The 288,358-nt window shown below is 35.8% G+C and overlaps 3 protein-coding genes and 1 pseudogene across 9 annotated transcripts; 2 read left to right on the forward strand and 2 right to left on the reverse strand.

Annotated features, from left to right (window-relative positions):
* Window positions 1-15,972: 15,972 nt before the first annotated feature.
* On the forward strand, window positions 15,973-179,190 carry LOC121323075 (schwannomin-interacting protein 1-like). Of its 6 annotated transcripts, XM_041263808.1 has the most exons (11): window positions 15,973-15,996; window positions 47,402-47,466; window positions 48,537-48,617; window positions 49,027-49,177; window positions 136,061-136,654; window positions 169,168-169,286; window positions 172,111-172,228; window positions 173,228-173,425; window positions 176,704-176,827; window positions 178,582-178,675; window positions 178,993-179,190. In XM_041263808.1, the coding sequence occupies exons 1-11, from the start codon at window positions 15,988-15,990 to the stop codon at window positions 179,042-179,044; spliced, it is 1,605 nt and encodes a 534-aa protein (XP_041119742.1). In that variant the 5' UTR covers window positions 15,973-15,987; the 3' UTR covers window positions 179,045-179,190. The 6 variants fall into 6 exon arrangements, with proteins under 6 accessions (XP_041119742.1, XP_041119743.1, XP_041119744.1 ...); XM_041263809.1 differs by lacking the exons at window positions 15,973-15,996; window positions 47,402-47,466; window positions 48,537-48,617; window positions 49,027-49,177 and adding an exon at window positions 128,801-129,361; XM_041263810.1 differs by lacking the exons at window positions 15,973-15,996; window positions 47,402-47,466; window positions 48,537-48,617; window positions 49,027-49,177 and adding an exon at window positions 130,386-130,552.
* Window positions 179,191-193,652: 14,462 nt separating this feature from the next.
* Window positions 193,653-211,489, reverse strand: LOC121322652 (NACHT, LRR and PYD domains-containing protein 1b allele 2-like). Its single transcript, XM_041262841.1, has 16 exons — window positions 211,319-211,489; window positions 203,136-203,164; window positions 200,660-200,713; window positions 200,215-200,241; window positions 199,866-199,901; window positions 199,710-199,754; window positions 199,313-199,356; window positions 198,961-199,013; window positions 198,645-198,862; window positions 197,959-198,209; window positions 196,891-197,025; window positions 196,482-196,617; window positions 196,240-196,293; window positions 195,983-196,057; window positions 195,310-195,594; window positions 193,653-194,915 (listed from the first exon to the last, which is right to left on the reverse strand). Exons 1-16 carry the CDS (start codon window positions 211,366-211,368, stop codon window positions 194,863-194,865), a joined length of 1,545 nt encoding a protein of 514 aa, XP_041118775.1. The 5' UTR covers window positions 211,369-211,489; the 3' UTR covers window positions 193,653-194,862.
* A 19,054-nt stretch (window positions 211,490-230,543) lies between these two features.
* ift80 (intraflagellar transport 80 homolog (Chlamydomonas)) lies at window positions 230,544-282,658 on the reverse strand. 2 transcript variants are annotated; one of them, XM_041264023.1, is made up of 21 exons: window positions 282,564-282,658; window positions 281,288-281,365; window positions 279,084-279,305; window positions 272,998-273,108; window positions 272,675-272,743; window positions 269,502-269,611; window positions 267,032-267,121; window positions 266,386-266,523; window positions 247,002-247,181; window positions 244,621-244,739; window positions 244,077-244,151; window positions 243,233-243,396; window positions 242,873-242,937; window positions 238,673-238,808; window positions 237,698-237,845; window positions 236,913-237,084; window positions 236,419-236,436; window positions 232,878-232,967; window positions 232,415-232,587; window positions 231,886-232,009; window positions 230,544-231,364 (listed from the first exon to the last, which is right to left on the reverse strand). In XM_041264023.1, the coding sequence occupies exons 2-21, from the start codon at window positions 281,322-281,324 to the stop codon at window positions 231,242-231,244; spliced, it is 2,364 nt and encodes a 787-aa protein (XP_041119957.1). In that variant the 5' UTR covers window positions 281,325-281,365; window positions 282,564-282,658; the 3' UTR covers window positions 230,544-231,241. The 2 variants fall into 2 exon arrangements, with proteins under 2 accessions (XP_041119957.1, XP_041119958.1); XM_041264024.1 differs by lacking the exon at window positions 236,419-236,436 and having other exon boundaries at window positions 282,564-282,657.
* A 1,655-nt stretch (window positions 282,659-284,313) lies between these two features.
* Window positions 284,314-288,358, forward strand: part of LOC121323453 — a 21,510-nt pseudogene continuing 17,465 nt past the window's right edge.

Here is a 288,358-nt window from a genome sequence, read left to right on the forward strand (position 1 = left end):
ATGCTTTCAGCTTTTAATTGCTGTGTGACAATACATCAAGCTAGTTTATCACATTTTAATTACCATACAGTTACCATACAGTAAAAATCCCAGCTTCCTTTTTTAATATTCTTTGTGTCACATCTTCAGTGAATTCTCAATACCATGATAGCTCCAAGGTAACTGAATGGATTTACATGCAGTTTTATTGAGGGATTACCCTTCATTTAAACATATGCTGATTACATTATGGTGGCCATTTTATGCTCTTTTTTTGGCCCTGGTGTCTGACTCCTCCACAGATACAACTTACCCAAAATAGTCAAAAAATCAGCATCCATTAAAATCAAATAAAATACTAAATAAACAAATGTAAAGCTGCCTGACAGAAACATTTGTTGAGTTTAGATGATAATATGTTAGATGTTAAATATACAGTGCTAAGAAAACAACTGAACTTTATGGACGCATTTAGCTTTATTACCAACAAAGTAATGTGGTCTCTGTAGACAATTATTCAGGAGGAAAGGATGTTAAGTATGATCACTTTCTTCGACTGCCTGTGATGGTATTCACCATTAGGATCAAGTCATATGAATTGCTTTTACCAAGGGATTTTATTTATTTATTTTTTTTTTTCATGAGACCACGTTGTTCTCTCTTTTTTTTTTTTTTTTACATCTTATCTGTGGTTAATCTTGCAGAAATTGCATTTTAATGAGTTTCTTATGAGATAAGGAAAGTGCACATCTTTATTGTTAATAGACGCATTTGTCCTTTTCTTGTTGAAAATTCCATAGCTGGCTCCCTTACTTTTCTCATCCGAGATAGCTATTACATTGCAGTGAGTGCGCGATGCCCTTTGTTTCACCTCGGGGGAGAATTCATTTTCAAGTTGTCTGTTCCTGCTAAAGTGCAAGATAGTTGAACAAGATCATGTATCAACCATTAACTCTCAGCCAGAATAAACGCATCTTATCAGTTTCATCTTCCTCTTCTAATATATGGAAACACACAGACACCACACCACGCACACATAACAAGAATGCAAACTTTAATGTCTTTCTGCACCATATTTGCAGAGCAGAGCGCAAAGAACAACTGCGATCATGCTTTGTTGTAATAACAATTATTGATTTCTACATCACAGAAAAAGGGACCTGGCAGACCATCACACCAGTTCTAATGAACAGAATGTTATGGCATTTTACAATTGACCGCTTAGTATTGTGGTCTTTTAGTCCACGACTGTAATCTGTTCACATAAACTCTATACCTACAGTGCAGTGGTCAATGTGTGAGGATAATAAGAACCCTTCAAGATTCAATACTTTGCACTTTCTATTTAATGCTGCAATAATGTAGTGTGCCCGTCATTGTCAAAATTTAAATAGGCTTAAAACTGAACCGCAAGCCAGAAAATGTGTTAATGCTTTTTCAGTGGAACCAAGAAGTGGTAAGCCTTGATACAGTCACCATCTACCTTTGCTTAACATGGTTCCTTGACATGTATTACAATTTTTTTTTTACCATGGTATTGCTAATTGAACATCTGAATCTTAAATCACTGTCGCTCCGTTATATTTTTGACATGACATCATACATTTTTTTTTAATTTCTTTTAATTATCTGGTGTTATTGGGCCTTGAAGTACAAGGTCTTGGCTTTTCCTCACACTTGTCCATTGCACCTGATATGCAATGGGGTTAATTTAGTTCTAGAACAGAACAACAATAATGTATCTAAATCATTTGCATCACCAACATCTGTAGCCTTTTTGCTGTTAAAAAAAGTTCTTGAAATTCAGTATACAGATTTTCTTGGCAAGTAGGTAGCTATGAAATCGTATTGCCTGCAGAAACATATTATTTAAAATAAATTCACAGCAAAGTACAACACCAGGCAGAAATCCCCAAATACTGTAATTTAACTGTAATTATTTTACATGCATCAACACTCTGCAGGAGTATTTGGTTTTAATCCAGTCATCGCCAACATGATGCCTAATATTTAATTTAAGAAGCTGAATACTGCAATTAAACAACAGTGATTCATCATAACGCAATAATCACACTGCTTAAAAAACAAACAGATGAAAAACAGCATATTGCACCAATGAGACATCATTAAATGAAGAGCTCTTGAAACAGTAAATGATGTGGTGTGCAAAAGTGTCGTCACATTTAATTGCCTAGTTTTGTTTGGACAGTGTATATAATGATCTTTGCATGCTAATGAGACAGTTTCTTTTTTCTCGCATGGGTAAACCATGGCAGCAACATTAGATGGAGGAAATCTGAAACGGCATCAGTGAAACACCTCAACATGTGGGTGCGCATTCATTAATGGGAAACTGGAAATCAATAGTCATCTGGACAGGCAACCATCTAAAAGTGTTTTCTCTTGCTTGCAACATATGCTGTACTCAACCTTCTGTATTGAGCTAAAGGGCGGGTGGTATTTAGGACACAACATATAAGGTTGTGGTTGTGGAGAACACCTGTCTGAGCTGACCACACTTACATCAAGTCAAAGGCTGAAGACGGTATAGAGAACGTGAAAATGAGGTTTTTGAATGTGTCCGTGGTTCTTGCTTGACCCTGATGATATGCTTCTTCAGATTCTCTCTGTTCATTTCCACTCAGTGTCTGGGTTTAAGTATAGACACGCCAGCCAATGCAATGGATCAGGGAGTTCTCTGTGAATCGTGATCATTCTCATACCGCAAACACCGGAGATGTCTGCTGTCTAACCCAGGCGTGCGAATGTCATGAGATCTGGCTGGTGGAGGGAAAGAGTGGTTGCTTCTAGCTGAAAGGATCATCCAGTGTAATTGGCAGATGGCTCAAATAAGTCAAAGCACGCTTGACACCAGTAGAATATTTTTAAAAGGGAGACGGAGGAGGTGTGTGCATGTGTGTATGCAATTGTAGGATCTGTGGCATGTAGCCACTGTGCTCCGTCTTTTACAAAGACAACCTTTAATTTAATAATAATAATAATAATAATAATAATAATAATAATAATAATAATAATAATAATAATAATAAAAATAATAATAATTTAATATTAGTTAATACATGCCTTACCTTAAAACAGTTCTGTTGGCAGGTTGTATATTTTAACCCCGTTGGAATATTCATGTTGTGAAACAAGCTGCACTTTTTACTTACCTGTTGTGTAGGATCCATAGGTCTGAAAAACAAAGCACATTTCAAGTAAATGTTCTGTACATGTAGTTTTACTGGGAGGGTGCACACTTCCAAGACAATGCATTGCAGGAATTGTTGCTAATATAACTTTTTAAAGAGAAACCAAAATGATATTATTATGCTTGTATGCATGGTTTGGCCTACCTGGAGTGGGGTGTGGTGGTGAGGTCCTCCTTTTTTTTTGTTACAGGAAGTGGGGAAAGAGCCATCTTGTGGAGGGAATCTTTAAATAACTTCCCTGGGTACTGACTTCCTGTAGTCAGGGCAGTACCATTGAGAATGTAAAGAGGGGGTAACTGATTTTAATTAAGTATCCCTCTACTTGTTTAAAGCTATAGTATTTAATGCACATGCTTGTTAATGTTTTATTTAGGTATTTATTTATTTATATTTGATTTTCTGAATACGTTTGTATGTATTTATAATTATAAAATGTTTGTATTACTTTTCCATACTAGGGGGAGGGGTTTGCCTGACTGCACAGATATATATATATATATATATATATATATATATATATATATATATATATATATATATATATATATATATATATATATATACATACACACACACACACACACAACACACACACACACACACACACACACACACACACACACACACACACACACACACACACACACACACACACACACACACACACACACACAGAGGCAGTTTGGTTGAGTCAGGGGCTGCCTTCCTTTTGTTTAGACCTGGGGATAGTTTGAAGCTGAGTATAGCACCTGCTTTAGGTGAATTCTATTTGAATGTAAATAGTTTTTGTTTGTTTGTTTGCTTGCGCCTTGTTCTTTTCTAAAAAAAGAAAGATTGTTTTTTTGGACAATTAGTTTTTTTTATTCTTAAATAAATATAATTTGGTTTTGCACCAAACTTCAACTGTTCCTGAGTGTTCCCCTGCTCAATAACACCGGCCGCAGGCTGTACTCTCCAACATACCCATATATATTTCCTTTTTTTCAACTAACCAAATAAAATTCCTCTCACGGACAGCATGCTCCAAATTACTTACTCTGAAGATCCTTCTCTGTTAAGTCAACAACAGCAAGAGATTCACCATGTGCCCTCCTGAACCAAATCTAAGACACTGACATGTCAGTAATCCACAGCACCTGATTTCTGAGAAGAACAATAAAAGATTCCATTTAAAGGTTGTGTAGTTAGATTGTTGCTTGAATGTTACGTTGTCTATCACTGAATCTGTTTGATTAACCTGAGTGTTTTTTTTTGTGTGCAGGAAGAAGGAAAGAGGCACAGAAAATCGCTTAACAGGAGCGAAGACAAAGGAATCTTGATAGAGAGGTAATAATATCTCATTAAGTGTACATTCAAATAAAATGTAGTGTCAGTGAAACCATTTTAATTGGGAAAACATTTTACCCTCTTAGTTTTTTTTTTTTTTTTTTCTTAGGGTAGCCATACCACGTTGCACAAACCTTTCATCACATTTGTGCCCAATAAGCTAAGAGAATGTGGAGTAAAATTCATGTTTATATGGATCCGAGGTGTAAAGACAGCTACAGTTTTTTTTTATTTTTTTGTTTTTATCACATCTTAACTGCAGACACAATCTTTCAAAGAAAGTTGATGACAACTGCATCACAGAACTGCATTTCTGGGAAACTAAAGTTATCATGTGAGTATTATTGATGATAATTAATATTTAAAATAAGTGTCAGGACAGTGAAAATCCCTTACATGGCTATTTTAGTAGTGGGAAATTGACATTTGTGTTTATTGGGTGTCATTCTGTAATTGCTAAAACAATTGCTGTCTATAAGGGAGACAAAAAATAAAATATTGTTAGAAATACCATAGGTATTTCTCTGTTAAGTATAGATAGCGTGTAGACTGAATTTGAATAAACAAAGAAATATGCAGGGACTTGCTGCAGAGATGACTGAAGAGAATATAAGAAACTGGTGGCAGGGAATATTACGATCAAATAGAGTCAGTGTGCATCAGAGCTGTCTGGATGTCACAGTAACTGAATAACTGGTCAGGACATGTGCAGTTCTTTAACTTGAATGAAGAACACACACAAAAAAATACACGCAATGCAAGCATATAAAATCAGTCCTTATAAATAGCATGCATAGCTATAATTTGATAACCAAAGTCATTTAAATATAATTAATAAATAAATAAATATTATATATGTATTTAATTTGTTTTTAGGGTCATTTTGGTCATATGCAGAACATGAAAGATGCCCTTCTGTTTAAAAACCTATATTCATGTAGTATATATGGCAGTATACATACTATGTAAAACATTATTAATTTTTTATTTTTTTTCAGTATTCAAAGGGCATGGATAGCTGTGTTGTACCGTAAGAAGACCTGCCAGTTCAAGTGCAGCAAACCTCACACCTCTGTGACAATAAATGGATATGGCAGGAACATGCCCTCTGTAAGTGTGTTTGAGGGATTGTGTCTTTTTGATAAACCCATACAGCAGTTTTAGGTCAAATAACAACATATAAACAGATGGAGAATATTTAAAAGGCATATCACACAGGGTAAAGGGTCCTTTAGGACATGCATACATGCTAAAGGTTATATTTTATAATATTTTCCATGGGTAGCTCTGTTAACCCTGTCTTTCTGGGTTCTCTCCTGCAGCACTTAATGGTGCAGTAGTTACATGGTCTTTACAGTTATAGTATGTGAACTAAGCAGTCTCTTCTCATACCAGTCAGTAAACCCATGAATGGATTAATACATTTTTTCAATGCAAATGAAATAGACAACCTGACTGGACTATTCTCACATATCCAGTCCCTTCGCTGGCTGATGCAGTTTAGCTAATACATGAATGGTTTGACGTGTTAGTCGTTGATAATTTGATGGCTGCTACTGCTTGTGATCAGATAACTGTCAGTTTTTCTGGAAGTATCTTATGTCATCTTGTTAATATAGCAAAGAAAGGGGAGATGGGGAACAGAAATCGACACCTTCCTCTTGAACTTAATGATTTTTGCAACCGGTAGAGAGAAGCAGTTTTAAACTATTATAAATGCCCTTCTTAATTATTACTCAATGCGAAGACAGTTTGCCTAGCAGCTCAACAGAGCCAGTGGGATGGAAGTCAAGGAAGTGTCTTTCCATGCGGAAGCAGTCACGGTCTGTTCAAGAAGTTACTATGAGCTTGCAGGAATTTGTTTGATGGAAACCTAGTATATATACTGCTGTTTCCCAGGAGGAAACTGATCCTATGGTGGATACAGGGATAACATCACAAAGGACTGTAAGGATTTTCTGTAATGTCCATTTTCATTACAGAAATTGAGTTTTCAAGTTTGAAGTCCATTTCAAGTTTTCTAAATATTTTCCACTGTTTTAGAAAGGGTTTTAGGAATAGGGCTCACAGTATCTAACCCTTTTCAGCTTTCATTAAAGGACCTCCAATTTGCAAGTCTGAGCAAAGGGCTGCAGTGTGGTTTTATATTTGATATAAGGTGACAGGTAGTATGTCAAGGCTTAACATTTCCCTTTGTAATTAACTAACTGGGCATTTTTCTCTTGTAAAGAGAGTCTTTATTGGCAGAAGCATGTGTTACCAATTTCAGTAGCATTTGTTAAATCATTGCAGTTAAATTATCTCTACCTCTGTGATCTAATTTTAAACTGGCTCAGTGGTTTCTAAAAGATCATTAAGAGAAGGTTGCATTGTTGAATTCTGTCATCTGTCTTGTAGAACATGATGAATGAATGGGTGTGCCTTGGGTCAAAATCCTCTTGAATGTTATTACACCTTTCACAGGTGGGAAATGCATACTATTCAATTCAGCAAATAAGGGAATCAGATTTAAAAATACAACATATAGCTGCAAGCATGGTTTCTCGGTTTCTTGCAACAGTGATAAAACATATAGGGCAAAAGTCTTAGGTCATTATGCCAAAAGTAGGTATTTTTTTGTTGTTTGTATATAGTCTAGCACATGTTCATGCTTATTTGAATTTTGAAAAAATATTAAATGAGATATACCATGCAACAGGTGCCGCTCGCATTTCATAAACATGGTTCTAAAAAAACAATTGATTATCCCTCCATAGTCTCTTGGTTTCATTAAAAAATTTGGACAATTTTAAAATAGTGTAGAATATTTAAATAAGTTTTGTTATATACAGTACTATCTAGAAAAGCCATATTTATAAAATATTAATAGAATGTTTGGCCATTTTCTTAAAATCTACACACACCAATCTACTGAGTATTCACCTTTTAATTTGCATGCTGGATTGAAACATTGCTGGGAGTCTTGGGTGAATTGAAAAGGATAAAAATAATAACTTTCATTGAAAATCTTGTGTTTGGGCATTAATTGTTTGATTTGCGTATACATACTTGTTTAACATGCTGAGATCTAATTAAAATGTATATTGTAATCTGAAGAGTACAAAGCAGTTTTATTATCAGACAGGAATCCTCTGTCCCAAGAATGATGAAGACAATTCAGCAATAACTGCTTATTTTAATCAACGTCATATAAAATCACTGATCTTCAAAAACTTCTGTGGACATCTGAGATCTATCTATACTCATTAGATCTTCATGCATTTTAATGAAGCTAAAAACCCTTTTTCTAAATGGATCTTTGTCCTCTGTGTCTCCATCATTTTATTTATTATTATGTTTTTTTTTTTTTTTTTTTTCTCACAGCCCTGTGTAATTGAATTTACTGTAATGCATTTTAGGGTAATATATCAACACTGAGGGTAATTCCATCATTCTACCGATAGGCGCAGGCAGGCGTGGCATTTCTGGCATTTTCATCTCCCGAACAAATCAATTTGAGGTTTACAACATTGTAAACCAACAATCAGTCTTCTGATTCGACCTGTTTTCACCACAGTGCTCATTAAAAAGTGACACCAAGTTAGATTTCATATACTTACGACTTGCCCATTCTCCCTGGGGACCCCTCAAGGGCAGAGTGATGATGAGATTGGCCAGGGAAGAAGTATTGTATATTCTGGGGCTGGTTTTTCAAAAGTTTTAATCCAGACAAAATTGATCCAGATTTTGTAATCCTGCTTTTTGTGATGCATATTATTTTTATCTGGATAATATTTATCTTGTTTTTTCAGAAAAAAAGACAGTGTTGGATTACATTTACATCCAGATCAGAAATAACCACGATTACAAAATCGTTTTTTTTTTTTCAAGGTGTGCTTGTTATCCTTTTTGTAGCGAGGTGACCAGAACTGAACACAGTATTCTAGATAAGGTCTTACTAATGCATTGTAAAGTTTTAACATTACTTCCCTTGATTTAAATTCAGCACTTTTCACAATGTATCCAAGCATCTTGGACTTTTTTTTTTATAGCTTCTCCACATTGTCTAGATGTCTTCAATTTCAGTATCTCCCATATGGTATTTTTAATGCACATTGTTATTACCTGCATGCAGTACCTTACAATTTTATCTATTAAATGTCATTTGCCATGTGTCTGCCCAGTTCTGAATGCTGTCTAGATCATTTTGGGTGACCTTTGCTGCTGCAACAGTGTTTGCCACACCTCCTGTTTGTGTGTCTTCTACAAATTTAACAAGTTTGCTTACCATACCAGAATCTAAATCATTAATGTAGATTAGGAATAGCAGAGAACCTAATACTGATCCCTATGGTACTCCACTGGTTACTTTGCTCCATTTTGAGGTTTCTCCTCTAATCAGTACTTTCTGTTTTCTACATATTAACCACTCCCTAATCTATGTGCATGCATTTCCTTGAATCCCTGCTGTGTTCAGTTTGAGAATAAATCTTTTATGCGGGACTTTAACACAAGCTTTCTGGAAATCATGTCATATGTTTTGCAATTATCCATTGTCGATGTTGCATCCTCAAAAAAATCAAGCAGGTTAGTTAGACACGGTCTCCCTTTCCTAAAACCATGATGACTGTCTCCCAGAATACTGTTACCATATAGGTAATTTTCCATTTTGGATCTTATTATAGTCTCCATATAATAGAAGTCTGGCTTATTGGTCTGATATATGCTCCTTGGAAAGGAGCAACTCTTGTACAGCAGCATTGGTACTATGCTTTAGTGCGAGAGGTCCCAGGTTCCTGCCAGCCCTCCGCCTGTGTATAGATTGCCTTGCCCTGTGTGATGCACCTACCTGTGTTAACATACTTTACATAGTATGCATACCATAGTTATAAATACACACAAGTTTCATATGAGTAAATGCTAGTTATTTAGAAATAGCACCTATTTACACATAAAATAGGAGCAGCAATAACACCTACCGTAATACGATTCAGAGAAACATTTATACAAACAGTGATGCTGAGACTACAGTCAAACAGCGAATCCGTAATATTTACAATTTGCTGACCATCACCATCATAATGTTGTAACGAAATAGGTTAACGCAGGCAGGCGCATCACACAGGGTGAGGCAATCCACACACAGGCGGAGGGCGGGCGTGAATCCAGAACCTTGCGCAATAAAGCATAGTGCTGATACCACTGTACAAAAGAGCAGGCTCCTTTGCAAGGAGCATATATTCCCCCATGCATGCTACAATATGTATATTGGATGTACAAAAAAAAAATAAAAAATCTAAATGTCAGTATGAGTTATGAGTTGGGACAATCCAGAGGTCACATAGGGTATTGGTAATACTATATAATTTAGTAGCACAGGCTGTTTTTTTTTACAACTTCATAAAATAAATACACACCCTTTGAAAGAAATTAGATTTTTATCCCTTGAAAACACTCCTACTTCAATTATTTCTTTGCTGCTCACTAGTGTATAGAAGCTCTCGTGATACTTGCATCTATAATGTAGGTTGGGCATAAGAACATACCAACTGATTTGTTTTATCTGTCAATACCGTTAAATTGAAATGTATAAACAACTATTAATTCCTTTTTATTTCACTTTAAATATCATAATTGTAATTACATATATTAATGGAGCGTTGAAAAGCGTATGCCATTTTCTTCGAAGAAATTCAAGCTCATTTTTATGCATAGTCATTGACCTTGTCCTGTTATGTATTGCAATGCGCTTGTTTTCAAATCGTACAGTTACTTATACTGTATATTAGGTAATAACACTGGCTTCAGAAATGCTTTTAAAAATGCTTTTATAAAACAATTTTAATGAACTTCATTTTTTTTTGTCAATAATAATAAAAAATAAAAAAGTAAAGTGGTTGAAATTTTAATTTAAACATACACATATGGGAGCTTATTTGTAGATATTGATTTAATGATTCTACTTTAGACGATCAAAGTGCTGCTGATTTCCTGTATGTAAATGTGCCTCTGCCTTTTCCTATCACCATATTGGCTGAGCTCTTTTAAATTCATGGAGACTATTATTACTTCAGTGGGATAAAGGAAGATCCAAAAATCAATTGAGATTCTCAGTGCTTGATGCTAAGGTATGCTCAAAGCAGAAACACATCACTGTCTCTGCTAATGCGACACATTCCAAAGTGGGGCTTCCAGAAAACAACACTTTGAAGAAACCGTCATGCAGCGAAGGGCAAGTCATGCAGTCCTGGTAATGCAAATGATGCAATTCTGAGAACAAGCAAGCAAAATATGTAGAGCTAGGTACAGTATATATTTACTGTGCATCTTCTATATAATCATTATCTATCTATCTATCTACCTATTACACAGTAGACGCACGTTATTAGCAACATAACAGTGCCCTTTGCTATGTTGCTCTTAAGTGGCAGTTGCTGTTATGGGGAGTGACGTCTGAACAAAGGCAGCCTGCTTTTTCTGATACTAAAAACAGTTGCAGTACAGACTGTATTCTTTACAAGTATATTTATAGCTAAGACACTTTCTGTAAAGTTTCTAAAAAAAAAAAAAAAAAAAAAAAAATCAAACTCGTCCTCCACCGGTACATTCATTTTCGATACATTTTAAAATGCAGGTTACATGTTTACAGATAAAATATTATTGTTATTATGAAGGAAACAATGCCCAACTGCACAGATAGATACTGTATAATAGCACACAATCAGCAAGCTTTGTACAGTGCGTACATTCACTTCACTTGCTCTTTTTTATGGCTACTATTTTGTACGATCCTTATACAGCTGAATTTCCTTCTAGTTGCGATCACGGCAAAGCAAGCAGGGTTTTTTTTGTTTAATTTTTTTGTACACATTGTGGGACATAAACTATGGAATGATCAATTAGAGAATGAATCTGCCTTGTAAAACAAATTGATACGCGCACGGAACAGACTTCTTGGTGCCTTTGTGGGCGATTAATGGGTGTTTTACGGGATCTGAATTTATATATATATATATATATATATATATATATATATATATATATATATATAGCGTTATATATATATATATATAGTATATATATATATATATATGGCATATTTTATATTCTATTTAGAAAGTTATTCAAGAGAGTTTCCTTCAGAAGGTGCCTTTGTAGCTCCAGATTATACTTCTTAACAATTTTGTATTTAAAAGATTGCGAATTCATATATCTTCAGGGCATCTTGGCAGATCTCATTCTCAATCGACTGGAGGATTCATATTCCAAAGACCAACATGGTGGGCTTTAGAGATGGGGGAATTTCCAGCAAGTCTTTCTTCTCTAATTAGCTCCCAAGAGGGGAAAGATAATTGTATTCTGGGCATGCCAGGGAACCAAGGAACTCTGCTTTTCAGCTGTGTGTCTCTGTCAGGGTTTAATATATGAGTTTCAATTAAACATCATTAGCTGGACAATTTAATGTGCTATTTATTAACAGAATGTCTTTAGAAATGTCCAGTTCCTTCTTTATGCAGACATGCATTCACTGACTCTAAACCTCTAGCTCTCAAATTCAGAAATTGCAAAATTGGATTGTTTGTTGGCTAAAAGCCTTCACTGATGATGGTTTAAAGCATCAATGTTTTTTTAATCACGTGCCTGCTTCATTAGAGTATTTTCATAAAGACATTCAGCATTAATGAGCCAGGCTAGACCCTGTAATGAAAATCCATTCCAGTGTAATTCAGTGAAAGTGTGCTTTTTTTTTTTTTTGTTTAATTTTCAAGATGAAACTGCCACTCTTAATCAAACGTGTGTTGCTAATTGGTTTCATGTTTTAGGTTTTGCTTGCATACTGTTTTACATAAGAATTTTTCTACAATAATCAATAATGTCATTGATTCTTCAAGTGGAAATAATTGAAATGGTCTGAACTAACTTCAGTCCAGCTCCCAGGCCTGCCTATGCATTATCAAATGAAGAAACATTTTGATAAGCCCTCGGTTTATGGTATAGTATGTATATTTCCCCTCTATAGTGTTGACGCTCAATTCTCCAAACTCCTCTGGTCACACCGATTTTGTTAATGCAATGTTTTGAATAATCAGTTTCGCATTGAATATGATGACACTTCGGGATGGTATTACATTTGTTTCCGTCAGTTCTATACAAAGCTAGAAGAAAACAGCATCAGTTTTGTACTTCCTTTTATGGAGGGGTAAAATGTATTGGTTATACATAGAACTTAAATGAGACAACACAATTTCTACTAGCGATTGTGACAGCAAAGACCATGGGTTCATAAAAAAAGAAACATACAACACACCATATATATATATATATATATATATATATATATATATATATATTTGGGGGGGTTGTGTTGAATATCCCTTGGTGTTTGTTCTCCGGTAACGCTCTAGGAGAGCATGAGGCGCTTTGAAGATCTGTCAGGATGATGAGTAGAGCGACTGGTTAAACTCCCAGTGAAATTGGAGAAACAGTATTCAGCTGGGGATGACTATTGCTCTTGCAGTTTTATAGCACATTTGATCTTCCCTTTGGGCTTTTCACGGAAGTACAAAATGGATGAAACAGGAATAGATTCTTCTTTGTGCAGTTGGATGTGTATTATGTGAAAAATAGTCTGTAATTATAAACAAACACCACAGCTTTAAATGCTACTACTGATTAAATAAGCAATCAAGGTTCCAAGGTTATGGAAATCAAACATCAAGTAGAGCAAGTTAGTCTCTATAGTTTATTTCTGTAGGTAGAAATAGGAACACATCTATTTTAATGATTAAAATAATTATGCTATTTAGGTAATCCACTGTTTCTGTGAATTGAATACACTCCTGTGTTTATTACCAGCAGTCATTAATTTGTTCCAATATATTTTACTGTAATAGAAGTGTTAATGAAAGATATACATAAACATTTTCATCAGTGCATGGTATCTGTCAGCTGCAGCAAAGCTTGAAAAACTGGAGCCTTGGGCTATAATTACTGTAACAGGTTACAACATCTGTTACTCCAGTAAATTAAGTTTACTGTATGATTCCAAAACTGTGGCAGTGTTCTATTAGGCAGAATTCTACTGGGGGACTCCATCTGTTTTTGAAATTCCCGTTCCCCAGACTTGTTCTTAATCAAAGAACTACTCACTCTCTCTCGCATACAGGTTCAGATATTCATGGCAGGGTATGTGGAGAGCCTCCCAGCATTTCTGCCTAATATATTTTACATTGCATATTATTTTATTTCCAATTCATTTTCAGTTTGGTTTCCTGATATAATTGTTTTCATGCACACTTTTTCATACTGTTTTAGATTTATTCAATTACCATCCCAAATACACATGAATGGGCACTGATGCATGTTAATTTCATATATTTCTTAGTTACACACACATACGCTCTTTCCATATTTATACATAGTGAATTATAAGCTGTTTCAAGATGGTACTAGCTCATTTTAGACTGAGGCTCCCAAATAATCATTCAGTTATGGGAAAAAGGACTGCAATTCTAATGATATAATTAACAGTTTTCCATACATGAAAATGTGAGATATGAATTAGTATAATGTACATTCTACATTCTTATACCACTGTACTGTGTAAAATAATTGAGCATATTTACCTCCAATGCACTATACATAAGAACATCATAAAGTTTACAAACGAGAGGAGGCCATTCAGCCCATCTTGCTCTTTTGGTTGTTAGTAGCTTACTGATCCCAGAATCTCATCAAGCAGCTTCTTGAAGGATCACAGGGTGTCAGCTTCAATAACATTACTGGGAAGTTGGTTCCAGACCCTCACAACTCACTGTAAAAAAAGTGCCTCCTATTTTCTGTTCTGAATGCCCCTTTGTCTAATCTACATTTGTGACCCCTGGTCCTTGTTTCTTTTTTCAGGTCGAAAAAGTCCCTTGAGTCGACATTGTCAATACCTTTTAGAATTTTGAATGCTTGAATACAATATAATGGATCATGGATTAGTATGTATGTATGTATTCTGGAGATCGGTAGAACCAGTTCTAAACAGTAATGTTGGAAGCTTGTAATGCAGATCTCTCTATCATATTATTTAAAATCTCTTTTACAGTGTGTGCCAAAAAAATGGGAAGGTCACTGAAAATTTAAAGCCATCCCGTCAGACCTTAATGTCCACAAAAATCTGATCTTTTTACTTTTGGATTTTAGATTGCTGTAGGACTGTCTTCAAACTCTCTTTAATCCTCTCCTTTACTATTGGTGTAAATCTGTGACAGTCCATTAAAAGGTGATACATAATGCTTAATCAAACTGATTCACGAGACTAGCTGTGTGATTTAATTTGATTGTTAATGTTTGAGTTATTGTTCTGTATTCTATGTTGCCATGGACACAATACACTGTATTGTAAAAACCTATGTGCTTGTTATCTTCATGTACATACATAGCTACATGTAAAAAATATATTCCTATAATGTACAAGTTCCTATGCCATGACACTCCCTGGTCGCCAGTGTCACTCTCGTAACCACAACCTTAAAAATAAAGACATAGACATTTAATAAAGACATTTAACCAAACAATAACGAGAACTTGGAAACAATGTGGTTTTTAAAAGAGCAAGAAAATGAAAATACAAATACAAAGACAAAAAAAAAAAAAAAAAACAACGTGCTGATATAAACCTCACAAGGTTTTACTTCTGTTCAGATGAAGAAACAAGAGAACTTCACCAGGTACCCGAATAAAGACTTTGAATTTCATCTTGTCAGTAAAAAAGAAAAATGACTTTGAAAAATGTCTTTATTTTAAATGCATGATTTCTTCTCCATTGTGCTGTGCTGTAGGGAGTGAGAGTGATAGTGGTGGCAGTTTGTTTTTAAATGTATGCTTTAATAAACAGAATTTATAAAATAGCATATGGAAAATAATATAATCGCACAATAATAGCCTTGAGTTGTGATAATATATTCAGAACCATGCATCATTTTTTTATATTGATGCAGGCCAGCGAGTCCTTTTAAGGAGATGTACACATATTTTGTTGTATGGTAAATTAAGCTATTAAGAAACTAATTCAAATGAAATACAGAGCTAACAAGCCAGCAAGTTAATCTGAATTGTTAATACATGAAGAACAGGCTAGAGCATCAAGAGATTTCAAAATGAGGCAGTGTGAGAGGGAGAATAGCCTGCATGTTATGGAGCAGCCACTAAAGCATGATGTAATCCCTTTTGCAAATCCAGGTTTCCCTTCATTCCCACTCCAGGTTGTCTCTAAATTACAGCGAGTTCCATGCTGAGCTGGACCAGAGCCAGAAGTTTCTCATCTCACTGTCTGTGAGCTGCTGTATTATTTTTTTTCATTCTGATGCTTGCAGTGTGCTGAACTCAAAAGGTTTTCCAGCCCTCAGATTATCCAGAGATTTCACACTAGAAAACTAAGGTGGCACTGAGGAATATTAACAGCAAGATCTCTTGGCTTTGCAGGTGATCAAGAAGCCGCACTATGCATCTGGTAATGTATCGTACAGTGTTGTGTTTTTCATCATTAGTGGAGGGAATGCAGCGTTCTATAATTTTTTTCAGGGATGTTTTTGCATTACATTTGGCAGCATTGTCAGTTTATGCCAATTAAGTGTAAAGATGCCAAAGGTGTGCTGTTTTGTTTTAGCTGACAGCTAGAGATAGACCTGCTGCCTTGGGGAGCTTATTCTTTGTAGTGCTGGATTCTTATTGTTTCCTTTTCCATAGGAGCATGTATTCTAATGGATGACAAAAAAAAAAAAAAAAATCTGGTAACAAACAAACCAAAAAAAAAAATACAACATTGTTAAACAAAGAGGGGAATAGTGGATTACAGAAGCATTCCGGAAAAAAAAAAAAAAACTTTTAGTATGCAATACACTCTTGTTTGTTAGGGGATTGTATTCCAAATGCTTTTTATTGCTGCTGTTGGTCCAAGTTGCACCTTTTTTTATAGTGATTTAATGTTGTGCACTGTGACACTGCAATCACTAACAGCGAGGTGCTTGCGGTTCACAGAAACCCTGAAGAATTGATTCATTGTAATGGTTGCAGGGCTCTCAAATGGCTTTCTACAACCTTCTCTTGATTAAAAAAAAAAAAATCAGTTTTCACCCTGGAAAAACACTTTTTAAGTGGCTGTAAAATAAGCATTAGGCTGTGTCCTGTTATAGATCTGTGCAACACAGGCACTACGACATTTCAGTAACTGTTTTCAAAAGCTTTGTAATGTATCACACTGTATTATACTGTAGATTGCTCAATACTGTGCTCAAGCAGGCTGTGCAAACGTATTTAATGTCCTCGGAATTCAAGTTCACATGGCAGTTCACATGTGGCTGAGAGACCCTGGCATGCAGAATAATGAGACTGATGTGTTAGAGCAGCTGGGATAGTTTTTCTATAGGGGTTTCCCTGACACTATCTTCTCACTTGTCTGACACGTAACATCTACTCAATTCATATAAACAATGGTCAGTACACCAGTGGGGAAGGGTTAATGGTACCTCTCTGTAACAGGTTCCCAGTCAAGGTGTTTAATGGTCCCCTTTTTCTCTGTAAAGACACTAATTGCTTCTTGCTTTGCGGGTTATTAGTAGGTTGAGGGTTCTGTGAGGTGATGCGTTTGAAGGGAGTCAATTCAATTTTAATTTTTGTACTCTGCTACCAAAGGGTTTCCCTTTTATGTCAGAGGATTAATGGCAGTTACTAACATTAATTCTAATGGTGTTTCACACAAAAACTGTTGTTGCTACCTGCAAAGTAAAATAGAGGTATTCTGTCTATGTGGTGTTGACTGTTGTGTTGAATTATCTTGCAAAATGAACAAATACTTTGTCTAACATAATAACGAAAACAAAATACCAATAAATATCTGTTTTGCTGACAATGAATTAATATAACCTTGTATTTGACCATAAGAAACACACAGCCAGTTATGAAAATGTCTGATAAACATAAAACAGGAGACTAAATAATATAAATATTTAAAAAAAGAAAAATTATTAAAAAGAAAATCTGCCGATTTGACGTTTGTATGGACCCCTACAGCTGGCAAATGGCTGTACATATCTATTGTAGAATAATGGCTGCTACATAACTGTTACAGCCTCAGTGTGGTAGCTGGTAATAAACCATAACTTACAGTGAAGAAACTTGTATGTGTATGTTTCTCAGTATGCCTATTGTATATCAATTACTGTGTTTAATAGATAACAATGGGCATGCTTCATGTACTTGTGAATGGAAATTGATATCTCATCTTCCATCTGCTATATGAAACATTCAGTAGTCTCAGCCAGTGTAGTTGTTATTAATGATTTTCCTTTTTTAATATAACAAAATATAAAAAGGAGCTAAGGGCTTTTAAGACCCAATTTATTTTTGCAGCTTTCGTAATAAACGAGAGCTTACTACAAATACAAACCCAGATCAAGAAAGAAAGAAAGAAAGATTATTATTATTATTATTATTATTATTATTATTATTATTATTATTATTATTATTATTGCTGTTTGTTTATTTATTTATTTATTGTTGGGGCTGCTAAAATCAAGCGGTTTTCACAGATTTCCAGCAGAAGCTGTGCAGGTTAAGGACAAAAAGTGAATTATTTCCTCAATCGTGCCTCAGATGTATTATTTAAGAATGATCAGGAATACATTTCTTTAAGGAAGATCCCTTGGGATTATTCACCTCCCTTAAGGACAGTTGGGAGAAGGCATTCTTTAAAATCTTCCAAAGACCTTCTACAACTTTCTGTTCATTAAAGTTGATATATTCAGTAATATATATTGTTGACCTCAGTAAGCCTTATATAAGATTGCTGTACTGTTGGAAAAGTTGCATGGATTTACTCCCATTTAATTCTACTTGATTGTCCAAGCTTACAATCCCCAGATGTTTTTTTTTTTTTTTTTTTTTTTTTTTTTTTAATAGTTAAACCTCAATTGTGTACTCCCTTGTTATGGCTCTTTTGCATTTTCCATGTGCATGTATTCCAAGTTTATGTACGATCTCAATAACAGGGGGGCTAGAATGGGTTTTCAGTAAGTGATATAAATCAATGTTCAAGCAGTCAGCTCAGTCTCAGTTTGTGGAGCTGTGGTCCAAACTGCTTCAGATGACATCTCTTATACAAAAAGTGACAACCTATACCTGACTTATTACACTGATTTAACAACAGACTATGCTGTTCATTTTTACTTTAGTCGTTTATGATTGTGATGACAAAGCCATCTGTTAGACAATATCATTCTAGTCTAATTCTCTGTGTAGTAATGAGTATGGCGATTGAAAGGAATACACACCTACATGTAGAGCTACTGTGTGGCATGTAATGGTTTTTAATGCAGAAGCAGTGATTCCGAACCCATCTGCTTAGTCTACAATAGGTTACAGTTGTAGTGGAACCACTTCCTGTGTGCTTTATATCTCAAATAGTTAGTGCCTTGCTTCTGTTTTCTGCATAGTGTGTGATCAACTGTTTCCCTTCCTGAGCTTGCTCAAGCACTTCACTTTTTTACCGTGGCAGTCGAAGTATACAGACAGCAGCTGAAGCACCACATATATTCTCTGAAACCATTCCTCTATTACAGCCCTTAGTGACACTAAATCAAACATTGCAGCTGAGGGTGCACCAAGTAATGTTTATATGTAGTGTTGCTGGACTTCATCACCTCCTGCAGGTTTATTAATCAGGGTGTACAAGCTGTGTGGTGTGTGCCCTTACTGTAGATAGAGCAAGGTTGGTGCAGTAATTCTCTGGATAGTCTAGGCTGTTCATATGAAGGATTGGGGTCTGTTGTGTGCTTCATATTCTCATACTGGATCTGTACAAGCTGGCTAAATCTGCTGGAGTTATTTGATGACAAGATGAAGCTGGATGGTAAACCTCATAGCAATGTCATATATATATATATATATATATATATATATATATATATATATATATATATATTATATATATTTAAAGGTATGTTCTCTACATCGGGTAACGTCATACACTTCAATTAAGCAAAGCGGTGGTTCTGGCAAGGCACTTGTTTTTAACCTTAGGTCAAATCACGTAATGCATATTTTAATGAGCTTCTAATACCAGAGCAAATTTTCTCTCCAACAGCTAGTATCTTATTTGTCTTTGGATAAACAATAGGTCCAGTGATTGACACGGAAGGGATTTATGTTTTATCTATTACATCCCTGCTGTGCTCCAGAGGCCTCCTCCTCCTCCCAAGCCTCCTCCAGGTTTTTGACTTCACCTAATTGGGGAGGGCAGGAGTACTGGGAAAGACGAGGACAAAGGAATGTAATGTAAAAATATGTACAAAGCAGTAATGTTGTCTAGTCTAAACTTTAATAAAAACTCTCATGGGTTTCCTCACTGAACACGTAACTGTCCCTGTACTTGATGGAGTTAAATCCAAATGCAGACTTCCGGTTATAAGCAGGAATGATTCAGAAAGTTGATGTACCTGTATCTAATCTGTGTACGGCACATCTTCCTGTTAGCAGTAATGTGTGTCAAGCATCTATTACAGCTATTAAAGCAGATCATACGGTCATGAGACGCGTACTATAAGTGGCATGTTGCTGCAAAAAATGTTTAGTTTGATAATTTCTTTTTTTTTGCATGTTTGGCATATTTGCATTCTACAAGCAATGTTCACTTCTCCTTTTATCATGAACTGGCTTTTATCTTGTTCCAAACCCTTTCCCAGCAGTCTGGCATCATTCTTCACTGCTTCAGTTACCAGGTTTTCCAGCTGTTCTGGGGAAAGCTTTGTTCTCCTCTTTGGGGAATCATTGTTTTGTCCAAAGACAGCTGCCATTGAGTTATCTTGCCTTATTAATTTCTGTGCACTTCTAAAAACAAAACAGAATGACTATAGGTGGGTATGAGTTGGTGGCAACACACAGTGTTGGTGTTTAATTAAAAAAAAAAAAGTGTGTGTGTGTGTGTGTATATATATATATATATATATATATATATATATATATATATATATATATATATTATATATTTTTTTTTTTTTAGTGATGTTTTTTTGCATGTTTAATTTTTCCCTTGGTACATTTATGAAAGGGTTTGGCAAACATAGCTAGGAATATCAATTGGCAAAGTACCCTTGGCTTCCTACAGCTATCAGAAAGCTATGTTTTAATTTCTAATTAGACAAAAGTGTTGTGCCAGAAATCTGAATAACAGCATTTATTCAGGAACCCATTTTTTTCTGGAAATTGCTGATGCAAACCAGTGGAGGTTTTATGAGGTGTTGATTAGAGGATCCTATTAAAGCTGTAAATATCAGGAGATTTAATCCTCTCTAAGACACTAAATCCATATGGTTGTGTAAGCTTCACATATTCATTAAAATTACATTGATCTGTGTAATAATTACTAGGATGTATTCTTGAGATGGTCTTTTACTGTATGTTGGCTTCTTTGCTACATGAATTCCATTTCATTGTACACTGTCCAGCATTTCTGATTTTTTTCTTTTGGTAATATACAGCTCTTATTTTTTTCTGATAATACCTTAGAGAAGGTGAGTTTTAAATTAAAACATGTGAATAAAGAAAGATTCACTGATGGGATTCATGTATATATCTTTCTTTTTGTTAACAGTGTTTAACATACCTTAGATACACGATGAAAGCCTACGCTTAAGAGTTGTGGTGAAGGAGTCTTTTGTAAAAAGTTGTCAGGATGTTAGCAATTATTTAAACAGTTGTAGTAGCACATGAGGAACCCCGCTGCTTACACTTTCAGTCCCAAATAAACTGAAGAATAAACTCCTTTTCTGAGTATACATGAGAACAGCAAAACATGTATTTTTTACATCTATTTTTACACTATCTGAGACTGGGACCTAGGAGTGCTGTGAAGTTCCAACGTGATTTCCAACGGCCTATGTTAACATACAGTATGATGCTAAGCTAAGGTGGGACCTCCAGCTCCTGCTAGGACTGAAAGGGTTAACTATCATACACTAAATTCCTCGGGTGGTCCTGATGTAGTTCTGGTAAAAATAGAGCAGCAGGAGCATGTATTTTCTTGACTTCAAACCAAAGCGAATTTCTAGTTATTTAATATCATATTTGAAATAACTAGGTTTTACATATTTATGGCAGCCTTCTGAATGTAATACTATGTAATTGAATGGATAACATAAAATGTAATTATGTCCAATACCAGCTTCCTGCTCCTTCGAGAAATATGAAATACAAGATTCTGTTATTGCTTCAGGGCTTGTGTGAAATGCCTGGAGCCAGAACTGATAGCGGCTCAGTAGCCTGTATTTACTATGTGAAGGCTGTAAGCAGGTGAGTAAGTACACTAAGTTGTAACCTATATGTGTACGGGGTGGATACAAATGGGACCAGTAGGAGGTAAAGTGGAAATGAACTGTACTTAAAAAGGAACATCTGTACATTTGTGTGACAGAACTGTACAAGCAACCAATAGACTGATTTGCATTAATACATTTGATTAAAACAAAGTGATTTAAAGTATTGTTCCAAACACTGGTATATAAACAATTTATAATTACATTTTTTGAAATTTTAGACCAGTTTTTGTGAACTCCATGGAGTTTGAGAAGCTGCCTGCCAAAAAAACAAAACAAACAAAACAAAAACATTATGCATTCTAAAATAGATACAGTACAAATACCTGGTATTTGCTGCTGGTGGTGAATATCCTAAACAAACTATGTATTAAAGGGTTGGAAAAAAAAAAAAAAAAAAAAAAAAGAGAAAAACCTGGGATATATAAAACACTTTTGTAAGAAGGGGTTTGTCTCTGATTCATTTGTTATGCAATTGAAATCATTGACATGGATTTTACAGCAAGGCAGTCGCAGTCAGTATGACTGTCCTATTTTGATAGAGGTTTGGTGGGCGCTTCCCTAACCTAGACAGAGATCACAGAGGAATGGTTGAGCTGCAGTACCTATGCCTATTGCTCTTAGTCATAAATGAACTATTATATGCTCTGCATCGTAGGAAAAAAAAAATTAGTCAGACAAAAACTGATTACTACAAATATGTGTAAGAATAAACCATTGTATTAGTTCGAGTTAACTGGTTTCCATAAGAGACACAAGTGCTATCAGATGATTGCTTTCACTTCACAAATAAAGTAATATTTCACTCTGGTAATAACAGAAACAGTCTTTTAATTCCACTCTCTCATTAGTAGTATTTGTTCATTGAATCACTGCGGTGATAACAATCGTGTAATACACTGCAATTGTGTAAAGCAATTTACATATATATTAAAATTATACATGTTGGGGGAAATAAATTACTGCTCAACTGGATTTCAGTTTAGCTTAGCGCCATAAGCATTCTGTGTAGAATTTGCAATCTCAAAATAATGCCTAATGCGCTTGTTATTTATTAATTCCTATTACTTTGTGCTGGGGCAGCTAATTATAATGGAATTCCAAAACCTTCCCTTGCTGTGCTTTGAGAGGCAGCATGATCTACACTGCCCTTTTCTGCAGTAAAGAACCGATCCTGTTACCCTTTAATTGACAACCTTTTGCTTATGTAGACCTCTGTAGACTTGAGCATTTTCATGACCTCACTGTGCTCCCTGGGGTTCAATACAGCCGGGATTGTTGTATGGCGCATGTTATTTTACCAGGGCATGTTTCTAGAGTGGCGGTCTGTCCTCTAATAGAGGTTGGTTACATTCTTATAGCACATATGTTATGTGCAGATCGTGATTTAGGAGGTGGTTGTGGAGCTCATACTGGATTGAGCCAGGCAGATGGTGTTTTAATTTATAATATTTAATCTATAATAATTTAATTTAACATTTAATTTATAATATTTAATCAAGGTGCTTTCAATTTTACATTTTGTTTCAATCACTATCACTCTGAGACATTCTAAGTCACAGCCATAATATTGCATGCACTGTATATCATTGCAGGACTGCTGCATTGTTAATATTCTCAAATTTGTTAAGTGGCCATTACCAGATTGTAGTATACACTACATAACCATGTTTACTTTGTTATAACTGGATAGGTATCAATGATTCATGCTGTGAAGGTCACAGTTTCTTTAAACTAATGCTAACTATTAATAAGGTGTTGTACAGTATGCTTGCTTTGGAATAGTTCTGCTTTAGAAAATGCACTGCTAAGTTCCTTTGCAAACCATTCCCAATCTAAAGAGACATCATATTACAAGTTGCTAGAATACTCCTGGTGACACATGTGTCTGGCATATTTCTTACAATAGCTCGGTAATACCCTTCATGCATACAGTAATGATTTGGAAAACAGCTACCTTTTTAATGAAAGTCATTATACTGTATACATATGCTGACAGCTCCGAGCTTAAACAACCCTACCATGTATGGGTCCTGATTTACTGAGTTGCTCGTAGTTTCAGGTTCATTTGTCAGGTACCCTTGTGAGTTTGAAGATGGTCACGCTCCTCAGCACTTGATATCTGAGACAGTCCTCTGTGGGTTCAAGCTCAGGGATAAACCTGCCTAGGTGCAGACAGTAACTACTGTCAATGCCTGTCAAAGGGTAAACATGAGAGCATTTACTACTTTGGGGCTTTCCAAGGATAATAGACTTATCCAGTAAATTTAAATGGTATAATCCTAGGATACTTGCTCAAGTATGCTGTAGCAAATTAAAACTTACACAAAATAGATATGCATAGTTCTGCCTTATCGATTCAGTGCTCCAACAGTTTTTACATTATCATTCTCAATACAAAGTATGTGTCGGCTCTCCTGCCAACGTCACCCTCCTGCCAGGAAGCAAATTAGGCCACCAGAACTCTTTCACCAATGCAGCAAATACATTAGGTAGAGCTAAATTATGAAGCTGGCTCTGAAATTATATAAAAACCCAGATGACCACTATTTTGACTGTTCTCTCCCATGGTTAATGTAATGAATGTACAACAGTTTCTACATGTGCGCTTGACCCGATTCTGTATTGACTTCAAGATTGCACTGTACATATGGAAAGGACACAGGGAAGGCATCTGCTAGATTATTGATTTTGCTGGTATAAAGCAGTTAATCCAGTCTGGTTTTAATAATATCAGGTGGGCACAGATTACACCACAGTCTCAAGTGAGGTAAACTGTGCCTTTTCTTGAATACAAAAATGTGGTTACTTCTACAAGCATGTTGTTAAAGGCACTGATGGCTATTAACAAAGGGTTAATTGCATTGTAATGACACTACCAGTTTATATTGTGTTCTATATTTATTATAACACTGTAGCAATATAATCTGTTATCAATAATCACATATTGTTTCTAACACATATGTATATAGATATATGTTGTATTATTTATTTAAAACATATCCTTTAATAAAAGCTAGACTGAGTAACGCTTGGTATTAATTCATTCAAACACTAGTAAGTTACCAAGAACAAAAAATCATTTTGAAAAATCATCAAATTGAAAGTACTTATATTTACTGTTCCCTTTAAAGGACATTAAAAGGGCATTGCAATCTAGTAATTACAATCATCTACCTTTTTAATGTTATTTTAAAAGGTTAGGGCAGCCTGCCAATTTAGTAAAACAGGAAAACCCTGCAACACTTCTTTTACATGTTAACGAGACTCTTAATGAATCACGTCCAATTCTATGCTGTATTCCAAGTACGTATCTGGGATATATAGTGAACCACATCTGCTTTCAATAAAGATTCCCCAGTACCCACTGTAGAACTAAGGGGCTCCAATTATGCAAATAGCACAATGTACCATTGTAATGGAAAAACTCAATGTAAAAACTTTTTCAACTATAGCACATTGTGAGTGTTTTATTATATCATGTGAATTCCGATGGATACGTAACTGACCTGTCTCCAGTGTTATATGTTAAAGCAAATGTAGATATAATATGTCATCATCATATAGCCTCTGTAGTCAATAGGTAGAACTGACAAGTGAAACTTATTTATTAGTTATTTTCTGCTTTAGTTCCATGTAAACCCTCAGGATGGAGTTCTGCATCTAAAAACTGTGACAACTGCCCTCCTAGGAAACCTAAAACTGCACACTGGGTTTGCTCTACAGATTACATATTCTGTGGTGCAATGCAGAGCTTTCTTTCTTTAATGCTACTTCTGCATTGAAAAATTGGTATCTTTTAAATCCTTATTTTCAAATAACTTGCCAGTCTAAAGGCAACATTCATTATGTTTTGTTACTTTTTACAATGAGCTTGATGTTCAGTTATTTATGAATGCAAATTGAATCATTAAGTGATATTGAAACAAAACAACAAAAAAAGTTGTGTTGTGTCATTATGCTCAATTTATCCCAAGCTGTATTTGGTAGTCAAGTTGTGCATCAGCTCTATCTACTCCAAGCTTAAGAAGCGTAAGGAAGCCTTTAGTGCTGACCTTCTACTCATGAACTTAGGTCTTTATGTCTCAATAAGCCATGATGTGAAATCACACAGTACACCCCGCCTTTCTGGAAAAATCGATTTGAAGAGGAAAATAACTCAACTCTTCTTTTATTGAGTTCTGGTGGTCCTATCCTGCAGTCTATCTCGCAAGAGTATTCCCAGGTGTGCCAAATTGTATTGAAGTGTGTGGTGGGTTGTGGTAAGGACTGCTGTCCACTACTGTACATTATGTTGAGACAACTTTACTGCTTTAGCTAGAGAAGAATTCAAACATCCTGATTTGGTGGTTTTAAGATTAAACCACTTTTTGTTTTCCCACTCTGAGGATGCCAATCCCCACCAACAGGGAGATACTGGAGGCTGGCTCCCTTATGTCTGTATGTCAAGCTTCAAGGTTTTTACAGTGTTAACACTTGTATGAGAAATTCTTTCCCACCAAGTAATTGAGACTATCAGAAATTATTGGGATATGCGGAATACAGCTGGAGATGCCAACCTGTCTGTTCGTACATATGCTTCACTTGTACAGGCACTGGTGTGGCCCTGTGATTTACCTTTCGATGACAGTGACAGCTCTTTGCATTTACAGCCATGAAGGAGGATGTATGGTACTAAAATCTTTTTTTTTATGAGCGAGGAGATTTATGAGTTGTTCTTACTGCTACCACAAGGGAATAAGTGCACCAAGTTTCCACAGTAATTATGATAAGAAGTCACTGCCTAAGGACTAATATTACAGCTCATATTCTCTGGGAATGCTAAAAATGAAAGATGCTGTGAATCAGATTCAACTGAGATGTCTGGAAAAAATGTATCGAATGTGACTAGCTTCTTGACCCAGTGAATTTTAGAGCTCTTTATTGTAAGAAATGTCTTTGTGGTTCTTTTTACCAAGTGTGTGCTTTTGCATTGCAATTTCCTTTATGGTGTTTCTAGTCCTGTCAACAACTTTATTTTTCATGCGCCATTACTGGTCATGCATACGGTATATTGACTTGCATCATGAGTAGTACCTATTTTGTGCTAACCTGACCTTCCATTAATTGGTCTACTAGCACCAATTATATTTCTTTCCAGCCGAGCGAGGATTTTTTTTATACTATGTTCTGCAATATAACTATATATATAACCAAATATATATATATATATATATATATATATATATATATATATATATATATATATATAGAGAGAGAGAGAGAGAGAGAGAGAGAGAGAGAGAGAGAGAGAGAGAGAGAGAGAGAGAGAGAGAGAGAGAGAGAGAGATAAAATGCAAATTAGTCAATAAGAATAACACTTTCCTTTCTAACCAAGTACTGCAAGAGTTTTATTACATTGTTGGTGTCAATATATTGCCTTTAATTTATTTTTAAGGTTATTCTGGCAGTTCATTTGCTGGATCAATATGCTGAAGGTGTGATGGAGTTATATAGAAGAACAAGCTGTACATAGAATCAAACAGACTACAGTGCATGTGTGTTTGTACAGTTGAAACTCATCTTTTTTTCCCAATGGCGGGTTTTGAATGGTGGATAGTCATCAAAAAATTTACACTCAGTAGTACATGGTAACTTATTAGTTAAGAATCATATCAGATAAAAGAGAACTATAACATTGAAATCCTTTCAATTATCTCAAAATGCTTGTCTTAAATTTTATAAGAGTTACTAGATATACTATTTTTGAGTGTTTTATAGTTATGGAGGGGAAAATCCTGTGCTCATTCCCTTGGGTTTCTTTGGGAATGATTTTTGAACCTGTACTGCTGCTGTTGCCAGGGTTCTCCTCCTGGTAAAGTAAAGGTTAAAAAAAAAAAAGGAAACTTAACCAGAATCTTTGCCGGTTGCTAGGTGACAGGTAATCAGATACTGTATGGGTTTGATAGAAACAAACCTGAATGCCTTTCTAGTTGAGTGTGCAGGGCTTGAAACCAAATTAAATAGTGCCTTAAACACTTGGTATAAATAGGATCGCTGATTCCAGGGTATTAGTAATATTTGATCTAACTATTCCCTCATTGCTAGCGTACCACCACTCACATTAATCACATTTATCAATGATCATTATCTATTGAGCAAGTATCTCTTCACTTACCAGCTAATTGGTATGTATATAGCAGTAGCACAGATGCAAAACGTTATTGTAACGCTGTTCCAACTTTAATATGCATGCAGTCCAGCTGTAACCATCATAATGTGATTTAAAGCAGCAGTGTTATTGCACATAAATCAATGCAATTACCAACATTTTAAGACAGAAATAACACTTGAAACTCATTTTCACTAGTTTATCTCCGTCACTCTCTCTTTAGACATGACTAGTCACCACTCCTGCTTTTTCATGCTTGAATTTTTAGTCTAATTACACTTTCAGTTGATGTACTGTACTATACTGTACTGTTCTCTCTCTCTCTCTCTCTCTCTCTCTCTCTCTCTCTCTCTCTCTCTCTCTGGATGTAAATTGACTGCACACCTGGTGGGTGATTGCATTTTCATGCCTTTCACTAAATTTGACCTTCTTCTGAATCCAATGTCTGTAGCATTTATTTGGCTGCATAGTTGAGGGGAGTTTTTTTTTTTTTTTTTTTTTTTTTAATATTACCATGGTTACTGTCTTAAGATAATAGTTTAAAGCAAAGGGAAATTTAACTTTTGTTAATAATGACATGGACCTTGTCCTCTTATATTACCTGGGATGCATACAGTTTAATCATTGATAATATAAATGTCATAGGTAAGGACATTTTGTACTGTTTTTCCAATGTGTTGGTGACTTTGTGTTTCCACTGCAGTAACTGCTCATTTGTTCCATTTATGTTGTCTTTCTTATTACCTGACCCACATTAATATTTTACAAGCAGTACAAAAAATGAATCTCAGATTAAAATATTTCTCTCAAGGCTCTTTTTTTATGATACTAAATTTAAACCCTGTCTTGCTGGCTGCTCATTTGTAAAAGAAAAAAAAAAAGCTTAAAGAAATCTGCTGCCAATGTGAATAAGAATATAATAGAAAGAGCAGAAAACTCAAGAGTACCTTTCAAGACTACTGGATTGTGTTGCTGATGCTATTTTCTGAATTATACATTATCAAAATGGATAACCTTGCTTAAGAGAGAACGGAAACACTAGTTATTCCTAACAGTTCACTTGTCTTTGTATTTTACCGGATGAGATAGAGTTTCTATTCAGAGCCACATTTATGACTAGTGTTCTGTTCAATATTAATGTTCCCAGAAGTTTGCATAACTCTTGAACTGCATAACTGCTGGTACTATGAGGGCTGCCAGGACTCCTAACATAGGTTAGTTTTTTTTTTTCCATTATTCTTTTTCAACACAAAGCTTATTCATCTCCATACATTTAGAAGACTTTCAAATATATTTGACATGACTCCTGTGTCAGCACTTTGAAATACAGCATACACACCATTTCTTTGTGCTGAAATATTTGCTTTGCATATTCATGACGTTACTTCAAAGGTTTTGTGTGGAGCAGCAATGATGGACTTATTCCCTCAAGGTCTTCTAAGTTCTTTTATACAAATCAGGTTTAAATGCTTAGGACATTCACAAAGCTTCTGTTCCACCAGTGTGGTAGACTTTCTCATTTTTTCTGCCAGGACTGTAAACCCAGAGGATACCACATTCTTGTTTTTAGGGCACTTAAATAGTTAAAAAAACACACACACTATATTTTAAGGACCACTTTTTTTTAGTTTATTAACTGTTTACAAACGTTGTTCAGTTTGAGCTCAAGGTTATACATTATCATCTTTATAAACTAATGTACCGGGCAGCGTTGTGTGATGCACTGCCCTTTACAGATTGTGTTTTCCTATTGGTGAGAGGAGGTTAGAAACAAATGCAGATTAGCCCAACTGTCAAAATGGTATGAAATACATGCATCCATTGCAATATCATGGTGTCAAAATGGTATGAACTTACACATAACATCCCTTGCAATACCATGGTGCTACTATATCAAGGCCATTATATACTATATGTTGTTCCAAATCACTGCTGATCCTTGCTTTTCAAAGGGGTTGCTTGGGTTTCACATATACTGGTGTTATAATGTTGCGAAAGGCAACCCCCAGATTGATAAAACACAGCCTGGGTACTTAGATGTGAAATTAAGTGATACATCCCAACATTTGGCACAAAACCAACATTTGATTTACTTGAGCTTTGATGACAGACTCTAATAGTATGTTGTCTGAGAATGTATCGTGTCAATAAAGTGACAGAATCTCGTTACTTTCAAAGACTCGTCTAGCTGAGATGCACACAGAAACAGCCTTGGAAAACTGATAGCAGTAGATGCTTTCATTTGTGTAAGTTATGGAAGTTGCGCTCCAAATCAGGTATAAATGACAAGTGCAACAAAATAAAACTCTGCATTGAGACACATTGCTGCATTAACATTAAAATGATATCAGTTTACTGCAGAAGCACCACTCTTGAATTGTATGCATACATCTGTATTGTTTACAAACTTCATACGATCATGGTATTGATCCTGCCAGCGATGCTAATCCACCATCCCCTACCTGTCAATTGAGCACATCAGAAACAAAGCTTGACTGAATAAACAGTGTAGGAAACCCAATCAGTTTAATCAATCTTTTTCTTGACCACATTCTGATTTAAGTGCTTCCCGATTTTGTAGTTGAGAGCCATGTTAAGAGGCTGTGCTATTTGTATGTTGCCTTATTATAATGAGTATACAAGTGTAATAGGAATACGCATTATGGTGCAAATGGGAGCCTTGATCATATATCCTAATAACCAGTTCCCTGGCACTGTAGAAAAGGCTGCCTTATAATGAGGGGGCACTGTACTACTTTTGGAGTTTTACCATGCTTGATTATATAAAAAATGTATTAACCAAAAAAAAAAAAAAAAAATGCATGGCTTACAATGTATATGAAAGTCTACAGTATAGTGTTCTCCTATAGACTGAGGTAGGACGACCCTGATTAACATTGTGAAGAATATAATTAAAAACTCTGTGCTAGTCATTCTCGAGTGCATCTGTGTCTGCATCTTCCTTTGGTACTTTTACTGTATTACGATTCACCATCATACAGTTGATAGTAATAGAAATATAGAACTTGATATAATCAATGAGAGAGAACATCAATTACTTCACTACCCTAAATCAATGCACCTTTAACGATGGACACATTGGGCACCTGAGAAATTGATTGCTTTTGTTTTGGATGAGATATAAATCCATCTGGAACACACAGGCTGCATCATACTGAATGACTGTTTCCTAATCTCAGCCACATAAATAATTAGCTTAGTGTCTGCTACAATTGCCTTTACCCATTAATTTCATGATCATCATTACCCAGCTTTAGTTCGACTCCAGGCATATCTCCAATAATCTCCTGATCAATTGACCTTGCGCAGAATGTTTGATTTATGCAACAGAAGCACAGAATCTCGCTGAGCAAAAACAAGACTGTATATTATGTGTCCCAAAAATCGCCCGCTCTGGAACTATCTGCATTTTAAAGAACTGATGTTTCTTACAGCCTGGAGTGTGGGCAATATTATCAGCAACCTGGAAGAGATACCCCACATATCTTCTTGCCAGTTTAGAATTTCCAAAGGAAGATGAAGTTATATCATTGATTTTTATCTCCTGCTGGTTACACAGTGGCTGAAGAGCAGTGCAAATGCAGTGGCCAGGTCATCATGTAGTCCTTTACTCCTGAGACTCCTTAGACTGCAGTTCTGGAGTCCTTCAATTTAACTAATACAGTCTACAGTATAGAGGGGTCTACAGGTGAACAAAATTGAATGTAAAATGTATTGATCCAGCTATGAAAGTAACTATAATATATACTTTAGTAGTGTTGACTAGTCAGTTTTAATAAATCACATGAGTTTCCTGAGTTAACTGGGAGTTCTAACTGTAAAGCACAGTGAGACTGTTTCTAATACTTGTGGACCAAAGTGGGTGAGAGTTCTGCTCTATAGTGTTTGAGGTTTAACAAAGATGTAACTGAAGCTGATAAAGTACATTTGAAAACACAGAGAGTGGTGAATGTATGGAATGGGCTACCAAGCCATGTTGTTGGTGCTACTGGGATCCTTTAAGAGTTAAAGTTCTAGGATCTGGATTTTTTTCTCATATAATGCCAGTAGAGAATGGATAAGTAAATCTGCAGATCTTTTTTGACAGTTGGAGTGGGGCATTATTTGTCAAACCTAATGAAAGACCTGATACAATGTTACTGTAAACGCCTGAAGGTGTTGTACAGTACTTGGTCCCTTTGCTGTTCTGGATGTTCATTAATGCTTTGCTAAAAGTAATAACTTTAATAGCTGTAATGATATATGTGACAGTGTAAAAATATGACAATCCCGCAGAGAGAAGGGCTGGTTGATTAAAAGAGAATCCCCAGGATAAATGCACACATTAAATCCTCATTCTCAAATGGGTCTCTGGAAATTGTTCTGTAAAGATTGATATTTCAATTGATTGTGTTTAATAAGATCGGAACTAGTTCCTCTTTTTTTAGTCCATCACAATTTGATTAAGGGTTTATTGATTTTTTTTAAATGTATTTTTTGTAAATGAAATGCCCCCCCTCCCCAAATACCGGTTCATGACTGACACCCAATCACAGTGGGTTTTATAGGAGTCTTTACTGTTTTTATTTGAGTCTAAGAGACAATTTCCCAATGGGAATCTAATTCATATTTATAAATATCACCAGGGACACACTTCATAGTATTTGCATCAAATCACCACTGCAAACAAACCAGAACACATTCTTAGGTGCTTACACTGTAGTCCTTCAACATTCCCAAAGTCAAGGTTGATGAACGGAAACCATTTAGATGAGCTGTAATGCATTCTGATGTTTATAGAATACCATAGAAAAACAGGCAACAGCTACAGATGTCCAGTTTTTTTTTATTTATTATTGTTCTTTTTTTGCTAATACCTACACTTGAAAAAAGTCTTCCCAGTAATAAAGCACAGCCTAGATCCTAAATGCAATTGTGGGGTAATACTTAATGTCATGAATATTTGTGGTGGCTTCCAAGTAAGACTGATATCCAGCTGCATTGAATTGAAATGTTTACTCATCCTATAATACATTTCTATACTGCAAAAACACAAATTCATTTTCTGGATTTATGATGCTGTGCCCGCATCCCTTCTTTTTAAGATAATTTGATTATATGGTGTTGTAGTATTGTAAGTTGTATATTTTTCACTTTACACACGTGTGTGTGTGTGTGTGTGTGTGTGTATGTGTGTGTGTGTGTATAATATCAGGGAGCTATATGTTCTTGTTTAATGCACATATTATGTACTTTGAAGGCAATTGAAAAATACAGAGGTGAAACAATGCACAAGAGTATACCAGCTTTAATGTAATGACTTCGTTGACCAGAAGTGCTGTGTGTTTTGACAGAGGGAAGGTCGTGCCTGACCCATTCCGTCTGCAACACCCAAGAGCTTGCGGTAGAGGAAGTGAGGGGGGATGTTATTAATAAAAGCAGTCGCTGGAGTAGTCTCGAATCATAATGGAGATTCATAGAGAATGTCAGAAGCAGTAAACATGCTTGTATTAATCGATTTGTAAACCTGCATAGACACTGTACATGACAGACCTGTTAAAGCTGACACAGCAAGGGCCAGTTGAGCTTTGGCACACAAATGTATTCTATTTAAACACCTGGCCAGTTTTATTTATTTAATGGATTTGTGGATTGTGTTTTAAAAGGCAGCTAGTTATAAAAACAAAAACTATTCTTGAATGAGTAGATCAGAATACTTTTCAGGTACGAAAGGTAAACAGCTGCAGATGCAATTAAAGTTGATAAATCCGTATTTGGGTTTCAACCATGCTTGTGCATTAACTATGTGTTTTTTTTTTGTTTGTTTTTTTACTAATATCAGATTAATGATATCTGATCTACAGTATGTTCCTTATGGTTGTGAAAAGCCTGTCTTGGTATATAGTTAATGTTCTCAAAGCAATCACACAGTAAGGGTGTAATAATAGACTACAATTTCATATAATGATACATATTAACTGGCAAGCAGGAAGGTATAATTAGAATCTAATCAAAAGCCAGTCAAATATATTTGCTCTTGTAGCTGTTACAGTTTATTTATTTTAGAATGAATATGATTTCAAAGTAAAAAAAAAAAAAAAAAACAGAACACAAAAAGCAGAATAATAAAACTCCAGTAGATGAAATAGATGAAAAAAACTGTTTTTGAAAAACTTAATGTCCATTTTAACAGTAATTCAGGTTGTATTGATTTTATCTTGCAATAGTAATTTAGTACTCTCCTTTGCAGTAGTAACAATATTGGAGTGGGTGTATAGCTTTACCTTAGCAATAAAACCTTATTGATGTTTATTGGGTTTGTAAATTAAGAAATAGTTATTAAGAAACTACAGTGCTTTTAATGATTATGTTAATAAACATTAACAAATGATTAGCAGTCAAGTAACTTCTATCTGTGAGTTTACTTAAATCTATAGAGTATTTTTTTCATTACACACCTGAATACAAATAAACTGTCATTGCCTTGAGGGAAAGTAAAACAAATTCTTAGCTGCATGCAATTATTTAGCTGTTTATTTTGTAATGAAAACCAGGTCCATGACGTTGCTGTTTATATTGATTGGAATTATGAATATGAATGTGCTCAACAGAAGTGTCTGATTACTAAATAACCTAATGCTGCAGTCATATAATATAACATAGCATAGATAATAGGACCTACAAATCAAGCCATATTGCAAATATTTTCCAGATTCTTCTGTATCTCTTTGTGAATTCTGATGCCATGGGCTCAATGTCCAGTACATTCTGGGCAATCACAGGTATTGATTTGAACTTGATATCTATTTTATAGCATTGCAAAACTTTTAAAATGCTACTATTGCTTGTGTTGTCCATGTCACTGATATTTACAGTACACTGTATGTTCAGATGGAAATATTGTATGATTAGTTTTGGGGATGTCTTGTCTTGCAGCCGGCCCACTTTAAGTTGTCTAGATTTCATCACACTTGGAAATAGAACATGCAGATGTGCTGACGTCATGAACAGGACATGCTGTATGCTGGAGGCCGTCTCCTGCAAGTTTGATGAAATCCACAGTGGAGCCAGCATCGCTATGGATCGGCAGCGTGTAAATGCTAGAAACCACTATTTAGTTGTTTGACGTTCATTTCAAAGCATAGTAAAGTATACTGAAAGCAATATTTGTATGGTGAAGCCTGCAAAAATGAACTCTGGTACTGTTCGTTATGTCATTCCATTGTGAACTTAAACAGCTCCTGTTACTGTAGAGTTTTACAGTATGTATCAAAGACAGTTATTATAAAAACACATCTACAGTGACAATGGAATGAATGCACAAGGGAGGCAGATGCTTGGGGATATGGACAAGACTGCTTCTGAGATAAAGAATAATCTGCATGTTTACATTTCACCAAGATTGAGCTAATTCCAAGAGCTAACAGCATAAGGCAGATCATAAATTGTTTCTTTCAGTATAGTTCAGCTTCATGATGCTTTATTTATACATTATAGTAATACATGATTCAGAACCCACTGCATCAATATAATATGCAGAATATGTATAGGTATACATATTTACAAACATTTAAAATTCTAAGTAACTTGTCTCCTGAAAAATAAACTGCAGAGTGTGTATCATTGGTTTGACAGAAGTAAACCCCAAATGTGATACCTGACATGTAAAGGATATTAAAACAGTTTTGTTGCCTTGACAGTTCAGTCTTGAACAAAGAAGACTACGTGGCGACCTAATTCAAGCATTCAAAATTCTAAAAGGTATTGACAGTGTCGACCCAAGGGACTTTTTCAGCCTGAAAAAAGAAACAAGGACCAGGGGTCACAAATGGAGATTAGACAAAAGGGCATTCAGAACAGAAAATAGGAGGCACTTTTTTACACAGAGAATTGTGAGGGTCTGGAATCAACTCCCCAGTAATGTTATTGAAGCTGACACCCTGGGATCCTTCAAGAAGCTGCTTAATGAGATTCTGGGATCAATAAGCTACTAACAACCAAACGAGCAAGATGGGCCGAATGGCCTCCTCTTGTTTGTAAACTTGTGGATATGTATTTTTGTTGAGATAATGTAGCAATAGCCAGGGCATGTCTACTAATACAAGCAGAAATCATTCTGTTTCATAGCCTGTCTTCATTCATTAAAATAGTTTTTACAGCTTTCTAGTTTATTAATTTGAATACCTTAGATTCAATATTGTGGTCAGTGTCATTCTTGCCTTAAATAATCGTTTGCTGTCGCTATATTTGCACAGAGTTCCAGTCTGACCATTAAGTTTAAAAGCTCATTTTTATAGTTAATCTTCCATTCATTAAATTGGATAGACCTTGAATTCATGACCCATGAAATCAAAAAGTGTCAGCAACAAAGCTGTTGTACTTACCCTTGTTTAAGGCTTTGAAATGGACTTATCTTGCACACTAGCACAATATGTACCCAGAACAATGTAAACAGAACATTTGAAAGCATGCACCGTAACTTTCCCTTGCCATAATCTTTTCTATTCTCTTTAATGAGCTTTTGTTTCTGTGAGATGAAGACCTGGAAGCATCGTTACATTGATATAGTTTTGCATTATTAAAATACACACCTGCAGGTCTTTTTCATTTCCATCACAAAATGTTTACAGCACTGTAAATTAAGTCATAGCTATTGTTTTGTTTTGTTTTGTTTTGTTTTTAATAAATTAGTCGCCAGTTATTTTTGTTATTTTCTCCCAATTTGACATGCCCAATTATTATTTAGGCTCAGCTCACCGCTACCACCCCTGCACTGACTCGGTAGCGGCGAAGATGAACACACGCTGTCCTCCGAAGTGCATGCCGTCAGCCGCCCGCTTCTTTACACACTGCGGATTCACCATGCAGCCGCCCAGGAGCTACAGCGCAGGAGGACAACAAAGCTCCCGGGCAGCTAACAGGCAACCCCACAGGCGCCCGGCCAGACTACGGGGGTCGCTGGTGCGCGGTGAGCCAAGGACACCCTGGCCAACCTTGACCCCCCCCCCTCCCCCTCCAGGGAACTCCCATCCATGGTCGGCTGTGGATTAGCCCAGACTCGAACTGGCGATGTCCAGGCTATAGAGCGCATTGTTTACTCACGGAGAGCGCCTTTACTGGGCTATGGGTTTTTGAGCCCAGCAGAAGGAGGCCTGCAAATCTGTGATCTACAGATTAATAAAGACAGACCTTGAGAGCAAACTGCATTCTTTGTTGTAAAAGAATGAAGACCATAAAGCAGTCATTTACTCCTAGAAACCTCTACTTAACTCATATAGAAGCCCGTGGTTGCACATTTGTATGCCTCCCTACTTCTCAAAATAAAAGCATGATGTAATTTTATGTTCCTGTCGTAGGTTGTTAACTATTTAATTTCTATTTAAATCAGGCACATTTTTTAAATCCCTCCCCAAAGCACACAAACTAGTAAGTACACTATAAAATACTTCCTATTCACAGCAGAAAATGACCCTCATGCATTAGAGGTGTAGTCGGTGTTCTATGTATAATATTAATATTAATATTAATGTTATAGCATCATTAACTCACAGCCCTCAGTTCTGTTTTTTTTTTTTTTTTGTTATTGTTAGGTAGCACCCTCTATCTTAGCGACTGCCGTGAGCATATTCTTTCAGTCTGTGCTCCAAATGTGTGTCCCAGTTTAAATTGTGATTAGAGTGCTCTGCTACTGATAGAACATAGGGGATGGATTTCAAATTGCTTTCAACTCAATCCCAGTGGTAGGTAGAGTCAAGGCATTACTGTTTAATAAAGTAGTCATACAGAATAAGAATAAGATAAAAACAAAACAAGCTGCAATACATTCATTTTTGTAGTTGCTGGAATTGTACAGATAGCCTCAGCAGCATGTTGGAATAACCAGTTCTTGAAATAATATTCTCCAGTACGTCATGTAGTTCCAATGCTTTTTTAATATAACATAACCAGAAATACACTATCAGGCAGGGGTATCTTAGAGAGGGACTTAGGGAGATATGTATAGACATATATGCTGTTTAAGTGACTATTTAGTCTTGAAAGCATTGTATAATTTTTGTGGAATCAAATAAAAAGGTCTAATAAAACAGTGTAATAAACAAATCTATATGGAAGATAGCTGAAGGCATTGTTATTTTATTTTATTGTATTGTTTTGGGGTTTTTTTGGCAAAGGGCACCATTTCAATGTTAGAAGGCATCAGATTAATGTGACGACATTTGACCTTTCACAGTGAGGGCAGAGAGTAATTATAAGCACTGTACCCTGAAGGAGCATTGCCCTTTTAAAGAGTATTTCTCTCTTTGATGCAGTTGAAGTGCTCAGAGAGTTTTCTTGCACTCAATCCCAGGGGCTCGGCTACAGGAATGAAGATAAGTGATTGTGGTGTTCACAAGCGTGGGTATATCAAGCCTTTGGCTTTGGTGTTGAGTTCAGTGGCCTGCAGATGTTCTAAAAGGCTGTGAATCTACAAGTAGACCTTGGTTGACAGCCTTGTAATAAATGACAAGGTCTGGCCTGTTATACTGAACCCTGGGGTCTGTTTTGATAGTCTGGTACAAGTAGATTGTCATGTTCCATTTCTCTGTCAAGGTTATTTTTATTTATTCATCGGAGGATGATGTTTGGAACAAGGTATATCACTGAAGATTTCTTATTAACCATATAGTAGCCTGTTCATAAGTAAAGGAGAGCTATTTTATTCTGGAGCTTTGTAATGGATCTCATCACATACCTAAATGTATCTTTATTGACACTGCCTTTTATTAACAAAATTCACAGGCAAAATGTATATGTATATTGGCAAAAGCAATTAAAGTTATTGGACAGTACTTGATAAAACAGCAGTTGCTTGAATTACAAATTACCTCAATTCTAACTTATTAACAACAGGCCTGTGGTTATGTGGCTTAGACAACTATCCACTTCACTTGAACCAAAGGTCTCCAAAGGTAATTATCTCACTGATCCACTATATTTAAACACATATTGACCCTCCACTAAACCCCTTATCTAGGGTCTCAGAGACAGTAAAGATTCAAATGAATATTTACATTTCCAGCAAGTATCATCAAGATAGTAACTCAAACAGCAATCATAAGCAATTTTGACCCTGCATCAATTTAATTGAGTTAAAAGTTTGCACCTGGGTCGCTCACAGACTAATCTGTGAAATGTATCTCTTTATACAGCAAAGTGAGAACAACAGAGGAGCAGAGGTCAGGGCAGGCTATCCTTTACAGCACTTAAATTTCAGGGTCAAGACATCAGAAACACACTGTGGGGACACAGCAACATGGCCAACTTCATACATTTTACTGCACACCATTGCAATCAATACACTGTGCGAGATGGTGCAAAACTGAAATTTGCATTCCTAAATTATGCAAACCTTTCACTGGCCACTGCATTGCCACTTTTAAAGATTTGTAATACCATTAATGAAAATTATGGAAATGGCTCGGAGATCAAGACGTTTCTCTCTTCTCTCTCTTCTGTGGTTCAGTTCAGTCCCATATATGTCTAGGAGTTTTAACTGTGTAGGGAAGTTGACCAGGACCTTAATGCATACTCTTTTGTTTTACCTTTTTGTCTACATTGCCAGCCTTTTCACGCCCTTCTGCTGCTTGTGAATTAGAAGATCTTTAAAAAGGTACCGGGATAGACCACCTGGAAATATGAAGTTATGTTTGGCCTGTTACAGAGGTGTGAAAAACTATGGTTGATGTGGTTACAGACATGTTCGCGAATATCTCACATACAATGTTGCGTGGGGTTTGCTGTGAAATGTACATACATGTCGAACTGTGCGTTGCTTCAAATGGTTTACCCATTGAATACTTTACAAAACACTACTGAAGTTGGTGTTAATCATATTGCATTTTAAACTAAAGGAAAAGGCCAGGGTGAGGCTACCCCATTACCCCAAGAAGTGGCCAATACATTATGCAAGTCATGTTTCTAAGATTACCTCAATTTGTTGCAAAATTATAGCTTTTTTCACATCTCTGGTTTATGATTAAATCTCTCAGGGATAATAATGATAAAAAAAAAGAAGAAAAAAAAAGCAGCTGAATAAATTTGCCTTAGCACTTCAGAAATTGGAAATGGAACTAATACATTTGCCTGGAGCAGTGCCACTGTAAAATGATACACATCGAGTAGAAAGAAAAATAAAAAAAGAAATTGTAGTAAAATGTTACATTATGTTTTAAGAACAGTTGGGTAGTAGATGTGAACTGTAGACCTTTGTATTGGGAAACAGAAGCAGCGGAAGACACCCAACAAAGAAAATGAAATATTATGTTTTAGATGAAAATAAAATGCAGCAGCATGAAACCTCTCTCACAGAAAGTATTGGAACAGTAAGGTATAGGTGGGTAGAAGTTCATATTCATGCTTCATAATAATATTGTACTACGCCAGATTGTGTAGAGCTGCTTTTCATTCAGAGCTTAGCTGTTCAAAGACACTGTTAAGAAGAGTCCACGAAACTTAATCGTTTTCATACCGAAAGCTTTTATATTGCTATTTAATATTTTTATATTGAGTTCTGGAAGCTAAACAGCCAGCTAGTTTGTCACTTGTAGAGCAGTTAAAGAGATGCGTCATCGGATGTGTCTACTTTCAGTGGGAGTCAGGGGTGACTCAGTCCTTTGGGCACTCCCCTGTGCTTGCTGGATCATTGTTTGCATAATAAAATTCAGCACTTGGCCCCTGTTCCATTTTCAAGACCTCAACACTTCACAGGAGCTGCTGGAGGTCCACTTCTTTGGTTACAGACCCAAGCCAAGCTGGACCAAGCTACTTGGCAGTCTCTGTTAAGAGATGCATGTGCAATGCAATTGCAAGTTCCAGCTTTGCAGCTTAAGGTTTTTTTGGAGGAGATCCACTTAGAAAGATACATTTAACTGACAATTGAACTGATTGCCATAATCATTAATGTAAAGCTTTTATTTGAGGAGGCACTGTTTACACTCTCCCTGATACGCTGTTACTCTCCTACTGTGCTTGTGTTTTGATGAACTGCATTCCCGCTGTAGCAACTGGAGGGATTAATACTTGGCAGCCTTATTACCCCACACACTTTAATGCTTTTGGCAATTAGATTCTTAGACACCCATAGTGTCCATGCGCTGTGCACTCCTGTGACATGAAGGGCCTTATTCACTAAACATTTTTAGCAGAATAAGCTTGGGTATCAAAGTTATTTACTAGTAGCTGTCAACATAAACTCTGTAGGAAAATTTATTGCAATGAATTGAACTGCAGATAGCTTGTGCATATTAAAATTGAGATTGTGTTTTAATCTGCTTTGTGTAGGTAAGCATAAGGTGAAACTGTTGAATAAAAAAAAGGTGATTAAATCCCTTATTTTTACCCAAGGAAATTGCTTTTTTTTTGTTTTATTCCGGATTCATTTACAGAATGTATACAATAACAGCACAACATGGACACTATGCACTTGAATACTATTATCTCCTGTTATGAGCATTGGGTCACAGTAAATCTGTGATGAGATTTTACACACAATGCTATAAAAAATAACCGACTATAATTCTAGTAGCAATGAATGAGTTTGTTTGGATTGTGGATTTCTTGACTCTCAGTAATGTGCACTATAGCAGCTCAAATATTGAAAGCTTCATTTTTAGATTCACTGGGACTGAATGATATTTAACCACCTGTTCTATTGTCAGCTAGACAAGCATGAGACATATCGCCATTGTATACTTTTGTGTTTGTTTGTTTTTTGGTATCTCTGTGCACATGGGTGATATGTTTAAAATCCAAATGAGTTTCATCTCCTGCAGTGACTCCAAATACTGGGTTTTGCATGACTCAGTGACCATCTGTTCTTTGTTTTTTAAGATGTTCCAGGTGTCTGTCTATATGAAGGATCCTCATAAACAAGATTTTTAGTTTAAAAGATGCACTTGCTGTGGTAAGCATGCTTTGTATTCTATTAAGGAACATGCACAGTAAGAACTTCATATGCCAGCCTGCTGCTAAATTTTGTATTTTCTTTTTTTCCATGGTGGGGATTCTCTTGTTACATGTTCAGAGATTTTGATTTCCTGCTCTGATTTGCCATGCTTTACTAACCTAACATAATACATGCTTGTTCTTTTAATATTGCTTTATAGCTGGTATTAGGTACTTAGGTAACATTCAAAAGTGACGCTATCAGAGACAGTACTACAAGTCAATTTCCTGACTAGTTAACAAGTTAATAGAATGTTGTTTTTTTTAGTCTTCCATGCCTACAAGCAAATAGACAATTATTTACCTAGAGAATTCCTGTCTTGCATAGCAAAGCCTTGATCAGGCCCTCGTGATCATGATGGAATGTGTTGCAACTGACTTTACCTTATGTTTGACTGAAAGGGAATCTGATAGACTTGGTAACCATTGACAAGGCCATCAGTAAGATAAAAGTACTTTGAAATGATTGTGTCTTTAGACAAAGAGGAAATATCGTCCCTGCAGACTCAACTCACTGGATTATGCAGAAAGGTAAAGAAACCACTTTCTGCATGCACTGCTTACTGTAGCAGATATGATTTATTCTTGGCTGCAGCAATATAGACAATGACAATACCTGTGTGGCGTTGATTTATAGTGACGGGATTGATGGATCAGCATTGCTGTCCTGGGATGCAACAATGTTTATCTGTCCTTGTGAAGTCTTGTTCGGTGTTCAAACTGTAGTTTCTCTTATATTAAGACATAGATGTCTCTTAGGAGATTTACCTAACCATATAATTCATTCAAATGAGTTTATCTGGGATAACTAAAACTGCCACTTTTAAAATGTTTTAAAAAGTGTAAACAACCAGCAGTAAACTGAACCACTTAATGTTTAAATGATAGATCAGGCCGTCTTAAGAAAAAAAAAAAAAACTGGTATATAAAAAAAAAATTAAAACATGTTAAAATTGTGCATTTTATAGAACTTCCTATCCATTCCTAAGCACTGCATAATTTATTGTTCTAATGAGTTAAATCTTCTGTTGGAAAGATTATTTGCACACAGGTGCTTCAGTGGTTGAGTACAGAGAAGCACTGTTGTAATTGGTCTATTTGTAAATTTAAATAATTGCAAGAATAAAGTGCTGTTCTATTTATAGTGTATATCCTGTTGATTAACCAATACAACATCATCTTCAGTTCTTATCAGCCTGGTGGTTTTTGAAAACCTCTCATTCTTGTCTCACTGAATGCATCTGAGGAGGAATGGTGTTTTCATTCCACACAGAGCCCCACAACCTTGCAAAATCTGACCTTTGCTGTCTGTTTTTTACATTCCTCTATAGTGTAGCCTTCTGTGGACTCAACATTATCATTAAACAGCTACAGAGGGGTAAATTTAACAACAGTACAGTACAGTTTCATGAATACCAATTTGAAATACCCAATTAGAATGTTGTTCCGTCAATGGGCCGCCTCTGTCTGTCCCGTTGTTAATTAAATCACGTTTTCCTCCAGTAGGGGGCCCTGAAGCTTGATGAGTTGAACTATCCAAAGGCAATTTTTCTTCCTAACCTCATGAGCGCCAAGAACAAAGCAGCACTCCCTGGTGCCCCACAGCTAAAATCAACACCTCGATGCGCACATGACTCAGACTAGATAGATAGATAGATAGATAGATAGATAGATAGATAGATAGATAGATAGATAGAAATACTGATTTTTTTCACTGCTTTGTAATAATTTGAATAACAAGAGAAGCAGTTCACTTTCAGAAGGAGTGTATGCTTGGCTGAAAACATTACAATTCTAGAGCTCTGAAAACAGTGCTATTAACACATCCATATTATGATATCAGGGCTATTTTAATCTGTTTAAAAAGGGAAGATTGAACTGCTGAGCATATCTGCTTTTCTCCTGTTAATGTAAATGATCTCCTGGCACCCTGGTTTAATGTATTATCCTGTGACAGTCACAGTAGCACCATCTGGCTCATGAGACATGCACTGGAGAGTTTATTAAGAGTGGAATTTCTGTAACATTTTAATAACACGTACATTATAACGATGTACTGCTCTGTCAAATATTTTCGTAAACGTTCACCAGAGCACTTAAACTAACATATTACTAACATATTCTTCCTCTCATCTCATATATATATATATATATATATATATATATATATATATATATATATATATATATATATATATATATATATATACACACACACACACACACACACACACACACACACACACACACACACACACACACACACACACACACACACACACACACACACACACACACACAGTGCCTTGCAAAAGTATTCAGACCCCTGACCAATTCTCTCATATTACCAAATTACAAATGGTACATTTAAATTTCCTTCTGTTTGATATTTTATTTTTAAACACTGAAACTCAGAATCAATCATTGTAAGGTGAAATTGTTTTTATGCTGGGAAATATTTTTAACAAAAATAAAAAACTGAAATATCTTGCTCGCATAAGTATTCAACCCCTGTGCTGTGGAAGCTCCCAGTTTGCACTGATGAAAGAAATTGCCCTAACGAGGACACAATTACCTTACCATTGGCCTCCACCTGTGAACCATTAAAGTTGCTGTCACATTTTCTGTATAAAAACCCCACTGTTGAAGGATCATCGGTTAGGCTGTGAATCTGAAGGAAAATGAAGACCGAAGAGCATTCTACAGAAGTTAGAGATAAAGTAATACAAATGCATAGATAAGGGAAAGGGTACAAAATAATATCCAAGTGTTTGGATATCCCAGTGAGCACAGTTGGATCAATAATTAGGAAGTGAAAGCTGCATCACACCACCCAGGCACTGGCAAGAAAAGGTCATCCCTCAAAACACTCAAACAAGAAAGAGTCTTGTGAGAGAAGCCACAGAGAAGCCAACAATCACTTTGAAGGAGCTACAGAGTTCAGTGGCTGGGAGTGGAGTAATCGTGCATCAGTCAACCATATCAAGAGCTCTGCATAACACTGGCCTGTATGGGAGGGTGGCAAGAAAGAAGCCATTACTCAAAAAGTACCATCTGAAAGCATGTCTGTAGTTTGCTAGAAAGTATGAGAGTGACCCAGCTGCAATGTGGGAAAAGGTTTTATTGTCATATGAGATCAAGATAGAGCTTTTTGGCCAAAACTCAAAGCTCTATGTGGTGTACAAACCTAACACTGCCCATGCCTCAAGACACACCACCCCTACAGTGAAGTATGGTGGTGGCAGCATCATACTGTGGGGATGCTTCTCATCAGCAGGGACTAGGCATCTTGTTACAATTGAAGGAAGAATGGATGGAGCAAAATACAGGAAAATACTGCAAGAGAATCTGCTTCAGTCCGCTAAAAAACTGAAGCTTGGGAGGAAATTTACCTTTCAGCAGGACAATGATCCTAAGCACAAGGCCAAAGCAACATTGGAGTGGCTCAAGAACAAAAAGGTAAATGTCCTACAGTGGCCTAGTCAAAGTCCTTATCTCAATCCCACTGAGAATCTTTGGCACTATTTGAAAATTGCGGTCCACAAGCATTGTCCAACCAACCTGAACAACCTGGAACAAATCTGCTAAGAAGAATGGGCCAAAATCATTCCGACACTGTGTGCAAAGCTGGTACATACTTACCCTAAAAGACTTAAAGCTGTTATTGCAGCAAAAGGTGGCTCTACCAAATATTAATGTGTGGGGGTTGAATACTTAAGCAAGCAAGATATTTCATTTTTTTATTTTTCTTAAAAATATTTCCCAACATAAAACAAGTGTCACCTTACAATAATTGATTTTGAGTTTCAGTGTTTTAAAATAAAATATCGAACAAAACGAAATTTCAATGTACCATTTGTAATTCAGTAATATGAGAGAATATATATGTATTCAGTAATATGAGAAGAATAATGAGATCTATATATATATATATATATATGTGTGTGTGTGTGTGTATATATATATATATATATATATATATATATATATATGTGTGTGTGTGTGTATATATATATATATATATATATATATATATATATATATATATATATATATATAGTATATATATATATATATACTATATATATATACACACACATCCCAAAGAGCTTAATACAATATAGTCCCTTAGCACTAGCTCCAGTTTAGTTCGCTTGTGCTTTATAATTATTTATGCTTCCACCATAAGTAAGCACCCTCCCAAAAAAATGGAAAGGAAATATTAAATTAGTTCAGGCTACTGAAACTGTTGAAAGCAATGGAAAATGTGCTGCTATTAGCTGATGTGTTAGTAATTACAGTATTTGACCCTAGGTCTAATTATAGCACCTGACCATTCCAGAAGAATTCAATATCTTCCCACATTCTATATTGTGCACTCGGTCCAATCTGTTGGAATGCTATTATTTGCATTTCATTATCTTTCTGTTGTATCAATGACCAACTGTAATATTAGCAATTACTGAAAACAAAGTTCAATTTCAAATTAATCTAAATCGAATTCAGATATGTGCCTTAATCAAATAGATATGCTGCAATCAACAGTATTTACAAATGACTTCTTGCCAGAACCTATGCTTCCAAATGAATGTTAATTGTCAGGCAAAACTTGAAGGTCAGGGTTTTTTTTTTTTTAACTCGATAATTTGGATAATTTGGAAAGCTTAATTGATCAGTGGTACTGCCATGTGGCTCTCAGTACATTGAAATAGCTAATTGTTATCCTTTTTTACCCAGTGGGATGCAAAAAAAAAACCTCCCAGCTGTTTGGTGACTGGTGGTTCTATCTTCACTTCTTGGATTGTAGTTCTCATTCAGTTTCATAGCAGGCAAACCATTCATTTAAATGATGTGTTATAAACCTTAACTCTGTCAGATAAATAGTATCCAACCATAATACGATAGATGTACACACTGTATATTTACCAGTATATGTAAATTATAATTATATAGACAGAGGATATTTAGGCTGCAAAATCATCATGCACATAACTTAACAAAAGGTGGCAAACCTTTATAATGACAGTTAATAAATACATTCCTAGTCTGCACATTAAGATGTTTACGGTAATGGATTGCTTATGGTTTTTGGCTTCAGTGCTTTAAGTTGGTTTTGATGAATAGATGTACAGGACAACTTTCACATGTCAACCAGGGATTTGCGACAATAAATGGAAGTTCAATGTTTCAAATAGTTAAAAAAAAGAAGGAAAAAATCTATTTCCCTGATATGTATAGGATTAAATAATAAAGCACGAGATAAAAATCACCAAGCAATTCCATATGAAGAAATATGTATTTGCACCATTCAGAAATCAAGTCGTTTCACAGAGGGCAATTAAGTTATTCTAACATAACTTGTAACAAATTGTTTGTTTCTTCTTTTTTTTTTGTTGTTGTTGTTGTTGTTCTAGGATGAGTTGAACAGGCTACAGAATAGTCTGGAGCATGTGAAAGATGGAAAATATCTGGTCCAAAAGTAAGTGTGCGCTTTTCTTTAATCTGTTGGGGTTTGGGGTTTAGCAGTTAAAACAAATAAAATTCTTTAGATTGATTATTTTAGGGTGTGATATGGAATTTTTTTTGATGTTTTACTAGTTTGATGTTATAACCCTCAGCTTTCTAATTAACAGCCTAAGTAGCTGAAAGCATGCTTATAAACTTAAATCATCATTTTGAGCGTTCTTTTGGTCCTACCCTGATGTAGTGAGGATCTGTTCCTTCTCCTAATTCATTGTTCACTTTAGAATGCCACTGGGATGATGGCATTTCTTGCTCAGGCAGTACACACATTACTGCATCTCTTATAGCTGCCTTTACAAACACTATTCAAAATATACATCATTAGAGAACTCAATTCAGAACAATAATGCACAAAAAAATGCAAAATAACAATTGCAATTCATGACAGATTGCAGCTGTCACGATGCAATTAAGAACAGATCCATTATGTTATACCAGATGGTGGACCACTGATGCTAAAGCCTCTAAACCTGAATTCCCATTTACTCTTGGGTTCCATTCAGATGTAAACCCGTTACCTCTGCTCCCCCACCTGCAGCTCAGCCTTGTCCTCTTTGCATTCTGCTGCCTTTCATTATCCCAAGGAGAGCGGTGCTGTGTTAAACTAACTTACCATTGCAGTGTCACTTCATACACAAGGATTTGCTTCATAAATAATGGAGCAAAGTTAAACCAAAGCTTTGCTGCTTTGCTCTGGCATGCAGTGAACATTCTTATTTTGAGCAGTCACATTTTATTCGGGCAGCCATAAAGGCTCGATGCTTCTGACGGATTTCATTTCTCGCTTTCGCTTTTTTTAAGCAGCCTTTTAGCAAAAAATAAAAAATAAAAAAACTATAAATAAAATAAACATTTACTATAGATATAGATATAGATATAATAACCAGTTAATTACAGTAGCTCTTACTCTGGATTTTATCTTATGGACAATCTCTACACGTTTTCCCGCAACGGTATTTGGTTTCACAATGATGTAATTTTATTTTTAATGGTTTAACAGACTTTTCTTCTATTTTTTTTTTACAGCCACCAGCTAACAAAAGACATAGAAAACAACATTGAAAAGTGCCAAATGAATATGCAGCCATTTGAGTCAAAAGCTGTAATGTAAGTTAGAATGTACTGTAATATTGGCCAGTAAATGGCATTAAAATATAAATTATACCTTGGCAGTTCCATGTTTTATGTAAAATTGTTGGTTTTAGTAAGTTTTAAAGGTTTTAAAGCTCTGGGAAACCTAAACAAAAAACGTATTCACTTTTTTTAATTCTCACCAACAGCAAAACTGTCCAAGTTGAATTCTAAAGTGGCAGCCTGCCATACTACAGTTGTCACTTTGGGGTTTAAATGATCCAAGTAGCTCCTTTTGCCAAAGCCCCATACAGACAGCTGTCAGTTGCAGCTTCTGTATCTCAGTTTTTTAGTGCATGTTTATCAAAGAGTTCTCCTTTGAGATGCCTAATTATATAATGCAATATTTAGTGGGTAACTAAAACTAGTGTCCCGTTTTTCACAGCATTCAGAGGGCATGGCGTGAGTACATTCAACGGCAGGATGGCCTTCATCAAAGCTGCATGGAGAAATGGAGTCCCTCCCCACCCTCGCTCTCTTCAGGGAAGATGAGCACCTCCATCAGTATGAACACCCTGTCAGATGGCAGCACTCCAGTAAGCACCTGGCATGTCTCTACCTGTACCTTCAATATGAGTCTGGGATATGAGGTTGTCAGTTTTGTGGAAGAGTGGGCCCTTTTCATTGCCGGGCACTGTGCAGTATGTTTTCACAAGTTGAGATTGAAGTTACCATAAAAAGGTTAACTGGTTCTTCAGTGTGTTTCAAAAACATTGCTTTGCTTTCATGCTGGGTGTCAGAAGAACAGCAACATGAACTCATTTGTTAGCTAATTCTGATCTGTTCTATACCCCTGAAGTTTTTTGGGGGGGATTAGGGAGCTATAATCCATTTTAAAACTTTTTGTGTTGTTGTTACTGTTATTTTGTATGCTCCAAAAAATACCCAAGGTATGTCAAACACGTAAATCATTCTTAGCATCTTGCATGTCTTCTCCTGGTGACCATTTTGATTTGTGAACGTGTTGATCTAGTTTTCATGAGCAGCTCAACATATTTCAATTCTGACTTAATTAAGGACTACTTGTGTTAAGTGTCATGTCTGTGGCATGAAAAGTTGAGCAGTGGGACTGGGGATCATTCACTGGGGTTTTCTTGTGTGACATCAGTATCCCTCACTAATAATACAGTATTATTGTGCATCATGCGCAAAAAAAAATAGACAATATTGACTAAAATGTATAACTGATTGAAATAAGTCTTGATAATAGCGCTTTTGAACTTTAATGTTAAATTGCTTTTATACTCAATTCAGCTGAAAAGCAAAGTATATCAAGCTGTAATCCATCAGTAATAGACCAAGATTTACATGGTTTCAGTGGATCTGTTACAGGTAATTTGTATCTTATATATTGCTCCCTCTTCTGGGTAAACTGTGTATTGTTAAATACTGAAGCTAACAATTTTTCAGACAAAAACAGTGGACTCAATTTGTTAAAGGAAACAAGCCTTTAAGTCTAATATACTTATATAGCTAATTTTTCTATGCAAATATCTATTTTTCATTAAAGATTTCAGTAAAGGTTTAATAATCCATACATTAAAAAAAAAATCCTACTAAATAAGCAGTAAACAAAAACCCATTAATCCATAAAATGGAAATTGTACATGTTAATTTAAAGCATTCAACAGCTAAAAAGACTTGATGATTTCTAATGCATACAGCAGCTGCGGGATGTCGTGCTCATTAATAAGTAATGCTATCCTTATCCACCAACAATAACAAACACCCTACAAGCAATACAGTATAACATGATTAGATGTAAATATACAGTCCTTCTCGAATTACACTGCAGTTAATCTGCTGACCAGATGCATTACTTTCCACTGCATTGATTTGATTTGTATTCATTTATTTTCAATTAACAAGCTCAGATAAGCCAGTTCAGAAGTTTGCTGTTAGCTATAAATATGGAGAACCAGAACAGAACTATTAATGTCCTTGTAATTGCAATGCATTTAGAGGTGTGCCAAAGCTTTATGAGTTCTGCCTGTTGTCGTCTTTTCAGACATTCGTGAAGCCAACACTGAGTCACTTTGAATGGAATAGCCATCATTTGACCTCCCAACACATTGAAATAAGTGATTCTGTTTGTGTCAAGCATAATTGCTCAAGATCACCTGGTACTGTATCTTGATTTGAGACTGGGATTAATTATTCTGCACAGGTCAAATGTTATCAAACAATTGGGACTAAACTAAGAGCCAAAATCAACCAGTAGAGGTCTCCCTTTATCAGACAAACAACACATACCTATGGTTTCTGCTGTTATTTTGGCTTTACAAAGATATTTGTCTGCTTTATCAGTTTTATCATTATAACAAAAAGTGTCAATAACCTCAGATCTCAAATCCATTTTGAAAAGACCTTTAAAACAGATTTTAAAGTTAGAAGTGTAAAAAGTTGTCAGGGTGTTAAAAATGGCAGGTATGTACAGTTCTGGCAGCATGTGGGGACATGTAAATGCTGTATCTTTCGGAACCCTTCTAGTTACAATTGGAAATCGTGACTCAATAATAGAGACACATATCTCTGACTGCAGTCAGGAATTGTCAAGCACTGGCTGAAACACTATTGGATTTTTTTTTTAATCAAGCTGTACATGTCTTGTCTGATTATGTTCTGATGCAACTGTATTCTAGACATCGGTTTTCAATACACAGAGTGATTACATCTGGATCACTATCTGAAAAATTGAGTCACAGTGTCCCAAATAAGCTTCCCAATTGTGTTTAACAAGCCATTCAATAGTGTAGTCTATCAGCAGTGTTAAAGTGGTCTGGAGTTTATTCTCCATGCAATGATATATACATTGTATTTAAACGTCAATTACAGTACAGTAGTTTAACAATATAAACTATTCTTCTATAATGTACTTGTCAATACTATACACTATTCAAAGGGTACTTTTCTTATATTGTTTACTAATGTATAATGGTTAACACATCTGATGCAGCAGACTCACAACATTACAGTATTATGTTTTATTATGTTAAAAAGTGTAATGGTATAATATGACATTTATAGACACCATATTCCGGAAATCAGATGCAGTTTTTTTTTTTTTTTTTTTTTTTCCTCCTAGCATTTAGGATTTTTCTTCCCTTTAATTACACATGCATTTTCTTTCTTTTTTTTTAATGCAATTTCTAAAAAAGAAACAAGTTGAAGAATTAAAAAAACAAAGACTGTGATCCTGTTATTTTTTCCCTCTTGCTTTGAGGTTAAGATCAATACATCTGTTGGCAAACAGCATGCTTTTAGTGCTTTCAATTGATCCAATTTCACAAGCATTCGAAAAAAGGCGTAAAATGTCAGAAAATGTTTTTTAAAAAATGACTAAAAGCAGACACGCTATTAACTTTTTTTTTTTTTTTTTTTTTTGCATGTTCTGTTTCTTCTCTAAGAGTGAGCTTTCAGTGAATGATGTCAGGGGTGTCCAGAGAGAGTTCTAGCCTGGAACGGAAGTGGTGAAAGAAACAGGGATAGATCAGTGGTTCAAAAGTTTGTTCAAATCCAGCTGTCATGAGTTTCTGTTTGATAGATGATGTGGCCTTGGAAACATCACTCCAAGAGAATTCCATTAAAAATGGTTTAAGGCACTCTCCCCCACACCCATGATAGAAGCAGAATGCTAGAGCAAGCTTTGTGGAAATATAAAACAATAAGTGCACTGTGCAATCATTTTGCCTGTGTAGCTGGTTTGTTTCTATTGAGATGACTGGAAATTCTGTATATGTATATCTGAAGATAACCTAGTGTGCATTCATATATATATATATATATATAATTGGTATTTTTTAGTATATTTTAGATTTTGCACATGTCAAAGAATATCTTTCAGGAAGGTTATTTTCACCTTGTCAGGTAAAACTTCATAGCTGAAGCCTCTGAAAATCTTTATTAGTTGCAGAGCCTGTGATTGACATGAGCATTAGTGTCCTGTGACCTGTACAGCATGAAGAGACTCTGTTGTATTATCTTTGTGGCCTCATGGTGCACTGTATAGCCTCTGTATATTCAATTAGTACACTGGGGGGAAAACCATCCAGGGTGTAATTTTATATCAATTTCCCTGTGATGGAGTTCAGCCTGTCAAAAATTAATTTGTGTAGCCTGCTATCGTCTTTAACAGTTTGTTGTTGGCTGTACAATTTCAGAAAGAGATTATGTGGTGACTGAATCATTCATACTGCTATACTGAATATGTTATAATCCTGGGATTGGACTTGTGATGCATGTCATTCCTGTTATAAATCAGACATGTAGCAATTGTGTGTTTTCAAGCTTCATGTCAACTATGCATTTGAATACATCGATACAAAACACATGTAAAGTACTGTAATTCAGCAAACTATATAAATATTGTAATACTGCTACCATTACAGTAAATAAAGCATAATACTAAAAAGAAAGGAAGGATATTTCTAAATGTCTTTATAATGTTATTAAGGATTTGTCTAAATTTTTAAGGTTATGGATGGAAATACAAAAATATATATTGTAAATGGGTACTAACTTTTTACTAGGCTTTCTATGTATATAACCTTAATCAAGAGAGCTAAAAAAAAAACTTTGTTAAATAGTATCAATTGTCTTTTATCTACCTAATGTAAGGGGTATTTATTTCAGCGATAAATCTCTAGAACCAGGTAAAAGCAGTCAACAGTTGTTTTTAAGCCAGGCATGTCATGCGTTTGTTTAGTCAACAGGGGTCACTGTTTCATGCACAGTTCAATATTATCAAGCAAGATAGCAATATAGGAAGGGGGCGACAGAGTTCCACATTTCTGAGATTGTGAGCAGTGCAGGTAATAAAGGGCCCTTCATGTCATCTACATTTGTATAATATTTCTGCTTAGATCATTCTTATGCTTACTGTTTATTACAGCAGACCCTCATAAGGACACGCTGTAGTTTGTCACAGCACTGGAGCACTGTATGAGGGGTGGTAGCTGACATCGATGGAAAGCGCAAAGCTTGCACTTTTAAATGATGTTGAAACCGTTGAAGTGACCGAGTAACAGGCAACAAATTAAACTAAGTGCCTGAGATATTCACGTGAGGGCCCGTCGATACACTATGCCTGGGGTCCATACGGACCCCAAACCTAGAACAATTTGGGAAATTCAACCAAGCTACCTGGACTAGAATTATCCTTTGTATAGTGTAACATGATGGGTGCCTGACAACTACCAAAAAGGAAACAAAAAACAAGTCACTAGATACGCATAACTGATACTAAAGCACCATGGGGTCACAATGGACCCCAGGTTACCTTATGAGAGTTAAACACGTAAGAAATGAAATATTATGAAAATCTAGATGATACTGTATAAAGTATCCATTTAAAGCAGCAGAGAATGTGTGAAGGTATAGCCAAAATCAATTACACTGTTCAAATAATGAAACCATTAAGAGTCTGGACACCCTAGTATTGAGGGTCTTTTTAACTATTGATCACAAGCCAGATGAACCAATATGTTTCAGATTAGATATTGATGGAATATTTATCAGTATTCCTTACCTCATATGTTCTGTTTTTTGTTTTTGTTTTAATTATATAATAAATATTAAAGCCAGGAGTATTCTTGATCATTATTTTTCTGGATTTACCATGATTAAAAATGCTGGGGAACAAATGTACTGGTGAGTAACTTCTTGTAAGTGAGTGGTTTCGTTTCTCAGAGCCAGGAGATGAATATTATAACAAATAGGGCTTTCACAGCAAGATATCGATCAACCTGAACCTTGCCATGTGAATCAGGACGGTTATTGAAATTAAGACTGTGACTTCTGCATGCAGTTGCAATTGTCCTGTTACTCTAATTCATAATATGAGCATAGCAAAGTGAAGTAAGACATAGTAAAATCCTAGTAAAGATAAACACAGGCAATAGAGTGAACCAGAGATAAGTACTGAAATTGAAAAATCACTGTAAAAAAAAAAAAAACACTGTACCCACTGTATAAGAGGATGGCTCTTGAAACAATTGAGCGGAAAACCTACTGACTGCTACATATGCTATATATGCTGTGCACAGACACTGGGTCAGAACTGTGTTTCCTTATCATTAGAGGGAGCCACTAGTGTCCTCCTTGACATTTGAATTAATATTGTGGGATAGAGTGTGCCATCCAGGGAGACTGGTCAATGCACAGCAGAAAAAGAAGGACTGATTGAGTTTGTATACCTGTCTCTGCAAGGGCAGCTTCTGCAGGCTTGCTTTCCTGCAAACCAATCCTATGACAAAGCTACCTGAGCAGACTGAGTAGCTGTATATTACTGTTTTGTTTCACTGTGTGAAATTCCTCAGACCTGTTTATGTAGCAATTCACAGGCATTTATTACTCCAGACATCAGCGATCATGGTGCTAGCACCTTACAGTGCTGACTGTGAAAGGCAGTGCTTTCTACGGAGACTGTCTGATTGCTTATATAGCCTCCATCAGGACCACACCAGCCATGTGGGAGAGCAGCGGTTGAAAGGCATCCGATTCAGTAAGGTCATAGGGTGAGTGTGAGGGTGGGATGTATTGTTCCTAACAGATTTCTTACCCGAAGCCGCAGTCCTGGGCTCTGTTAAGTTATATTGCAATTGTTTAAACCCTTTCCGCGTGGCGGGCACTGTCATTTATCAAGCCAGTCAAGTCATTACAGCTTATGGCAGATTTTGCTGAAAGTGTCATGCGATTACTTGGAGTGTTCTCAATCTCTGTCTTTTAATAATAACACTTTCCTACAAAATTGATTGTTGTACATACACTATTTTATTTACCCAGAATGAAGCTTCTTGGTGTCTTGTTGTTTTAATGATGGTTGGTGACAATGTATAATTAATAGGTAATATACCACCAATTAATAACTTCTGTCAGATTGGGGGAGGGGGGTAGAGGCAAAAAAGAAGGCAGTGCCATTAGAGTAGACAATGGATTACACTAACCCCATATACAAGGGTTCAAGGAATGTGAGATGTGGGCATTAAATTGATTGCTATCAAAAGATTTTCCAGCCACAAAGGGATTTAAATGTGCTGATGTGCTGATGTGTCCATCTCTCACACAAGATGTCATTTGACATTTATAACATATTTAATTACCTGCCATATACTTTATTCGCCTCCAGAATTAGAGGGCATTGCTTTCCATATCTTGCAACACCCTTTTCAATCATTTAAAAGGGACTCGTATCATGTAACCTATTTGATCTGTAGGGTTTACAGGGATTCAAACAGTGCTACAATACATGTGTTCTGTATAACATCCAAACCCCCCAGTTTTCATAGCTTTGATAGTACTGTTTGGAAATTAGGTTCTTACTTCTGTTCCTCTGGTATTGATTTGTTTTTTGACATGAACATGCTCTTGGTGAGGACCCATTGTGGGATACTATCTATAGGACAAGCCAAGAGGAACTCAAATGATACAAGAATGGGGTAATATTTACATGTGGGCTTCAACAGTGCCTCCTTTGGGCATTTTATTTATTGCATCACTGAGTTCCTGTTGGCTTGTTCTGTGCCAGTAACAACATGAGGTTGTGGTAGAAGTTAATAACTATATAGAAGTTTTAAAAGTTATTGGATTATTTAATACAGACTTATCTTACAAAAGACAGATCCTGCTGTGCAGTCCCAGTCTGCCTGCTGAATGTGACATCTAGAAATTTACAGTTTTACCCTGGAACGATATTAAACAGTAGGGGGCAGTTTGTTACAAACATGCACATAGGCTAGAATGCCAGTCAGTGTTATGTAGAAGATCAACAATATTAAAAATGAAAATAATGAAGATTAATAGGTTATGGTTTTCGACTGAAATAAAGAATGATTTCTGGTAAGTATGTGGATGAGTCATAACATCCTCTTAGGTGGCCATTCTTCAGACCCCAGCTCATGCTTTCATTCTGGGCTAATTCAGTACCAGCCACAGCATTGCTTGAAAGCAACACATCATGCACTTGAATCAAGCCCCCTGAATTCAGACTATAAATACCAATGCACTGTCACTTTCTATGTGTGAGGATTAAGCAGAGACCACATAGCAACTGCTTGTACCTTGCTTATTCAGACAGGTTGCAAACAAAATAATGTATTCAACATTTCAGAAGGGGGTACTGTAAGTGATTCAATGTGATCAAGCCAGAGAAAGTACCATTGTATTGGAACAAAAAGTATGAGAAATGCAGGATAAAAACATCTGTGGGTCATAATAATGACACTATTTTTGAATCTGCCAAAAAATATAAATATATCAGTGATTTATAATGTGTCTAGCAGGAGGTGTATATACTTTTTAGCACCCTAAACCTAACCCTTTACCCAACCCTAATCCTAGCCCTAGCCCCCAGTCCTAACGCTAACCTTTAACCATAACCTCAAGCCCAACCCTACCCCTATCCAGACCCTAACCTATGTGGTGCTTTTGACATGTATACTGTATTTGTCTCCCAGACTCCGTTGGTGGGCACAATTCATTTATCTGGGTTTAGTTTTTTATAGGCTACAGGTTTTTAATCCACATTGGTAGAGCTCATTGGTTCAATGTCATTTTGCTTTGCAAGGTGCAGGATCCAGCTATGACTTCTGTTTTAATGTGTGCCCTGCCATTTTAGTCATGGTAGTTTGACCAAGTTGTCCAAGGAGGCTGTGTTGTCCAATGGTTAAAGGAAAGGTAGTGTAACCAGGATGTCTCTGGTTCAAATCCCAGCTCGCTCACTGTGTGATCTTGAGCAAGTCATTTAATAAACTACTTTCAATAATAAAATAATGCAATGAAGCAATTAAAATAAATTGCCAGTTTCAGTGTAAAAAAGACACATTCAACAGACACATGTCCTCCTTCATTTTTCATACATTAGTTTGAATAAGGTGAGCTTCTTGTTTAGTTAGCATGACTCTTGAAAAGGTTTCTATGACTGTGTGTGTGTGTGTGTGTGTGTGTGTGTGTGTGTGTATATATATATATATATATATATATATATATATACACACACACACACACACATACACATACATGTGGGTGTGTGCTAAAATAACAAATAGGCTTTAACTTGTTATTTAGAATCCTCTTTTGAGAGACCCAGATTGGGTCAGGGTTTTTAAAAGAGAATAATATTATACTTGAGTTGTGAACAGTCTCACCCTCTTACTCTCTTTGTCCAAAGGCCCATTGTACACACCATACAACAAATGCAAACGCATTGAGGAAAGGAGCAAATATGTCTGTCTAAAGCTAACACACGGGTCATGGAATAACGAGCCTGCATGCAAGTTTGAAACTATGCTGTGAATAAGAGAGTGTTTAAAAAGCCTACCCAGAATGTGCTTGGCTGCTTTTAATCAAGGACTCAGGGGGGCTACTGGGTGTTTTATGGGATAAAAGAGAGATGTATTAAATCCCCAGCATTATTTGGTTTCCAGTCATAATGCAACAGCTGGAAACGGACAGAGAGATATCTGAGCTCTAGGGCAAATTTAGAATTTTTTTTTTTTTTAAAAAAGGTTTGCATACCACCGAACATTACCTGCCAACTTGCATTCATTAGAGCCACTCCATAGCTTTAATGCAGCTTCAGTGATGAGATACCCAGAGTAAGGCTTCCAGGGAGCTTACAGTAGTGTCTGTCCCATGAAATAAAGCCCCCTTTTCAAACTCGTGAAAGAAGAGCGACTGTTGTTATGTGTAAAAACACATTTGCTTTTTTTAGTTGTTTGTTCTCCCACTCACCGTTTACTAATATCCTAACAAACTGAGATAAAAAAAAGAAGGGGCCTGATTTGTCCCTGTATATTCTGAATTGATAGATTAACCTCTTTGTCGTTTGAATCAAGTTCTTTCTTGTCATCTGTTTCACAGCATCCCAATTTGCATCACCGTTGCCTCTGCAAGAGAGCAGCAAACAGCAGGGTGCTGTTAAAAGCATCATAGACAGAGCCAGCAAGGCTCCTTTTCTTGAGCACAATCCTATTTCACGTTTATTTTTACTTCTGTGTTTTGACAATGAAGGCAAATGATCCAGGTCAGTTTCTCCCAATCTCATCTTCTTTCCTTTCAAAAGCAGCCCAAAATCGCAAATAATTCATTTATAGATTGCAGATTCATTTATAGAATGCAAAACAACAACACAATCCAAGATTTGTTTGTTGCTTAATGCAATTATATTAAAATTATATTAAATTATATTAAATTCATAACACGCAGCACCAATACTGTTGTTAACAAACACAGTTTGTAAAGATTAGGCTCAACTGGATAAACATTTACTACATGACTTTACTTTTAATTAGTTGAAAGCTTTGTTTGTTGCACAGTTTTGTATATTCACACATTTTGTTACTTTGAGAGTCTGTAATTTGTTTCAGCTTTAACAGAAATAAATGCTACTATTATGACACGTATTTTAGATTGTGCATGTCTGGCTATCAGGAAACCATGTCAGCTTTCTGCACAGCTTAATAGATGTCAGTCCTTAAGTTGCATAATATCTTTATACATACTTACTGTATACATAGACAAAGAGATAAAAAATAAAGAGGGAGATTATTTAATGAAAAGGTTACTAAGAGTATCATAACAGTTTTTTTTTTTTTTTAGTTTTTTTTTAGGTAGTTTCATCAAGTAAAGTTTTTCATAAGGGAAAAGGAAATCAGGAATGTGCCTGTTTTCTAAAATATATTAACTGTTGATAAAGTTGACAGTATTTCTAAATGTACTTTTTTAATATTATGTGAATGTAAAAATGGTTTGTAGGTTTTAAAACCATGTAGTAGGTACTGCAGGTAAAGAAAGTGGTATTCCAATGAAAACAGTTTTTCAATTGTACAATATATATGTGTGTGTGTGTGTGTGTGTGTGCGCGTGTGTATGTGTGTGTGTGTGTGTGTATATATATATATATATAATATATATATATATATATATATATATATATATATACATATACATGGTGATTGGAATAATAACCAGGGAGAAATAGACACCAAGGAGGTATTTTTATTTTCCTATTTCCTTTACAGTTGCTATGTAGGTAGCACAGGACTGAAGTGAAACAGCGTATATGGCCGCCTCATTCTTCTAATTAACATACAGCGTATAGGTTTTATTTAGTAAACAAAACAAACTCAGCACTCACAGTATCCAGAATTAGACAGGACTTTGGTAAGAAATTGTGATGTTTATATTTTAGTCTTTTAACAACAACTTTAATAACGACAGCTATAGAGCTTCTTCTGATTTAACCCACATCTAAACATTTTTTTTTCTCTGAGATTTGTAACACATATGACAATAAATACATTAATACTGACATATATTCTATTCACTTTGTCAGGTTTAAGAAACATAGAATATATAAAATAACGATATGTGTCAGAATATATTACCACACAAAAATATGTTTGTTTCGCCACTCGTGTATTACTGTGAGACATAGTATTTTGTGCTGACATATTCTGACTCATGTTCTCTACATAATAGCATTAGTAAATAATATATTATTTTATATAGTATTTGCTATTTTAAGAGTATATAGTATGACTAATATAGTCAGTAATTAATTGGTTGCATACTGTAGTATTAACACTGGCTGTTTAACCTAACGTGTAGCTCTGTAGGTACAGATAAAAACAATGTTTCTCACCAAAGGGGAGGAGTGGTTTTAAGGGCTGTTCTGTACCAGCTTGCATTGTGGGAGGCAATTCCAAACTTGTTTTGTCATGCCTCGTTAGGGGCGGGATTACAATTAAGAGTAGAACACCATTTTTGTGCGATAAAGGCAATAGCAGATGAGAGGAAAACTGAAGAGAGATTAACAGCAAGCAGCAAGCAGTAGGCAGGAGGATACAGAGACAGGAAATGAAAGACCTGCAATCACACCAGAGGGTATTTTTGTTGTATATTATACTTGACATTTACCACCACAGCCATTATAGTATCTCTGTGCAGTGTGCATATTAGAAAAGGATGGGGCACTGAACACCTTACTTCATTATTACAGAGTTTGGGACATTTCTTCATTTTAAGTACTAATAAAGAGGCATCATTCATCTCAGCTTGGCAAGTTACTGGGCTATCATTGTGTAGATTTAATACACCACCAAGCTTCGGATAAATTGCACTCATAGCAAGTGAGAACAGCTGAAGAAATATATATGGCCTCTCAAATTATTTAAAATTGCATCTTAGTTCTCGTTATCCAGAGATGGTGGGCTATTTTTCATGGAAAGGCAATGCTTCTTTTCCCTTGGGTTTTTATCAACAGACTGTATAAAATAATAACACATTTAAGAGGACACCTGAATTGCTAGATACATGACTACATTATATCAGCATCTTAAATAAGCTGTGCTGTACAGAATGGATCTTAGTGCTGCAGGGGATGCAATGATAGACACCCTTATAGCTAAGGTGTTTACCTTGAGAGGAAAGAGACAAAGAGGGTAGTTCTTATTTTCTTGTATTCATGAAGGGTGCATTTTTCAATCTTGTTTATTTTTGTGTTTGTGGACATGTCACCTCCAGCTATAGTTATTAAATCTAAAAAACAAGACAGATATGTCAGGGCTATGAATATATTTGCAAGTGCCCATTTCCAAGAAGATAACATGTTACGGTAGCACAACATGCACTGTTCATATTTTTGCTACAGTCATAGTGCATTCAAATTGGGAGCTTTCTTTTCCCTGGTATGGCATGCATGAAAAGATACGTGTGCTGTAACTGTATCATGCACATTTAAGGTAATGCATTTAAGTATTTTATTAAAAAATAAATAAACCTTGTCAAGTAATTGGATGGGATGAACTGCTTCTTCTCAATTCCAACATTTCTCACGTACTTAAGATCTTGGTACAAGCCTTCTTGATGCTCTAACAACCTTGCTTTACTCGTCAATGGTTAGGCTTGTTAAACTCAACTCACACAGTCCATGTATTGGTGAATGCAAGCTTCCTATTTCAAACCTGACCATCACCAGTCTATGTAATTACTTCATGCCATGTAATCTATAATCCAACACAGTATTCTCAGCAACAGTTCATTTCATATCCCATGTCACAATTAGGTGTTTGATATGCTTGTCTTTCTTGACCAGAGCAACGTCTTGGAATTTCTTTTTTTTTGTTTGTTTTGTTTTATTTTAGAAATTACATTGTCAATTGTGTACAACAACCCATCAGAATAGTTGTTAACTCCAGATCCGATCTTGCAGGCATCAGTTTAATAGTTCAGCAGGTGAGGGGGTAATTGCATGTGTGGGTGGAAGGTGAATAGCACAAGGTGTTAAATCGAATTGTTTGTTCCACAAAGATACACAATAGACAACATGAAAGTATTTCATCGTAATAGATAGAGGATCAGATTGAAAGAAAAAATGCTGGGAAAGAAAGAGAGAAGTGGCAGTTAGGTGAGAAGGAGGAAGATGTAGGCCAGTAGAGACAAGAGGAACCTACCCTTAACAATGAAGAGTAGGACAAGAGAAACAGGGTATTAATGGGAGAGTCGTATAAGGAAATGTTTAGTACACCAGAGGAGTTTGCTGAAAGCGAGTTCTTGTACACTAGCACGCTTTAATACCTAGCTAAATTCTCTTTTCAGACTGCACCATATGCTTCTTTCTTTTCTGATGAGTTTGCAACATTTGTATTGTTCTGAGACACACAGACACAATAACAGGGACTTATCTTGAGCTTTTAGTGCGATGGATTACTTTCCTGTCAGCCGTTGACATTGCTATCAGGGTGAAAAGCAGGTTTTCAACTGTTCTCTGCCTTAAATCTACGCTTGAGCAAAACATTTGTACAGTAATAATTTATTAACAGACATGAGTATTCTAGGTAGAAATGTGCTCAATGAAAAGGTATTCTCTGAGGATACATTTTCAGACATTAATAAATATGATGGAGCAGGAAATTGACGACTATTATTTAACCCAGTAATACCAGTACTGTATACAACTTAGACATTAATGTGCTCTGTATCCTGAGCACCGATAGAGCCTTGTGAATAAAACAATACTCTAAATGGATACTTTTTAATTTGTTTTGTCTTGTTTCTTCTAATAATTATATTCAAGCTAAATGCAAGCTAAAAACATAACAGTCGTGGTGATAAATTCACCAGGTCAAGCCAGAAACAATATTCATTTATATGTACACGTTTGTAAGTGGGTAGAGAGTTGAAATACAGAGTTAAATGTATTCTTAACTCCCAATTTCCATGTAAGTGGGAGGGAGTATTTTCCAGAGGGCATTGCACAGTTCAGTAGATGTGCATTAACAGTCTCATTACTCTACCTCACGCGATACCGGTAAAGCTAAGTACCTTTCCAAAGTGACAACTAACGATCCACCAATGCGGTCCACAGAGATTAATCAGAACCTTTATACGGATTATACTCTGAGAATTTTAATTTCTGTTCTTTTTCCAAAAGAAAATAACACATCTTAGATATGATCTTTGCTCAATACATTCCTGGAACCATGACTTCTGCTGTACCTGTTCTCTGAAAGAGCCCCTTAATCACCTGCATCGAGAAGTTTACTTAGATCGATGGCGTCCCTGTCCAGTGTGCTTTCATCTGTTACTGCTATCAGCACTTCCTAAACCGTTTACTGTGACGCTCCTTCTTGATTTGTAACTCATCAAAGTAGCTGACACCTATGCTTAATCAAATGTTTAAATGTACTGTAGAAGCTATTTCAAACGTATTTCAGACCTGGCATGGTCACATACATTTCAAATCTAGTACGGTCACATACATTTCAGATCTACCACGGCCATATAAATTTTTACTTGGTGTTTATTCTAGTGGAAACTTTGAACCAAGGAAATTGTCAGTGTTACACCTTTTATTAGAAAGGAAAAAGTGAACTGAAATATGTGTGTGTGTGGGGGGGGGGGGGGGGGGGGGGTAGCCATTCATAAAGTTATTTACTGAACATGTATAATGCTTCTAAAATCTCTAGCATATTTGAACTTCTACTGAATAAGTATTGAATTAAAAAAAAAAAAAAAAAAAAAAACAACCTCTACTCTGCATATAACTTAATTTTGGAATAAAAAATAGTTACAAAAATAAGATTAAACTACTGTTAATTGGATTTTGTGCCTTGATTTTTTTCAAATTTTTGTTAAATTTAAAAAGTAACCCTAATTAAATAGCTGTTGCAAATATTTTCAGATTTAATAAACACAACATCATGTTCCTGTTTTAACATACAGCACTGGTACTCATACTTTGGTTTCCTTGTGTGTTGCCTTGGATACTGACATTATGTAATGAGCAGTGGTTATTTGAAAAGTGCAAGTCTTTCTCTAAAACATGTATTTTATTGAGCTCCTCTCCTCCTCTGCCTTTGACAACTGTGCTCTATTTTTGATGGGCACACTTTTTTTTTTGATAAGTTCTTCCCCCACATTAATATTAACATTAACACCACTGAATGCAATTAAAAAAGAAAGGGCTCCACAGTAAAGCAGGTTTGTGCTTTTGAGGATGGCGATCACAAGCTAGGTAGATCATTAAAATAGACCCCAGGGCAGAGCAGGAACTATGAAAATTATAGAACGGAAAGGGGTTCTGGTGAGCGTTCTGCCAATTGAAACACGTTCCACACCATCTGATGCCAACATATGATCAAGCACCATTGCATTATGGGATGTGATCTTATTTTCCCATGACATTTTGCAGTTGAGCAATGTAACTTCCACGTCATTTTTCGTTAACTCCAGAAAAATAGATGGTACGAAATCAATCATCTAAAAGTCAAACTTTGGCTTTGAGATGAATTACGTAGCTTGTTATTTAGAAACAACTATCTCTAAACGGAAGATAAATGAAGATTCAGGAGAGATCATCTATCTTTGTGTGCTCTCAGCGCAGGCCAGTGAAGAATGTCACGCCACAGTGCATCTTGTTAATCGTATAAAGAGCCTCGGAAATCAAAAACTTGGGAGTTAACAACAGGCCATAATTCATTTGCTGTTCTATGTTGTGTGTGACAATGACATAGAAAATGAATCTTTAACAGGGAACATCTATGGATTTCTTTATATATGAAGGTCACCCTAGCCTTGGCATTAGAAGTTGCAGTTTGAATCATGAGTGAGTTGTCTGCAATATTGTCAATACAATGCTTTCTTTTTGCATTGAAAGTACAACATAGCTGTCCCAGTTAGTTACTTTTCAGGCATCAAAATCCGATACAGCTGTACTGTTATGCATCACACCTCCTGCAGAATATTAAGTAAATTATGAACCAAAGGGGTTTTTTTTGTATTAATTCATGCTTTTTAATGAGTGTTCTTTTTTTTTCTTTTTTTTTGCTGAATCATATTCATCTGATTCAGACTAAAAGGGCATCTAACATAGTGGCTGTTCTTAATAAAGTAAGGGATTGCTGGAAAGGTACTATACAGTATCTCAGTCATTTACATGATGAATAGATGATATCCTGTCCCCATAACATATGTGTTTGAATACTTTTTTATGTTTAACAGCAGTTCCAGAGTATAGTAGTTTGTGAGCCATAGAAAGTTAACGTTGTGTGGGTTGTTTGTTATAACAGCAATCATTTCACACAGTTTGAGCTCAGCTTTGCACTGCAGTTCTCTCAACCAACTTGCAGAAGATCTCTTGAAACAAGAGGCATCGTACACACCACCTTTAACCTATAACTCAGACAGCTGCCAATGAAAGTTGATTATAATTTAAAAAAAAAAATAATATGGAGCAAATACCTACTACAGTCATACAGTCTCAGTTACCTGTTAAAGTTGTAATTTATAAATACTGTATTAGGGGGAAAAACAGACTAAAATGTATATAGCAACCTTTTCTATTAACTTGCTATAGCATCTGTAATATTTCTATTTAGGACAAGCCATGGATAATGCATGGATAAATGCTCATGGCACAGGGAATGGGGGAAAGTATTTTACAAATGAGCATACTAAACAGAATGCATTAGACATGAATGAAATTGGTATAACAGACAATAACAGATGTTGTCAATGCAGAGTGAGACCTATTAATTTGTAGGATGCTGTAATACCCATGTGCTTTTCATGTTAATGGACTTGCCCCTGCAGATAATAGCCGCCACACACACCCGTACATACTGTACAGCCATTTCAAATCATGTACAGAGACATTCTCATTCTCTTTACTAAAACTGTGTGCTAGTTTCATGAAAATCATTCAAGCGGTTTACAATGTTGCTGATTGTTTATATTGAATATTATGACACAGCAGCAACAGACATTATTCTCTTTGTTACTGCTAGCTGCTAAATGGAATCGTAACTTTTGAACTTTATTGGATCGTTGAAATGCCATGGGAAACAGATTTATGAAAGTGATGTATTGGGTATAATAAATCTTGTGTAATCAAGGCTACAAAAGAATCCTCATTTTAATTATACCTGCTATGAGAAGCCCATCAGTGAGGAAAATCATTGTAGTTTTACAGCCTGCCAATGATTTTTTGCAATTAACAAAACATAATTTTGTATCCTCATTAATCGCGCTTGTTAAACTAAACAAAATGGCAGGGAGAGGCGAGTGTGACAGGAATGTGGAGGAAAATTATCTCTTTGACCAGGACTCCAGAGAATACGAGGGTAATTCTGTCCAGTTGAGTACAGCTGGTATCAATAAATTAGCCAGTTACATTGTTTCACAAATGCCAAGCCAGCTGATAGGTGTGAGCATCTTCCGATCTCACAAGCCTAAAGCAAGAATCGCTATTATGTTGAGCAATCCAGAGCAGAGGTGGGCGGGCTACCGATCACAGAGAACAGAAATCAGCCCTGCTTTGTATCCACTCGGAATGCTCTCCGTGTCTGGCCAGTAGGGGTCGCTGTTATGTGATGAGGAGAAGAAATCCCTGCCCGTTTCCCATCTCCCACCCCGGCAGCACCGGAGCCAATGTGACATCCCTTTCAGAGTCCCCAGCAAAGTTCAGCCTCTTTGCATAGCACAGATGTAAACTGGTGCTGTCCAAGCTGTGTGACTCATCCTGCACTCCCAGTGGCAGTGCTTTAACTGAATGAGCCACTCAGGGACCCTGTAAAACCAGTGTTTTAACAGTGCACCCGCCTCCTTGCTTTAATTTCACATGATTCACATTGCTCCACTCGTCTCTTCCTAAGGTCCCCAGGCTGCAAGTTGCCTTGTTTGTGCCACTTTGCTCTGAATAGTTCAGTAATCATACCACTGGTTCTGCCCACTGAAAAGACATCATGCTCCTTGCAAGAGGTGAGTGCCGTATTGAGGGTGGGAGGAGATGTGCTGCTGGGAAGTTCTTTGGGCAATAGATAAAGGAATCATTTCTAAATGGAAAAACAACTGCAATAATACTTCAAATAACTAGACATCAGAAGGTTTTCAACAAAGTAACAATAAGTAACAGGCTTTGAATTCTCCAAACAGATACTTATTGCTTTCTCTTTGAATCTGCAAGCAGCGCATGTTAAGTACCATTTGGCAGTGTCAGCAGCAAATTGCGTTTTTTTTTTTTTTTAAGTCTTCTGGTTTGGCTCTAGAAAGTGCTACGGTAAATCTAACTTCTCAACGCAACAACACATTTCTAATCTTCTTCCTCACATTGTACATACATTTTACTGTCCGTGATGTTTTAGTGAGGCTATTTGATGCTGAAATATTCACTGTTTTGTTCATTAACGATTCGATAATAGCTTTTTTCTCTTTTAATGAAAGGATCTTAATTATCCCAAATTGGAATAAACAGCACAAAGCTATGGCCCCACAGACAAGCAATGATAAAAAGCTTCAGTCTTCCCTAGCTACTTGTTATTCACCTATAATAAGTGCACAAGCCTTGGGCATCCTCTTTAATAATGGCAGCAAAACCCTGTAGGTGCTACTCACATGTATCACATAGTTCCATATCTTACTCTTTAGATGTACATCTCAGAAACTATGGTTGTTAATCAGAAGAAAAAAAACAGAACCCAATTATCTGGTAATAATTTGTGCTATAGTTTAAATTGTGATTTGGTTTTTAGCAGCATATAATGCATGAAAGGGGTATTTACACACACTTTAAGACCTCTGGCTTGGGACCCATTTCTTGGAAATTGGATGGTATCTACCTTGAGTTAAATTGCCGTACTGCTTTAGCATTTTACATCCCCAAAGAACAAGCTCTTATTTGCTTTATGCCTTGCTGCTCAAGTAGGCAAACTAAAACGTGCTGCTGTGATATGTGTGTTCCCCTGTGGTTGTGTCTGTGCAATGTCCATAATTATTGCTTGAACCAGGTAAACGCTGAATAATTTTGTTGAGGTACAAAGAAAGATCATGTGTTGTATCATAACATGAAGTGTTCCACTGATTCATACTTCATAAAAACAGGTATCGTCTGCCGTGTTTTGTGGTATTTTTTTATGATTCCATATTATCTTGACCCCCAAGTGTAGAGTCATCTGTCTCTGCTTTCCACTCTGTGAAACCCACATGCCACATGGAGATTAGCAATTATTTTCTATCCAAATGTAACCATCCCATTGTATTATTCTATTCATTATTCATGTATTTGGTTGATTGAAAATGAACATTTGCATTATAATGGAAATTATTATTTCATTTTGGAGACACATACTATGGAATAAATAAAAGTAACCATGTTGACAAGTAACTTCACTTTCTCTTTTGGAAACCCAAACAGCCAACTCGCCTATATTATAGCTGATAAAGAGCTAGCATGTTACAAATAAAAAGAATACCTGATAGAGCTGAACATACTTACAGTATGTACTGTATGTACTTCATGTGTGATGTAGGGCCACATTTTGGATACAAACTTTATAGAATCTCATACTGTTGTTTGCTTTCAAATGTGTTTTTCTTCATTTAAACATATTCATGAGGGGATATTACTGTATGGCATTGTCAATCCAAAACCGCGACTTTTTTAACTGCTAATATCACACAAACAATTCAAGATATTGTCTTTATTTTGGAAACTCCTAGCATAAAATCTACTGTGACCTAAGATGGATACCGTATTGTGGTCATGTGACTTTTTTGTTTCTGAATGGTTAGTACGGTCACATTTCTGACAACTTTTTACCATAAGATTTTTTTTTTCCCCTAAATCAGGAATTTTGCTTTGTTTTGTAACTTTTGCAAAAACTGAATTCTTACTTCCATTCACAGTATGTCTGCAGTGGTACTCTCCACGAACGGTTCTAGTCAGAATCATGTTTGACATCAAAGGCCATTTCCATCATATTGTGACCATGACAACACCGGTCTGTAATCACTGGCAATTCTCTCCGGATGTGAATTATTACTTAAATAAGGAGAGAAAAAAAGTATTAGAACATAAGAAAGTTTACAAACGAGAGGAGGCCATTCGGCCCATCTTGCTCGTTTGGTTGTTAGTAGCTTATTGATCCCAAAATCTCATCAAGCAGCTTCTTGAAGGATCCCAGGGTGTCAGCTTCAACAACATTACTGGGGAGTTGATTCCAGACCCTCACAATTCTCTGTGTAAAAAAGTGTCTCCTATTTTCTGTTCTGAATGCCCCTTTTTTCTAAACTCCATTTGTGACCCCTGGTCCTTGTTTCTTTTTTCAGGCTGAAAAAGTCCCTTGGGTCGACACTGTCAATACCTTTTAGAATTTTGAATGCTTGAATTAGGTCGCCACGTAGTCTTCTTTGTTCAAGACTGAACAGATTCAATTCTTTTAGCCTGTCTGCATATGACATGCCTTTTAAGCCCGGAATAATTCTGGTCGCTCTTCTTTGCACTCTTTCTAGAGCAGCAATATCTTTTTTATAGCGAGGTGACCAGAACTGCACACAATATTCAAGATGAGGTCTTACAAGTGCATTGTACAGTTTTAACATTACTTCCCTTGATTTAAATTCAACACTTTTCACAATGTATCCGAGCATCTTTTTTATAGCTTCCCCACATTGCCTAGATGAAGACATTTCTGAGTCAACAAAAACTCCTAGGTCTTTTTCATAGATTCCTTCTCCAATTTCAATATCTCCCATATGATATTTATAATGTACATTTTTATTTCCTGCGTGCAGTACCTTACACTTTTCTCTATTAAATGTCATTTGCCATGTGTCTGCCCAGTTCTGAATCTTGTCTAGATCATTTTGAATGACCTTTGCTGCTGCAACAGTGTTTGCCACTCCTCCTACTTTTGTGTCGTCTGCAAATTTAACAAGTTTGCTTACTATACCAGAATCTAAATCATTAATGTAGATTAGGAATAGCAGAGGACCTAATACTGATCCCTGTGGTACACCGCTGGTTACCACACTCCATTCTGAGGTTTTTCCTCTAATCAGTACTTTCTGTTTTCTACATGTTAACCACTCCCTAATCCATGTACATGTGTTTCCTTGAATCCCAACTGCGTTCAGTTTGAGAATTAATCTTTTGTGCGGGACTTTGTCAAAAGCTTTCTGGAAATCTAAATAAACCATGTCATATGCTTTGCAATTATCCATTATCGATGTTGCATCCTCAAAAAAATCAAGCAAGTTAGTTAGGCACGATCTCCCTTTCCTAAAACCATGTTGACTGGGTACCTTTTTGTCAGAAGAGAAATGAATTTGAGCTTATATTGTCACATTGCCAGTGAATGGGATATTCATTTCTCCTGTAAAGTGGCCGTCGGCAGTAAAATTATTGGGTAACATAAAGGGTCAAACACAGACTCAAATGTTTTTTTTTTTCTAATTATAAAAATATGTTATTGGCAAGAAGCAATGTACAGTCTGTTTGCTTCTTCTGTATTGCAGTTTATTTTAGACTCAAAACAGAAAAAAAAGAAAGAACAGTGCACAACATCCAGACAAGTCAGGTTGATGTGCTTTTCATCGATAAAAAACTTCTGGCTGGTTTAATCTGACATGTTTGCAGTTTATGTCATTCCTTTTCATTTGTTCCATGGGGTATGACCTAGGTTGCTGCTGTCTATGCCTGTGTCAACTGCATTCCCCTGAGCACCTTGCTTACAGTGATCTGTGCATGCAGGCTTTCTTTTGAAACTGGCTTTTTTTTTTTTTTTTTTAGGTGAAGCTAAAAAGGAATTTCTAGGCTCTATTGAGAAGGAAAGGAGGACACAATGCAAGCTCTTTTTAAAATATAAAGCACAATACATCTAGAAATGTATTATAAAGCATTGTGTGCATTTTTATGCAGTATATATGGCTGGATTCATAGACTATTCTAACATAACATTACTGTAGATACAGTACAGTTTTTCAAGATTAGCGTTGAGAAGTTGCACCTCCTGGTCTAAAGCTATTGCTAAGTTATTAACTTTATACATCATAATCAGGGCCATTGAAGAACATGCATAACTGCTGTATAAACCAGCATTCAATGACAGTGATATGTCTATAGTAACTTAATCATTAAAGAGCTAGGAGTGTATCCGTTTGTGACAGTGATGCTTCTCTTTTGGCTGACCACTGATGGACTCATTAGATTAGTAATTGGGATTGGCAATTGTGTATTCCATGCATCCACTTGAATTTATGTTTCAAAGTTAAAAGTTCAATAGTGACACTGACATGAGCAATAGGTGGGATTTGCATACTTGCCAGTCAACGCTATTCTGTTAGAAATTATGAGATCTTTTGGGTCTGACTGGTTAAATTGCTTGATGGCGAGCCATCATTTTTTAATTTTGTAACTAAACATGTTACATTTTAAGTACACAGTAATTAATGTAATACTAAAGTGTAATTACAATGTGGTAAAATACACCTAAAGTGTTTCCAGATCCTGTATATAACCTGATGGTACTGTATGTTATGGATATATTGTTTTCAGAATATAGAAAATGCAGCTGCATCAAACAAGGTACTCGGATAGTAATGCATGCAATTAAAATCACATTTGATATCAATTGGCAATTCTGAAGAATCTTAAAAGTATAGTGAGAAGAAGCAGTTCATATTGTTTTAAAGTGGGGCTTACATGAATGGTCATAAAAGGCTTGTTTATACTTTCATTGGCGAACAGAGTAACTACAAAATAAAAATCGTGAAAGTGCAGCTGTTCCTTTACAACTGGGATAGGCGCTAAAGCTTAATGTGGCTTTTTGGAGTCCATTAGGGATAGTTCAAGACATCTGGTAGCATTAGAAGAAAAGTATAGTTTAAAGAAAGAGACATGCAGGCGTATAGAAATAATGTAGATCCTAAAACTTGCCTTTGCTTTGTCTCTAATAAATACTAAATGCAAAGCTCTTACACTCCAAATGAATGCCATCAAATAAAAATGTGTTCTGCATGACAACAATTCATTGACCATTCAAAAATGTGGAATGTAAATTCAAAGCAATATTCACTGCTTGTGGGAAAGAAACCTTTTCATGTACAGTTATTTAATCTCAAGCTTCCAGAGGGAATGCAACATTGTCACATTGTCACTTGACATGGTATTTATATTCTTTCCTTGTTAGTTATTTTCCAGCTTGTATATCTGTAATGCATTCATCAGTGTGATGACCCCCTCGCCGCTACCCCCACCCCTGCCCCCGCCCCCCAATTAGATTTGTGTTATTTAAGCGGAGCAAACTGGAAACATGATGTTACCTTTTTACAAAATATTCAGAAACATCAAGTAGGTGTGTTTAAAATATTTCAAAATAGGCTTCCTCCGTGACTAAAGACCTGAGAACTGAGGCATAGGCATTAGTCACGCCAAATTTGAAAGCAGAGAACTGCTTACCAGCATTGCTGCTTTGCATTTTTAAATAACTTAATTATTGTCTAAATAACTTAGTGGCAACACTAATACATAATTTACAAAGGTAAATAGAAAATTAATGTGCGTCCATACAGTATGTATGACCAAATATTTGTTTGAGTGTCTGTTTTAACAGCGCATTATTGAAATAGCTTGTGAACCTCAAGAGAAATCTATATTGTAATAAGCTTCATTTATCTGAACATTTTCACTGTGAAACCCTTTTAGATGTATTGTGCATTTAGGGATTTGGTATAGGGTTGAGGACCAGTGTTCTCACACAAGTTACGAGTGGAAGACTGTTTGGTAACTGGCACCATCATTCTACTAATACTGTTGCCTTATCCAGTCAGTAATACTTGTAGGGTTGAAACACTGAACATTGTAAATTGGATACATGGTATATTTCTCTACTCATTATTAGCTTGTACCTCTCTGGATGATTAAACTTTAATAACTATCCCATGTTGCATACTTACGGGTTATTAGATTGACCTTCAAGTTCTTATACTCCATCGCCGATTTATCCTCAATACATAAAAGGTCAAATTGTTACTCTCCAATTCTTGACCTTTATTGATTAAATCTGTCTGGGTGCGTCACGTTACATAAAGTGCAGATTCCTTTTCAGCTGGAAATAAGCAGCAGTTGTAGGTCTTAATGAATACTAAATATTGTTTCATATTTTCTTTGCATTGTAGATCCCTATAGATGCTATCGTCAGTTTTCACTTCAGTTTTATTCATGTAGATTAATGCAAATACAGGGATGTTGCTTTTGTCAATGAAATAAAACAATGAGCTAAGCAACAGGCAGGAAGGTAGAATTATAAAAGCAGTACAGAAGTTTAAAAATGCATGACTGCATTATAAAAACGTGTTCTTGGTTTTGTCCTTTGTGACAACCAGTATCAAGCTTAGTTAGATCGTTTTCTCCTTTCTTGCCTTCATGCTTCTTTTTCCTAAATGCCGGGTCTGGCAAATGTTTCAACTTATGACCTATTTTCACTGACAAAGTCATTGAACTAAAATCAATTAATGCCTTGATACAATGTTGCATTTCCCATTTCACTGTACCTCAGAAATAATTTGACTTGTTCATTATTCTGTGTGATGAGGCTGGACTTCAATGTTTTTGCCGAGTAATGATGTCAATGTAGCTGTAGATGTTAGAAGAAATACTTTGACAGGGAAATGTGACTCATTCAATACTACAGTATGCCCTGTAACAGTAGCATAATTACACCTATTCAAATGATTATTTTGACACTGCCTTCATTGCGCATATTCTAGAAATAAATAGCATGTTCCATTCAAGAACATTTGAAGCATGTTTTATACTCATACCAGCACTTATCAAGATGCACACAGCACAGTCCCAGCACCAGCACCTATAAAACAAGAGCTTCAATACAAAACATTAGCCGAGACTGGTCTTCAATATATTGAAGAAACATAAAGAAGATCACTAAAGCTGGGAGTTTGTGATTGCCAGAGAGATAAATCTGTGAAATCTGTGGAAGCCAGAATACTCCACTGTCAGGTGAGTGCTACTAATCTCATACAGTAAATCAATAGTGGGAAAACTAATTAAAATAAGGGTTATCCGAGACAGACGATTACTTAGTTCAATTCATTTAATTCAAATTGAAATGAACAGCATGATCACATAAGAGAGTGCACAGACCTGTATAAAGACCTAATATTATTTTACGGCAATAACATGTTTTTAGATTCTTGTTAATGGATGTAAACATTACATTAGTGCCAACAGCAACCTGCAAGGTTAAAATAAAAAAACCCAATTGGAGTACTTGAGTATTATAGATTTGCTGGCACAAACATCTTTGCGTTCCTGTCATGCTTCCTGTAGTTTTCATTTTTTTACTTGGATGCTGTTTGTTGAATACCGATCAAAGATCCTGAATGTTAGCTTCTGTAATTAAAGTGGTTATCGGACACCACAAAGCAGGGCAATTCATTTGATATCCCATTTGAATCCACTATAACAGTGCAACAGCAAATTAAGCCAAATTATGAGCTTTTTTCAGTAAAAAGTATTTGAAAGCGTTCCCGTCCCTGGAGAAATGCTCAGTGGATTCATTTTAAATTAGTTCCTGCTGAGTACTTTGTTTTGTTTTATTTGTAGTGTAGAAAACAAGTCTCTGAGGGTTTGAAACACTACTTGAATTTAACTGATATTTTTGGCTGACCGCAGAAGTAGTTAAAAAAGCAGCCAAGGGAGAGAAGCTCATTGAGAACATCTAAGATTGCTAGCACTGAACGGACGTCACAAAAACAGATAACTAGTGGAATCGTCATTCACTTATTATTATTTTATACCTTGCATTGTACTTTCAACCATCCAAGATGAAACTTGCCTTATTGTTAGGTAATGTAAAACAAGGAATTATAATCACAATCCAGTGGTCCTATAAGCACTGAGCATATTGTAGTTGTTTTGGTATTTTTATTATTATTATTATTATTATTATTATTATTATTATTATTATTAGTAGTAGTAGTAGTAGTAGTAGTAGTAGTAGTAGTAGTAGTATTGTATTATATTCATGCATGTACTTTGTTATTTTAAATGAAACATCAGACAGACATGACAGCTTTCGTAAAGTCTTTAATACATTGTCTTCGGTAGTGCATATCCATCATTATCCTGAAGCACATGCTTACTGATGCATACCCACACCACAGGCTGCAAGGATGGAATACAGTTAAATAAAGGAACACAAGCACATTTTGCATACTTGCATGATGAGGGGCTCCCAAGGGGCGTGTGTCTTCACTAATCTAATCTGAGAAGCCAGGCTTAAGGCATCCTTAGTAATACAGTAATAAGGAGTTGTGGAGCAGGAAGGCTTCCTTTTATTATGGGGTGTTATTTGCTTATACAAAAGAGACAAAAAAGAGATAAAAACATTTGTAATTTAGTTTTCAGTCTGCATAAGCAACAATTTTAAGCTTTTTTTTTTCCCTTTCTTTTTTAAACATTATTCAAATCATTCTACGTTCTGGGAATCCAAAGGCATTTGGAACATCTTGATCAGACTCTACAGAAGCAGGTGAGCGCCCCTCTGCCCTCAAGCCCAATGCACCAGGTACAGGCTAAACAAACCCTTTTGTTAATTCATTGCAGGGAAACCACGTCCTACTACTGAAGCAATCAAGAGAGATTTCATTGTTTTTGGTACGAATAGCAGAGATGTCAGTCTTGCGTTCCCATTAGATTTACAAAGGCAGCTTATTTTTTTGTCTCAATCACCACTTGACTATTTAAAACACGAATGATCTTAAATCTCAACCCATTGAGAGGAAATGGCATGCATATTGATGATTATGTATTCATTTGTTCTATAATTATCATCAGGTCTTGGTTTTCAATCATGATAATTGTCAATAATTAGCAACAAATGGGTTTCATACAAATATGCTAATTGCCCACATATTTTTTTATCAAAGTATGAAATTAGTTTTTGCATGATATGCATGTTATGTAATAATGTAATTTAAATTATAAAGATGAATCTCTAATTTAAGTAATATTTTTCAAAGCAACAATTAAAAAATATCGAAATCACTTTGTGTTTTTTATGTGTATATATATATATATATATATATGTGTGTGTATATATATATCCAGTGATTGTGGCAGATTTTAAGTCTCTCTTTCCTTATGATACGATTGCACAGCGGTTTTTTATATTATTTTGCTTTTACTATTGCTTCATCTCTCTGGCCTTGGAAACCTGAGCCTCCGCTGGTTCAGCAGCTGATCTCAGCTGATGCCCAGAATGTTTTTTACTATCAGTATTGAATGGTCAGGGTTTGGTTCCCTGCAGGGAGACATACTGTATAGCCAAACATCACAGAGCTCAGTAACCATATCGGACCAAGAACCTGCACCTTGATTTAGTGATCATCTGGCTTCTCTTGCATGTATAATAACAGTTAACCAGGCTTTTCCCATACAAACTATGCACTATGAATTCATGTATGTTTACTATGGTAAAAATGCTTTAATGCATTACCATACTGTAGTTCCCAACGACTAACCCTGCTTGCTTGTCCGTTACAATGCTTTACTACACTTTACCACAATTCCCATAACCAACCAAATAGTTTTATAGTCAAGCCAGAACTTATAAAAGTTTACAACAGTGAATCTATGATACAGCATACCAGCCTGTGTTTTATGCTTTTACTATGCTTTACTACACTTAACTATACAATTCCATGGTGTGCCACAGTAAACTATTTTTAAAGGGGTGTGGGATATTATTAACAACAATGCAGAGGTTGTATTGGTACAATACTACTACTGTATGTGTACAGAATTGAACATTTCCTTATATTACATTAATTTATCAACTCAACTAGTTTAAGACCCTCAGTTTTAGAACAACCCTTAAAATAAATGCTTTTTTCTTTTTTTTTCTTCCAGTGTTTTAGTCTTTCAGTTTGATGCAATGTGTTTGCTTCCTTTTTTTATAAACTACTGTTGCATTCTAAAAAGTGGTTATCATGCAGCACACTTATCAGGTTGCTTATAAATGCACTGATTAATCTGCAGAAGCATGAATTAGATCTGTTTTGCCTTGTTAAATGCTTTTCAGACCTCATTCATTAAATATAATCTGTAATCTATACATAATTTTTCTAAAGTGCCTTTTTTGGATTGCAGTGCAATCATTTTTTTCTCTATAATGATTCTTTTAATCAGGTCACTGAAAATAGCATGCAGTCTAGTCGCTAATTTGAATATTGGCTAGCTCCACTAGGGATGAATATGTTTACTAGTCATTGGCTAGTGTAAAATGTAATCTAATTACTGGACATTAACAAACCCCACTGTGGCTACCGTATGACTTTGCTGTAAAGTTGTTTTTCTAATATTTTCAAAATATTGCTTTCAAATTAGATTTCATGCCTTATTGCAGTATAAACAAAGGTTCTAAGTGCACACACAGTAATTGCAGCTCATTTTCCTGGTATGCGTGTGAAATTTAGAAAATACAATGCTATGGAAAAAGTATGTGCCACAGAGTAATGGAACTACAGTATATTTGCATTGCAGACTAACCTTGATCCTACCCAACAGCAAAAGTCCAGCTTTCATCGTTCATCATTTCATCATTCTCCCTGAAACAATTGTATTTGCTCACCTTTGCATCTCACCTGTTAAAGCACTACTTCATTGAGTGCAGGGTAAGTTATGTGCTCAATTGTTGGTTCAAATGGTGTTCGCACTCAGCTGTTGATCTTGGCTCGGGGGGCCAAGATCAAGCCTTGGTGCTTTTACAGGTTAGGGAGGAAAGTCATCTGTGGACAGATCACCTCATCACAACTCAGCAATGCCTACGATACTGATCACAGGTCATATGTAGACGGGCCACATCTTATCTGGGGATAGATCACCTTATCACGTTTCAGCAACTCCTACGATACTGGTCACAGGTCATACACAGACTGGCAACATCTGATCTGGGAATAGATCACCTTTATTATGTTTTAGCAACACCTATGATACTGGTAACAGGTCACTCGCAAACTGGCCACGTCTTATCTGGGGATAGAGCGCCTTATCACGTTTCAGCAACTCCTACGATACTGGTCACAGGTCATACACAGACTGGCAACATCTGATCTGGGAATAGATCACCTTTATTATGTTTTAGCAACACCTATGATACTGGTAACAGGTCATACGCAGACTGTCCACATCTGTAATTTACTGTATTTTATAATGGATAATGTCTCTGCTATAGCATCCTATTTCCCATCCTCTGCATTTCAGTGGTCCACGCACTCACTGTTTCCCAGAATGGCACCAGTATGTTGTAAATGTGTTTTCCATAAACAATGACTTTTTTCACTAGTGGGGATACCTGGTAGTAGAGGAGACAAAGGTTAATTACGTATAGTAGTTTACATGAAAGAATCTAATTTTAGTAGAGACCTGCAACTACTTTGATTATCATTTATATGCTTCAGTAATAAAAACATGATTCATTTAGTTATGTACACTCATGCAGGCTCTTAATATTCAAAGAAATGCAAGACCCAAAGCCCTTTGAGAAATGTTCTGTTTCATAAACAATTAATAGGCAAATCTAGCAATATCAGAGCCATAAAGTAGCTCCTTTCATGAATAATGTAGACTGTAGAGACAGGAACTCCATTTGAATGCAGCTTGAGTGGGTTTCCATGCACTTGTCAGCTCAAGTTTAAAATAGTTCTTTGAATGAGGAATATTTTTTGTGACAGTTTATGGATGAGAAAGTAGACAGACAATTTAATGGCTTCAGTTTTTTTTGTTCTTCTTCTGCAGCACAATAAATAATAGTCCTGATGCAAAGTACACATTTGATATTTAAATTATTGTGTTGCCTAATGTTCTGAGAGAAAGCTCAGGTGCGACGATGATCTGTCCGAAATTTCCATGCTATCCTAATATATTGGGCTAAAGTGAATGGGTACTCCATCTTGCAACAGGCACACAAAAATCAACATTGTATTTGACATCCAAAATAAAATCAATGTGCTGCAGTCAAGGGTAGTGTGCCAGCAGGGAGTGACTGCATTTTTACATCATGATCAGTTCAACATTTTTTGGCATACCGGTACCGTATCACATTGCTGGTATAAGCATTCTCTGCTAAGGCACAGTATTAAATATTACATTAGAGCTGGCATACTATCCTTGAAGAGATGTTTCTGAGTTAGAACAATAATGAGTAGTTATGTGGTGTTGGGATTAGTCAGAAACACATCCTATAGAGGCTGAGAAATTGGATAGTTACAGCATTGGTGGGCGTTTTTTTTTTTTTTTTTTTTTTGTATCATTTTCATTACTCTTGTTGCGACTATGGAAAGGCTTTACCACTAGTTCTAGTTGTCCAATAAATAACCATTATTAGGTCAAACTTTAAATTAGGGAGTATTGCAATATCAAATATATATATATATATGTGTGTGTGTGTGTGTGTATATATATATATATATATATATATATATATATATATATATATATATATATATAATATATTTAAATGTCCTTTAATGTCATGAGTCATGTGTTTTAGCCTTTGTATTTATTTATTACTGATCAATCTGAAAACAACAATAAGAGCATTTATTTGTGATATTGTTTTTCAAAATGTACAATTGTTAAAAAGAAATGTGTGTTTGTGTGTGTGTGTGGGCCTGCAGATTTTCCTTTATCAGGGAGTTCTGGGCAAAAACAGCAGCAGGTAGGGAAGGTTAAAAAAACAACCCTTTTGGTGGTCATTGTATATTCATCTCCCACGTAAATAGTGTACTAGTTGAATTTTAGATTAGATGGAGTATTGACTGTCTGTCTACATCATGCAACATGCTTGTTTGAAATAATTAAAGATGATAAGGTTAATTAAAAGATATTGGAAACAATCATGCATGAGTATGACTAAATACATACTGTAGTACAACGGGTAGATACCTGGTAGCTATACCAACACTTATATAATCACTTTACTTCTCCTATTGTGTGAAAGGATGTTTATAGATGACATTTAAGTGTGGACAAAAAGCTTTTCTATGTGTTGGTTTTGTTGTGATAAATGATTCTAGATGTTCCATTTGCAGTTCTCCTGTCAGGCCCTTGATTGAGCGTCCGTCACTTTGTGTAATGAGATTGTGGGCAGCATGTGGGGAGAGCACCCTTGCCTCCACAAGAATCCTGTATCTTCACAGCAAACTCATATCATTCATTGGGTTCCTAGCAGAAGCAGACATAAAAAAAAAACCCTTAAAAGCTACTTTGTTTGATTCATGTCACCAATCTGAAGTGTAATAAAGTGTCATGACCTCCCACAGGTATTAGAGTCTGAATTAAGTTTGATCAAGACGAGTTCCATTCTCATGAATCCCATCCAGGTGTCCAGAATGGTATGCATCCCATCCAGGTGTCCAGAATGGTATGCATTCCATGTAGGTGTCCAGAATGCTCTGTTTTATTACCCTATAATGAGAATTATGTGCAGGGGGGGGGAGTTCATTATTAAATGGAATGTTTTTTTTTTTTTTTTATAGAGCTCAGTTTCAGTTCCACCATTACTATTTGACAATTTCAAATTTGATTTCAAAGTGATTTCGATATTTTTTAATTGTTGCTTTGAGATGCTAAGAAGATGCACATTCTGTTGTGTTTCTGAGCCTTCTCACTTGTGCAATACATATTGCTGTGAGCTATAAATCACTTCTACAAAAACAATCAGCGTAGAAACTGATTGGTTTCCCATGTAGCTAGCTTCTAGGTACATGGTTTCTTGTCATGACTAGTTGTCATCTAAATACAAAGATTGTGTCACCCAAAGTTTTTAATGGTACAACTATATATTTCCAACATACTCCAATGCATCTCAACATAGAATAGGTCATGTTACTGTAGATTGAACGAAGAAATGCACTGAACTGACCAGCCCTTTCAAACTTACTTGCATAGTGGGACTGGTCCATTTCAAGTATGCATATCATTTGTTTCTTACTTACATTGAAAAAGCAGGCTGTCATTTTTCTTTTTTTCTGCAGAAACAGGTATAAAAGCATTTCCAGAACTACCCAGTCACCTAGCCAAGGATAATAGAAGAAATCCAATAATGTAATCGAAAACACTGTAGAACATGGTTCTGAAAATTGGTTAAGGAGCAAAGTGGTAAACTCCACATACATAGAAAATGACAGCCAGTCTGTACAGTGTATAACAACTTGTCTGTGTTGATGATCTGTCAAGGATATAAGATTGTCATTATAGTCTAATCCAAACAGACTGGTCAATTAGAAAATAGTAGCCTACTCTTTCATTAATGGGAAATCATATTATGAACTATATTACGTGTGATAAAATTAAATCAATATGCTTCTTACCACCCCGTAAGATAATTTGTTGCTTGAATTTCTATCCCTTCAGACATAATATACCAGCACTAATCTGCATTACACCTAGGGTATGGCAGTTAACATTATTGGGACATACAGTAGCTAAAATGATTAAACAAAAAAGATTAACTGAAAAGATTACCTTATCATTTAAAGCTAAGGCAATTATTCTCATCCTCATGCGTCTACAGAAAGAGACTTCAAGGTGGAATATGCTGTACTTGTAGAGGCACAATCACAACATTGTATTGTTAGCTAACGTCTCTAATGCAATAAATGCAAATGCAATTGCATTGCCTTTTAGTTATCACAGGAGAATAGGAAATTAAAAGATTATTATTTTTTTTTATTGCTGAAGAGAAAAAAAAGAGAAATATTCTGTTAATTTTAGTTATTGCATAGGTGATATGTCAAATGAGCCCCAGGAACCTATATTTGATCATATACTTATTTCTCTCATGCAAATTATCTCATTACCCTGCATCGGTATTATTATATGTCATTAGCTTGATTAACAGTTACAAGCAACAGATTTAAAAAAAAATAATAATAAGAAGAAGAAGATAAGAATACTTCAGTGTATGTCTGCTGAATCCCTACTGGCGCACAATAGGCCAATGGAAACTCCTTGTTGTTTGGTCTTGTTCAGAAAGTCACAAAACACAAGTACATGTGAATATAATGATGCCGCTAGGCAGATATTGCATGTGAAGCTCAACGATCTTCACAGGGGCTGTTCCATGTTGTTAACTGTCTCTAGAGGCAGGATGAAAACCTGTCTCATTTATACACCTGGAAATGCAGCGAAACCCCCACTTCGGCATAACATTTCTCATCATTTATTCCTAATCCACTACTATAATGCTTTCCCTGGATTCTTAATGAATAGGGATTTAATGAAGCAATACAACCTGGCAGAAATGCACTTACAGAAAGGGAATTACCAGGGATTAGGGACAGGATGGTTTTGCAATGCTTGTAAATGCAGATTTGAGGTCAAGTTAAATACTATCCAAGGTTTTTAATTTGACTCGCATGCCTCTTACTGGCATTAGTAGCATTCTCATAGGTTCCTATTTTCCTATGTTGAAGACCTTTTGGTTTGGCTATATCAAGCTATTGTTAAAAAAAAAAAAAAAAAAAAAGTCATGCCATCGAAAACCTGTAAATACCTCCATGTTTTGATTCAAACACGTGCACCCTTGAGAAAGATATGTACAACATATAAAACATTGGGCAGCTGGCTCTGAACTGAATATACTGACACACACACACACACACACACACACACACACACACACACACACACATATATATAGATATATATATATATATATATATATATATATATATATATATATATATATATATATATATATATATATATATATATATATATATATATATTCACATACACACACACACACAGCTGGAGGCATTGTACACGTCTTGCTTCATTCTTCTAAGATTCATAGCTCAGTAGGTATGTAAATGTTGTTATTTAAGGCATTTTAAAATCACTCTTGTTAAAAGGAAAATGTTATAGGTGTACTAAGAAAAGGAAAGTTAAAAAGTTGCTGCTGTCTGCTTTGCAGTGTGTATGTGATTTGTAGGCACATGTGCTTGCAGGAAACTCAATGCATTCGTCATCATGTTGATGTGTCCAATGATACAGGGGAAGGAGGAAAGGGTTTGGAATAAACTACAGGGTGAATAGGGGGAACATAGTTATATTTAATAATAATAATATCTTTATATAGTGGACCACCATTGCAAAGCACTTTACAGACATAGGCTGTGAACTGCACATTATATGTCACTTACAATAGGGCATTGACTTAACATCTCATCCTCAGGATGGAGCACAAAGAGATTAAGTGACTTGCACACAGTGAGTCAGTCAGTGGCAGAGGTGTGATATGAACCAGTGACCTTCTGGTTATAAGCCCTGGACTGTAACCACTGGACCACAATGCCTCCGAGATGAGATTCAAACGCATGTTAAAATATACCATACATGTGCACACTATATACAGTACGTACATAAAACATGCACGTGTTTGGATCACTGGAATTAAATTCAAAATGAAAGATCAATTTCTATCCCTGGATTTAATTCATATGTGCTACTAAAATTAAGTTGCAACTAATCAAGGTGCATCTAAATGCATCAGTGATCAAAAAATGTGGGTTTTATTTAAATGTGAATGTTCCACCTAAACTCTTACTCTGCTTTTCTCTAGAACTGAGATCTAATAAACTAACTGAACACAAACATAAACTGTCCATATCAATATACGGTAACAAACATGAATCTGTGCAGGATAGTTGCTGATTGATCATTTTTGAACCATAATTAAATATGATGGATATTAAATTAGTGAGCCAGAACAGAGCCTGACATAAAATCCGCTGAAGCACAGTAGAAATCGAATCTCAGGGTACAGCAATCCTAAGTATCTAAGATCTTTAGAACATTGTAAAGAACGTCAGGGAACAGTAAATATGATTGAATGGCTTGTTGACTGGCACTGTTTAAATGGTCCTTACATGCAATGAATAAAAAGAACCTTGGAAGAAACAGCACTTGATCTGCAAGGCTTAAAATTTTTAAAAAAATCTTCTTTTACCACTTGGTTATCTGATAAGACTGCGGTATTGTACAATATATAAGCTTTACAACCCCTGAGAAAAACGTCCACTTCACACAAAGATGTGCACACAGTATATACACGAGTCGGGCTTTGGGGAGGGGTGCAATAACAACAGCATACATGCCCTTGAGTATTTAGAACTCCACTGAATAAATTACAAGGGTGTCATTTCGACATCGCTATTTAAACTTCATCATTTCAATCAACACACAGATTCTTCAAGCTCAGACTACTTCCCACAAGCATTTCAGAATTGAGACAGAAAAATACTGCAGTGAACCAAACTTTAACTTAATAATGACTTTATCTATTTTAACAATGTCCTATATGAAACCATGACATACGATATCTATATATCATGGGTGGACGTCCTTTGGTCGAGTTTGTTATTCTTCCACTGCTCATCGCCAATGACATTAATACTGTATGTCATGGTTTTCATGATTTTTATCTTTATGCCATGCATGTTTACATTAGCTATACCTAAGAGATCAGTTAGAATACCATAGCTGCCCTAACCCATTTGAAGGTACTGCATGGTAATCTTGTTATATATTTATATATATATATATATATATATATATATATATATATATATATATATATATATATATATATATATATATATATATAGATATATATATATATAAAGATTTACAGATTAAGTACATTGTAACTATGTACACTAACACTGTAATTATGTGTAGGTACACCTGTATTTGTTAAGTAACTACGATGTAATTACACAGTAATTAGAGACACTTTTTACCCTTTCTTTCACCAGCGGAAAAGTACAACTAGAACGCTAAAAACAACCGCATCTTTGACATCTGCATTCATTTCCTAACTTATTAGCACTAGAAAATCACTGTTCCTCTTTCCTACTGTTGAAGATAGTTGATTCTTTGCATGTATCTCTCTCTCTCTCTCTCTCGCTATATATATATTATATATATATATATATATATATATATATATATATATATATATATATATATATATTCTTGCAAGTGATTGTAGACATGTCCATCAGCAGAAGAAAATAAAGGAAAACATTAATGTTTTTTTTTCTATGAATAAGCAGTAGGTTTAAATCCAAACTCAGAAGAAATTAAGCATAGTTACGTCGTTTTGATTTTAATTCCTTTGAATCATACCCATACATTACACTACACTATAAGTAAACTGGTTTCTTATAAATCCAACAAATCAGTTATTCAGGTCTGACATACTCTGCAGCACCCACACACACACACACACAAAACGTTGTTTGCACACAAATGTAATCCGATCTAAACATTCCTCCCAATCAAGGAGATATGATTGAGAAGAACTTGATATTTAACCAAAGTGGATCGAAGCTTGCATTTATAAATCGCCAAGGAAGAGGCAGATCATCACTTTGTTTAAAGACACTTTATTCCCACCGCTCATTTACTAGCTTGTTATAGATTTATTGTAACATACAGTATATACAGTCTTTGTTACAGTGAATCTGAGAAGTACTGTAGCCACACATGAGTACACAGATTGGACTTTACCTCACTAGTTTGGAAAAATTCCAAAGAACCCTTAATACAATGAATGCATTTTTCCAAAGAATTCCATTTATTTGTTTGTCGTTTTTTTAGCAATATTGTAGAGTTCTCTTTGTATTTGCTACTATGCATGTTACAGTAGTGTGATTACATCTATGTGACTGTTGGGATTCAAGTTCTGTCTTAACATTTGATTGTGTGGAAACCACATTCCTCAGCTATGCATAACAGTGCCCTGACAGAAGATGCCTGGGTGTCAAAACTTATTTTCTCTAAATGTACTTTGGGATCGTCTTAAGATCCTGTGTTTGTTTTACCTACCCCTCGTCACTGATAAGTCCTCCCATATAAGCTGGGGAATGTATTGTGTTGCTCCTCCTCTTTCCATCCAGTGCCTTTTGAAACAACCACTGTAATATTCACAATGGCTCTTTAGGGTTTAATTTGATTAAATTGCTGTCTTTCTCATCCATTGTTTTAAACATTTTAATTTGCAATGTCTGTGGCCTGCTTTTCAGTTAAAATTAAAAACAAATGTGTTAGAATGAGTGATCAAAAGAATGACACTTGTACAATTCATTTAAAGCTGTCCCTCCTCCCTGGTGTCTAAGAATAAATATTGAAATGATCAAATTAAGCTGTCTATTATAGCCCTTTGAGAAATTTTAGTTCTACTGATATTTTTCATGTTTTGTTCTACGAAAGTCCAGATGACGTATTTTATTTTCTAAAGACTGGCAAAACCTAATACTGTTGCCCTAGATGAATTAATATAGTCAGAGTGGTAGGATTTAGGTCTGCCACTGTTCAGATCATTAAAATGAGCTTCCTGTGTTTTTGTTCAACCATGTTCTTATTAAATTAGATTAATTACATCTGTTTGCCCATTTCTCATGCCCATTACTGGTGAAACAATCAGCCCACGATTCATTCTGCAGATTGATTCTGCAGAACCATTGGCCATCAACCATGATTGCTTTTCATCTTTTCCATATGTCTATGAGGTCCATATGTCATTCCATACGTTCTTATTGTGTGTTTATATATATATATATATATATATATATATATATATATATATATATATATATATATATATATATATATATATACAGCTTTTCTTTTATTTATCGGAAATAGTCCCCGAATTCAGTTTTTGTCCCACTCCTTTCCCATACAGCTTAATTGGGTTGACATTTTCTTGAAGTAAATATTATTTAAAATTGGAAGAGTTTAAATGAAAAAGTACCATATTCATAACTTTTTTTAAAAAAAAAGAACAAAAAAGTAATACAAATGTCTATAGATGTCCCATACTTGCTTCTCTAAGTTAAAAAAATAAATAAAATAAATCCCCCAGTGTCAAGCACACTTAATTTACACTGAGCTGATATTTTTCCTATTTCTTTCAGCAGCTTTATCTGCAGCAGTGATAGCAGTTGGGAAATAGACTGCAGATTGCTGTTGCATTTCGTTCACACCATACTATACATGTACAGTGTTAAAAGCAAAACCCAATTCACTCAGGCAATTACCCATTGGGTTTGGATCAATTGAGTGGGAGCGACCCATTTTTTCTTTACAGTATTGATTTTCATTTATCACGGCTCATCTGTTTTCCTTGGTACATGCTCAGATTTATTATCAATGTACGCTTAAAGAATTAATTTCTGCAGTATGGATTTGCTTGTCCCAATGAAGGAAAACATGTCACACTGCATTACATGGATCTCATACTGTATGTGTCCTGTATTTAATTAGCCACTTGGGGTGTTCTTTATTTAGTTTTTTTGTAGTTGGAGTATTACATGCTTTTAATGTAAATAGCAGATGTAAAGGGTGTGATGTAAGGAGTTTTCTACATGAGAAAATACTATAGCTGACATATTTAAGAGATTGAACACATTGTGTACCATGTGATGTATAATACACCTAGTATAATGGCCAGAATATGTAATGAGGAGATACAATGTGTAACTGAATGACTTTGCAGGGTTTTATGATCAACAGTTTACAAATACATAAGAAAAAAAAAACACACCACCCTTGCTACCCAAACCTGATGTCACTAGACTAAGCTGGTCTCCCAAACAATGTATACTGTAAATTATTCACATTTCATTATACGTGATCCATTTCACCGTAAGTTAAATCCGTTCTTCTGTATATATGTCCATTTCAGTACGCTTTTTATCAATTTGATTGTATCTGTGCAACAGGTCTTATCTATTTCATTATGCTTTATAACCACTGAGCACTAAAGTATGCCTTTCAGTATGGGTCTATGATTGTCCATTCACTTCAGTTACTAACTAGCTTTACAGTTTCTTGATGCTTTATTTCCTCTGCCATATCCAGTCTTTTCCATCAGTTTCATTGCTTTCTTTTTTTGTTGGCTATGGTTTATATTTCAGCTAGTCCTGAATCCTGTACATAGTAAGCCCATTCTGTGATATGTTTTACCCAACATAGTAAGTATTTTATTCATTCAAGTGCTGATTTTGATTTGAACTGCCTTTCCAACTGAAAGCAGGAGGATCTTGCAGAAGGGTTACAGGAACATAAGCTGTAGTGGTTTCAGAAGGTAGGAGGAGGGTAGAAGGGATTTGTATTGGTTATTTCATTAAAGAATGCATGAAGGCTACATTACTGGTGACCCACAGTGAAAGAGCTGGGAAAGTCAAGGCAGGCAGGGTTTCAGATTTAAAGTAATGCAATGGGACATATGTTGTTTAAGGTGATTTTTGGAAGTATAATAAAACATAGAACAATGCAATTAATTTCAGATATACAGGTTAAAGGAGAGTTGCATTTAAAAATAATTTATCCATTTGGAAGTAATTTGATTTTGGGTAGTTTTGTGGAGGATGTGGCACTGTACATTCAGAGAAAGTGCATTTGGACTAATGTTAATAAAGATAAATAGACATGGAGCCAAGCGAGCACCTGTGCAATATAATTACTTTATTAACCAGACAACAGGTCCTAGAGTAACATATATATATATATAATTTAGTCTACATTATTGAATGTTTAAAAGGGATAGTTTGGTATTACATGTAAATTATATTCATGGCATTGTTACAGTTGAATTATTATTGCTCATGGGATTATACATCAAGCTTTTGAAAAAAAAAAATGTAATTACAGTGAAGTAACAATGTTATTCTGAAGTATTAACACAGTACCTGCAAATTCTACAGTAAACAACCGAAAGGTGTTCACTATAAGCATTAACACAATTAGGAGTTACAACATACATTCCATGTAATTACACATTAAAACTGTTCAACATTATAACTAAAGACTAATTTCTCATTGACTAGTAATATGAATAATAACAATATATATATATATATATATATATATATATATATATATATATATATATATATATATATATATATATATATATATATATATGCATACATACATACACACACACGCTGAGTGTACAAAACATTAGGAACACCTGCTCTTTCCATGAAATAGACTGACGAGGTGAATCCAGGTGAAAGCTATGATCCCTTATTGATGTAACCTGTTAAATCCACCTCAATCAGTGTAGATGAAGGGGAGACAGGTTAAAGAAGGATTTTTAAGCCTTGACACAATTGAGACATGGATTGTGTATGTGTGCCATTCAGAGGGTAAATGGGCAAGACAAAAGATTTAAGTGCCTTTGAACGGGATATGGTAGTAGGTGCCAGGGGCGCCGGTTTGAGTGTGTCAAGAACTGCAACACTGCTGGGATTTTCACGCTCAGCAGTTTCCTGTATGTATCAAGGATGTTCCACCACCCAAAGGACATCCAGTTAACGGCAGGCCAGTGGTCGAAAAATGCTCATTGATGAAAGAGGCCAAAGGAGTTTGACACAAATTGTGCAGAGCAACAGACGGGCTACAGTTAGTCAACTGGCAGTTCAGTACAACATTGGTGCCGGAAGACCCATAAAAGTATGCACAACTCGTCGTACCTTGACCCAAATGGGGTATGGTAGCCGACAACCTAACAGAGTTCCACTTCTTTCATCAAAACACAAGGAACTACGGTTGCAGTGGGCTAAGGAACAAAAACACTGGACACTGAAGGATTGGAAAAACATTGCCTGGTCTGATGAATCCCAGGTCCTGCTGTTTCACGCTGATGGGAGGAATAGGGTATGGAGAAAACCACATGAGTACATGCATCCATCATGCCGCGTGTCAACATTGCAGGCTGGTGGTGGTGGTGTGATGGTGTGGGGTATGTTTTCATGGCATACATTGGGCCCCTTGATAAAAGTGGAGCAATGTTTGAATGCCACAGGATATCTGAACATCATTGCCAATCAGGTGCATCCCTTCATAGCATCAGTGTATCCATCTGCTAATGGATTTTTTCAGCAGGATAATGCCCCATGCCACAAGGCTAGGGTTGTCCAGGAATGGTTCCACGAACATGACAGTGAATTCAGCTTACTGCAGTGGTCTGCCCAATCACCAGATCTCAATCCAATTGAGCATCTGTGGGAGGAGATGGAACTAGCTATTCGGAGTAGAGATCAACTACCAGTCAACTTGACACATCTGTGGGAAGCATTGGAGTCAACATCCAGCATCCCTTGGAACGCTTTCGACACCTTGTAGAGTCCATGACCCGACTAATTGAGGCTGTTCTGAGGGCAAAGGGGGGTGCAACTCAATATTAGGAAGGTGATCCCAATGTTTTGTACACTCAGTATATATACATGGTTACATTTTGCTTCATAAAGACCCCTGTCAGGTACTCTTTTAATGTTCATGTGAATGACAAGACTCTCTCTTATGTTTATTCTGCCTTGGCTATCTGTATCTCCTAAAGCATGTTCTGCAGATATAACCTTGACTTTTAACTGCTTAAACATTTGCACATACTGTACATTCTAGGTGCTTTTCTTAATTAATATCTTCACATTCCAGCCATGCTGGTTGCTCTAGTGTTAAAGTTGAGATATTTTAGGGAACATTTTACATTAAGACACTGTTTTGCAAATTTGCAATGTGAGTTGTATTGCCATTTCTGAACATCCTTGTGCCGTTGCTTCTTGTTCACCAGTAGCAACTCACAGTTTGTCTAATAGACGCTGCCCTGCAAGAAACAGTAGAATGCTCCAGATATTCAATAAGATAAATTGTAAAAACAAAAATCATTGCCACACCTGCCCATAACATATTATTAATTGCATTTGTTTGGAAAAAGTGTAATTTTATTAAAATTGCGCTTTAGGATTGTGGGAAAATGTAATAGACAGCAAGTACGGTATTGAATATTTTTTCCTTAAAAGGTGCACCATGTTTGTGTTTAATTCTAGAGTTAACCTCTAATGAGTAATGGTTTCCCGTGACTATTAAAAACTTTAAAAAAATTAATAAAATAAAAAAAATGTTGCGACATGTGCATGTTATTAAATATTTAAAAACAACATTGTTTTTTTTGGTTGCCCACACTGCAGTAAACACTTATTTTCTACTGTAGTTCTCATTGCACTGTTTGCTATTCTTTTCTGAGGGGTTGACTGTAAAACATGAATATGTCAAAATCTAAATAGTTTGAGGAGTCACATGCTTTGTTATTTAATTTACACTTGTTTGCTTATATTTCTTTTTAAGCCTCAACAAAAGAGAAAAACCTTTTGCATTCAACTGAGCTTCCTCAATCTGCAACTACATTTTTGCTTACCCTAAGAGATGCCCTATCATGTTTTGTTTTAAGCTGCTAACTTGACTCTAGCCCAGACACCTGTGACACATCCTGACAACAGCCTCAGCCATTCTCCACCTTGGTCTAAGCTTAGATACAATGCTCCATGTTGGCCTAGTTTGTGTGTGTGGGTGTTTTTCTTTTTTTTGTTAAACGACTACATAACCAGTGATGTCAAAAGCTGTTCTATTCATGCAGAAGGTAGTAATGGCCTTGAAAAATAAATGTGATGTTATCCATGTAGACTGGTTTTAAAGAAACCTCTTTTTATTTCCCCTTGTGTTTTCAGATGTTCAACAGTACGAATTCCCCAGTTAGGCTTACACCATGCAAACAAAATTACACATTAAGTATACTTTAATTATGCATAATAACATTGCAATTATGTGTAAGTAAACATGTATTTCCTAAGTAACTACTATGCAAATACACAGTAATTAAATACACCTAATGAAAAGTGTTACCGTATTTTGCATACGTCAGTCTTATTATGGTACTTTATTCATTACCAGGTAGCATCTACCAGTGGTCAAGAAATATTTGCTGTGAGCTTGAATACAAATGCATTTGGGCTGAGGGGGAAGCCACCTTGCTGTTACACCTCATCCAGTTTGATATATGGAATAAAAACTCTACTGATTCAATTCTTTTAACTTCCAATAAAGCGGTTTGTGGAATGAAGCCGTTGTTTAATAAAACATGCAGAATTGAGAAAGCAGAACTATAAATGACAAGCCAGGGGTTGTTTAATTCCTTGCAAAGGGAGGCAGAGATTTGAGCTATCTGTGCAGGAAGATCTGATAAAGCAATTGTGAGCCTACAGTTTTCTTTACAAGAAGTAGTGCTTCATGTCACCATAATAAATGTCAAGCCCCCCTAATAAAATGTGTTTTCTTCATATCGCTCCAAGACAGTTAACTGTTTTCAGATTGTATTTTGTAAAGGCAAAAGCAAAAGTAAACATGAACAATACAAACTGCAAGGAAGCAAATGAATAATTCATTCAGTAGAATACTGATTCCCATGTGAATGTACAATAAAGCTATTAAAATAATCCCATGAAACATCAATAACAGAATTTCTAAATTAATGCATAAAAGGTTTTATGCAATGATTTTTAAGCACAGTTTTTATACATATTCTCTTAAATTAAAGAGTCTTTCAGCAAATGAGAAATAAAGAAAAAATGTGTGAGGATCACATGTCAATTGTGCATGAAGTCAGTGGTGTCAATGTGTATTGGTGGCATACTTTTTAGGAAGTGTAGCTGGAGGCGTAAAATGTGCCTTTCATAGAAACACACTTTGGTGTAAAGACATTGATTCATTTTTGGCTAATTACTTTATATTCACACATTAATAGAAATGATTAAGCAATAAGCTGTGAGGTGAACTGTTTAATTAGGGATGGTTAATCAATGCATTGAAACATCTTAAGGTTAAGAGTCAATTAAAAAATAACAATCTTGGGTTAGCAAAATATCAGGTGGTGGTTTGTTTGTTACCGATGCTTAGTGTACCATACTATATTGAAATGGCTCTTTTATCTTAAGTGCTTGAGTCATCTCTTTACCTTTGTATCACCCTGAGGTTACTATTGATTGACCAGTGACTGGCCTCAATAAAAGGGACAATTACATTTGAAAATCATCCCTTAGCTCTTCTCTTTTGTGGAAATGCTGCAGGCTTTTTTTTTTTTTTTTTTAGGTCTACCTGCAGAGGCAGTTTGGCAGTTAATCACAGTTTCTTTGTCCGACAATGCTGCTATAGGACTCCTGTGTTTTTCAATAGGAATCAGAAACCAAGACAGTTTTATTTTTGTTTTTACATATATATATTGCTAGTATAATTTTCAACCAACATAATCATGTTAGTATAAAAATGTAAGGGAATTAATATATGTGTAATTACATTGTAATAATTGGGTAATTATCTGAGAAGACGGTTTCACCTAGCAGCATGGCATACCTATAACAAACTGATAATAATCCGTAAGGAAGCAAGATAACAAGTGGAACATATGGAAGCTGTGCTGTATCTAGAAGCACACACCACATAGCCCTGGTTGTGTAAATACTGTGTGTGGGAATGTAAGGGTGGCAGGGATGGGTTTCACTCTGATTCTGGTCAGATCACAGGTGTGGCCATTCTCTGATTAGGTAACTGAGTGCTAACTGAGGAATCGCCACCTGTATAAAAGAGAGAGAAATCCTTTGTCAGGTGAAAGGGAGTTTGGGGAGTGTTTACATAGAATTTTCATAATGTTTTGGAACTTCATAGTGAAGGCTAATGCCCAGCCTACAAGTGTTTTATTATTTTGTTTGAACCTTTATTTTGGTGCTTGTGTCGTGTTTATTTTACGAGGCTTGTTTTATTTGTATTAAATAAACTCCTGCACCAGTGCTTCAACTGCAGATTTTCCTGACTCTTACTCCTGATGCTATCCTGCTACATATCATTTTATACAAGTTCCCACTCCTCAATTAGCACTCAATTACCTAACTGAAGAATTGCTACACCTGTGATAGTTGTCAGAGACCGAATTAATCCCATCCCTGCCAACCAACGAAGGCGAAGAGGACACTGAAAAACGGAAAGGCAAAAGGCTCAGTCATTTGAAAGTCCTTGATTCCGGGAAAGCGGTGAGCCAGCTTTCAGCACGAATGCAAGGGAAATACAATTGACTCGATTAGACTCGAGAAGCTTTTTTCTATCAATATGCTCAGCTCAACACAAAGGTCGTACCGTACCATCTTGAGAAGGAAAAAAAGAAATGGCTTCCTCGGGATGACAGTTTTATCCACTCGGTGGGTGGGACCAAGTGCATCATTCCAGGAAGGGGCCTATCGGCAGATCTGTAATAGAGAGCTCAGTGATACCTACCCAATGGGCAGGCATATCCCATACTTAATGTCATTCAAATTGAAAGGGAACCCCAATTAGCACAGTTTGCATTGACATATCATATAATGTGCATCTTTGAAGAGAAATACTAATAATCTTCATTTTTTATTAAATAAACCTATTAAAAAATACTATAGTAATATAAAGTACAACATAGTATAAAACATATAGTTTACTATGGTATACTTCTCCGTATGACACAGTATACATTATGCCAATTCTTAGCTGCCAATTGCAACAGTTTTTACCAGCCTTGACACTACATTAACAGACAAGGCTATAGTTGCATTACGTATATATCCTAATGATTTAATTGTATAGCTTGATTGTGTATTTAAGGTGTGTATGCAGCAGAGTTTACAGTATACAGCATTTTATATTAAAGAGTCTGGATATACAAGGCTTTATCAATGTGCTGCCGGCTATGGTCATTAAAGAATGGTACAGAATGATTTGTTCTCAGCGGTTACAGAGTATGTTAACATATCTAAGAGCCACCACAGTGGCATTTAAAGAACACAACATGGAATTAAAGACTCTAGACAGGTGAAATGTTACTTTTATTTTTCTCTAGAGCGCCACCTTTTGTGATAGATTGTCATGTAAAACTCTTTGCTGCAAGACCAACTTATACAAGGCTGTTGTGGAAGCAATACCTTTTTTTATCAACTTTCTGTGCATTTTGTAATGACGAGATACTGGTATAGACCACAACATTCTTATATAATTCTTACCTGGAACATTTTTATATTTCAAATTGTCTGTGCTGTACAGTTTTTTTTTTTTTTGTTTTTTTTTTTTTAAAACAATCGAATGAAAATGCTATCGAATATGTAGCTAAAACAAAATAAAATAAAAATAAAGGCCTTTGTGCTAACATTGGATCATGGATCCAATCCAGTAAAAACTAAATTAGACTAGCTGTTGAAATTATCTTTTGACCTGCAGGGTGTCTTGAAGTCATTGCTTTTTACGAAATTTGATTTTTTTTTCCCCCTTCATTTTCTGATTGCGTTGCTGTGTTATATCATTGACAGGTCTTATAGCACTGTAGTGCTCCAAAGCTGCTTTACATAAATGGAGACAGCTGTAATGATGCTTGCTTGTGCTAGGCATGGTTTGCTAACGGCTCATAATCATCTTCATTGGCTCCCTCTTGGTTTTCTCAAGCTGTGGCTGTTGTGTTGAGAGAGACAGAGTTGGCAATAATGTCTTTACAGAAACTCATGCTTTATTACACTGGAAAGATTTTCTGATTGATAGGTCTCAAATCCATTCTTCTTTAATTGTTTTAATGCAAATAATACACTTCTGTAGCTTAAATGTAAGACCAAATCATCCTGCTGTCATTGAAAAAAGATGCAATCCAAAGAAATTAGCACCAGTAGCAGAGGTGATCGAGTGGCCTATTAAAACACAGTATATAATTGTTGCAAGAGCTCAATAAGCTAGTTACACTCTATTGAATTACCTACAGTGCAATTCAATGAAGCAGTATGAACACAAAGAGTGTCTATTTCATACCACAAACATTGACACTTAAAACATTTTGACTCCATTGAGTAAGCCATCATCAAGATCAATTTGTTTTAAGGGGTTTGTGTAAATGTGAATGTATTACCAGGTAAATCTATCAGAGTGGAATGTGTCTGCCATTAGCATTTTCACTTCATTTAGTATGTATTTTTGTTACATAATATTGCATGTATGCATAAAATATAAATAAGTACATACATGTAATAAAATATAAGGAATACTGAACATCCAACTGTGCATAATAAGGCTGTAATTCAAGTGAGGGTTTCTGTAGAATATAAATCATGAAAGGGCTAATTAATCAATGTCACCAGAAACCTGACATGGAATGACAACCTTATATGTAGTTTTGGTGTATATTATTTGTTATAATACATAGTGACATAACAGACAGAAATTGTAGAATTGTAATACAAGCTTTTTTTAGCAATTAATTGTACATCATCATCATCATCATCATCATCATCATCATCATCATCATCATCATCATCATAATAATAATAATAATAATAATAATAATAATACAACTTCTTTAGGAATCAGAATCCAAGATTGCATCTTGAGATCGTTGTAAATCATTTAGAGACCCATTTGTGTCTTCCAGATACATTGGAATTCTGATTTACTGTCTTCTTGTTTTCTTGCCTATCTGTCTGCAAATATGTGTCACGTTGGTATTATTATCTCAGCATAATTGATGATGCTGTAATGAATATTATATTTTTAAATAACCCACCTTGTTGTTAAGTATACCACACTGCTCTTTCCAGCTGCTGCCTACGGCCCTGCTTTGTTAACTTACAATGTGAGTGATGGATCAAAATGCACTTTCATTCTGTACACTGATTACCGTTTATCAAAAAAATTAAAATAAAATTGAATTCCTATGAAAAAAAGGAAGCTGACCACTGCACACAGTATATGGGGCGTAATAAAGCTTTAGTGTGAATCAGGCCCTCTGCTGAATATAGCATACAAAAAAAGAAACTAATTTCACTAAAAGATTCTGTTAAAATAATATCTCTTATGGATTGCTTAACTTTTGTCATTTCTAAGTTTGACTGAGAAATTGATTCACCTTAGAGCTCATCTAATGTTTACCTTTTCGGACAAAATGCAGCATACTCATTGACCACAACTTTAATTTAATTTAAGTGCTGCATTTCTAATGGGTTGTATATACCCAGTTATACAACAGTAGCAACACAATTTAGAGTAGAAAAGTAGAAAGAAACATAGCAATATGCATATCTACAGTATACAAAGAGATTCTATTTAATTCTTGATTTAAATTGAAATCGTTCTATTTCTCTGTATGAAAAGATGCTTTTACAGCCGTTAAATACATATATGTCCCATTAAGTACATGTTGCCAATTGTATTATTAGTGGGCGAGTAAGTGTTCCCCTGTCATTTTGAAGAACGACGTTGTAAACAGTAGTGTATGTGTAATTCATTAGGTAGGGTGCATGTTGCCTTTAGTTTAGAATATAATAATGCTTTGTTTCACGCAGGAGGTTCCCAGGCTATTTTCAGAAAGATTCATTTGTCACTTGTGAAAGTAAATAGCTTCTTACAACAAGCTACATTACTTGTTTTAAGTAGTTGCAAAGTAGCAATGTACAGCTTAAAAATTATCATGTTTGAATATGTGATTTGGTGCGATCACTGGATATCCTTGACGCTCATTGTCATTCATATTTAGTAGTAACTAAGATCAAAATGTTTTTAAAATCAAAATCATTCACATTAGGGTCTTAATCAGGAACTACCCCAAACTACACAGTATCTTAATCAACAGTTTGATTTGTATTATTCTAAACTGTACAGACCTGGTGCAGTAGTGGTGCTGGCATTAACTTATCTGTCCAAAGAAAAGGCTTTTATTTGGTTGCTTAAAATGCTTTTAATGCTACTTAGCTGATAATGGCAGATTTGATTTAACAAGATGTGGATTCAAAATCTATTGATTCCCAAGGGTGTATTGAATTGTCGTTGTTCACGAGCAGAGCATAAAATCAAAAGGATAATCATTCTGCTTGTGCATGCACATTTTCTGGTCTAAAAAGTTGGTGTTATAAACTAAAACAAATAATCAGTGTAATTTGTAACTGTCTATAATAATTGTTGTAAAATTCCTCAGAAATGTAATAAAATAAAATAATGAACACAGATATGAAAACATGACATACATTAACTTAAAGACCTAAAGCCATAGACAACCCATGCTATGGATTTTTTGTCAACCCAGAGGAAATGAAGCAGTTAATGCCTTTTTTACACATTGCTCCGTGATCAAACTTTGGAAATCTAGTCAACAGTTTAATTTAAAATTCAATACTGGTGGTTGAGGATATTTGAGAAGCTCTGCTTCTTGCTAATTAATAACTGTACAGTACTGTTGCATCTTTTATAGAGGGCTTTATAAGAGTTGTGTTGCCTGCATGTGAAAGCACTAGTATAAATATGCAAATAAACTCAATTTATCATGAAAATAAACAACAAAAAAGCACTCAGGTTCTCTTACATATTGGACCACAAACTGACTCACTTTTACAATGATTCACTGCTACACATATCTATTATCTATATTAAGTTCAGACAAATGAGGATTTTTTTTTAACAAAAAGACAATGCAGCTGTGTTGAACAAAACATGAGTTGGACTGCCATTTTGAATCTTTCAGGTGGCCAAAAGCAGTGTTCTGGCAATGATATGAAATCACAGTCCAAAAATAGACTAATCGTCCTGTCTGGCCGCTAAAAGGTATTATTTTGAGTCCTACGTATAACACAGGCTTGTCTCAAGGGTTCTGAGTGATAAATTATTTGACATTAATAAGAGATTGGTCTCGAAGTTTTGCTTAGACACTCTCAACCCAGAAGAACTCCCAAGGTACTTGGAAGTGTGGAGTAAAAGCATGAAGACAAATGAAACTATACATTTTTAATTTAGAGGAAAGAATTCCCCAGCTTAAACCTCTCAACTTTGGTCTTTATCAGTTTAATAAATTGGTTCTTTGGTTATATATGGAGAAACCAGTCACTATGAAGTACAAATGCTTTCAAATGCAGACCACAAACCTTTAACTCCATTTAGGAAAAATTATTTTTCTTGTGATAGCTGCAACACTTTAATATAGTAATAATCTTTTTATATATTGCTTTTCATAGTGGACCACCATCACAAAGTCCTTTGCAAGATACGAGACTGGGGCGTGTGAACTATGAATCAGCTGCAGAGTCACTTACAACAACGTTAACAATGAGGTTAAGTGACTTGCTCAGGGTCACACAATGAGTTATTTGAACCAGGGACCTCCTGGTTACAAGTCTGTTTCTTTAACCACTGGACCACACAGCCTCCTACAATGTCTGTTTAGTGTTTTCTTTTTATTATTGTAGTGTCCATATCAGAGTCCATATGGCCATTTGATTAGAACTTTTGAGTGTTTCTGCAGTGGTGCAGTTTCATGACCTAGGGAGGCTATTCATTTCTGAGGATTGACAAGTGTCAGAAAATTGTTCCCGGCTGTCATTTGATCTGTAAATAGCTCCGTAGTAGGATTCTGCTGTGGACACAAACAATATGTGTTCTTATGTGGGCTGTCTGCTAGGAATCCTTGTGGCACTGCATTGTGCAGCCGGCTAGATCCTGGATGCACAGAGATTCTTTTTTGGGTCTTGATCCCCTGGACTTGTAGCTGTGGGCTAAAACTTATTGTGACATAGAGAGAGTAGGTAATTAACTCCCTATTGTACATCGCCGTAGCTCCTGATCATCATGCATTCCTGGATCCCAACCCTATGCCCTCCCCCAGCAGTTGTTGTTTTGTTTTGTTTAGTAACACCCTTATATATTTTTACACCCTTATAAGTCTTGGCGCTAGGAGCTTTAACCTCCTAAATGATCTATTTTGCTTCTAATCATTAGTAATGTTAATAAGCAGGTTAGTACAAACAACCCCTGGAGGAAATACCAGCAGGATTAAAAATGTTAAATGACGGCTGTATTTAGATCTGCCTCTTGGATCATTTAAATAGGTGTGATTTCATCAATAGCTTTTTCATGTTATTGCCCCATTCTGCTGGGGGATAGTTATTTATTCACCACAGTACTATTAAAGTTTTTTTTCATGTTTTGTCTTCCAATGAATCAGGTACATGCTGCACCTGCTCTGCAGCATGTACTGTTTGCAGGGGCTGTAACTGTACCACACTGCCAGCGACTAACAGTTTCATTTGCTCCAGATGGTATGCTTAATTTCGAAATGCAATCTTCTGGCTTGCCATCAAGAGTAGCAAAATATTAACGACTGAAAATGTATACGGAATTAAACATATTAAAACCATGGAATGGTGCTGACTAATGGCAAGGAGACAGTCTGACAGAGGCTGGTCTTGTTCCCTCCCTCTTCTCAAGCCTGGGGGCATTTCTGTAAGCAGATTTACTGTGTAAGCAAGACGTAGCATTAAAGTTTAAATGCTGAGCATCACAAGCAGTGGCGGTGGTGGCTGCTGTCTGTCATGGTGACTAATTGTCACTCATGCAAGAGGCCAGGGGTTTCCACAAGGGGACAGAATTCATCTGTTTGTTTAGTTATTAAATGATCCTGCCCCAAGGCAGTGCTTATTACAGAATTATATAACTCTTCCAAATTGTTTTTTGAATTGCAATTAAAATCATATTTATTGTGGTTGTGTTGTGGAAGGTAATGAGACAAGGCATGCATGCTAACAGCTAACAGAGCAAGCAGGCACTCGATTATGTAGCCATTGTGGGCCAGAGGTGCTAAAAGAAATAGCATAGCCTATAATATATATATATATATATATATATATAATATATATATAATATGCTATAGATATATAGATATATAATATAATCCCCCCCGGTAGTTATTTATTCACCACCTCTCATGTTCGATATTTAAAATAGACCCGAAAGAATAGTTTTTGTTCTGCAGCATATTTATATTTCTCACTGAACTGTGTGAGCTTTGTGTTTGAAAGGAGAATCTAGTGCTTGTTCCATCAGAATTATATGGCGAGCAGAAGCCGCTGCCTCTCTGTAGCAGCAGAAGTATTCTTCTAACAGGATGTACTGTGCCAGTGGATAACATTCACAATGCTTCCTTTAGGAGGTCTCTTTGGTGAGTGCAGGAAAGGGTAAGAGGTCGTTAATAAAGCCTGTAATCCTGTAATCCTAATTATAACCCACAGCGCTGCAAACAAATCTCCACTATGTCTTTGTTATCCAGTTGATGCATTTATCACAGGATGGCTCATTTACCTTGATGATTCCCTAATGACAGGTGAGGAGGATCTTCTCTGATTATTCTTTTTATTACAGTAATCTCTCAGAATTGGAAGATTCTCAGAAAAGAAGCCGTGCTACTGTAATTTATACTATTAATTTGTATATATTTGATGATAATTTTACAGTTTTTTGTATGTTATTTTTTATGGGGGTGGGGGGGGGAGCTTTAGTAATTACTAAAAAGAAAAAAGGTAATAAAGACACAAGGCTATGTATTGTTACATTTTGTTACTGCTGGAATCATTCCTATATTTAAGTAAATATGTTCAGTTGAATGTATTTGAATTCTTCAGTTAAATCCAAATCGCTGTTTGTGTCAAATTTCAGCTGGAATATAATTTACATATAGCTTTGTGACTCAAGCCCAGTTGTTTTTCATATATAGATATAAATATACATTAAATATCAAGATCATATATCTCTGTTACATAAGCCATTGTTGGTAGTAACTATTAACCACCAAATCGTGTTTAATATATTGCATGTATTAAATCATTAGGAAGATGCAGTCTAATATACTGTGATGTATACATTTTTATTTTCTCCATGACTGTATATAACAAAATGAGAAAAAAAGTATATTTCACTAATGGCAGACAATCCCTTTTTTATTGAATTTTGGTTCTACGCGTCACATAAAATGAGGTATCAAATGAAGTTTAAAACCAGATTGATTGTTTTGCCTGTAGTGTGTGCAATAGATCTTTTGGCAGTATATTTTATTTTAAAAAATCAAATCTTCATAAATGCATTTGGTCAGGATGAATGTTGTCATGAAACAGCTTTTAGTATTCTCTTTGTATGGCTGGGCTGTACATTATTTTAGGCAAATGTACACTGCAGTTACCTCATTTTATATATATATATATAAAACCAGTGTGTGATAGAACAATCAGGTCTGTTGGTGTCTATTAATCATAGGGTCTTGACTGTTGCAATCAATCTGCTCTCCAATCAATTCTACATGCAGAGCAGGACTCAGGAGACACAGTGCAGTCTGCCCTGCAGGGGGGGTCACTGGTGACGTGCAGTACAGTTACTCCTTGTTTGCCTATTTTAAAAGCTTGTACAACTTTGGAATGTTCATCAGGATGTTATAATCCTGCATAGATACAGACACAGTATTTAGTCATTTAAATGTATAACGTTCAGAATGAGAAGTCGGATTGACAAATATTATGTGTGACAAGCTGACAGCATATCAGTTTATTATAAAACAAAAAAAGGAGGATCTGTGAAAAGTGACACATGAACATCACCACGGTGTGACTCCAACCCACCAGAGATCTTTACTTTTAAATGGTCTGATGCATGCTATGAATGATAAAATAAATGCAGAATAAAATTAGACAATGTATCTTACTCTTAATGATAGATGATACCTACTCCCTTTAAGATGCTATATAAAAATTAATTTGGGTGCCCTCCAGCAGGGGCCACTGTCAGAAATAATACCCCAACTACTGGACAAGAACTCATTACAGATACATCATTATGCAGATTTGCTTCACTGGAAAAGCCAGGGCCATGCCTGCAACCATGTTATATATTATTCATAGGTTACTTTATATTGAATTGGTACTAGCCTCTCTTGCAAGGTGGCATATGCACAGAACCTCATTATGATTAATGAAGGTTGCATTTGTAGTGTACAATCGACTCTTCCCTTCAAAAGTAAACCGTTTTTTCTGTTCGGTTTGTATCTTTACGGTTCAGATAACAGCTGGTTGGATGTCTTTGATGCCTCTAACAGGCAGGTAAGTGGATGATATTAGAACATAACGTGAAGAAGCGATCAAAATAAAAAGCTTATGAGTCACTTTTAGAAAACAAAGTACTATCTGACAAAACTTATCTGGAAGGCCTGAATACAATACGTCTGGGGAAGTGGTAAAAGACATATATCTGGAAATAAGTCACGTTTAAATGGTAGTTAAGCCTTATTATGTTAATCCAGGTATGTCTTCTGTAATGTTAAAGTCCTAAAATCAAATTAGACATTTAAGGCATATATTGATGAAACAGTGTCACAAAGACGGCCGGAGTGGGGGACGTCAGACCAGAAACTGGAACCAGGAAATAAACGACAGAGAGGTGGAGCTGGGTGGAGCTGAGTGCTTGCTTGCGCTCAGCATTTAATGAATTAACAGAACAGAAAATAAAAAGGTTGTAACAAACAAAAAACACAGGACACGGCACATTTGACAAAACAAACAGACAAACAAAACGGACTAACATTTAAACAAACACTGGACAAACAAATACGGTGAGTGAAAACAATGGTTATATATATTTTACTTTGTTTACTTTTTAGTTTTTAATTCTCTCCTCTCCACACCCGTTCTCCACTCACCAAACACACAACCCCAAGTGAGTGAAAACATGTTGCAGTTATGCAGCTATACCGAGACTCGATTGCTAATCAATCATTCAATTGGAGTCTTGATACAACTGCACGTGAATTAATAAAGTGCAATTCCCCGTGCTCACATATTATTACTTTTTACTTGCACGTGAAGTGCTGTGCAATCCTCATGCCTAAATACAAATATACATTTTAAACACTTGTGTTACACAGACCCGTTTATATCCTGTGTACCAATGACTATACAACAACATTAACTTACAACATATAACACAAAATACACACAGGGGCGGGAACTTTGCCACAAACAGTTTACTAGCAAATGTTAATTAAGAACTTAAAGAGATTTCAGTATGTTTGAATATAGGTTCAAAATAAACTTTTCACTCTCATAAAATACGGTTTCAAATGTCTGGAGCCACAGTGCAAGAGGAAGCACATGTATGATATTCAGAAATAATTGTTTAGTCATTTTTCTCAGTGTTATGTAGTATTTCACTTAAAACTTTGAAGCTTGGTCTGCCCCCAGTAAACTACCCCAGCAGACGCCCTTGTAAGGAATACCTGACTAACTGATACCTGACTGATATCTGTCAAGCCCAGTGAGATTTAGGGTGGTAATTTAGCCTTGCATTTGGCTGCATTACTACTGTAGATTAAGATCTGGATAGATATTCCATTTTATTACAGATTGGTTGTCATGTTTAATTTGATTTACATTAATGCAGCCTAATTGTATTTAAATGAATTCATAGTTTAATTAATGTCCTACGCGTATTAACTGTGTGTATCTGTCTGAATAAGCACTTACCATACTGAGACACTGTAAGCATGAGGAAACACAATTACAGGATATTTACTGTAGCTCTCAACGTTCAACATCTCCTGTAAAACAGACTAGAGACCTTGTTAGCTCTATCAGACCACCCAAATGGCCCACGTTCATGGGCCAGAAACCAGTGTCAGTCATTGTACAACCCGCAAAGTAAAACTTTTATGTAGGATCATTGTTTGGGTGATGTAAAAAACGGAAGTTTGCCATTATCAACGTATGATTGTATGTAGACTCCATTCACTGATGATGGAGTCCCCCCCCCCCCCCCCCCCCCCCCCACCTACCTCCACCCCAACGTTGCTAGGTGTCGTTTAAACCTTAGAACAGAATTGCAGTGGCTGAAACATGAGACCTATATATATATGAGTCTTTAAAGTATGTTAGGCTAAAGTTTAGTTAATAAAAATGAAAGGTTTCCTATATTTAATGGCATAATGGCATAACAATGAATTCCCTCTGACCTCCACCCATCACGAATGAATACAGATGATCCCGAGACAAAGACTGCACATAAATGAGGAAACTCAATAATGTCCCAAGCCTGAAAAAAAAAAAAAAAAAAAAAAAGCTGTGACCACAAACCGCAAGTTGAGAGACTGGAACATAAAAGGTCATTGTCCTGATCAGTTCAGCATGCAGTGATGTTGTATGAAATACGTTTGTCCACAAAACACATTCCATTGTGAGACTGGGGCTGCATTACAAGAGGTGGAAATTGAGGTCAATTGATTCCACTTAAAGGTCCAAACATCTAACATCCATGCTCTGTGCAATACAGTATCACTGCCTGCTGCAATTCCATGACACTGTGCTATAATCCAGAGGACCATGGCTGACATACAGTACTGAGCATTAAAATAGACAGATAGAAAATAGATAATAGGGCATCTATTACGATATAACCCTAACCCTAACCCTAACCCTAACCCTAACTCTAACCCTAACGCTAAACATAGTCCTAACCCTAATCCTTTTGTGATACAATTGTGTACTTACATATATTGTGCAAAAAGATTTACACTTTAAGTACATTGTAACTATGCATAATGACATTGTAATTATGTGTAGTGCACATTTGGTATGCATGAGGCATCATGAATTGTCTCTGCTGAACTGACTTACCATGTTTACATGATAAAACAGTTTGTGTATGTGCGTATTAATCTCTTACATCAAATGAAAAAGTCTTCTGATGCAAAGACTGCTCTGGTCATTGTTAGTGTGTCATCCTAGAGCTTGCACCAGAATGAACTATACTGTTTAAATGGAAAAACACAGCGTTTGATAGAGAGACATGACAGAGGGTTTTGCCCACGGATCTCATTGTAAATCAGATCCATGCCAGCTATTAACTGTAAGAGACTGGAAAGGTTAACTAAGGCACAAACCCTCAATCATAGATTGGAAGGTAAAACCTATAAGAAACTACCTCAAATAGACAAAGTTTTCACACCAAAGTGTAAACATCTGTAACAAAGCATACACATACTGTATAAAGTATTTAAGAAAAGTACAGTTAGTTTGTAGATTTCATTTTTTTGTCTTAAAAAGGATGCATTTATTATTTACACTTTTGAGTAAAATGCTATAAAAACATCTCCAGTTTTCAGTACAGTGTTATTTAATAAGACCTGAAGATTTCTAAGGGGTTAAGAATAATTATAATCAAAATACAAATTTACCTAACTTATAATAGGAACAATGTACCCCACAGAAGATGTGTGCAGGAAACCGTCGTCCTTCAGCACAGAGCAGAGAGAGGCTCGTATAACTGGAAATGCTGTGGTGTAAGAAAAGCAGTCTGACTTGAATCAGACATTATTACCTTGAAAACAAATGAACTGTCATATGGAAGGGGTAAAAATGATACTAAAGCCAAAGAAATTAAGACAATTTGAAAGTGCTTTTGGATTCACCATTCAAGTAAATCATGCAGTAAGCAGTGAGCATTTAATATGAATCAGTAATTATAAAGAAGTAAAGAATGTATCTAAAACTAAAAAAAATGAGCGATTAATTTCATGGAAGTAAATATTAATGATTCTTGGATGTTCCATCTCTTTGGACAGCACCATTAATCTGGTCTATAAAGATATGGTTTTAAGCGTTTCCTCATTGGCTTTTAAAGGAGCAATCTGTGGGACAAGGTCTAAAAAATGTTTCTTCCGTTGGCTGTAAAGATTATCTAGCTGTAAAGTATTACATAATAACACCTATTCTGTGGTACGATGGATAATCCTTCCTTATCTGTTATACAAAGACAGAAATGACTTCTCATCTGAAATAAGATTAAGCACCTACTGTAGAACAGTGATCACTAAAAGCCCCTTTGGGATTAAAATATGCCAGAAATAAAAGAAGCAACCAGCTATATTTAATTATGCAGTCTGTTTAGTAGTGAACCAGAGTTCTGGTAAAGGCTGATTAAAGTGTGTATTAAAATGTTTATTAAATTGCACAGAAAGAGGATTTGGTTGTATTGTATAATTGCAATCATTTGTTTTTAAATTCCCTCTTCACAGAACAGGGAAAAGAGAGGCAGTGGTGTTGTGAATTTCACACAAGCACGCCTAAAGCATGCCTCAAGCCTATACATCACCTTCTTAAATGGTGGAGGTAGCATCCAATATTTATCCTCTCATTTTAATAATGATGATAGTTGTGCAGTCCATTATGGATTAAGTGGAGACCGCCAAAATAATTGGGACTAAATCTTAACTCCTGCCTCGGGAGTTGAAAAGTCAGCTGTGTATCATTCACAGTGCCACCAAGGCAAGGGGCTTTATTCATTCCTAGCATTCTATAATCCTGGATTCCAAGGTAATGCCATGTAGCATCCAAAACTACAACAGCAAGCACTGTACTTTCAAATATCTGCAGCTCTCACCTGCAGGTAATACAGCTGGTATCACCCATTTCACAATTATTAGGAAGTATAAAATAACAAAAGATTAGGAAGTAAAAATAACAAGACCTGACAGAAGCTGATTGCCTGAGAGGTTCCTTCCAGGACAGGGCTGAGTTAACTGTAGCACAATGGAGAGGTAGAGAAGCCTGGCAATATGCCAGTCTATGCTTTAACCAGTCTGATATATTGCTGCATTTCAGCATTGTCAGCTCCTCACCTTTCAAGGGCACTGCATTGACTTTATATGACTAATATATTTTAAAAAAGAAAACCCTATTAACTGTGCATAAAACATGAGTGCTCTCAGCAAGTCCTTATATACCTGAGGGACTCACGACTATAAATGCGCTACTGTGCAAATCTGATGGTGCACTAAACATTTAAGAACTAAACGACTAAAGCACTAAACATTTAAGAAGAAGTGAACGTTTACCGTTGCTTTTAATTCCAGTTGTATCATCTGTCATTTCCCAATTGGAGAATTAGATACATTATTTACTCTAACCTTTAATTATCTGCCTTTTTCTTTATGGGTACTCACATTATTCTATACAAACACCATACTTTTTATGTTATTTTACAGTGCCTTAAAAAAAAAAAAACCTGAACAGTGAAATGACACACCCAGACCAGCCATACAGTATCGTGTGTCTTGGTTCTAGGGCATTTTTTATCAGTTTAAACAGCTGATAGAAAGGAGGTCAAGGGACTTGGGCATTAAGACCACAAAGTCAGCTGTTGAGCTGAGATTAGATTCCTCCAACCTCAAACCCCCAGTTTAAATTGTGTTTAAAGGTGCATCCCTCAAGGACACATTAGAAGTCAATACTGTTATTAGTTAGTGTGACAGAGATCGAATCATTCTTGGTGTTCGATCTCCTTCCCGACCTGTGAGGGCACTATGTCAAAGGAACGGAGTACCCTTAACTAAATGGCAAGACAATTTATTCCTTAGGTTAGGTGGAAGTCAGTCATTTAAGAAGGAGGCTGTGCTACGGTACCCAAGTTCAATGACTCGGAGTGGCATCCGAGGATTGGAGGCGCGGATGTGCTTGTTAACCTAGAGGTCATGAACGAGGGTATAAATAGGGGGCATAGTAAAAGTGATCTTTTCCTTTGTAAATGGTTAGAATACAACCTAGAAGGATACCCTGCAAATTATGAAACGTGAGTGTTTAAGTCTGTCTTGTAACATTGTTTGTCGTCATTGTCTGTTTCAAGATTACTAAACACAACCTGGAGCTGCAGCCGCAGGCCAGCATCAAACCCGAACACCAGCACTTAACTTGTCACTAGAAACTGTCTTTTCACCATGAGCACTTAAATCACCCACCATAGGAACTGGGTCTGTGTTTTGTGTTTTGTGTGGGTGAAAAAGAACGGGACTTTTGGTTGTGGGTCCAACCCATGGGATTTACAAAAGAGAAGTGATACACGCCGCTGTACCACTTCCATCGCTATTATTATTTACAGGTTTTGCCCTAAGGCTCTGGCCATTCTAATTATTAATAAACACCCTTGCACCTGTGAATCATTGTCTGTGTTATTAATCCGCTCTGCACTGCACTCACCTGCACGTACTCACCACTTCGCCACAGTCAGATATTCCTATTTTGTTACTTTCCCCTATGCCTAAATATTGGTTTAAAATATTATAAAATACCATTATATTAATGAACACTCATCTGCCCTTATGACGATATGGTTTTCAAAAGCAGAGCAATGGGTTGGTAACATTTTACAATAATGACTTCTGATTAAACTGTAATTACATATAGTTATGTGGTAATTACATTGCCATTACACAACCACATGTATTAATACTGTATAGTTACAAAAAGGTGAGCAACTGACAGGCATTTTTCATTTTATAATTAAACATGTCAATCAGTCTGTGTGATTAGTGTGAGATTACTGAGTTATTACTGTGCAATTAAGTGTATTTAATATATACTCACTGTCAAATGTTACCAATGGGCCTACTAATATGAGCAAGATCAGTTAAATCAAATGTTTAAACAGTTAACTCTTTGCATAACCTTTTGGATATTTACTTCAAACATTGGAATACACAACCTAACACTAGAAACCTAGAACACAGTGGAGTAGAAACTGGCCCCTGTTAAACAGCAGTGGTTTTCTAAAGGGGGCGTTTACAAAGCTAAGCAAATAATTTTTAATACACGCAGGTTCAGAAAATGCTGCTTGTTGAAATTATTAGTCTCATCAGAAGCTGGCTCCAACAAGCTTGTCCATATCTGGAAACCTGAATGCTCAGGGATATATTTAATATTCATATTAACTCTGAAACAGGGCATTATAGAGAGTGTGTGTAGAAATTAGCCATTTGAAAGAGTGGCGCATTAGGGCAACTCTCAGAAGGTTTTCATTATGACTGGCATGTGTTAGAGGTCACACATTCACAGCTGCAACCTTTGTGTTTTTTTAAAGGTTGCTGTGCTTTGTTTGTTTCTGTGTTATTGTCTGGATTACACCTTTACTTACTAAACTATATGGATATATATTATATATATATATTGATATATATATATATATATATATATATATATATATATATATATATATATATATATATACGTCTCCCCTTCCATATTTATCAATCGGTTAACGGACTTCAGTCCAGTTTTAGCGCTTAGTACTAAATAGGTTATAAACTCTCCTTCTTTCAAAGGAAGTCAAACTCTCCTTCTGACTTCTTCAGTCAGTTAGCGCTTAGACTAAATATCTATGACATTTCTAAAGATCAAAGGGGCAAATGCACTTTTCATGGCTCTTCAGTACTTAGATGTGAGCTGTACAAGGCAGTACAGTCTATACATGAAAGATAATTCATAGCTTCAGACACTTGGGGAATTTAAGGGCTTAAACTGTGACTGTTGATTTGCGGTGGCATTTGGCAGACTTTGTGTAAAATGACATCACAATGGTTCAGTTTTCACAGAGCAAGTATTCTGAATCAAGGGGATTCCAAGTCCACACTATTTGAATTCCAATAAGGAATGTGGAACAACACAGGGTTTGTGAAAGTACATACAATAAGACAATCTATGTGTAATGCAAAAAAAAAAAAAAAAGAATAGCTAATAATAATAATAATAATAATAATAATAATAATAATAATAATAATAATAATAATAATAATTTTAACATGGAACTACTAACTCTTTAACTATGGTAGTTTAATGCAAATGTGTTATGCTGAAACTTCTAATCTTGATTTAGTCACTTGCATGTGCAAAATTTCTGTGGGGAAAAAAAAGAAAGAAAGGAAAGGGATTAAGGGAAAATGTACCTTTAAAGCACATTCTTTGATCCAATCCCCTAAAAAGGAAATACAATCATGACCAGCTGTTTGTGATCACAGAAGGGTCTTCTATTCCAGCTCGAGGGAATCTGTAAATTTAGGGAAATTAGTTGTTAAAATTGTACTTAATATGTTTTAATAATTCATCTAGTGAGGTCCCTGTGATACATATGCATTTGAAATTATTTATACATGCAAGAATCACGTGCTTTGAATTTTTGATAAGTACAGCATTTTCCTATATATTTAGCTATATTAGAACATCTTTAACTACACCAAGATTTAATTAAATGTAAAGACCCAACATCTACAATGGCCAATAAAATATGGATTTTATTTTTTATTTTCCTTAATTACAGTAGGAATCATAGAATCCATCTCCATAAAACATATCTTATTGCAGATTTGTCATTTCATCCTTTTGGTTTAATGGGCAAAAACTAGCCATAGGCATTGCACCTAGACCAACTGAGTGGTTTTATACTCCTTACAAAATTAATTAATACTGTGGCACTTTGGATAGAGTAACTGTGCAGAAAAAAAAGCAATATAAATGATACCTATTTTTTTACAGGCATAGTGTATAACTGTAGGTTTGAAAAAAATAGCTGTAAATTTAAATCCACCTGTGGGAAATTGAAAATGAATATTGAGCGCAGGTTACAACAGCATGATTAACTGTGCTGTATGTAGAAAAAACTGCCCATGCCATTTTGATAACACAATGAAAGTAAACTTTAAATATTTTTATAAGCCCTCATAGTAGGTTGATATATAGGGCATCAAAAGGATTTTGGCTCCTACTCGACAACTTTAAAACAATCGCCAAGAAAAACACCACAGGGAATTGAAAACATAGCCATTTATATTCCTCCTTTATCTCCCATTCCATCTGTGGGTATCCCTCCAACCATGTGAAACAGCATGTTATACTATAGAGAAATACATCCAACTGAACAGAACATGGACAGACTCAACATGCAACTCATATCTCGATACAAACCACCTTAAAACAGCATCCCACAAATCCACATACCTATAGCCAAAGCCTTGTAGATCATTTAGATCTGACACTTGGGTCAAAATCCAACTCTAAAGCCTAATTTGCTTCAGCCTAGTGGGACGAGACAAGTAACTGTCAATCTGGTTGTTATTTTTGAAGGGAAGATAAGCTGGAATAGCAGTTTTATGAAACATTGAATTTCTGAGGTGTGAATAAAATGTAATTTAAGTTGCAAAAGTAAGTTAGAAACGGCCCACAGAAACCAACAGACCATGTTTCAGCTTGCCACTTAGTGCAGGGCTTTGGTGACCTGTTTGATTTGAGAAATTGGACTGCCAGTGGCATCAGTTTATTGCTTTGATTTAGCATATATTATGCATGGTAAGCATGGTAAAGTATAGTAAAGCTCAGATTTGAATTACATGGTATGTGTAGGGAAACACAGGAAAAAGAAGCTACTGTATCAAAATATTAAATCTATATATTGTAGATAAGCAAACAGATTAACTTTGAATGTGGATTATACACATTTGGCTCGGTCTTATCCTGTACAATTATTATTTTGTCAACTTAAATGTGTTTCTTATATATTTTGTTTTATCTCAGAACAATGTATGTTTGAACGTTTGAAGTTAGGGATGAATTTGACTGCAACCTCTACCAAACAGACTAATCTCAACAGGTTGTTTAGTCCGACCAACCCATTGATAAGGCCTTGAATTACGATATCAGAGCATTTTGATATTTGCTGTGGATCAGTATAGTCTAGTGATGGAAGGAGTGATCTGTCACGTTGCAGTACAGTTTTTCTTTTCTTTCTTTCTTTATATTATACTGAAGAGATTTTATTAACCTGAAGAATGTTCCCACCACACTGTAAAATGAATCCTGTTCTGATAGGCACTTACATTCTGAGCTTCTTAATCAACCTTGAGTTTGCTTGATTACACTTTCATTATTATTAAGACTGGGAGGAGTGAGGTCCAAGACAGTCATTTTAAGAATTTCCTTTATGTAATTGAATCAACCCTTTAGACATTAGATAATACTTTAAAAACATAAATTCGATTCACTACTTGCTCTAATTCAGAGTTCTGCAGAAAGGCAGCCAGGGTCCTATGGACAGTATGGGATTTTATTCAAATACCATAAATGTTTGCCATGGTTTATGCATAGGATTAGTTTGCCAACTCTGACCATAAAAATGGTCTTGGAATTGATTTACTTTAATCTTTGAACTGTAGAATTTAGCACGTTGTAAATATGTAGCTTTGAGGTGCAGTATCCCAGTACTAAGAAAACTATAAGAATTTAGTTTTTTTTTTTTTTTTTTTTTTTTTCCAGTGAAAGTATTGCTTTGTCACTTCTAATCCTGTTGCTCTCATGGGATGTTACTGCTGCCAAATAAAAGAATTACAGCTATGTTAATATTTGAATATGTTACCCTCTGCCAAATTAAATAAATACAGCACAATTTTTTATTTTACGCAATTTAATCATTTTACTTTTGTAAATGAAAGTAACCCAGAATAGCACCATAACACTTAATATTTCTTGTCATGTAATGGTAAGGCATCCTATACATGTCTTGCTAGATGTTCTTATAACACAGTATTGCTATAGCCTATTATTATTATTATAATATATAATGTCTGCTAGATAATAAAATATAGATAATATAATAAATTATAATAAGATATTGATCACTGCCTAATTAAGTATATAACAGTCTTCATAACATATTTATAAATGAATTACTGATTGTTTAAACAGTAAGTAAGTAAAGTATGGTGAGCAGAGTGGTGCAAATTGAGATGATCATATCCATAAAATAAGCCATAGTGAGTGAAATTGAATGACTATAGATAGCTGGTAAAGGTTGGCATTTTTAATTCTGTCAATCCCATGATACTCTAAATTAAACATCTTTTTTTATTAAACTATCAATGCAACAACTGCAGCATATCCACACATTGAGGGCGAAGTGATGTAGCCAGGAGTTACAATGTTATCTTTGTGTGAGCCAAATCACATAGTGTGAGCAATTTCCATTCTGTTAGACTGCACATAATCCTGCGCAAATAAAACATTTTTTTTAGACTGAACCACAATTGTACATTGAATAGTTAATGCTGGCAGCACATTCAACACCCAGAAGCGTTGTCTAGGAAGAATTCTCAACCTGCTTGAGGGATAACAATACAAAAATGAACAAGGATAGTCATTGCCTTGACTGAAAAGCCCAAAGAGTATACCAGGTCATATTTCACTGACAGCTTATTTAATGGGATGAGCTCTTGATTTATATAGTTTGAATGTTTTTTTTTTTTTTTTAACTTCTAGTATTCAGTGTATTTGCTTTGTTGCTTTAGTGACTGACAACACAGGGGTGCCCACATTACTACTTAACCTTGAAGTTACTTTAGAAGCTATTTATATTTAAACTTGGAGAACCCAACTGAGCCTCTGAACTAGAGCACTACAAAACCAGATGTAGCCATGTCCAACAAAAACAACTCACTGACTGCATGTATGATTGTAGGAGAGATACGAGGGAGGTTTGACAATATTTGACATGATCAATATCATAAAAATGACCCAAGAAAGATCTTTTTGCCTTGTGGGGGTTGTCTGTCTCTACAAGATCCTTATAAGTATTCATGAAAACAAAAGTCCAACTGATGTAGTTGGGCAGCTCTGCATGAACTTGCTGCCATAATGCCCATGCAACTTGTTTGAATGATTTGAATTGTTTCGAATAAGAGCAGTAAGAATTGTGAGTCCCTGTTATAAAATTTGATTGACAGTTTTGAAAGCGGATTTGCTACATTATGTGTAGTATTGATGCTCAGCTGCTGTGGGATTCTGTAAAGCTTCTTGATCTGTTAGCTGATATACTGTAGTAGTTGCCTCATTCCTATTTCTACACCAGTACCAATGAGGGAAGCACAGTCTAGCCAGCTTATGATAACTTTGTTATCACTTTTGTGAGAGTAACCTAGTCAACTATGTACAATATGGTGTGTACATTCTTTTTATTTGCCAAACTGTATAGGGGCCCTATACCTTTAAAAGAACATTATAACAATACTGGCGTCACGTAAACATTGAACAAATTGTCATCTTCATGGAATGCAAAGGGTACTCTTTAAGACCTAAAGATTTATCTCTTAGTTTTTCCATGTAATCATCCAAGGAGCTTTCTACCTTTGGACACAGAAGTCAAAAGCCTGGAGACACGATCGTGTTTGCCTTGAGGCAAGTTCAAAACAATATCGGTTTACTGTAACACTGAAATAGAAGAAGCCTGATCTACAAAAAGCAAACCATGAAATGTATAGCAGGTATATACAATTGTCCTTGTGAAGAAGTTCACAGACCAGATGATTTGGGGGTGAGTGTTTTATTTTAGACAGTGAGTGTTTTATTTTAATGATAACATTAATTTACTGTACAGAACCTGCATTTCAAAGAAACCTATTCCAGCACCCTTGCTTATGTAACATCTTTTTAGTTTTAGCCTAGATGCACCTAAGAGCCTAATTATGACTCCAATCCACCACAACACTGTTTGACTGCTGTACAAATTGTTAGACTGCTGCTTTCTGAATTTTTAAGGAAGAATGTAATTAGACTTTGTCAAAGACAGATCCATGGATGAGACAGTGTCAGTATCAGAGTTCATAACACATGTTGTATGTCGCTAATGTCTAATTTCCAACTTAGAATAGAAACAGGTTCTATTGATTCTTTTGGAAAATAGCTGCAATTAAATTGTAAGATAACATATGTATATAAGGGATACTGTGTAAATAAGTAAATGTCTGTATGTCTAAGTTGACCACAGACTTCAATTTAGGATATAACATTCACATTTATAGTAGTCCCATTTCTAGTAGATGTAGACTATCTAGTAGAAATAAATAAAAAGGCTGATAGGTAATTAATTCTTTGGGCTTCATCCCGTATCCAAAAGTGAATTAGATACTATTGCAGACAGACCGTTTCTATCATTATTGGAATCTTGTCTAAAAGTCTCTGTGCTCTTGCAAGACCAGCTTATCCTACATGTCTTCCCTGGCTTTACATCAAGTGTGGAATCATGTTTTAAATGCTTCTTTCTAACTGCATCCCATAGTTGGGCACTAGTTGTTTCGTTTTATGTCTCTATTAATGGGTTAATGCAGTGGAGGTTAGGATGTAGAATTGGAAACACTTACCATCTATGGCCAAAGGTTTTGCATCACCTAGGATTTTAAGATTGAGGCACAAAAAACATATACATATGGACATAATTTAGATCTTTTATTTAATATTATGCAATCAAAGAAACTACAAAATTATATCACAAAAGTCTACCAAAAGGTGTAATAGCAGTACAGTATTTCATGTTAGATCTCAAAATGTCACATTTTTCAATTTCTGTCAGTTTTTTGTTAAGTATATGGAAAACTACAAAGCAGTATGGAATTCAATATGTCACTGTAACATTATTCAGTAGGTTTCATTTGACTGTATGTCTTAATTCTATAGGGTGATGCAAAATCTTTGGCTACAGCTGAACCGTACACACTTTCGTGTAAATTGGCTGTCCCACACAACACTGATTAAGGGTCCTGCTAGTGGAATCCTTGGCCTGTATTCTGTAATATATCAAGTCAGTACCAATCACGATGGGCTAGACAGTAGATCAGATACTGTAGATAATTATTATATTTGTTTGGTAGGTGTTTCCGCATAGAGGATTGAAGACATTACTAATGTTTCACAAAAGAGTCATTGCAGAGAACAGATTTCACAGCAGATTTCCAAACTTCCAACTTCCCTGAAAGAATAGAGGTTGAAAGCAAGGGTTAAGTGCCCTTCTAAAAAAATTATGCTGTTTTGAGATCACATAATATGCCCTACTGATTACAAGCTTTTAAAGTACATGATTGTTTTTATACAAGGTTTTAGTAGATTTTGTTTTTCATATCCAGCTTAAAAAAAAGTATTTTGAAGTGTTTCTTGTTCTTTATTTTATTTTATTATTATTATTTTTTTTTACCACAGATTGAATTTGCTGAGAGTCTGCATTAGCCCCTACCTATTCTGATAGATTTTGCAATTGTTCTGTTCTGCACTGCTAGGTTTTGGCTTTTTCTGTCAAAGTGCTCCCTTATGTGTTTTATCAGGTTTAAATCAGCAATCTAAAAAAATACTCTTCCCCGAGTTCTAGACATCTGACTGCAATACAATGTATATATCCGCATGATGTGTAAAAAACACACATGTGGCCTTGAGGAAGTTTCCAACAAGATATCAAATTATTCATTTTTTAAGATAATGAAATATTTTATGAAACAGATGAATTGTCTATAGGAATTGAAGCAAGCTGATCATCTTGTAACAATGTTTCATTTTAGCTGTAATTAAAAATGACCCCCACAGCATATCACATGAGCCTTAATTAAATAAGCCAAAAAGATGTGATTGAAAATGTGGCTTTTAAGAAACAATCCTGGAACAGCGAATGGCTAAATAACCCTTGAACTAAAGGCTGGTGCCTAACTTCGATAGCTTGGGGCCAGCTCCCATAATCCTTTCCCAAAGCCTGTTTATATTACAAATTTGGAAACATGACACTAGAACTAATTATTTGTGAAAAATAATCAGCCTTATATAGTTTTGGAATTGTGACAGGTGGTGACATTGATGATTGTTTCATCTTACACAATGTGAGTTGTACTTCATGCATGGGGAGCATTTACATTTTGCAGTAACTTATGACAGGTTTTTTTTTTTTTAGAACTGTGGAACTGAAATGGAGATAGCTTCTGCACTTCTATATGCCAGTATCTGGTTCCAAGGCTGTATGCACAGCAATGTGCTTTCTTGCCTTACGTGGGTGGATCTGATATTCAATCTAGAGGCTTTATCAATCTAGGATTCCTTCAAAACATGAAGCAGCTAGTTGATTCTGCAAAAGCCTTTGAAATCCTGTGGTGCAGCTGGTCAAGCCCATTGAATAAGTATTACTGATTCTATATTTTAAACAAGAGTTTCTTTGCCTTTCAAAGAATAACCTAGTGGAAACAGAAAAACAATGAGATACACAATCCTGCCAGCTGAATCGTTTCTCCCCAGTGTACCCCCTGTTGGTTATTGTATTCTTTAAGTCTGTAGGTCTGCTGTATAGTAACTCCACTTGTAGTACTGCTGCATTGCAGATCCACTAGTAAACTTTATTAACACTTTAGAATGGCTCATTGATTTTTATAGGTTGATTTAAGTTTCTTTCCACATGTGTGTAACAAGTTGCAGAAGCTACACCATCTGTATTTTATAAGAAAAGGATCAGAGAATGTTGGGTATGCAATATTGTACACATTTTAAAAGAAATAGAGTTAAGAAAGATTCAGTTTTTTTTCTGTTAAGGTGAGTTTTTAAATCACAATTGAAATTACTCTGGGTGCAGAAATGTAGGCAGATTGCCATTTTAAAATGGAATTAGTATTGGACTTGGAACCTGCTGACCCTCGATTCAATTGCCTTCCTGGAATTGTTTAATGTACTTAGAGGCAATCTTTATCTTTCTCTCTGGAGTTGACAGTTGTCATGTCCTTGCAATGTCTTTTCAAAGATGATCATGTTATTAATATTTACAGGTATCTGCAAACCTCTATCTGTAATACCAACACTCTCCTACATCATGTGTTGCAGCTTTGTTTTTCACTAGTCTAGAACTTTATTCCTAGTGTTAGCAGTGCTTTATTTTCTTGACCATCAATCCCTTGCCCATTATATCCCCGTTCTACACTTTAAAACAGTAGGGAACTTCATCAGTCAGCCTGAACTGTGATACAGCATCGCTCATATTATATTTTAATAGCTGAAACTTGTAAGTGCTCCCGAGAGAGGAGAACTATGACTGAATTCAAATAGATGAATGCAATTTGAAACATGCAATCAAAAGAAGACTTTTTCAAGATTGTGATTCCAGTAACTGTGAGTTTAACTTGATATTAAAAACCCAAGAAAACAAAAGCTGGTGTATCTTCAGTATTAAAGTAATAATTTAGTCAATATGTAGCAAAAGCACAGCACTAATACATTGCTTGATATCATGTTTGGGGACTGTCTTTCAACACAAGTTTGTTCACTGTACACTGTTCCAACGTCTCTGAATAAAATGACATTTCATTGAACAGTAGTTACTTCCCAGTCCCCCTGTGACTTTTTATACCACTTGTAATTTCTAAATGATATCCAATCATCCTAACCAAAAGGTTGTCACTAAGAACAAACTGCAGATCATTTATTTCACTCTACCTGTTATCACAGTGTGTGTAAAATGCCTATTGTATATTGAGGGGAAAAGTCGTTAGTTATTGATCTGTTTCATGATAAAGATCTTTATGACCATATTGCATGTAAAATATAAACAATAAAGTATATACAGCATATGCATAGAACATCTTAAAAGCAATAGGTATAAAAATACAATTATATAAAACAAATGTTTCCCAGCAATACCTACCTGTACACATACCTGTACAGCAATCATGCACAGGAGCAAAACTTCTGTGTACAAATAAGTTCTGTTAAGCGTATAGATGCAAAATGTATTTAAGTGCTAACTTTAGGTGAATTGAGCCTACAAGGAAGTAAGCAGATGACCAACCCAAAAGTTAGAGAAATTATGCAACAAATGTTTCAGACACACCTTCATTTTATTTGGGTGCCAGCCAGTAGAATCTGTCACTAAATTGCAAGTGAAAGGCTGTGGGTTTTGAGATTTAGAAGAGAGACTTGTGAACTGAACATGAAAATAAATTGCAATTCAAAACAATAGTCATTTTGGACAGTTTGATTTGTTTTTTAAAAGACAGATAAAGTTGTTGTTGTTTTTTTTGTTTTGTTTGTTTTTTAGCAAGCGGAGATGAATATCAAGTTAAAGTATAGTATCGATATAATCAGAAAGACTGTCAGTTTTGTCGAAAAAGATATAGACAGGCCCTTTGAAATTACAAGGTAGTGTCAGTTTCATTCAGTGGAGCTGGAGTGAAAGTGGTGCTGATGTTTAAACAGTGTAGCCCTTCATGACGTTGGGTTTATCGCAGTATATACAGATTTTGACTCATTCTTTGAATGTACTGTAATTTAGTCGAAGTGACCATTGAACTAAATTAAATATAGATACATTTTTGGAAATTAGTGATGTCAAGAGGCACCCAAGAATAAGTGACAAGTGATTTTTTTTTAAAACCAAAAGCAATGTCCTTAATCCTTTATGAACAGGTTTAATTGTTCATTTAACAGAATTCCATTGTGCCATTGTCCATTGTCAGCTGTTGTTCCAGCTGCCTCAGCTTAGGGTGTTCAAATGTGAAGGTTTTTGTTTGTTTACTTGTTTATTTATTTGATTGTTATGGGGAAATTAGCCAGTGAATCGTGGTTAACACCCTGCTGTTCTTTTGAGGGTGTGTAAAAAAATGTGGATGGTGCATTTTTGCACTGCTAACACAAACGCCTCCTCAAAGCACTTCAGACTCTGCTGATTGGAAATTAACTTTCTTTAACTGTGAAAAATCCTAAAATTACTGACTAAGTCCAGTGTTCAGTATCAGAGACATATAATTGCAGAACCTATATGTGACTATTCATCAGATCATGTTCATTGCTCTTTCTCAGACGTAACTCTCTTCTAAATATGGCCACACTGATAAGGACACCTCTTTTAGAAGAATCTTAAAGCTGTGATGAAGCATTAATTTCTAACTGAAGGTCTGAATCTATCATCACCTGCTATATTGTTCTGCTTAGGCTGCAGCTGATACAAGCCAGTTAATAGTATGCTATACCATTGCCACCAAAAACCTGTAAATCATCATGATGTGACTAGGACAAAACACCATAGAAAAGTTATTGTACAGTATGCATGGGCAGCTTTAAGAAGGAATAAAGACAAAAGGAGTGAACACTTACTAGCAGTCCTACGTCTTCATCAAGACACAGAGTCAGTGTTCATTCAAATTTCAAAATGCAGATAAAAAGTGAATCAAAAATTCAATTTAGAGAAATGTGCAGAGCCCTTTTACGCTTCATGCAAATTAAACCGTTATGCCAAAATAGCTTATTAGAGTAGTTCATTTGCATGCAAAAAATGTGCCTCTGTGCAAATAAATGCTGCTGTAAGACCATCTCTATGCTGAAAGATCAGACACATTATAAATGTGTGGTTTATTTATTAAATTTAAACAAACAAACAAACAAAAAAGCAGACTAGATTCTCAAAAAGTAAATATTTAAAGATTGTAAACAGGCATAATAAAATGAACATGTGCTGTTTCTGATGTTGGTTTATCTACAGTCTCTAAAATCCACAGTTGTAAATATATAGATCCATGGTCTGTAAAATGTCAACTGTTCTAAAGAAGGTGGTTTTTATAAAGGTCTTCCAAATTTCAAACTGTATTTTAGCTTAATTTGGCCCATATGTTTGTTTGAAATCCCACTCTTCCATATACTGCACGGTTCTGAAAGGTCTTCATTATATTTGCAACATGACTCTCTTAGTTCCCTTTGCTGAGGTCATCAATTTGCTGTGCCACTCTCAATACAAGGCCTTTAGTAATTACACACCCATATTGTTATTATTGACTCTGTCTAAAAATCCCCATGTGTGGTTCACTCTGGTACTTCAAAACTTCAGTAAAGACTTCTTTTGATCAAGTACAATCATTAGTGTCTGATCAGTGCTCAGTGCCTTGAGATTGCAGTGCATTCATTCATTAAAGGGGCTCTACAATACTGTTGCAGTGTTTCTTGTAACCAGGTAGAGATGAAATGTCTCTGGTAAACCTTCATTTTGATTTGAATCTTGAGCAGCAATAGTAGTGGAAGAGAATTAGGAGTTTCTAGGCTTCAGTTTAACTGGTACAAGCGAGTACCATCCTCAGCCGAAATTGGTAACAATAACTTCCAGTATAATGCATGACTTTGTTAATTCAACTGCCTCCGAAGACATTAGGACCGACCCTGAGAGTCTGTTTGGTCTGGTGTTTGTATGCATGTCTTTCCAGCATGCCAGTCAAGTCTAATTTAATAATTGATTAGCATTATAAAGTTGGAAGGCAGGTTATTCATTTTTAATGTCTTTCTCTTGTCTTGTTAATGCAACATGAGTTGATTTGAAAATACTGTGCATAACCGGTGTACTGTCGGATTTCCATTCATTTGCTTTTAAAAGCAGTCACTCTGTGTGTGTAAAAGATTCCACCTGCTGTGCTGTAGTGTCAGATTTCCTCCACACATTTACTGTTCAGATGGGAAGGTATGTGGCAAAACCATGGGCAGCTCTAATTGGATTGTTAGTAATGGAGCGATCAATATTCCCTTGCAAAAGATTTCTATCTACCTCAAATGGCCTAACACAGGGGTGTCCAATCATAGTCTTGGAGAGCCATTCCACTCCAGGTTTAACAACTACAGTTTGACGAATAACCTCTTTAGGGTCTGGATGGAAGTTTAATTGGTTCACTCAAACAACTTAGAACAGGGTTGGAACAAAGATCACGACTGGAAGGGCCAACTTTAGACACCCCTGTCTGAATGTGTGATTCTACACAACAAGAGGGATATATTACGGGATGTATTAACATTTAAGGCATGGAGGTTTTTATTATTATTACTGGAACCTGTATATTCAACAAAAATGTATGCTAAGTCAATATACTTGTTTTATCCTACTAGCAGATAATTAATGACCAGAGAAGTAGGAGACATAAGGATGCAGTCGGATTTTACCAACATCTGGTTAATATGACATTAAAAGAATACATGTTCAGGGTCATGGTCAGGGTTTTCAAAGTTGACATGGTATACAGGACCAAGTGCAAAATAAAACAAGTGAAATATTATAAAGCTAGAGAGAAACAACTGATTTCTTAACATAAATGTTACATTCTGCTAACAGGACATAACAGTTTGATTATATTTTATATATTTAAAAATGTATATTTTAATTGCATAAATATTTTTCTTAATACCTTTCTTGCACAGGCTGGAGGTATAAAGTCATGCAGCTGATTTTCAAGGTCTATGATATAGCTTTTTTTTTTTAAAGTCTTTATTTTTATATAGCACCTTTCATAGTGGATCACCATCACAAAGTGCTTTACAGAGGTAGGCTGTGAACTGTGCATTATATGCAGAGTCACTTAAATTGATTTAAAATCTCATCTGCAGGATAGAGCACAAGGAGGTTAAGTGACTTGTTCAAACTCACACAGTGAATCAGTCAATGACAGTGGTGGGATTTGAATAGTTGACCTTCTATTTACAAGTCCTGGACTTTATCCTCTGGACCACACTGCCTCCTAATAAAGCCACCTAATATGCTGTAGAGTAGGATATTTGATGCCTGAAAATCCTTTAACTTACCACATAACCAAGAAGTAGACACTATTAGTGATATCTAAATCAGTGGTTCCCAACCTTTTTCAGGGACCACCTTGGTGTTTGGATTTTTCCTAAGGACCCCTTGCCACACATGCTTTCACAACAGCATTTTGAAACTAATTTGTAGGCGTATATGTATAAGTAAATGTAGAAAGTAGAGTATTTATATAACGTAGCTAACTTAAGAGATCCCTGGGCCTGAATCTTCGCTACCAGTTCATCAACAAATGTTGTCATTTTGTGCATTGAAAGTTAATGAAGGAAAAGTTTGCATTTTGGTTGTTAATAAAAGTTAAATTTTTTCATATTCTGAATGCTTAAATGGCATCTCAGTGTTTAAGGTTTAAGTTCCGTTTGACAAAACCTCCTGACAAATAACGCCTTGGGGCACTGGGTCATCCTTAGCTCCAGTAAATGTAAATACCAGTGCTGGTCCCTGCAACGTTTCTAATACTATGTATTGCACTCACTGAGTTGCCGACTTCAGTCATATACATATACAAAACACACCAGAATACGAAGAGGAGGGTGGGAAGCAATTAGAAAAAATGTTAATGATTGGAGAGTATTTCCAGAAGTAGTGTTAAGAGAATTTTTCTTTGGTATAATCTTGTGAGATATTAAACCTGTCTGAATAAACCCATATAATTACATGGAGATGGAATAGATCTACGGTACAGTTCAAGTCAAGCAACAAATATAGTCTCTTTTTGTTTCATATTAACTTCTATTACTATATGCAGCTAACCTCTCTAAAAACTTATAATATGGAATAGTGTTATTCCTGTCCCTGGCAACCCCGTAGCACATTTTATATTGCTGCAAATAAAGTGCTAAAACTTTTTAATGGTTATTTATTTATTTATTTATTTGGTTTTGATTTAGTCGTTCCAACTGAGTGAGTTAGGAATATTCAATACATTGCATTACTTTTATGCAGACCAAAAAAGGTGAGACAGCCGTTTTTTTTTTTTTGTTGTTGTTGTTTTTTTTTTTTCCTGAACAGTGAAAACAAGCAGTAGAATCATCACAGATCAGAAAGATATGCATTTACATGACTGCTAGTAAATTTTGTTTGTTTAAACAATGTTGGTTAAAAAAAAAAAGAAGTCTGTCATTTTGACAAGACAAATGTGGCTTCATAATGTGTTACAGTTATTTAGTTAGGATTTATTTCACATTGGAAATCTATTTAAGTTAATGCTTAGTATTGCATCAAAGGGAGCTGTAATATATAGTGCTGTGAAAAAGTATTTGCCCCCTGTCTGATTTTTTGCATCTTTTTGACACGGAATGTCTCTTCAATCAAAATCTAATATTAGATAAAAGGGACCCTGAGTGAAAAAATAACACAAAAATAACAAAAAAACCCAGCTGCGCTTCAGCTTCAGCTCATGGATGGATGGCCTGATATTCTCCTGTAGAATTCTCTGAAATAGAACAGAATTCATGGTTCCTTCAATGATGGCAAGTCGTCCAGGTCCTGATGCAGCAAAGCAACCCCAAATCATGACACTACCACCACAATGCTTGACAGTTGGTGTGAGGTTCTTACTGTGGAAGGCAGTATTTGGTTTTTGCCAGACATAACGGGGCTCGTGTTGGCCAAAAAGTTCCACTTTTGACTCATCTGTCCATAGAACACTGTTCCAGAACTCTTGAGGATCATCCAGGTGCTTTCTGGCAAACTTGAGACGAGCATTCATGTTCTTCTTGGTAAGCGGTGGTTTCTGCCTTGCTACTCTGCCATGAATCCCATTTTTGCCCAGTGTCTTTCTGATGGTGGAGTCATGAACACTAACCTTAGCTGAGGCGAGAGAGGCCTGCAGATCCCTGGATGTTGTTCTAGGGTTCTTTGTGACTTCCTGGACGATTTTATGCCTTGCTCTTGGAGAGATTTTGGCAGGACAGCAACTCCTGGGAAGATTCAGTACTGTCCCAAACTTTCTCCATTTGGACAATATGGCTCTGACTGTGGTTTAGTGGAGCCTCTGAGCCTTAGAAATTGCTTTGTAACCCTTTCCAGACAGATAGGTATCAACAATTTTTTTTTTTTTTTCCAGAGGTCTTCAGGAATTTCTTTTGATCGTGGCATGATGTGCCTCTAGAGCCTGTGTGCTGACAACTTCACTCTATTTGTAAGGGCCAAAGTTAGTCAGATTTATACTGGGCAGGGCTGGCCCAAATCAGGCCTGATTGTTAACCAAAGTATTCAAACAGCTGACCCTAATTATCCCTTTAATTGGGTTGCGTTAACTAGGAGGGCAATAACTTTTTCCCACCTGAAGATTGCATGTTTGATTACCTTGCACACCAAACAAATGAAAGAAGCACCAAACTTTGGTGTCATTTTTTCTCTCAGACTCCCTCTATATACTACTTCAACCCACAAAAAGATCTGACCAAATTAATGTGAAAAACATGCAAAAATGCAGAAAATCAGACAACAGGGGGCAAATACTTTTTAACGGCACTGTATATTAATTTATAAACACACCAGTAATAAAAGAAAGCAGATAAAGTGGATAACTGCAGACTACATACATATATTATAATGATATATAATGTGGTTAATGCTGTGTGTTGTGTTACTTTGTAGTACATATTGTAGTAGCACAACTGTGTGATTGTGTAGAAATGGGTTTTTGCACAACTGCCTATCCAAATTTTGGGAGTTATTTGCAGACCACCTGGAGTTTACTCAAGGACTACAAGTGGGAACCACTGCTCTAGGTGCTAATGTCTACATGTCTAGGAGTCTGGTTGTATCTTAGAGTCAATGTCAAATACTTCCCCACTGTACAGCAAAGGAGAACAATTCCCAAATGAAATATGTTGATGCTAATATCAGCAACTTAAGCTTGCACCCCCAACAGTCCAAATATTAACGATTTATTAAAAGTGTCAGGCCATGCCTCTCCTGGGATTCTTCCAGGAGGCATTCTATTAAACCCACACACTCCCATTGGAACATCTTTTTTATAAAACTGTATGAATGTTTGGCAGTCTTGCTGACTAAAGCATGTATTAAGTGTACTGCCAAGTGTTCTTTGTGTTCTTTGTCATGCAAATTAAATTTTGTTGTGGCCTGTTGTTGACATTGTGAAACATGATTTGTACAATTTGCATAACATTATTTGATATTCATTCAGAAAGAATGCAATAAAGAACCAATTCAAGGGCATCCAATCCCAGTGCTGAATGGCAATTCCAGTCCAGGTTTAACAGGTAAAATTATATAATTAACTACAGGGTAGGGATGAAGGTTTAATTCAAAATTGATAGAACAGGGTTGTAACAAAGACCAGAACTGGAAAAGCCAACTTTGGACACCTCTGACCTATACGCTTGGATTTGGTTAAACTTTATTTTCTTAACGTTTAGTTTGAACTTTCTTTTAGTATATCTGTGTATTTTAAATCATTCCATTTATTTTTCTGAATTATTTTTCCTGTAAAAGAAATAAAATAAAAAATAAATAAAGCAAATTGAATTGGGTGCTAGATTTTGCAAAGGGATTAAGTCTGGCACTGCGTATTTCTGTGCTGTACAGTATCTGCCCGTTTCCATTAAGACCCTTAGGGGCTTCAAGGTCAATATATCTGGAATATTTTTCATCAAGTGTAGAGAGATTTTTGACAGGTGGACAGCTTCAATCCTTTACTTCGGTCAATTGTTGAAATAAATAGGTACAGTAGTAGTAAGCAGAGAAATTCTACATTTATCAAAATGTTACTTTTTGCACCCAGTCATTTTCAGCTGAGCAAAAAAATATCTAGTGGGTAATGGACAGCCAGGTCTTACAGCTGAGATTTGTAGGTCCCTATCTGTCGATGTGTATTGACTGTAACCAGGGAGATATCTGCTTTACAAAATATTATTATGATAAATGCTACAATTCAGTGGTAAAAAAAAAAGACACAAAAGACAAAGATAGTTTTCATATGTAAGGTATATGTTATGTATGTAGGATAATACTGTGTAACAGCATTACATAGCACAATGCTTGCCTTTTATAATCAAGATTGTTGGCAGGTACTGTAGCTTGTAGAAACAATCTGTTTCTATCACAAAATCTGTTTTGTTATAACAATCAACACATGATTTAGAGGTGGGTCTTTCCAGCTAAATATATGTAAATACTACAGCAATTATCAAAGCTTATGTTCAAAAGGAAAAGGTGAGGCTGAAGAAATGCATTAGCCTCCTGTTGACAGGCAATTGCTAGATGTGATTATGAATTAATAAACATCACATTCCTCTGAGCATAACCTGAAATGGCTTCTAGGGCTCTCGGAAATGATTGTAAAGAGGGAATGTTCTGTGGAAGTAGTTGCCTGGTGATTATCAAAGGAGGAAGGGAGGTGCTTATATAACTCTTTCTAGACAGAGTTCTACAGTGATGTAAATTGGTCTAGTTATCTGTTTTGATGCTATACTGGTATGGACAAATGTTAATACAAACAAACTCCCATAAATACTTACATACATGCATGCATGCATGCATGCATATATACATACATACATACACACGGCCAAAAGCGTTGCACTGTCCAATATAATACACTAATTGTGCAAAATAAGCTGATCCCTGGAGCCAGCATCATACTTCAGCCATCAACAACAGGCAGAAGGATATAGACATCATCAGATGGAAGGAAATGCAAATGGATAGATAGGTCATATTAGGTGCTTATCCTGGTGAGAGCCAAGTTCAAATCAGCATGAAGTTTTAACACCTACTCTCATAATGGAAATCATATATATATTTTTTATTTTTATAGCACCTATCATAGTGGACCACCATCACAAACCACTTTAGACTAGGGTGTGTGAACTATGCATCAGCTACAGAGGCACTTACAAGAACATCTCACCCAAAAGACGGAGTTCAAGGAGGTTAAGTGACTTACTCGGGGTCACACAATGAATCAGTGGCTGAACTGGGATTTGAAGCAGGGACTTCCTGGTTACAAGCCTGTTGCTTTAACCATTGGACCACACATCCTCATAATGATGATGATGATGATGATGATGATGATGATGATGATGATGATGATGATGATGATGATGATGATGATGATGACGACGACGACGACGACGACGACGACGACTCAATCCTAAACTTTTAGGTGATGCAACACTTAGCCATAGCTGTACATACATACATAAAAACGTACATAATTTGCATACATTTGATTCGCATTTGGAATTGCAAAGTGTAAACATGTAAAATCACGATTACCTATTTGTAGACTGCATGTGAACAGTATAAGAAATACACCAGCTAAGATTTCAGTAACGGTATAAATGAAAAAATACTAGAGGGCAATGTTGAGTCTTTTGAAAGAAGCACATGTCTTTGTATTTATATATCAACGATATGTGGTAACAAAGAAAGCTCTCAGTTGGCATGCTATTGTGAGGCAGCCTGCTATACTTGCACTAGAGAGTGAAATTATCTACCCCCCTTAAACGATCTCTTAACGTCATTAACAAACCAGCCGTTTCCTCTAAGATTACTCATAATCTTTGCTGGCAGTGACGCGGTTCGACCCTGAAGACACAATAAGGCAGTGGTGCTTGAATTTATTTTGGGCAGCCCCCTCACCCCTTCTTCCTCTGTCCCTTAACCTCCTGTTAATATCGAAACCTCCCTTTCCTCAAACCTGCGTATCTGTGCACGAAGTACTGAATGTGATGCAACTCTTTCATCAGTACAGTGCTGAAGCACTGGAGCCACTGGCGAGTGCTGCTGTGAATACACAGTAGCTGGAGAGTGATACATATATGTGACAGAATAGTCTTTGGCAGCTGTCTTACTGAAAAACCCTGGATTTTGAAAATAAACCAAAACAGAACGAAAAACCTGCAGAACAAAAACATTTCATATAATCTTATTGACTTAAAAAAAAAAAAACCTTAAAAAGAGGATGTGTAATGAATAATTCACATTAGGCATCCACCACCCCATTACCTATTACAAGGTCAGCAAGGGCAATAGGCTGGGCTTTTTGCAAAAGGGTTGGTTCAGTCACATTCCTGCCTGATCCAAAAGTAGGTTTGAGGGTTAAGGCCGATTCAAATGATGTGCAGAAGCTGGTGTATATAACTAGGAGATAGTGTTTTCAGCGAAAACCAGAGGATTACACGGGGAAGAAAACACACTGTCAGTGATTTCTGTTGTGTCGGCTTTTGATACCTGCTGAAGAGATGGAAAGCCTGGATGTTTGAAGCCAAGAGATTTCAATTTAAGTCTATTTTTGAGCAAGCTCCAGAGTGCAGGGTGTACGGCAGTACTGTAGAGGGCTGGGCTCCAATCGGGAAAAAAAAAAAAAAAAGCAAGCGAGGCGATGATAATAAATAGCATAGGCGTTCATAACATCGTACCGGCTTGTTTTTGTAATATTTTATAGTGGCAGTTGTTTCATTATATTCATCGTTTTTGAAAATGTCTTGACAAGTGGAATCTGTAAGACACCATGACAGTAAGTATTAAATGGGAAATACATTTGTTTGTCGTCTTAAGCAGCCCGCAGACGATTTGTGTGTTAACTGTTCAGCGCTGTTCTGATTTCAAGAAGCATGTTTCATAGACCGTATTATGAGTTTTTAGGATGCAGTTCCAAACAGGAATTCAACTGATTCAGTTTCATCGTTTCTGTTTGCACAGGTAGTTTCAGAAATTGATCTGTTATAAGGCAACTGCATCTAAAAAGCCCGTTGAAACTGTACCGGTAGTTAGATTTAAAAAAAAATGGTTACTGGTAGTTTTTAACCTGTGTTATAAACAAGGAGGCTTCGTATAACCTGATTACATTTAAGTTGTAAATGATTGATTGATTGATTGATTTGTTTGCTGACTATATGTGTTTACCGATATTGATTTGAAGGACAAGGTATTTAATATTATGCTGTTCCAGAATTCCTCTTATCACAAAACGGATATCACATTTATTTATTTATTTATTTATGCATTTATTTTTTGAAGCCCTGGGTAAAGGATGGTACTGCTTCTTAAAACTGTCTACTACACTAAAACTATAGCTTACCACTTCGAGACACTGCTGTAAGAAATTATATTAACACCTACCAGAACATGCGGACATCACACAAATCGGAAGGATGTTACAGAGCTGGCGTAAAAAAATGACATCTTAAAACCATTTTACACGAGTGAGGAAAAACGTGGTTAAATAAACCTCTGCTGAATTTAATGCTTGAGATTAAGATGGTTGTGTTATTTAGCACGTATTATGCTTAGGCTTTTTAGTTATTTTATCTAACCTATGGTGTAAACCATCAAAAAATGAATACTTTGGGTCGCACTGCGCGAGTGTACGATTGCATGTAGAAAAGCATTTGTCTTTTTGTTGTGGTTTGATATAATTCGTGTTTGTATCACAATTACTTGTTTTGAATGTTCTAGTTTGAGTCGTTGCCCTTTTAAGAAAAAGAGCAACCGTAGGTTTAAACTGGATTCCCACGGCTTTTCTCTGAATAACACTTTACGCCAGCGGGCTGTCTCTTGTCTATGGAAACCCGACCTGATTCCATTTGCAAGCATCTATTTATAGTTTAGTTTTCTATAGTTGTACGATCACGTACTCGCTACGTTTCTTAATACATAACAAATCCAGTCTTCTGCTGTTGGAACGCTTTCCAAATGAACATGTTTGGTAAGTTGCAAGTTACATAGTCATAGCACAATGTAGCAGTGTGCGTTTGTCAAGTACTGCGACAGCCTTATTAAAATGCCGGTATTGTCTGTTACGGTGGCCCTGTTTTAAACGGGTAGTTCATGTATTTATTTGTGTTATTTTTACGTGTAATGACCCTAAAGCGGTCTCTTTGTGTTATTGACATCACCGCAGGCTACCGTATAGGTCTATTAATACAGTATTGCAATTCCTGAAGCTTTTTGAAATGTGATTCAGAGAGGGGTGTAATTGGTATGTGAACTATTGTTTGCTTGGGTGTCGGTGGTTGGTATCTGCTGGAAAGTATTTCATTTTTTTATGGGCATATAGTGTAACGGCTCTTTTCTGGTAAGAATGTGACTATCGCTGGACGCGGGATTAATTAGAAAACCAAGTTCTTACTTCCTCGAGTTTATTTTACATCACAGAGGTTGTTTTTGGCACTCCTTCGCTTCCTCAGAAAGCGGCGACAGAGGATGTGATGTACCTACGGTGTGCACTTAAAAAACTCCAAGGTTCTATTATTAATCAGTAGCATATGGCTGGAGTATGTATTCCATGTGTGTGTGCGTGCCATGTTCACTAATCTCGAGTCAATACAGTTCTCGGGCCATAGTCAGATGACAGGTTAGGGGATTCTAGCAATTGAGGTCGTCTCGGGAATAGGTACTTACCAGACTTTGATTATTGCATTCGTCAAGTCATTCTTTACCATGTTTCTAAAGATGATCTGTTTGTGATTTTAGAGATTCACTTTGTCATATAAAAGACCAAGGGTTGTGTTTTGATTATGCATTTGTAAAAAATAAAAAAAAAAAATGTAAATGTGATAGAGAATGAATAAGCGGTTGTAGCACATAAGGCATTGTCAACATGAAGGGCTGGCGCTTTGGGTCCTATTTTAATACCATTAAGCAATACAAGTATATCCGGTGGATGTGGGCTGGAGTCATCCGTACTGAAATGAACCTTCTGTGTTTACATATATTAGGGTAATGCTTATAATATCAGCTAATGGCTAGAAATGAAGTCATCAGCATGGACAGACCCACCCCCTCTCATGTATTAGAAAGTGTTAAACTGGGGGCGGGTTTGTGAAGAATTAGCAGAGCTTTATTTCACGACGGGACCACATTATACAGACAGGCACCTGCTCTGTCATTGTGCACCAATCCTGTTTTGAAGGAGTTGGTCTAATTGCTGTGTATTTACATAGTAGTTACTTGGAAAATACATGTATGTTTCCCAAGTAACTACATGTGTATTTCAAGTTACTTATAAAATGTTTTAGCTAATTTGAAATATGCAGCTGTTAAGCGCTGAAAACAATTTAAAAGATCTAATTAAGCAAGTTATCAGGTCAATTAAGGGTCCAGTTATGTAGTTGAGATCTCATTTGGAATGAAAACCAGCAGACACAGTGGGTCCTCAGGACCAGTTTGGGAACCACTAACGCTAACCCGAACTGTAACCTTAACCCTTTCCTGATACAATTGTGTACTTACATATATCGTGCAAAAAGATTACAAGTACAAGTTATTAGCTGAAACTGTAAAATATTAGTAACTGTGAAAGATTTTTATACTGGCAATGCAGCATGGGAACTACAGTGCCTATAGAAAGTCTACACCCACTTGAACTTTTTTCACATTTTGTTGTGTCAGTGCCTCAGAGTTTCATGCATTTAAATGAGGATTTTTTTCCACTTATCTACACACCATACTCCACACTGTTAAGGGGAAAAAAAAGTTTTTATTGAGAAAAAAAATATATATTAAAAATACAAAACTGAAAGATCATAATTGGATAAGTCTCCACCCCCCTGAGTTAGTACTTGGTGGAAGCACCTTTGGCAGCAATTACAGCTATGAGTTTGTTGGGATAGGTCTCTACCAACTTTGCATTCCTAGATTTGGCAATATTTGTCTGTCAAGTTCCTTGGGAAGTGTTGATGGACAGCAATCTTCAAGTCATGCCGTTTTGTTCCTTAGCCACTCCAGTGTAGCTTTGGCTGTGTACTTTGGGTCGGTGTCATGCTGAAAGGTGAACTTCCATCCCAGTTTCAGCTTTCTTGCAGAGGGCAGCAGGTTTTCCTCAAGGACTTCTCTTCTTTGCTCCATTCATTTTCCCTGCTATCCTGACAAGTGCCCCAGTCCTTGCCGATGAGAAACATCCCCATAACATGATGCTGCCACCACCATGCTTCACAATAGGGATGGTGTTCTTTGGGTGATGTACTGTATTGGGTTTGTGCCAAACATAACGCTTTGCATTTAGGCCAAAAAGTTAAATTTTAGTTTTGTCAGACCACAAAAATTTTTGCCACATGGCTACAGAATCTCCTGAGTGTTTTTTTGCATACTTCAAACGGGATTCAAGGTGGGCTTTCTTGTGTAATAGCTACCTTCTTGCCACCCTACCATATAGGCCGGATTTGTGGAGTGCTTGGGATATTGTTGTCACATGCACACTTTGACCAGTCTTGGCCATAAAAGCCTGTAGCTCTTGCAAAGTTGCCATTGGCCTAGCCTCTCTGATCAGTCTCTCTTCTTGCTCGGTCATCTTGTTTGGAGGGACGGCCTGATCTAGGCAGGGTCTTGGTGGTGCCATACACCTTCCACTTCTTAATAATCGTCTTGACTATGCTCCAAGGGATATTCAAGGCCTTTGATATTTATTTAGACCCATCCCCTGATCTGTGCCTTTCAACAACTTTGTTCCGGAGCTCTTTTGAAAGTGCCTTGGTGCTCATGGTTGAGTCTTTGCTTTGAAATGCACTACCCAGCAGAGGGAACCTACAGAAACTGCTGAATTTATCCTGAAATTATGTGAATCTCTACAATTTAGCACAGGCCACTTAACTTGGTGTGTGATTTTGAAGGCGATTGGTTACACCTGAGATCATTTAGGATTGCTATTACAAGGGGGGGGTGAACACTTATCCAGCCAAGCTATTTCAATATTTTAATTAATTTTCTACAAATATTTTTTTCACTTGGAAGTTGTGGGGTAGGATGTGTAGATAAATGAAAAAGAAAACTATTTGAATGCATTTTAATTCCATGCTATAAGGCAACAAAAAGTGAAAATTTTGAAAGGGGGTGTAGACTTTCTATAGGAACTGTATAAGCTATTTTTGTTTTAGAAGTATTTGTACAGGGGTTTGCTTTGTTGTGTATTGTGACACCAATATGCAAGTAATACTATCCATACAGATTCATATGAGAAGTTTGAATGACGCTATGTAACATGAAAAGCTTGGCAAACTAGAAGCAAGAAAGAATTCATATCAGGATTTTTAAAAGCTCTGCCTAAACTGAACTGAAACTTGCAACAGTACCCAGACTCTTTTTTTAGAGTATACCTAAAGTATTTCTAGTAGAAAATCCCAAAACTACTTGAAACACATCATGTTTTTATTCTAACCTACTGGGTTCAATACCCTGCTCTGATAGGGCCACATACACAGAATAGTGTGTAGGTTTGTGACAGGGTCTTCTTCGGGTCACGCGTGTGGGTAGCCGCTGTTCAAGCACACAGAGTGACAGAGGTGGTGTTGAAACGCCAGCACAGGCGCGCAGGATTTATTACCAAAAACAGAAAACAAAAGTAAAATAAAGGCGGTCATGTGACGTTACCAGCAATGGTAATGCACAGAGGACAAATACAGCAAACTGTACAAAAAGTGCAAAATAAAACACAATACCCCAAACTATAACTCAAAAGGTGCCGTGAAAACGGCAGGCCTTGCAGCAGCCCCGATCACAGCGATCGCCATGCTTTTATACTGACGCTCCGCTGAGACACGCCCACCTGCCTGCTGGAACAGCTGATTGCTTTCAGCTGCTGCTCCATGCAGACGGGTAATCGTCCCCAGCGGAGCGCCACAGCAGCTAAACAATTAAATTAATATTAACAATTAACACAAAAACATACAATAAACACATATTTCATTGTGCAAGTCTTAAGCTTTGCCACATATCCTCCCGCTCAGAATGGAACCCATAGGGGTCCATTCGACCAAACAAAAAAACACAAGGGTGGGTCGGAGGGAACATTAGAGCCAGGCGCAACCTCCATACCCTCATACCAGACACCAGGCTCCAACGTTAGTATCGCTATAAACAATAAACATGCACACACATACAACCACTATCCACATACCAATAATTAACAACAATACACCCACAATTATTACCCCCTAAACCCAGTGTCCCTTCACGGGGCTCCTCTCCGGAGGATTGCCCTGCCTCCTTCTGAGACGATCCCCCACAAACGACAGGTCCTCCTTCGCTGACGCTCGGCAGGCAGTTCCTCCCGCTGGCGTCCGGGCAGGCAGTCTCTCCTCCTCCCTCGCCAGCTTCCAGGACCGGAACTCCTCCTTCTGCAGCTCTCGGGGACGGACCCTCCTCAGCCTCTCTGGCGTTCGGGCGGGATGTCTCGGCTCCTTCACAGTGCCTTTAAGGACAGCGGCTCCATCCCTCTCCTTCAGCAGCCCCTCAGGGTTACCTGCGGTCTGCCCTTGTCCCCCCCAAAAAATTTCAGGGGTTTGCTCCTCCTGTCTCTCTGTAGCCATCTAGCCTTGCTTCGGCAGGGTGCAGCGGAATCCATATGCGACAGGGTCTTCCTCGGGTCACGCGTGTGGGTAGCTGCTGTTCAAGCATACAGAGAGACAGAGGTGGTGTTGAAACGCCAGCACAGGCGCACAGGATTTATTACCAAAAACAGAAAACGAAAGTAAAATAAAGGCGGTCATGTGACGTTACCAGCGATGGTAACGCACAGAGGACAAATACAGCAAACTGTACAAAAAGTGCAAAATAAAACACAATATCCCAAACTATAACTCAAAAGGTGCCGTGAAAACGGCAGGCCTTGCAGCAGCCCAATCACAGCGATCGCCATGCTTTTATACTGACGCTCCGCTGAGACACGCCCACCTGCCTGCTGGAACAGCTGATTGCTTTCAGCTGCTGCTCCATGCAGACGGGTAATCGTCCCCAGTGGAGCGCCACAGCATCTAAACAATTAAATCAGTATTAACAATTAACACAAAAACATACAGTAAACTACATATTTCATTGTGCAAGGCTTACGCTTTGCCACAAGGTTACATTAACATTGTTTCAGAAAATAAAAGCATCTTTTTGTATCAAATAACCCATCCAAAAATTGTGTCATAAAAGGTTGTATTACAATAATATCTAGTGTCAATCTAAAAAGATACCTGCTCTTCAAACTAAAGAAAATGAAAAAAAGACAGGAATTGATAACTTGCTATTTTTGGATTTCTACGTTTATATACTTCCAATAAATATGATATGTTCTTTTTCATAATTATAAATGACTGTGGTGGAACGGCACCACACTGTAGACCATGCAATGTTAATAAGTGTACATAGAATGAATAACCTTGGATATTACAATTTTTTTTTCTGCACTGATCTGGGTTTTCATTAGATTTGTGTTTTTTTTTTTCTTTATTAGGATTACAGGGAGGATGGTATGGATTTGGGAAGCGATGCCTGCAGTCGTTCCAGCTCGGAATCCAACTCTAACAAAGTAACGCCATGTTCGGAGTACAACTCCTCTCCCAGCCTGGATTTGGCTACTCTGGAAGATTACGAGGAGGACGAGGACTATCAAGAGTACAAGAAGAAGGTAATTGAGGAGTGGGAAAGCGAATACGAGGACTACCCCGAGAACGAGGGCTACCCCAAAACCGTAAACAGCAGGAGTTTAGCAGAGGAGCTCCAAGATATCAAAAACCCCACTCCCCAGCTTCCCTGTGACACTGCCCCTGACGAACTGAAGCAAAATGGCAATGTTGTTCCAAGCTACCCAGGGCTGAAAGCAAACAAAACATCTCGAAAGCCCCAGCAGGCCTTGCGGGTAACAGGCAGCGGCGGGGGAGTCATATCCTGGAGACAGCTTGAGAGCTCAGGGACTTGCGCCACAGAGGAGCAGCAGCTGCCTACCATGGACTGGGAGGCCCTGGAGAAACATCTTGCTGGATTACAGTTTCGAGAACAGGAGGTGCGCAAACAAAACCAGAGCCATGGAAAACCCAACTACACCTCAGTGAGTGCTTCCATTAATACTGCTCCTGATCTCTTCATGATCCATCTCAAAAGCACCATTCCAGATATTTTTTATTGGTTGTTTTTTTGTTTTTGTTTTTTTTACTTTTGATGTCACCCTTTCATCTTCCCAATGTTTACATTTCAGTCCATTCGGTTTGTTATCAACTTTATCAAAAAGTCTTACCAAAATGCCTGTTAATGTACAGCAATAACCTTGTCTGTGGACGGCATAACATTTTAGTTGCCGTTTTAATTTTAGAATTGCCTTAGCAGCATTTGTTTTTCTAGACAGGTGTGGAAGGCTTGTTTTGTGGTACTCGGATTCAAAGAATAGCTCTGGGAGTTCTTGTAACATGATCTCATGCTGTCACAAACTGCTTGTATTAATGGTTAGGGAGATTCTCAACACACTGATGCACGTAACCATGTTAGGGATTAACAAGCATCTTCCATCATCCACTGAAGCAAAATGACATCTGCAATGAATTTATTGTTACTAGTTACAGTAACTGTGTACATTTTTGAGAACATGTGAACTGTACTGCTGTATCGAAAGTAAACACAATACATAAGCTAACGTACACCCTTTTAAGCAGAATGTACATCAATTTATTAATTGATGCAAAATTAGGAATGTGAACAAAGGTAAAAATCAGTTGAGTAAGAGGCCAGGTTTAGAAAATGGTGGCTTTGTTGAAACGGCTAAATATACCGGTAATTGAAATCTAATCACAAGGCTGCGGATGCATTATGAAGCTAACATGTTTATACTGCAGGTAATGGGATCAAGGGGATTCAAATAAAAATGATTGACCTTTTCTAAGGCAAATAATCTGGACCCAACTGTAACACTAGAGGGTACTATTGCAATGTATTAAATTATCATTTCCTTCTTCATACAATGGAAGTCACTGAAACAAACAGGTCCCTGTAGCCTTGATGTCTTAAGGTGTTCATTTTAATGCTAAAACTATTTTGTATTCAACTTACAATTGTTTTCAAACAGCAGTTAGCAGCATGAATGCTCATCTGTATAGACATACAGTAGACATGTTTTATTTAACTCTTTCAGCACTGAGTAACTTAAAGTATACCCCGAATAGTTTGTATCTTATTCTGAAAAATAAATATAAATATATAAACATATTCATATGTTAGAGGTATCTATCCTATATCTATACTCCCAGTGGGTGCCAGTTTTGAAGCTTTTAGTGGATGTGTCTGTCTTTGATCTGTATACATATGTTAAAATTTTAAATATAGTTTTAGATTAACAAAAAATCTGCTATGCTTGCCTAGGAAGTGTTTCCCTAACTCAATTCCCTAATAAATACATTATTACTCAATTATTATATATTTATGTAATGTTATAAAGTAAGGAATAATATCCACCCAACTGTGCACAATAAGTCTGTAATTCTGTGGAGGGTTTCTGTTGACATATACATTACGAGAGTGCTTGTTGTGTTAATGTACAGGTGATAGAGTTTGTTTCTAAAAGTTAAGGTAAGCAATGTTAACATACACGGGTCTCACACCACTACCATGTATAATAATAAGACTGTAAAACACTGACATTTATAGGAACATTATCGTTCACTGTGTATTATATTATAATCATTTTTATATTATATTGTAATATTACAAAGCTAGGTCGTTAAATGAAATTCATGTCAGCTGTGTGAAATATTAAAACACACAATTAATATCATACACTGTTTATTGATTCATACCAGATTTGTCTAAAAACCGTGTCATGTTTCTCAAAGAATAAAACTTGCATTTCGACAGCTCACCTTGCTGTTTATCAGCAGTGGTTGCTGTTTCACTGTGTGCAGAGACATTGCACACACATTGGGTTTGAACAGATCAAAGGTTAGGTGGCGTCATGCTTGAATCACTGCCGACTGATAAGACAGCAGGTATGCATTTGCTGATTGCAAGTTAAGTCCTGTTGCTTTGCTGGCAGTTACTTTGTATCCACACACAGACACACTTCAGGTACGAGGGCTTGCATTCTTGTGTGGATAGTTCAGTTTGCTCAACAATGGATTTTTCTTCAATTTAGGCGAAATGTTACCTTGACATCTCCACTCATTTCAGTGTGTGTTCCAAAAAGTCAGTGGATTTAAGCCTGTTTGGAAATAATGGTTTAAGCAACGAATGTAAGAACTTTTGTCACTGTTAAGTACTTGAATGAGCTGTTCCTAAAGATTTTGTGGGGATCTGGATATGGATGAACACAGATGGACTCTTCCCTTGGCTGATCGCTGGGTGAGTGTTACAGGGTGGTTTTTGAGGAGCTAAGTAATATGTCTTTGCCGTAAAACCAGACATCATTTCCCATTAAAGGAGTATTTATACAAAGAACTGCTTTACATTTAGGAGTGTTACTTGTTGTGATTGTTATAATTGGAACCGTGTTTGAAGTTCTCAGTATTTTCCCTGGAGTCCATTTGTTGTTGTATTCTCCCTATCTCACTAGGACTGTAGTATACTGAAAATGTCTTTGTAATTTGTTTGTAGGTAAAGAGTATAAGGACTTTTAGAGCCGACTGCAAAAGAAGATTTTACACCATACAGCTGTAACGTGCACTGTGATAGAGTTCAAAGTGCCACAAAGTCAACATTTGTTTTTCATGCAAAGTTTAGGGCCATAGTTTCACATGTTGCATGTTCTGTAATGCTCATTAATTATGTTAGTTTAATGACTTATCCTAAAGACATTTCGTTGGGCTAAATAATGGTGAAGCCCTAAACATATTCTGCAACATGTAATGTATGCATACTGTCAGCAAGAACATGTTTTGTTTCTAAACTAAACAATCCATCATATATAGGCAGTGCTCTTTTTTTCCACTGATACACAAAAATAGATCAGAAATAGGTTTGAAAAAAATAAAACTGCAATTTGAGCAATAAAACAAGTTTTCCAGATCATGCTCTATCATCATTTCTAAAAAAGATACAGAACTAGAAATGTTTTAGATCCCTTGAGATTTAAGGAATGACATTTAGGATTTCAACTCAGTTTTAGATATGATCCAGATAATTATCCATGAATCGTGGTTGTGTGGAAAGCAATTACACTGCTTCACCGCTGGTTTTATGTTATTTATTTGTGAATATTAATCCTGCTTCCTGTCTTAGCATGGGTGAATATACAAACTTGGCATCTCTGGAATTTGTAAGCAGCCTGTGGTAAACACTTGCTTCCTTCCTAGACTGCAGGGCGTTCCCTGAATTGGGAATTATTTTGCTGTTGGCTACAGGGCCATGGCTAGTTCACACAGGAGGAGAAAAAGACTTAAGAGTGTCACATGACTGCGAAACAGTTAACTTCTTTTTACAATTAACCTCTTTTTTGGGGATAGTAAAATAGAGGACAAATCCCAGTGTAATTTTTCTCTGATGGTAACTCAATACAAATAGTGGCTGCAGGTCAATGCTTCCAAGACAGTGTGAGTATCTCTTGTTTGCAGCAGACCATGGAGGTTCCAATATACAGGCCAGTTGACTTGACTGTAGCAGTTACTGCTTTATCTGCACCTGAAAATTAGAATAGGATTGAAGGACTGGAATGTAAAGTATTTAGGGATCTAATTACATTGTTCTGCCTATCAAATAAATCCTTGTTTACTAGTACAGTTATTCCTCAAGCATTACACAGCCTCCTGAGCAGTAAGCCCTGCCTGCTGTGTGGTTCTGTTAGCATATGAAACCTTAGGTTTCGACTGGTCCCTCCCCCTAGGTAGGCTGACCAGTTCTCTATTTGTTATGCATACAATGTGTTCTGAATGTCTGCTTGGAACACTCTAGCCCAAAGCATCCCTTTTCCTTGGCAGCTTGGAAATGGGTGGCAGTAAAAGGAATTTAAATTTAAGAGGTCTTGAAGATTTTCCAGTTCTATTTTTCTTTTTCAGATTTATTTTATTTAACCAGGATAGAACCCTTAAGATATAAAACTCATTTTTCAACAGGGTCCTGGCAAGAGAAAGTGGCTAGAGATAACAGCATAAAATCAATGGCAAATCATTCAAACAGGACAAAAACACTTAAAACAAGCTTAAACGTAGTAATAAAAAATAAAAGCATAAACAAAATCAATTTTCTGTCACATAGTAAAACAAATAAAATCAAAACAAATGTAAACAAATCATAATTTATGTCATCCACAAAATGCTCTGTTTAAATATTATGATTAATGATCTATTCCGTTATTACATATTTTTGTATAAAAAGTTTTTCTATGTGCCTGGAAGTATTGTTTTTTTTTTCCTGTCTTGTTTTTGCATTGAGAAAGAAAAGATCTTAAAATGTTATTAAAAATGTACATTTTACAAAAGCAATTGGTGCTGTCATGCTTTTGCTGAGCGCAGCATTCAGTAAAATTAATTTATGGGACCTTAGCAATTGCAGCAGCTAAGAGAAAAAACGAAAGTTTATATCCATTTATCTTTCTCGTCAAATCAGCTTTTTTTTTGTAAAATATGGAATGCTTATGAAATGTGTGTAGTGGTTTCTGCAGAAAATCATTTTCTGTTTTAATTTAATGTAGTCATCGCCAGTGGTTTTTACCCCGGTTTTCTCACCGCTGCAGCCCCCCCCGCCAACTCGAGAAACAGAGGCTGAAACACACATCCCCCGAAACGTGTTTCTGCCAATCCATCATTTTTCGCACTGCGGATCCACAGCGAAGCCACCAGACCTATAGTGCCAGCCTAATCCCTCCCTACCCAATTGTGCGCCGCCCCCTAGGAACAGGGAAAAAGGGAAAAAGGGACTTTTTCAACCTGAAAAAAGAAACAAGGACCAGGGGTCACAAATGGAGTTTAGAAAAAGGGGCATTCAGAACAGAAAATAGGAGACACTTTTTTACACAGAGAATTGTGAGGGTCTGGAATCAACTCCCCAGTAATGTTGTTGAAGCTGACACCCTGGGATCCTTCAAGAAGCTGCTTGATGAGATTTTGGGATCAATAAGCTACTAACAATTTTTCAATGATATTTGCAGAGCTACTTTCTGATTTTTTTATTTATTTTTTGTCTCCACTTCCTCTCTTGCTTCATCTTGTCCAAATGAACTTTATTTTTGTAGTGTTTTAACCCCCAGCCCACTTTTGCATTCAGTCAGTAGGTCATTAGCTCCGCTCTCTGCTGAGAGAAGACAAGCAGATTATTTGTGGTCAAGTCAGACCCTTTGCTTGGTTTATTTACTGAATGTACATATACTGTAGGAAACCTTTGTATTTAGAGGTCTGTAGACACAAATAAGATGATAAATAACCTTCAGTCTCTCACACATATCTGTGCTTTTACCAAAATGTAGTATTTGTTTCTAGGGATCATAGTCAAGTATTGACAGTATTGTCTATCAGAATTGTCTATAAAGTGTAGTGGCAGTTTTACTATAAATCTTCAAGACAGCTATTCTTGGGGTAGTACAGAGTACCCATTTTAACTGTCTTCTGATTTAAGGTATTTGAATATTGTTACATCAGGACATGTGAATCCTCAATTCTGATTGGTTAACTAGTGGCCATGCAGCTGGATGATTTGAGTATAGTTATGGGCAAGTGCTAATGTTGTCAAAATGGGAGATATACCACAAGCACTTCTGTAAGGGTCAAAAGGCTTTGCTTCTCAGACTGCTTATATTGCACCTGTGCAGTTCCTATGCCTAATGAGTCTGTTGGTTTAAACCTTTATGGGTGACCTTGTATGTTCTTACCAGTGGATTTTATTATTAAAAATAATGCAAAACAGGGATGCAAAAAAGGGATGCATCCAAGAGAAGAAAAACATGTAGCATGGCTATAGAAGTGATTTCTATTCAGTCCTATTTGACTTATTAAAAATTCTACAAGGCTGCTGCTTGCTGCTGTGATTCATGATTTTCACAATGGGGATTAGGGGGTGTGAGGGTCTTATTCTTTGCTAAGGATAAGTTGGAACATCACGTAGACTCCTACATTAGTCTACCAAATCACAATTGAATGCACTACAGCAACAGTATGATGAACCTCCATAGCAACCATGTATTAGGCATATAGGGAAACTGTGATTAATGATACTTTGAAATATGAAATGTGGCAAGTTTAATTAGGCTGGTGATTAATCCTTGACTAGAGAAGAAACGGATGCTGTTCTTCTGTATAGGCTGAAAAGCCTGTGTGTAGTAGCAAGCATTCTCACACTTCCCCATCCAACAGTCCACATGATAGTCCTTAACTGACAGACTGTGGGGTGGTTGGGCACGAAACCCAAAGGGCTGAGGACCCTCAGCAATCCACAGGGCATTGCCCTCTATTTAAGGATCAACAAAAAGGTCATAAACACTGCTTTAAACCATATTATAATGCCCAGTAAAAGTTACAAGTGATGTAAGACCTTATAAAAAAGGAGTGATCTTTCTTCTCCTTGCTGTGGTATACAACATAGATTGAAGGTCCAGTTCTGTTGTTAAATGAATATTATCAAATCCAAGAAAATGGATCAGGATACAAACTCATAAAGTCAGAAAAAAACAACATATGTATCCAAATTAACATGTATTTATACTAAGGTAATACAAAAATGACTACAAAATATTTAGAAGTGAGTAGTTTTTCGAGATTTACAATTATACTGTATTTACAGTATAATCGTAAATCTCGAAAAACTCGTAAGTCTCGAAAAACTACTCACTTCTAAATCTTTTGTAGTCATTTTTGTATCACTTTAGTATAAATACACTTACTAGCCAGGAACAAAAAAAAAAAAAAAAGAAATTGTTACATGGTGTAATAATAATAATAATAATAATAATAATAATAATAATAATAATAATAATAATAATGAGCGTTCAATCAATAATACATATTAAATGTTAGTTAAACATCAGAATGTACATCAAGCCAAAATTACTAAAGTTTAAAGTCAGTGCAGTTCTCTCACCTGTTTGCATGTGCAACAGAGACGAAATGTAATTCTTTGAAGCAGGAATCACTTTTGTACTGTAGATAACCAGGAATTACTGCATGTTTTGTTTTTTAACAAACTTGTAATGTTTATGTGGTACAAAGATGAAGGAAATTGAGAGGGAAATACTCAAATTTAACAAATCTACAATAAATCTTGTTGTAAAGTGCTTGCACCTTTTACAACAGCATTTGCCCGGACTGAATTCCCTGAAGGAGCCCTTGCATGGCTTTGATCTTGAGAGCAGACTGTTGTTCATTTGCCTACACAAGAATCAGCCTGAAAAGTCATTTAATACTCAAAACAAAAGAATAATTATTTGATCACACTTTTTCAAATAGCCTTGCAGCCTGTAGCTAAAGTGTACGTTAGAACATGACAAATGCCCACACAGCTAGGAATTATACAGGACAGGCACTCCTGATTATTATTACCTGTCACAGTCACTCCAGTGGGAGGATGGACAATTGCATTCATTGTAAAATACAATGCAAGCTACCGTTGCTATTGAGATGAGACCCACCCCTGTGCACAGACACATAAGAATCCAAGCCACTCATAACACTCTCAGCTTGGGGTTGTCAACCAACTTATACTGGGAGGAGGATATTTCCATCATCGCTAATAAACAGCAAGCTTATAGCTGCTACTTGGCCTGGGATCCTCATGCACTGTGTGCGTCCGCACCACTAAGGGGGTACAGAGTGGTGCAGTGTAAGGAGAAGGGGCTGGAGGGGAGGTTGGCTTCAACTAGGGGTTGAAACCCAATTTGGCAGAGGCCTTGAAGAAATGTTACTTGCTGTTCTGGGGGGACACATAAAAGGATAGCTATGTAAACAATGACTGCATTTCCTAAATATATTTTCCAAATAAAACTTCATAAACAATGGTGTGCATTTTTTTTAAAGCTTGAAGAAATGAGGAAGTAAAAAAACTACATTTTGTATAATTTGTGCTCTCTTACATTTTGAACTATTCATTCACGTTTTTACTTCTTGTTGTACAATGTCAGTAAATAAGGCATGTTACCCAAGAAATGGCATCTGTAATCATTTAAAGCTGCCAATGCTCTACCCTTCCACACTGTATATTCTACGTGTTTTGTAGGGTTCACTGCAAATAGGGGACATACTGAAGCGAAGCTCTTTTCGTCAGACTGTAAAATGAGTGTGTCCCTTGATATGAGAGATCATTGATCCACTGCCCCATTTTATTTTAACCAAGCAAGGTTTACTAGAACACGATTTTACAGCCTGCATATCTGAGTGGGTCTTGTACAAAGTCAATACCCAAGCATCATAAAACCCTCCTTTTTGCCGCATAGTTTGCTGAGTAAATTTCAGATGCTCCATTACTAACCATGTTTCCTTCCCACCTTGAGTTTCCTCTCACCCAGCGGCCTAATTTGCTCAGGCTGCCTTTGCGCTCTCCATGGTGATTTATAATTTACTGTGAATCCTGGCCAATATTATGACTAAGCAAAAGAACAGTTACCTGGGACAATGACCTTGCTGATGACAGGGATTCTGTAGAGGAGGATTACATCAGTTTCATTTGCCTTGGAAATCATTTAACATGTGGTTGATTGTTTTAACCCTTAGAGTGTTTCTGTCACACACTTTCCAATAGTACACAAGTGATTTGCTTTCACATTTTGGATATGTTTGGTTTATTTTAAAGGACAAGGGCCTGCAACATGGGAAACAAAACCATACATTAATATTTAATATTTCTGACAGCTCGCAGTGCTAAATAACACCCTGAAGACAAAAGCTGTGTAAGGATAGTGCTCACATACCAGAATGGATGCATTGTGAGAAATATTACATTTGCACAAATACTCTACATTGAATTTAATACACATGGGAAAAACAAGAATGTGGCAATAGACAAGTTAATTTCTGCCAATACTCCCAATGATAATTCCATAAAAGTTGAAACGACTTCCATAGTAAATATTTATTTAAGTATGGAAAATAAAAAAAATTCTAAGGGAATCCGTATACCCCATCCCAAATACTCTACCTTAGTTGTCACAAGCCTTTATTTTAAAAGAAGTTCCACTATGCTGTAGTAGCCTTGAGAACTACATTCACAAACTACCCACAGAGCAGCATACCTCATGGTTGCATTCCCTGTCGGGAAGGAGACCATACTGCAAATGCATGAAAATAACACAAATTATTAAGTAATAACATCATACTTGGCCCTTGTGGTTATTGACATTACACAATTTCCATAGCATTTCCATACATGACTAATGTGCAGCTCAGCAACTTGACCCTGCAGGGTCTACTTTTCAGTAGGGCGTTGCTCACATACAGACACATTATACATCCCCTGAAGAAACAATCTGAATGCTGCAGGATGTGTTGAAACATGTTTTAATACCTGAAGTACCTTGTCTTTTTTGACAGCTGGAGTAACTTGTATTCAAATAGTTTTTTGCGGTTTCTTTATGCATTTTGTTTTGTTGTCTCATAAAACAGAATACAGTAATTGTTTTACCACTGCTGAATGGTCTGGGTTGAATGTATAATGCGTTGAACTAAGATATATATATATATATATATATATATATATATATATATATATATATATATATATATATATATATTTATTTATTTATTTATTTTAAGATGTTTAATGTCAAGGGCTTTGATTTAGTGAAGAGTCCTTTTACGATAAAGCACAGTGTATATTAATGCAATGTCATCATGGACTAATCGTGAATTGTTGAATGCTGAAATGACCAGGAAGAGCTGCATTATGAAAGACTGCCAAAAAAAAGCAGAGGTTAAAGTCATTCCTACTATAATTATCTTGCAAATGGAAAAAAAAATGGAGATTACAGAGGGGTTTGAACAGCTTCCAGGAATATTCGAAAGTGATGCACATTCAGCTCTCCATCTGCTGTTCACAGTATTTAATGTAAGCAACAATCTCAGAGGTTTCTAATAGTTTATCATTTGAACCAGGATTGCTTTCACTTGGTCTGTGCCTAATCATTCTGTAGGGTGTAGGAGAGGTATGTTGTCTGGAGGCCCTAAGAAGGGAAGGCTGTCCTCTCCAGGTGTGTGTTTTTTTTAGAGAGTGGAAGGAGGTTCCCTCCCTGCACTGGCTGACAGTGTGTTCTCCCTGAATGCCCTGCCACATTGTATTGTACTGTACAGAGTGCACACAGCATTGCTGAGCCCACAGGCTGACCTCACAACAAGGCCTGACCCGCGTCAGGTGGAATTTCCTGTCAATTCTTCAGTCAGCTGTCTGTGCTTTGATTCTGTCTGGCTTCAGATTTCTGTGGTCTATACTGTGGTCCTTCGCTGTGTATTGAGAAGAGAAAGCAGGTAGAAGGAGCATTTGCCTTCATGTTCTAATATGTTATTCCTTTTGATTGATAATGATGTGTTATATGTTTAGAATTTGAATTAATGGCATTTTTTGTTTAATAATGTAATATTAGATTTTATGGAAAATACATTTGAGTGTAGTATGTACAATAATGTTATGGTTTTAGTTTTTTTAATGTTATCTATCATTCACAGCCTAGTATTTGCTCTGTGGGTTTCTGTTTAAAAAAAAAAAAAGAAAGCTATCCAAACTTATTTAATGAATCACATTGCTAATGAAATGCTGGCACGCCTGGGTTGCACAGACTTTATGTGATAGTTTACAGTCTTCAGCTAGATTTGTTACAGCTGGTCTGCCCTGTGCATTCTTTCTTGTGCTGGAAGGAACAGTAGAAAACCTGGTGACTACATGAGAGAGAGAGAGAGAGAGAGAGAGAGAGAGAGAGAGAGAGAGAGAGAGAGAGAGAGAGAGAGAGAGAGAGAGAGAGAGAGAGAGAGAGAGAGAGAGAGAGAGAGAGAGAGAGAGAGAGAGAGAGAGAGAGAGAGAGAGAGAGAGAGAGTATGTCTCGCTGTCTGCTTTCAATAACACTGCAGGGTGTTTGTGATGAAAGGCTCCAGAGCTGGTGGAAAAGCAACAGGTTTCCTTTTGGGTTATCACCGGGGTTCAAAAGCTGAGTGATTCAAGGCACAACTGATGTTTCTGGGGGTGTACAGAGGGAGGTACAATGCTAGAAAAAGCATCTGGAGACTTTCATCCGCTCCTGACCTGTTAATGGAGAGCATGATTTAAGCAGCTCTGTTTATTTAAATTGTGGACTAAGCCAATTGCTCAAAGTGCTACATGTCCTGTGCTTTAAAGTGTAACTAGAGTCAGTCAGTAATACCAGAGAGTTAATCTAGTGTTGTGGCAGGATGAAGTGTAGACACCTAAGCAATCTACTGTTAATAGGGGATTTGCAAGAATATTTTTCTTCTAATATACTGTAAAGGCGTAGTTATTAGGCTTTAGAGCTGTGTCTGTTTTTTTTTTTTTGGAATGATGCATATTTCAGTATAAATTAATACAAATATATTTTCATGTTTCCAAAAAAGACTGTATAAGTGACATTTATGCCTAAGCTCCCACGCATGCTCATGTTATCTGCTGTAGTAAGAATCCTGGTTGGCATGCTCAGTTAAATGCAGGCACGCCTTTTTAATACAGTCTGTCTTCATTTATTTTAACGCTGTTTGCTTTAAAACTAAGTATTCATATACACCAGTGTTTATTGAAAACAAATTTGACACACTAAAATCTATAATAAAATTTTTAATATGAAATCAGAATTTATTGTGCTTTCCAGGGACAGTTCTTGCATCCCATAAAATACTTTAAATGCATTAAATCCAACAGTAAACTAGTGTTCCATTTCGTTTTATAAATGTGAGCATTGCAGAAGCTGAAAGGGGATCCTTATAGTCAACGTTTGATTTGTATTGAATTATGGCAGATTCACTGAGATTCAAATGGCTTTCCTAGAGAACAGCGTTGTGTTTTGTTTTTAGGAGAAGCATAGCCTCAGGCTAAGAATGACATCATCGTCTACTGCTGTGCTTCTCTGCCCATTATGTGTCATGTTAGCTGAATCATTTTTACAAACTGCAGGCAACATATGATTCATTGTAATCATGCCTTCAGTGGCAACAGTATTTAATCCTGAGGGAGTTGAGAGTGTCTGGCCATGATTTTGGCTCATGGCATATTCTAGCATAGGAGAAAACAAAAACAACCTAGAAAGATTGATTTTATAAAATCGGGTAGAAATAAGAACTAAATCTGTTGAAATGTGGCTGTGAAAGGAAGAAAAATGTAACCCCAACCATTTAGGATTGTGTGCAGTTGCTTTTCTGGAGTTATTCTTGAAGGCCTTTGGGCTTTCTTTTCTGTGGCTAGCCGTACTTGTTGTCACAGCCAATTAAATTAAACTACAGTGTGAATCTGATGCCTGGATAAAGTGAGGGTTAGAAAATTATAACTTAAAAATCTAATTGCAGAGCACAGCGAAACTGGGCTGAGCTTCCACTGCCTGGTTATAGGGCTAAAAATAAAAGCGTGAGTCCAAGCTAGTGAGGCCACATCATGCACTATGCTGAATTAAAGACACAGTGTCTATAGCCTTAATATTATAACAAACATAAATACAGAGCAGTGACAGATCATTGAAATATGTTCAAAAATTACTCTTTACTGACAACTAACCACATGTATTATGTAGGCATCATGTAGGTTGATTTGAATGACGTGGTGTTAAGATCCATCACTGTTCAGATCAATTGAATAGATCTGATTGATGGATGGAGGGCGCTGTTGAGCTTCGTTTCAAACTGAACCCCTGTAGACATGGTATGACGCTTGCCACCATGTAAAGAAAGCAGTATTTATATACAGTATTTTTAGATAGTTTAAAAGCAGTTTCCAGCTAACAATGGAGAATGTACAATGTATGTGGAATTCAGAGTGGACAACAAAGTCAGTGCTCCAGTATATCACTATTTACAAGGCCCCTGCTGCTGCAACTTCAACAGCATCGTCACATAGCATGTTTTTTGTTATTAGATGGAACAGCTCCATGTTATCGTAGGTAATATATGAACCTGTGACCTACTTATAAAGGCAGTACAAGTAAAAGTCTAGATTTTAAAAACATAAATCACCTCATGTCATGTGGTATTATAGGAATGGACTGGCTATATTTCAGCTGGATTTCTTATTCATTGAAGCTCGGGGACTAACACAAACTTTTTCATAACATATTGGTGTAAAAGCTGTGAAAATGTCAGGGTTAGAAACTGAAGACGCTGTTTGATTTAACCAGGAATCTGGCGTGTTTGCAAATCTGTTAAATAAAGCTGGCTTTGCTTGAAGCTGCAAGAACTCACTGGCGGATTGCACCCACCTTGTTTTTTGTGTTTATTTTTTTTTTCTGTCAACTGAAAAATGAATCATACACACAGTCCGAAAGCTGGTTAAGACCCAGTCGTGGATTCTAGATGCCAATATGAAAAAGGTATTCATGCGCATAATTACCAATTTCGGAGACACAGAGTGAGGCCTTCTTCCATCATTCTTCAACAATTCTTTCTTTTTGCAACTCTGCTCCAGTACAGCTTGGTATCCTCACAATCCATGAGTTTGACACACACGCCCTGCTAATACAATATGTTGCTACAAGAGTTAACTGACAACCTCCATATATCATGCCCAAATAAGAAATGCCTTGTTAGTAGTTTTCCACAAGCTCGTCTTTACATTGAGTTAAAGAAAATAAACAGACAAAGCATAGCAACATATAAAATAGAAATACAACACAAAACAGCACCTCATGTTGTAACAACCAGCAGCAGTGAAATCCATCACTGCATGGTACCGATAATTTGACAACAGCTCTATGCCTATTGTTTAAGTCAGGAAAGACTTTGATAATGCAAAGTGACATGTACTTGCACTGATTGCTTCAGTTGTTCAGCACAATCTGAGCATTTTAACTGGCATTAACACTATTCTTTTTTTGTTTCACAAATGCAAAAGGAATTCTAAGCAAATGAAACTTGTACCTCGTTTCGTTGTACTGCTTGTGGTTGGAAAGCTGCCACAATTAGTTTCCGCATATTTCTCCTTCTCAGTCTTAACACTGATCTCATTCAGCTCTGATTTTATACCATACAAGAGCATCCAAAAGGAAACAACCTTCAAATATAAAAAAATAGTTTTTTTACTTTATAACAGAAGTTTTCTTGAGTAAGGTAACTTCAGCAATGTTCAGCGTGCAAGGGGTTGTTTAATGTACTATATGTGGTAGAGATTTTATTTAATATTTGTTGATATACAGTAGTTGTATGTATACAATGAAAAAACATGTATAGTTTTTTTTTGTTCTTATAAAAATAAAGAAATAAGTTATATATAATAAGGAAACCTTGCTATAGTGTAGATATTTAAATGTTGTCTGCTGAAAAAAAAGACTAACCTTGTCATGCTCTGAAGGTTATATTAATTGATTGTCTGACGCAGTATTCCAGATAAAAGCTCATGCTGTGATGCATCTTCAAGAGGTTTATTTATAATTATTATTATTTTTTTTTTTTAATGATTGATGATAAAGTGACATTAGGAAAGTGAAAAGATTGATGTCCTCGTTGGCAGCAGATAATGAGACAGGTTTCCTTTCCACAGGCCAGGTGCAGTATGGGGCTTCATTACTAGGCTGCTGCTGGATAAATGTGATAATAAAGGCAAGCACCGGAAACCAAACAAGCAAATATACTGTTAATTAATGAGTGTTTTATTAAATACAGTAACATCCGCACCTCAGTGTAGAATGTTCAGTGGTCAGTCCAGAAATTAAGTGGGATTTCCTGGTCATCAATCAATGCTGAGAGTATTAATCCTCGAGCCCAGGTCAAATTTGACACAATTAAGGTCAAAAGACACCATGTATTGCAATAATTATTAGACCAGTGATTGGGCTCCTAGATCCTTGTGTAAATAATTACATCACAATGGGGGGCTGATACCCATCAAGTTCAAAATGGCAAAGGTCATGCATACATATTATTCTTAACAAGCACAATCCATCACCTTTGACCATGCAGTCGTTATAAAGTCAAGGATCATTGGACTTTATGATTTGCACAGATTACCCCAGATGTGCTGGTTCTGAACTTCCCTGACCTCAGTAATATCCTGCTTTTCTCAAACCAAAAATTGTTTTGTGTTGATATTCGGAATGTGTAACTGAACGTAGTAATGGTGCCTCACAGTTGATTTAATTTACTTGCGCTTCTCTCATGATCCAAGTCTGCGCTGGATTCTGAACTCTATGTATGTCGACTCCTGGACACCCTCCTGTGCTCAAATATCCAGGCTTATTGGTTTTACCTTCCAGGAAGCATCTTTCAGATTGCTAGCGTGAGAATTGCTTTCTCACTGGACAAAAACTCCTTTAAAATGTATTAAACTGAATTACAGGTCAAATAAAGTGTCATATTGTGTCTCAGTGTCTCTTGTGGCAAACGTGCAGATAGGTTTCAACTATTTTGTTTTGGTCATTCAGGAAAACCCGTATTTTCCAATCAATGCTATTCTTATAATAGTGACTGCAGGCCTCGAGCACAAACGGCGGTAAATGACCCGAATTACCGCGTGGCAGGGAGAAGCCACACCGCGCTTAAAAATGAAGCAGCAGTCACTCTATACACAAGCTAATTATATGCACAAATAAAGCAAGCTAAATAATTAGTGAATACAGCAAGTGTACAAAGCACGCAGCTAGCCCCTTTACCGCTGTTTAGTGAATGAGGCCCTGTGTTTCCCAGTTAGTTATAATATCACTAGATCAGGTTTAGGAGTATTTTAACATGATAATAAAACTGGTGCACTGTGCAGTATACAGCTCACTCTGCAGTTATGCAGTGAGTACAGATACAGTACGCACTTACTCATTATGCCATAAAAGCATTGATTGTTTTTTAGATTGTTATATTTGCTGGGGTGGATTGTTGTCAGAGACTATTATGGAAGATGTCAATAGAAATTTGAGCAGAAGCCAATCAGTAACTAATTACACTGTTTTACTGATAGATAGATACAACTGAAGATATTTTCTATGTGATTAAATAAGAATGATTGTAAAAAAGTATTAATACTACTAATAATAACAATAATAAGAAGAAGAAGAAGAAGAAGAAGAAGAAGAAGAAGAAGAAGAAGAAGAAGAAGAAGAAGGATCTGAGATGATTCACCTTGCAAGAATAAATTGAAATCCATATCAATTTGTTTTGTTTAATTTTTTTAATAGTTAATATTTGAACAACATGCTTCAAAACTTAATGAGAATAAAAAAGATTATTTAAAGTTTATGACTGGTATCACAAAATAGGTGATACTTGGTAAAGAGTTCTAGGGCCTGTCATGAAGTTTAGGAGGTTTTGAATCCCATCCTGCCTGGGATGATGAATGCTTGCTTGTCCACCATGTGATTTCACTGAACTTAAGCAGTCGCTGTGTACAGGATGACGGCTCCCCTCTGCCTCCTGTCCTGTTCCCTGCTTTCTGGTCTGGAATTGGCACTTTCCAGTGAAGATCTATGAAGCATGCCTCCAGTCACTAAACAAAGGGCAGACACTGACCTGCAGTAGCTGTGCAGGAGCTCCCCCACTCCCTGCCTCTCCCAGGGTGACTGACTGAGTAGGAAAGGAGGTCACATGATTCTCAGAAACAGGTTGACTTCAATCCAACCAGATAGTGCGTGCTAAACTACAATACTAAGTGATTATAACATAAACTACTTATGGGGGGTCGACATTGTTGGAAAATGAGCATTATTGGAAGGGAGGGGGAAATACACACATTAATTGCTTTGAACTGGTAAAATATTAAGCTTTTTTTTTTTTGTTAAAAGTAAAATGTGTGTGTGAACTTCAGAAATAGCATCCATTTAGCATTTCAAAACAGTGCTCTTGATTTTCAATAGGAAGTGAATGCACTGTATTTGAAAATCATTACAGGTTAGCCTTGAATTTCATAGTAACAGCTCCGTCCTTCATTTTTTATTTGCTAGAGGCAAGCACTTGCTTTTCTTTTGCCTCCCCCTCCTCCCCTTTCTCTTCCCAGGCGCTGGGATGTTTCTACATCACCGAGCTGCCTCTTTTGAACACCAGAAGGTCAGCCCCGCCTTAGTCTTGATCTCTTTGCACTCTTCCTTTGACTGTAATATAATTGGCTGATTGTGTTTGTGATGAGCTGCCCCCCCCCCCCCCATCAGAATGACAAATAGACGTTCTTACAGCTCCCGCTCTCCCTATCCCTCTCTCTCCTCAGTTCCCTGAGAAAAATTTGCTCAGTGTTCCATTCCTTGCAGGCAAAGGCACTGCCATTGCGCCGGTTGCAGCAGCAGCAGCAGCAATAGCACAAGCAGGATCCATTTTAATCTGCACAGAATCTTGCCTTGCAGCCAAGCTCCGTGTTCTTCCTACTCCCTCTCTTCTTGCACGCAGTAAATTGTAACAGGGAGCAGTGTCTCTAATCATCCCAGATAGCCTAGACTGCTCTCTTTGTGATGCATTGAGATGGTACACCAGGAAAATTGTGTATATCAGGTAAGGTATCCGTTTCTGATAAGTTGATTGGTGCCTTTTTTTTTAAGTCAGTTTATTTGTGTAATTATTTTCCTTCTTAATACTGTTTAGGTGTTATGGTAGCACCTGCCTTTTCCTGCTACATGTATTTTTCTTTTAATTGCTAAAGCTTTAGATAAATGTCTGCACACAACCAACCATATGACATCTAAATTATAGTTGTGGATCATTCCAATATGGGTAGATGACACACATTAATGAATGTGTTGTCAAGTGTTGTTCAGTGGGATGCATTAAGGAGGAAATCGGTAATATCTATGTTTTATATAACAAAATATTCATGTACCACAATAAAGATTAATAGAAAACATAAATTGTGTTAAAATTGTTAGTCAAATAATGTAGAGATTTTAATACGCCTGTTTTTATATGCATAGCGTTGTCTTCGTTGCTCTATACAGCCTTTTTAATGTATTTGCTTTTTGGGTATGCAGTCTGGAGAAAATGTGACAGTGAAGATGTCAATCAGCAGCTACAGTATTATCCTGCAGTGACGAAAGAGATTAGAGTTTTTGTTAGGGATTAGTCTTGGGAAGAATTCCAATTACATAAATTACTTTCACTGGTGATTTATTTTTAAATAATAAAAGGGATCTGGGCATGAACTTTAATGAGCTTTACAAATGGCATTACAACAAAAAAGAAAGATAATATGAAAACCTGGCATAATAATCCTGACTTCTGAGTGGCTGAGTGAGTGTGCATGCGTGTGTGTTTGGAGTTTACATTAATAACTTTATCAGAAACCTCATCCAAGGCATTGCCATAGTGCTTTTAGTTAAATGTTTACGTCTGACAAGGAAGATGAAGAAAATAAAAACTCAGGAAGGCCAGTGTACCTGACGACTACAATGCTATCAGGGCAACAGAAAAAGATTTATACACATTTATTCCACTGGGTTGATGTAAAATTAGTTCATAAAGAGTAACAAATATCCAATGAGAATATTTAAACTGTACAGTATTGTGCTGTATAAAAACTCATAAAACCTGTACTACCTTTTGGGCTTCTTTTTTATTATAGGTCTGCTTGATACATGAGTTTGTTGCAAGCTGTACTGTCAGCATAATAAAAAAATAAAACTGACCAGTTTTTCCAGTAGCAGCCCTGATAAAAAGAATGTGGAGCTTCTGTAGTAAGCCAGATAGTATAGATGTAATGGATGATGAAATGCATAATGCTCTGTATTGTACTTTAAATTAGAATAGGTCTGCTCACTGATAAAATCCCCAGACTTCAGTTATTAAAAAATAATCTAATTCTTAGATCAGAGTACTCAGAGGAGAAACACACTGCGCACAGTGATACAAGTCTCCAGATACTATCAAAATGGATTGCCTGAACATTGGCCCATATTTCATGAGCCTGATGGGGGATGGTAATGGGAAATGTATCACCTTTCATTCCATTAGCAGCTTGAAACTGGAGCTCTGTCCAGTCTGAGTAAAGGAATACTGTGCTGGTTTACTCTCCTCTGGTGGAATATGCTGTATGATTAGGCATACCAGTATCTGAGACCTGGAGTGATGATCAATAAATGTAATAGAGCAAATAAATTACTGTACAATACGGGATAGGTTTGATCTGTGGTCATTTAGGCCCTCTGTTGACTGTCGAAACGGAAAGGTACAAAGATTAAAATAAATACTGTCTCCAGGGATAATAAAGAAACATTTTCACCTCAGCACATCTAGTGAAAATGTAAACAGTTAAGCTGTATCCAGGACCATAATAAAGTTACTTGTGCAGGAAAATTAAAAGCCTTTTTTTTTTTTTTTTTTTTTGTTTTCTTTTTTATCGAGACAAACAAATGCATTGTTTTGTCAGCAAGACAGTTTGAACTCAAATGTTGTCCAGACGGAACTCTGTAAAACAGATGTCTATTTCAATGACTCCCCTAAACAGACTTTGTTCTTAATACCATTTTCCTAAACTTTAGAAAGCTGATAAAAAGGATTTATGTAGAGTTAAGGGATGGCAATATTTAGATCTACCGTTGTTTAAATCAGTAAAATAGACCTGACAGAGACTGCTGAGGTCCTTAAAATAAAATACTCTATGGTACAACAGCAAGACTTTAAAATGACCGCGTGTGGTCTACATACACAGTGTGCTTTCAGCAGCAAGTGTCAGGTTGCTTCCTCATCAAAGACCGGTGTTTACTGTGAAGTCTGTGCTTGTGTATTCAGGGTAGCTTAGCCTTAGAAGCCCTGCATCGCTATGACCTCACTATCGGAGGGCATTTTTCTACGGGCAGCTGTAAGTCAGTCCCTTATCAAGGCACATGTTATGTAAAAGAGGCTATAAAAAGAACTGGCTTGTTGGTACTCACACAACAACAACAAAAAAGTAATAATGAAATGCTGTGCCTTTTAATTTCAAGTTTTCTTTGGAATCAGGTGGGTCTTGTCCAATGTTGACCCAGCTCTTCCACATACTGTTTATTGAAATGGTCTCTGTTTCATTTTCTTTGTGTTTTTTGGATAACCCCACAGTGGTCTGTGTTAGCACAGATAACAATTATATTGTAGACTACAGAGAAAAGCTTGCTACCCATTTTGGTGCTGGCCCTTAAAACTAAAACCCAGGGGTTTTGGGGCTGCCAAACACATTTGATCATAGAGGAAGCTGCTATCTTTAGCATACAATGAGTCATTCTCTCTCAGCACAGATGTTTCATTGTTGCTTTAGGTTATAAAATAGCTTTTTGTGTTTTGAGCTGTAAAGCAAGTATACCTTGAAACCCATTTGCTAAAGGTTTTGTTAATTATTATTATTCAAGCCTCTGAATGCCACTTTGTGACATTGAGGTTATATTTATACCATCTATTGAAATGATTCACATGATGCATGTATGTACAGGTTAACCACTCACCAGTTAGAAAATACAAAACAAATTAATCGGACTTTAAGGTTTATACATGATATATTGCTGCTATATGATGGATGAATCAACATTTTGTATCTAATACACAAAGCCTTCGTCCAGTGATCCTATTAGGAAAATGTTGTGTTTAATCAAGTGTTGGCAGCAAAAACTGTTTGGAAAAATAGTGACTGTAACTGTAGTAGACTAAACGGATATGTCTAGTCAGAACATCACTTGTCAGCTAAAATTCCCTGGCAATTCTCTATTTTATTTTAGAAGATTCTGTGATATAATATGGCATTTTGATATGATTCTTAAAAGTGTTGTGTCTGTCACAATCGTTGCAAACCACATGCAAACCATTTAGAAGTGTAGAGTGAAATGTATTAAACAAACGCATCACTGTTAGCATCACTTTAACCAATACTTTGCAGCCGCAGTTCTTATTTGCGCTTTAGCCTTAAATTAATATGTAATTCTGGGCATTCCTGCAAAAATCCGCAAAAAACAGGATGGAGATAATGCAAGTGAGGGACTACAAATATTGTAACAAGATGTACTAAAGCTACGGGCAATTGAGACACTTCCAGTTAAGTTAAGAACTTTTGAAAGCATGTTTTAAACAGTCGCAATGTTTGCTGGTATGTCCCAGTCCGCTTTTTCTTGTGTTGCCAGTTGTGCTCAATGTATTTGAGACGAACACTCAAGTACCTAATTTTTACTAAAGTCAGGGTGCACTTACAAGTCTTGAAAACAAGTTTCTATGACTTTTCTGGTTTCCCCAACGTGTTGGGAGCAACAGACTGCACACATGTGCCACAAACCCCTCCAGCTCATTCTGAACATCTGTATAGGACCATGATGTATTTATTGTCTGTTAATTGTCTACTAATTAGACCATGTTAATAATAATAATAGTAATAATAATTAAAATAAAATAAAAAAAACTAAAATCATTTAGTTTCAATTTAAAATAATCTTTTATTTGCATTGTACACCAATGTGTACAATGCAGCAGCAGCATGACTTATTTTGTGCTACCAGTAGGCTAAAGTACAGAAAAGTGTGCTAGGTATTCATTTGTATAGGCCTACTGTACAGATTTATATTTTTACATAATGTAATGTTAAGTGTACCCAAAGCATGTTAGTGTTATTTCAGCACAATGATTTACAGTGCCTATAGAAAATCTACACCCCCTTTCAAAATTTTCAACTTTTGTTGCTTTATAGCCTGGAATTAAAATGCATTCATTTTATTTATTTTTTTCATTTATCTACACATCCTACCCCACAACTTCCAAGTGAAAAAAATATTCTAAAAATTGGAGGAAATGAATTAAAAATAAAAATTGATTTAGCTTGGTTTCCTCTGCTGGGTAATGCATTTCAAAGCAAAGACTCAACCATGAGCACCAAGGTGCTTTCAAAAGAACTCTGGGACAAAGCTTTTGAAAGGCACAGATCAGGGGATGGGTATAAAATATCAAAGGCCTTGAATATTCCTTGGAGCATGGTCAAGACGATTATTAAGAAGTGGAAGGTGTATGGCACAACCAAGACTGCCTAGAGCAGGCCGTCCCTCCAAATTGGATGACCGAGCAAGAAGGAAACTGATCAGAGAGGCTACCAAGAGGCCAATTACAACTTTACAAGAGCTAACCATCCCTACTGTGAATCATGATGGTGGCAGCATCATGTTATGGGGATGTTTCTCATCGGCAGGGACTGGGGCACTTGTCAGGATAGAAGGAAAAATTAATGGAGCAAAGTACAGAGAAGGCCTTGAGGAACACCAGCTGCCTTCTGCAAGAAGCTGAAACTGGGACAGAAGTTCACCTTTCAGCATGATACCGACCCAAGGCTACACTGGAGTGGCTAAGGAACAAAAAGGTCAATGTCCTTGAGTGGCACAGTCAGAACCCCAACCTAAATCCAATCAAAAATTTGTGGCATGACTTGAAGATTGCTGTCCATCAACACTCCCCAAGGAACCTGACAGAGCTTCAACAGTTTTGTAATGAAGAATGGTCACATATTGCCAAATCTAGGTGTGCAAAGTTGGTAGAGACCTATCCCAACAGACTCACAGCTGTAATTGCTGCCAAAGGTGCTTCCACCAAGTATTAGCTCACGGGGGTGGAGACTTATCCAATTATTATTTTTCAGTTTTGTATTTTTAATATATAATTTTTTTCTCATAAAAACTTTTTTCCCCTTAACAGTGTGGAGCATGGTGTGTAGATAAATGGATACAAAATCCTAATTTAAATGTATGAAACTCTGAGGCAATGACACAACAAAATCTGAAAAAAAGTTCAAGAGGGTGTAGACTTTCTATAGGCACTGTAAATTTAAAATACATCAAGAACTGTGAATGTATGTGTGCAATTTTATTGTATTGTTTTTAAACCCAACACCTCCTTATGTCGGAAAACATGTCCGGTTTAGCAATGGGCTATTGTATGATTATGAAAAGCTTTTTGTGGTTGGGGCCCCACTATAGAATCTGGTGGGATTAAACTGCCTTTCATAGGCTAACAGTATTAAAATAGGTAAAAATTAAGACAGAACAGAATGCATTGTACAGATGACATTTACATTTAACAAAAATAATATAACGTTATCCTTAGGGCACTCTCTGCAGCAGCAAACCACAACTCATCTGCCGCTATTTTATTTGAAATAATGTTGTACAACTCTCGCTAGAGCTTCATTAACATATTTTGTCTTAGTGGAACCGACAAAATGTGCACTTCTCGAATTGTTGTTACGAAATGCAAATTGCGGTATGTTTGCGCTGCGACTGGCTCATCTTAATACACCTACTGCTTAATGTCATGTTAAACAGTATGTAATTTTATTGAACTAAAAATTTGCTTTTTCTGTCATTTTCAGTGAGCAACAAACAACCAAAGGGTATATTGTTGTCAAATTGACTGTAGGGAGGTTGTGAGTGGGTAGGAGGTAAAAGTACAGTAAAGGACAAAGCAGAGGTAGTAACCACTTTTCCCCCTCAAGATGACGAAAGATGACGAGAGTGTTTTTTTGTTCTGTGTGACTAATGTGGTTCATAGGTTGCTCTTACTCCTGCATCTGTGCTCATTGAGTCAGCAACGATTTCCGATCTAGTTGAAGTCAGACTTCATTATACTGTACCAACGCATCATCCTCTTTGGAAGGAAGAGAGTGGGACTTCAACCTGCCAGGGTAATATGCGATCTGACAGGAACTGAGCGCTGCTCACCCACTAAAGTCAAAGGAGCTTGGGAAACAGTTGTTCTTCTAGATTTATGCTAATTACTGAAAAGACAAAAAAAAAGTGGGTCAGAATTCAAATCTAATTCCAGAACTCTTGTCTTTTATGTTCAGACCCCAACTCCGTTGAAGTTTGATCTGATAATCGGAGCTGAAGTTTGTTGTGACGCGTCAGCTCAGATTCTGCCAGTTCCTCAGATTTGCTGTGCTCCTTTCATCTGCGGCGGATGTATAGCGCTTTCTGATGGAGCAGATGGACAGATAAGCCCATCTACTGCCTAGATAATCCAGCTGGATCAGCTGTGGAAGCAACTGTACTTCCTGTTTAGTGTGTTTGTGTTTTTAAACATAAATGAAAAAAATGTTTTCAGCATTTATTTGGGTGGGGTATGGAAAATGGCAGGTTACAATTCTGATGAAAATGATTTACAATAGGTTGTTAAAATGTGTCCACCATTTCAATTTACTGTACTTCCCAGGATGGTCTTTTTCAGCTTGCTGAGTGTGTATATACTGTAGTGAGTTAATGGCACAGTTATGTGAAACATGTCTTGAGAAAAGAGATTGGATATAAATTGTTATTCTGCAGCTATATTAAGCCTGGAACAATTGTGCCTCATGGTGCCCCACATCAAGTTATAGATTTCAGGACATCTGAGGATTCATTGATCACATTCCAATGTTTTATTACCGTGTTAGCAGTTGTTTTTACTAAACTAAATGAACTTATTTTCTTACTTATGAACTGTAATATTTATACAAGTATGCTCCACTTGCAGATCCCTGTAGAATGCAGGTTAGTTATTTTCAGGCTAAATAAGGACACCAGAAGTAGTGCAAGACTCCTGAAGGAGATGTGCTTAGTGTTATCTTTGATATGATTCACCAAAACAAAGAATGCAAGGAATGCTGAAAACAAAATAAAGCTAGCTGTCCTTTGCTAGCACACCTTTCCCCCAGGGCAGAATGTTCCAAATACATTCTACAGTAATGTTTTTGTTTTTTTCTTCTTTTATGTTCATAGTTGGTTTTTTTTGTATTATTATTATTACTGTCCCCTGGTAAACTATTCCAAGTTTTTATTTAAAAAAGAGAGTTTTTACTTTTACTCAGCTCCTGTCTGTGTTAAGTTTTGAAATAACTTTAAGACATCCAAAGACTGTCATTCAAACTCAAAGGGCTTTAGTAAGAGAGGAGACTGACCTGCCCTTTCTCCCCAGATCAGAGAATTCCTAACAGACGAGGACAGGGGCACTTATCTGAAGCTGTCTTATCGACTCACTATGTTTTTCCAGCACTGTTAAGGTATTCATTTGCCAGTTGCCAGAATATACATACAATGAGCCATTTATATGTATAAATGTGCTACATTTTATTGTATCTGATGTAAATATTTAATTGAAAGTGGGATTTAAAGGTGTTTGGGATGTAAATGGTGGTGCCCTGTTTCTGACAGAGTGCAGTTTATTTAGCATACAGTAAGGCACAAGGCTATACTTAATTTATTTCTGGCATATTGAATGTTTTGAAACAGCCTGAAACATTTTAAATTGTAAAGTGGTGACAATCTCAGCGCACTTGAATAATGCTGTCAGGGAGTAACCCTGTTAACATTTGTGGTTGTGCACATTGTAAATATGCATGTGAGAGACACTTATTAAAAAAATACATCTTCCACTAGGAGAGTGTGCCAGCTACAGTTAGCCCAGAAGAACATGGCTGATGAGATACGTCTGTCATTTTGCTTTGGAAATCTGGTATGGTCTGGATAAGATAAGGCTTCAGTTAGACTCCTGAGTTAATTATATTTCTCCAAGACCCACAGGGGAACAGAACAATCATGCACATTGCAAAATATCGATGTTTATTTGTGCTGCAGCTTCCTTCAAACAACTGGGCAGGTGCCTTACATTTACTTTGGCCGTGTCATCCAGCCATAGATTATTTCACTGATCACATGAGTCGTCAGGTCTGTGCTACCCTGGCTGTTGCTATTAGCTGGTTGCTGGGTTATTTTTATCCTCCAGTAACAGCAGTAACACACACTGCCTGCTTGTCTAGCTGTGAGTTCTGGCTGTAATCAGCTGGCCTGGGCTCAATGTGAGTCTTTTCCTTTATTAGGAACAATCTGCATTGTGTGGATCTGGAGATTGGGGCAGAATCTGTGGTAAGGAAGGTGTAAGATGACAGTGGGAAGACGGTGTCCCTGACAGGCCTCAGCACCAGGAAGCTGCAGCTGTCCTCTTGCCGGGGTGTGAGAAAGTCAAGAGAACAAACACTGGAAACGAGCCGCGTTCTCTCACCCAAACGAATGGCAGATGAGCAGGGAGCAGGAGTGCTGATCCTGCTGCTGAGGGGCTCTCTCTGAACATAACTTGTCAGCAAAAGCCAAAAAGGACCAGGAGATATGTGTAGTAACCTTCTTGTTTTTATAGCAGCAGTGGAGTTACCTCATGCTCCGCGTAGGCTAAGTGTTCATGTGGTATTATAAAGAGTTGCCCTGTGAATATGGACTGTGATGGAATGGATGATGTCATCAGTAAAGTATCCTGCCTGAATCTGGTGGATAATTACAAAAAGGTAAGAGAGACCTAGCAACAGAATATAGCAATGAAAAAGCATTTGTTGTTGTATGTTTGTTTTTGTTTTTTTGAAGGAGGCACTTAGCACAATACACCCTGTCAGTAAGATTTGTAAGAGGCTTTTTTTTCTAACATTGTGGAAAATGTGATCCACTTTCTATTTTCACCCTGTTTAGTTTTAGAACAAGCACAGCACTATTAAAAACGAAGTTATGAATTAAAGCTGTTGTTTTCTACTCTTTCTCTTGCCAGACAGGATTTGTGTTCTCAAAAATAGACAGAAAGTATTCCTTTTGCTTTCCCGAATTGGTATGGTAACCATATATTACTATTGATTCTTTCTTTTATTTTTCCATTAGCAATAAGGAATAAAAGTTCAGTGCATATATCAAAGCTGTGCAAAAGTAAAGTAAAGTAGCTACCACAGAGGATAAGCCAGAGGAAACATGAACAGCTATGGGATAATCCAGATTTCAGTTTCTTTAATCGCTAGATATCTGGAGGCCACCTTTTTTTCACATCAGCACTAAGAAGATTGACTCTGTCGGAATCCCGATCAGGGGTCAGGGCATTAGCCCTGTTGTTTCACACTGTGAACAATGTGCCAGTGTCCAGTATCACAAGCTGTCTCGGAATAGTGTATATTTCAGTGTTATGCTGGAACAGACACTTTAAAACTTCTCTAAAGTTAACTCTTTAATGCCATTTGGAGGTTATCTCGGATGTATACTACATTGATGGTTACACCTTGTATTTAGATGCAATGTCTTTCAGTCCTTATTCGTTTGTCTTTTGCTTTTACAAGAAACCTAGATAGGTAGTGTAAGGATGATATAACAGTGACAAACTGATAATGCCCTTTACTCATTATGAGGCTTTTGTGAAACAACACCTTTGTTCTGAGATGAAGGGCTACACAGACCATTGCGTTGTGTACAATGACATGGGTGGTGGACTCATGACAAAAGTCCCATTTTTGGTGGTTGCTTTAGACCACCCACAGACTTAGACTGACCAAGTGAGATGAACTCAGACCTTTCACTGTATTGTGTTAGTGAAACAGAGTCTGGTTGAGGTTCTCTGTTTCATAGCGTGAAGTCTTTCTATCTGTGGCCTGTCAGTGAACATCATCCCAAAATAAATAGCAGATCAAGACTTTCAGTCCTGTCTCTGCACTTTATTTAAACCCAGGGGATCGAAGGTCATTCTCCTTAATAGGAAACCAATCCTCCACCCATTCCTGTCGCCATCAGCAAGGCGCTGTTAAACTTAGTCTGAAAACAGGAAAACTGAATGGAACAAAATATCCCAGCAGAAGAAGAGATTGTACAGAAGAAACTTGTGCAAAAGCAGATAAATGATTTGGTACAGTGCCCGAGAATCAATGGGGTTTGCACACCCCAAGCGCCCCTTGCATCCACATTGAAGCAGCCAGGCTAGACTGCATTCTTCACCGCAGTCCTGATTTATCAGTGTCATGACAGAACATCACAACATTCTGCTAAGATATTGGAGCCTGTTGGAAACTCTCTATTCACAATGTGTTGCAGGGTCCTGTTGCCAGTCAGCTCACAGAAAAATGCAGATGTTTTTGTTTTGTTTTTATTACTGCCAATGCTGTCAATAAAGAGAGTATATAAATTGCTATTGTATGATAATCATACTACCAAGATAAGGGTTAGCCATCCTGATCCATTCGTTTGAAGTAGTTTGTGATTTCAGACCATTCTGCATTAAGAAGTCTCTGGTGGAGGGCTTTATGGCTGCACAGCTTGATAAAACTATCAAGTTTTTGGCAGGTTACTGAGTAACACATTATGGTGTTTTGTTCAGTACTTCTCTGATTGCCCAGCCTGTGTTCCCTTAATGTGTTTTCGACCAGCTTTAACATGCTGTCAGCCCTGTCACTTTCACATGTGCTTAATTCTTCGCCCAGAAGTTGTTTTGTACATAGCTGGTTACTGCTTTTACCGACAGGAAATGCATGGCTGTGTGAAAAAAGTGCCTAAAGGATTGTATAGCCCTACTAAAATGTATATATTTTCAAACCACTAACTGCACACAGTGTCCCCTCATTATAAGGTAGTCATGGCTTCTTTTTGCCCTATAATGGCTTTCCTCTAGCACTTGCATTCTCTGAGTACAAATAGCCTCTTAACCGTGTTGAAATGAGGGAGCATTGTACTGCAGGAGTGGAGCTTTGCTTTCCTCTGTTTTTTGTGTCTCTTGTTCTAAAGTATATAAATATTCAAACAAAAAGTTCTGCAGTAACTGTTGAAATGGTAGAAATCACTGCCTGTACAGGATAAGCTAGCATTTTGACCAGCATTGGCTAGCTAATTCAATTGAAAAGTCGGAAACAGAAATGCAGAAGAACTGGAAACGTACGGCATGTATTCTCTTTACCCTCCCTTCCCTTCCCTTACCACCGAGAGGAAACCTGTGTCTCTTCCATTGTTTAGTTTACAAGGTCAGATGAAGAGTGTAGTGGAGGTCCTTTAGAAATCCTATATTCATCCGATAGGAAACATTGATAATATCACTGCTATAGTATTGACAGCAAATTCATATTGTGTGTGGCTTGCAGTGATATTGTATCCTGATTTATCGAACTAGTTCTTCGTTTACTGTACTGGCATTTAGTGTTCTGGGAAGGCATATTGAATTCCTGGAGCACCTTCCACTAAACTGGTACGATCCAGGGAAAACAGTGACTGGTGGCAACCCTAGATAATAATTGAGCAAACAGACAACAGGGCAAACCAATATGTAATGTTATTAAACATGTTCCTGTAATCAGCAGCAATCAGACATATACTGAAGTGTATTTAAACATAGAAAAAACACATTGTGCAGACTCAATCACAGGCTAGAGAAATTCTAAGCAGCTGGTAAGGCAGGGCTTCAATAAAAAGCACCCCCCTGCTGCTTTGCTGGGAAGCAGAATTAACACTGTCTACAGTTTAATGCGATTATGCAGGCGTATCATTTTCTCACAATTTACATAAGGCTGAATAATCAATGGTTTCTCTTAGACTTCTCAAAATAGCTTCCAAATAGTGCCATTCAAAAGTCCTTTCCTTTTTTTTTTAGGCAATTTTGTATGAAATGGCTAATGCAGGCCACGGGTAGTTTTCTGTGTGGCATGGACCACGAAATTAAACTAGGAAATGAGACTTTCTTTTATGAACATTCAGACATTAGTTCTTTATAAAAAAAAAGAAAAAGAAAACAAAGAAAACATTTCCACTCTGAAGGCTGCTTTTTTAAACCGAGTTTGACTTCAATATTATCCAAGTTTAGGGTGATGCCTGCACAGCAGATTTGAAACCGGAGGGTAAATGAAGAAATATCTCCATCTGAATGAGCACAATCTATTGTATGATTTAATAGCAAGCCAAAAGACACAGGCATTTTAATAAGAGCTGATAGCAATTCGTTATCTACTGTTCGAGTGGAATAAACAAATAAAGAAGCGATAACCCTGAAGTGGTTTGTGAGGTAATGTGTGTGATTGTTGATTGGAGAGGCTGCTGTTGTGAGTACCTGTGACAGGGCTGCGTTTGTGTTCCATGCAGAGCTCTGTGCCAAGCTGCTGGTCCTTGCTGATTGTTACCACTTGCGATGCCACCAAGAATCAATAAGCAGGCTGCATGTCTCTTCATCATTGAACAGGGACTGTGCTAATTGCCCCAGAGCAGACACTGTGGCGTCAATGTTTTTTTTTTTTTTTAATTGCCAATTATAATAAAAAATATAACAGAATTGAATGGAGTTTCTTTTAAGGTACTGGGAAACAATTGAAATAGAAGATGAATTAGAGTTGGTGTCATTCACTGGAAATGTCATGGCTAATGTCTGAGGATGCCTAAACTCATCATGGGGTTTGCGTGCACAAGCTTACTTATAAGGGATTATTTTGATCAGCAGACATCCTTGACTGAAGTCATTGTAAATGGTCTGCCAGGCATGTGTAACTAAAGGTTAAAAAGCAGACAGCTCTGTATTTCCTGGAGGATCACCTCTGTCGATTGCTTGACTTGCTGTCCAGTTGTCTGTTTGCTCAAGAACAGTTGGTGGTTTGTCTATTCTGCTTCTTCATGCAGTTTCTAGCATATAGCAGCAATCTAGAGAAGCTTGGTCCGGATATACTCTAGCACAAGCGATTATGTCAGAATCTGGGGCTATATGAAGCGTGAGTCCACCTGTGAGTATGGCAAACTTGCAGTTTTACAAGTGCACACAGAGGAGGTAGATCATGGTGATCTACTTTCTAGTGCAACTTTTAACTTTGAAATTACAGCTCTGTCTACAGCCTGTGTCTTCTGTGCAGCTTCATGTAAATCCCTTCTCCATGGGAACAGCTTCAAATCCCAAGGAAATGAATGATCTGCTTTCAAACTGAATTTAACTGGAAAGACATTTAAAGCATCAGGTAATTCATATTTTTAAACTGATAACCTGACTGCTTGTGTGATTAGCCACTATTGGTCTGAAACAGTAGCTGGTATTATTTTTCATGTATGGGAGTTGCATGCTGTACTGAGCATTACTGTTTATTTTTAGGTGCTGAAATTACTCCAGTCTTTGCACAAGAACTGTGGCACATGAAGGTGTGCCTTCAGGACCTGTAGAATGGGCTTTTCTGCAACATGAATGATCAACCTTCTGTTTAGACTCCCCAGATAAGCCTGACAGCCAAAAGTACCCCAAGTGCATCTGTGCTGCTGTCTTGCCTGTTTGCCATTTCCAGTAATTGACAAAACATCCACTGTGGCTTTTTCAATCAATTTCTACCTTCAAAGAATGATACTGAAAACTGAAAATAAATCTCAAAGAGAAAACTGCACATACCTATGTTACTGTAAACCTAGCGTAGATGACAGATAAAAGTAAACACATTTTGATTAAGTCACATACTAGCACACACTTTGACACCTCACTAGATGTAGCAGATTGAAAGAGTTTGGAATGTGGCTGGTGATTGCCTGCACTGGGGTAATAGACTCTCCTCTGTTTTTGAATACAGTTTACCTGGCCTTAGTTCAATGTTTCAAAAGGAAACCTGCGCCGTCATTAATGAAAATTTACAGTATGGAAGCATTGCCTTTTACAAAGATTGCTGGAAGTTACTGTGGTATTTTATCAGCATGTGAAGCCTTGTACTCAGCTGTGGCTAGCTGACCACTGGCACTGCTGTGGTTTATGTGACAGTGACACGACATTACGGGTGAACTTCAACCCTGCTCCCCATCCCCGGGGCACTTTACCAAAGAAAGGGCCCATGTTGTAAAATTGACAAATACATCATCATTTTACTGTCATCACCCATGCATTTACCAATGTAAAATCTATTTATTTAGATTTTGGTTGTGTTTATTCACTCATGTGAAATAACAAATGTTAATTTAATGAGCAGCCAAAGGATATAAAAAAAAAAAACTTTTGTTCAGACCCTTGCTGAATTTTAACTAAAACCAAGATAGTCTGGCACTTTAGCTGCGCTTTGAGGCTTTGTTTAACAGAATTGTTCAGTCACCTCATGACTGACGCATGTCTTACAGTACGTAAGACATGCGTCAGTCATGAGGTAACTGAACATTTAATAAACAATGTTGCTCTCTAACGCTACAATATAACCATGTGACCAGAGCCAACTTTTTTTTTTTGTACCTAATTGCTCCAAGGGCAACAGGTTGAAGGTCATTCCGTACAAAGGGATTCTTTGAAATAAGTTTGACCTCTGCTAAGTGGATGCCTCTTGTTAAAAGCTATAGAAAGACCAATGTCCATTAGTGAAGGGAAAAAAAATCAACAAACACAAAAGGACTCATTTCAGCAGGTCTTTCTTCTTCTGGAAAAAGCATTTTGGAGGGATTGTGTTTTTTTCCTGGTGGACTGAGTAATGCTCACAGGTTAAAAGACATAGTAGCATCTCTTGCAATGTTGTTTTTGTGGAAAGATCCTCATTCCCACATGCTAGCACATGTAAATGGACATCGACTATTCCAGCCTCATCCTAAAAGCCATCAACAAAACAGTAAAACACCATCGCCCATGCATATTGTGTCTGAAAACAATATTCACAGCCTGCTATTTTCTAGCGTTGACCTACTATGTTGAAGAACGTGACCCTTGTGTACCTGAAACTGGAAAAACAATAGTAAAGATCCTGCTATACCTCCATCTAACCATTACTATTAATGTTAGTAATTAACAATGTATTTGGTGATACATTAATTGTTGTATATTTGTTGATACGTATTAATGTATACATTAATATGTAATTAATGTATTAATTAGTATTTGTTTTTAGGCCCAAAAGAATGAAAGAGAATCAATCCGGCAGAAGCTGGCACTGGGCAGTTTCTTTGATGATGGCCCAGGGATTTATACCAGCTGCAGCAAGAGTGGGAAGCCCAGTCTGTCTTCACGGTAAGAGTGAGCCACCTGCAATCCTAATGGTCTGCTTTAAAACAGAGAGATCTATGCTGCGCAGAACAGGCTTCATTGATTTTTTTAGTTTAAGGTTAATGGTTATGTTTATACCAGCAAGTTCTTAATCTTCATAGTGCTGTTAATGGACCCATATTATAATAGTATCAACTTAAAATAGTTTTGCCTACATTAAATGTAGTAAAAGGAAAGCAAGATTGCGGTACAGAAATGTTGACTGTCATTCTGAGGGTGGCCAGTAGGTGGCAGTATAAACTAATGAGAGCAGCTTTTTATTCAGTTCATTCCAGATGAGACCTGCTTCATTGCAGGATCTAATAGTTTCTGTTCAACTAAGGATACAGCAAGAAAACATGTTAGCTCCCACCCAAAGCTTGTTTATGGAGTTTTCAAATAAAACTAATATAATACACTGCTCAATTGTCTAATAATAATGGCATAACCAAAACAAAGAAAACGAATGGAAATTAATTATATGATGCAAATGTTTTAGAATTATCTTCATAATCTAATTAAGTGATTCAACTGGAAATGTGCTTCTGGGCAATAGAACTTTAACAAAAATTTAAATCTGAAGTGTAATCCTTCTGAGGAAATCAATTCATGACTTATGCCTTGTGTTTAGTTTGCTTTGGATAATTCTTATTGTTATATTGTTAATGTTAACGTAGAGTGTACTTTTAAAAGGCATTCTCCCTGCAGAGAACGTCAGTGACATGAAAGGTGTTTATTTCTAAAGTAATGGACTATCATTTTTCATATTCTTGCCCTTATAAAAGTTTCCCATTGTAAAAGCATAGTAAAGTGTAAGAAAGCACAAAGAGGTATGCTAACGGATATTAAGAAAACATAGCAAACCAGAGTAAACTATGGTAAAGGCATAGTATAACCATGGGGAAAGCGCAAACATACTGTAGTCACCTTTTATAAGGGTCACACCAAAATAAAGTAATTTTCGGTGTATCATTAGATTTCATTTTAAGATTTTTTTTTTGTTGAGTATTGTTTTTTTTTTTGTTGTTGTTAAAGTTAGATTAAACAACTCAGATGGACTCGAGAGTCTGTACAGTAACCTTTATGGTTTTACAGTTCCACAAAATAGTTTCAGTTACTTGCTTTAGTGAAACATTTTGCTTCCAGTTGGAATGTAGAACCTGTAGAAGTCAGTTGCGTGGGTTTTGAACCATTAAAATGTAGGGTTTGCTGGAAATTGTGATGTTTTTTGGTGAGACTCCATTGAGTAATGGGACAGACAGAAACCAGCACAACGTAAGAAAATCCCAGAGACAGACATCACTAAAAATGAACCAGTGAAGCAACATTCTCCTGAGCATTCGGTACAAAGCTATTTTTTCATGTGTTTTGATGAATACTTATACAGCATATACCGACACGTATTTAAAAAATAAAGCCGTCAGCAACTAGCGATGCCTCCTGGGAAAAGGGGTAAAACTACTTGAGAGATAAGACTGAAAATAAAAGCCCATGTTTTTGAAAGGAAATTCCCTGTGTTTTATGAAATGTGTAACATTAGCCTACTTATTTAGGTTGTATTTTGTTTTGCTTTTTCTTACAGTATATTGTATAACATATGCCTAGATTTGCTTCTGTACTACAGCAGAGTGAGGCATCTACAATATTGCATCTTAAATGGTGTCATCTCTAGTTATTGTGCTTTAACAATTTGATTGTTTTACTGTATTTTTAATCCTGTTTCAAATCGAACAAGGAGAGTACTTGCAGTGGTTTTAGCTAACAGCTGCCCTCACAGCTACTAGTAGAATAGTCAAACCCTGGACAAAAAAAAAAAAAAAAAACTTTGGCTCTAAAGATGTATTGTATAGAGAACCTCAATTCGCTCTTTTTAATTGTAAATAGGTCCATTGACTGGGTACCTACAGGAGAGACCAATAATGTGTAGAAGATTAAACTTAAAATATTTACTTTGATCACAGCAAAACTTGAGTTCCCTGTGAGATCAATACCCGTGACAAGGACGAGAAAGAAATAAGCAAAATAAGCAAATTCAGCAATGGAAGGCAATTGTTCTGACCCTTGGTGTTTAGTCTATGTTGACAGCCCAGCAAGGGGCGAAATGGTGATTTACATGAGCAGATTCTCAGGCAGTGTGGTCCAGTGGTTAAAGTCCAGGGTTTGTAATCAGAAGGCCACCAGTGCAGATCCCACCTCTGCCACTGACTGATTCACTGTGTGACCCTGAGCAAGTCACTTCCCCTCCTTGTGCTCCATCCTGCAGATGAGATGTTAAATCAATGCGGCAGTCCACTCTGAAAGGTGCTATATAAAAATAAAGATATTATTATTCTTTGATCCCACAAGAGGGGGACATATATTATATAAATAATATATGATAGATTATAACCTTGTGTATTGTCACAGAGTGAAACAATCATTATCCTAGCTACCCGCAAACTAGCAGAATAGTCAAACCATGCACGCTGCCTTTTATAGTGTGAATTCTCTGGTCTTTTGTTAGGTAGATCGGGGCATTAAACAGCTACTGCACTATATTATCTAGCAGGTAACTTCCACTGTATCAGGCATTGGTGCTTATCTATATGACAAGTGAAATATCCTTGTATATTTAGTGTGCCCTGTAATTATTGCTTCAGTAGGTCACTCTGAGAAATCACAATTAATGTTTTTTTTTTTTTCAGGTGTAGAACTCTTTAGGTGGTCATGTCATTACTAGCTGGTTCGAGTATATTGGGGTTTTTAAAAAAGGGTTTAACAGCTAATAGATTTCTAAGACATCATTTATATGTTCGATTTGTTTTTACAGTCTTCAAAGTGGGATGAACCTGCAGATCTGCTTTGTGAATGACAGTGGCAGTGACAAAGACAGCGACGCCGATGACAGCAAGACTGAAACCAGCCTGGATACCCCACTCTCCCCAGTGGTAGCTTTTCAAACTTGTATTAATGTGAATACAGCAATGTTTTACAATACAGAATACTAGACTGCAATCAGTTGACCCAGTTTCAAGCTTTTCGTGATTTTATATCTAGTTTACACCATAACTGCTTTTCTAAAGAGCTGAAACCAGCCCTATTTGGACAGGATAAAAACTCACCACATAAGCAGCCATCGTGTCCTCTGCGTCACAGACAGTCCCTGAGAGATTGAATCCTGTGGGCACGGAGCATGTTGGTTTCTACTTGAGAGATTTCACACCACTCATTCACTCACAGAAAGAGGGCTTGTGGGCATCACAGAGGAAGTCTGTTAAAATTTCAAAGTTGCCTAGTTATTCAGATCAAAACAGGAAATGTTTTGTCAGCTTGCTGTCCCAGATCACCCCTGGTCAGTTCTGCAACACTGCTGACCCATCAAAGATTGAACTGAGTGGAAAAGTCACTGCAGGGTTTTATATATATGTTCAAGTCCACACCTGTGCTGACAGCAAAAATAATCAAATAAGTAAATTCATGCATTCATTCTGGGGAGGATTTTATTCTGATTTCAATTACAAGGCGATACCTCTCTGGTTTTCCATGAAGTAATCCACCAACTGCAATGAACTGTGTAACAGATGACTGTCAAATAACCACAAAACATCCAGACAGGGTGATATCTTGCCTCATTAAATTTATATCTCTTAATATAGGGTACATTGAGTAATTGCATTCAGATATTATCTGCCATGTCTGACACTGTTTGACTCATATCTGATATGGAAGAACCACTGCAGTCAAATTTAATTAACTGAATTATAGTGTTATTTTAGCACAATTAAAGCTATATTAAGAGAATAGTTAGTGTCTGCTGATAGAAATAACAATGACAGTAACTTACAAGGTATATTAAAGTGAGTTTGTACATCAGAGTTTGCAACACGGTTCATGAATATATGCACAAGACTGGTCCCACTTTATACAGCATGCCATCCTTTTTCCAGAGCAAGCAGAGCTTGTCCTACTCTGACCGTGACACTACTGAAGAGGACTCAGAGTCCTTGGAGGACATGGACTTCCACACCCGGCAGAAGAAGTTACAGGCTGAGGCTAAGATGGCGCTTGCCATGGCCAAGCCCATGGCTAAAATGCAGGTGGAGGTAGAGAAGCAGAACAGAAAGAAGTCGCCAGTAGCAGACCTTGTGAGTACCGTCGTTTTATAATAACACCAGGGAGGATAATCACTGCTTTAAAATCCATGTTCTTCCTTTAAATCCATTCCCCTCCTCTTTTATTGTGCTGAGAATCCTTTAGTCCCTCTGTTTTTTTTTTCTTCATGTTTGTTTATTAGGAATATGCTAATCTTTTTCAAAACATAGACAACCTGCTGCATTCTGGTAACTTTTGCTGTAGATCACCTGGTCCAATTGCAGCTCAACCATTGGTGGGGTTTTTCCTAAATTGAAACAAATGACCAAATCCCTTTAACAGGTTGAAAAGGGAACCAATGATAATATTTGCACTCATTTAAATATTTTCGTTAACATATATCAAAATAAATCAAACACCTGCTCTCCCGATAAGTGTAGTCATAGGTGCGTCGATGCTTTGACGAAGGTCTGACGACGGAAACGTAAACTGTTTTCTGTTGTATTTATTTTAAACAATAAAGTGAGATTTTGGTAAATGCAGTGTGTGGGATTTTTCTATTACTTCTGGTTAACATATATCACAAATCTTTCTCTTACTCATTTACACCAGAGACAACTTAAATTAACCATTCCATTTTGTTTTTCTCATTTGCAAAGTCTGTATTTTATACAGTAAAACTGCAAACTGTTGGATGCTGCTGTCCCTTTTAAGTATTTTATTTAACAAAATCATGACCATATTTAGATAAATCTAACATAAATAAACACTGAGGTGTACTGTTTGAACAGTGAGCACAATTACCTTCATAATGGCCTGACACTGTCCAGAAGACAATGAAAACTGCTCTGCATTCAATCATTTAAATACAACAAAATATAGTAACAGGCATTATTTACTCAGGAGATAAAACTGTCAGTGCCCCATTGTGTGTGATAAATGATCAATCTAATTGTTGAAGTGCTTGTTTGGGTGTGGAAAGAGCACTGCAATCATAGTCTTCCTAAAATACCAATTCAATATAATGAGCCCAGTGTGCTTAACCATTCTGGTGCGATCTTCCAGCAAGGTGGAACTCAGACACTGCAGGTCAAAGGCTGTTATTTCAGTGCCGATCATAATGGCAGATCATTCAATTCAGCTGAAGTGTTTATCACTCACATCCTCATACTTGATCAACATATATTACATGAACTGCTTCAGGCTGTTTGAATTTTTACAATTTGGCGCTATGTTTTAACAGTGTACAGCAATGTATGTTTAAATACGGGCTTGTATCAAACCCACGGGTGTTTTGAGTCTGGTTTGTTTTTGAACCTCATTTTTAATAAGCCCCTCTCCTCGCTGCTCAGGAATGCTCTTCGTTCGCTCTCCATTTTCATATCTTTTTTGACCTGGTACCATCTTTACTGATTCAACAAAGAAGGATCTATAATTTATGTGCTGCAATGTCATTGGTGACTTACTTTAGATCTAGTTGTGCCCACCTGTCAGAAATAATGAAATTCATGAGAGCACTTTAAAGAGGCTGACCTTTTTTACAATTCAGAAGGATATCATTCTGTGATCATGGTGCTGTAGCATAGCAGACAGGCAGGGTTACAGGGCAAGCACACCTGATGAAAACAGCATGCCTTTATTGGTTACATGATAGCTCTTGTATTAAAAAAATAAAACATTAATCCTTCACTTGTTTTGTCTTTGGAGAAGGGCATTGTGATGTTATTTGATATATTACCCTGAACATTTACATGCAGTTACTTTTTTTTTTAACGACCTGTTACGCCATTGTAACAAGCCTTGCAGGCCTCAACAGTTCAAATAGGACTAAGCAAGGAATTACTTAAAAAAGGGTAAGACACTATATGGAATTCAACAGATTGTTCGTTACTAGAAGTGCAATTCAGTTGAGTATGTTTACCGTTCATTATAAGTTTACTGCCACCTCCCTCTCCCCAGACACATTTCCTTTGCTTGTAAGTGAATGCTTCAGTGCATAACCACACTTCTGAAACTGGATTAACTTGGACCAAGACATTTGGTTCCCCTTTTTTTTTTTTTTATCTGGTCCGGACCAGGCATATCAATTAAGCACAGTGATATCCAAACCAGAAAGAATGTAACCACAGCGGGTTCCAAACCAAACTGCTTCAAATAGGGGGTAATCAAACCGTATCACAAAAATTCTACTGAGCACAACCATTCCACCTCTGCAAGAGTAGCTAGCTGAACTGGGAAGATACTAAACATGACAACATGATGACATGTATTCATGCAAGCCATACATTCACTCTACAGAACCAGCAGCCTCACTCACGCCAGAAACAGGAACTCCTTAAAAAAAAAAAAACAAAGAGTGAGATACAAAGATGTAAGCAAACCGTGGCACGGTAGAAAATAAGTGAAACCCAGCATGTCACTGAAAGACAGAATAATTTAAGCAGATTAGACAGTCACTTGCATCAAAACAAACAGGAGCAGAGGACAGAGGTAAGGGAGAATATGTGAGGGGGGTTCCAGTTTACTACCGAAGAAACACCCTGAAAATAAAAGATTACAGAAAAAAATTGACTTCAGGATCACGTGGTTCAGGGAAGAGTGGGTGGAATATCCACTGGTACGTGCGTGTTTGAGAAAGAAAAAATGTATCTTTGTAAATTATGGACAAATAGAAAAGATTTATTTGAAATAAATTGCTCCATCCACGTTTATGATTGTTTATTTATTTATTTTTTAAGACAATGATCCTTGATAACTGATATATTTTAGTATTGCAAGTCTGCCATCTGCTGCCAAGTTAGCAGAATGCTATTATTTGCAGTTGCATACAGTTCAGCAAACCAGAGATACATCACTGTGTGTTTGCGTGAGCTGATCTGAGTTATAAAGGAGTTGATGATGTCAGCCTTCCTTGCCTGTTGGGTATAACCAACAGTGATTACTATACAGACACAGATTGAAAATGGACATGAGGTTACTTTTATTTAGTGACCTGACAGTGCTGCCCCTCCTTCATGAAGAATATAAATCCACAGTGCTTTTTTAGAAGTGATTGTGCTGCAGTAACTTAAACACCACCACTTCACTACTGAAGCAGCAGTTTCATCAGGAATCAATTGGAAATGTGCTCCTAAACCAGTAACGTTTATAATTTCTGTAGAAGGGCAATTGTGTTTCTGGAACTTAGAGCTCTTAAACACTGCCTTAAATTCCAGTGTGTTGTACTGCTCACTTGATAAATGGCTTTAACTGTTCAAAGTAGCATTTAAATTGCTTTGAAATGAAGGAGAGAAGTGCTTTGTGATTAACAAGGTTGTTCTCCCTCTCCTAGCTGCCTCACATGCCTCATATAAGTGAATGCTTAATGAAGAGAAGCTTGAAGCCCATAGACCTGAGGGACATGACGATTGGTCAGCTGCAAGTTATAGTTAACGACCTCCACTCCCAGATTGAAAGTAAGTGGGTTATTTTACAAACTATTCCGGGGGGTAGGTGGGGGTGCTAGGAGACACGGGTTTAAGTTCTTTGGTGGTCTTTTTTGGACAGTAGTCACACACAATGTTTTGGCATCTTTATGTACAAGGAGAGAAGGCAGGGATTGGGTGGGTGTGGATGTATGTAGAGGGCAACATTAACAGGCTTTATCCAAGCAGGAAACAAGGCAGAGTCAAATCAATGAACACGTCTGCAGAAAGCCATGGGCCAAAATGTGCAAATCATAAAAAGCATATTGGAAAGTGTTATAAAATATGTACTCAATGTAAAGACATGGTGGCAGTAAATCTTGCAGCTCTGTGTGCAATCTAAAAAGCAAGGTACTTACCAGAGAAGACAAAAGACCTGATAGAATCAGTTACAAATCAAGCTAGCTCTCCTGACATCTCCATCTGGTGAAAAGAAGGAAAATGAATGCGAAAGTAAACTGTGAGGCAGAATATTGTATTTCTGGATGACATGCTTTCTGAAGACATGGGATTGACAAGGAGAACGATGAATTCCGAGGCACAGCTGATAGAATGTCAGCCACCAGACACTGCAGCCTGAACAGTGGCAATCACAATGATAGGGGTCACCGATTCCATTCTGGGGCTAATAATGTTAGTGCAATTGAGTGATGTAACTCAATACATTATAATAGAATTGGCTAAGATTTTCAAAGATACCTGACGGCTACCTGTTCTCACGGTATAATACAGACGAATGCAGTTTACCCTTGTAAGGTTAGCATGCCTTAAAGTGTACGACAGCTACATAGTCATACTGTTTATAACAAAATCTGGTTTGTGCAAAACACACAAATGAAATTATCAAGTAAATAATAACTTAATACTATTTGCATGGTTATGAAACAGATCAACTCAAACAATCTGTTGTGCATTATTTGAATTATTAGACGGTAACTGGAACATGAAGACGGTAAGGTTGAGAGAATAGCACATTATTTGTAAGCTCAGCTTAAAGCATTTTATATACTGTTAAATGTACAGTATCCCCATATCTCAAACATATGCTATTAATATGTTTAATCTGGCATTAAACTTTAAATTCTCCTGTAGCTCTTGGCTCTCTTTTATTTAGTGTTAAGGTGTTTTAAGGTGTTATTTTTTATTTTTTTATATATCAAGGTTCAGGAGAGCTGTTCACATCTGTTGAGGATTTAATCTTTTTATCTCTGCTTAGCAGTCAGATTGAAAAGCTTATGTATTCGCCACTGGAGATTCAGAGTGTGGGGGTCTGGGAACAAACCACATGACTGGGGGATTAGAACAGAGGAGACAGAGCCATGCAGTTCAAATCCAGCATGTGATCCTTGCACTCATCTTTCTCAGAAATACATTATTATCCTTCATCATCTGGACTTTTGTACTTCATAGTGTTTCATAGACAAACCACATGAAACCTTCCCAAATATACCGGACTGTCCTTTGGCTTGTCCTGTGGTCAAATCCTGGCTCAGGATCCTGACTCACTGTGTGTGTGACCCTGAGCAAGTCACTTAACCTCCTTGTGCTCTGTCCTTCGGATGAGACCTAAAAACGAGGTCCTATTGTAAGTGACTCTGCAGCTGCAGTTGTTGATGCACAGTTTACCCCTTAGTCTCTGTAAGTAGCTCATGAACACTGAATTCACATGTTCCTGTCCGGCACAGCTGTCAACTGCTAAACCTGAAGTGAAAAAGACTAAAATACGTTTTGTTCTGTTTGTACAGGTTTGAATGAAGAGTTGGTACAGATGCTGCTTATCAGGGATGAGTTGCACATGGAGCAAGATGCCATGCTGGTGGACATTGAAGATCTGACTAGGTAGGAACTGTGTCACAGCTCATGGACTAGAACGTGACAGTACAATGCAGTGCTGTGCCACGCAATGACAGTAAGCCACTCTCTTCAATGATCTTTGCTGCTTGAAGTAAAACAGACTGTAATATTTTCATATCGACGGCACAATCCATCAAAATGTCAGGTTTCTAAACTTGAAACAATTGTTTAATAATGTACAGAATAGCTATTGTCTTCATTTTATAGGCTCATCTGTAAATAGGGAAAATGTGTTTTATCGGTTGCGGGGGAATGCACTCCTGGCAGGTCAATGAACATCAACCCACCTTTTGTCTTTCTAGGCATGCTGAAAGTCAACAGAAGTACATGACAGAGAAACCCCCATCCAAATGAAAAAGAGACGCCACCACCTGTTTCTGGGAATGAAGAACAAGGCTAGATTTTAATTTGCTTATGTGGTTATAAAAATACTGATGCTTAAGATGGTGCACTTCAAGAGAAAAAAAAAAGTCAGTGTTATCATCAAAACTGTCTGAAGCTTTCTGACACGCCACTAATTGGCCAGAAGTATGAAAAACTTTTTATGTAAACGGTGATAATATTATAACTATTTTATATATATATATATATATATATATATATATATATATATATATATATATATATATATATATATATATATATATATATAAAATACACATGTATATTGGTGGAGAATATACAATATTAGTAACATATACAAGAGAAAAAAGCAAACAAGGTTATTTAAAAACTAACTTCTGAATTTTAGGAATTTTAAGTTGAACAGTAATCTACAGTTGGCCTCTTTTTATTTTGCACAAACGGTAGTTTTAAAACAAATAAACCTTTTATTTGAAGGTGCTAAAACGAGTCGAAGAATACATGCCTGCCTTGTAGTAAAATTGTAGCTTTGGTAATGAGTTCACTTTAATCAGTTTTCAACATTTTGTAAATGTTGATTTTCTGACACAAGTCATTTTAAATAAGTGTGTTAATATCATTTCATCCAATTGTATTCAGAAACTTATTTGGGGAAATTGTATGTACAGATATGTAAAATAAAAAAAAAATTAAACTTTGTTTCATATTCAGTGGCTTGGTTTTAGTTCATTTGACTTATTTTTTCATATTTTCGTGTTTTGTTTTGCCTTCAGAAAGACCTGGATGAACATGTCCAGATATAAGTCAAGTACCCAGGCATGTTGCCTGATTTCTGAACATTTGCCTCTTTACACATCATTGCATGTTGGTTTTTTTTTCCCCTGTGGTGCAGTTTGTGTTAATCAGAGCAAACGGAAGGTTACAATAATATATACAGCAGAGGTACTTCACATTTGTTTCCAAAATATCTTTTATATTAAACTAATTCCTGTGAGCAAATCCCAAGAAGCTCATAATCCTATCATTTATAGAAAGAGTAATACGGTTACATTTATAAAACTCTGCCCAAGCCTGGTAATTATTTAAACAGTATTTTGTGGAGGATTTATAATACAAGATATTTAAAATCCATATATTCTCTGACACTGTTTTTCAAAGCCTTTTCTGCATATTATTTTAGTTTGACCTCTATATTAATTTATTGCTTTAATTTATGACTCTGGGTTTTCCATGTTCAACAAGTGCATTGGCATATTCATACCATCCCTGTCCAATTGTCTGCATGATTCATAAAGCCTGTTATATGAAAATGCCCTTCTGACCAGCCTCTCTTATGGGATTCCTATAACACCAATTAGTGTTTTAACAACTGTAAAATGTCACATTTCCAGCATGTGGATGGGGGATTGGTTGCTTTTACTCAACAGCTTGAAATGAGCTGGCATGTTTGTTTTATTGATTCACAACACTGACCCAGGGATCAATCAGAATGACTGACCATTAATTTTATTTATTATTTGTTTATTTATTTATTTACATTTTGATAGCGCCTTTCATCAAGGCATTTTACAAATTTTAACAAAATAATACAATCAAGAAAAATTGGTGAAGAAAGAATGTAAGTCATTGGGCTAGGGTGGAGAGAAACAAATGAGTTGCTAATATGAAAGCAGAGGGTCAGAGGCTAGATCAAGGTCAGGCAAGCAGGGTCACAGCAGGAGGTCAGGGGCCAGGATTTTAGTAGGATGGGCTAAGGAGAAGAGATGTGATTCATACCTGTCCTAAGCCTAGTTTAGATGCCTACACCAGAAAAAGGGCCAATGTTTTCCGGCAATTTCCTAAAAACGATTTTCCTAAATCAATTAAATGAATTAGCATTCCCAAATTGTTTGTGCCGTGTCTGAAGATATTCATTTCTTGTTTTGTTTTTCATTTAATTTGACGATAGCTAAAAGAAAAGTGTTCTACAATGACCGACTTACTTTTTTTCAAACACTAAAAATACATTATATGTAAGGCGCTGCACCAAACACAAGAATGGAATAGACTAAATAATAATAATAACCTTGATTTTATATAGCGCATTTCATAAAGGATTATCACAAAGCTCTTAACAAAGCAAGGGGAGGCAATTAAAATAGCAATAAAACAAATCATGACCCACACAGAATTGGGTACAAACTACTAACAACACTAAGAACCAAGAAAATAAAAACAACAAAGAATCTAAAAGAATGGCAATTTAAATAAATGTATTTTAAGGCAAGATTTAAAAACAGACAGGGACTCAGAAACTCTCAAGCGGGAGTGAGGTCCACAGCCTTGGTGTGTAGGACGAGAAAGCCCTAACCCCCACTGTTCACAGCTGGGTTACAGTTAGAAGAGCAGCATTGGCGGACCGTGGGGCCCAAGCAGGAGTGTAATTTGACAGCAGAGTTATAATGGGGAGAAATTCCTCTTAAATGTAAAATATGACTCCCTTGCCCTTAAGAAATTGATTCCTTAAACAACCCTATGCACTTGCTAGACTGGCTCGAGAAAGCATAAAGCTCCTAAGATCCAGTGTCACAGGGACATTTTATCATACCTGGTTAATGTTTGAATTCAACATGTGTTTGTAAGTCTTTTTATAATTTATTACAGTTACAGTAACATAAAGAAAGACCAAATTAGTAAGTAGCTTAAACAGAAAATGACCAGCCTTCAAGGAACAGGGCATGAGATGACAACTGAACACTATTGATGTAGTAGGCATTTTACCCATCACTTTAAATGAGGTTTAAATGGTACAAAAACAAAACATGTCTAAAACTGATAGGTTGCTGAGTTTGTTCATCAGTTGCATCCCAGATAACAGGGATTTTCAATTGGTATTGCTATTGGAGTCATCAGGAAACACAGCCAGAGCACACACTGCTGAACTTGACACCAGGCAGACTAGCCACAGCTACTGTCTGTAAAAGTTAGTACTGGGGAACTCATGAGTGAGAATAATGAATAGGTGCATCTTCTGACTTTTATCAGAGTGCACCATGCTGCTACTTGACCAGAAAGAATGAAGATGATAATTCCAGGACTGCAGCCAAAGATGCAAACAAGGCCGCCAAGCTTGTTTGCATCAGCAGTTCATCATTCTGAAAAAGTACTGAAAGTTATTTCCAGTGATCCCGGAAGATAGGAACCCCCACTGCAAGGTTCCATACATCCTACAGGTATTGTTTTATAATTTATATGGACATGATACTGGCTCTTCAGTTACATCTAGTGCATCATGTTCATTTTAAAGCATAAAATTAAATTGTGTTGAAGTGAAAATAATTCACCATTGCCGTGCCTTTTTTTTTTCTCGTTTTCACAAATAAGCTTTTACTAAGAATGCCCTCAAACCATAAGAAAAAATCCCCCTACAGAATAAATTATATTAATGAATAAGATTTACTGTTGTTTGGTAGTAGTTGCATATAGTAGGAGTTCTGTTTTCATTAACAACAAACGACTCTTTCTCACACTTAACTGCTTCCTTTCTGTCTACCGCAGAATATTCTAAAAATAGAAATGACAAAAACAAAACCGTACACCAGGCCTCTAGCTGTGGAGGTACCCGTGGCAGAAGGGCATTCTCACACAATCAGACAGGAAAAAATGTGCTGTACACGCCAGCCTTGTTACCATAGCACCTTGAAGCAATGGAAAGATCTGAAGCAGTGTCCCTACACACAGCATTGTCATAGGAACAAGTGATATACATCTAAAACTAAAAGCCCATACTGCACACGAATTGCTATAATACAATCTCTTCGAAAGTACTTCAATATACAGGGATTTGATTGCTGTAGTTTTTCACGCTTTGTCTGCTTATCTGTAATTTATTCCTGCAGCCACATAGTGTCAGTTTAGACTCAACAGAAGTAAAGTAACAAGCAATAATTTAAAAATCCCATTCCGTAATGTCCACCATTTAGAAAATTGGACCAGTAGATCTTTTTCCATTGCTTGTACTTTGAAAATGTAATGAAATCTAGTGATTATAATATTTGTCTAATTTTACTACATCTGTAAACTTGCTTAAGAATTAGGAGAATGTGGTAAAGAAGACTCTGGATTACTGTAAATTATTCTGGTTTTTTTTGGCTACAGCTGCACTGGGTTATGAAAATAAGTTCAAAGAATTACTTTTGTGGTCATTGAGTTCTTTTAGATATATTGGTGTGTAAATAGTGCTTTTAAAAACTCAGAATAATAAACCTTATTTAATTCAAAACATGCTTTAAAACATTCCTTAAAACAGTTATCAGTTTGTTATGTCATGTTAATGACTAAATAAAATTCAGCAATAATTTACCAGAGATATTATTCTACAGTGTTGATTACATGTTAACATATGACATGTTAGTAGCAAACAAAACACATCTACATTTTAAAACAGGTACAATACACCAAAAGTAAGAATACATTTATATATATATATATATATATATATATATATATATATATATATATATATATAATATATTATATATATATAAACAAACTATGTTCTTTATTATTTCAATGATATAATGATTATTTTGTATTTAATTTCTTGCAAGTTTAACATCCTACTAGGTGTGATCTGCATGGTTCCCTGGACCTCTGTTTCTCATGCTTGCCATCCATTCGTTGAGAAACACATTAAGAAGAAAACAGGTTGTCAATAAAGCGAGTGGTAGATTTATAGATACTAAAAGTTGCAAACTATTCCGGCAAAGCATGCTTCTGCAAAGACTCTGCAATGCTAACTGTGACAAACGGAGATGGAGAAAGCATAAACAATGTACAGTTTATCAAATGGTGAGTTTGAAAATGGTAATGCATCTCATTACAGAAAACATTTTAACAAATACAAATAAATAGTGTCTAATTCCTTTTTTTCAAGATACCTAATCTAAACTTTCCCGCTTAGAAAATACATTAATTTAGAACTGATGACAAATTCCTTATAAACCACAAGTGGTTTCTTAATCTTTCCCCACTTCATATACTTGACATGTTCCAATTCCCTGTAAAGTAATGAAACTTGTCAGAGTCTCCGGTTAAACAGGGACACTCACTGACACGTAGTTGCACTGTAATTTACATGTACTCAGTACATTAACAACAGGTAGCTGGTAAAGTGACTCCACCCCTACCCATGTCCAATAATACATATGGCTATGTTCCTTCATAGGCTTATTTAATTACAGTGAATAATACAAAGAACCCCCCCCCCCCCCAGTTATAAGAAGTCCTAATTCTGTGTACATGGGTTTTTGTTTCTTTTACAAGTTTCATTAGGTAAGGTATTTTTTTGTTTGGTTGTGAGTAATAGTTGAAGCCCCCTGTGCAAGTACCTCCATGTCCACTACCGAGTGACTTGTTACTAGACAGAAGAGTCAAAGATACAAACGCGATAAAAACTCTGCCGACCCGCATTCAACAGCAAGGCCCTTTGTCATTGGCTGTTGATGATTTTAAATAAGCCAGAGGAGGGCATGTGTTTATTTTCCACTGGAGTAAAACATTTTGAACAATTTTTTGAGCTTTTAGCTTTTCATAGCATTTTTAACATTGGGCTCTGGCTATCCCAGCATATGTTTTATTTGCCCTTAAGAGAAGTGGTTCCTCTACAATCCTTCAATTAGTACAGCTAGGAATAAAACCACTTGCTACCTACCGCTACTCTATTTTTAGAAGGGTGTCTGCCTCTTCAGCCGGGATTCCCTCATGTATAGCTACAGTAAACTCTATCTGGCTGAGGAAACAGAGAGCATGGAATCCCCAGTTTTATTTTACATGTAAGGAACTATACCCTGGTAAGAAAAACCACAAGGTCTTGTTAGTTCATGTTAGATTTATTGAGCCTCTCCTCCAGTATATGTAACTCAGAACCCAATTTATTAAAACATTTTATAAGATTACACAAAATAACACTGTAAAAACAACACAATTTGGTACAGTGTGTATATTAAAATGTATATTTGTATACATAACCTCAACATTAAAACACAAAATGTTTTTTTTTAGTTCACATACCACATTTTGGAGTTTATATGGTTCTGTACTGACATATAAGCTGTCAAGTCATGTCAGAATGAGACTAGCCAACAACTAGACTAGTACAGCAATGCACCAAATTATTACTGACCACAACACAAGTATTGAAATGCATATATAAGAGGTGGTGAGGATTGCTCTCAACTGAGAAACAAACCAAATGAAAAAATCCCAGCAAAAAACAAAAAAAGAAAAAACCAGAGCAATAATTACTAAGCAATTCTCAGTTAGTGTTTCAAGAGTATTAACATTATTTCTAGTTTCAGTACTGATTTTATTATCTCTCGGACTAAATTGGCATGATTATGCTAATTAGAATTATTAACCTCCATGGGTTTCAGCTGTAACGGTGAATAGGGCCTGTGTTGTTTATTCCTTTTCTTTTCATAGTGAAAGTCATACTCCTGACTTTCTATTACCGACATTGCAGGAAAAATAATAATGCAGCACCTGTTTTTAAATATTGCACTGTACCCTAAGAATCATCAAATAAATAAATAAACACCTGTTTTAAATAAACGTTTTTATTGCAGACAAAACATGCAGTCTTCACTTACAAACACATGTGGTAAGCAGTAGTGTGTGCATCATTGTAATTTCACTGCAGTAACAAGTAGGACTAGCTTTGGATGGGAAAGGCATATTGGGATTACACTACAGCCAAAACTATTATTATGATAGCTATGGCAGCAACCTGGCAGCAACAAATGTACACTTTAAGCTATAGGTATTTGTGCTGTTTCTTACTGGTTCCATGTCAGTATGTTTCTTTTGAAATATGTTATTTTATGCAGTTTCCCTATGCTTTTTTACATTTATAATGCTTTCCGTGAGCGAGGTTTTTAATTTTTTTTTTTTTTTACCAGACTTGACAATGCTTTGTCTTGATTACGAACATTTTCTTTTTAATGGTAAACTGTGCATGGGTTGCACTCACTTCTAATAAAAACAACGAAGTACATTAATAACAATAATTATTATTATTATTATTTAATCTCCTGAATCTGTGAAACAGGCAAGTAATTACAGGAAGTTATTAGTGGTCATATTGGAAGACCCACAATAATATAATGCTGCAAGAATAATTATGAACGGCTTTCACAGAGCCAGAAAATGACAAATATAAACTAATAAAATTTAAACATTTCAGACTGTAACGTTAAATAGGTTTAGTTGACTAAATCTAAAATTAGAAAATAACTTTTTTTTTTTTTTTTTTCCCCACAGATTAAACATTTCTAAACATACTGTTTTTACTTTATCTTCATCTGGTTAAAACTCATCTAAGGAGATAGGGTTTTAGTTTTTAGTTTTTGGCTTCCATAGACTAATTTATTCAACAGCTTTCTAATAAATTCAGGAAATTACGTTTGGTGAGAGTTTTAGTCTCGAAACTAACGCGTGGCCTTTGTTGTTGTTATGTTTTTTTTTTGTTTGTTTTTTTTTTTTTTGGTTTGTTTTTTGGATTAAGTCTTTTGGGAAAACCCCAATACACATTTCCTTAGGTTGAGTACTCACCCATTATATATTATATATTCGTTGCAGTAACAAAAGGTTCTATACCAAGAGTGGGAAACGACCAAACACAGAAGTCTAAAACATGGCCCTACGTTGCGTTCAACTTTGTAAGTATTTTTGGAATGTATTTTAATGTGTACTATATAGTATTGTTTTTAGAAGTTAGTCTTAACCATTTAATTCGCGTTTTACATAATACGTTCTCTAGACAGAGCTAGAAAACACAAACCATATTTGTGTAAACTACATGTTATTTCTTTGTTAGGCCTGTATAAAATAATTTGTTTGTGAAATTATGTTGTCAGTTTTTGAACAACAGCCTTGTTCTATGTATTGTTCTGATATATGGATATAATAAAACAAGATGAAATACACCTTTTAGCTACACTTCATATAACTAAAGTACATGTCCTCTTCTACAGTTGCGGCTTCGTGGTTGCTGTTAGGATGTGTCGAAAATGTAATTGTTCTAGATCTTGACAAGTGTATAAACTCCTCAAAAGAACTACTGGACAGTCTGAACGCAGCTCTCCGCTCGGTAAGCACGTAAATATAACATGTACAACACCGGGTTTGGTCGGGAAGTTCTTAGGAGGCAGATGTTTATATTTATATATATATATATATATATATATATATATATATATAATATATAAGATATATATATATGATATAGATATTATATATATATAGTATAGATTTGCACAGCAAACAATTCTAAACGTGTCGACCATCTTAGAATGGGATACCTATACCACCTGATTTAGTCATTTTGTGTGCATCATGTTTTCAAGAATTGACGGTTATAGCAGCATACTAGTTTTTGCATTTAGCATAGCATCTGACGACTTATTTTATTAAACTGGACTTAAGTACAATTTTGCACTAACTTCTTAATTTTATCTCACAAGGATTCTTCAACTGCCCGTATTGCTTATTAGTTTCTGTGCGTTACTTCGACTAAATTAAAGTTCGTTTAATAATGTGTGTTTCATTTATAGGAAGAAATAAATAAAGGGTTTAGCTGCACCCCTGACCTAATGAATGATATTACAAAGGCTACGACGGTAGCCGCCTGTGAGCCGGATTCTTCATTTATGAAGGTATGAAGAAATATTCACGTGTGGGTTTGAGATTCTGAGATACACCAGTTGGCTACAACTTTCCACTCTGTACACCTTCAAATTAACATGAATCGATGACTAGTTTACCTTTGCCGGGAATTAGTGTTTATCGGTCTGTGTGACTTCATCGGTAGGGCTATTTTGGAAAATAAATATCTTGTTCTTGTCAAAACTAATTATCCCTTACAAAAAAAAAAAAAAGACATAACTTCTTGTTTGTAGCAAAGTAGTCTACTACAGTTCTGATATTTATTTATTTATTTATTTATGTAATTATTTATTTGTTTGTTTGTTTATTTATTTTTAATTAACAGAATACTGGGTGCACGAGGCAACGGGGAACAGCATTTGATCAGGTAGGTTTGTATGTACACTTGTATATTACATATGTACTTTTTTACTGTATTTTAAAATGACCCTGCCTTAACAAACTGCCAATGCCTCCCCATAGATTACCTGCTTAAGAAATATCACGGAGGACTTGTTGAAATACAAAGCCGAATTTTCAAAATACCAGTTCAAAGGATTATCGCAACACCTGGACAATACGCTATCTGAAATAGATGATCTTATCAAGGTGAGGAGATTCAGTTATACCGCTGAGGGCATTGCTGTTTTATTGGGTAAACGGGCCAGTCCAATAAGTTGTGTAACGTTACCTTAAAATTTCAAACAATGCCAGTTAGCACAGCACACAGTAAAGTCGATAATTAACCAGAGAAAATGTTAGTAAAGTAAATAAACTGTTACATTTGCAGAATTCCATTTTCAATAAATATAAATTATGTAAAGGGTTGAATTTGAAGAATACGAATTCCCGCTTGAGACGGGAATTTATTTTTTATTTTGTATTTCTTTTCCATGCACCTGTTTTATAAAATGGCCTGCACACAAATCTTATTCTGCGTTGACTTTGTTTTTATGTATGTATTCCAAGCAATGGATTTTACTCTTTTAGTAACACGACTGATTCGGTTTCAGTCACCGGTTTGTGGAATTAAACACGAAACATAGCTTACATTACAAAAATAAATAAATAATAATGACAAAAAAACAAAAACAACTCGTAAAACAGCACCACAATCAGATAGGCGACATCTAGTGGCGGAGGACGAGAAAAACAGGCCCCCGTGAGGACCTTATTGTGGGCCCTCCTAAACTTGAATGAACACCTGTGTATCAACATAAAACAAAATGCCAGGTCAAGTGTTCGGTATTCAGTATTTGATTTACCATAATGTTAACATACATCACACAATAGTAATATGTAATAAGACAGGCTTCATCACTTACTCGCATTGTATTTTGCATGCATCTTTACACCCAACAATACTCAGCTAAAAAGATTATTACCCAGGCCCTTCAAGGAAACTCGTTTTAATTAAATTAAGCAATAGAACCCGAAGAGGAGGTCTTTATCGTCTGGTAAGGCCCGTCTCTTTTCGTTAAATGTTAGGCGTTTAACATAAACAGACAACAAAGCCCTCTTATGGTGGTTCTATTGCTATTAGAAAATGGATACGTTTAAAAAGAAATTAAAAGTAACATTTACAGTTCTGCCATTTCGTGATTTTGTTTTTGTTGCTAATGAATACAAAGTTTTCCTCATTCGTGTAAGTAGTGATGCGGTTTGCTCAACATTCCACCGGAAGCCTCGTAGGCGTAGGCTTCATCCAAGCTGAGGACGTTATAAACTTGTGCGTTTTTCCAATTGTCAGTAAATCAAAAAACAAATCTATTTGAGGGAGCTGTTATTCAGTTCAGGTACCTCGTAGAGAAATGCAAACAGTTTTTGTGACCTGTTTTTAAACATTTAAAGACTAAAAGTACAGCTAACTTATTTCTCATTTGGGTTTGAGTGCATGTTCGTGTATTTGTATAAGTTTCAGCATTTAAGTTACTGTTAGGTCCTAATATTTATAAGCGAAATAAATCAAATACAAAGTTTTAGTAATTAAAATATCAAGTTATTTGCAGTATGTGTTAATCCTAACAGTGCGGTTTGTTCAGTAACTTGTTTAGTGTGGGTTCATAAAGTCACAGTCCACTTCTAGTTTAGAGAACGGATGCGACGTGCCTGTGTTGTTACTATGATATGCTTCAATAAAGTTGTTGAAAGTAAACAGACTGGGTGCAGGTTGAGTTCAACGCATGATTAAAACCGGAGGCCAGTTGCTATGGTGTTCTGGTCACTGTGTTGCCGCTGACAGCAAACCATATTATCGATTAGTTATGTATTTTACTTTATTTGCTATATAAAATTTTAAATAGATAGATAGATAGATAGATAGATGGGAAACAGAATATTCTACATTGACAGACAACATTCAGAGGGCATGTACAAGAAAGGAGATTTTCTTTTAACAAGCAGAAAAAAAGGTAACATACACGAATACTGTATTTACGGGCACATTGATTTGGAACACTGATTAAAGGTAGTTTTATAAACTACATTCGAGGTACTTTATCAGATTTAAAGCTTCAATCAGGTTAAAGGAAGTTTTCGATCCATTTTTTTTTTTTAAAGAATAGCGGTGTTGGAACGAAGGAGGATAAAAAGTAAAATACTGGCACCGGTAGCAACTGTGATACAAAACTAAGGTTGTAACATCTGCAAATCTGAATGAGGTTATCGCTGTTAAATCCTTTTTTTTCCCCCAAACGTTCAGTAACCGGCTATTCCTCCGCCACTGGAAGCAGATATGGTGATTGTACAAACAGTAGGCTAAGTCGAATATGCAGAGTTTCCAAAACCATCAAGGCATATACGTTCTAATATTCGTACTTGTAGGTTCAGTTATGTTTTAATCACAAGCAGATCCCAGTCTGAACTTGGTCTTTCTTTATCAAACAGAAAATCACAACCTACATGAACTAGTCTCTTTTGTTAACTACACCGCCAAGCCTATGTTTACGGTGGGATATCACGTGTAGATTACTGTAAATAAGGAACACATACTGGGCTCGACTGACTGAATCATAGTAGTCAAACACGTAGGTTTAATTGCCACCGGTACAGTTTACTTAGGCTAAGTCACAACCTTACCCTACATAAATTGTTATTTTTTTTTTTTCTAGCTTTTACCGTCATCAGCTAAAGCAACCTTCCGCAAAAAGAGAGAGATCTCCTTTCCAGACCGGATGAAACTCTGCGAGATCCTACAGGCTTTCAGAGTGCGCACTGTAACCATCAATCGGGTCATGAATTACATTAAATTCCGAGCATCCATAAAGTGAAAAGCTTCGTCTTTGGAGCGTGTTACGTTGTTCAAGGATGCCTGATCAAGAGTGTGACATGTATTCTACTTTAATTGTTATGTGTCAGACCGCCACGTATAAGCTAGAAACAAATCTATGTCTAGGCAGAGATATTTTTTTTATATATTATTTATTAAGATATTTATGTGTTATTTGTATACAATACAGGGTGTTTTTGTATACTCTAGCCTACTGTTAAAACGTGCAGTAAAATGATGGGAAAATGCAAGGATGTGTCTAACAGGCCTGTAATACCAACACTCAAAAACAAAAGCATGTGGCTTCAGTCATAGGATTTCATTTGTTATTACTGTGCATTCTTTATTCATTTAGTATTGCGCAAATGTTTTTTTGGGGTAATTTTAGGCAACAGTGTGCCTTATCTTTAGTTTTGTTTTTAAAAAAATATTATACAGAAAGGACATAATGGTTATTATACTGACACCTTGATATAACGCACATGCTATTTATTTATGTAACTTATTTATGGATAATTTATCAAAAATATCAATAATTATGTATTTTTCTTTGAATGTTTTGTGTTTTCCAAAATTATTTGGCCAACAAATATATCACTTCTTTGTATGGGTTTTGCACCCAAGGGTTTTAGAGATCTATCTAAAACAATAAAGTTGTGCAGGTGTATTTTAACACACAGTAGGATTAAGCAAAGCCTGTCCCTAACAGTCATTCATGTCAGGCTTATGAACATGAGTTTTATGCAATCATGCCAGTGTGTGCGTATCTTTGAGTCGGGACTGCTCACAGTGGAATGCAGCAACATGAATTTGTTGCTACTCCACCATAAAGGTATCTGCTGAGGATATGACTTTAGAACCATACAGCATGTAGGAGCCATTTAAAATAAACCCATCCTAAAAAGAAAATTCAGTTTTCACCCACATTAGTTTCTTCACGATCATTTTGTTTGTTTGCAATTACCCTAGAACCCTTATGTGGATTAAACCCACCACCCCCAAATTCTGGGGTAATTCCAACTATGTTTTCCTGCTAATACACCCCAGCCAATTAAAAAAAAAAACCTTTAAAAGAACAGCCTCATGTGTGCATATCTTGTTGCTACATTGAGCTAATTCTGTTTACCACTTCCCAACACTCCAACATTATTCAGGTGGCAGCCCACACAACTAAATTAATTAAACCATTTAGAATTCCCTCAGCTTCCCATACACCATATACAGACCACAAGTTCGAATAATTTTGCTGGCTGGCCCAATGTTTAGTTTACTAACATTCAGTTTAGCATTCAGTTTCCATATTCTGTACATGGGTTTTTTTGACATTTGACTTGAGTGGTTTCTCAGCTGCTAAACTTTTATTCCTGACTTACTGGTTATCTCCCCACCCCATCCCATCAGAAACTTCCTGAAACTGCATTAGGATGAAAGGGTGCAATTGAACTCAAGGGATACAGAGATAGCAATGGAAATGAGCTTCAGCCAGTCATGCAAACTACAAATATACCCTCCAACAAGAATTCACTCATAAGAATATATGAATATTAGAAGACGTTCTTGGGCATAAGAGAAGTAAATAAATAGCTTAGTACCCGAGTTAGCAGCTGTCAGTTTAGACTTAAGCAGGTGTCAGCCGAGATTTGAAAAATGATTGATGGTTGCTTGTCTTGAGTATTTGTCGAGGATCTATGAAAACTGAAAGGTGTGAGTGAAAGTTGAGAGGCAGGAGCTGTCAAACCGGTCTGCTGCGTTACATTGCAGCTCCAGGGCATCAGTGTGGTTTCATTACATTACAAAGTTACCAAATCAACAACATCTTTATGAGATACTTTTCACCTTACACTTTGTTCCTTTATGATACTCACTGTCAATGATTAAAACATGTTTTTTTTTTTTTTTTTTTTTTTTTAATAGCAGTCATGCAATAGTGAAAGGGTTCCTATAAACTGGAAAACACTTAACAAGGAATAACTGTTTTATTGTCAGGACATTTAATAGTATATGTATTGATGTTTCATAACAACTGTTAGATTATAGAAACTGAAATGCAATTTATCTATGTGGTGTAAAGAACACAGATTATAATTGACAATTAAAAAAAAAAAAAACTCAAAATCAGCACTTAAAAGCCCCTATAAAAGGTCTGACTTTTTAATTGCTGGTTTGGTACCATTATTGGGTGTACTTTCCTTGATGAAAAAAATAGCTTAATGGCCATTTGAAGTAAGTAGATTTGAGGATCTAGAATATCTTGTTACCGTACAGGAAAGCCATATTGAAAGATTTTGAATTAACAATATGTAATGAAACAGTTACTGGGAATATGTTGTTTTAATATTTGATGTGTTTATGTCGAATTAGGTGAGTTATTTTAAACAGCAAGAGGGTTCATTTAAAAAGAATACTTTTATCTGTGCAAAAATATCTCCACAAGGTGCAATATAAAATTTACAGACATTAAAACTGACAGGAAATTAATTTCCAGTTTATATATATATATATATATATATATATATATATATATATATATATATATATATATATATATATATATAAAACAGGTTTAAGTGCCAATTAACTGTTTTAGACAGTAAGCAAGAATAACGAAAACAGTTTCATACAGAATTGTTTATTATCAACAAGGAAGAATGTCATCCATAAATCGATTCATTGAATCATGATTAAGAACACAGTATACCGTTTCCCTGTCTGGAGTTGGTCAGGTTCACTCTATAGGGCCAAAACTGGATGGAGGTGAACTAGGAAGGTCTATAGGCGTGTCAATCCTTTGCTTAGTATTTTAAAACGAGCCCTTGACCCCACAGATAGGACACACACAGTGGTATCCACACCAACTGTAGCCATTATATCTGACTAAGAACAAAAATGTTTAGCTGTATTAGCTCATAACCCTACAGTGGCAGTTTATTTTTTTTTCAATGAGCATGTAGGTAAAGTTGAAGCAGCAGCATAGTGGTTACTCAGCTAACACCATCGGCATATGACCTTGGCTTGTCCAACAGCCACACCTCTATTTAATGAACTGTCTACCCAACATCAAAATCTCACACTCATTTGAGCTTTGTAAGAAGAATGAACCTCCCCATATGCCACAGGAGAGTTTCATTCCAGGAATGGACTTGCTACTGGTGATCATGGGGTTTGGGGTGGAGGAGGAGAAAGCCACCTTATTGAAATACAGTACATCATTATTTTGCAAACTATATATATTGTTACCTACATAAAGACAATATCCAGTATTCCTCTATGCTAATAGCTTTGTTCTTCGCAAAGCTGCATACAGTTTGTATGATACCTGAAAATAATTAAACATACTGCAGTACATCGATACAAATGGAGCCACTTTGTGGCTAGAACACCATTAACAAGAAATGGCAAACAAACCTTTGCTGAAATCAGTTGTTTGATTGTCAGTGTTACTATCCCATTTTTTGACTATTTACCAAAATACTTTCTGTACCCTCTTCTGTAGATCCTCCACTTGGAAAATAGCAAATTCTTAACTTCAGTCCAAGATATTGGTTTTTGCCATCAAGAAGCAATGTTTTTGTCAGATGGATGTTTTCGCTTCTATGGGGATAGCTCACAGGTCACAGTGGTTCTCTTACTGGCAGTCCTGGTGCATTTCATGCTTACGCTACTACACTGCATTATTTAAGCACCAAATATTAGCAGATCCCTTTAGGAGCTAGTGTAAAGTATATACTGCAAGAAGACAACTATGCCTAACCTGAATAAAAACCGACAAGAAAAGTTCCAGTAAAGTGTATGAAAACAGTTCTTCACATTTCCAATCAAAATGAATACAATAAGTTCAGCTTGACTCTTCATAACGTGTTCATAACGCCCCTGTGAATGTTAGTGGCTCCACTTCCATTTCATTCATCATGTCTGTAAAATATGTTAAATGTAGTTACTAAACATGCTGAAAATGCCTGCTGTGCCTTCAGCTCTCTAAACAGACACCATGTATGTATCTGTCTTCAAACAGTAAAGATCTGCAACCATGATGGTACAATGCTACAAGTTCTCATTGTGAATGATATAATACTGTAAAATCTGTCTGGCAAAGATTTTCTGCATGTATAATTATTAGCTGAAGTACTATTAATAGGTATTTTATCGATGACCAAACTGATATTTAACTCTTACAAAAACCTGTGAAAAAAAGTTCATTATTCTAGCCAATGTATTAATCTCAGAATCCTCAAGTAAATGTATTTTTTAATCAAAAACATGACAAAAACACTAGCTACCAGAACACTACATGTTTGAAGCATTGTACCTTGAAGGAGCTTCTTTACCACATATGGAACATCTGGATCATGAAGGCTATTGTAGAGGTCTTTTATCGTTGCATTGTCCTTTGCCTTCTTTTTCCATTCCAGAAGCATGTTAAATTTTTGCATCGCTAGGTCGTCTTTGTCTTCTTCTTGAATCTGATCGATATCGTTCTTTGAGATATTCAGATAGCTGATGCCAAGCTGTTTCCACTCTTTACCAAAAACCTTTGCAATTCTCATAAGCTGTTGCTCAGTAATACACAGGTTCTTGCTGGACCTTGATCCATCTGGAACAAAATACACGATTAAAAGGTGTTTCAGATAAAGAAGATTCCAGCCCTATTTTCACTCTGATCATTTGTTTAGGCACAATCCCAAATAACCTGCTACTCAATGCACACATTTTTCCATATTGTCCAAAGCAGAGTCCTCTTATCCCACTATATAGGGTGCAATCCCCCTTATATATCATGGTATGGAGAATCATGCAATCAGTACATCATTGCTGTAGACACCCTAACCTCAAATATCCATTCTGGGTCTATCAACAATTAAAGTGAGTGGACAATTCTGAATCTGATTCCCATTATCAGAGGTGAACACTATGTTTAATCCTTTAAAATAAACCATACTTGAATTGCAAAACAGCCCAGTCGAGACAAAAAGCAACAATACCTGTTGTGTCAGCACGTTTGAATTTCTTATTGTTGTTTTCCTCAGAACTGCTGATTGATCGCTTTCTCTTAATCCCTGTGCAAAATCAGAGATTTACATTTCAGATCTCAAACCGTTTCAAATCTTTGTCATTAAAATGTCGATTAGTTTTTTATTGTTAATATTATCCTGTAAAATGTTTTTTTTAATTTTAGAAAACTCACTTTTGCACTTTCTATTATAACAGTTCTACAATTATCTTTTTAAAACAGACTCACCATTTGCTGCGGTCTTGATAGCTGTTTCCTTAAAATTGCTTGTATTCCAATCACCTGTCAGGAATAAAGCATAGTTACAAAATTTAAAACAACTCAAATGAGATTTACATACATCAGCCATAACTTCAAAAACACTCAGTAAAATACTAAGTCAATCAGACACATGTTTTGTGTATCCTGAAGAAAACACTAGCCACACAGTTTGTCTACTTTAGTCTTTAAATAAATAAAATTAAACATACATTCTCGTAGTGTTGTAGTCCAGACAGCGAGACCGGAGTCAGCTTCAACCAGTGACAGTTTAAACAGGACTGGCTGTTCAAAATAAACCTCAAAGTAGCCTTTAAATCTGACTGCATCTAATGTGAACTGTATTTCCTGCAAAGACAAAAACTGGAACGTAAGCGAGTGGCTGCTGCATTCTAATACTGTAATTCATTTACTGGCAATTAAACTAACAATAAAATCAGGCTTTGCAGAAAAAAAAAGATTAAAACAGAAAACAAACAGACATAGGTTTTAATGAAACATATAAATACATTAATTGAATAACAAATGCAAAAAAAATGTGATAGTGTTTGATCCTCTGAATTGCAATGACCCAGATAAATAAAGGAAAGTTGTGTTTCTGATATGCTGTGAAAACCACACCTCGGGTGTTACGTCGGCTTCTGGCTCACTGATTAGTCTGTATTTCTTTTTTTCCAGCAGCAGTTTCTGACAGATAGGAGGCTTATCAATTTTGATGTATGCTTTATTTGCCTGCTTGACATCTTTAGATATATCCTAAAAGGCAAAACAAAAGGATTAAACTAAGAAACTTTTTATATGTACAACTCAGACATTTAATGCATTGGGCTTGTAGGCCATTTAACAGCAAGTTATTATTCACTGCAGAATTGTAATTAGCTTTTTTTTTCTGAAACGAAATTCTGCTTATTGAAGAACATATGCTCACCCACAGACTATTCAAATGAATTAATTCTACTTGATTTTCTGGAGCAAGACTGTCCCAGACACACCTTGAATTCAGCACTCGTTTTCAGCAATGATGACCACAGTGGCTGTCTGTACTGAATATGTATATTTGTAAATGTTAATGTTCCCAAATGCTGTCATTAATAAAACTTGAGGTTCTATGAAGTATCATTTTTAGGCACTGCATTTTCTCTGTGGTCACAAACTTCCCATTGTGAGCTTTTACTGTAACTGTAAACAGGAAAGAACCAAAACCACTGATAGCCTTTAAAACTGCATGTTCTTCTCTTGTAGATATGACACAAGGTGAAAGCATGTCTGCTATGATTTCAATGACCAAGGAGGTTAATCCTCCAAGAGACCGATCCCTGCCTGGGGATATACTGGAGACAGGTGTACATATATACATATTGCTGTACGGTAGTGTTTTGAACAGATGTAGACAACCATTTGATCAGGATCTTACCGAGTTATACTTTTTCTGCACAAGTTATTTGACGTTTTACAAGAACCGTCTGGTTGTATTATGAAGAGTTTATATATGACAATGTCACAAGGATTTAAAGTTTAGCTGGAAAGTTTTTTTGGTTTGATCTGGGTTCCAGTAAACTTATACAGCTTAATCTTTTCAGCGATGGCAAATAATTTGTTTTTACTGAACACAACACAGTATTGGCTTGAGAATGTGACAAAAAAGATTGAAAAACAACTTTTCAACGTATGATATTGATCTTTGCTTACCTTGATATCCGAGTTGTTGTTTGTAGCTAAATATACACGAAACGATGCCGAGGGATGACTGTCTAACACTTTGTATAGAAGAACCACGCCATGATGTTCTATGTGTTGTGATGTCTGAACAATGGGACCCACAGGTGACAGAGAAGTGACATTCCATTTAATATGGGAAGCAGAGTGATCAGAGGATGATTCTATTACGGAGGCATTGTCCTTAATGTGCAGAACTCCAAACTTCATGTCACTTTCATGATCTGTAAAAAAAAAGACCTGTGATCACCATATCAACAAATCAATCACAACAGAGCACTGATGATAAAATAGTAGAAAGGTGACAAGCACAATGAATAGATCTATAATAAACAACATACTCTCCATGTGGTAGTTAAGGCCTCCCATAGTTAAATTACAAAAAAAAAAAAACGCATGGCAGAAGAAAATGACATTATTTTATAACGCACACTTTCAACAAGTATAGTTTAACATTGTATAACGTACCATCTCGATTATATTAAAAGATTTAATGTCTAGTTCTGAATGCTAGTCATAGTTTAGACTGCTTCTTTATTTAAGGTGGGACACTAATCAGGATATCCAGACACTGTTAGAACTAGGAGTACATTTCCTATTGGTTTCAAAAGAAAGCACAACACCAGGGCCATCATAAAAAGTGTATCAAATGTCCTTACCACCCAAGCAGAGTGAATGGGGAAAGTGGATGGCTTTGAGAATGGTGGGGTCACAATTCACGTCAAATATTGGACCAACTAACTTCCATGGTTCTTTCAAATACGTTCCATACTTGCTCCAGGACAGTATTGCATACGTGATTTTAACCTTCTCCGAAACTTCGAACATCAAACCCGTGACTAAACACTGGTAGGAGCCTTCGTTATCCAGTGTTAAGCTAAAGTAAGAAACAGAAAGGAAAACTGAAATCGATCTGAAGTTTTGCATTATTGGTAATACTGATTGAATGCCAAGAAGTCATGCATCTGTACTCACAGTAATCGTCCCTTTGATAATTTTCTTGGAGTTACTTGTTCGTAGGATTGATTCTGAGGAATTTATCATAAAAAACGCCCAATTACACTCATCCTTTCTTAAATATGCATGTTTTTTATTTTTTTAATTACACAATACTACCCTTTTTTTAAATTGTCATAACTAATAATTGTTATCAAACATACAATTTTAGCTGTCTGGGAATGAGAAAGAACTCAGCACTGGGTAAAGACTGTAGTGGCGTCTTTGTTACATTAGTTCCACAATAATGTGCTGAATATTGATAGAACTGTGTTAAAGTGAAGAAATAATTCACCTTGGTAAGCAGATTTGATCATGGTAAATATATTACCTGCCTGGTCTTGCATTTTTCACAGATAGGCTTAATATAAAAGTCTGCAAAAGAAAGAGTGCATACATTATTTACAGTACAGTATATATATATATATATATATATATATATATATATATATATATATATATATATATATATATATATATATATATATATAGATAGATAGATAGATAGATAGATAGACAGATAGATATATATTAGTAATGTTCTATATGGTCGTTTATAACCTGATCTAGATAGTGTGTATATACTTACACTATTGCACACCTTAAAATGTGTATCCAGTATGAAAAATGCGTATTTGAAAAGACGTACATGTATGCAATGTCTGTGAATAAATATGCTAACCCTAGTAGACAGACACACTGGTCTGAAACCAGTGTTATATATGTACCTGATTTCAGAGTAGATAACTCAGTTTCTCCATCTGCACTGTGCTCTGCAAAACAAAATATTGCCACAAGTTGTTCCTTAAATGATCACATTTCAGCTCTATAAAGTTAAATTGTGTGTTCAAGGGTATGATTTTATTTGTATAAGGGTTTCTTACCAGAGTTCAAACTTCCCTCGTTTGTTTCTTCTTTTTCTATTAAAAGAAACTGCAGTATGTTATGCACTTCTTCTAGTGTGTAGTGAGCAGGGATTCACTCTATCTCTTATCATTTGACATTAAATGAGTGTTAAGAATTTAAATGTTCTATACATGTTGTATACATCGTCAGCATTATTGAGTTCAGGAAAATTCATTTGAAATATTTGGTTACTGTGTGAAATTTGCAAACAACAAAAATAAGTTGGGACCACTGGGAAAAAGAAATTCAAGCAGTGGCTTTACAGGATATCAAAAACATTTTTAGAATTTCAGAAAGGCATAACAAATAAAAAAAAATGTTATTTACCCAATTCATTCTCAGCTACACTTTCATCTGTATAATGATATAAAAATGGTGTATTATAAATACCTAATTAAAAAAGAAATAGATTTGCCTCCTAAAACATTTCATAACAATTACAAGATCATTAATTCTACATAGTCCTCTTCATAGCAAAACCATTACAGAGCTCAAAGTACAAGGACCTAACAAAAAAGATACAGATTATTAAAAAAAAATCCTGTTCAAGCAAACAGGTTTTTAAATATGACTTAACAGCAGGCACAGGTCTAGTATCTCTGATCCTTTATAAGGCAACAAAGTCTCAGGAAATAATAATTACCTAAGCTACCAGCAGTTAAGCAGACTGCAGGAAGCTTTGGAAAGAGGTATCATGGGAGTGCAGAGTTCAGATTGGAACATAAGATGTACAAGGCTTTGGCATAACATTTAAATGTATGTATGCCCTTACCAGAATCTTCACTTTCTGAGCTCTCTTCTGTGGAAGCTTCACTCCCTATGTGGTCTACGGAGAAAGAAATCAATGGGTTGTAATGTTGGCTGTTAAATGTCTATACCGTAACACTTTACTGCAAATGGATGACCATAGCATGACTGAGTAACAAACTCAACTCTAGAAGTCAATCAAAATAATTTGAATTACCTGATCACAATTATATTCCCACCCACATTAAGCCATCTATATTAAAAGGCTGGTCAGCCGAGTGCCAGATCCAAGAAATAAATGTGGCGTAGGACAATAATCCTTACAATAAATATGCACTGAGGCAATAAAACAAACCACAAATAATAGAAATACTGGATTACAATAAAACTGGTAGAGCAATACGACTACAGAACAATAAATCTTATCAATTAGCCCAAAAATAAAGACAGTCTAAATTAAGTACTTGATCGACAAATGGGCAGATTCTCTGTAAAAATACCAAAATGTCAACAAAAAATGTCCCCTGGCTTAAACTGTCCATGCACAGGGCATAATAAAGAAAATAAACTGGGTCTTCTGTCCTGAGGCGTTAGTTGAAACCCAATGAAACAACAACAGAAAAAGCTATTTGACCAGAACAAAGGTATATAACCAATCCAGGCAATTATGGAAAAGAATAATAATAATTGCTACACTTGTGCAGCATAATAAGTTTGCTACCTGGTATACTTAATTGGATGGCAGAAAACCAGGCTAGGTTATCAGTTTAACTGAAAGCTTATTAAGCATTTATATGTTGAAGCCACAAATGTAATTTTGTTACCCTGTTTCCCGGTAAATGTTGAAAGTTATTGAAATCTTCATATATTCTGCCTTCCATACATAATTTATTATTAATTATCCCAGTTATTATCCCAATTATCAGTTCTCATATTTATCTTGTTAAGTGTTTTAAGTGTCCCTATAGCAATGGTCTGGTTCTTTAATTGATTCTTTGTATCATTAAGCCATTTGGCAATTTCTTTATTAAAGGCACTTGGTTAAGGGGGAGTCCGTTTTTTGTGTAGAGATTGCAGGTGGGAATATAACTGTGATCAGGTCATTAATTATTTTGTTACAACTGATTAACTCGTTATGCAAAATACATCTAGGACTTCTCTCCCTGATGGAAGTTGATACAGGTGATATTGTTCTTAATGAACGGAACTTGATGATGTCTTAAAAATTGATATTTACACAAGTATGAAAATCACTGGAATCCAGCTCCAAGAAGCAAGCAACAATAACTTAAAAGGTCAACTAGAAAATCCAATGTCAGTCAGTGATACTCTTCAAATACCAGCTAAAATCACCTTTATATTGACATGTGTTGCCAATGTTATAAGTTCTAAGTGACCCTGACCTGGACAGTATGGTTTAATGACAGTAATTCCCAAATATAGAAGTGTGGTTACCTACGTATTTGGTGGAAACTGTCTGAAAGATATTGAAAAGGCATGTAGGAGGAGACTGCCAGTAAAATGATTACACTGCCACCAGTACAATATGTACTTACTGAAAAACAAGTATAATTCAAGGAAAACCACTGTCCACATTTCAGATGTGGATTTCTATTTCTGCTTTCTAAGGACTCCCTCATTACTCACTCTTTTCTTTTGGTTTCTTCTAACCGCACAGGTTCACTTTTAGTTTCTGTAGTGCAGAAGACACCTCCTGTACATTCAGAGCAACGCTGTTCTGTGCAATATCTCCTATGCAGCATGGGCATGCCATACTGATGCTAATTTGAATCAGAAAGAGCTGCTCTTGTTATGTCAGCTGGGAAGTGGTTCAGAGGAGGGGAAGTTTTGGTTTGGAGTCCCATTTATTAAGGAATATTTTATTTTAGGTTTTTTTTTTGTTTGTTTGTTTTTTTCCAGAAAAACGTATTACATTGTATGTAAGTGTGGTCATACAATTCATTTTATAATTGTACTTTAGTCATTCCTTGAAAGCCTAACCATGTTTTTTTTTTTTTTATTGGGAGATTTTTGTTGTGTGGAATGTACTTGCACATGTCAAGAAATGTATTTTCTGAATATTTCATAAAATAAACTGCCCTTCTCTGTTTTTGGTACTGTGTGTATGAGAACCGTGAACATGAAAAAAAGAATGTTCACACACTGACATCTAGTGGACTTCATGGATTTCAATTTAAAGTACCAGGAGCAGTTCGGCAATAGACTCCACAGGTAACTTCTGACTTGCTAATGAATGAATATTTAACTATAATAATATTGTGAAGAAGAGTATACATTTTGAGGGGCTTTGCCTAAGAGACTTTTTATTCATTATCCTGTGATAATATAACTGCATTGTGTTAGAATATATATTTTTTTATCACAAGATAACAATATTCAAGACATTATTTGACCCTATCAGACAAGTAAACACAGTGTTTGTACATATAATCAAACTCCCTCTCTGTGTTTTGGCACAGAACTACTTCTGTTAATCTTACCTTTTTGCTCCGATGGTGAGACGGCGCCACTAAAAAAAAAAACAAAAAAAAAAAGTTTTGCAATTGAAAGTGACTCAATGTGCATCTATATGCAAATAATCACAGTGAAGTATGGGAAGAGACAATGGGGTAAGCAACTGAAAATGCAGGCGATATGGCAATGTTTTTGCCTTTGGGAACACAAATCATCTACGAAAGAATATTTCACAAAGGTTAAGTATGTTATCCTGCATGCACTCTCCTGTGACTTTAGCTGTAAACACTGCAGAATTCTACCCCACCAGTGGAAACGTGGTTGAGATGGAGTTTACAACACCTGTGGCCCATATCAGCAAAGGAACAGTTCCCTGCAGATGTGTGGAAATTCATTCAATTCGAATTTGATATGCATCCATAAACAACAGCATTTTCTTCCCGTCTGCAACATTTGCTTGCTTCCTGCGAGCAATCACTCTGGTAAACATTATCACAGACTGGCCCACAATGAAGAATAGGATGTGAAAAGCTATCCAGTCTTGTCCTTTTTCTCCAGTAACAACACTTAGCCCAGAAGGGACACGAGTACCGTAAATTGTTTCTTGCTTTATGTTTTAAATACTCAAACAGTTTCAAATGAAATGCAATTCATTTTCAGGACACAATATTATTAGGGCAAGGGGTTTAATTCCACCTCCCAAAAGCCCTGCATCAACTAGTGGGTGTTAAAGTGACCTGTTTCTATGTGTAAGCCACACACATCACCACTAAACCATAGACTGAACCTTCCCAGGCTGGCAGGTGGCCAGTGGTGCTGCTCTGAGTTATCTGAATTGCAAGGAAGGTACATGGGGAAGTTTTCATTACTTTACGTGTATGTGCAAAAACATATCCAGCTTTCACTCTACAAAATGTAAAGAATAGAGAGACTGACAAACCGCAATGAATACCAGATTCTGATTATGATAAATCACTCAAGTTGACAGACCTTAAATTAAATACAAAGGAAACATAATGTGGTTTATGCATAAAGGGCTTGAAAACCATGAAGACCGGGAAAGTTTATTTTAACTTCAGTGTCATTAGTATTTTATTACTTGCTCAAATGTAATGTAAAGGTATCCACCATAGAAACAGTGCTCACCACAATGCAGTTAAACTGAAGTGATTCAATCCTAACAGTCATATACAGCTCATGTGATTTACTGTAAACCAGTGCATACAGGGCTCAGTTAAAAGAAAAAGGCATGTTTTCAAGTAAATCATGTTCAACTCACAAGCTTTTTAAACTGACCAAATTGTCCATAAATAGGCAACTCTTCAAATAATTCTGGAGGATAAGCATCTGCACAATTTGACAAAGATATATTCTCCTGTTTAATGAATTTATAAAATGGGTATTTTAAATACTCTATCCTGATTGGTCAAAACAGGTCACATAGGGGTGTTGATATTACAGCATATCACCACGGGTCGGCACTTTTTTCAAAAACAGGCAAATCACTGGCAGATATCCATACACCTAGAATTTAAAAACAAAAACAGCAGACATACTGGAATTTATCGCAATAAACATGACCGACGAGATTTATGTAAAAGTTGAACTTTTTGGAAATCTAAGTGTACATTAGATAGTGAATGAATCTGAACTGGACACAAATGATTAATTAAAGTTGTGAGAAAAAAAAAATCAAAAGTATTCAAATAAATGCAAAACTCGCCATTCTGATCGCTCTGTTCCTTCTCCCTGAACTACGGCGTTTCCCTATCCCATTTTGAAAATAAATAGTTAAAAAAATATCTCTTAAACTTTCAGCTTTTCGCAAAAGATTTGGGTCCCTCTTAAAAGAGACTTTGGGTTAAAATATGTTTTGTTGCCGTTGCTCCCGCTGTCCGTTCTTCGGTCTGCCTGGGGCCACCGGACCCACACCCCTGCGCAGCTGTGTGATCTGATGCTGAACATTTATAAATTCATCTCGAGTTCCTGCCACACCATTTAAATGTGTCCAGGTATGGTGGTATCATGTCTTCTGCTGTGCCCTGCATTGTTTTAAATTGTTTCTTAACACTGGCCCAGTATTTCTCCACGTTACCAAGCTGTAAATTGCAAAGTCAGTTTGATAAGTCACTGGGTATTCCATGCAAATAACGTCTTTCTCGCCACTGTGAAGCTGCAGCACAAATCTGTTATGGATACACCCTGTTACTAACCCGGATAACAAATGATGATTTAAAAAAAAAAAAAAAAAAATCACTCTCCCGATACTATTGCAGGTCTTGTGAGGAAGGTTCTGCGTGATTTAATGTTAGTCTTATTTGTGCTGCCTGATTTAAAGGCAGACTCATTTGTGCTGTGTCATGATGAAAACGGACAGTAATATTTTACTTTAAAATGTAATAAATAAACCATGAAGTACAAGACGTGTAACGAATCAAAACTGTACTTTCAATGGCAATGTTCAATTCAACATCTGAAATTATTTTTTAATTAATGCATTTTTTTTATTTATTTATTTTTTTATGTTTTAGGGATTTTTTTTCTAAGTTCAGGCAAAGGTGGAAGGATATTGAATAAAAAAATACTTTTTATGTTAATTAAAACATGTTTTTACATTTTGTTGGGGGGGGGGGGGGGGGGGGGGGGGGGGGGGGGGCTTTTGTAATGTTGGTTGATCCATTTTATAAGCGCAATAAGGCACTTCAGGGTGTGGGATATACTCTAATATCCACACGCCCGAGCGGTTAAAGCCATTTGGCGTCTCCTCGTGACTTATAACACACCCGGGGCATATATCAGAGTATATCCCACACCCTGTCATGCCTTATTGCTTACTGATAGCCATCTGAGGGTTTCGTAACTTAGTTTAATATTGCATCAATACACTCTCAGGTTATTGTCAGTGCTTCAAATTATATACACCATGACTGCTGCTGCGGTAAAGATTGCATGCATTTTACATGTACTACATATTGTAGTTTTTTCCCATTGTCCATAGTTATCGATCTCTGCTCTTATATAGAGAAAGGGTCGCCTGTGTGACTGTGATCAACAGAAAACATGCTGTATCTAGAAGCTAAATCAAAGTGGTGGTCAAGTCACTACTGTGCCAGCAATAGCTCCCTGTAAACCAATTAAAATCTTTCTATTAAAGTCTTCCTTGGCCCACGTTCGGTTGTGCTGTATAACTTCAATGAGGATTGTATACCAGTCATACAGTGCAATAATAAACCTGCACAACCCCAAGTTTCTTTTCTTCTCTTGAGCACTGCTAAATGTAATATGTACACTTTTTTTTTTTAATGTACCTATCAGTCAGAAAATCATGACAGACACGCATTCAAGGTTTCAGTTATTTGTAAAACTCTTAACTTGCAGAACTTTGAACAGAAAATGTAGCATATGTTTAAAGAAACCTATGCAAAGCCTTCAGTAAACAAAATGAGCTGAGCACAAGCATGTAGACATGAGCAAGACTGTGTTATTGTAAAACAGGCACTGCATGGCAGAGGGTGCGTTAACGCACATTTTTGGTTCCCAGATGCAAAATAAATCCATTGGAAGGAAAAATATTTTTTCTTGTGTTCACTGGAGCACATGGTGGAAAGGGACGCAGACATGCATATTCATGGTAATTTATTACACTGCAGCAAAATGACCGTAAAATACTTGATTGTTTTAAAAAAGCAAACAAACAACAAAAAAAAACTGTTCTGCAATATAACAGGATTGATTAAGGTAAACTCCAGTCCTGTAGGTGGCAGCAATAAGCCTCATATGTGGCTTTTATTTCATAGTAATATTAAGAATATGTACTTTTAGGCCCTGTCCACACTACATAACCGATCACGAGAACCGGATTCTAAAACATTTTAATTAATCCAGCCCAAACTTTAGCATCCACACTGAAGTACCGTTTCATGTTTCGTCGGGCGTAATGTGTACACACACTAATGCTATTAGAATAGTTTGGTTACTGTTCCTAGCTTTAAATTTTAAAATAATGTGTTATGCTCCATATTGCTAAATTCAAACAGGGCTGACAAATTATGTGAATTGTTCATCCCTGATCCTACTTTTAAGTCACATTTCACCTTTGCAGTCGCCTAATTTAACGTTGTGCTTCAGTTATTTTCTGCACTAGTTTAACAGGGATGCCCTTACAGATTTTTAAGCATAAAAATTAATATATAGTGCAGCGTGTACACTGATAGCAAGTCAGTTGTCAATTTGAAGACTTTTTTGCTAAGCAGTCAGCATCTTCAGGGGATTCTCATGAAGAAGATTGCTCATCTGCATCTCAGCCATCTACTCTGACTGAGTTCTACAGTGACCGAAGCAGTTGCAAGCAGTAGTAATGTACAAAAACGCAAACAAAAAATACGTTCTTATAATTTTGAATGGGAGATGAAGTATCCGTGGTTTGCTTATCGAGACGGCAAGATGTACTGTGTGTGAAAGAGCTGCTGGGCACAAAACAAAACAAACAAAAACATATACGCACATATGTAATTTTTCAAGAATCTTCGCTTACAAGACACGGCGATGCTGTTACTGTTATTGTAAATCTGAAAAACATTAAAACACATGTAAGGTAGATGAAGGCAGCAAACAGTGTTTACAATCCCATCTCGTTGTCATGTGAATGGTCTACTCTTAGTATATTTAACAAAGAAGAAAGTGTGTCTGTGTTTATATGTATATCTATACACAGACATATTACATGCCATAGGGTTTGTATGATCATAAGAATGCACCAAAATGCACATCCCTGGAGTTTCTTAGCCTTTGTGTTGAAATGTACATTTGATGGATGGGACGCAGAATTTTGGGCCTTTTCAGAAACCCATGAACAGAAAAGCTAGGGTGACCTCTGACAAAGTAATAAACTATAAAACATAGTGTAGCTCTTCCCTTTAATTACCAGTACAGTAATTACAAATCTAGTACTTTGTAAATACTTAGGCATTATTATTCTACTAGAATGTACAACTGCCATGTTGAAAAATGGGATCAGCCATACAGTGATGTCTACAAAAGTAAAAAAATTAAATGTAAAAAAGGACTTTGCTTAAATTGCTTCTTTAAATCATGTAACTATTTTATTTTATTTTAAACAACATTTTGTTAAGTTAGAGTTGTTTATAGTATGCTTTATTTAGCTTTTTAGGGTTTTTCTATTCTATTTATTGTTGTTGTTGTATAACATCAATCAATCTTTATTTTATAAAGCCCCTTTTATAGTGTGTGGACCACCATCACATAGCGCTTTACAAGATGCAGTAACAAGAAATCCATAATACTTTAAATACAGCAAAATGCATAATACAAGATATACAGTAAAAAAGCATAATACATTAAATACAGTTGAAAGTACATACTGTAATACATAAATTAGTAGCAGCAACACAGCAGATATCAAGCAAGAGAGAACAGATGGGTCTTGAGGGTTGATTTAAAACGAACGGCAGGGGCCGCATCACGCACCAAAGCTGGGAGAGAGTTCCAAAGAGTCGGAGCCATGAAGCTAAACGAGCGTTCTCCAAGTGTGGCGCACTTTTGCTTGGGAATAAATAGATAAGAAGCAGGCCAGAGTCGAAGGACCTCAGCTTGCGGGCAGGGACATAATCTGTCACAACTTGACTAACTAAATTTACTAAACATGCTAAATTAGTTATAGCAGGCAAAGACATATTTTGTTCTTACCGTGCAAATATATAGCAATTAAACTGCATTTTGTTTAGTTATCCTTTTCACTATAGTTTCATGCCTTTACATTGGTGCCATGTTCTTAAATAGTAGGATACTTGAAAGAAAAGAAGGTGTTCCCATATATTTAAGTCAATGTGTGCTGCATTGATTTTCTAGTCCTCATTAAACAGGCCAGTGTGTTGAAATTTGCTATATTATTTCCTCATCTGAATCTTTTTCTAGGACTATAATGTTTATGTTTAATATTCTGTTTTCCTGGACAAAACCAGTCAAACAGGTTTAACACAGTATCCAGACTCCATTCAATAGGCCCTGGAGCGTGCAAAATACAATACAATTACAACAACAACAATTCTCGAAAAACATGGATGCAACTCTATCTCCGGTTAGATATATGATTCAGAAACACATAATAGTCAGACATCTTGTGATAAATCCAGGGGGGACAGCGAAAAAATGAATAAACTGATAATGGATCACTCATTTCTGTTAATTTTGTCCACAAAAAAAAAAAAAAAAAACACTGAAAATTAGGTTGAGGAAGACATTTGAATCTAAAATAAAACATAAATGATCTTGTAAAGTCTTCTTAATATGATCATCCAAGGAACTACCTTGGTCTTATGTGGGGCTGATTTAACATGGGAAATACACACAGACACATAGGGATGTCTCAGAGTGGTCACTTTAAACAGCTGTTCCTTCTGTTAGGGTGGTCTTTGATACAGCTTTGCATGAATTAGAGTTCAGACAGTACAAGGCAATAATAACCCCTGCTAAAAACCGAACACCTGCTAAAAAAACCGAACACCTGGGGGGGGGGTGGGGGGGGGGGGGGGGTGTGGTGGGGGGGGGGTGGGGGGGTGTGTGTGTGTGGGGGGGGGGGGGGGGGGGGGGGGGGGGGGTTCATATTTATGCATCATACCAGAATAAATGTCAAATCTAAGTACAGTATCTAGATATAATTAGGTAACTTTGAAAGTGCTTGTTGGTCAGTTTCATTCAGTGGAGGCTGGAGTCTGAGCTGTGCACAGGGTTAATACAATAGTGTTAGCCTTTATGGAATCTGGTTTATCACAACATATTCCGATTCTGTATCCCTGTAGAAGTAAATGGCACAGTCCATTCAACAGTTGTATAATAGGTATTGAAAACAGACACAAAAAGTCACCTTTGTGGCTTTCTATATCATAGATTCATTATCTTTCACTGTTTTCTTTACCCTTATTTTCCTTATCAAATGCAGAGAACAGTTGTATAATAGGTATTGAAAACAGACACAAAAAAGTCACCTTTGTGGCTTTCTATATCATAGATTCATTATCTTTCACTGTTTTCTTTACCCTTATTTTCCTTATCAAATGCAGAGTATTTTTAGATTTCATAAATAGTTATTTATACAAAACACAACCAACAGTTTGAACCGCAATTTTATGGTTATGTTTTTTGTTTTGTTTTGTTTTCTTCTTCTTTATTTGCCTTTACACATTGTACTAGTTGCATCATGATCCCTGTTGCTAAGGTAACTTTATCTCTGGGTCCTTTACAGAAACTACAGCTCCTGCTGGAACCTGCTTTTATTTGCAAGTGAAAACTTGATTTGAGCTGCAGGCCCAGTGTGAACAAAACAGGAAATCTCTTTCTGAAACAGCACCACTAACAGCAACACTAATAGTCAGATGCAGCTGGGATTCCTGCGTATATCAGCATACTAACTTCCTCTCTCACATCCAAGTCGTTGATATTCTTCAGATGTATGCTAATTATTGAAAAACAAAGTATGTTTATTTATCCCAAAGGCACGCTTGTGTACATTAATGTATGTTTGTGTGCACTGTCTGAAATAATCGAATCATTTAAAATGTGTCGCATTGTGCCAGAAGACTGACGGGCATCCTTAATTCAAAGCCTGGGCTAGAAATGTTGAGTCACAGGATAGTAAATGTTGCACATTGTCAAATGTAACAACAGATAAGAAACGATGCTGTAACATTCAGCGTGTAGCTATAAACACGGCTGAGACCGTTAAACAAAGCCTTACATCTAGATAGATTAGTAATGTCCGACTAGCACGTAGCAAAGAATAAAATAATAATACTAATATCTATACGTTGTTTTTAATAATTGAAGATATTATTGGCTTTGCTTTTAAGTTAATAGCATTTTTAATTACATTGCACAATTTACAGTGTAATAATTTGTTTTCGTGGTGCTTATCAAACAATGGAAACATGGCGCCTTTAATATGTTTCAAATTCGCGCTTCTCTAAGCAAATAAATAAAAGAGGTCGGAATAAATTAAAAAAAAAAAACGCATCATAAGTTTTATAATTCTTTAATGAGGTATTTACATACATGCAGAGCAAATAGATCATCACCAGTAAGTATTCATAGTATAACGTTACAGTGTATAACGATCGTCCTTTTTATTTTCTAGGAGCTTTACAATATATATATAAATTGTGTGTGTATATATACGGTATTCTGCGAAACTTACCTTGCTTCAAGTTGTTTCATATCTTCAAAGCTGGTCATGTTTGCGACCATTCTGTGTAACTTTCGTTTCTGCGTGTGTTTGTTTGGTTTTTCTCTTGTTTTAATCGTGGAGCTTGCTGTATAAACACTGCATGCTGCTGCAATACCGCACACCTGCAGAAACCAACGTCACTCGGCAGAGGAGCACTTCCCACGTTGCAAAAGATATTCAGCACAGTCAGCGGTATAACGCCTGTTTATTCTCATTGTGCGCGTGTATTACAATGTTTCTCCAAACACAATATACATATATATGAACGTCCTTTCAGGCGCAATAAATAATATATAAAATAGCTTGTGCAAAATCCGAAATCTTGCAGGGTGGCAAAACAGTTGTACTTCAGGGGCATTGAAACACCAAATATGTGAATGAATTTAACTGAAATTGATAATATATCAAGCCGGCCCATTTTGGGTGGTGTAGTATTGTAGTGGAAATCCCGCCCAAACCCGTTACTTTTTTTTTTTTTTTTTAATCAAAAGGTAGTAACATGTCTTTTGCTTTCACAAAAGCAGGAAGGAAGAGTATAAATTCAGTACTGACTATCTATGCATGGCATTGTATAAAATATCGTTCCAGTCGAGAACAGAAAGCATGAGGAACTGTTATGTATATGTAGAATTGTTTTTTTTTTTTTTGTTTGTTTGTTTGTTTGTTTACTTTAATATAGTAAGATACAGTAATATTCAAAAAAGCAAAATTGCACAATGAACAACAATGAGGCATATACATTCCATAATCAATTAATTAATAATAATAAAAAGAAAAAATAAATAAATAATAATAATCTATAAACAGGGCTTTTCAATATCTAAAGGCTAATAAAATCGATCATTCAAAGAAAAGAATATGTTCAAAAGTCAGTTCCACTGAAGGCATCCAATGTTCTGATAGCTGTCCTGTCTTTTTAATTGTTGATCTGTGCCATGTTTAGAATCGAGGGCGTTTATGTCGTCTTGCACACCCAGTAGATGGTCTTGCTCCTCCCTAGATCATATTTCTGACACAAAATGATTCACCCTACAAGGCAAGCATACTACCCTATTCTCTGTTGCACGTCAATGAGGTTTATTTTCCTGGAAATTTATTTATTTGTTTATTTATTTAATATAAATACAATGCACGTGGAATAATACTGGCTTCTGAACAACAGCATATTGATCAGGATGTAATTGATTACCATGAATCTTTTTGGGCACATTTCCAACTGCTTATAAACCCTTGCTGAAAATTGCCTCTACAGTAGGCCTACTACTTTGTACTTCCTGCACAGCCAGAAGGTCCTTGTATTATATTTCCCGAGTCAGCATTATAGTGTCTTGAAACAACTCAGTTTAGTCCAGCACGTTTTGTCCATTTGAATAATGGTGTTTCACTCTCAACTGCCACACCCCACTAGTGTATCCATGAGACTATCCCCCCGAAAATCAGTGTCTAAAACACTACAAGCAAAAACATTCAATTCCCTGAACCCTGAAAGTAAATGAAAGGTTTGGAAAAACTGAGCCATATTCTTTACTTGCAGGCATGTTAAACTTAGATATAAACTCCATTTGGAATCCACAATCTCCTAGGACTCCTGTTAAGCATCTCAGAGATCGGTTTCCTCATTATTTATGTGTTTTTCAGTTGCATTAGTGATCAGTAATCTTTCACCTCGGAACACAGTGGATCTTGACTGTAGACACACTGCATAAGACTGATCTGTATTGTATTAGTAAAGGTTACACTGAAGAGTGTGTTGTCAGTAAATAAATAACCACTGTACTAAGACTAGGAGATGGCTATTACTATGTCAATAAGAGATTAAAAGCAGTTATGTATATTGACAGCTGTTGTAATGTAGTGTAATAAAACTACAAGACAAGCCTGTTATGATTTCATAATTGGATATATATTATTTCTGAATTGATACAATTAGGGAACCAGTGATAATGTTGTTAACCAGTGATAATAATTGATTTTAAAAACCTTGGTTATATCACTCATCTAAAATGTCTTGGTGATGCTGTGGGTTCATACACCAGCCTTTCACTTCTGAAGACATGGGGTTAAATTAAACTATGAAATGCTGCAAAATCTGCTAAATGTAATTTAAACTCAACCTAGTACAGTGCTTAAAATAACATCAACATTAAAGTAATGTGGTTATAGATGCTGTCAATAACATATGCAATGTGATCAGTAATGCCTGTACAAATCTGATGTATTAAATTTGGCATCTGACAGCATGTTAATCTAAATTCATGTTTTCGTTAGATTCCTCGCTCTCTGTACACTTGTAATTATCTCTACTGGCCACAAGATGTCTCACTATGTACGTTTTGTTAGACTAATGGTTTTCAACCTTTGTCCTCTAGCACCCCGACTGCTCGTGTTTTTTGTTTCAACCAGGAACGAGTTACTTTTAAACGTGCAATTTTTTTTCCAGTGAACATAAAATAGCTCTTACAGATTGCCTCTGAGACTTTAAACACTGCGCAGCTGCAGAGATTGCACTGCAGTTTATATTCAGATGTTAATCACTAGACCACAATATCTTTTAAAAAATAAAAAAAAAACAATGTCCATACAACTATAGTAATTAAACTGTCCTTTGCTTTCTTTTCACAAACAACACTAAAAATGATTCTTAAAACTGATGTGTTAAGCTATGCTGTATCCTGCCTGCTTGCCTTTACATGCATCTGTGGAATTGATAGAGCGCGTGTCAAACAAGAGCTGGGCTGCTGACCCGTGCATTCTGCTCTCATTCCCTCATGCAGAAACGTTTTCCTACCTCAGGAAGATCCCTTGGTAAGTATGAATTCACAAAAGCCTGCCCTGTATGAATAGCTCTTATTATAATTACTATTCTTAACCGAAAAAAGAGAATCGAGGGAAAGCACAAAGGTGGCCCACATCATTACAATTTCTAGAAGGATACCTGGCTATTATTATTATTATTATTATTATTATTATTATTATTATTATTATTATTTTCAAATACGGAGGTGCTAGAAAGCAGCTACGCCTGATCCAGTTCCAGAGTACAGTTAAATTGTACGTGTCATCCTTTGTTGTTTAATTTCATCAGCTTTCGAGTTCAGCAGATCTATTGCTTTGCTATGCTATTCTCTAGGGTCATTAAGCCAGGCTCCAGTTAGATCCAAATTAGTTTGTAGATTTAAAAATCAATTACTGGACAATATTCATCTTGGGAATAAAACGAATAGTACCCATATTGTAATGTCTTCCTGATCTCAACAGTCAGCTGATCGATTCAGTCATGCAAAGCCCACTTGAATGGAAACGCACAACTGCACAAAGATCTGTTAACTTATACCCGACAATAAATGTCAAAGACAAACAAACTGACTTTGTAATCGCTGTTTTTTTTTTTTTTTTTTTTTGGTATATCTTTTAGATATTTCTATACTTTATCTAGGATTTTTACACCCAAGACACTGGCCCATTGTTGGCTTGGAAATAACATATGACATAAACAGTTGGTGGAAAGAAAATCTATCCTCTGTCAAAATAAACACTGCCAGATTACTTTTGTAACCAAACCCAGGTTCACCTTCAGATCTAAAGCATTTGGTCATGAGAGTTTATGTTTCAAATTTAAATTAAAAATAAATGTATCTGAATTAATCATGAAACACTATAATACAATACAATTTAAAAGACATTCAGGTTGACAACCATTTACAGTACATGTGGTTATTAAGTTGTTTCATTTAGCAATTGCCATTCTTAATAAGATACTGATTTTGGTTCAGGATACAGCCATTTCAAACAGCTAGTCTTTCTCACTGTGCCTGGTGTGTGGTTATGGTGCAGGCTGCTATATCTTTTTTATCAGGCATTTCATCAGACATCAAAGATGTTGCACTTTATAAAAGTTTACCATAGTGAAAGCATAGCAAATGTGGCACCCAGCCTATAGGGCTATTGATTTTACTATGCCACCCCTTAATTGTACCAGGAGTAATGGGAGCTCCGCGTTATCAGGCATCATCTATTGTGATCCCCACGTGAGTCCCTTCCATTTAAATGAAAGAATAAAATAGGACACACATATATGGTTTACACCCTGCCTCAAATAGGCAATAATATTTATTTTTAAAAAACAGAAAGTTAAACAAATGAATGTTTGCTTTGCAGTGCATGTATCTTCTTTGCAAACTAACAGCAGTTATTATATGCTACAGCCTAATAGAAAGCAAGAGTAAGTTTGGTAAAGCAGAACATCAGGACAGCTCCTCTCAAATACCTCTGCACCTGGAGAGAAAAATGCTCAAAAACAAAACAAAGAAAATACAAAATGCGTTTCAAACAGATACAGAAAAGACAACTAAATAATAATAAAACAATATAAGTGCCAACAGATCTGAATTGTGCTCGAAAACCAAATCGTGAATAACTAACAGTACACAAATACCAGGGGGACCGTGTGATCTGGGACCAGTTCCGCGTAGCTGGCTAACTGAATTAGCCGGATAACTCTCAGGATTATTTGACAGAATTCAATTTTTTTTTCCGTTCCTCGAAGCAAGCTTAAAGTCTAGCCGACTAAGTTACCATAGCAACACATCCTTAATCTTAAACCAGCTCTAGGGCAAGCTAATTTAAAGTTAGCCGGATCTGTATATAAAAACTCGTACTTCTACCCAATGAAAGTACCTGACACACCCCTCTAAAATGGCAACGTCCTTCCTTAGAGAGCCCATAGATCAAGGAGCAATTTTAATTGGATTAGCTTTTCATAGGGAAAGAGTATTGAGAGATCGCCAAGATTCTTTGCATCATTCAGATTTTTTGTATTTGTGCGCTGTAGATTGGGTATCCCTTACATAATTAATCTACTTGAGCCGTACATTGCCCATACCACCCGGCACAGCCGTGCGTTGGCAGTAACACAGACTATATTCATAGGGCTGCGCGTTTGTGCTAGTGGCGCATTATATATATATATATATATATATATATATATATATACATATATACATATATATATACATATATATATATATATATATATATATATATATATATATATATATATATATATATATATATATATATATATATATATATATATATATATATATATATATATATATAGATATATATATATATATAGATATATATATATATATATATATATATATATACACACACACACACACACACACACACACAGTTGGCAATGCTGAAAATATCGGCAAAGCCGCAGCAGGCCGTGAAGTACGAAGGGTCTATCTCGCCCTAAAGAGATGTCTTAACGTTCATCACATTTCCGGGACATACAAAAGAAACGCCATCAAAGAGGGCTTCTATGCAGTCGCTGGTAATTTATTAGGTTATATGCAATTTAATGAATGTTATCCCGTCGTTATTGTTTATCAAGTAGGCTACATTATTATGCAGAGTTCCCCAACATCATTGATGCTGTGGACTGCAGTCAAATCCCCAACGCACCCTCAGGACCAGGTGCGGTGGATTTTGTGAAATTGAAATCCTTTCACAGCATTAATGTACAAGTACTTATGACGTTATCACTTATGTAATTAAATGAGCTACAATTCAGCAGCCGATGCAAATAATCCAACATTTTAATGACTTGGCACCAGCAGTGTTGCATTTAGTTGTGATAATGCTTTTATATTCCTCAGAACTTTCCATGATAAAATCTTGCACAGTCAGGCTGAAAAAAAGTTGCTCTTTCTTTCTACGTCATCTTTCGTGAAGCTGATTGTTTCTGCTCTGCGATTTCCCTTTGAGGTAGCACGAGCACGCGCAATTAACTGGATTGTTTAAATCAGAATCGCGTTAACGAGACACTTTTAGCCTGTATTCGCCGTCCAGGAACAGAGATCGCATGACTTCAGTTATCGGGTTAATCCAATCTGGATAACCGCTGATTAGCCTAAATTAGTTAAACCAGCAACGAGGAAAAGGGCCTTGAGGGAGGCTGAATACAGACTTCCGAGCTTTCGTTCAGATTTTCTTTACAAACATGATATTGTAACGTTAGATAGTTAAAGCCTTTGTTTTTACCGCAAAGGGTTGCACTCCGATTTGTTACCATACAGTATATTAAACAAGTAGTGTAATATAGTCGAGCCGTGCAGTTTCTTTTCAGAAGCAAGCACTACACGGTAGGCTACAGAGACTAAACACGTTCAAAGCAAATCTAAAGCAAGGTGCGAATACCGAAATCAAAAAGCACAACAAAAACAAACAATAACCAAAATAAAATAGAAACAAAACAGCGTCTAACGTGTCTCCTCGGGTGAACCAAAATAAACAATCGTCTTCCCGATTCCTTCACCCTACGTTCACAGTAGCAGCAGGGAGACAAGAAGCAAACCACAGCGGTTTTAGTGAATGAAACTGCTGTGTATCATATAGAGGGTGCGCAAATTGATAGGAACGCCCGGCAATAATTGGATTATTGGTAGCAATTACTAAAATGATCTCACCTGCTACACAAAGTTTAGTTTAGTTTATTCATTGAGTGCCTGCAGGGCCAGCGCAGGTACAGGTAAATCATGGGAAAGCTTCTAAATTACCATGGTACTTTAATAAGGGATATTAGGCTTAAGTGACTTGACTTTCGGACACTTTTGGAAGCTGTTTAAACACATGTACTGTGGGTAGAACAGACTTTAATTCATAATGTGTTTCCATTCCAGTGTAAAATCCCAACCCCCACCACCACAGAGTACACTGGACTTTACAAAATGCCTATCATAGGCTCCAGGGGTCTCAGGAGAGTAGAACGGATGTGAGCAGAGTACTGCTGGTTTAAAAACGTGTTTTTTTTTTTTTCTTCTCAAATATTGTACACAGTGATAAAGTCGCTCCGAAAAAAAAAAAAAAAAAAAAAAAAAACTCAACTGTTTTGTGGTCCTGGGAATTCTTGTAAAGAATAAAAAGGTTTTTTTTTTTCTTTTTTTTTTCCAGCCTGTTTTAACCTAATTGATTATCTATGGCAAGTGATTTGTTAAGACGCATTAAAACAGCAGAAAGCTATATCAGGCGCCTTGAATAAAGTAAAATAAATCAATAACACGTGGCTGAGGCACCTGCTTCTGAGTCAAGCACGGTCTTTCCAATAACATTTTTTTTTTAAAAAATAATAAAAAGACATGTCAAAGGAGACTATCGATCCGTTCCGTTTCACCAGTCGCTGCGCTGCAGTGTTTTTTAACTCTGTTACCAGTCGCACTCTGCAGTATTTCGGTGTAACCTTGAACAAATGTGACTCCTAGACATGCAGGCTGTTGTCCCTGGCAGCCTGCTGGAATAGATGGGCATTTCTGTCTGAGTATACACTACCACCTTGGCGAGTATGCATCAGGACACAGTGTAAATGTCGACTGTAGTGGTGTGATAAACAGGGTGCAAATCTTTACACCACGAGGTAGGCTGAGACCCCCATACTTCATCTTGAAAATGTATGACAATGCTTAAAGATGCAGGTCAAATGTAGAACTGAGCACTGCATGGGGTCACAGAACACTTCCTTGGGTCACATGTTCACTGGTTGTTTTATAAGAAACATGCTGGTGTTTCTTTCAATGCACCTCAACGCGTTCACTTTAATTAATGATTCTTGAAATCAAGAAAGTGGCTCTTCTTTTTAATTCTTAGAGTCTCCTAACATTTACAATGTCCAAACAAAACTTGCAAGCATAGACCTTTAAGATCAGAGCATATACACAGAGCTTATAGTTGTTGGTGCAGCAGTTACAATTTGTTTTAATGACCTGGTGTCAAGTCAGCTGCCTACTTCTGGGGGTCTTTATATCGTATTGTTGTTCTAACCAATTTTATTTTTTAAAAAAGGGTTAGAAATCCAATCAACCCTTCATTTGACAAGAAATTAAATATGCTCTATCATTAACACACACTGGGTGTTTGGGCAAATAGTACACCAAATACTACTTTAATTTATGCAAGACTACTTACATAATAAAAAAAAAAACAATGTTACCACCAATAAGAAACACAGCCAATTGTATATAAAATTACATTTAAGCTATTAATCTATTAATATTTAACTGGGACATGCTATTTACACAAATACCATTTTTCATCTCATTCATATAAAGATAAAAAACATATGTTAATCACATGTCTCCTGTTTTTTATTAGTAGGTGTTCATTCATGTAACATTCAGATGCTTTTGCGTAAGAATACCTTTCCTACATTTAACTCATCTGAGTATTTTCTGGAAAATGACACGTAGCGATTTAAATTTTAAAAATGTATTAAAAAAAATTATATTTCCATCCTTTGAAATGCTAAGCTCAAATGGGAATTTTCCACTCACAAAATACTTTGATATTTGGCAGTTGAAAGTGGCCAGCCAACCGCAGTGAACAATGTCTGTGGTGGGTGCAGCATACAGACACTGCATCAGGTCTGGCTGGGAGACCCTCTCCCTCCTCTGGTCTGTGATTCATCCTCTCTCTGTGGGTGGATACAAAAATATTCCTGAGAAATTCAGTGGGAAAGCAGAGCTGTTTCTAAATTTAACTAGTAGGTAACCAGAAAGGTCAGAGTATGGGGTTGGCTGTAAATCCTGAAGAGTTGAGTCATCTTTTCAAGTCTGATGGTTATTTTAAGACAACGACTGCCTGCTGAGAAAGTTCACAGCCCGATGGTATTGTGGTTTGGAGCATTCTCACTATCTAAAACACCAGCTTATTTTTCAATTATCAGAGTACTACTTATTGTTTAAGTTACTGTATTTTTATTCTTACATCACACTGGAATTAGTACACCTCATGTTTAATATAATTATTCCCTAATTCTGTCTTTCGTATGTTACATTCATTAAGTGTACAGTAAATTATTGTGATGCATGTTTGCCTTAGATTTTATCTACTGGTAACTGAAAAAATTGGGTATCTTATTGTCTTTTATGGTCATTGTTAGTGTAAGAAATATTTTTGGCGAAGGAAGTCTCCCCAGTGCTTACTTCATTTGCCTTAATAGTTTTCCTTGTTAAATTAACTGTACCTTTAAGATTTCAACATGTTTTTTGGGATTTTTTTTATTGGTTTCTTCTCAAGTAAACACATCTATGGGAAAATACTTAAACCGTTAACACTCATTTGTAATGAGCTGTTTATCATAGAACTCACATGAACTATACTGCACAGCTGTGCATGAAGCAGAAAAGAAGGATGGGGGTTTACGCTGTGTGGATATAGATAGAAACAGGTACATACAGTGAGATATGGGTGATCGACGAATGTGAAGTCTTTATTCATAAGAAGACAAGATGACTCAATTTGGTCCTAAGGTGTCAGCTGTACTCAAGGAAAAGGTCAAAGGTGGATTGCCATGATTCCGAGTACTGTGTCTTATACCTCTTTTCCACTGGCACATCCATGCTGTGAGGGCCCCAGACTCTCACAGTACTGGCTATTTGTCGAGCCGAGCAAGAACCAAACCACGAAACTCTGGCCTCGCAAGACATCTGAATCTGTCTCAGCCAAGCAAGGTCAGGGGCAGTGTTAATGATTTTCGTCATTACGTTGCATCAGCCAATATACTCGATGAAAACAAACAACATGGCGTGCAACAAGTCAAAGGAGAGAAGATTACAGCAGAAAAACGCAATCATACAGTCTGGATCCACCATTCTCAACTCAAATACAGCGCCTGTTAATATTGCATCATCTACATGTGACTCAACATGGTCATTGCGCGTGACATCAGTTATACGGCTTGGAAAAACAACCAGTTCCTCCCGGCTGGCTCGGTGCAGCTCCAGCAGACGAAAAGAGGTGTCAGAGCCTGTTTATCTAAAGCCTGGTGACTTTTTAAACCTCAGGACCTGTGTAACTTTAATAAACGTCTCGAAATAATGGATAACCTCCCAGTAGGTCTGGTAGACCAATACTCTGCCCCACTGTGGATGCCACATTTGCCTAACCACATTTGTTCTATGTATTACTTCTTACTTCTTGTATTTCCACTAGATCCACTAGGGGCAGTCTTGCGGAGGGACAGGTTAATGGGTTACACTCTGATATACCAGATGTACTCAGAAGTTAAACATGATCCGATAGCTCCACTAATGCTACAGGGGTGCTTTAAAGTTTTTGAAAAAGCCGAACCGTCAGCAATAAAAAGTGGATCTAAGTGACAAGACGGTCACATTAGTTTAGACAGCTCCAGTATTTTACGCCCTTACCAAGTAGTGTTCCTCAGGGTTAAAAACTTGGTGTACATAAGAAAGCTGTATTTCCATCTGCACACTCCTAACTTCTCACACTTGTTTAGTGCATGTAAACCACACATTCCTTTTGACATCTTTTTAAAAGCTGGCCACATGATTTCAGTGTGACTGGATGCTGGGGTCAGATGTGTTGCAGGTAATCGGTGACATTCCTGCGGGAGCACATTGCAAAATGTTGTGCGAGAAAGCTCATACAGACTAAAGTAGAAACTAATATCAGCACAGCTTCCCGAGGGCCACAGAAACTGTCATTCCTGATTGCATATAGTTGTAACATCAATCAATCAAAAATCCAACAAGCACAGCCCTTCTGGTGAAGGTTTGCTAGGTGTGACTCATTTAAACAGTTACAAACTGATAAGAAGGTGGTGGAAACTTTTAAGTAGAAGCACTCAACACATCTGTTGCCAGCAACTACATTCAGCAGGAAGGTAAAGAACAAGCTGTCAGATAAGAGGAATGAATGGAGTGGGTGGAAAATACTAGTGGTCTGGGAGTTTTCCATTCACAGAATTTATTTTTTTGTAGTTAATCATCTTTTTTTTTCCTAACAGAAATGTTCTTTTCATGTGGTTTTACCCCACAAGAGAAGATACATAATTTAATATTTAGCGTACTGTATTACTCATTATTTTAATATGCTTCACATAATCTATGTGGCTCCTGTGATTAAAAGCAATAATGTATTTTAATGTTGGTAGAGTTTGTTAAATTCAATTAAATTCAATTAAATTAAGAGCTTATCACGTTACTATTGCTTTTGTCAACGTGTCAAGTATAGTGCATGTTTTCCTGTGTTTTTTGTGTTTGATTAAATAGCCCCATAGAATAAGAGGCCCACAATGTGTTTCCCCCACATCAATGAAATTGGATTAGTTCTGCCAGCCTGCCATTCAAAAGGCCTGCATATACATTTAACTTGGTATAAAATGGTTTTATGATGATATCGACAACCAGTTAAAAATGCTCTTTCCCTAGTGTATATAATAAATACATCAATAAGAATACCAAACACCACATAGCAAATGTGGTATCTATTACTGGGGGCAGAGTGTTTCAGGGGGGTCGGGTTAAAGGTTACACTTTTGTGTGCCAGCTGTACTTCCACAGAAGACAGGTTTTGGGTGCTTTACACTGCTGAGTTTTATTACCAAATAATACATTGTTTATGAAAGCTGCATTATCACAGAAATCAGAATCGGAAGCATTTTTTTAGTGTTAGGCACAGTGAAATTGATTGAGTCACTCACATTAGCAAACCAGCCACACAGTAAAAGGTTCATGCTTAGCTTTATTCCTGCTTTTGACCACCTCAAGTACTTTAAACCCTTAAAGACATTACCAACCCGACAAGGTGGTTCCCTATCCCACTGTCTCTCCACAGCAGGCTCTATATCATGCGCATAATGAACACTATTTGATTTGTTTTGTCTTTTTATTTTTTACCACAAAGATAGATTGAGCTGTGTTTTCCAGGAAGCATACTTTTCGGTTCATGCATCACAAACCATCTGGAATAAGCAACTCTTTAGTCATTTATCAGTCTCTGGCAGCTTTGTGGTGAATTTAGAAAAAAAAAAAAAAAAAAAACATCCCAGGAGGCATGATGTGTCTCTGGAATCAACTTTGTTATAGCACTTTTTTTATTTAAAAAAAAAAAAAAAAAAAAAAAACAACAACATGCATATCTGTAAGAAGAGAGGCCTGGGCCTTGGATGAAAACACTGCAAACAGTTTGTTCACATATTGAAGATTGTGTCTACCCCTAACGGTACTAACTGGACATTTGGGTTTGACATACAGCAGACCTTTTATTGATGGTGCAGTGGATTAATGCAGTGTTCACAAATTTATGTTGCATGCATGGCTTCAGAGCATATATACCGGATTATTCAAACTAGCTATGCACAAACAGACAAAAGACCTCATTCAGCTGTGAAAAGGTTATTTCTCCATATGTGTTCCCCTGTATTGCACTCCAACCTAATAATGCAGTCATAATTTGATTGGAGATAGTTTAAACATGTGTAATGCTTTTAGAAACAAATATTAGGAGGCAGTGTGGTCCAGTGGTTAAAGTACAGGGCTTGAAACCAGAAAAGCACTGGTTCAAAACCCATCTCTGCCACTGACTGACTCACTGTGTGACACTAAGCAAGTCACTTAACCGCCTTGTGCTCCATCCTGCAGATGAGATGTTAAATCTATATCCTATTGTAAGTGACTGCATATAGTGCACAGTTCATAGCCTACCTCTATAAAGCACTTTGTGATGGTGGTCCACTTTGAAAGGTGCTGGATGAATTCAGCAAGGAGGAGACTGAACAAAGAGGCTACCAAGTGGCCAATGGCAACTTTGCAAGAGCTACAGGCCTTACGGCCAAGACTGTGACAACTATATCCCAAGCACTCCACAATTCTGGCATGTATGGTAGGGTGGCAAGAAGGAAGCCATTACACAGGAAAGCTCACCTTGAATCCTGTTTGAAGTATGTATAAAAATTTAAAAAAAATTTAAAAAGTATTAAAAAAACTCAGGAGATTCTGTAGCCAAGTGGCAAAAAGTTTTGTGGTCTGACAAAACTAAAATGGAACTTTTTGGCCTAAATGCAAAGCATTATGTTTGGCACAAACCTAACACAGCGCATCACCCAAAGAACACCATCCCTACTGTGAAGCATGGAGGTGGCAGCATCACGTTGTGGGGATGTTTCTCATCGGGAGGGACTGGGGCACTTGTCAGAATAGAAGGGAAAATGAATGGAGCAAAGTACAGAGAAGTCCTTGAGGAAAACCTGCTGCCCTCTACAAGAAAGCTGAAACTGGGATGGAAGTTCACCTTTCAGTATGACAATGACCCAAAGCACACAGCCAAAGGTACACTGGAGTGGCTAAGGAACAAAAAGGTCAATGTCCTTGAGTGGTTGAGTCAGAGCCCCGACCTATATCCAATTGAAAATGTGTGGCATGACTTGAAGATTGCTGTCCATCAACACTCCCCAAGGAACTTGACAGAGCTTGAACAGTTTTGTAAAGAAGAATGGTCAAATATTGACAAATCTGGGTGTGCAAAGTTGGTAGAGACCTATCCCAACAGATTCAGAGCTGTAATTGCTGCCAAAGGTGCTTCCACCAAGTATTAACTCAGGGGGGTGGAGACTTATCCAATTATGATCTTTCAGTTTTGTATTTTTAATGTATAGCTTTTTTCCCCTTAACAGTGTGGAGTATGGTGTGTAGATAAGTGGAAACAATTCCTCATTTAAATGCCTGAAACTCTGAGGCACTGACACAACAAAATGTGAAAAAAGTTCAAGGGTGTGTAGACTTTCTATAGGCACTGTACTCTGTGTGTGTGTGTGTGTGTGTGTGTGTGTGTGTATATATATATATATATATATATATATATATATATATATATATATATATATATATCTCAGTTGCTCACAGTTATATAATTCATATTATTATAATTTTATTTTGTATCAGTTAGTGGGAAAAAAATCTAACCAGCTGTGGGACTTAATACCAGCATCATTTCAATCATTGGACTAGGGTCCGCCTAATTTACACACAGAACTACACTAAAGAGGCTCACATGCACTATTGGATTTTTGACTTTCGTAACCTTGGTATTCAAAGGGTCCTATGTGATTTATATAAACAGTGGTAGCCTAGCCCTGTTGCTTGCTTGTGCTTTGGTATGCTGTCACTTGATTCTTGATGATAACTATTACTAAAACTACAATTTAAAGAACCTGTCACAGTAATACTATACACAATTCATATTTTGTTTTCTTTTGGAAACTAGTTGTTTCATGTTTCTCAAAGCCAGTAAATACTAAGTAGCAGTAATTACACATAAATAGTGTTAATGGTATTGTGGTTTGTAAGTATTGTAAAATGCCATTAGCCTTATAATGTCTGGACACATTGCAATGAAAATTGTATGCCAACATGTTTTCTTTTTTTCATATATAGATTGCTAAGCAAAAATGCTTAAAATTATAATTGATTGGTAAAGTTATTTAATAATACTATTATCTATTTTAATGCATTTGTTAATGTGTTACAAAATGCATAAGCAAGTCTAAGATACAGCTACAAAGCCCAGTTTCAGGGAACCTAAAAAAGCTACGTGTAATAATGTGTTCTCCAAAATATGAACACTTGTGGAGAGTTTTATTGGATCAAATAGTTCTATTTAAAAGCCATTCTATAAATCACTTTCGGTAAATAAGAATGGTTCTATAGAACACAAACAAAACAAGGGCCCCAGAGAGAGCTGGGGGGAAAAAATGGTTCAATAAACATTAGCAGCCTCAAGCACCTTCTTTTAGTGTAGCGATTGGACTGAACTCAAAGAGGCATTGTTTATATGCAGTATCAGGAATGTGGATTCATGTTTTTTATTATTTTGGATCAGATAAACTTTGTGTCTTAGTGGTGCTAACTATCCCACGGGGTGAGCTTCAATTAGACAGTGTTGTAGTTTGTCCGATTAAAAAATTCACACTACTTTGGTCTTGAAAATGATTCTGGCTATTATAATTACCAGTGGTTGCAGTTTGTAAGGGTCTTTGGGGGGGAAACAGGTCGTTATTAAACTAAAATAAAAATAAATAAATGAGGCTGTCAGACTTTACAAGCTCACAGAAAGAAAAGGACATCTAGAAGAGCAATTAAATACACACTGTAGGCCTACTGAGAAGAGGACCAAAGTCTGCAAAATATACAGTAGCAATTGAAATGAAGCATAGTTCCCAGAGATGGCGCTGGCAGGTTGGTGGTAAAGTACAATAGAGCTGAAGATCATTCGTAGTTAATGCTACTAGATGTTTTATCGAATAGACAATATGTGTCACAGCAGTTGTTATGAAGGCAGGGCTAGCATTGTTTAGTGATGCTGAAGCAGTTGGACAGTCCTAGTACATTTCAGCACCAAGGATAGTAACTTTACTTTAACATCCATAAACAGCTTTCGAAAATAGCCCTGATAGCCTTTATAGTTTCATAGTTGTCATTAGTGCTCAGGGTTGACTAGTACAGAACTCACAGAACTCAGTAGATGCAGTTCTTTCGTGTATTAAAGTGTATTTTGCTTCAGACTTAAACATCATATGAGAACTTAATCCAAAGCAGTTAGGTCTCAATGTCATGTGTAAATACAGTGACTGAGAAGATAGATTTTAAAATTAGGATGCTTGTTACTGCTCTCCATAAAATAGCACTGCACTGCTTGAAAAACACAACCGTGCAGCTTTTACAGAATAAATCGTTGAGGTATTCCCACATTAACTGATGGCAGGGAAACAATATCAATATGCCATAAAGACAAATAGGTTAGAATCGTATAAGCAGATATCTGACATCAAAATTGATTTAACTAAAATGACCTTCAGCATAAATGGAATACTAAAGGTTACTATTATTAATTCATGAATTACTCTTTGTGTGCCCTTTATCTAACACAATAGCTATAAATGCTGGATATCACGTGTGGAAAAGCAGACCTACTGCATGTTCTCTAGACACCGTTGCTTATAATCATTAAGAAGAAGAAGAATCCCAGTTTCCTTAACTGGCCACAGTGTGACAGCGTGCTTTTTTTAGACATGCTGGAGCTGAGAAATTCTGCAGGATTCTTTCACACATTTATGAGTCTGGAGCCCTAATGGACAAGACTACGCATTAGAAAAAGAATTAAAACCACCAAGCAGGCACTATTTATTTATTTATTTTTTACAAAGATAAATTATTGTCGCTTGCGTTCTGTTCAGCTATAGCGTTCATTTCGGATCAAATACAACAGAAAACTGGGCTATAACTTCAGCTAAATCGATAGCTTAACTGAGAATTTTAAATTGGATAGTAATTAAATCTCAGTTTAAAGCGTTGGGATTTAAGAAAAGGACAGATTGGCTGCATTACAGAGTTTATTATTGTTATATCGGTCACGCTTTACAACCCAGAGTCAAAGCAGCAGCGTAACCCGCCAAATTAGTTATTTTAGAGAACGTTTGCATCATTGTGATGTAAGAATCCAGATATCAGAGCGAGCTCCAATTTCCAATCTGCAATCAAACGAAGAAAACAGCTTCTACCCGGTCCTACTTCTTTCAGCGCATTACCGAATACGGTAGTCTGATGTAAACGATCTGCTTGTGTGTTTTATTGCTACTGTACTACTCAGGAGTACCAAGAAAACAATTTCAAAAACAAAACAAAAAAAAACAACACACACACACACACAACCTAAAACTAGAGAATGGTTCATTTCTCAACACATGTATCACTGCATTGTGCTTTTCTAATTCTGTACTATCAGACTTGCGAAGCATTGAGGACCTGTGGGGATATAACATGTGAAGAAAACCAGGGATGCTGCGTGTTTGGAAATATCACCAGCCCACAGATCAGATGCTGCAAACAGCCTTTACACACTTTCATTGACAGCGTTGCCTGGATAACGAGGAAATTATCCGGGATTTTAATCCTCCTGCTTTTATTTGCTATGGGTTATTTTGTGCAGAGGATAATTTGCCCAAGACCCCGAAGACACCAGGACAGACCAGAGGACCCTTCTTTATTAAACGGTCACACCACTGCATCCCAGGATTTTCTGATCGACCGATTCCCAGAGCTCCATGATGGGTACTTCATTTCTCCTGTCCTGCAACTACCGGCGTATGATGAAGTGAAATATCTTCCTACATACGAAGAAACAATGCAGGTGGACAGAGAACGCTCGGATGATGATTTGTTAGTTTCTGCACAGCTTAATGTGCCGATACCTGCAGAGGAAATGGAAGTATGCTCGAACACTGAAAGTGTCATCAGAACTTCCTGGAGCTCGGTTTAAGTGCATTTTTTTAACATAATTGAACGCACATATTAAAAAAAAATGAAATTACGTAATATGTGATGAACATTTGTTTAAGAGATGCTGTGTCAAGCCTGTTTAAAGCTGATGTTTATAAAGAAATTGATCGGTTCTGGATCATTTATTTCAGTGCATAACAGGCATCTTCTTATGCGCAGGTAAATAATATCAAATAAATTATTGGATGACTTAATTTGCATTGCCCTTCTGCACAAAATTATTTATTCTTTTAGTTTGACTACTAAATAATGATTCACGATTTGTCGTAGGTAAAAAACACAATACAACATGCATCTGTAGAGGAACTATTTTCCGTTTTCTGTGTGTCCAGTAAAGGTCCCTAAAGGTTATTTGCTGTAGCCACGTGTGTGGGACAGCTCTTACTATAAACATTTTATCAGCTGCATGCTATCCTCACAATTCACATTCGCCAATGCTGTCTGACATTGTTAAAACCACCTTCAATGGATTAAAAAAGGATTCGTATATAGAAATGAATTATATATAAAATGTAATTCAAGAACAGATCTGGAGTACTGCACGTTGCACTGACATTTCTGGTAGAGTACTGTTATAGATTACTGGTTTCCAGATTGTTGGTCAGCTCTGCTTATCAGCTACAATTATTCATGCAGAGCCAGGCAAACTCAGCAAATCGATCAACACCGCAGTAGTAACGTAACCCGTTCTGTTAGCTCAGCAAATTATTAGCTAGTTGGGAGCACTGATGGGAGAAAACATCCGATTATTATAGACTTCTTATGATACATAAAATGACAAAGAATGCATACATATAAGCTTTATATTTCATACATCGGTAGCGGTAACAAAGTAATGCAACATTTTACATAGTAATGCAGCCTATGTTGCACAGGTCTTAAGTCAACCAGGTGTAATAACCTTATCTTATTTGAGCACTTACATGAACTACAGTGACATCTACAGATCTACGCTATTATTTATTAGAATTTGTATGTAACAATTGCATATGAACATATTTAAAAACAAAACTAACACATAATTTAAGATCTGTTAAAGCTTGACTTATTGTAGCTTTTTATCAACTGAATAAAAAAAAAAATCTGCTAACTTAAATGCACAGCCTATAGTATTAGTATAGCCTAAAAATAAACTATTGTACAGTAATGTGACATAAACCTGGGAATATATATTAGTCACACTACTTTAACAAGAGAGGATTATTCCTGCCAGTCCTCTCACAATAAGCTGGAAACCTATTTCACTTGTACACATTCTTTAAGTGGTACAGCTTAATTAATAATATTAGTCCATTTAGATTTAGAATTTTTTTAAAACATTTTTTAAAACAAACATTTTCCCAGCAAAGGCTAAATGCTCCCAAAGAACCATTGCCTTGGAATGATCATAGTTAAGGTTATTAATGTCAATTACTGGCTTTAAAATAAATTGCCTTCTGCAGTACTCGACATTTGCTAAACTTCTTTAACTTGGTTGTGTAAGAATATATACCTGTAACTGAACATTTTGCTTTTCAGGGTATTTAAGCCAGATCTTGGAAGAAAAGTGCTTATAGTTATAATAGGTTTTAAAACTAAAAACTAATTGATAATCACGTTTTACACGTGCCGATCCTTGACTTAACTGCATATCAAGGTAGTGTCCTACCACCAAAAATACAGTGTGATAAATACTATTCTGGGCATTTTTCAACAGATTGAAACTGCTGTTTTTATGTACAGCCACCACTGAAATAATTTAAATATGACCATCTTTTTTTATAACCTTGGTTATTTTTAAACCATTAGATCAATTGAAGAGGGCCTTGAATTTGCATTATTAACTTTGGCAGCTGAATGGAAAAGTTGTAGTGAAAACACCAGTGCCAATAAATAGCCTGTATTTTCTTTAATGAAGCATTTTGTCACAATGGTTACTTACTATCAGTTTTAGACATTTCCATAAGTTTCCTCAGAAAGAAGTTTCTGCTTCAGAAGTGTTTGTTGTTGCTATCAAAGTGTAAATAATGCTTTTAAAAGGAGGTGGTTTATTTTATTTATTTATAAAAAGGTGAAAAAAATGAATTATCAATATGCCAAAACAAAGTCACCAAAACAATGAACCTGATTTTAGCCATTTTTGAACATCTGTGGGTCCAACAGGTAGAAAATGAAAAGTTAACTTTTCATTCAGAACTCTTACATAACTAGACAGAAATGGGCATGCCATAGTGATTTTGACCTTGAAATGTGCGGACGTGGAACTACTGCTTGTGAGTAAGTTTTTGTTTTTGTTTTCCCCACCCCCAATAAATTTCAGAGCAAATCAAAACTGATTATTGTAGAAGCGTCCATTAAATTTGTATTAAGATATTTCATGTATTTTAACACAGCAAAGGGTTTTTTTATACAACAGGCATAAAATACACATTATATAAAAAGATACACAGTAAAATTCTACATAACTACAATTTAAATAATTTACACCTTGGAAATATAAATATATTTTTATATAGAAGATTGCAGCATTTTAACATAGTGTTCTCAACCTCAATTAGTTCTAATCTGAAATAGACACACATGTATATGGTTTTCCACTGTGGGCAAATTGCCATTCCATTGCAAATTGTCTGTGATTTGCCCATAGGGGAAACATAGACCATATTGGTATTAAGATTGTTACACTGACATTTTAGATTGAATTTAAGTGTAATTCCAAGTAGCCTGTGAAATGAAGGGCACTATATCATGAAATGAGGAGTAATTCCACCACAGGTTAACGTCTTGTGGATATGCTGCTTCTCACTGTTGAAGCTGCTGGAGTGGTTGCTGCCTTTTCTCGCTCTTTAGCTATTTCCATTTCAATTTTGGCTTGAATTTTTTCCCAATCTACTACCACCTAAAGAAACAACAAGACAAAGCATTAATAATCTGTAATACAGTAGAAAAATAAACATATTAAAAAAAAATACACAAAATCCTGATATACTTTATACATAGAGAATATAAATTAAGAATTACTACGGTAATTCAATGAAGTCAATTATTGCATTGCATTGATTGTTAATACATAATACTAAAAAGTAAATATTTTTGCTACTAATTAATGGATCTCAAATCAAGACAAGTTTTCTAAGAGCAAGATGATCTACAGGAGTGTTATGATTCTGATTCCAAATGGCTGAAACAAATCATTCACTTTTATAACTCATCTGATGTTAGATCATTTTATTATGGTGTTCCTGTCAGACAAAAACAAAATTAAATACATTAAATAAATAAATAGATTATCGTAATTCCAAAATAATAAGATCTTATGAGTTTGTATTTGACAAGTTTAAAACATTTAAAATATAGGATGTTCATTGCAGTTGGATATGTATTAATGGATTAAACCTGTTTTTAAATTAAGCTACTTACTCCCTCCGAGTACTGTAAGAATCTTTTGTTGGTTTCTTTTTTGCTGAAATCCTCTAAGTATTTCTGCCTGTGAGCTAGAACAGTGTCAACATGTGTCTTGTGTTTTACTGCCAGTTCCAGCGCCCTAGGAGGGAAAAAGAAGCAAGCTATAACTAGGCCTGCAAATAGTTTCAATCAAACACACCACTTCCTTGCCACAGAAATATTTATTTTCCCAATTATTAAAAAATGTACAAGACAAAAAACAAAACAAAAAAACAAGTTAGTACTAATAAAATAGCTACTTTGTGTTTTATTAATACCAGAGTACTAACGAATGTGTGCATTGCACAATTCCTTAATTCTTAGCCTTTTAAATGTCGCAAAAAATTTTGAAGTGGCTCATTCAGTATTGCACAAATAATTTATAAATGAAAAAGAAAAAAAAAGACTATTACCTGCTTTATTACCTGTTTGATATCTATCCATCCCTCTGCACATTACAACATTGCATGTGGACACATAACATAAATAAAATACATATTATTACCTGTCCCAGTTGTAAAGGTTTATATGAACCTGGATTGCTTGGTATATAAGACCTGCTTGAAGAAGAATCCCTTCTGCGTCTTGTACATTTCCACTAAACAGCATCATATGAGCCATTGATGATTCTTTGGATGGGAGATCCTTTATAGCATTGATGTACTGAACTTTGTCAATCTCAGGAAGAAAATTACATTTCCACAATTAGTAAAGTTCTGATCATTACTATACACCATTTTGTTTCCCATTTCTTTTCTCAAAACTAAAAGAACACTGTTTTCATTTAAAAAGTACAGGGCTTGTGTGATATATACAAAATGATTCTAGACATACGGGAATCTAAAAAATAATACGGACTGTGCGATTGGCTACAGAATCTGTGACACAGACAACTGCACTACAATATTAACACAAGGGGCAGCAAAGAACACAAATCAGAAGATCAGTAATTAAAAGTGCTTTATCACCTCTCCGATTGCTGCATAAGCAACCGCTGCAGTTGTCAGTTCTTTCTTGGCTATTGCCATTGCAGCAAGGCAGGCCCACAGTGTTTGTTCCTGGAAAGAAAGTAAGAGAATAAAAATAAACCATTAATTTATCATAGTTACAATAAACAAACTAATCCATACTGACTGAACAGCTTTACTGTAGAAGAAGCTCGTGTTTGTTAATAGGAAGCATGCCCAACAATTCAAATAAGCCACAAACACATATTGTATTTCAAAAACAAATCTAAAGGAGTTGTTTCATTAAGGGGGAGATAAAAATAACGGCACAAGTGACTTACATGTTTGGTACATGTTGTCATTAGGCGTTTCATTTAATGGTTTGTTTTATCAATATTAAATTCATATGACTTGTTTGTAACTCAGTGGAAAATTGGACAAATGCCACTTTTGTTTACATTCTACCACAATAAAATAAAAATTAAATAATAGTACCTCCTTAAAAATTGTTCTATCGTTTTTGTGTTGTATATATATATATATATATATATATATATATATATATATATATATACGATATATATATATATATTATATTCCAACAGGAAATGCACTGTAGGATCATGATTACATACACAAACCATCATGTACTTATAGTCTCAACAGCTAGAAGGAGAAGAGTTATAATGCACTATCTCACAAAAACTTCTTTACTAACTACTGATCTTATTGTTACATAAAATCCACTTATACTGTACACCCAGTCCAGCAGCTATGCCCAAGTACTATAGATACAATTTACATTTTGGTCAAATATACACTCATAAAAAACATTATTAAAAGGGATAAGACCATCATTACACTGGCGTCTGTCAGATGGGGGGTCTATTATTCCGTCTGCATGTTGTAGTTTGGAATTATTAGTGTCTCACTAATAGGGCAGACAGTGCTCCAAATGATGCTCTAACATGCACAAAACAGCTGGAGCATCTTGGATTCCTTATTACTAATCCACAAAACAAAGTCTGATTGAAGGAGACGGGTACTTGTGTTAAACAGAACATTAATTAAGAACAGAATTTGACCCTTGGCATAAATAAATAAAGAAAGAAAGAAAAAGAAAGAAAGAAAGAAAGCAAGAAAGCTTGCTCAAGGTTTCATCATTTAACATTATAAGTATTTTTTTTTTTAACCCCGAATGACATATAAAACCAAATTATTATATGTAATCAGTAAACACAATGAGAGTCACCACCTCTGGCACACTGTAAAATGTAACATGCTTCAACATGTACTCACACAACTCTTGTGTACATGTTACAGTAATTGCTGACAGATTTTTGCAATAAAAAGTGTGGCTCCAACAGGTTCATCAGAAATCTCTCAAGACACGCACTTAAAACTGGCCTAGTCACCAGACCAAATTCATGTTCCTGTATGTTTGGACATGGGCAGGGCATTTCCCAGATACAGAGGGGTCATTTGCGGAAAATGGTGACTGATACAGACTTCTCGTTAATGATTTATTTAACCTCAACTGAAACGTTTTCTTTTTTCAAAAGTAAAAATAAGTTTTAGCACAGCATATGAAATGACTTTGCCGCCGTATTGTAGAATTTTTATATGAAGTGTTGGGTGAACAGTTTTTTTCTTCAATTGAAATATTGCTGATTTACCCATTTCTGACATTTTAGATATTTAGGTATTTTTTAAATGTTGTTTTTCAAATTATTTTTTATCAGAACAGTTTGTATAAAAAATACACTAAAATTATATGATTTAAATTCTTAGCAAGCTCAAATGAATTGTGATTATCAACAGTTTTACCTTAAACCTTTAGTGGAGAAATTACTTTAATATCATTCATCCAGGACTTCTGCAGGAGGAGTCCTTTACTAATTATGCCTGTCTTCTATGTGGTTTAGTGTTATGTACTTCTGTCCATACTTCACATATAACCCAAGCTGGATTCAAACAAAGTCTTCCTTGTTTTACTTTTTATATCGTAAGTTGTAAACCCTAAATTAGGGGGAAGATGGTATAATACCCAATTCCTTTAGGTTTACTGCTGAATGTAAATATTAGGGGTGTGCAACAATATGAAAATTGTATATTGATATCGTCCATGTATTTCGATAGATATCATCGAAGTCTTCCAAAACACACAACAACATAAAAAACACAATTGCAAAATCAAACATATATACGTTAACAGATATTTACATAACAAAAGCAATAACTTACTTTAAATTACTGGTGCTTTGCTTCACAACATCCATGTAGAAAAACAAGGTCATGTTACATTGTTTTAGTGTTCCTTCCATGTGATCATCAGCCACCTCAAACCAGATATATTTCTATACTTCCCTGCATACAGACTACACAATCCAATCCAGAAGTAATTTAATCTCCTCTGCGTATATACCCTGACAAGTTGCATTATTTTAAGATGCGTTTTGATGTTTTAAAAGCACATCTCATTTATAATACCGAAAGTTCATGTGCAATGCAATGAATCATTGATGCATGTGCTTACCTCAAAATAATTCCAAGACTGCTTAATGCAGCATGCAAATAGCATTTGGTATCTTGTGAGCAAGTTCTCTGAATATATATATATATATATATATATATATATATATATATATATATATATATATATATATATATATATATATATATATATAGTGTTAAGTTTGTTTTTTGGTGTGTATCCCTTTAAAAAAAACAATCCTGTTTCTTATTTAGGTGATGCTCGCACTTTTTGAAAACAGGATATAGTTTCCGTTAAGGGATTGGCCGGTGAGAGGAAACAGGATGTAGAGCACACAAGAGAGAGAGAGAGTACACAAGTTGTGGATTTGTTGTATTTCTTGATTTACAGCTATTGAATGTTTGAAATACATTTGTTAGTCTGGTTATTTGAAAAAGAAAAACACCAATCAATGGAATAAAATGGTTAAATAACATTTTAATGTGTGGTGTTTGCCTATGAGACTAACAACGACTGGCACGTATAGGGTTTGTTGTATCTTAATATAAAATAAACTTGATAGTACCGTGTTTGTATTTCTAGCAGTATTGGCAATAAAAAGTATTTCTCTGTGAGCCTACCTGAATTTATTTTTAATCCCACGATATCATGATATGGAAATTATTATTTGATATAACATCAAAATATCAATATTGGTACCCACCCCTATTAAACATATACATTTTTCTATTTAGTCCATCACATCCTGGTAACCCCCTGCAGTCTCAACAGCGCTCTTTGAAACTTCTCTCTAAATACAGCTGAGACGACAGTGTGTAACCATTAATCCGTCCCCTGGCAACACTGTCCATAGAGGATGTAAGAAACCACATGCATTAAATGTGGTACTTGCTACATCCACCAGGGGTATACACTTATTTATTTTATTTATTTTTAAAAAATTTTTAAATGAAAGGTAAAAATAATGCAAAGTGTAAATCAAACCTATAGGGCAATGTGTTCAATGTAGAAAGCCGACATAGTGAATGGTGGTTTAGTAGAAAGAACCACAGAAAACAATCAACTCACCTGATCAGAAGTAGTAGTCTACAACACAGAGTAAAGTGAGAAAGAAAGAAGACTTAGTGACAGAAAAGGGTTTTAACAGAACAATGGTACCATGATCGTGTGTGACAGAGTGATGTGTAAACTTTTAAAATTGGTTAAATGCTATTGTTTCTAATATTCTGCACTTCTGGCATTGATATATTTCATTAAAATAACAAAGTTTTCCTGTAAGTACTGTAATACAATTCCTCAAGTAAATTGATTACAGAGTATATTACAAGTAATTTATTTGCTAATTACAAATTAGTTTTTGAATAATTTAAATGCAACATAAAATGCTGCACGATACAGAAAACATATTCCCTTTGTATTAATATGTAACTTTAACCCTGTTTCTACAAAACATTAAGATTAAACAAGTGTTATAACCATGTGGCTTTGTTAAACTATGTTAAGGTAGACATAAAATATAAAAAGGATGGAACTTTAATGGCTTGACTGTACAAATGATTTACCTTCACAAAGCGGCAGAGTCTGAGTGCATCATCCCAACGGGAAGCAGTGGCATACTCATGAAGGATGGCTGGGTATGGAGATATGCTGGTGTACACTAAGGAGCCATCAGCTCTTCTGACTGTAACCTGATTTCCTACATAATTAAAAATCTGAGGAGTTTGGCTGAATTCACTGTTGAAACAAAGTAGAAAAAAAAGAAATAACATGATAAATGGTACGCAATGTATGTGATCTACTAGACCTATATCAGTTATGTGAGTGTTCAAAAAACCAGAAACAATCATTTATTTAAAAAAAAAAAAAAAAAAAAAAAAACAGAAGGGTCTCAGTGACTTCACAAGATAGTGGAAGCCCATGAGACTGATTCCTCCCTCAATCCAGCAGCTGCACTGACCAACATGTCCACCAAGACAGTGTCCCGGGTGATGCTGGAGTTGCAAAGCAGTGCTCCTGTCACAAGCGGGTCATACTGGTTCCAGCTCATGCACTGCACCAAGCAACTGAGTTGCTTCCGTAACCCAAATCAAAGAAACCTTCAACACTGGACATGACCTACCTGTTTCAACTCAAAGAATACATGTCCGATGGCCTCACTCATCTAAAACAAAGGACTACAGTTTGCTACAGTCAGTAAACATATTTGAATACTGAAACCAGAGTAATGAACAGGAGTGTTTCCTGTGTGTTTTGTTAATGGATCTCTTGAGAAAGTGATACAAAAACAACAACAAAATCTCTATAAAAATGACAGCCGTTTGAATACTTAAAATGGGTGGTACAGTACCTTGCATCTTTTGTATATATCGTTTTTGGCAGAAGGTCTTTGTCCACATATACAGTGTTTGGATAATACCAAACAGTAAAAAAGGAATTTTGAATTCCAGAGAGTATATTTGCAGAGTCATTCCAAGCCATAGTGTAAACCATGGTACCTGGTGTCAAAGGAAACATACGATTGTGCTTAATATAACAATGTAAACTCCAGAAGAAACCTGCAGCCGGTGATGATATGAAAGATGATTAATATAACAGACATGCATACACACAAATCTTGTTTCATCAATGGGGATTTAAGTGTCTGTTCTGAATTCCTTGCATGCTTTAAAAGAGTTCTTAAATAGTTTACTGCAGTTTAAGAATTGTAGATGCACATTATTGAATGCATGTTTTTTTTTTTTTTTTTGCCTACTGTGTTCTGAACATTTTTAAAAACTCTTTATTTGATTGAGAATGTTGTATGTCTTAAAAGCATTTTTTTTTTTTTTTTTAATTCACACATTTTGGTGTAAAGACCTAGATAAAACTGGCTTCTGGGTTGTCCCTTTTAGGTTCTAAAAAGTGATCTACTTTTTACCTCTCTTTTCCAAAATAAAACTAATTATAAAAAAAAAAGAAAGAAAAAAGAAACCAATGCTTTAATAATCATTGGCTAAAAAGTGAATCCTTTCCAAACATGAGGGAAACCCAACAGCAATAGAATTACATTTATCATACAATTAAAGCCTGATTTTGTTTCCCCTATGAGATTCAAAGTAATTTAGGAAAAACAATTCTCTTGGAAAGAAATGCTGGCATTTCCAACATACTAAAGCACTTTGGAAATAAATCCCATGCAGTTTATAAAGGCTGATTGTCCTTCCCAACAAACAAGGAAACCCCCCAACCCCCCACCTCCCCCACCCCACACCTTGTCTTAATGCTTAACTGACAAAATACATACAATAACATTTCAGAAAATAAAATAGTTAAATAATCTTACCAATTTTGATGATATTTTGCTCCTTTCCAAATCGTCTTACTGAGGTGATGTACAAGTCTCGATTTTTATCAACAATAGCAATTTTTCTTTCATTAGCGGATCCAGATTGGTCCAAAGCAACTTCCATTATCTCCATCTACAATGACACAATACAAGTATTTAGTGAAGACATTCATAGGACTTATCCTATTACAGCAATGGATACATGGAATGCTCATAGAATGTTTTAAGAGGAGTCCTGGGTTTCAGAGTTCAGAACTCTCCTTGTTTATGTATATAATTGAAATAACCAGGTGCTATGTGTGTATAAAAAACAGATTTGAATACAGGTATTAAAACCAACCTTTAAAAGAGTCTTCAGCTGAAACACATTACCACCCAAAAAGTACAGGGGCAGAGTGTATTGTACAGGATGGAAGTACAAGTCATAGTTATTTTATTTTTAAATTGTGTATTAGGAGAATAATGGATGAGTAATACACAAGAATGCCATGTACATTAAAAAGAATGATGCATTCTTAGCACATGTTCACGGTATTGCACAGAATGTTAAATCATGGGAAAAACAGATAAAGCAAAATTTGCCACTGAAGTAGAAATATACTCAAATCAATAGAACAAGGCTATCTATTACAGCCTTTGGTATCAGAAAACTATGCATTACAGAGACTACACAGAATTTGTTTTTTTCTTTTTCAAATAACCTTCATTAAACATGCAGAATAACACAAAAAGCTTTTATTGAATTTAGCCTTGGTTAAAAACAGTTAATGATGCTTACAACAGTGATTTGACGACGTTATTGTTTATTTAGCGTGAATGAACATTTTTAATCTTTAATGAAAAGTTAATTCAATGAGCACTTTGACTACCAAACAGCTATGACCTGCTTCTCTTGGCAATTCAAACTGAGAGAGCTAAAAAAGTGTGTCTGCAGCAGCTAGTCGAGTTACTCAATATTCTTCTTTGCCTGGTTTACCAGATTAAGGGGCTGTTATTGTCAGAGCTTCATTCTTTAACTACACGAGGAGCAGAGACAGCAGGCAGGCTGCAAAAAAAGTTTCGGGTCAAATTACAGAAAAGGCAGAGGCTTAAGTGCAGCTGAACAGTTTAGGATTTGTTTACACAAAATCTGTAGAAAAAAGTATTTACAGATTTAGTTTTAAATAATACTTTAAAAAAAAAAAAAAAAAAAAAAAAAAAAAACACATGTTGATGCTAAACCTTAGGATTTTTAATGCTGATGACATGTCATTTGGATTTATTTTTTGTCGACCCCTAAGTCGGCTTCTAGTTTTCAGATGGGCTTGAAATTAACAAATAATTTCACAGATTTCACCGTCAGAATCTTTTTGTTCCCTAAAGTGACAAGATAAGAACATTATTACTTGTATGATACCATGCATATACAGTGCCTATAAAAAGTCTACACCCCCTTGAACCTTTTTTACGTTTTGTTGTGTCTGCGCCTCAGAGTTTCATGCATTTAAATGAGGAATTGTTTCCACTTATTTACATACCATACTTCACACTGTTAAGGGGGAACAAGGTTTGATTGAGAAAAAAAAATTATATATTAAAAATATAAAACTGAAAGATAACTGGATTAGTCTCCACCCTCCCGAGTTAATACTTGGTGGAAGCACCTTTGGCAGCAATTACAGCTCTGAGTCTGTTGGGATAGGTCTTTACCAACTTTGCACACCTAGATTTGGAAATATTTGACCATTCTTCTTTACAAAACTGTTAAAGCTCTGTCAAGTTCTTTGAGGAGTGTTGATGGACAGCAATCTTCAAGTCATGCTACAAATTTTCGATTGGATTTAGGTCGGGGCTCTGACTGGGCCAGTCAAGGACATTTACCTTTTTGTTCCTTAGCCACTCCACTGTAGGTTTGACTGTGTGCTTTGGGTCATTGAAATGTGAACTTCCATCCCAGTTTCAGCTTTCTTGCAGATGGCAGCAGGTTTCACTAGAATTTCTCTGTACTTTGCTCCATTCATTTTCCCTTTGATCCTGACAAGTGCCCCAGTCCCTGCCGATGAGAAACATCCCCATAACATGATGCTGCCACCACCATGCTTTAGTAGGGATGGTGTTCTTTAGGTGATGTGTGTGATAGTTTAGTCAGACCACATAACTTTTTGCCACATGGCTACAGAATCTCCTGAATGTTTTCTTGCACACTTGCACACAACAGGATTCAAGGTGGGCTTTCTTGAGTATGGCTTCCTTCTTGCCACCCTACCACACAAGCCAGATTTGTGGAGTGCTTGGGATATTGTTCTCACATGCACACTTTGACCAGTCTTAGCCATAAAAGCCTGTAGCTCTTGCAAAGTTGCCATTGGCCTCTTGGTAGCCTCTCTGATCAATCTCCTCTTGCTCGGTCATCCAGTTTGGAGGGACGGCCTGATCTACGCAGGGTCTTGGTGGTGCCATACACCTTCCACTTCTTAATAATCGTCTTGACCGTGCTCCAAGGGATATTCAAGACCTTTGATATTTTTTATACACATCCCCTGATCTGTGCCTTTCAACAGCTTTGTCTCAGAGTTCTTTTGAACGCGCCTTGGTTCTCATGGTTGAGTCTTTGCTTTGAAATGCACTACCAAGCAGAGGGAACCTACAGAACTACTGAATTCACCCTGAAATCATGTGAATCACTACAATTTAACACTGATGGAGGCCACTTGGTGTATGATTTTGAAGGCGACTGGTTACACCTGAGCTAATTTAGGATTGCTATTACAGGGGGGGTGAACACTTATCCAACCAAGCTATTTCAGTTTTTATTTTTAATTAATTTTCTACAAATTTCTAGAATATTGTTTTTCACTTGGAAGTTGTGGGGTAGGATGTGTAGATAAATTTTTAAAAAATATATATATATATATATATATATATATATATATATATATATATATATATATATATATATATATATATATACACACATTATATATATATATATATATATATATATATATATATATATATATATATATATATATATATATATATATATATATTATGAATTTTAATTCCAGGCTATAAGGCAACAAAATGTGAAAATTCTGAAAAGGGGTGTAGACTTTCTATAGGCACTGTAAAGCAAAACATTCATATTCTTATTGGATTAATCAACAAGCTATCTGAAATTGATGACGACTCAATTCCTCAACCTTGTTCCCTTACCGTGGACAAAAATATTAGAAGCTGATTTTTGACCATACTGTCATTTGTCTGAAGTTGCGTGATTTCAGAAACAGTAGAAACCAGTTAAGAACTTTAAAATTGTTTATTGAAGGTTTTTATATATTTTTTTATTTTTAATTCCTAATAAAAAAAATAGAATTCCTGGTTTGTGGTGTGTGTGTGTGTGTGTGTGTGTGTGTGTGTGTGTGTGTGTGTGTGTGTGTGTATGTATATATATATATATATATATAACAAGTTGATTAAATAAATTTTTTACATGTATAGTAATCATCTTTTGAGATTATACACCGAAAAAATGTTGTTCAAAATTAAAAATGTGTCACTGTCTGAAATAAATAAAATTAAGTTGGGAGACACGAATAGGACAACTGCATGCCCGTCTGTGAGGTTAATGTACAAACTTGTGAAATTATTTTAAATAAATTAAACAGAATAACAAAACAAAAACACTGATATATAGATGCAGCACTAGTTGCATTGTTGCTTTTGGACATAACACAAAATACATTAATGGTGTAAGTAATTTAGTAAGTTAATTATTAGTCAAGTACAGAGCAGGTTTTAAACTCACACTTTCAAGGATTAAAGATTAAGTGTGTGTTTAATCTTCAGTTTTAGTTCATTTTGCACCATGCTGTATTTAATGTGGAAATAAAACATTATATAAAATAGAACAGAAAGCAAAAATCTGGCAAAATACCACAGCCACATACTTCAATGAAGAAAAATATGCAACCCACAGAAGCAGTACACATTTGTATTTCTAATGTGCAGGTGTTTTGGGTTTTTTTTTTTTTTTTTTTTTTAAAGTAGAATTCTCAAAAAAAAAAAAAAACTACAAATTTCAGACTACCTAAACCAAGAGCTGTGGATGTTTAGTAGACATGGGTTTCTGCTAAACGCTTTGAGTTTGGAGCGAAAATGTAACGTAGAAACAAAATCTAAGCCTTGTTTTACAAGAATGTTAACTCATCATCCTACCTTGTGTGTAAGAGGTTTGCCATCACCGAGTGGTTTTCCAGATAGGGCATCAATAAAAAAGATAACTAATCAAATTAAGAGAAGAAAAAAAAATATTAGGAAAGAAGCTGTTGGTTGCCATAAAATTTAAAAGGAAACAGTCTTAGTCTTTGTGTTTCCTATTTTCTTATAATACTGCCTGTTTAAAAACAGCACCGTTACAAACTCCCCACCCCCACCCCTCCTTGTTCAGCTTCCTGTTGAAAAATACAGATTCCAAATGCATGTCTACCTAATAAAGCGATGTGTAAACTGACACTGGCATTGAACTGTATTGGTATAAACCAAAAACAGACAAAGAAATCATGATTTTCACATTACCTTTCTCATCAGCTTTATCTCGAATTGCAACAGTATCATTGCTAAGAGAGACAGTCTGGGCATTCAGAATATCGGTTCTCATTCCTGGAAACTTGGGAGTGGAAATGAGGCGTCCTTCATATGAAAACAAATAGATGCCTGCTCCATCTACTAGCAGAAAATGTCTGGGGAAATTAAAAATCACATATGAAATGTTGCAATGCAATTTGGACTTTCATACTTTCAGAGAACAACATTACTGAGTAAAGCATTATGGATATATAACATGATCAATTTTTATAAGCACACACAGATAAACATTGGACACAGTGAACACAACCCATATAAGCCCACAAGGACTAGGGATTAACCGGAGGTTTATCACTCCATTTACAAGCAAAACATTCAATTCTGTTAAATTGATTTGCTATTACATAGCATGCAATGTGTTCTGCGTGAGGTGTTTACAGTCCAATAAGGTGTATAGAATTGTAAAGGTGTAAGTTAAACATCTGAATTAAGGAGTTACTTTCCTTATGCAAAGCACAGCATTTGCTCTGCAACAAAACACAATTTGAAAAAGTATAATCTGTCCAGTATCTACCCCACTGGATTTGCAAATGAGATCCAATTTAAACAAAAAAAAAGGAAAAAAGGGTATGCACTCTAGCTTTGCATAAGAAAAAGAAAAAAACAAACAGATATGATCACTTTTCCATATGTTAATCAGGCATCCAAATATTTTGCTGCTTATTACAGGATGCGTTACAAAACTCCTTGTTGGCCATGTAGGAGAAAAAAAAAAACTCTAGACAGCCAAGGCTACATACAGTATATGAAAATTGGCACAATGTGTTTATTTTACCTTTCTGCTTGCAGGATCAAGCTAACAGTTCCCTCTTTCAGATCAAAAATCAGTGGAGTATTAAAGTTCTTAGCACTGCAATAAACAAAAGTATTAAAGTACAAAATACTGTAGTGTTTCTGAAAAAGTAAAGATGTATATCAGAATTTAAAAAAAGATTTGATCATGGTAATAAGAAGTAAGAATACAAAGCCCATATGTACATATAACATGGTTAAGTGTTTGAGGCATCAGATCATTCACTCAAGATGTCAACAATCACAGTTTATTAACCATGTGATATAGGCAATTTTGTTTTATTGGATCATTGTGTTTCCCATGGCTTGTGCCACTAGTAAAATTCAAAACTCTATGTAGGCTAGATAAGCCACAGAATGTGTGGATAGCCTTCAAATATCATCACTAAAAATAAGAATGATACAAAGAAAATGTGAAGGAAAACACTTTATACTGTAATAACTAAAGTTAAACAAATAAAACTTAATAAAAAAAGTATGGTATAATACATTTATTGTATTAGCTGTGTAATGTATAATGTTCTTACCTGTATACATAGCACTGCAGTGAGGTTGCAACTACCAGATAGCCGTGGGACAACGACGCCTTAATCACCCTATCACGAAACTCCAACACATCCACTGCATCGTTCAGCACATTCCGCACCTAAAGGGGCCAAATAAAAACTTTTATGTAAACACTACCCTCCAACAACATACAGTGAAAACAATGACACATTCTAGAAACTCACAAAATACAACAAATTGGTCCTCTAATTATTGGGACGACATACTGTAAAGGAACATGTTTAAAAAACAAAAAAACACCTTTTTTATTATCGTCCTGGGATTTACACGGAATCAACATGACTACACATTGATGTTTCAAAACATTTCCTTCTATTCATGCCCATCTTGGATTACGTATGTATTCCCAGATTACATATTACAACTATGAATACTGTACATCTTAAATGAACAACACACATACTACAAATAATACATTACATATATGCGAAGAAAAATGCAACTAAAGATTAAGGGGTATTTTAGGACACTGAAAGCTTTTCAACAAAATATTGGTAGAAATGAAATAAATCAACATATAACCACAAAGCAATAAATTTAGCTGCCTAAATCACAAACCATTGGCAGATGTGCATACAAAAAATCTAACTCAACTAAAAATAAATAGGTTAAGACATTGGTTTGTTTAGTTTGTGCAAACAGTATTCTGTAAAATGTCTCAGCTGACCTTGTACGCCAGCTTACACCATGTAAACTGTACCTTGTGGTTTTACTAATTTAAACACGTAGTGCTGCTGAGGTTTGAAGACAAGGTGGTTATTGTCATGCAGGTACAGTAGAAGTAGTATAATATAATGTATAGTTAGAAGTGCCGATGTCTTGGGCATTTTCTACCTGTAAATAGTTTATCACTTAGCTACTACATTAACTTTTTTGTTTTGTTTGTTTACAATGGATTTTAATTGAGCATCAAAATTAAATGGCTTAAAAAGTACATATTTTATTATCGGTAATTACTAAATCTGCAAAGAAGCTTTTTGTTAACATTCTGTAAAGAAAGAACAAACAGATTAAAATTGCTTTGTATGTTTATGATCATATTTTTTAATGAACGATTAGGCATTTGTTTGACAAACTGTAATTTTGGGAAAAAAAAAAAAAAAAAAAAAACAACTAAAATATATTTTTCACAGGACAAAACCTTGAATGTGGACAAATAGTTTTGCTTTCATGTCCAGTCAAAAAAAAAATATATAAAAAAACAACTGATAAATGTTAAGAATGATTTCCTGGCAAATGTGCAGACTGTATAACTTATTTTAATGTACTGTCTCTGGCTGGGTCCCACACTGCACTTGCTTGCAATGAAAGCTATGGAAACTGAGGAAGTCACGTTAATGCCCGGGATCTGATGCAGCCCAGACATCTTGTGTGCAAAACTAAATCGGTGGTAAAACAGTTAGTCAAAGCACTGCAAGAAAGAGAGGAGCACAGAGGAGAATAGAAGCATGAAATAAACAGGGGTGGCTACAGGAAGGTGGAAGTATACAGGAGAAAGGTTGGTCTTAATACAGACCTCACATTATCAAAAACGGAACATGGTTAAAATAATTTTGATCAAAACATACGTTTGTCTTAAAATGCTGGTCAAAATGGTAACCCATTCGACCCAGCCAAGTAGAATGTTGTGCACTCTGCTCATGTGTCATTAATAGGCAAGGTATAAAATGGCTAGGAACATTTTCATATTTTTATCAAACACAAAAATAAAGAAGTCAGAACATTTGGTATAACTTGTAGATTGAGAATCCAGAACAATCAATTATAACAGGACACACATGATGGGAAAACAACTTGGATGAAGTTAAGAGAATGTAAATAAACTCAATCGAGTTTCATAAAATTAACAAAATAAAACTGTTTGCAGTGTTTACATATACAGTGGTGCACAAACATATTGAATTATTTTGAATACATGTTTTAACAGTGGGTGGACACATCAAGATTCTGAATCCAATCTAGCACTGCCAGTGTAAAGCAGACACATTTCAAAATATTGGTACCTTCATTATATCCATTTCACTATGGACATGCATCCCACGCAAGGGGTTACTAAGCATTTTAAAAGCTTTTAATAATCAATTTCAAATTTGGACCACTTTAATAAAATGTCTATTTATACTGGTCACAATGCAGGTTTTATTTGGCATCCCTGCAAAACAGTGAAACAGACAAAAATGCGTCCTTATATCCCCAGTATTTAATAATTAGTATCAGGACATTTAGACAGCTACACGATTGATTATCTTAACCCCCTGGGCGTAAATACCTATGGGCATCATTGTGTAACTTGAAATTGATAGAAAAACAAATATTACGTTTCCAGCTAATAAAACCATACCAGCATGGTCCTTCTTTTGGTCAGTGTTATCTCCAAGTTTTTCCACTCCCATCTCTGTTCAACAACATGGGCAAAAATCACTTGCCCATTTCCACATGCACCAGCTACTTGCGTTCCATCCACAGACCAGGTGATGTTGAAAATACTTCCAGTGTTTGGCTTCTCCAATGCATATGACCACTAAATAAACACAAGGTAAAAACACGTTTAGTTTAACTTATAGTTTAAAATGTTTTAATGTTTCTTTTAAATATGCACTATTTCATATAACCAGACCTGTGCTAACTTGACCTTGATCAGTTTGGTTTGCCAGAATGTTATCATGAAGGATAGCCAAGGCTGAATTCAGAAGTCTAATATTTGGTCTGACTCAGTGCTGTATTCCAATTTTAGAGAAATAAATTGAGATTTTTAGTAGAATACAAAGCCAGATGTTTATTACCACAGTTTTGGAAATTTGGGGCTCTTTCAAGCAGCAATAATGGCCACAAATCTGTAAAATACAATATCTCATCAAACTACTGAATTTTTTAATGACTATTTCACAACTAAATTTGTCAATTTACTTTTATTGTATTACAACCAACCATAAACAATCATTACCAAAACATTAAAAATTTCTGTTTAAAATATACAGAGAATAAGAATTTCTTTTAACCTTCAAAGCAGTTGCAAAAATAAATTAAAAGGATCTTCAGACACTGTTTCCTTGTTGTTTAAGAGTAGTATTAGTGGCATCATTACACAGGAAGTAGAAAATGAGATTGAGATATATATATGTATGTGTGTGTGTATATATATATATATAGTAAATCATTCCAGTTTTTAAAATTCACTCTTTTGAACCAATCTTGTAGGACAAACAGAAAGAAAATGGATTAGCCACACAAATAAGTCATTAGTGCACTACCCCCTGCTGTAAAATCTCCTCAGCAGACTCCTCAGTTCGTAACTTTAACTAGAAAAAATACCTAATTCACTGTCTGTAGCGTTGCTTTGCACCCTTTAACAAAGGACCATTGTATTTTTACAGCTTGTCCTAGCAATCAATAGTCATCTTTGACCCCTATAATGGGCAAACTCAATGTTTCCAAACTGAGAGGCAGGATAACCGGTGAACAAATGGAGCTCCTTAAGGCTGATTTGAAATATGCTGAGGGAATGAAACAATCACTTTCTGTTGTCTGCATTACAGCATTCCCCCACGTGTTCCCTCACCACAAATACAGCTGACATCTATCTGATGACCTCTGACCCATGGAATCAGCGCTTTTATAAGTGCAGGTGGCTGGCAGTTACTAAGCTGTCTAAAAGATTGCCAATTTAACTGTACTGTTGCCACAAAGCTTGTTCTGTAATTTGTAAAACCTAAATTGTCCTGCCCTTCCACAGTTAACTTTTTCGTTGCTTTGCACAAGAACATTTGTGGCATAACAAGAATCAATCGTGTACAGGGGAAAAAAAAAAAAACTGTATACAATTATTTTTAAAACTAAAGTTGTCAGCACCATTTATTTCTGTGATGCTTACCAACTGAAAGTTGTCCTTTTAATATAGTATGTTAAATCTAAAAACTTAAAACAATACACCCCTTTCTTTAAAACCTTGTTTAACTTTACTTATTGATGTGTAATTTAAAAAGAGGGAACAGGTGTTGCACTATTTAAGTCCTTGTTTGACTGAGGCTACAGTCCATACCACATGGCAATAAGAAAATAAATCAGTATAACCCTGACCTTTATTTCTGAAGTGTACTTTTATATACCTTTTTCAAAACATTACATATCTATACTTGGATGGGTTCCACTGTTTTAAAACATACACATTTACAATAACAATACTTCTATTCTTCTGAAAAAATGTAAACCAAGTCTATTTTCAAACTCTCAGGAGAACTGAATAAGTCAAAAAAAGCTATCTGTCTAAAGTTAAACGTATACTATACACCTGATTCAAATGACTCTAGATACATGATCCTGTGCTGAGAAATACTGTTGCAATAATGCAGGGGTGGCCAAAGTTCCTGATCCTAAGAGCCGCATACTAACATTTTAACATGGCCGAGAGCTGCAAGACAAAGAATTGTATTTTAAATACTAGCATTAATTTAATTTTTTTTTTTTTTAAATTCTCTCCAACATTATAACTGAACGTTGCACTTTCTCTGTGCAGAACTTGTTATCTCTTGATGGCATCAAAATACACCTGAACAAGAGATAAAACATTGCAGAGCCTTACTGTTTGTGTGTATTTTTTTTTTTTTATTGCACTGCAGATCTACAGTGTATTAAACTTTAAATGTAACACTGTTACTTTTCCATTATTTCTGTTTATACTACATGTATTACATACTTTAAATAAAACATATTCAGTTATATTGAAGCAAAACATGATAACTGCCCTGATTTCACCAAAAACACCACATAAAAAAATGACACATCTTTGTAATGATTCTTTTTGACAAGCTCTTCCTTTAAAGATCTGAATGCTCAGTTTAAAACAAATATATAAATATATATTTTTTGTATGACTGCTCCGTGTATTAAGTAATTTTGAGTTTTGTGGATGACAAATGCACTATTTATTTTGAAAGGGATTACAGTACCTACTCATGACAAGACATAAGAAATGTAAATATTAATTTCAGACCTGTAATATAACATTTAAACACGCATTCTCTAGTCTAGCGCCAATACTCCAATTTTATAAAAAGATGTTTACAAAAGTCCTTACATCAGCTCGTCTTGTAGTGTGCAAGCCATTTGTTGCAGATGAGAAACAAAGGTTTACCACTGTTTTCAGTGAAAGCAAACCCTTCCTCCCATTCCGACTAAAGCCTCAGTTTTCATCCTCATACTTGAGTTTTGAAGTGTTTTCATGGTGGGATTATAATAAGACAACCAGTCCTCCATATTTTAAATTCTTTTTACATAAATAAAAATGTAACTATATAAAAAGTTAATATATGATGTGACCGATTTTGCCAGATTTTCAGCAATTCTTAGCGACAGATGAAAATGTTTCAGTTATTATGTTGACATTTCTACCTACAGAAACTGTTTAGATAGAGATTTATGCCAGCTCTTACACCCAGAAAACTTGGGATGCTGTATTCCTTCAGTGTTTCTAACTGTTGCATAAAATTTCCTTAGGATGTTGTCCAATTGAACACTTGACACGGTTTTATAGTCCAAGCTGATGTTTTTTTGTTTCAACAAGTCATTTCAGTTTTGCTCTCCTCAAGTTGTCTGTTAGAAATATTAAGGTGTCTGCTTACAGACACCTTAATATTCTGCTTACTGAGAGACATTTTGTTCTGCTTCACAATCATTAAGAAATTATTCAAATGACAAGCCTCCTGAAAAGGTCAAAACTAACTTGTGGAAAGTCACTCATTTTTAATTACTATTATTATTAAGGCGTAGTAATATTAATAGGCCAGGTAAATGACTTGGTCTACGATGTCATAGCTGTACGACAAGACATTTATTACCGCACAGTCATGTGATCTTGCTCAGCCAACCACAGAACTTAATTTGCTCAAGCCATTTTATAATATCCTGAATAGTGAGAATTTTCATTTTGATTAGCTAGGGAATATTTAAATCAAATTGGAGAAACACATGTTCTTATCTGCCATGTTATGTTAATGCTTGCTAATTTCAGCACACTGTGACAACAATCTGAAGAAAGAAAATGTTAACATGAAATTATGTTCTTAGTTTATGGACTATTAAAACCATTTCACTCCATCTGCATATTCCAAGGTGACAGAGAGGGGCATAAGATGACCAGTCAACTGCACCAAACAGACTATCATAATAAGACTTGAATTGTACTAGTTACAGTACCACTTTTAGAAAGAGCTGGTCACTAATGCCATTAGGCGCTTCCTTTTTTTTTTTTTTTTTTTGAATGGTAAAGGTAGCTTAGTATAAACTAAAAACTAAGACATATAGTGTCACATATATTGTATTTAAACACCTGAGTGTTGTCGCAATGCACCCTTTTGGTCCTTGTTTATCCAAACTGCACCATGCTGTTTCTATTTGCAGGTTGAAAGGATTTAGAATATTAATGAAAGTGAATGGCTAAAAAATTCATACTACTAGATGCATGTGATGGTCCTGACAAACATCAAAAATGCAGTTTCTGCACACCAGTTTGCTATTAAGATTGGCAGACTTCTAAGACTATATTCTAACATTATTACAAAAACTGATAACCTCTAGGCACAATAGCTGACTGAGACCTACCTCCAATGCCATAATTTCTGCATTTAAAAATAACAACATGTAATAAATACAGCACATGGTCTTCTATAAATAAATAAAATAAATGGATTACACTCAAACAAAATAACCACAACCTTAATGTGAATAAAAACAAATACCCAACATGTGTAATCTTATCTCAAGTAACTCGAGTTTGTTTAAAACAAAAAAAATAAAAAATAATTACATTAAGCCCCTTAACAAGATGCATGTGGTTGGGAAGGGTTAATGATAGCATATCAGCTAATTGTTCCACTGGGAGCCATCTGCTGATTCAGCCCTATTACATCAGACACATTAAAAATGTCTGTGCTGACCGGTAAGCCAGGTCTGGTTCTCTTCAATCACTAATCACTCTGGTGGCATGTGACTCACTTTTGCTCACTCGGATCCTCCTCCCTTCAAGTTCTAGTGTGCCTATTCCTTCAGTCACTGTTTACATTCAGTGTCAGGAAAGAAGGCTCGAGGGATAAAAGTGAGGCTTGTGCAGGCTAACCTTATAAATCAGAGCTGCTGGCTGCTGCATAGAGGACACCAGCTGGCTCCAGTTAGCTTCTTTATTCCTTAAACTGAACTACCTCGCAAACCAGGTACACTGTAAATCCTCAGCATCACAAGACTAAAATGTGTTACCATGTTGACACAGAATTGAGGTCAGAAAATGCAGACAAAGAACTCTTAACTTTCAAATATTTATTTTTAATAATGACAATTATCGCAGACTACTTCCAGTGTAACTTGAGAAGTGTAATGCTCTTTGTTTCTCACTTTCTATTCAAAGATTTAAGTAGAAAAGTAAAACCAAGTTTTCAGAAAAAGCACATTTAATTGTAAAAGTTTCAGTTTTAAAACTGGCATGGAGTTCATTTTATAAAACCCAAATTCAATACACTGAAGTGTAAACAGCAAAAAAGAAAAAAAAAAATAGCCCACACACATACTAATTTTTTTTTTTTTGGTTCCTGGGCAGTAAGTGTTATTTCCTAAATTGCTTATGCCTCAAAAGTATAGAAAATGGCTATTATTCCCCACAAACTTTGCTTTTGTGACCAGGACAGTGATATTTTGAAATTTACCTATATTCCAGATAGATTCAGTGCTGAGTAAACTTGGAGTAACTTCTAGAATTTTCCAGTAATATAAATAGTAGTATAAATACAGGGGCCTTAAGCCCACCAGTTCAGTTTAGTTCCAGCTGCCTAAGTGGATACATATCTGCATTTTTCTGAGATGGCATTAAGAGGCTGCAATGGTGGCATTCCTGATGGGTCTCCAAGGCGGTTTTACCAAGTTTCTCTGCTATCTTTGCCTTTGGGACAGCAGGGACACAAAGGCGCACTACCACAGGCGGGACTGGCCACAGCGGACCGAGTTCTCTGTGGGGAGGAACAACGTCAAGTGGGAGCCACTGGTGGACCCCCGGAAGGTGCTGATGCCACCACTGCACATCAAATTGGGCCTTATGAAACAATTTGTCAGAGCTCTAGATAAGGAGTCGGCAGCCTTCAAGTACCTTCAAGACTTCTTCCCTAAGCTGTCTCAGGCAAAGGTCAAAGCCGGTGTCTTCGTCGGACCACAGATAAAGAAGATCCTGGAGTGCAATGAATTCCCCAAGAAGCTCACTAGTAAGGAGAAAGCGGCTTGGAACAGCTTTGACGCAGTGGTTCAGGGCTTCCTGGGCAATCAAAAGGCCGAAAACTATGTGGAGCTGGTTGAGACTCTGGTGAAGAAATACGGCACGATGGGCTGTAGGATGTCCCTCAAAGTCCATATCATTGATGCTCATCTTGATAAATTCAAGGACAACATGGGAGGGTACTCGGAGGAGCAAGGCGAGCGCTTCCACCAGGATATAGTGGACTTTGAACGCCGCTACCAAGGACAGTATAACGAGAACATGATGGGAGACTACATTTGGGGGTTGATTCGTGAAAGTGATTTACAGTATAATCGTAACTCTCAAAAAAGTACTCACTTCTAAATCTTTTGTAGTCATTTTTGTATTACTTTAGTATAAATACATGTTAATTTGGATTCATATGTTGTTTTTTTCTGACTTTATGTGAACGAAAAGACACAAATTGGCCCGTTTTCTAATTGGAAATAGGTAAATTTCAAAATATCACTGTCCTGGTCACAAAAGCAACGTTTGTGGGGAATAATAGCCGTTTTCTATACTTTTGAGGCATAAGCAATTAGGAAATAACACTTACTACCCAGGAACAAAAATTGTGTTACCATAGTGTAGTTTAGCAGCATACATTTATTCTGGTTAAATATTGTACACTTTGATAATGGAATGGAAGGAATGAAAACAAACTAATCATCTCGATCATATGTTAATTAGTGGAGTTTAAACTACAATACCTCAGCACTTTATTTTAACTACAGTAGACTCCGCGTATAGGAACACATCCTAAGTGAACACTTCAGCTAAGAGAACAATCTTGTGGTGAAACAGACTTTTCTCAGGAACAGGAACTTCGCTTAGAAGAACATCTTGTTGGCACCAATATTCACAATTAAATTCAAACTTAAATTCAAATGGTTTATTCAATCTTTTCAAACGTGACTTGTCATTGTGAGAGTGTCTTGAGGCACACTGATTGGTTTATTCAATCTTTCCAGAACCGCCGTCATTTATCATTGCCTTGTTTTTGTATTGATTTCAAGAGTGCACTTCATCGCTACAAAATGGCATGCTAACAAAAGGCGAAACGCGTCTTGCTACAACGTTTGAAATTGTTTGAGCTCTTGAAAAAAACCTGAATCTGACACAAGTCACATTGATGTTTCTTGTTCTGTCGAGTTGCTTCACTATTCTGTTAAATAATTTTGTTTATGTCTTGAATATTGCTCATGTACATGTACTCAATTTACCTAGAGCTGCTGCTGCATTGATGTGTTTAGGGGTGCTGTGTTAAATTAGATTGACAGTTAGTTTATTACAGTTAGTTTGTCTTACTTTATTGTTATTATAGTTTATTAATGTATACTTGCCTATTGCTTTTCTCTTATTCTGTTAATTTCACATGTTGATGCATGTGCGTCATGACAAGTAATACATATTTATTTATTTATTGATCGATTGATATTGTGTCTGGTGGCCAACTCCGTCTTGGAGAACACTTCGCCTGCTTCCCAAGGGATGTTCTCTTAGCCGGAGACTACCGTACTACAATTTAATTTTTAAATATATGGGCAACACATACATTTTTAAAAACTGATAGCAGTTCCAAGTCATTCATAACAATATACAAACCGCACAGAACTATTACAAATGCCATTGTGCACGGGTTGAAAAACAAAACTAGAATCCTCTTGTTGCAGTATAAAGGGTAATAAAAAGTACTGATGTCTCCACACACACTATTGCTGAACTTTTCAAAGCCATAAACACACAGTGAGAACTTGGCACTAAATATGAGAGATGTATCACCGGCAAGGGAACTGTGATGAATGACTTTGAAAAGATTTGTTTTCCCCTGTGAGAACATCAACCTGTTCAAGACTGGGTTTTCTTGGCACTTACCTAGGTCGTCTTCATCTTCCAGTTTTTAGAGCAAAACTTAATAAACATGCAAGATTTACTACTTAAAGATGATTAGGGGACATTTCTTCATGCAAGCAGCAAGGCTGGCCAACAGAGTATTATTTTTAAAGCATCCATTTTATTTTTTTATTCAATGAATCTTATTAAGTTTATTAAGGTAGACACAAAGGAAATTATTATGCTCTACAAGGAATAATGTACTTTTATTCACCTTGTTTTAGCAATAAAAGAAAATATATTATCAAATACTTTTGTGCCAGCGCTCCTAAAATGACTATTTATTTATTTAGTAGTAGTTTTGCGTAAATGTTAAATATCAAAATATGGTTTAAGTCATTTAAAAAAAACAAAACAAAAAAAAACAGTACTGGATGTCCTCTCCTTAACTGTACAAATACAAAACTAAGATATTCAAATACAGATAGAGACACACACACTCACTCATAACAAAATAATAATTTAACACCCTCATTTATGAACCAGTTTTGCTACCTTGATATTTTTCCAGATAATTTTAAATAATGCAAAAGGTTAACTGTGCTTGCTGTCACTTACTTGAAATTCTGTGCAGAAACTAAAATGTATCCAAGAATGGAATATGAGCAAAAACAAGCAGCTTATTCTCATAGGCTATTAATCTAACCAGTAAATTAAGACTCTTGTAAAAGGCACTTTGCAGTGACCCCAGTTAAGGCTGGGATCGGATGAGTGGAGCAAGGATTTCCATCCACTGAATAACAGCACTACTTTAATTGCTGCAGGCACATTTGGCAGGTTAGGCAAAGTTAAGAGTACACATCTGCACATCTCAGACTAGTCTGGAGCTAAGCTAAAATCAACAACTGAACTGTTCAGGGACAATACACAGGCCTTTATTATAAATTTAGGGCAAAAGGGTTGAGCCAACCTCCAGGGACAGTTTTGTTCTCAAGTTTTTCTTTGACATCTTGTCTTGAACTAATGTTATCAAGTTTCATTTTTATGAAAATGTCACCTAGGTTAAAAAATAATGGATTGTGATTTTATGTCAACAAAGTTCAATAACTGCAATGTTTAAAGAAGGTTGGATAATTTAGTTTGCATTTTATGGTGTTCCATTTTAAAAAGTAAAAGAACATGGTCTATATTTCAATCCCTTTAACCAAATGGCATTAAAAATGCTAATGGGTTTTGCAGGAGTTGTTATCTGTTATTATGAAGCATGATACCCTAAAATTCTCAAAACTCTGAATAAATATGCTGCCTTAAAAATAACCACATTGCTTTATCTCAGATGGCACATGCAGAATTTTGGCACAAAGGAATGGGCTAATAAAATGCACCTTTCTCCCATTAGTGATCCATCCAATTTACACGCTCAAGTGTTGTATTTTGGCCTATGAAAAGTTGAGTCATAACAGTTCAGCAGAATAACCATAGACACATGTTTGGCCTTTTCTGGACTCAACAGCTGATGCAGCAGTGATCTGATCTGTGGAACTGGAACTGTGAACACTTGATAAAAATGAAGAATAAAATGAGCAATGTCTTGATCCAGAACCAATAAAAATCTTTGTTATTTATTGACTGGTGTGAAAGGAAAATACATTAAATGTTGTCTGCAAGGTAATTCATTTGCCATTATTTTATTTAGTAATTTAACTTGCATTAGTTGATTTCATTTTTGTCACTACTATTACAAAAACACTTTTTAAAGAATGTAGAGGAGTCAAGTGTTAAATTCTTTACTTGTATGAGCATAAAATAACAGGGTACAGAAGGACTTACTCTCAGGCCTGCAGGAATAACACACACACAACACCCTAGTGGTGCAGCTGGCCTCCTGAGTTTTGAAATAAGATCCACAGTGTGCAACAGAAACATCATACCAGGCCATTAAGACTGCATAAGTCTGATTAAAACAAACAGTCTTAACGGCTTAAAACGGAGTACAGTAGAACCTCAGAGTTACAAACACCAAACTAAGAACTGACAACTCAACTGAACACCCCACTTTCAGCCTGAAGTATGCAATCACTCAACAATGCATGCAATGCAGCGTGCTGATCATGGAAAAGGCAAAACTACTGTACCAACAAGTATCGGCAATTTTACTAGGATGAGTCTTCTAGATTTCTACACCAACCATGTGATGTGCATCTTGACAGTAAAAATGAACAATTCAGAAGTAAATATAAACACCACATGAGCTTTTTTTTTTTTTTTTTTTTTTTTTTTTTTTTTTTTTTTTTTTATGGCTCACCCACTTTTCAACAACTTTTATACCGGAGCTATTGTCATGGCTTTTTATTGAGTGAGAAAAAGCCTGTACAAATCGCAAAATTTAACAAAAAAACTGCTTAAAACTTGAGTCTAAAAACTACTTTGATTTCAGCAATTTTTTTTTTTTTTTTTTAATAGCCTACTAAGTGCTGATAAAAAAAAATAATAACGTTTACAGTTGTTTTAACAGTTATATAAAACTAAAATGCTGAAACACATTAGAAGCAGTTCTATTCCCAAGCTGCGACGTGCAAATGCTGAATTCATATTTGTGAAACGTCAGTTGCTCAGAGACTTAGTGCAGCACTATCACCAGATGGCCTCGCCAATGCAAAGCTTCATTATGGCACAACTCCACCACATGAAAGCTTGTATTAGACTTCTGCATGCAACATCTTACATCCTAATTTTTGGCTTCACACAATTTTGGACCGACTGAACAGATATAAAAAATAAGGAACAATTATTGGAGAAAGAGGGTGAATTTAACGTGCAAGGGATGTATATAAGCTGGAAGTAAGCAGATGAAAGCATATGATGTTGAATTATGATCCAATTTAGATCAATGTTTCATGTTAAGGCCCAGGGACCAGATTTGAAATGTGCTGCAGGAACAAATTAAATCAGAACTACTTAACTTTGTAATGTTCCAAAAATAAAATAAACTACTTTTTTTTTTTTTTTTTTTTTTTAAATCAACAAAACATTAACATTGTTAGGTGCATTAATAAAAATCAACATCTATTTAACTAATAAATAGGCAGAAGTGTTATGCCTATATCACATTACAGTACTTTTGTGGGTTGGGCAAACCCACAAAATGCATGGAACCTGTACATGTACTACATAATGGAACTACCTACTTTATTACAAGATCCACACACTCGTTACATATTTTACACGTTACAAGGCAATGAACAAGTTATGGTTGTAGCATTTGCAATAGTATGTTTTAGTAACATTAATTTGTAATGCATCAGTAATGTAAAGACAAATCAAAATATGAACCAGGCTATGTGCAGGCGTGTATTTTATTTTTTAAAAGAGTAAAGTGGCAGTATATATCACACACTCTTGAACAATAACTAAGGGTTAATGTCTGGCAGTTCTTTTCTATATCACATGTGGCTGGCATTATCAAGCAGAATATCTGCTGTCAGACAAGGAATCTGGCACGGAAGATGGGCTGTATTCTCAGAAGCATGTTTGCCTTGTCTGTGAAGGTAATGATTTAATGGCCTAGAAACTAATGACTCTGCCAGAGGGCCTGGCTGGACCCGTTGTGTCTGGGGCTGTCATTTATCTCTTCTCCATGTTTTTGGTGGCTAGGGAATAGGGGGAGGGAAACCACAGGTTTTTATAGTAAAAGGAATCCACCCAGGCTATTTCTAAAGCCAGATTATGTGGAATATTGGACAGTTGCACACTTTTTCTTAAAACATGACAAAACAGAAACCAAGCTCGGGAGAGGTGTAAAAATATCATCACATCAACAAGTATTGTTCATTTTGATCTAAAATATGTTCAATATGCTGACTAAACTGATTTTTAAAAGCATATTTTTGCATACAACTAACTTTTTCCAAAGATTCTGCCAAAGCTCTTTGCAGAGCAACCAAGGTTCTTTAATTATTGTCCAGACATATGTGCAAAAAACAAACTAGTTGCAAGGACCCACAAAATGACTTTTATCTTTACCGAACAAATATTTATTTTAGTAATAATAGGATCACTTTATGTAGTGCAAGTCACATTCTAACCTGGAAAAAAGGAAATCATTGTTTTCTGGATTTTTTAAATTTTATTTTTATTATACTTGTATAAAAAAAGCATAAAAGTAAAATGTATAATGCTATGGGTAAAACAAATAGACAAATTAGGGAAACCATGTTACACTCCATTGAACTCTGAAATAGATTTTTATGTATTATTTTTATTATATTGTTGTACGTGACATGCTTTACTTTACATAGCAGTTTTTACTGCATAATTTGTAAAAGGCACACTCAGTCACTGACAGAAATTGATTCTTAGGGAAGAAGAAAAAAAGGCTTTGCAGTCCAGGAAAGAAAGCAAAATTAAAACCATTTGAAAATAATGACCACTAAATAAACACATAACTAATAAAAGAAAAAGTATACAAAACTGCATCAGTATTAAAAGTAAACTAAAAGTTAGTTATGCACTTCTAAGTACTTTAAGAGCTCTAGCAACCCAAGATATAATCTTAAAGCACTATTGCAAAGAAAACCCGGCCCTAATGCCTGGGGAGAAAACTTAACTGCTACTGCTGACTCAGGACTCTCTTTGTTTCACTGCAGTCCTGTTCAGCCCCCTCCACATCTGCTGTTTTTCCCACACATTTTTTTTTTCTAGTCAAAACTTACACCAGTGACATTTTCATCTAGTAGTCTTTAACTTGTTATGTTCCAGGTGGTTTTAAAACTAAAGACTGATTGTTTTTAAAACAAACTTTGTAAAACGATGGATCATGTTTAATATTGATTTTATTATTTTTAAATAAAAAATAGCACTTTGTATATTTGACACTAAAAACAAAAAAACATATATGTGGTGTTGATTTAACTTACCGATCAGAGCTCAAGTTGTTTTGGTTCTCAACACAATAAGTTTGTCCAAGCCTTTTTAGAAGAACATTAAAATATTCATATAGAACCAAGCAGGCTAATAAACTAACCAGGAGGGCAGAAATGCAGTAAGTCATTAAAATAATAATAATAATAATAATAATAATAATAATAATAATAATAATAATAATAATAATAATAACTGTGCTACTTCATATTTATTTACTCTCTATTTATGAGTTACTTACATTTTTAGATAAGACATGCAAAATATATCCAAGAATTTATGCAAAAACATTCATCAAGTTGAAATAAAATATCAATGCATGAACAACTTCATCATAGTTTTCTGCCAAATTTGAATAAATATTTTGCTAGTTCTTTCTTTAAGCTAATATACTTCTACTTGATTAATTTAGGTATTTTTTTAAAATTAGAAAATACATGTGTGTTCAAAAATCCCTATTAAAATATTCCATGGATTTGTATGTGTATGCAAGTAAACCCTTCTAATATCAAGAATGGAATGAATTAGTACCTTATTCTTAGTAAATAAATCCAATGTATCCAATACAGCTGGGATTTACAAAAAAAAAAGAAAAACAAAAAGTAGTGAATATATTCAAACTGCACTTCTCTGATACAGTGTGCTAATATCAGTGTAGCTGCCCATTTTCATATTTTAAATGACACTTTAAATCAAAACTATAAAATACAAATATAACATATTGCTTCTAATATTAATCACTTTTAAAACTATATATTTAAAAACACAAAAATAAAAATGTTTATCTTGCCAAACTACTACAAAGATAATATATTTTATCTTTATAAAACATCAGAATTATTTTTAGTTTTTTGACTTACAGTCCTGGTGGAGGTTAATTGTTAAAGGAGTTCTTGTTTTCCTGCTGAGCAAGCAGTCTGTAAAGTGCAAGGTTTCAATGTACAAGATACAGAATGAAACTCCTGGAGATTAGTCACGGTAGTAATCCCCAGATGCCTCAAAGTCATTAACTCCTTATATGCTTCTTTAGTTCAAAGATAGTTTCTAAAATACTAAGAACTTTTTCTATTTAAAGCCAATTTTGTGTCTGTTCCAAAGGCAATTTTTTTTTTCTGTGTAAAATACCACTCCAATGCTTCTTACTGAAGCAAAGGAATGTGGGAATGCTGACTGATGGGGAAAAAAGTCAATGTATTTAAAACAATATTACACAGACAGCATAAAGAACCACACCAAGTATTTTACTGATGGATACATGAGGCACTAGTGTAGTTTTTTTATTGTATTTTAATGCTGCAAACTTGCAAGCTATACTCCCAAGAACCAAGAGTTTACAAATCAAACTGCTGTTTTCTTTAACTTTTGAATGCGTGGTATATAGAGCGTTTCATTGTTAGTTAGAATGTGTTACATTTGATTTAGAAGTTGGAGAATCAGTCATTTTAACATCATTGTTTCTTAGTCTCATACATTACAAACCATGTGCCTGCCAGATTTGCCACCATATCATGCTATAACCATTAGTTAAGAAAACACACAGGAGTTAGGAAGTTAAAACATGATCAAAAACCTTCATCAGTGATTAGATTTCAGACTGCTCTCATCTGGAACCCATCTAGTTCAGTGAAGGACTTTCTGTGACCTGTTCCTTTGCATTTGTGACTGCATCCATGTGTTGTGGCATTAACACAAAACCGGATGCTTGCTTTTTAGTCACTTATTTGATAATAGCACGATCCAGGTGTTATACCTTTGTTTCAGGACTTGATAATCACCCTTATAAAATTACCTTAATAATATTACTTATAAATACTGAATACTAGTATTTATGTAGAAGTGATACACACTTAAGAACATAGTCTGAAAACAAATGTTTCTTTCCAATCAAGATTCAAGTGTTCAACCTGCAGAACCATTAAACAGTAACTGGCAAGCCTCATTATCTTTTGAACTGCTGTCGGGTTTTTATCAATGCTATCTTTCAGGTTAGATTAACTCAACTGATAATCTTAGAGAATAATATATTTTACTTAAAAGGATAACTGTACACAAACTAGTATTTGTAATTTGTACTCATAATAAAATAGTGGTATCTGCCAGTATTTGTATTTACTAAATATATAAGAAATATTACATTTGGGGAAGGCTGGTTCACTTTGATAAACTTGAAAGTGGTCAAAGCTACTTCCATAATAGGAACTGAACTTTTTTTTTTTTTTTGGACCCAGTTAACTTAATATTATGATAGCTGCATTCTTTGTATATCTGACTTCATCTTACATTTTATATGCATTGTATTGCTTACTTTGTGTCAAAAAGGAAGTCATGACGTACACATCTAACAAGACAAACTCTCTTGGGACACTGAGAATACAACGGAACATCCAAGCTTACAAAATATTTATTTTCTTTTTTCAACCATGCTATACATTTATACTGTATGTTCTAACTGCTGTACTGTGATTTATGGGTGTTCTTAAATCTAGTGTTTTATATATTGTCATTTATATACTTCCTGGCCCTTTACTGTGCGAAAAGCCAAGATTTGGTATGCATCCAATATCTATATTAAATCATACTACAGTTTAGTATTCATAAGTAATTTCATTCAAACCATCACCACATAAAGAACACACAGTAGAAGAATGGTGCAAAGGTACAGTTGGTGGCATCAATGGCAGTTCAACATGAGTCTATGATTTAAGATATAGGATCCTATATTTTAGATCAAGGGTCCTAGTTCCCTATAGCGCCGCAATATATATATATATATATATATATATATATATATATATATATATATATATATATATAAGAAAACAGCTGCCGGTCGAGTACATGGATCACACAGGAAAACACCTCATAGCAAGTTCATCATCAGCTGTAGATGGAAGGTGTCCCCTTTTCTGGTGAAAAGCAGCCAACAGGACTGTAAATCAAAGGCTATGTATGTGCTCTGGGGTAAAATAAATCTGGCCCACAGAACTTGCTCATTTCAACCATGGCATATACTTGTTATCTCTTCACACTGGTAACATTACTATTAGGCACATGTAATTATTAGGCATTTCAGAGACACTGTCTCAAAAAGGGGTTCGATCCTCCTGAGGATTACTGAGATGTGTTGTGTTTTTGTTTTATTTTATATATATATATATATATATATATATATATATATATATATATATATATATATATATATATATATATATATATATATATATATATATAATTTATATATGTGTGTGTGTGTAATATATATGTTCAAGAAAATTGAAAATTGTTTCTTGATTTCCTCAAAATAGCCACCCTTTGCCTTAATAACAGCCTCACAAACACGAGGCATTCGGTTAACAAGTTTCAGCAGGAAATCACCCAACATGTCTTCCCAGCTCTTCTGCAGCAATTCCCAGAGATGTAGGGCACTTGTGGCTAGCTTTGCTTTGGCTCTTCTGTCCAGTTCGTCCCATACAAGTTCTATGGGATTGAGGTCTGGAGACTGGGCAGGCCAGGTCATTAGATTGAGTTGTCCTTCACTTTCCTTCTTCGCCAGATAGTTCTTGTACAACTTTGAGGTGTGTTTCGGGTCATTATCTTGCTGAAGAATGATGGACTGCCCAACTAGCCTTAATCCTGATGGAATGGAATGCCTCTGAAGTATGCTATGATAGCCATGCTGGTTGAGCTTGCCATGGACTTTGTAAAGATCACCAACTCTGTCACCAGCAAAGCAACTCCAGACCATGACACTGCCTCCTCCATGCTTGACAGTGGGAACCACACATGCAGAACTCATGCGCTCACCCTCTCTGCATCTTACAAATACTTGGCGGTTGGACCCAAATATTTCAAATTTTGACTCATCGGTCCAAAAGACCGACTTCCACTCCTCAAACGTCCAGTTTCTCTCTTTTTTGGCCCAGGCAAGTCTCTTGCTCTTATTGTGCACTCTTAACAATGGTTTCTTTGCAGCAATTCTTCCAGTTAGGCTAGCTTCACGCAATTTCCTCTGAACAGTTGATGTTGAAACATCTGTACTTCTAGTAGCATTTAGCTGAGCTTGTATTTCAGAGGCAGTTAATTGCCGGTTTCGCAGACTTGTGACTCAAATGAACTTGTTCTCTGATTCTGAGGTCACCCTTGGCCTGCCTGACCTTGTTAGGTCCTCATGAGTGCCAGTTTCTTCAAATCGTTTGATGGTCTTGGCCACAGCAGTTACAGACACTTGCAAAGTTCTTGCGATTTGTCTTAAAAATTGACCTTCATTTCTTAAAGTAATTACAGACTGTCTTTTTTATTTGCTTAACTGAGCGTATTTTGCCATTTTCTGCTCCCTTACATTCAGGAATGACAAACTTGTGCCTATGCTACCTATAGTTATAGTAATCATGGACCCTCACTTGTTAACAATAATTGGTGACAAAAGGTTAATTAGGTAACATGCTAGTTAACTCAGAGAACATCTAACAAAGACTATAGTGTTCTAACACCGTGTTATACACATTTCAGACTTTTAACTGACTTGGGCTTCAGACTGAAATCCCCTCGCTTGGGTGACCATTTCATTGAAATTGAGAAGATTTACATTTTCATTTAAAAATTAAATTTTTGAATGCAATTCACTTATTATTATCAGCTTATATAAGTACACGTATCATATAATGAAATATTAAGTGTTTATAGACAAGTTTATACAGTTAAAAGCATAGATAATCATGAAAAACCTGGTTTCAAGCAGGTGTACTCAAACTTTTGACTGGTACTATATATATATATATATATATATATATATATATATATATATAATATATATATATATATATATATATATATAATTATAATAAAAAAAACAAGTGTTAGTAATGCTTTTCAGTGTTGCATTCAAGACTCAAATATAAAACAGGAAAATAGGAAAAGAAGTACACAAATACTTGGTGTACAGGTGTACAGGGGTAATATGTCCATATATCCATTGAGGAGTTAAGGTTAGGATTCAATTGCTTATTACAGAGGATGGGTTTGGTGGCAGTTGGCAAGGGAACTGCTCACAGTTCATTGGTTAGGTTTTTAACATTCATTAGTACGCATACACAAGGTTTTTATTTAGACAGTTGCAACATAAGTAGGTTGCTTTACTTCTGCAATTGTCAAGTGCACATCTGGATATGTAAATTGATGTAGTTGAGCAACACGTATGATTAATTCCATGAGAAAAATGTGCTACTTTTATATAAATAACCCCTGACCAAAGTAAGATGGAAGGGTGAAAAGTTAAGAGGAACACTTTCCTCTCTAAGGTTTTTGTTATTCATAACAGCCAACTAGTCATACTAGTCATCTTCACCAAATAATAATATTGCAGTATTTTCACATATAATAAAGTTTGGGAAATACAGTTTAATCATTACTGCCACTTAATGCTATTGGACATATTGTATTTGATTAATAAAAAATGCATCTTCCATGTGATATGCATGCAGCACTCCCCTAAATAGTATGACAGAAGGCACAGCAGACAAATTGAAGCCGAGACTAAATTAGTGTTGATAAATTGCAAACGTCTATAAAACAGCATCAAAGCTCTTAATAACATCTTCAAAAGGACTCAAAACAGCTTGATAAATCAGGCCCAGTGTGTGCAATGATAATGGCTCATGTGATGGAATGGAAAAAAACCCAGTAAGAAACCGACTAAAGTGTGTTATATTGAGCTTGATTAGGTACCAAACTCAATTATTTTTGCTTTAGCCGTCTAATACCCCTTTTCCACCTGCACACTCCAGGCCCTCACGGCTCAGGTGGTTTTCCACTAGCAAGATACCCGACCCGAGCTGTGAAACTCCAGCCTCAAAACATATCTGAATCTGTCTCAGGGCCGAAGCAGGCTGTGGGCAGGGTTACTGCATTTCATCATCATGCTCAAGTATCATTTCAAGAAAAAAAAGTGACAACCCCCGGGACCGCAAACGCTAAATGTTTTCCTAACTCCTTACCTTTACACCACAACACACAACACACATCTGACTGAAATACAAAATAAAATAACTCCCCCTCTATAATGCACATACAGTGAAGCAAAAATGTAACTTTACTTGAATAAACCATGCATAAAAGCACAATGTAATTAATGCTATATTTTTTTACAAAAAATACATAGATCTTCAGAGGCAAATGGTTTTAAATCTTTAAAACAGCACCTTCTTGATATTCATTCTATATTATTTTCTGACTGACATATCAAAGTAGTTTGTACTGAATAATTCTACCACTAATACTCAATTTGTGTTGAAAACAATAGTCTTCTTGTAATAACAGTATTGCGCTGGAGCTCAGCTCGAAGGTTATGAAAAAGCATAAGGGTTGAAATCAGAGTCAAGATCTCTTTCCAGCCAGGATACAGACAACCACAAACAGTTCAGTAGCGCTGCATACTCCAAAATAATTAGTTATTCTTTATAAGTGCAGACATCTTTTCACCCTAGCTATTACACATTTTTATTTTATTTTTTAAAGACTTTTAGTGCAATAATTAAATTAATTACGGAGGTATTTAACATATCAACTGCATTTTAAAAATGGAAAATGTAGTATAGATCTTAAAAGGTGCTAAAGACCAACTACAATTTGTAAACTGATCCACATTTGATGGTGGTAATGGTTTCAAACATAATACATTGTATTTTCAGTAAAACACACTTACCCCCGTTCTGTCACATAGACGCAAAGTGTTGAAAGATCCCACTGCAAATAATTCTCCATCAGGTGCCCAAGCCACAGAAGTAATGGGATAGTCATGTGAGGGGGAACTGTAAAGAAGACGTCCATAACCGTCCCAAACCTTAAAATCCAAAAACAGCCATAAAGTACAAAAAGATATTTTTCGAAACCAGTAAGATTACTCTGTTAACTCATCATTTTAGTATGATTAAAAGGGTTTGTATGTTAGAATTCAGCATGAGATTTTCCCATTTCACTTGCTATTTCTCATGTGACATTTGTAAAATTAGGAAGGGCCCATTCATATTATATTATATGCCACCTCCATTTAGATCCATCTGAGTCATAAAAAAAAATAAAAAAAAGCTCAAAAAAGGGGGTTTAAGTGCATCTATGAAAATAGCATAACAAAGGGCCCCAACTAAATTAACATTTAGCTGGGAAAACTGGGGGTTTAGGATAATACATTCTTTAAAAATTCAGAGCAAGTATGGATCATTTTTCATTTCACGACATTACTGATTTTGTATTTATTGAATCAAAATAGAAACTGATCGAAATCTGTTCTGTTTATTGCTTGAGTTATGCAGTACAGTAATTTCAGGTTAAAGGTGTAAAAAAAAGTGTACCTTATATCTACAGTCTTCACTGCCTGACAGAATAAGATCACTAACTGAATTCCAGTCCACTTTCAGGATGACCCCTTCATGAGCTTTCCACTGTTAATGAGAAAAAAAAAATGTAATATAATAACCACCACATACATTTCGTTTCCAAATAAGGTCAGAATCTTTTAGATTTTTCAGCAATTTAAAATCAGATGAATATAAATGGAGTAAAGTGCAGTATTCCTTCATCTCATTCATATTCATAAAAAAAAAAAAAAAAAAAAAAAAAAACACTGGCTATGGTAAGAACTTTTCCTTGGCAAAAAAACAAACAAATGCATTTTCACAGCACAGATCACATGAAAAAAAATGAATTCACTGAAGCAGCTGACAGATTACAAAATCTGCTCTCTGTTACAGTAATCTTTCAGTAACTGTTTGGACTTGCTCTAATTTAAAACCAAAAACATGTTCAGAGTTAGCTGTTGGACATAAGTTGATTGTGCAGCAACTTTTGATGCAAAGATAATCTAAATCCTGCATTATCAAAGATTTAGGAAACCTAAAACAGAATTAAATGTCACATTTATAAACCCCAGATGGGGTTTATATGCGATCAAAAGAAAAAAGTTTCAGAATAAAAGTCGACTAGAAGTTTGCCCAACCTAAACTAGGCACATTATTCTGAGGCACTGCAATGGCTGTAGTAAACAAAAAGTCATCCATACGCCTATCAACACAGCACCAGAAGATATAAGTAAAGCCACAGTGTTCCTCATGTTTCATGTTCTTTTATCTTAAAGATTTTAGCTGTAATGGAGGGATTTAAAAAAATCAAAAAACAAATTGTTCAAATATGCATTTAGGAATACAGTATGGCAGTTTCTTTCAGCAGTTAAGTACTAAAATAATTTGGAACCTGTCAGATCTGCTGAAATATATTACTTAAATTATACCCAATTACCTGGCCCTAGCAAATATATTTAACTTTTTATTTTCACATGATTTATGAGGGGCATATTCTCAAAAAGACTTATGTGCCTTGTAAGGGAATTTACGTGCATGAAGAAGGGTTTATGTGGGGGTCGGAGCTGTTATTCGCATTCTGGAACGAGAGCGAGAAAAGCACACACCCACCTGAAGCACAGATACATGTCACTGAGCTTAGGGCTAATTACCAAACTAAGGAGTTATTAATATGATCGTCAACTAAGTAAGTGTGTGGTGTATCAAGTTTATTAATTTGTTACAAGCGCTAATATGCCTGCTTAACTGTGAAACAAGACTTATGTTTGTTGTTGAAAGGAAATTATCTTTTGACCTTTAAAACAAATGTTATAACTCAAATTATAGTTGGCATGTTTAATTGTGGTGTGAGAAATGCTAGTCAAACGCAAAACTCTTGGCACCTTTACTTGGCCATTCAGAGGCGTGTCTTTGTTCAAACCATATTTGCATTTCAGAGTCCACCTACAGCCAGCTACGCAGCAGAGATATCTGTATGCGAATGAGCCCATTGTGGGGGTGCATGACTCGCGCGTAGCAAAGAGCACATAGATCCAGGCTATGCAGGCTTTACACGCCTTTTTGAGAATAGACCCCTTAGTTATTTGGTTTAAAATATGCCAGTGGTTTTTATCATTAAGCCTTGCATGTATCTATTACAAATGTAAAATAGACAGACTCAATATAGATAGGGCTTCTGATTTTCTGTTTTAACCGATAAAAACCCCTAAACCCCCCCCCCCCCGATACGAAAAAAAAAATGAAATAGGTGGATAGTCAATAAATACTGGAAAAACTGTGGAAATGGTTAATCAATTCACATTGGCCTTACCATTTGCCCATTCAAAAATAAAACCTACTTCAAAAACAATAATAAATACATTTCCCAGTGTTGCTGGGCACTGTCCTGCCTTCCTGACTTGTATCTATCGTCGGTTCATTCTGAATACTTTAAACCCGCCCCAACTATTGAGTGACAGCAAATTCCTACATTTCTTTTGGAGATTTCGCTTGCAAGATTTAGAACAAGATTACAATCAAGAAAGGAGGCTTGTTAGCAGGATTTAAAGCTGTATTACAGTTAAGATACGGAGAGTTTAAAACAGAATTGTGGCAAAATGTGAAAAAAAGCTTACACACAAAAACCCCAGAAGAATGTGCCCCTGACCATAGGAATTTCGTTGTGGAAGACATCAAAGGAAAGAAGGTACAACTTAACTGCGCAAGTACTTTCGAGTTACTACTATATATCTTTTGACAATAAAAAAAAAATGCTCAAGCATTTTAGAAAGTAACCAAAAAACACTAATTTCATACAGTATATCAAAAATAAAAGCCCCCCAAAAAGCGATTTACATCCAACTCGAAAATAGCTAAAAATAAGCACAGAGAAATACAATTAATAAAAACCGAAAAACAGAAGCCCTAAATTTTTATATATAAAACAGCTTAGGGTCACAGATAAACACTGTTATTAGCATTTTACCTGTACAACTTTGGCACTAGGCTGAAGGGGTTTAATGATCAATTGCTTCCCTGATGTGTAAAGTATCTTGTCTGAATCAGGACCCCAGGCAACAGAGTAAACTGATGTTCCTTTAAAAAGAAAAGATAAATACAAATAAAACAAAATCAGCAAAACGTTTAACTCTTTTGAGCTATATTCTACAACTGGTTGAACCTTAAAAGAAAATCTTAATACTGATTGTATACAAAAAAGGCACAGACAGAAGTGACATACCACAATAATATTAGAGCCCTGCACTTTCAGTCTTACAAGTTATTACAATTAAAAAAAAAAAAAAAAAACATTCAGTACTGACCAAGAATAACACTGTCAAAAACTATGTTTGCAGCTTGAGGTCACCTTTGAGTCATGAACTTAGACAATATCTACAGGATGAACTGATTTTGCCAAGTCAAAAAATGCATAAACATACACAAGGTACCTTCACAATTAAATCAGTTACTTATTATGCTATGCTGTTATGCTGTTAGATTAGAAGAAAACAACTTTAAATAAATAGCTATTCTTTAAATGAATAGTCTTAGGTCTTGAATTCCCTTTTAATTGTACAGATAACAGTTAAGTTATAACAGTTATTGCAACTGCATCAATGTACTGCAATTCACCGGATAAAATGCCAGTGTCAAACATTATGCACTGCAAATAAAATAATTGTACCGCACACTACATAACTTTACAAATGGGTGAAAATAATCCGATTCAACTTTTGTGAAACACCTTAGGAGTCCACACTAAAAACTACAGAACTACTGTATCTCACAATATATTGTCAAAAAAAAAATTCACAAGTGTCTTGAAAATATAAACAATATTGTGGTTACAAGAGGCTGAAAAAGTGTACGCCTCGGCACAGGTTTGCTTCAGACACAGATAAGGGTTTGACATTTAACCCAGCTCCAGGTGCTTGCGGTTTTCAGAAATGTCAAAGGTCACATGATCCAGAGCTAACAAAGACAGAACAAAACAGGGCTAAGTCACCTAAACGTTCTTCCCTTTACTACAGATTCAAAAAGGTCACATTTACATCATCTTTGAAAGCCAAGAAAAATATCTTGAGAGTAATTCAGTCTTCTAAAAGATAAAAAAAAATCACTACAAAATTCACTAAGCTAGCCTAACTGAGAAATTATATTTTAATATCACTAGTCAAAAAATAAGTAAAACCCTGGGCTCTACTGAATTATACATGGTAGCACTTGATTTTATTTTTTTACATAATAAAACCCAAATGTTAGTTAACAGGCAGAGTGTGGGGCTACATTAATGCCATGCACAGTATGTTTCACTAAACATTAGAACAGCATTTTACTTTACTTATTAGAATGTTTTATATTATGTACCGACCACAACTGATAATCAGACCAATAACATGTTTTTTACAATGGCATCTGGGTGCCTTATCAAGTAAAATGTGTGTTCATAATACTCATAGAAATGTTTTCATGCTTTTTTGCAGAGCAGAATGTTGCTTTTTAGTTTACAGTAACCATGACTTTAAACATGCTGTAATTGTATCTAAATGTTACAATTCCAATCTATTTATTCAACAAAACTAACATAATGCCCTTTTTTTTGTTTAAATACGCTCATTTTTAAAAACTAACACACAGCTTTCATAAAATTGTAACCCTTAATCCTTAGAAAGTTTATGACAATTTTAGTATAACGTGCTTGGCAAGCTACTGTGCCCTAAAAAAGTTGTTTTAGATCCAACCGTAACAGAATGAAACACAAATGGTGCAATTCTTGCTAAAGCCAGAAGGGAAATTTGTTGTTCGATTTTTAAATATATAAAATTATCCGGTTGGCATAGATTTTAAAGGTCTTTTCAACCAAACATCTTTTCATTCGGATACTTTTGCGGACAATACACAGTAAGATTTAATACATAACTATAGCCTTTTATTTGTGAGGAATAATAGAAGTCACGTTTAATATATTACATTTTCATTCAGTATTTAAACATCATTAGCACTTGGCAGAATCCACTGTATTAGAAACAAAACATATCCATGTGAGGGCAACTATTATTTATAGAGAGAGAGAGAGAGAGAGAGAGAGAGAGAGATCTACAGAAATGCTTTTTTGCACTTTCAGCTTTCTTTTCTTTCAATATCTTTCAAAATAACAGTTCAGTATTTTACATAAACTTTTACTTAATAAAACCAAAACCGACTGCTGAATTATATTCATTAATGCATCTGCTCTGACACAAGTTCCACCTCTTGAAGACTGCAGTTTTAAACACCCATGTTTACTGATTTTACACAAGCCGAAACATGCTTTTGCAAATTCCAGTTTAATCACTGAAAAGGCAAACATGCGTGCACCAACAGTTTATTTTCCACATTTGTTTTTGTCCAAACTTCCACCACCAAAGAAACGTAACAAACCCACCATATAAAATATATACAATAGTCACAAAACTAAAAATAACTATTAGCCAAACTTAGGTCACAGGTCAAAGTTAAGATTGCTGTTTAAATTTACTTGAGTTTATATACCACTGAAGACAAGAAATGGTTTATGAAATAGTTACAGTTCAAGGAGCAAAACTGTTTAGAAATGTATATATTTTCATAGATTTCAGCCATACGATCAATGATACAACCAATACATTAACATTTCTGAGTTGATTCAAAACTCTACTAACTTTGCACCAGTGCATACTTATGTGAAAGCATAACAAAACAAACAAACAAAAACAGCTTAGCACCCAATACATTACAGTTGTATTGAAAACTGACAGAAGCACTGCACATTGTCAAATCCAATTAACTGTACTTTGTGGTCTTTTGGTAGTCTCACACGGCACTGTCTAACAGTAAGTCTTAAAAGCAGGAAACAGGCAGATACACATCTGGATGGGGGTGGGGGGTAACAAAGACATGTTAGAAGATATTTAAAAATGTAATTAATAAACTACATTTTAAAATTATACTTCATCTGGCTACAAGCATTTACAGAGAGACCATATGTATTTTAACTTGTTGATACATTTCTTGATTATAAAGTATATAATTATATTTGACATTGAAAAAAATATTTTGCATTATTGTACAGGCTTTCTTTTTTAGGTAAGTGTTATATTTAGTTTTTTAATGTATTATCATAATATAAAGGATGCCTACCTTGTTGGGCCAGAGTGGATCTCAACATTCCACTTTTTGACCATATTTTAATCTGCCCGTCTTCACCAGCTTGGAGGGGGTGGGGGTGGAGCATGAGTCCAACATGTAACATTTCAACAGTAGGTTATAATAAAAATTAAAAAAGTAAAAAAATTAAAAAAAAACACAAACAAACAAACAAACAAAAACATAACAGTAGGAAAAAATAGAGAGATCAATTATTCTATTAATCTAACATGGAAGTTAAAACAATAGAAATGGATGATCATTTCTCAAGATTAAGCTAATCGTGTTGGTGTGATGTACCACTTGTAGAATGTCACCTGTAACTAAGGCAGTTCCATCATAATTCCATCTTGCAGCCAGCACTGCTCCACGGTGTGCCTCCACACTCTTCTCTATTCGTCCATTCTTTGAAATCAGGTGAAACTTGCCTGCAACAGATTTTTTTTTTTTTTTTTTCCGACCTCTGGGTTTTTCATGTTCATATTTAATCATATAATTGCATGACATATGCAACTAAATTATGAAATACACATTATATACTTACAACAGACCTTCCAATGTGTAATGCTTACATCAATGGAGACATAATGCTTCCCCAATCTCAAAACACAGATAATTTTTTCATTGTTAAGCCTGTGTCCAGTTCAAAGAGGAATAATCATTATAAGCACATATAATGTAGATTTATTTTACATGATAGAGTTAATGCAAAATCTTTGCTGCTTGGTTTAAAACTTTCTTCTATCGCCTGTGCGAGACAGAAAGCAATCAGGCATGGAGACAGTTATCAAAGACACTAAGTTACTATATACTTTGTGGTTGTGTATATTTAAAAAAATCAGAGTGTTCTATGTAATTTTGGTTGCCTAAAACTGCAAATCAGTATGCTGTTTAGCTCTACATTTGTACTCCCTATAAAAGTAGATGCTGTGCCAGGGAACTGGGTTCAGGTAGTGTGCAATAGAAAATATATGAATATATAAAAAATGCACAAATTGATTTACACACATACCACCAATCACTTTGGGCAAAAATAGCATTTAACAGCTTTGAGTATTAGATAGAAAAGATGAGGGTTGATGAAGCCACAAAAGTTAACACATAATTTCCCCCACCCACTTAACCCTCCTACAGACTCCGATACAAGAAATGTTTATTACTGTATTCCTAAATTCTACTACAGTATAGACAGGCATGTATTAAAATTGCCAAAAAAAAAACGTGACTATCAGAGTACACAAACAGGAAAGTGATCGACTGCCGAGAAAAGACAACCAAAAAGTTACTGCCTGATCTCTAATACTGATCAGGCAGCAAGTGACTGGTATGTGTACGACAGAGACACCATCTTAAAATTAGCCCTGCCATAGTCGCTTTTTCTACGGCTTTATTATTATTATTAGCAGTTATCACAAAACATACACACTGAATCACAATACAGTGTGATATAGGCAAGACGAGAGTTACCGCCAGCTCAAGCCATGTGAGCCCCCTTGCACTCCACTACACTCCTCAGGTAGAATGCCTGTGCCACCCTGAGTGTGTACAGGTGTAAAAATATAAAAGAAAATGCTTATTCTAAGCTCTCTGCACAAATCAGTGACTATCGAGACTGTTGCTAAACGAAAGCCATTTTACAATACAACAAAAGTACAGTGTGCATATACTGGATCAAATGGTACGGCTGTATTCTGTCAAAGATAGTACTCACAGTTGGCCTGTGGCTGTTCTTTTTTATAATGTTTTGGACTTGGCAGCCATCAACGCTTTGGTTTTGTACAAGGAGTGCACCGGCAACACAATCACTCAGAGGGACTTCATTTTGCAGCTAGCCCTTGAGCTACGGCAGAAACATTTTGATAAGAGACACGAAAGCCGGCTTGCAAATGCCCCTCAACCTTCAGCCAGCGCTGCGCCCATTGGTAAATGGAATAAAAGACAATGCCAGGTTGCGAAATGCAATAAAAACAGAACTTTTGATGTCTGCACCCTTTGTGAAAAGGCAGTCTGTGGCAAATGCACCGGTACAGTTTAAAAGCGTGTTTTCTGCGTAGATTGTACTTAGAAAGCTGCAATAGAACTGACAGACAGCCTTTGAACTGTTTCACTCAAAGTGCTTTCACGTTGCATAAATTATGTTATATTTTTGTTTTATACTATTTTTATAACTAGTTAACGTTTTATAATTTTATATGTGCATAGATATGTTACACAGAATTTTATTGTGTAAAGTTTATTGTATTAGTTTTTCATGTTTATGTATATGTGCTCCTTTTGAAAAAAATAAGAACAAAGTTTAATGTTCAATGTAAATACGGTGTTTCTGCTCTGAAAATGTTAAGTATGATGTTCATCAATAAAAAATATTAAGTTGTATCTGATTGTTTTTTATTTTCATATCGAAGCCGTATTAAAATTATATTATATAGTATTGCCCCCCCCCCCCTCCCCACCCCCCCCCCCCGCTAGTTAACTCAACCTAATTAAAGGGATAATTACCATCAGAGTGAAGTTGTCAGTACACAGGTTCTAGAGGCACATCATGCCACGATTGAAAAAAATTCCTGAAGAAATCCGGAAAAATGTTGTTGATGCCTATCAGTCTAGAAAGGGTTACAATGCCATTTCCAAGTCTCTGGGGCTCCAACAAACCACACTCAGAGCCATACTGGCCAAACGGAAAGTTTGGGTCAGTAGTGAACCTTCCAAGGAGTGGCCATCCTGTCAAAATCACTCCAAGAACAAGTAATAAAATCGCCCAGGAACTCACAAAGAACCCTAGAACAACATCCAGTGATCTGCAGGCCTCTCTAGCCTTGGCTAAGGTCAGTGTTCATGACTCCACCATCAGAAAGACACTGGGCAAAAAGGGATTCATGGAAGCGTAGCAAGGCGGAAACCACTGCTCACTAAGAAGAACATGAATGCCAAAAAGCACCTGAATGATCCTCAAGATTTCTGGAACAATGTTCTAAGGGCAGATGAGTCAAAAGTGGAACTTTTTGGCCAACATGGGCCCTGTTATGTCTGGTGAAAACCAAACACTGTATTCCATAGTAAGAACCTCATACCAACGGTCAAGCATGGTGGTGGTGTCATGATTTGGGGATGCTTTGCTGCATCAGGACCTGGACAACTTGCCATCATTGAAGAAACCATGAATTCTGCTCTGTAACAGAGAATTCTACAGGAGAATGTCAGGCCATCCATCCATGAGCTTAAGCTGAAGCACAGCTGGGTTATGCAGCAAGTCAATGACCCAAAACACACACGCATGTCCATATCAGAATGGTTGAAGAACAAGAAAATTAAAGTTTTGGAATGGCCTTGTCAAAGCCCTAACCTAAACCCCATTGAGATGTTGTGTCAGGACCTGAAACAAGCAGCTTATGCTCAAAAACCCACAAATGTCATGGAGTTGAAGCAGTTCTGCATGAAGGAGTGGGCCAAAATTCCTCCACGGCGCTGTAAGAGACTGATCAATAACTACAGGAAGCGTTTGGTTGCAGTTATTGTTGCATACCTTTCCTTAATAAATAAATTAAATAAGTATCAAAATTCTGTGTTATTTGTTCACCCAGGGTCCCACTTATCTAATATTAGACTTTGGTTGAAGATCTGATAACATTCAGTTTCAGAAATACGCAAAAATCAGAAAGGGGGCAAATACTTTTTCACGGCACTGTGTGTGTGTGTATAATTATTATATATATATATATATATATATATATATATATATATATATATATATATATATATATATATATATATGCACACACACACACACACACACACAGTGGCTTGCAAATGTATTCAGACCCGTGATGAATTCTCTCACATTACTGAACTACAAATGGTACACTGAAATTTCATTCTGTTCGATATTTTATTTTAAAACACTTAAAATCAAAATCAATTATTGTAAGGTGACATTGGTTTTATGTTGGGAAATATTTTTAAGAAAAATAAAAAACTGAAATATCTTGCTTGCATAAGTATTCAACCCCCACACATTAATATTTGGTAGAGCCACATTTTGCTGCAATAACAGCTTTAAGTCTTTTGGGGTAAGTATGTACCAACTTTGCACACAGTGTCGGAGTGATTTTGGCCCATTCTTCTTGGCAGATTTGCTCCAGGTTGTTCAGGTTGGTTGGACGACGCTTGTGGACGCAATTTTCAAATGCTGCCACAGATTCTCAATGGGATTGAGATTAAGACTTTGACTGGGCCACTGTAGGACATTCACCTTTTTGTTCTTGAGCCACTCCAATGTTGCTTGGGCTTTGTGCTTGGGATCATTGTCTTGCTGAAAGGTGAATTTCCTCCCATCTTCAGTTTTTTAGCAGACTGAAGCAGATTCTCTTGCAGTATTTTCCTGTATTTTGCTACATCCATTCTTCCTTCAACTGTAACAATATGCCCAGTCCCTGCTGATGAGAAGCATCCCCACAGCATGATGCTGCCACCACCATACTTCACTGTAGGGATGGTGTGTCTTGAGGCATGGGCAGTGTTAGGTTTGTGCCACACATAGTGCTTTGAGTTTTGGCCAAAAAGCTCTATCTTGGTCTCATCTGACCACAAAACCTTTTCCCACATCGCAGCTGGGTCACTCTCATGCTTTCTGGCAAACTCCAGACGTGCTTTCAGATGGTACTTTTTGAGTAACGGCTTCTTTCTTGCCACCCCTATGCAGGACAGTGTTATGCAGAGCTCTTGATATGGTTGACTGGTGCAACATTACTCTGTAGCTCCTTCAAAGTTATTGTTGTTGGCCTCTCTGTGGTTTCTCTCACAAGTCTCCTTCTTGTTTGAGTGCTGAGTTTTGAGGGACGGCCTTTTCTTGGCAGTGCCTGGGTGGTGTGATGCAGCTTCCACTTCCTGATTATTGATCCAACTGTGCTCACTGGAATATTCAAACACTTGGATATTATTTTGTACCCTTTCCCTAATCTATGCATTTGTATTACTTTATCTCTAACTTCTGTAGAATGCTCTTTGGTCTTCATTTTCCTTCAGATTCACAGCCTTACCAATGATCCTTCAACAGTGGGGTTTTTATCCAGAAAATGTGACAGCAACTTTAATGGCTCACAGGTGGAAGCCAATGGTAAGGTAATTGTGTCCTCGTTAGGGCAATTTCTTTCATCGGTGCCAACTGGGAGCTTCCGCAGCACAGGGGTTGAATACTTATGCAAACAAGATATTTCAGTCTTTTATTTTTGTTAAAAATATTTCCAAACATAAAACCAATGTCACCTTACAATAATGTCTCTACATTTCAGTGTTTAAAAATAAAATATCAAATAGAACGAAATTTCAATGTACCATTTGTAATTTGGTAATATGAGAGAATTGGTCAAGGGTCTGAATACTTTTGCAAGCCACTGTATGTGTGTGTGTGTGTGTGTGTGTGTGTGTATATATATTATATATATTGGTTATTCCAGCAGGACAATGCTCCATGCCACACAGCCAGGTCAATCAAGGTGTGGATGGAGGAACACCAGATCAAGACCCTGTCATGGGCAGCCCAATCTCCAGACCTGAACCCCACTGAAAACCTCTGGAATGTGATCAAGAGGAAGAGGGATGGTCACTAGCCATCACACAAAGCCAAGCTGCTTGAATTTTTGCGCCAGGAGTGGCATAAAGTCACCCAACATCAATGTGAAACACTGGTGGAGAGCTTGCAAAGATGCATGAAAGCTGTGCTTGAAAATCAGGGTTATTCCACCAAATATTGATTTCTCAACTCTTCCTAAGTTAAAACATTAGTATTGTGTTGTTTAAAAATGAATATGAACTTATTTTCTTTGCATTATTAGAGGTCTGACAACACTGCATATTTTTTGTTATTTTGACCAGTTGTCACTTTCTGCAAATAAATGCTCTAAATGACAATATTTTTATTTGGAATTTGGGAGAAATGTTGTCAGTAGTTTATAGAATGAAACAGAAATGTTCATTTTACCCAAACACATACCTATAAATAGTAAAACCAGAGAAACTGATCATTTTGCAGTGGTCTCTTAATTTTTTCCAGAGCTGTATCTGTATATGCATGTATGTATGTGTATATATATATATATATATATATATATATATATATATATATATATATATATACACACACACACACACACACACACACACACACACACACACACACACTTTTAAAAAAAAAACGTATTATTAATTTAAATGTAAGCAAGTTTAACTACTTAAGCCAAAACAGATACATGTAGCAAAATGTATACAAATGGTTATATTTGTAGCTTGTGGCAGTTTTTGTTAGGGTAAAGAAAATAACCTGCTTTATTAGATCAGCATGTAGAAAATAATGATATACAGATGTTGTCATGCCATGACAAATCAAAACAAAATAAAATAATCTTACCATCAGTACTGGTAAGTACAAAGATCTCTGCCTGAATCTGCTTCTTTCCACCTACTGTTTTAGGAAACCAGTGTAGATCAATGGGGTAAATGTCATCTTGTAGTTTCACAACTTGTGTTGTCTCGTTTGTCAGCAAATTCCACTTCAGGACAAGGTGATCTTCACTACAAGAGTATAGTTCATCTGCTGTGGTCCAGCCTACACAGCTGACTAACTCTTTATGTGCAGTGAGGTTAAGGAAAACACCACAAGAAAAAGACTTATGGGGGAAAAAACGTAACAGATTTTCATTCAATGTAATATTGCATTAATGAGAACTAATTAATTTCTAGTAATTTAGTATCAAAACAGAGACTTTCTTGACGATGCTCTTTTGGCTTGTTCCTTGCAGAATACTTATAACACCTGTAACATGCAAAACATGTTTTTAAGAAAACACATAAAAAGCTGCCCCCAATAAAGTGCTTCACCGATAACCAAACTAAGGTATTAATTAAAAAAAAAAAAAATGAAAAAATGAAAAAAATTGTCAAGCGAGATACAGAATTTTAGAACCGAATGTCTTATTAGCATACATTTGCTGAACTGTCCTTATTTATTACTGAAAATCTTACTTTCGTATACAAATAACTGTAACATATAAATATATTACTGTCTTTGTTACTTGTGTCCATGTTCTGAATTATTTACTTGGAAAAGAAACTAGACTGACTAACAAGCAGCACTGAAAAGTGAACACTGCACATAATGTTATCGTCAGTGTCATAAAGTGACAAATGTTCTGTTAACATTCATAATGACATTGATATTTGGTATGTCATTGTCATAACGAGCTGTGACTCGCCAAACATGGTATAAAGAAAATAAAACTAAAAAAGGAAAGCAATGAAGTGCTAGCTGAAACCTTGGCAAGTCTGTTCACTTTCAGTTCAATGTCATGCGTCAACATGTGGATGCAATTTGTTCAAACTCATTACTGTTAGGAATAAATCTTTAATTTCACAAATATATTTGAGCACATGAAAGACATGTATAGCCCTTTACATTAGTCGGTTGTCTCGTTTTAAAACTGCTGTCTTTGCTATTTGCAGGTGTTGCAAATTAAATACCACCACATTATCACTTGGTTTTATATTACTTCATTATTTTTGTTTCACCTTGGCAATTTAAAATGTATAATTTTTGCCCTTGCCTGTAAATGTATCTCATATTATGTTACATACCTTTCAGTTCTAAGCTTCTACATCTTAAGACCACCTGTGAGCACAACGAGGGTGGTCTTAATATACAATTAACACTGTACAGACTGTATGGTTCAAAGTACTTTTCATTGCGCGACTAGGCTTTAAAATCCCACTGAATGCATTTCTGGTCATTGAAGCATGTTTGTAGCCTTCATAGTTGAAAGTAATTCAGATTACTCCTTAGATAAAAGTGGAATCTATTTCAGTTAGATTCATGGTTTCAAAATGTATATATATATATATATATATATATATATATATATATATATATATATATATTATATATATATATATATATATAAGTGAACTGAGGTCTTAAAAATCATTACTCTTTTATACCTTTCAGTATCCAATACCACTGCACATCCCCTGCACGCACATTCTACACCATAAAAGCCAAACCAACTCAAAAAAAGATTTTAACTAAATTGTTACACAAGAACCAAGAAGAATTCATCTTTCTGATTATCTCCCTTTCTCCTTTAAAAAAAACGTAATTCACCCAACACATAAAATAGGTTTTTAAATAAATTGTATTTCATTTTCCAAAGATCTAATTTCTGTTTACTCATTATTATTATTATGACTATGTACTATAGTAGAAAAGCACAAAAATCTATTAAAATGTAGACCCCATACAGCTGGGGTTACAAAATAGGGTATAACGACAGTGATTATGAGTTAGCCTAACTCTCAATAAAAAAATTTAAAAATTTAAAAAACACTAAACAGACACAATTATGCTACTATCTGCAGGGGCAAGGGGTATGAATGTTGTACGCACTTTACATTCTGTTTTAGCTCAGGGAAGCAAAACAAACATAAACATTGGGGAGGCAGGCACTCCTTTTTCACTTTGACGTTTCTGTGTGCGGATTACATTTTACTAGAAAGTTAAAACACCAATAATCTAATACTTTTATATACTGTATGGTGACTGTGCCTTTAAAGAAAGGATATGTTTTGGTTCCTTCAAAAGTGACGTCTTCAGTCTCATTTTAGAACCAATAAGTGTGCAAGTCTTCAATACTTCAGAACCTATAAAAAAAAAAAAAAAGTGTTGTGTACTATTCACAAGTCATTATTGTATAGACTGTTCCTACCAAAACCTAATCCTGCTGTCTTGAATACTGAAGCACTTGTCAACCAAGCACCTATTCTCCTAATCTATTTGATCAGATCTGCCGTCCAGCTCATTGTGACCGAATCTGTTACCTGCAACAGTGAGATAGAGTTTTATAAAGCAGCACAGTACGTCTGGAATTTCAGTCAATCAATAAATTATTCAAGTAACAGATATTTACATATGTGTGTGTTATTGCAAGGTTTTCTGCTTTTCCCTATGTCTGTATAGTTAAGTTCATTAAAAATAAAGGAAAGCATACTTTTGTCATTTGACACAGGCTACAAAAAGCAACGCTCCCCATGTTAATCTCATCTCTAAACTAATGTTGCAATTATATTTATATTTTATATATATATATATATATATATATATATATATATATATATATATATATATATATATATATAGGGCAGCTGGCTCTTTGAGCTAATATATATATATATATATATATATATATAGATATATATATATATATATATATATATATATATATATATAAAATCTCAAACTAAAGCAAAAAAAAAAAAAACTGAAGTAGTTTTCACAGGTCTGCCTTGTTAGAAAACTGACAAATGATTACCCTATTGATAGAAAACAATAGATTGATTTGTTTAGTGAACGTTTGGGTTTGTGGTTGCATTTGGAAAAATAAAAATAAACCAAATAATGCAGGCCAGCAAAGAAATTCAGCTTGTGTAGACTTCCCTACTACTGTACATACATACAGTAAATTGAAATTAACTTGTAAACGGCAGTTGGATTGAGACGGTGAACCTTTTGGCAAATTTAAAGCGAAAATAAAACTAAAGCAAATACGGTGGTTACGAAGCCTCAGCTTAAGCAATTATAGCTTCCAACCAAAAAGTTACTGCTTTATACAAAAATAAAACGTGATAATAAACATATGCATTTTTGGTTGCTAAGTACTTCGGCGAGTAATGGAGGTATGGCAACCCATACCACTCGGCCTCGAATTTTTTATATTTTCTACTAGTAATAGTTTTACTAACCCGAGAAAGAAAACAGTGTCCCATACACCACATCATTTGTATTCTGATAAACGTACAGCATTTCTGCCAGTTTAATTTGTTTTGTTTATGGAAAACTTACCGAAATTATGCCAGGTTCAAATGTAGCTTCTCCCCGAACCCTCTCGCGAGATCTTCCACTGATGCTTCTTTGGCAACAGACCCAGCAACGACCACAGAAAAGAAAAATAAATAAATACATATAATTACAAGTGACTCTTTATCGATGAAACATTCACTTTGTTCGTCCTGACATTAAAAAAAAAAACCTCAATATGTTTTAACATATATTATTGAAATGGCTCCTCCCATGTCGCACATCGTTTCTAGGCAACCGAGTCACAAACGTAATAACACAAATAAGTCACACAAATAATGTGTCATTTCGGAGCAGAATTTGTTTGGAAATGTATTGTCACATTTGCAATTTAGGCAACCGTGTGTATACAAAAATATTTAAAAGTGCAGTTTGCTGATTTTTTAAAAGAAACTTGGCAGTGGCCACTTTTTTTAAATGTGTCTTTTTTTTCTGGCAGATGTTTCCCAGAATACCTTTCGCTGATTTGTAACGAATTTCGGTTCGACTTTAGTGTTTCGGCGCCATTTTCGAGTGCTGTAGGAGAGCTAGTGAAACCCCTAAGATTTTCTGAAGCTTGGTTTTGAATATTTTAAAATGTTAAAATGGACCTGTCTGACCTGGACCCGGAAATAGATATATATATATATATATATATATATATATATATATATATATATATATATATATATATATATATACTATATATATATATAGTCCTTGAACTGACAGCCAGTACAATTGGGAACTGATGAATTCGTAAGGTAAAAATGAGATAGATAATGTTTTTTTTGTTGTTTTTTTTAGCGGGACGGGGCAATTCAGACGGGGTTATTTTGTAAACAGATTTTAAAGGAAGTCTCATTATTGCAAGGTAAAGAAATAAGCTATTTATAACATATGATTGAGAAATACATTTTGTATTCTTTTTTTAAGGAAAAATACGTAATTAATTTTATTCTGAGTTTCTTTGTATTTTTTATAACCTGCTAAGCACTTTACGTTGTCTGAGTTTGTACTGCTTCTACACTAGCGGTGCACGTTTCATAGGGTTGTGTACAGTTGAATATCAAGCATTGTTTTTGATCTATATAAATTAGTTTAAAGAATTATTTTAAAGTTGTACTGCCGTATTAAATATTGTGCCAATAATTGTGTTGCACATCGAATATTGTGGGTAGTACGGTAACCTACCTTGTTTTGTATTTAGAAATCCATAGAACCAATTTTGAAACCGAGTAGTACAATTGCTTTTATTTACTTTTTTAATGTAATTTACATGCAGTTTGATTTTTGCTTATTAAATGCAAATAAATAATTTGATCTAATGTTAAAATAGATTTTACTTCTCGCAGTGTTTAGATTGTCTTTCTGTGTCTACAGGTTTTTTTTTTTTTTTTTTTTAATAATCCAAATGATGAGAGTCCATGAATATACTGCATTAACTTTTGCTTTATTTTCGTTAATGGGTGTAAACTAAACGACATTTCTCCTTTTTTTTAAACTACTTAAATCGGCCAATCAAAACTTACTTTTCAATGTGTCCTTGAGAAAACCCGTGATTGGCTGCTTCGAAACCTATGGGACTTGCATTTTGTTTGCAAAGATAAACTTGTAATTCTAACTGTTCTGTTAGCGTTGTATTCGGTAGACTATTTAAAGACGTCACCGAGTTTTAATGTAACGTGACGCTGTAGCTGAATGCATGCGATCTCACAAATACATTAGACATACATTATTTAAATTATAAGATCTACGATAACATAGTGTGTGCTCTTAATTTAGTTTATTTACATTAATGGAAAATTTTAAAATGCTGATATAATTTAGCAGTTTCAGATTTTAAATTATTAAATTCTTGTGGATGAGCATTTGTCACTTTGCCAGATGATGACGGTTCTCTGTTCTCTTAATTTGGTTTATTGTAAAATGTTCACCTTGACACTGAACATGAATGAAAATGTACAAGACGCGGGTCCCGGGATCCTCGGATTTAGACGTGATGTTGAGCTGCATGTGTTTTTTTTCTAGATTAAATCATGTCTTCTAAAACGTCTAAAACTGCAGCGAAGCCAAAGGGAAAAGGAGTTCAACCTCTGGATGATTCCTCAGATGAGATGGAAATACCCCCCAAAAAAGTCAGCGCAAATGGGAAAGAAGCAGCACAAAGTAAAGGTACGTTTTTACCGATAAATGTGAATGGTGGTTTATTAACTCGTCTTTGTTGTCAAGTTCACCAGCTTTAAATCAGACAAATGAGTCATTGTCTTAATGTTATGTAATTATTGTAGTGCAAGCAGGTGGTGGAAGTCTTTAAATATATTCTTAACAAGATTTCGTTTTAAATGGTTTAATTTTATTGGCGAAACGAAAGTTTTGTTCTGGTTTTATACCCCAAATAAATAGACATGACGTAAACGGTGAAAATTTACCAAACTCGTTATCATTTAAGTTTTTAAATATTAAAACCGTAAGCGGCACTAGTATTTTGATGGTGTTTTTGTTTTTTTTGTTTTTTTATAAAACTTATGTTGTGCTATGTTATTAATAAACCGACGCTCGAAGTTATTGCTCATGGACTTTTTTTTTTTTCTTATAAGAATCGAGAAGCCGTTGTGGGTTGCGAAGTTCAATGCTGTGGTAAATAAGCCACTTTATGAACGGGTTATGTTGTAAAATAGTGTAGCGTTATTATACATCTAGTCATGGTTATTTTCGACAACATGTCAACAGCGTTATTGTCCAAAGTTTCTCCACAGGTCTGACCCCTCCCCCGCCCTCCAGAAAACTCCAAATGTTTTTTTTTTTCTTTGTTAATGACGTGAACACATTTCATTTTGAATTTAGATGCTACTCCAGATGTGACAGACGAAGCTGTTGATAATCGAAGTATAGAGGAGATTTTGAATAGCATCCCTCCTCCCCCACCCCCAGCAATGACCAATGAACCGGGTGCACCTCGTCTGATGATAACTCAATATTGTAAACCAGAACTTCAAATCATATGCTGGTGAACAGGTTTTGGGGCCCTTTCATAAGGTAATGTGGAAATATGACATATATATAGATATATATATATATATATATAGATATATATAGATAGATAGATAGATAGATAGATATTCTAAATGTATACAAAAAAAACCTTGTACATAGTCTTGTGTAAATGCTGAATAACTGACCAGTGATTATTTTGTTTGGCCCTATGCAAAGTAAAATTGGTTTGAGGCATATAATGTGGTTATTTTGTTTTGTTTTTCTTGATTTGGACATTACTTGCTATGGCCTATTTAACTCCATTACCCAATATTGCACATTTTTGTGAAATATCATGTATAGTCTTAAACTATCTATCTATCTATCTATCTCTCTCTCTCTCTCTCTCTCTCTCTCTCTCTCTCTCTCTCTCTCTCTCTCTCTCTCTCTCTCTCTATATATATATATATATATATATATATATATATATATATATATCATTGCACTTTTTTTCTAAATCAGTTCAGTGCACTTATTTTAATAGCTGAGATTGGAGAGAATTGCATACGAGATGTGAATGTGCTTGAATTATAGATTGAATTAAATTATTTACACTATGTTTATTTAGAAATCTGCTATTCCTTCTTATATATCTTATACAAACTTATTGGGATATTATTTTGACTTTCCTGTATATTTTGTGTTTTTTTTTTTTTTTTTTTTTTTTTTTGCAGCGCTTTTCCTGCATTATTGGACCAAAAGGCAGTGGGAAATCCAATGTGATACTCAGTGCTTTTTGTCTTTGGATACAGGGCCCAAAAGATAAGATCCAAAAAACTGTCTGTCCTGATACACAATTCTGATGAGCACAGTGATGTACAGAGCTGTACTGTGGCAGTTCATTTAAAAAAAAATATTGACAAGGTAGTTTCTGAATCTACATGTTTGTGTGCCATTGCAAGAATCAATGTAATATACAGGACTGCAAAATGTATTATGACATTTCAAATCTCACATTTACAAAAAACATATTTGTTGTATAAGTAGCTGTCATTCTCCTTGTTAGTGTGCCCATTTATAATTAATTCAATGTGAGCTCTCAAGAGCCTCATAGTTATTTATTTGGCAAGTGTTGTCCATCAAGTGATACTTCACGTTGTTTATTTTTTATGTAGTTTTTTTCGTTATAAAAATTGCATAATAGCAAAGTTGATCATAAACCAAAAAAGTGAAATTGAAGCTTAATTGGACAGGAACTGGCCCTAGGTTCTTTACCTCCTAGATGTAAATTTTCAATGTCAGCTTAATAAGGAACACAATTTAAGGGAATCACCGAAAAAAAATATTTTAGATAAAATCACATTTTAGATTGTGTGTGTTCTGTTTTTTGTACCCAAACTGTCCTGTTTTATGGAAATTCTCAGAATACATTGTTCAAGGACAAGCTGCTTCAGTTAAGCTTTACTGTTGAATTTGGCATTTGTCATTCATCCTGTACATTTTTTAAACATTTATATAAAACAAAACAAAAAATGTTAGCACGTGATAGCTTTTGAAAAATAATTCTGTCCAGTGTAGTGTTTTCTTCAGTGGGTAAAGTGTATATTTCAATTTGAGACTTAAGATAGAAACTACTTCTCAGAAAGTAAGGAGATTGTCTTGATGTGGCCTGTGAAATTGCATAAAAAGTAAAGGCGGTTAACCAGAATAAAATTGCAAAAGTAAAATAAAACCATAGAAATAAAGCACATGGGCCAGCTTGTTTTTTTCAATTTTGTTTTAGTCTGTCTAGTACATTGAGAAATGTCCTCCTGGTACTATGTGTGAAAGATTACAACCAGTTTGTAATGTAGGTGTTATTTAATCATCATTCACTCATATTATAAATATAATTAGATATATGATATATATATATAATATCTATCTATATATCTATTATATAAGATATGTTGTATATTATATTCTGAAGTAAGACTTCAACAAAAGGAGTCATGTACTGTTAACTGGAATGTAAAAAAAAAAAAAAAAAAAAAAAAAAAGTGGAAGTACATTTTTAGGTTGTCTTTGATAGGCCTGCATGGTGGGTGTGCCACTTCTTTAAAACCTAAAGCTTTTTTTTCATTTTCTTCATTTACTTGCATAGAATATTAAATCAAAATGCTACCTTTTCTTATTAAGCTCTTTTAAAGATTATAGGTTGGCACCTGTTCCTTTCAAATCTACTTTTCCATAACATTTGAAGAGTAGATGGTAAGGACATTTTATGTTTTTACAGTGCTTTCTAATGAGAAATGTGGGTGTGGTTGTTTGGGTTCTGCACATGTTGATAAATTTCATTGTATATGGGTAAAAGTGAGTTTTAAAACTGCCTGCCTCAACCCCAGTGCATTGTTTACATTTTGTAAGGTAATTAAGGAAAAATGTCACTTTACTGTATTGAACATTTTTGTTTTATTTAGTGTTGGTATATTTTCTCCACTAACAGGAAGGTGATGATTATGAGGTCATCCCCAACAGCAAATTTTATGTTTCAAGAACAGCCTACAAAGACAATTCCTCAGTATACAACATCAGTGGAAAGAAAGCAACCTTCAAAGATGTTGGAACTTTGCTTCGTAGTCATGGAATAGACCTGGACCATAACTGGTTTTTGATTTTACAGGTAATACATTTTCACTCGCTTAACTGATTTGCCAAATAATTTTTGTTACGATTTTTCGTGCTTTAGTTGTTGAAATGGCCAGCAAATTATATCTGTATTCTTCAAATATCAAGAATGACCATTGAAAGCCTTAAAGTACTGTAGCAGCACATCATGGTTTGCA

The sequence above is a fragment of the Polyodon spathula genome, chromosome 11 (genome assembly GCF_017654505.1).
Source record: "Polyodon spathula isolate WHYD16114869_AA chromosome 11, ASM1765450v1, whole genome shotgun sequence".
NCBI lineage: Eukaryota > Metazoa > Chordata > Actinopteri > Acipenseriformes > Polyodontidae > Polyodon > Polyodon spathula.

Excerpts from the sequence above, each read along its gene's own strand:
- LOC121323075 (XM_041263808.1), top strand. Across the intron at positions 49,178-136,060 it reads TGTCAGATGGCAGCACTCCA|GATTACAGGGAGGATGGTAT; the intron begins GTAAGCACCTGG and ends TTTCTTTATTAG. Across the intron at positions 173,426-176,703 it reads AGTCGCCAGTAGCAGACCTT|CTGCCTCACATGCCTCATAT; the intron begins GTGAGTACCGTC and ends TCCCTCTCCTAG.
- ift80 (XM_041264023.1), bottom strand. The coding sequence starts at position 281,324 with ATGAGACTGAAGACGTCACTTTTGAAGGAACCAAAAC. Across the intron at positions 279,306-281,287 it reads ACTTTTGAAGGAACCAAAAC|ATAAAGAGTTAGTCAGCTGT; the intron begins ATATCCTTTCTT and ends ACCTCACTGCAC. Across the intron at positions 237,846-238,672 it reads GCAAAATATCATCAAAATTG|GTACCATGGTTTACACTATG; the intron begins GTAAGATTATTT and ends CTTTGACACCAG.
- LOC121322652 (XM_041262841.1), bottom strand. The coding sequence starts at position 211,368 with ATGGTCGCAAACATGACCAGCTTTGAAGATATGAAACAACTTGAAGCA. Across the intron at positions 200,242-200,659 it reads CTCAGAAAGTGAAGATTCTG|ATGAAAGTGTAGCTGAGAAT; the intron begins GTAAGGGCATAC and ends ATCATTATACAG. Across the intron at positions 199,902-200,214 it reads TGTAGCTGAGAATGAATTGG|AAAAAGAAGAAACAAACGAG; the intron begins GTAAATAACATT and ends TTCTTTTAATAG.